The 288,358-nt window shown below is 42.6% G+C and overlaps 2 protein-coding genes across 2 annotated transcripts; both read right to left on the bottom strand.

Annotated features, from left to right (window-relative positions):
• Positions 1-5,738: 5,738 nt before the first annotated feature.
• On the bottom strand, positions 5,739-149,913 carry SNX24 (sorting nexin 24). The gene is made up of 7 exons (XM_075836206.1): positions 149,744-149,913; positions 65,970-66,053; positions 61,476-61,580; positions 25,651-25,745; positions 17,035-17,067; positions 15,097-15,161; positions 5,739-10,008 (listed from the first exon to the last, which is right to left on the bottom strand). Exons 1-7 carry the CDS (start codon positions 149,801-149,803, stop codon positions 9,938-9,940), a joined length of 513 nt encoding a protein of 170 aa, XP_075692321.1. The 5' UTR covers positions 149,804-149,913; the 3' UTR covers positions 5,739-9,937.
• A 40,126-nt stretch (positions 149,914-190,039) lies between these two features.
• SNX2 (sorting nexin 2) lies at positions 190,040-262,102 on the bottom strand. Its single transcript, XM_075836217.1, has 15 exons — positions 261,939-262,102; positions 234,341-234,458; positions 228,021-228,184; positions 222,276-222,342; positions 221,996-222,039; positions 220,694-220,835; positions 219,550-219,628; positions 217,951-218,026; positions 206,917-207,030; positions 206,577-206,670; positions 204,381-204,586; positions 197,748-197,891; positions 193,547-193,627; positions 192,980-193,051; positions 190,040-190,522 (listed from the first exon to the last, which is right to left on the bottom strand). The coding sequence occupies exons 1-15, from the start codon at positions 262,044-262,046 to the stop codon at positions 190,472-190,474; spliced, it is 1,560 nt and encodes a 519-aa protein (XP_075692332.1). The 5' UTR covers positions 262,047-262,102; the 3' UTR covers positions 190,040-190,471.
• Positions 262,103-288,358: the final 26,256 nt, after the last annotated feature.

Here is a 288,358-nt window from a genome sequence, read left to right on the forward strand (position 1 = left end):
CGCGTACCGATAATTTTTTTGCCGGGATCGGCCAAAACGAGTTTGGCCGAACCCGGTGAAGTTCGGTACGCTTGTCCGGCTTCGCTCATCGCAAAGACACTCCGTTTGGATGTTCGGAAACAGAAAAGCACGTGGTGCTTTTCGGTTTTCATTCATCCTTTTCACTGCTGTTGCGCGAATCACGCTCGTCCCACGGAAGTGCTTCCGTGTGGTGCGCGTGATTTTCACGCACCCATTGACTTCAATGGGTGCGTGATGCGCGAAATACGCAGAGTTATTGAACCTGTCGCGCTTTTTGCGCAGCAGACAAACGCTGCGCAAAAAGCACGGACTGTCTGTACTGCCCCATAGACTTGTATTGGTCCATGCGTGCCGCGTGAAAACCACGCGGCCCGCACGGACCGAATACACGCTCGTGTGAATCCCCCCTAAGGCTGAGCTGCAACACCAGACACATCTTCTAGACAAGAGTGGCCCGATTTCTGGAACCATAACTTTTTTTCTAATCTCATACAACCCGGTAAGTTTACTCTAAAGCATCACTTCTTTCTTGGACATAGCCATGAATTTGGGTTCTGTACTACAGTCCTCAACACAAATATGGCTTCCAGTTTAAAAGAACACGTGATGTGAAGCGATACTTTCTACACGGAAATTAAAGCAGATCTGTCGGAGGGCTGCATAAAAAAGTGACGGACATTGATTCCAGAGTGCTGTCACTTATCGGGTAATGTGCTGTAGTTTTGGAGTATTTAGTAGTTATACTTGCGGCTGGTGGTCATTACTGCAAGCTTGAGGCCAAGTATATTCATATATTCGTGCTTCTCCCGCCACCCTCAAGCAGCTGATGGGCTATTTTATCCCTATTAGGCTAGATTTACATGAGCATTCCTGTTTTGCACGTGTAAAAACGGACACGTTTGTTATGCGTTGCAGTTCCATGTGGCATCAGTTGTCCCTTTATGTAGACATTTCTTTATTTCAAATTTTTCTTCTCCATTTCTTATGAATGTGTGTCCGTGATTTTCAGATCCATTGACTTCGATGGGTGCGTGATGCGCAAACAAAACGCACAAGAAAAGGACATATAGCGATTTTCACGCAACGGAAACGCTGCGTGAAAAACACTATGTCTGAATGGCCCAATTGAATTGAATAGGTCCATGTGACGGCCATTGTGTTAACGAATTACACGTTCGTGTGGAGAAGGCCTTACTGTGAATAAGGAGAAAAGTGTAAATCTGGAGGGCGGGGGCAGCATGAACATAGGAATATACTTGGACCCAAGCTTGCAGTGCTCAGTCAGGACACCATAAATATGTGACATATCCGCTTTAAAGAAGTGATCTAGAGCAGTGTTTCTCAATGTTTCCAAGTCGGGGACCCCTTAGGAGTACTTTAGGGAAATGTATTTGCCTAAGGGTGTCCTACATGTACCATAGGTTGAGTACCTAGGGCAGTGGTCCCCAACCGGGGTGCCGCGAGAACCGTCCAGGGGTGCCGCGGAACTCCGCTCATCCACTGCAACTCCGCCTCCGATGCTCACTCCAACTATGCTTGTAGCAGACGTGACGCATGCATGCATGTCTGCTACAAGTACAGCCCACCACTTCCCACTAGAAGAGCCTGACGGAGGGAGAGGAGCCATTAACGCTGGGCAGGGTAAGTATTTCTTATGTAGTTTGTTAGCAATTGTTTGAGAACTGGAGCCAGGGGAATGCTAGAAGTTGTAGTTCTCTCCTTTTGTACCTCTTCCCTGTAATGTCCTCCGATAGCCCATATTAACAGCCTGGACATGCTGGGAGTTGTAGTTCTCTCATACCTCCTCCCTGTAATGTCCTCTGATATTCCATTACAACAGCCTGGACATGGAGAGTTGGAGTTCTCTCCTCATATACCACCTTGTTTATTCCTACCCCAGGAGTAAGCACACTTTCCTAGAGGGGCTGATGGTCATTTTACAGGGGGGGGGGGGCGAGGCTGATGGTCACTTTACTGGAGGGGGGGGGCTGAGGCTGATGGTGACTTTACTGAAGGGGGCTTGTGGTCTCTTTACTGGGGGGGGGCTGATGATCATTTTACTGTGAGCGGGGGCTGATGGTCATTTTTCTGGGGGGTGGAAACTGAGGCAGATGGTCTCTTTACTGGAGGGGGCTGAGGCTGATTGTCACTTTACTGGGGGGCTGAGGCTTACGGTCTCTACTGGGGGGGGGGCGATGGTCATTTTACTGTGAGTGGGGGCTGATGGTCATTTTACTGTGAGTGGGGGGCTGATGGTCTTCAAGTGGTTTTCGCCTCTGACCTCCCATTGAAATTAATAGGAGGCAGAAAAAACCTGCAGCACTCGTTTGGAGTGCTTTTTTGTATTAGCTTCAACGGCTTAAAAAAAAATGTGGCCAAAAAACACAGTGGAAAAAAAAGCCTCAAACAACGCTGCCAATTCAAAATCTGCCTCAAAATTCCTAAAGGAATCTTGAGGCCGATTTTTTTTTCTGCCTTACAAAAAAAACGCAGTGTGAACATACCCTAAGAGTGTAGTGCTTGTTTTTTTTAATCAAATACTTTTTATTGTGCATTTTCAACAAATACAGTAACATACACAAAAAAAACCCACACCCATCCATAACCCCCCCCCCCCACCCTTTCCGCTCAACCAAGCAGCCAGATAGAACAATAAGGAAAGGACCACAGCAATGGCACAGGAAGTTCTCATCACGCAGGGCAGGCACATATACAATTACATTAACCCACTAGTGACCGCCAATACGCCTTTTCACGGGGGCCACTAACAGGCTTTATTCGGATGCATAAGCCTTTTTACGGCGCTGCATCAGAATAAACAGAGCAGGGTGCCGTTAAATCTCCCTGCTCTCAGCTGCCAGAGGTGGGAGCATCCCTGCTCGAACGTGTGAGATCGATATCAGTATCGATTTCACCCGTTTAACCCCTCAGATGCACCTCAATAGCGAGCGCCTCATCGAGTTGTTTTGGAGAGAGGGAGGGAGCTCCCTCTCATCCCACTGACACCCGGTGATAAGATCACCGAGTGTTTGTGTCTCCGATGGCAGCCGGGGGCCTAATAAAGGCTCCCAGGTCTGCCTGTAGTGAATGCCTGCTAGGTCATGCCTAATTAAAAAAATTAAATAAAAAGTAAAAAAATTACACATATGTGGTATCGCCGCGTCCGTATCGACCCCGACTATAAAGCTATTACATATATTTAACCCGCACGGTGAACGCCGTAAAAAAAGAAATAAACTATTGAAAAATTGCTGTTTTCTGTGAATCCTGACTTGTGATAAAAAGTGATCAAAAAGCGGCATCTATTCCAAAATGGTACCAATAAAAACTACAAGTCTTCCCGCAAAAAAAAGCCCTCATACAACTGCATCGGCAGAACAATAAAAAAAGTTATAGCTCTTCAAATATAAAAAGCGTTTTTACTGTGTAAAAGTAGTAAAACATACAAAATGTATACAAATTTGGTATCGTTGCAATCGTAACAACCCGCTGAATAAAGTTATTGTGTTATTTATATCACACGGTAAACGGCGTAGATTTAGGACGCGAAAAAGTGTGGCAAAATTTCTGGTTTTTCTTCTATTCCTCCCCAAAAAAAGTTAATAAAAGTTAATCAATAAATTATATGTACCTCAAAATGGTGCTATTAAAAAATATAACTTGTCCCGCAAAAAACAAGACCTTATACAGCTATGTCGACGCAAAAATAAAAAAAAGTTATAGCTCTTGGAATGCGACGATGGAAAAACATAAAACATATCTTGGTCATTAAGGCTTAAAATAGGCTGGTCATTAAAGGGAACCTGTCACCAGCATTTTAGCTATAAAGCCAGCAATACCTGGTGAAAGTGGGTGAAAAATCATTGTCATCTAAGCTATAAATATGTTCTAAGTAAGCTCTGTACCTTTAGTATTCCGTTTTTCAGTGGTCCCACGCCGTATGCAAATGAGCAGAAAAGTGTCAAATCTTCATCCGAAAAGAGTCAGATTTTCATTCCTCCAGCGTCTCAGAGTGGACTCCACCTCCTTCTTTTTGATTGACAGCTCCTTAGCCAGTCAGGGCCGGACAGGTGGCGGCGGTGAGCGGGGTTAAGAAGCTGCGTCCCAGAGGGAAAAATAATTACCATAAAAGGCGGGAAGAGTTTAAACGACTATATTTACCGACAGAGGAGGACTTCAGGAAAGAAGAGAAAAGGAACGAACTCTGGACAGCTGCGGCCATTGAGGGGTCAGGCGAGTTTAACAGGTAAGATGTTGATGACAGGATCCCTTTAAGGGGTTAACAGTCATAAAACCATTAGCGCCCCATTTTTCAGAGGGTAACTTAGCGTATGTAAACACAGAGATATACCTTACCCCAGAGATTCCTTCAAACCTCTATATGGGTTACTACCCCCCTTACACATCTACAGCAGACACCCAGAATCCCAAACCCTATACAATAGGAAACAGATATCTAGCTCCTCCCCCCTCTATCCCTGAGCAATGAGGCACAGGCCACGCTATCAGTTTCTAGCCAAGATGCCCATAATTTGTCGAATTTGGCAGACGCTCCATGTTCAAGAAAAACAGCCTTTTCATTTATAAGCAACAGATTCACCTTCGCTACAAACTCTTGCTCAGTCGGAGGAGAGGGCTGTATCCAATGCTGCACAATCAGTTTCCAAGCCACATATAGCAACCTCCCCACTGCCACCTTCCCGTTGGCGTTCAGAGGCAGGCCACCTACGAAGCCCAACAAACAAACCTTAGGGTCTCTGGGCACCGACATAGAGAACACCTTCCCCACAATTGCCAGAAGACGGGACCAGAACATATCTAGTTGCGGGCAGTCCCACAGCATATGTGGGACTTCAGCAGGCTCTAGACCACATCTCGAGCAAGTAGCATCAGGACGGACTCCAATACGGTGCAACACCACAGGCGTCTTATAGACACGATGCAATATGTATAGCTGTGAGAGCCTACCACGCTCGCTCAGAGAAACATTGGGGACAGCCGCCATTATAATAGACCACTGGTTATCGTCAATCCCAGGTATATCCCTTTCCCATTTATGCATAGTGACTAAAGGATATCTATCTAAGAATTTAGTCAATAGTAGCGGATACACCCATGATATAACTCCTTTTGTGTTACCAGAAGAACCAAGGGTTTCGATAATAGCGTACTGTTGTATATTCACTGGTGACTGGGAGAATGGGGTCTGAAACGCATGCTGCAGTTGTAGATACCTGTAGAACACACTATGGGGGATATGCAATTCGTCCTGAAACTGCTGAAAGGATTTAAAGTCAGACCCGCTAACCAATTGGAAAACTCTCGTAAGCCCCACAGTTTTCCAGTACTCCAAACCATCTAGTGTGAGAAATTCTGGGAGCGACCCATTCCCCCATAAGGGGGTATATTCCGTGTAACCCTGCACCCCTCTAAATTGTTTTACTTTCCCCCACGTTTTGTGGACAAGTTCTAACGTTGGAAACACAGTTCGAGAGACGACCACCCTCAACTGCCTCTAACAAAATGTAGTGCTTGTTTTTAGCAGTTTTTTCTCATTTTGTAATCTATTTTTGGTAGGGGTGCCCTGAGGAAACTTTTTTTTGTCCAGGGGTGCCTCAAGCCTAAAAAGGTTGGGAAACTCTGACCTATGATATAGAGAACTGAACTCCACCTTAGAACATTTCTATATCTTCTTCAGTGACAAACTCCACAGACAATTTCCGCAGTTAATAATATTTATTATAGCAATTCAAGTCTAGTTGTTCTTCCATATCAGTAATAGCTTCAAATTGACATAATTCTGTAGTGGTAAACATTGTTCATTTATTCAACAAAAAGCATGCCCTTTTTAATACATAATGTACAAAAAAAAAATATCAAATCAGCTATAGAGTACAATAAAAATACAAAATAATTGCCATGCAGGGTCAGTAGTGTTAGTAAACTACTCATATACGTCACACAAGTTTATGTTTCTAGATTGTTATGACACTGTACTGCCAATTATATTCTTTACCCCCATTTTCAAAAGATATATATCCCATCAAAGATGCATTTAATGCCAGTTATAGAGAACCCCTTCATTCCACATCATTTGTTATAATATTACATATATAGACACATTGAAGATTGGTAATAAATAAGCTCAAATGGGTCAATTTCGAGATTTTTTTTTTTTAACCAACCAGCAGTTCGTTTGTATCTGTCTTGGTTAATATAAAATAAAACATTTGATAGGTTATTATGACGAAGAAGAAAACTTCAAGCAACAATGTTAAATAATTCTGAACATCATCAATGTTTCCCTTCACCATGAACTACTAAAGGGGCTGTTCACATCTCCGTTGGAGGCTCCGGTAGGGATCTCAGTCACACATTCCATTGTTTTTGCTGGACAAAATAGCAGCTATTATGGCCAGCAAAATTATGGAAACCATTTCGGAGAACCAAAAGGAACCCATTAAAGTAAATGGGTTCCCCGGAGCGTTGATGGTTTCAGTCATGCAACGGATCTTGAGCTTCCGGTATTTGAATTATTCTACTTCTATCACGGAGCACGGCAATGGAAACCCAAACGCAAATGTGGACCCGACCTAAGAGATTGCATTTCACTAGAGTTTATCAACAGTATAAAAAGTCTATGCAAACAGATACCTGCAGCCATCACCGTTTTTTCTGACTTTGTCCTTAGATTACCTGTTTAGTTTAGGGAATCTTAGGCTTCGTTCACATATCCGTTAAGGCTCTATTCTGACGTTCCGTCAGAATAGAGCCCTGACTGACACAAACAGAAACCATAGGTTTCCATCACTATTGATTTCAATGGTGACGAATCGGTCATTTCAGTTTGTGTCAGTTGTGCAAGGGTTTCGTCGTTTTGACGGAATCAATAGCGCAGTTGACCGCTATTGGTTCCGTCAAGAACGGAACCCTGTCACAACGGTGACAAACGGAAACCATTAGCTAGGTTTCCGTCACCATTGAGTTCAATGGTGAGGGAAGCGGAAGCTAAGGTTTCCTTTTGCCTTTCCGTTGAGGGCTTTACCTGACGGAAACCTCAGACGGAACCCCTCAGCGGAAGAGCAACACTGATGTGAACAGGCCCTTACAGAAGCCTTGATATTAGTGATAAACATACATGGTGGCTCCCCTGCCTTACTCGAGCCTTCAAAAAAACAGAAAGGTCTAGAAAGTATTACCACTGCTTAGAAACAGGACGATTTGTGCTTTTCAGGTGTTACAGTGGCAGGGTGGACTATTTCAAGCATCTCAATTGGTCATAATTCATCGAACAGGAACAGGTACCTTTTAAAGGTGTTATCCAGTACCTGTTGATAAATGTCCTAATAAAATGAGTTACTTCCTTTACTTTTAGAATTGCTATGTGGTCTCCAGGGTGAGATCCATGCTTGTTACAGTTCATGTATGAGAGACAAGCGTATATATCCTGGTCATCTGGATGTCTCATACATACTGTACACTGCAACATCCTCACACTATAGAAACACAGCAATTCTACGTACAACTATATGGAACATATTTAATTACATTAAAGGAGTTTTCCTATTATATATCACAGATTACTGATCGGTAAATGTCTGACTGTTGAAACCTCCCCACATCACTAGTAGAACATTGGCTCTTTCGTTTTTTTCCCCTTTAATTTCCCCACAACTGTGCAGGTAAAGCAACTTGGCTCCATTGACGTGGGGCATTTTACTAGGACTCTTCCATTCTAGTGATTGCTGGGGTCCCAGGGCTTAGATCCATATCTATCGATATCTCAGCCATAAGCCATTACTTACTGTGCTGGGAAAACCACTTTAAGGTTATTGAAGGCATCGTGCCAAAGTGAGGAGATCATCTTTAAAATGAAAAATTCAAGAGATGTTACAAAAAGTCCCATTTAGTGTGCACAACAAATGTAAAAAGTAACTTTTATTAACTTCGGCCCTGTTCACGTCACGCTTTTTGTTTACAAAAGCTCCAGTCGGAAATGCTAATAGGGCTACATTGTCTGACAGAGGCCAAAAGAGTGTCCTTTTGGCCTCTGTCTAGCCGGTATAAGTTAGTATACCGCAAAAAAACAAAGGAATAGCATAGTAGACTATGCTATTCAATCCCACGGAGTCCAGTAAAAACATATGGGCCTATGGGCGACGAATTCCACTATATGGCTTCCGTCACACAGATACCTCATGAGCTTTTAATCATGTATCCATTAAATAGATACCATTATAGCCTATGGGTGATGGATGCATTAAACGGATGCCTAACAGTGGCGTCTATCTCAAATGGGCTAGAATTGTATTTGTTTAATGGAAGTCATGAAAAGGGTCATCCATTAGGCCACATTGACATGACCATAGTTTTTATCCGCAATTACGGGTCGGTAATTGTGGATAAAATACTGACATTCATTTCTATTGGCAACGGACACCTTCCCGTATATTTACAGGTGTGTGTCCAGGCCGTAGAAATGAGCTGCAAAAATAGGACGTCTTATTTTTCGCATTTACAGACCGTGCGCCTATACCTATTACTGTAAACATGGTCAGCAAATGCGGATAACACTCCCTGGCCCGTCCGTGCAGTATTTACTGCATTGGGCCTTAAACAGATACCGTTAGACTCTATGGGTGAAGGATGGCATTCGTCACAACCTACATTTAGTGTATACGCCGGTATCTTTTCCCGGCGTATATGTAAAACATAGGCCCAAAAAAATGATGTGAACATAGATTTACCTCTTTGCCACGTTGTTCGTGCGTAAAGTTACAGCCATCCTGCAGTTCTAGTGTCCCCATGACAACACTCCTGTCTTATGCTCTATCAGTTCAGCAATTGACGGATGGCGATTTGGATTTGCAAAACGTTCACATATTAACAGTCTCTATTCAAGCCAGTCAGGATATGGATTTTTGATGTGTACAGCATATTTTATCCACATAATGTCCCTATGACAATACTTAACTACCAGAGCACAGAACAGGAAATATTTTAATGGAGACAACAGAACAGAGGAGCTGCAGGAATTATGTACTAAAAAAGTATCAAGCGAGTTACTAAACGGTTTATAACTTCAATTTATGATTTTTACTTATCCTAATACAACATTTTGTAAAACTATTATGACTTATTAAACTAGCAGAGGCTCTTAGACCACCACATAAGTCTTCAATACGTCCCTTTATTTTAGTTTAAAAAACACAAGTAGTTAAGCAGCAAGTTAACTCATAAAATCCTGATAAGATGTTAACACATCCGTTTCTATAAAGTAATTTATTACCAAGACTGGTTACACAAGAGTATACTGGCGTCAGTAATCAAAAGACGTATTCCCTTTCTGACCTCATTAAAGCAAAGGAAAAGGGCGGGAAAAATTATTTAGGAAAATATTGCACTAAACATTACATATAATCATTACCACCTCATAGACCGTTTTACGTGACCCCCCATGTGTCCTAAATTAAGGTGTTCTGCCCTTCGGAAGCTAGTCAGTCATTTCTATCACTGGAAATCTGCTCTACAATTCTCGTGAGACATTTCCAGTAATGGGAATCTGACTAGCTCTTGAAGGGTTTGGGGCGCCGTAGGAAAGAATTAGCTAAGGACCAAGCTCACGGAGCCCCAAGAATGGCTTCTGACATATTCCAAAGACATGGCATTGAAATACAAAGTCCATATGCAAATCTTTGGCAAGTACATTGGCATGATTTAACCAGAAGACGTTCCTTATGAGGGGTTCTTGTTGCTCCCTTTGTATCCATTATTAGATTCCTTAGTAAACAATAAATAAACTAGTACACCGTTTAGCAGGCTCGGCCTCCGGCACTGCCGCCAAAAATTCAAGAAAATAGATTATCCTCCAGACAGCGCCACTTGTTTCAGGATGGATATTGTAGATATCACAGTTCTAGCTGGTCTGAAGATGTGGGTAAAATATACCATGAAGGACTCCCTCAATCACCACATTGGTTGCAAGGTCTGAGAGGGGGAGAAACAAAGGACGTTGTCAATACAGATCCGCACTTAATCCTGTGGTCAAACAAAGCAAGATGAAATACTCTGGTCTTCCAAAAACTATTCCACACCTGTTTAGTAGTGCAGCAGAGCTCCATTAAAGTGAGTGGGGCTGAGATGCAATACCACACACAACCTGCAAACAGATGTGGTGCTGTTTTTCAATGAAAGCAGCCATGTTTTTCCATCGACATAGCGGACAACATAAAAGCTTTTAAAAATTATTTTGTCTGGAATTTTAAAAAAAACAGCAATTCCGCCATAGCTTTTTGGGTTTCATTTTTGCGGCGTTTACTGTGCAGTAAAAATTACATGTAAACTATATTCTGCGGGTTAGTAGGATTACACCGATACCAAATATATATCAATTTTTGGGTTTACTACTTTTACAAAACAAAACAATGTGTTAAAAATGTTTTATTGTTTTATGTCGCCATACATGGAGACCCACAACTTTTATTTTTTCATTGATGAAGCTGTGGGAGGGCTAAATTTTTGTTGGGTGAGCTGTAGTTTTTATTGTTTTTTCTTTGGGGTACATATAGCTTTTTGATCACATTTTATTCCATATTTTTGGGGAAGCAAGGTGACCAAAAAAACAGCATTTTTTCCCCTACAGCATTAACCATTTGGGTTAAATAATGTCCTTTATAGTCCAAACTATTAAAATATCACATGGCGCTACCAATTACATTTAATTTTTTATTGTTCTCTTTTTTATATGAAAAATGGGAACGTTTTTTCTTACATTTTTCTTTAGTTCCTCTAGGGAAATTTATCATGCGAACATTAGATTGGTCATGCAATACTTATGCATTACAGTGTATTGCCTTTTTCTGTCCTCTAGTATTAGTAGGCAGGTGTCAGCGGTATGAATATGAAACGTCCGGTACTCACCGGGTATGGTGCAGGCTCAGCTCCTGAGCCCGTGCCATAATGTGATGGTACATATCCGTCGATGTCGCCAAGGGGTTAAAAGGGGTTGTCCGGAATCAGCAAATTAATGTTATTTTTTGGATAATTAATGTTATACAATTTTCCAATATACACTACCGTTCAAAATTTGGGGTCACCCAGACAATTTTGTGTTTTCCATGAAAACTCACACTTATATTTATCAAATGAGTTGCAAAATGACTAGAAAATATAGTCAAGACATTGACAAGGTTAGAAATAATGATTTTTATGTCAAATAATAATTTTCTCCTTCAAACTTTGCTGCAAATGGAGCATTCTTTGACGAAAGCAATTACAGACCTTTGGCATTCTAGCTGTTAATTTGCTGAGGTAATCGGGAGAAATTTCACCCCATGCTTCCAGACGCCCCTCCCACAAGTTGGATTGGCTTGATGGGCACTTCTTGCGTACCATATGGTCAAGCTGCTCCCACAACAGCTCTATGGGGTTGAGATCTGGTGACTGCGCTGGCCACTCCATTACAGATAGAATACCAGCTGCCTGCTTCTTCCCTAAATAGTTCTTGCATAATTTGGAGTTGTGCTTTGGGTCATTGTCCTGTTGTAGGATGAAATTGGCTCCAATCAAGCGCTGTCCACAGGGTATGGCGTTGCAAAATGGAGTGATAGCCTTCCTTATTCAAATTCCCTTTTACCTTGTACAAATCTCCCACTTTACCAGCACCAAAGCAAGCCCAGACCATCACATTACCTCCACCATGCTTGACAGATGGCATCAGGCACTCTTCCAGCATCTTTTCAGTTGTTCTGCGTCTCACAAATGTTCTTCTGTGTGATCCAAACACCTCAAACTTCGATTCGTCTGTCCATAACACTTTTTTCCAATTTTCCTCTGTCCAATGTCTGTGTGCTTTTGCCCATATTAATCTTTTCCTTTTATTAGCCAGTCTCAGATATGGCTTTTTCTTTGCCACTCTGCCCTGAAGGCCAGCACCCCGGAGTCGCCTCTTCACTGTAGACGTCGACACTGGCGTTTTGCGGGTACTATTTAATGAAGCTGCCAGTTGAGGACCTGTGAGGCGTCTATTTCTCAAACTAGAGACTCTAATGTACTTGTCTTGTTGCTCAGTTGTGCAGCGGGGCCTCCCACTTCTCTTTCTACTCTGGTTAGAGCCTGTGTGTGCTGTCCTCTGAAGGGAGTAGTACACACTGTTGTAGGAAATCTTCAGTTTCTTGGCAATTTCTCGCATGCAATAGCCTTTATTTCTAAGAACAAGAATAGACTGTCGAGTTTCACATGAAAGCTCTCTTTTTCTAGCCATTTTGAGAGTTTAATCGAACCCACAAATGTAATGCTCCAGATTCTCAACTAGCTCAAAGGAAGGTCAGTTTTATAGCTCCTCTAAACAGCAAAACTGTTTACAGCGGTGCTAACATAATTGCACAAGGGTTTTCAAGTGTTTTCTAATCATCCATTAGCTTTCTAACACAGTTAGGAAACACAATGTACCATTAGAACACTGGAGTGATGGTTGCTGGAAATGGGCCTCTATACACCTATGTAGATATTGCATTAAAAACCAGACGTTTGCAGCTAGAATAGTCATTTAGCACATTAACAATGTATAGAGCGTATTTCTGATTAATTTAATGTTATCTTCATTGAAAAAAATTGTGCTTCACTTGCAAAAATATGGACATTTCTAAGTGACCCTAAACTTTTGAACGGTAGTGTACTTTTCTGTATTTCCCACGGTTTTCAAGGTCTCTGCTTGTGGTTATTCAGTAGGAACATTCATCGTTTACTTCCAGTAGATAAAATTCTGTCCGGTCACATGATGGATACACAGAAGACACAGCTCTGATAGACATACTGTAACTGTAACGAGCTTTGCACCCAACGAGTCCATCACATGACCATGGACAAAATTTTATCCACTGGAAGTAAACAATGAGTGTTCCTACTGGATAACAACAAGCAGAGATCTTGAAAACCGTGACAAATTAATACAGAAAGTATATTAGAAAATGGTATAACTTTTAATTATGCAAAAATCTAATATTAATTTGATGAAGCCGGATAACCCCTCTATGGGTATTTAATTATATTAAGACATTAAATGATCATTATTGATTGTTACAACCCCAGACAAGGACAATTCTGCTAGAGCATCTTACCAAAGCAATAAGTTAAACATCAGCCAATGGTACTTGAAACATCTTCTTGACAACATAAAGCATGAAGCCACAGGCCAAGTGTATTTATAAAGCTCCAAGGTAACTTCTAATAATTTTAAAAAGGGGTACATTATTCCTTCTAAAACATACCTTCGCTGCTACAGAACATCTTTTTGAAAAGTAGTTTTATTAAAATGAATTGCTTGATTCAAAAACCCTTTTCTCGCTTGTTTTATTGGGGTACACAGCAGACCAAGGGTATATGCTGCTGCTGCCACTAGGAGGCGATATTAAGCCAAAAGTACTAGCTCCTCCTACACAGTCTATACCCCTCCTGCAGACTCTGAGATAAACCGTTTTTCATCGGCACCATCACCCTCTTTGCTTTGGTCTATCCAGGATCTTTTGTCCAACAGGGCTTGGATCTAGGGTTCAGACTTCACTCTCTCAAAGTACAACCTATATAATTCACAAAACCTATATAACTAACCAACAAAAGAGTAGGAATAACCACTAAACAATGTATATGCAAAAATACAAAATCATGTTTATTGAAATATTATACATAAGTATATTACGACATATACGAATATAAAATATACAGAGAAACCACTCTGATGGGGCCAAAAAAATGGAAAAAAGGCTCAAAGATAGAGACCAGAAAGTAAATCAAAGTATATAATAATATATATGCATACAGTGTAACGGCCCAAAGAACACCAGTGATAACATGTCTAGAACTACTGCCTAATGAAAAGTATTCAGCAGGTGTCCCTAAATACAAAAAATGAATGAAAAATACACCCAAAGGGTCACAATGACCAATAACAATATATATATCCATACGCAGCATTCATTTTTTATCTTTTGGCCTTCTTTTTGTTTTTTGGCCCCATCAGAGTGGTTTTTCTGCATATTTTATATTAGTGTATGTCGTGATGTACATACAGATAATATTTCAATAAACATGATTTTAATACTTGCATATACATTGTTTAGTGGTTATTCCTACTCTCTTTTGGTGGGTTGGTCACTCCATCAAAGGACAGGTTTCAGCCCTTTCCATCCTCTTTCAGCGCCTCAAAGCTTGACGTTTGAACGTTTCTCCATGGAGTTGCCTTATTGTCTAAGACTCTACAAGAAGTATCCCCTCAGCTTCTTTCTTGGAAGGTGACCTTTTTTGTGGCCATCAGCTCCATCAGACGGGTGTCTAAATTGGCAGCGCTCTCTTGCTGTTCTCCTTTTCTCGTGCTTCGGCAAGATAAGGCAATCCTTTGTCCAGTTTCCTCCTCCTGTGCAGGAGGAGATAACACTCAGTGTTGCCTCCTAGTGGCAGCAGCATATGCCCCCATTCTTTTTTTGCCCCAACAAACTCAGCGAGAAAGAGATTTTATAGGTTAAGAACAAACAATCCGCGAATTCTTTTCAAAAAGAAGATCTGCAGCATATGCGGTATTGCAGCTGTGACAACTGGAAAACACACTGAAGAACCTGTTTTAAAAAGAGTGGGAGCCAAACATGTCAGTCAAGAAGGACACAGGAAAGGGAACTTCCAGCAAGAGCAATCCGCGACAGGCGGCTTCCACAGGAAGAGCTGAGCAGCGCCTATGCAGCACCCCTCACGTATAATCATCAGAATCACACATCAGAATGTGAGGTCTATACAAATATTATTTACATTCATGTCAATTGGAAATGACCATTGACTTGTATTATATATATTGTCCCATAGTCTTATTTATCAGTGAAATATTGCATATCACTGTAGATAGAAAAAAACAAAACAAAGAGTCAGCATATTAGAAATATCAAAATATAATGCAACATATGTCCCCATTTCCCCTTCTGCCATTGCTCTGTATTATAAAATGTGACAAAGGCCGTGTAGTTTTAGTAATAATTTGTGGCGCTGGGAATGATCAGTAAACAGCCGTTAACACATGACAGGTTTGATTACCGTTGGCTTTAGGCAAGATGTATGGATCCCTCAGGAATAGCAGCACAGGCTGGTGGGACAGTTTGCTGGAAAGGTCAAAAACACGAGCATCAGCATCACAAATGGTAAACAGAAAATACAACAAACTAGTTTCAATAAGATGATGAGTGGAGACTGCAGTGCGGTGATCAACCCTGCAGAGACCTTGATGTGAGGATAATGTACACTCTCCGGTTATTCTTCACAATCCGTATATTTGTATTTAGAATATTATTACAATACCCGCCTCATATTAGAAGTAATCCAGTTTTATCTTTGTATATCTTTAGCTATTATTTACTCTTGGCCTGAGAGAAGTCGGGCTTCTGAATGCACTGCTGCAGTATTTAACAGCCCTATGGCTATTTGTATGATATTTAATGCAGCGTATATCCTTTAAAGTGTGATATTAACCATATTTCGCCAGGAGTACATAATTATAGCGGATATTGTGGCTGTGGTGGAGGGATTGTCTACTTGCTGAGCTACGCGTTTCTGTAAGTCCAATAGAACTGCATGGTAGTTACGGACACAGCGTAGCTCGTATGCTACACTGCTTCCGTAACTGCCATTCACTACTATGGGAGTTACAGAAACAGCGTAGCTCAGCGAGCTACACTGTTTCCATAATGCATGGTTGGAAATCACGCGCTTCAGTCACAACACAGCAGTAGAACGGGATTTAGGGGGCCCCGTTCTAGAGATAGGTGTGGGTCCTAGAGGTATAAACACCGCATTTATCTGACATTTATGACATATCCTGTGAATAGGTCATAAATGTCTCTGATGGGAAGCCCCTTTAAATAGAGACCTGGAAGGAGGTCCCAGAGGTCAGACCCCCACCGAACATAATGTTATGGAATATCCTAGTGACATGCCATAAAATGATAAGATCCATGAGAAGAAAGCCAAGGCACCGGACTCAGTTTCCAGATGCAATAAGTTCATTATTTGAATATTACTACTGTGCCATGTTGGAAGAAATAAATAATTTAATCAGGAAAAGGAGTCCAGTGCCTTGGCCTTCTTCTCACTGGATCATTATTGGGGAATGGACGGTACTTCAGCTGAGTTACACAGATCAACTTTTGCCAAGTGGTGACAAAGGATTTCTTCACAACATTATAAAATGGGAATATTCTTAAAAAATGTCATATATTAGTAGAGTTTTTTTAATTATGTGACACTCAATATTGCAGTAGATTTAAGTGTTACTTCTGCAAATATGGCCGCCACAACAGAACAGAAAAGTGCTAATATCTCTGTAAGTAAAAAATAAATAACAAAAACGACTAAACTTTTGTGATCACTCTAAAAGCCTCATTTGCTAGCTTTCCCATTTTTCTTTTTTGGGTGCAAATCCACTTTAAAACTAATCCATATGTACGATTCTACTAAAGTATGATGTGATGGCGGTTGGAGAACATGTCGGGATATACATTTGGAGTGCTACTCTTATAAGCTTATGTGAAACAGAAAAGACAGTATCAAAACTGTACCATTAAATGTCGTAAGTAGCATAATTTTTAAAGGTGGTTTGAGGATGGCAGCTGCTGACTGGATACGAGTGCTTGACATACAGTACACCAGTCACAGTGATAAAACTCCCATCTTTGGTTTCTGGGAGTATCTGGGAAGTGCTGGATGGACTGGGTGGTGGAGGCTCCTGGCTAACAGTGCATCTGTCCTCTCTGGTATATGTTAGTCCCAGAGTGGTCAGAAAATTCCTTGCTAGTGTCTACCAAATTTGGGGCTGATGTTCCGGTCATTCGAAACATTCATCCAACCTGCCTATATGATGGCAGTAAGTGTCTAAATGGCCTTCCCGTGACTGCTACAATAATGTATGGCGTTGTAGAGATAAATGGCGTCCCTATGAGATAAAGCATGCAGTAGAAAATATTTAAAAAAAAAGTTTACCTAGATTCTTCTGATTCAATTTCCTCAATGGAGCTGAAAGACAGAACTGTTGTTACTTAGGAAAAAAAAAAAAGGAAAATGAGATATTAACCAGTTTAAAGAGGCTCTGTCACCAGATTATAAGTGCCCTATCTCCTACATAATCTGATCGGCGCTGTAATGTAGATAACAGCAGTGGTTTTTATTTTTAAAAATTATCAATTTTGAGCAAGCTATGAACAATTTTAGATTTATGCTAATTAGTTTCTTAATAGACATGTCTTTACTTTTTACCAACTGGGCGATATACAGAGGAGTGTATGACGCTGACCAATCAGTGACCAATCAGCGTCATACACTTCTCATTGTTCCAGCCCAGTGTGATTGTGCAGTGAAAGAAGCTGGGCTGGAACAATAAGAAGTGCATGACGCTGATTGGTCACTGATTGGTCAGCCTCATACACTCCTCTGTACAACGCCCAGTTGGTAAAAAGTAAAAACACGCCCAGTTGTCTATTTAGAAACTAATTAGCATAAATCTAAAATCACTCACAACTTGATAAAAAAATTATCGCTTTTCAAAATAAAAACCACTGTTGTTATCTACATTACAGCGCCGATCAGATCACTTATAATGTGGTGACAGAGCCTCTTCAAGACCAGGCTATGTTCACCGGTCAATGAACAGGCACAGTTTTGCTTTCTTTGTAATATTTTTTGTATATTGGGTTTGAGAGCTTTTTTTTTTTTCAAGGAAATTTACTTACTATCTTAGTTCTCACATAAGTGTAAAAAAGTTGTCTTATTCTCCCATATGAAAATTAGGTTGCAAGTGTCCACTGTGTCCAGCATCCTGAGCTCTTACTGCTTCCCACCGCCTCCCGAATTGACTGGTGGTCTGCCTGTCTTCTGTGTCATGCACCATTCTATCAACTTAAACGTCAGTCAACGGCCGAGGGGATAAGAAGGGGATGGAGCTCAAGATGCAGGACACTTCTCGGTTCGGCGGATACTTGCAACCTAATATGCATTCAGCTCGTGGGAGAATAAAACTACTTATTTTACACTTACAGTGAAGGAAATAAGTATTTGATCCCTTGCTGATTTTGTAAGTTTGCCCACTGTCAAAGACATGAACAGTCTAGAATTTTAAGTCTAGGTTAATTTTACCAGTGAGAGATAGATTATATATATATATAAAAAAAAAAAAAAGAAAATCACATTGTCAAAATTATATATATTTATTTGCATTGTGCACAGAGAAATAAGTATTTGATCCCTTTGGCAAACAAGACTTAATACTTGGTGACAAAACCCTTGTTGGCAAGCACAGCAGTCAGATGTTTTGTGTAGTTGATAATGAGGTTTGCACACATGTTAGATGGAATTTTGGCCCACTCCTCTTTGAAGATCATCTGTAAATCATTAAGATTTCGAGGCTGTCGCTTGGCAACTCGGATCTTCAGCTCCCTCCATAAGTTTTCGATGGGATTAAGGTCTGGAGACTGGCTAGGCCACTCTATGACCTTAATGTGCTTCTTTTTGAGCCACTCCTTTGTTGCCTTGGCTGTATGTTTCGTGTCATTGTCGTGCTGGAAGACCCAGCCACGAGCCATTTTTAATGTCCTGGTGGAGGGAAGGAGGTTGTCACTCAGGATTTGACGGTACATGGCTCCATCCATTCTCCCATTGATGCGGTGAAGTAGTCCTGTGCCCTTAGCAGAGAAACACCCCCAAAACATAATGTTTCCACCTCCATGCTTGACAGTGGGGACGGTGTTCTTTGGGTCATAGGCAGCATTTCTCTTCCTCCAAACACAGCGAGTTGAGTTAATGCCAAAGAGCTAAATTTTAGTCTCATCTGACTACAGCACCTTCTCCCAATCACTCTCAGAATTATCCAGATGTTCATTTGCAAACTTCAGACGGGCCTGTACATGTGCCTTCTTGAGCAGGGGGACCTTGCGGGCACTGCAGGATTTTAATCCATTACGGCGTAATGTGTTACCAATGGTTTTCTTGGTGACTGTGGTCCCAGCTGCCTTGAGATCATTAACAAGTTCCCCCCGTGTAGTTTTCGGCTGAGCGCTCACCTTCCTCAGGATAAAGGATACCCCACAAGGTGAGATTTTGCATGGAGCCCCAGATCGATGTCGATTGACAGTAATTTTGTATGTCTTCCATTTTCTTACTATTGCACCAACAGTTGTCTCCTTCTCACCCAGCATCTTACTTATGGTTTTGTAGCCCATTCCAGCCTTGTGCAGGTCTATGATCTTGTTCCTGACATCCTTAGAAAGCTCTTTGGTCTTGCCCATGTTGTAGAGGTTAGAGTCAGACTGATTAATTGAGTCTGTGGACAGGAGTCTTTTATACAGGTCACCATTTAAGACAGCTGTCTTTAATGCAGGCACCAAGTTGCTTTGGAGCGTGTAACTGGTCTGGAGGAGGCTGAACTCTTAATGGTTGGTAGGGGATCAAATACTTATTTCTCTGTGCACAATGCAAATAAATATATATAATTTTGACTATGTGATTTTCTTTTTTTTTTTATATATATATATAATCTCTCTCTCACTGGTAAAATTAACCTAGCCTAAAAATTCTAGATTGTTCATGTCTTTGACAGTGGGCAAAATTACAAAATCAGCAAGGGATCAAATACTTATTTCCTTCACTGTATGCAAGAACTAATATATGTAAAAGGTATGCTGCCACTGCTTACCACTATAACTAGCGGTGTCAGGGGTTTGGGGGAACCAAATTGATGACAGACTTCCTTTAATGTACTATGTCATTGCTCTATCTGCAGTGGATATAAAAAGTCTACACACCCCTGTTAAAATGCAAGGTTTTTGTCATGTTACAAAATTAGTCCAAGAAGAATAATTTCAGAACTTTTTCCACCTTTAATGTCACCTATAATCTGTACAATTGTATTGAAAAACAAACTGAAATATTTTAGGGTGGAAAAATACAAATAAAAAACAATGTGGTTGCATAAATATGCACACCCTTAAAATAATAGTTTGTTAAATTACCCTTTGACTTTATGACAGCATTCAGTCTTTTTGGGTAGAAGTCTAGAATGGCACATCTGGACTTGGCAATTGTTGCCCACGCTTCCTTGCAAAAGCGCTCCAAATCTGTCAGATTGCGAGGGCATCTCCTGTGTACAGCCCTCTTTAGGTCACCCCACAGATTTTCAATGGGATTCAGGTCTGGACTCTGGCTGGGCCATTCCAAAAAGTTGATCTGCTTCTGGTGAAGCCATTCTTTTGTTGATTTGGAGGTATGCTTCGGGTCGTTGTCGTGCTGAAAGGTGAAATTCCTCTTCAGCTTTTTAGCAGAGGCCTGCAGGTTTTGTGCCAATATTGACTGATATTTGGAACTGTTCATAATTCTCTCCACCATGACTAAAGCCCCAGTTCCACCTGCAGAAAAACATCCCCAAAACATAATGCTGCCTCCACCCTGCTTCACTGTGGGTATGGTGTTCTTTTGGTGATGTGCAGTATTGGCTTTGCGCTAAACATACCTTTTGGAATTATGGACAAAAATTTCAACCTTGGTCTCATCAGACCATAACACGATTTCCCACGTGCTTTTGGCAGACTTGATGTAGGTCTTTGCAAAACATAGCCGGGCTTGGATGTTTTTCTTTGTTAGATAAGGCTTCCGTCTTGCCATCCTAACCCCACAACCCAGACATATGAAGAATACGGGAGATTCTTGTCACATGCACTACACAACCAGTACCTGCCAGAAAGTCCTGCAGCTTCTTTAATGTTGCTGTAGACCTCTTGGTAGCCTCCCGGACCAATTTTCATCTTGTCTTTTCATTAAGTTTTGAGGGACGTCCAGTTCTTGGTAATGTCACTGTTGTGCCAAATGTAATCCACGTCTTGATGACAGTCTTCACTGTGTTCCATGGTATATCTAATGCCCTGGAAATTCTTTGTTACCCTTCTCATGACAGATGCCTTTCAACAATCAGATCCCTTTGATGTGTTGTAAGCTCTTTACGAACCATGGATTTTGCGGTCACATGCAACTAAGAAAATGTCAGGAAAATCCTAATAGAACAGCTGAACTTTTTATGGGGTTACTCAGAATCACTTTAAATAATGGCAGCTGCATACTGACTACTATTTAACATGAGTTTAAATGTGATTAGCTAATTCTAAACACAACCACATCCCTAATTATAAGAAGGTGTTCACACTTCTGCAACCACATTATTGTAGTTTTGTTATTTTTATTTTTTCCCTCTGAAGGATTTCAGTTTGTTTTTCAATGGAATTGTACAGATTATGGGTCACATTAAAGGTGGAAAAAGTTCTGAAATAATTAATCTATCCCCTGTCACTTTCTTTGTCCCTTGCCCCCAACAGACTCCCTGCCTTTTCTATCTCCCTATCCCCTGCCTCCCACAGTACCCCTATCAGGAGGAGATGACAGGAGATTGTGGAGGATCCAGGAGGAAGCAGAAGGCAACAAAACTGGCAGGCGGGCCCTTTTTATTAGACTCCTGGTGGCCGAGCCACAGATGCTCACGCAGAGGCAGGCCGCAGCTAGAAGCTGCAAGATGATTGGTAGGAGGGACTCCATGGCGACGTAAAGGAGGCGGGACGCTCAAAGGGAAGATACTGGCCACCTCTCTTCTTCCGCCTGGATGTCATCTCGACAAGCCTATGTTCCTAATAAACTGTATAGTTTGATAAATAAACTACCCAGGTTATTATATGGGCGCATATGCTGGCTGAGATGCTGAACACTGCCCATGTGGCCACTCCTAACTAAGGGGCCCACCGTGGAGAGCACCGGCTCCTCGGTGGGTCAGTCAAAGCTTCAACAGCGCCCTATTACCACAACTTGCCGTCCACAACACTCAATGCAAATACCGCATCGCAGAACCGCAATTTGCAATAAAGCCACATCCAGTTTTGTCGTGGCACACTAATGCAACATATATGAAGCATTAGTCTGCAGATTTGATGTACTTGAAACGTGTGGTATCACCATGCCTAAATCCATAAAGCTCTCGGAGGCCTTAAAAAAAAAAAAGTTTATATATGCCTATGAGTCAGGACAAGGATTTAAAAAAAACAAAAAAAAAACGCCAAACAACTGTCAACTAAGCCAGGCCATACCCAGTAAGTTAAGGCAAAGAGCACAATGCAAAATGCTAAAAAAGACATCTCTAGGTATCCCAGAAATACGTCATGGGATCTATGGGTAGATCTCACCACTACTGATGTCAAAGCGCAAGTGCATAAGGAAGCTGCACAAATAAGAACATCGGGGTTTAGACTAAAGTTTGCCCATGAACACCTAGGCAAACACCAGGATGTCTGGGACAATGTGCCCTAGACAGACAAGGCAAAGATAGAGTTATTTGGTCACCGTACCAGAAGACATGTTTGTTGATAACCAAAGAAAGCATTCCACCAAAACAACCTAATACCAACTGTAAAGTGAAATGTTATGGCTTGGGGTTGCTTTACTGCATCAGAGCCTGGGCATATCACGATCATAGAGTCCACTTTGAAGTTTTCATTCTAACAATGGGTGATCATGGATAATGTGAGGCCATCAGTCAGAAGATCGAAGCTCAGTTGAAAGTTGACCTTGCAACATTACAATAACTGTAAAGAGACTCTAAAATAAAATCTGGCAAAACCACAGCACATGTTCTTTAAATTATAAAGCACAAAATACTTTCATTTCACCACAACATAGCGACGTTTTGACCCAAGCATGGGTCTTACTCAAGGCCACCAGGTTTATGCTGCTCTATCTAAGGGCAGCATGAACTAGTGCCAAAGACCCAGATTTATGTAACTTACTTTCTAATATTCTGTAGTTTTCCTAATATCCCTGTTTCATCTCCTGAAGTGCGAACCAAGCAAGGAGTCCTCTCAAGCACCTTCCACAGTCCGCTCACTAAAGTTTAAAGCCCGTGCACTGTCACGGGCGGTGGGCGGATGCAGTGCCGTCGCTAGCACCAGTGGGGGCTCTGGTGCTAGTGACAGCCACATTCACTTGTATGTGTGTCCTCAGGGCGCACATACAAATGAATACTATAGGCTACAGGCCACGTTAAGCCTGCAGCCTATAAGGCGCTGGGAGTCGCACAGGCCGGCGTGATAACGTCACATCACATCACGCCGGTCTGCGCATGCATCCCACTGGAGAGACACTGTGTAGTGCTGTCTGTCGCGGGAACGGGGCAAGGCAAGTACACTTTTTTTATTTTTTTAAGGAGCGGTGGGGGAGGGGGGGCTGTGTAGCACTATATACAAGGGGAGAGGGGGGCTGTGTGGCACTATATACAAGGGGAGAGGGGGGCTGTGTGGCACTATATACAAGGGGAGAGGGGGTCTGTGTGGCACGATCTACAGGGGGGTCTGTGTGGCACAATCTACAGGGGGGTCTGTGTGGCACGATCTACAGGGGGGGTCTGTGTGGCACGATCTACAGGGGGGTCTGTGTGGCACGATCTACAGGGGGGTCTGTGTGGCACGATCTACAGGGGGGTCTGTGTGGCACGATCTACAGGGGGGTCTGTGTGGCACGATCTACAGGGGGGTCTGTGTGGCACGATCTACAGGGGGGTCTGTGTGGCACGATCTACAGGGGGGTCTGTGTGGCACGATCTACAGGGGGGTCTGTGTGGCACGATCTACAGGGGGGTCTGTGTGGCACGATCTACAGGGGGGTCTGTGTGGCACGATCTACAGGGGGGTCTGTGTGGCACGATCTACAGGGGGGTCTGTGTGGCACGATCTACAGGGGGGTCTGTGTGGCACGATCTACAGGGGGGTCTGTGTGGCACGATCTACAGGGGGGTCTGTGTGGCACGATCTACAGGGGGGTCTGTGTGGCACGATCTACAGGGGGGTCTGTGTGGCACGATCTACAGGGGGGTCTGTGTGGCACGATCTACAGGGGGGTCTGTGTGGCACGATCTACAGGGGGGTCTGTGTGGCACGATCTACAGGGGGGTCTGTGTGGCACGATCTACAGGGGGGTCTGTGTGGCACGATCTACAGGGGGGTCTGTGTGGCACGATCTACAGGGGGGTCTGTGTGGCACGATCTACAGGGGGGTCTGTGTGGCACGATCTACAGGGGGGTCTGTGTGGCACGATCTACAGGGGGGTCTGTGTGGCACGATCTACAGGGGGGTCTGTGTGGCACGATCTACAGGGGGGTCTGTGTGGCACGATCTACAGGGGGGTCTGTGTGGCACGATCTACAGGGGGGTCTGTGTGGCACGATCTACAGGGGGGTCTGTGTGGCACGATCTACAGGGGGGTCTGTGTGGCACGATCTACAGGGGGGTCTGTGTGGCACGATCTACAGGGGGGTCTGTGTGGCACGATCTACAGGGGGGTCTGTGTGGCACGATCTACAGGGGGGTCTGTGTGGCACGATCTACAGGGGGGTCTGTGTGGCACGATCTACAGGGGGGTCTGTGTGGCACCATCTATAAGGACAGTGGTGTAATGAGGGATTCTTTCAATGATGCCTATAATTGGTGTTTATAACAGTCGTTTTATTGTCGTTTATTGGTGGACTTGTAATATTATAGTATTTTAAAAAGTAATTAAAACTCATTTAAAATAAGTTTGCTTATTCTCTTATTTAGTCGCTATATTAGCGTTTACTGGGGGTATTACTGTTGGAGATCAGATTGTCCACCATTGATGGAGACTTGCCCTGTCCGCTAACTGCCCCGCTCAGGAGCTGCCAAGAATAAGAGGGAACATTGCTCCAGGATTTGCTCGCGCTCAGGAATCCTAGATACTGATGAGCTCCGGCAAGCCCAGCCCAGCCCTTGCTGATTGACAACTTTCTTTCTATACACAGTAGGGTATGAGGAGCGGAGGGCGCCATAGCGCATGAATACAATTTTGTGAAAACGACTAAATATAAAAAAGTAAGTGATACAGATAGGGCCGCATAAACCTGGTCTCAGATTCCCTATAAACACACCAGTAAATCCACCAAGGAATTGCTAAGAAAATAAATAGAGGGTTCTTGATTGGCCAAGTCAAACCGCATACATAAAGATCATTGAGCTGTTGTGGGAAGACTTGAAACTGGCATGTAAGAAACCAGTCGATGTGAGAGACTGGTAGACAGTCATAAGAAACGCCTGCTGGAGGTTAATTCTAGCAAAGGGGCAATACCAGGTATGTCACCCACAGAAGGAAATAGCATATATGTGATTTGTGTAATCAATTATTGCAGTGTCAATTTGTTATTGTGCCTTTGTTTATGTAAATCTCCTTTGCCTTTATATACGGTTTCAAATAAAAGAAACCTTCAGTTGGACGTCTTAAATTTTTGTAACGTACTTGTCTATATGTCAATATGTGATCATGAAGGACATTTTAAGAGATACATAATGCTTATATACACTCAAACAACCACAATGGGAAGGATTTATCACATCTAGCACTAGGAAAAGGGGGAAGAGTTGCCCAATCAAGTAGCGGTCTTCATTTTGTAAGGGGCCTATATATCTGGAATAAGATTAGTTGCTATAGTCAACTCCTCCATTTTTCCATCTGCACTAATTTTAGTAAATTCCCCCCATTGCATCAATGAGTAAAACAGAATACTGTACCCGCAACTCTCAGCTTTTGGCAAAGATGGCAGATGGCGTACATTCAAAAAATCCAGAAATATTTTAGGGAGTTCTTCATTTTCATATATTATTGTCTAAAAAAAATAAAAAAAATATTATTCATTTCCTTTTAATACAACTCTTAATTAAAGTTATGATATTTTCAAGTTTCCAGGAATTTAACATTATTGGCCTACCCTGAAGATCAGTGGGGATCTGACCCCTGTGACCCCACCGATCAGCAGAATAAAGGGGCCATGGCTCATCCGTATGTAGGTGTCTGTGCCTGGACTTGAAGTGGGCTTAGCTTCAATACCATGCACAGTTGCGCATATGGACAATCCTTAGAAAAGGCAATCAATGATTGATTAGCGGAAGTCTGACCCTTGAGAACCACTGTGATCAGTAGGATTAAGGGGCCGTGGATGGTCCATAGATGTGGCTGTGTCTGAACTTAAATGGAACTGGGCTGTACTACCAGGAAAAATCACACATATGGACGAGCTACTGTGCTATGGCCCCCTTATTCTGCTGATCGTTGGGGCTCCCCTGGGTTCGACCCAGCACCGAACAAGAATTGATAGCCTATACGAAGGATAGGCCAACAATGTTTTACTCATGGAAAATCCCTTTAACATTAAATCAAAATGATTACGCGAAACAAACAAACAAAAAATTTATTAAAAGAACGAACTATAAAAATTAAGTAAATGTTAACATCCAAAATAAAAATGTCAAGTAAATGTTATTATTGGTGTCATTGTAAAGATTAACTCCTGAGAAGAAAATAAAAAGAAAACAAAATGTTGCGTTTCAATAGTAGAGGCTATTTCATTACTCAGCCTTGATGGAATCCAATCCATCATTGCTGTGAGAAAGAGGAAATCTCCTGTGGTTTCAGAGACTTACTCTGGTTTTATTAATGCAAGATTTAGGAAATGTTAACAATGTGAGTTGTTTGTTTAGTTTGACAGATCAGCTTACGATGCACTGGCCACATCTATAGTATATCTGAGAATGACAAAGGACAGGCCACCAATCTCATTGTCATGGTGTGCGCGGCTGAGCCCTGATATTTCTCTAAATTACCATGACGACATTTGGTGCGATACGGCTTGACATTATGAATGTGGCCCTGCAACTTAGGGTAGACAGATAAAAATGCAAATATAACAATCATTTTCAATAGTCAAAAAACAGCAGCAATCTTCAAGACAAGTAATTAAAGCCCCTTAAAACTTTATCTCACATTCACGTCTGGTTGTGATAACGTTATGGAAATAACAGGGATAGAACGCACCATTATTATTTTAAAGTACCAAGGTCATTCCTGCATTTATCAAGAAAATATTCTTTAGATGAGGTTTTTCTTCTGCTATATGAGGCAGAAAGTGAAATTGTATGAGTAAATGTGGGGCAAACATCAAGCCGTGGCAAGTATTTTAAATATAAAAGCCACACCCTAGAATACATTGGTCACACCATGAAACCACTCCTGGTCATACTCTCAAGACAGCATTGAGGGTACTCAAACGAGTGGCCATAGTTTCCTACTATGGCCACTATTGCAAACCCGTAGTCGGCTCCACAGGGCCATACTTATGGTGGTGTCCATAGTGCAAGTTCCATGCTCCCTCCAATCTAAGCACCCGGCAAGTAACATGCAAGCTGGCCATAACAATTCTGGGTAACAATCTGAATGATTTTAGGAATTGATCTTATTGATACTTAACCTATTGTTCACTTTGCTATTGTCCGAGAAAGTGCATATGGCGGAACTCACACAATATTAGCCACAATGCAAAGGATTTTCCATAGAAAATATCTGTTTGTATTTGCGGTTATGGATTACATTTTTGGAAGAATCTCTATTTCTATCTCAGATTGCTTTATCGAAGACAATGCAGTCAGGAACGAGTGTTGCCTACTACAAAGAGCTCACCTTATAAATAATTCACTCCAGGTATAGGGTTTACATCAGCTATACATGATACACTGTTCCTTACATATAAAATACCTGGAGTTAACAGTGTATATAGCTTATTTCTACGCAAGACATAATTTTTTTTTATTTCATACGCCAGTCTTAGTATAAAGTCCAAAAGAGTAAGATTTAATAAGAGGAGCACGCCTTTTTATAATTTTTTTGCCTCTTCTGCTGTCTATGCACCAGAAAGTGAAATCTAGTTTCTGGCATAAATGATTGTAAATGCGTCGCCCGCCCATTAAAACATTAACATACATAAGTATTTAGACTGACTCTTTCCCCTCTCTTTTTCCACTCCCCAATTCCCCGCGAGCCACAACAACAAAAACATATACTAAAGAATGGAAACGTCTTAATCCATGGGTCCCATTGATTCAAAAAAGATTACTTCGTCCCCCTTGAGCAGGACAATTTAAAATTAATTTAACAGAAATTTATTGACTTTTGCTTCCCAAGCCTTTACAGATGGAGAAACGGGCGATCTTGCTGCGATTTCTAACCTAGCCATGAATAATATTTGGCAGATCGCAATGAAGTTACCTCCTGTTTGCCGTATCAAAGATAAGTCTCCCAGAATACAAACCCTAGGATCAGAAGGGATGATACTATAGAAGATATTTTCCAGATAGGCAATTACCTCAATCCAATATTTAACCAATTTTGGTCTCCGTCATGTGAGATGTATCCAGTCAGCTACAGGGCCCACACATTTAGGGCATGTATCAGAACGTCTTAAACCTTTATTTTTATTTTTTGAAAAGTAGCTGAGTAATATAGTCTATGGACCATCATAAATTAGGAAATTCTATGATTACTATTGGAGGACACCTTAGGGATTTGTTGATATACTCTAGACCAGAAGTAATCGGGCTGGTGGCCTATATCTGCCTCCCATCTTTTCCGTAATGTATAGCTATTAGAATAAGCAAGATGACTCATGAGTAGCTTATACAACCTCGCGATTACTCCCCTCTTGATAACCATATTTGACATTAGATGCAATATGCCCCTTTTTTCTCTGCAATCTAACGGAGATATCAAAGCCGTTTTTTGGGCAGGTGACAGGTCCTCTTTAAACGTGTTGTTTTATTACATACTGATTTCTAATAAAGTTCTGAAAGGTAAAACCACATTAAATCAATTGCAGTGTAGGGCTGCTCGGGCATGTGAGTATTACCCCACAGCTGTACTGCTGCTATTACAAGCAGAAAATGGACAGTGGAGCGGTTATGGGCTTTTACGCATTTCTTGGGCCATCCTGCAGTCTTCTATAATATTGGGAGGACGCTAAAGCTCATGCTCAAAGTGTGAGCATGGACAGGAAAATCTTCACTGCTCATGCCACTGTGCATCCACAGAAGGCAGCTGCCTTACCTGGTTAATTTCTACATATCTAGTCACACAGGTATTTGCCCAAATAAGTTATCATCTAAAAAATGTTCATATGACCAAGTAGAATGTACAGGTATTATTACTGTGATGAAACTACCCCTTTAACTAATGTTAAGCACACACTACATATATTGTAGGCAGTAGCATTTGATGACCATGGTATTTGCACTCTGGACAAAACATCCAACAGACTATTGATATAATGCAGAAAGTACACACTTCACGTCATTGTGTTCTGTTTTCTGTAGACTTTTAGTGGTGAGCATGTACTGTAAGGCAGGGCTGCCATCAGGAATTTCTGGGCCCCATGCAGCCAAATTCTCTGGGCCCCCATCCATTACCGGGGCTGGACAACGGAAAGTGTGGCGCTCATGTTTGTACATTATACTTAACCGATTTTGGTGCGGACGTCGATTACAGTGAACGAAACCATGGAGAAGGCAGTGACGGGTTAATGCCCTGGATTTTGTTCAATTTAGCCAAAACATATCCCACTGTATGGCATATAGTGGGATATATCGCCAGGGGAGTGGAGCTTTCCCAGGGCTCGATTCCCCAAGCAAATCTTCTACTAGCACTCTGCCCAGGGAGTGTAATGTAATTGCAAAGTTGCACCAAACACACATTTTTAAAAAAAATAAAGTTTTTAAAGGTTTACATAGCCTTTAAACAGAATCCCCTCACCCCACACAACATTTAGGCCTCTGACAAACGAGCGTGTTCAGTCCGTGATATACGGTCCGCATGTCGGCCGCATTTCCCAGAACGAACAAAGTGCAGGGAGCCGGGCTCCTAGCATCATAGTTATCTATGACGCTAGGTGTCCCTGCCTCTCTGCGGGAAAACCGTCCCATACTGTAATCATGTTTTCAGTACGGGACAGTTGTTCGGTTCGGGAAATGCGGCTGACATGCGGTCCTTATATCACAGACCGAACATGCTCGTGTGAATTAGGCCTTAGTGTAAGTTCACACGTAGCGTAAATACGGAGGTTTTTCCGCAACAAATGCGTTTAGAAAAATTTGCAGCAAATACAGTAGCAGCAAAGTGGATGAGGTAGAACAAATCTCATCCACACGCTGCGTAAATACGGAGTGGAAAAAAAACGCTCAGAAATTGACCTGCGGTGCAGAATTTTATTCCGCAGCATGTCAATTGTATTTACGGAAATGCTGCTTATTTGTTGTCGGTTTTCTCCATCTAATTCAATGGAAGGTAAAACCCGCAACAAATAGCAGTTGTTGCGTTATTTTGCAGCGATTCCACTGCAAAGAATGAAACTCATTAAAAAAAAAATCCTATACTTACCCAGAAGTCTGTGTTTCTTTCTCCCTCCAGCACAGCCTCCTGGGATGATGTTTCATCCCATGTGACTGCTGCAGGCAATCACAGACTGTAGCGGTAGTCTCCTCAGGCTAGCAGGCCGGCTGAATGCAGCAGTTTCGCAAGTGGACATTCCGAGCGAAAAAACTGCACCACAGTTTGGTGTGGATTTTCGCCTGGAATTCCCTGCGGTGCACTGGGAGGATATGCGGTGTGCTTTTACGCAGCGTATCCGCCCTGTGTGAACTCAGCCTAACAGTTAAGTTCCCCCTCCCCCAAGAAAAATGAATAATGAATCCCTTCCCCCACACAGCATTGACAGCCAAGTCCCACCCTCCCCCACAAAAATGTTTTACACTAAATCCACTCCCCCACATATAATTTACAGTTAAGTTTCCCCTCCTCCACAAAAACTATTTGTAAAGAAACCCCTCCCCCACACAACATTACAGTTTCTTACTCTTACCTGCCCTGGAGGAATCTTCTACCTGGTACAAGTTGCAGGCAGGAGGGGAGGAGAGCAGTGTGTAACTGCTTCACTCCAGCTCTTTCTTCTTCCTCCGTCCTCCCTGTCTGGTGGGCGGCTCCCTCCACACGGAGCTTCCTTTTCCTGCTCATGCAGCATCTTCCTTTCAGGGCCCCAGCGTAAGTTACTTTAGAGTAAAGAACGGCCTGTTACATTGCAGGGTCCGTTCCTTTCTCCAAGTAACTAACGCTGGGGCCCTCAATGCAATGTTTAAAGAAGTGGGCGGACCCCTTCTTTTCATCATCGTGGCCGGGCCCCTGACTGCAGTACTGCCCTGATGGTGGCCCTGCTGTAAGGTAGTCAAAATTTTCAATAAAATAAGTTAATTCTAACATCAGAACAGCAATTATCCATTGAAGTTGCAACGGATAGCCCAGTACTTGTTGACAACATAGAACTGCCAGATAACAGGTCTATGAAGAGTATCTTTTATAGTGTAGTATAGTATTGTAGTAACAAATCAGGACATATTGGACTTGTCATAATGATGATGTTCACCAGTAATCCAATAAGATTCCTCAACTGAGTGGTAAGGAAGCCCCACACCATTTATGTCCTGACACTTATTCAGTTAACTTCATCAAATTAACATGGTTGTCTTCTTCACTATCAGTCTCTTCACATGACTGTGTATACAATATATATATATACAGGTTTTTGTTAACTTGGAGTTTGGCTGCTTTTCACACTTACAGCCATTCTAAGCTGGACATTTTGTGCCCACCTCAATAAGTTTCATACCACCCTGGTGAGTTGATGAAATTAACAGAATTACCCTTAAAGGCTATATACACCTTTCAATATTTATTTTTTTTGTAATACAAATGTGTATCAGTGTGTTTTGTGAAACGTTCTAAAAACGCTTTATTAAAAATTATTTTTAGTTTTTGAGATACAGCTGCTTTGTATCCTGTATACGGAGCAGCTGTCTCTAGCGCTGAAATCTGCGGGACTGACGGGTTCAGTGTCAGCAGGCCTTGCGTGTTTCTGTCACGCAGGATCCACATGTTATTGATCACATCTAAGTTATGAACTAAGATATGATTGATAACAGTTCGATGACCTGCTGACACTGAACCCGTCAGTCCCGCTGACCTGACGGATACAGGTTTCAGCGCCAGAGACAGCTGATCTGTATACAGGTTACAAAGCAGCTGTATCTCAAAAAAGTAAAAATCATTTTTAATAAAAAGTATTTAGAAAGTGGCACAAAACGCACTAACATTTTTATAAAAAAACAAAACATGATTTTAAAAAGGTGTACAAAGCCTTTAATTCTTTAAATGGCAAGATATTCTCCTGTCCTTGGAGCTTCTTTAGCCAAAAATTACACAAGTGAAGTTGCTTATAACAGACAGGTCTGACAATATTGAAGCTCATAATGCAAATGACCAATAATAGTACAGTACGTAACTACTTGCTGCAGGGGGACCACCACCCTATAGTTACTTGTCCATGGCTATCTAATAATAATGTTTGGGATTGGTGTCAGGTCCTGTTGATGGCAGATGAAAGATATTTTACTAGACTACAGTCATTTAAAATGTGCACTTGTAAGCAAAAGAAAAATCAGGAGTTGTGAAACCTCATTTCATTCACTTCTCTTCTTCATTTTTTGCTATCTCTGATAAACACAAAACAAAATCATAATTTTGTATTCCGAACATCATTTCTTCAAAGGAGATATCCATTCTCCTGCACAAATTCCATTGTGTCCTGTTTTTTTTTTTTCCGCCTTATCATTCTCACAAAACTGTGCTCCCAATAGACACAATTGATTGGCTGCATATGTTTCAGCTTTGACAACCCAGGCATTTAATTGTCAGTTATCTCTTATTCTTCTTCAGTGGCTGAAATACAGTCACAAAGTAACAGAGGGACTTGTTCTGCTTTAACCTTAGCTAGCTGCCATCACGCAGTGGAAAACAGTGTTAAAATATCACAGGATCACTCTGTACTGCAGAAGAAGACGTGTAAAGAGCGTAATGATTTCCCCTGAGTTTGCTTTTTAGAAAATTGTCAACGGAGGCAGCAGAAACTGTGACAAGTCTTCAGAGGGAATGCTGGGAAATCGAACAATGGCATTCTAGTTAGGGGCCAAGCCTACTCATCAGCCAATTATATCGGCAACGGAGCATATGGCTGAAAACTTCTACAAGACCACTTCGCTAACCTTTTGAGATTTCCGCGCAAGGTTCCTACAGATCACAGAGTAACATCTGATCAAGATGAAACATTTCCTTCCACTTAGTCTTTTTAAAGTCATTCCTGAAGTATAATCTTATAAGTGGGAAGTAAGTTACCATAGAGGGCAAAGACTCAAGTCTATACTACACCTGTGGTACTATGAACAGCAGTCAGTATGGTTAGAAAGAGATGTACGTGGCTATTAATTCCAAACACAAAGAGAGTGAACATTTTTGGAATATTGTGGTGGTGAAAACAACTGTATTTATGTGAATTGGTTATTTATTATATTGGCCATTGTACTATTTGCACCTGAGATAGGGATGCTAGATTAGGAGACAATTGGACGGAGATCACTGTGAGTATATGTATTCTGTACCCATTATATGTATTGTATGGCTCTCCCCTAGTCTGCGTTGTTCTCTGGGTTCTCCAATTTCCTCCCACATTCCAAAAAACATACTGATAGGTTAATTGCTTCCTATGAAATTGGCCCTATTGCGTGTCTGCAATAGAGAAATTAGACTGTGAGCCCATTGGGGACAGGGACTGATGTGACTATAGTGATAGCAATAAAAGTAAATTAGAATATAGCCATTATATCCTACAACTCCTCATTAGATTCAATTGTTCATCAAAAACTTCTATACAGACATGTTTATTCTCTCCCAAACTATGAATATTAATTTGGTTCTGGTGGATCGGAGGAGAAAGGAAAACCAAGCAGGCACAGGGTGGCGGACAGCACAGGACATGACTGTTCTGACAATAGGCACCATCACATCAGGGCTGCAGTACTGGTGAAATGGGGGAATACAGACGGACTTCCTAGTGGGAAGACCGAATAAGTTTTCTATTTTTTATTGAAGGGTTGAATGAAGACTTCAGCAGAGCTTAATTAAAGAACCAACTGCAATGTAAAGAATTTTATTTACACCTTGACTTTTCTTTATGGAAGTTTCTTTTATCCATTTTCAGCACAGCTTTCCCCTGTGGAATGACTTCTGTGTTCACGATAATTGGCAATTGACCAAAATTTTTTAATGTTTATTGACTTATTTTAGCAGGGTACAATTCAATCTTTGATTGTCCATCTTTTCAGACTACATATTTGTAGGTCATTCTTTGTGTATTTTGTACAATATATTTTTCCAGTTAACCAATTTTATGCCAACAATAATGGTAGGAGGGGAATAAACAGCTGGTCAACAAAAGATTAAAAACTAGTCCCGCTGAAGAAGCTACAAAAATGGAAACGATTTGTAATATATCTCATCGTCCTAGTATATGAAGCCGCATACATATCTACTAGCTATGGAAATTTCCCATTTCAGTTTAGTAGCTTAGTCAACTCAGGCAACACAGGTGGCTATTGTGTTATGCAGTAATAGACCTTTACTTTGTATATACTGATTTATTTTAGGGACTATGAGGTACAACTATATATTATTCACAATAAATAAATGCAAGGTAAAATTTGCGCCAAAAGAAAAAATCTTCCACAGGTAAACGTGAAGAAAATGTTGTATGCCCAAATGTCAACCAATCACATTCACCAGTCTTTCCTTTTCTAGATGATATCATTACTGATAACTAATGTCTCAGTAGGCACGATCCTCTACAACACCCTGACGCTTATGTTTTCATTTCTTTTAAATAAGAAGTTAGCTAAATTTGCAGGATACGTGGGAAATTGAGGAAATATCGTCAATGCAGATGGACGCTATTTGTAGGTGTCTCATCGTCCACAGACTCTTAACAGGTGCCATGTCATCTTATCCAGTAAAATAGCCATACCTGGTCCGATTTCACACCAACTTTCTGGACTTTAAGTTAGACAACAGAGAGGAAGGAAGTGAAAATCTCTTTTGCATTCTGGTGTAATTATAGAAGCCGAGATCAGATAAAAAAATAGAATATCCACAAGAAGTATCCACAGTTCCACTAGGGACTAAAAAAATCCGGCAAAACCTCTCTTATTTTTAATAGTTTTAGCAGCTAAAAAGGATGATCCCCAGTTACAAGTGATCATTCCTTAAATAAACAAGGCGGCAGCCAACAAGAATATGCATCCTTCAATACCTTGGAGATGATGTACATTTGCTTTTGTTTGAGGATGAAACATTTGTTTCTTCGAACCTCATGAAATATGTAGACAAGGTTAATGCGGTAGCCTAACAATGGGCACCGCAGGATATTTACATCTGTTTGTGCCCTTTACAATTGTAGCAATTTGTCACCATTATAACACTCTCTCTGTATGTTAAATGGATAGCTCTCCAAAATGCACTTTTCACTCTAAATGAGCATGGCACACTGCCCTCAGTATGATGGATCTCTTTCTTTAGAGTCCCCCTGAATGCTGTTAACAGGGCAAGTCTCTGATAAAGGCTAACCGGTATGAATTGCTGCTTCTTTCAGCCTCCATCTTTCAAACACCACCGGGATCATTTAAACATCCCAATAACAGGGCAAAGCAGCTGTTCACAGCACAATGAGGCAAGAAATGCAGTGTGTTTTACTCCTTTAGTGTATGCTCATATAAAAGTGTGTATATATAAACTCATACATACACACACCCAATGTAAAATACCATCATTCACAAGACAGGATAGGTGTCAGATTATGAAATATTCTGGATCCAGCAGGCATAAAACGGTATACAAAAATGTAATAAAAACAGGAATTAGAAGCAGTCAAAGAATAAAATAAAGTGCCCTAAATCATATTACAGTTCGGATCCAGATTATCAGAATTTCTAGGCCATCATAGGCTGGATTAAATGAATTTGACTGTGTATAAACGTCTACAGTCACAAGACATCCGTAATGTGTACAAAGCTGACAACTGTAATATTGTTTATCAGAAGTAATTGGTATTAGACAAGGATTTTAGAACTTCTGCATGTCTAGCAATAAAGCAATCTAATACATTGTAACATGAACAGCAATATTCGTAAATCTGCAAAATTCCATGTTATGTTATTAGAAGCCAAGAATATAATATACGTGACCGTGATTTATTTACCAAACCACAAGTGATATCAGGATTGTCATTTGCAGATTATTAGGGTGATAGATCTAAAATGAATAAGTATTAACTTACATATGATGCTAATTGTTTGTGGCTCTGGATCATGTTCTATATATAAAAATGAAAAGTCCACCATACATTAGTATGTCACTCTCCTAGTTCATTAGCTTGTGTTCCTCCGAGATGTCACTGCTTTGCTCTGAGGACATCAACAAGGGTCAACAGGGCAAACACGCCGCTGATCAGAGCTACTCGTTTCTCAAGAGTCGCTCATATCTATGCTGCGTTTGTGTCGTGTAGGTTTTTCTCATTGCTTCTAGATGAAATTATACACTAAGAACCGAAGTCCCAACAGGGAAATTCCACAATTGTAACGTTTTGCATATGCTTTGTGGGCCTAAACGGTGTAAATTCTGCATAAACCTTATCGGATATGAAACTTATAATGTAAAATTAGAAGGCATAAAAAAAAACTACAAAATAAAATGAACATATACTTTAGTGCATCCTAAATAGGCTTCGTTCAGATCTGCGTTGGGACTCTATTCATGGGTTCCCCTGATGGAAAGCTCAGACGGAACCCATGAATGGAGTCCTGACGCAGATGTGAACGAAGCCTAAGGCTTGTGTTTAGCAGTATGTGGTAAATATAGCGTCAGAAATCTGTGTGTGGGTGACCATAAATTCAGTCCAGCATAGCACTACATCTATCCACATGCTCTGCTGCCATTGATAGGCCACAGTGCTGTAGACTGTGGGGATGTAACGTCCAAAGCATAAATTGGACAATGCAGCCATTACGGTGGATGTCTCAGCACTGTGGTAGTCTAGTTGGACCAAAGCACGGAAGCCTGGCAGTAGAAATGCCAGGCGGGTAAAAATTTTGGGTGAAAACAGATCAAGGAATAAAGTAATTTAATGGGTGTTCTTCACTGTTTTGGGGAAGTGCAGTGATAACCCATATGAACTCCAAAAAATTACCGCCCATAGCACTAGTTATTGGACTCCGGGAGCAGGTTGTTTGGTACAGTTAAGTACTGAATACATCTGGAGTCAAAAAGTGAGAACTTTATAGACCTCAATACAAAACAATCCAAAAAGTCAGACTCAACTAATCCATTTCTAGGTGCATTGTTACCGGAGATGTGAGATGTCTCCAACCACTACATTACCTGCACCTACTTATGATGCAGATCACATAGAGTTTACGTGCATTATGTGGAATTGTTGCTTTTAATATTTACCTACAATGTTAAACTTCGGTTTTCCATATTTTAGTATAGTCAAATACTGTAAATGGCCAAATCTTTTTACGACCAGAATAAATCATTAATGGATTATGAACGAATGATATGGGCAAAAGACACACCACATGTATTCAAATATATAACAAACTAGATAACAGGGGGAAAAAAAATGGATTTTCTAAAAAAAAAAAATTAATTGAAAAAAAACTCTACAAGGGCTCAAAAAGATTGCAAAATTCCATGGTAAAGAAACAAGCTCTTTGTCTAGTAACATCTTTCTTACGGAGATTCAATACAGTCACAGCTCGGCTCCCCAAAATGAGGCCCTTCCAGACAGAATGAGCAGGCACATTGCATGCTGTTCTGGGAGAGGGGGACAGATCAATAGCAGCTGAATGCCATCTGCTTTGACCAGCAAAACAGCACCAAAAGTGTAACCCATGCATCTTCCTTTATTGAAAGGTTATTTTTATGCAAGTAAACAATTCATCGTCTCGTTGCACGCTTGATGCTCATTTACCACTTCTGATCAATAAAATATGCAAAACAACAAAAAAAATTGAATCCTAAGAGTAGTTGTGATGCCAGGGTGAAAGGTAATCAATAGCAGGCTTGTTCAGTAGGGCAAATCGTGGGGTTACTGGTTCTGAGGAACGATGCGTCTCTCTCTCCCATCAGGATCTATTTAAAGGTAACACATTACTAAAGCAACAAACCTACTGGATTCAGCTATAATCCAGGTATTCACAATCCCATTATAATACAGGGGCACATAGGAAGCAATAGACCTAGCTATATATTGAATTCGGGAACGGCATGCCGCTGGGAATTGGCACTGGATTTTCCTGCAGGTTTTACTAGATGTTCTGCATGTGGCAGATGTCCCCTTCTTTCCGGAATCTGCGCCGCGGTTACAGTGATAAATTGCATCAGCAAATAAAGATTGTGTTATTGAACTTACATTTACTTTACTGCAATTATCTCGCTTATTAAGTTGCACTTACATTATTCTTAGTGATTTAAATGTCTTCTCTGCAGTTTTTCTCAAATGTGTCCTCAACTTTTTACAAGGTAAATACTCTAACACATGAACCTATTCTGATGTATTAATGCAAGGAGTCCTGAATACAAGGGTTAACTGTTGATTTCTATCTGCAACGATTACTGGGATTATAATGGACCTCCGGTATTCATGCTGTATGTGGCCATACAGACATTAAAGTGGCTGAACAGGATTAGAAGAAATTGGCGTCTCTCTTCCAGAAACAGCACTACACCTGTCTACAGGTTGTGTGTGGTATTGCAGCTCAGCCCCATTCACTTTGATCGAGCTGAAACACCAGACACAACCCATAGGCGGACGTGGTGCCGTTTCTGGAACAACGCTGCCATGTTTTTCTATCTCTGCTTCTGTACATTATTATTATTTTTAAACCCTATTAGGGAATTCTGAGCACCCTCATCTATTAACCAAAGTGGAAAGTGACTAAAAAGGGCGTCTCTCCCACTGGAGGACCTAGCAAGTCCATGCATTGGAAGGACAACCCATAGATTTCAATGACAAATTTGTAATGCTTTACTTCCCATGTGGTGGCGCTTCTAGTACAAACCAGCAATTTAACACTTGCTGCTGGATTCTTACACAGATTACAGCTGGTTAATGGAGCCATTGAGCCAGTGAAACGGTCTAAAAAATATGTATTGTCCGTGCAGAGAACCCCTTTATATAATGATAATGCCATTACTTGACCTTATAGAACACCATATCATTGGAAATTCATGTTTTAGATTGAAAGCAATGGTCATTCAGAACAGGAATGATTACAATGTGAATTCTTGCAGTGCTCAGGGGTTAGGGTTACTAAATAAGACATGCGCTATCTTGTCCCGCCGTGGGGAAATTTATCAAGTGTCCACAGTAAAAGTACAATCACGTCAACACTTATACAAAAATGCCTTCTGGCTGAGTGACACCATCGAAGTCCTGCTCACTGGTATTACAGCCAAAGGAACCTTATTTTATGTTATTTTTTTAGTTAGGTCATGTAAGGCTATTGTCAGTTTGCAAACCGTATCCATTGAGGTGGAGCTATTTTGGAGGATGATCATGTATCAGCAGACTGAAGGTCATGCAGCCATTAATCCATTGAATTAATAAAATATATATTAATTTGCCTTTTAACACACATACCATATTTGTGTCTATTTAACAGACTTGTACAGATAGGAAAGCAGAGTATTGTGGATGTATGGTAGATGTACTTTAACCCGTTCTCATCCCATGTACATCATGGGTGGCTGTCAGTTACATAGTTGATAAGGTAGAAAAAAGGTGCAGGTCCATCAAGTTCAATCTACAGGGTGGGCCATTTATATGGATACACCTAAATAAAATGGGAATGGTTGGTGATATTAACTTCCTGTTTGTGGCACATTAGTATATGGGAGGGGGGAAACTTTTCAAGCTGGGTGTTGACCATGGCGGACATTTTGAAGTCGGCCATTTTGTATCCAACTTTAGTTTTTTTCAATGGGAAGAGGGTCATGTGACACATCAAACTTATCGAGAATTTCACAAGAAAAACAATGGTGTGCTTGGTTTTAACGTTACTTTATTCTTTCATGAGTTATTTACAAGCTTCTCTTTGTTTACAGCCATTGACATGTCGCAGAGGTTAACACGTGAGGAGCGGATAGAAATTGTGTTGATGTCTGGTGAACGCAGTACCCGGGTCATTGCAGCAGATTTCAATGCAAGACACCCTACGAGACCACCCATCTCCCATGCTACAGTTTGCAATCTGCTTGCCAAGTTTCGTGAAACTGGTTCAGTGTTGGATTTGCCCAAATGTGGACGCATGAAAACTGTCACTAATGAAGAAACATCAGTGGCTGCCCTAGCTTCATTCAGCAAGAGCACACAGCGTAGCACTCGCCGCATGTCACTGGTGAGTGGCATCAGTCGAACATCCCTTCGGCGGATATTAGCTACTCACAAATGGCACCCTTACAAACTCCAGCTGCTGCAGCATCTCAACGAGGATGACCCACATCGGCGCACTGAATTTGCAGAATGGGCAAACCAAAAATTGGAACAGGACCCTCAGTTTTCACAGAACATTTTGTTCAGTGATGAGGCAAACTTTTATGTGAATGGTGAAGTTAACAAACAAAACCACCGCTATTGGTCTGACACTAACCCACATTATATAAATGGCCCAGCCTGTATAATGCTACCGTGTTGATTCAGAGGAAAGAAACAACCCCTAAGAGGTGGCTGCCAATTGCCCCATATTAGAGGGAAAAATATTTAAAATTATGGCAATTAGAATAAATCCATGCATCAACATCCCATCTCCAGAATCTAGTACCCAGAACTTGTAATATTATATCTTTCAATAAATTCACCCAGGCCCTTCTTGAACTTGTTCCATTTACTGTATCAACCATCACAACATCATACGGAATAGAGTTCCAAAGTCTCACTGCTCTTGCAAAAAGGAAGACCCTTTGGTATTGCAATCCACCTATTCCCTTAATCACCTTGGTCGCCCTTCTTTGCACCCATTCTAGTTCAGCCATGTCCTTCTTATACACAGGTGCCCAAAATTGTACACAATATTCTATATGTGGTCTGACTAGTGATTTGTATAGAGGCAAAACTATGTTCTTGTCACGAGCATCTATACCTCTTTTGATGCAGCCAATGATTTTATTTGCCTTGGCAGCAGCTGCCTAGCACTGGTTGCTAAAGGTTAACCCCTTGGCGACATACAACGTACTATTACGTTGTTGTTGCCAAGGGCATAAAGCAACACAACGTAACTGTACGTTGTGCTGCTGATGCAGGCTCAGAAGCTGAGCCCGCACCATCGCCAGCGCGTGTCGGCTGTATATTACAGCAGGTACCTTGCAGCATGGCCAGGACCGGAGCTAGCCTCCAATCTGGCCGATTACCCCCTTAATAGCAGCGATCAAAAGCGAGCATTGCATCTATGGGTTTTTACCAGCAGATCTGGACCCAGCGATGTAATCGCGGGGTTCCGATAGCAGGTTTGGCAGACCGGTGGCCTAACAATGGCCTCCTGTCTGCTAAGTACGGAAGCCTGTTGTTAGGTACCACTCGGAGGCAGGGCCCAAAAGGCTTCCATCCCAAGAAACAAGATGGCGCAGGCTCAGAATCTGGGCCTGCGACATCAGCCGCAGGTGTCAGCTGTATGTTACAGCTGACACCGTGCTGTAACGGCAGGGAATGGCGCTAGCTCTGATCCCTGCCATTAACCCCGCAATCTTAGTGGTTTGAAGCAGATTGGCATCGCAGCGATGTGATCGCAGGGTTGCCGATCATTGCTATGTCAACCTAACCCATTAGCCCTAATAGGCTTGCTGTCAGTGAACAACTGACAGCTCTAATGCATTGCACTACGTGGGTAGTGCAATGTATTAGAGTAAAGATCAGAACCGCAGACCTTCAAGTCACCTAGTGGGACAAAACGAAAAGTTAATAAAAATGTTGAATAAAAGTTAAGACAAACAAACACTGCCTTTTTTCCCCAACGTTAAAAAAAAGTACACATATTTGGTATCACCGCGTCCGTAACGACCCAAACTGTAAAACTATAATCTTATTCTTCCCACATGATAAACATTGCAAAAAAAAATAAAAAACAATGCCAGAATCACTCTTTTTTGGTTACCACCCCTCACAAAACATAGGATAAAAAGTGATCAAAAAGTCACATGTACCCCAAAATAGTACCAATAAAAACTACAACCCGTCATGCAAAAAACAAGCCCTTACACTGCTTTTTTGATGAAAAATAAAAAAGTTATGGCTCTTATAATATCGTGGCACAAAAAATAAAAAAGTGATTTTATTGTGCAAACGCAAAAACATAAAAAAAACGATATACATATGGCATCGCCGTAATCGTATCGACCCGCAGAATAAAGTAAAATGTAATTTATAGCCCATGATGGACACTGTCAAAAATAGTCAGAATTTATGGTTTTTGGTCACCTTGCTTGCCAAAAAATGGAATAAAAATTGATTAAAAAAAACCAAAAACGCATGTACCCCAAAATGGCACCAATAAAACTGCAGATTGTCGCACATCAAATAAGCCCTCACACAGCTCCGGTGGAGAAAAAATAATGAAGTTCTTAGTCTTAGAATAGGGCTATGTAAAATGTGCAGGGCGTTCCAAAAATGGATAAACATTTATCAGTGCATCACTGGCCACACATCTATGAATTATTATTTACCGCATTCTTATACCCTCTTATTATGCCCTGATGTACTCTGCCCAGCCTACATATACCCCCGTATTATAAACTGAAATACCAGCAAAACCCCAAATAGAAAAACTACGAAGCAAAATCTGCACTTCAAAAGCCAAATGGCGCTCCCTTCCTTCTGAGCCCTGCAGCGTGCCCAAACAGCAGTTTACATATATGGCATCGCCATACCTCGGAGAACCCGCTTAACATTTTATCAGGTATCTGTCTTCAGTGGCACAAACTGGGCACAACATATTGTGCACTAAAATGGCATATCAGTGGAAAATTGCAATTTTTACTTTGTACCATCCGCTACTCATTAATTTCAAATGAAAAAACACATGTGGTCAAAATGCTCACCACACCCCTTAATATGCCATACGGGGTGTCGTTTTCTAGAGAAGGGTCACTACTTGGAGGTTTGTTTTACTATTTGACCTCAGAGCCCTGCAATTGTGGGCCAATGGTGTGAAAATCACTAAAATAGGCCTCAAATGCGCATGGTGCTCTTCAATTCTGAGCCCTGTCATTTGTCCAGGCAAATGATAAATGCCTTGTGTGTAGTTTCTAAAATGGTGTCACCACTTGGGGGCTTCCACTGTACTCTGGTACAGTGGAATGCGACATGGTGCCTGTCACATAGCGGGTTAGTGGACCCACTAGGCCGTACCACCGTAGCGGGGAGGCAGCTGGCCAAACAACAGGAAACCCTAGCAATACAATGTCCCGCAGAAGGGTACCTGGATAGTCCAGACAGTGGCCACAGCTCTGGCACTGATGGAGATGGGTGCAGCAGATAACGCCAAACGTGGCGGATGACACAGGTGCCGCAGGTTGCGCCAGACATGGCAGATTCCTCCGGACGTGGCAGATGAGACAGGACGTGGCACGACTCGATACTAAAGGCACAGCTTGGGAAACAGGAATAGGTAACAAGGCACGGGTAACAACTGGAACGGGAAACACTAAGGGACCATTTGCAAGACAGACTGGGAAAACTAACAATGTTCAGGCAAGGATCAGAAGGCCTGGGGCCTTCTTATAGCCCAGGAAATCGTGGCAGTTGATGATTTCCTTTGTGCGCGCGCTGGCCCTTTAAGGCCGGGCACGAGTGTGCGTGCGCACCCTACGGGACACAGCAGACCGGAGATGAAGTGAGCGCTGGCGTCTCCTAGGAAAGAGATGGGGACCAGCGCTCACGGATCCGTGGCTGCGGGCGTCGGGAGGTGAGTAAACCCGACGGCCCGCGGCCATGGACGCTACAGTGCCCAAAAACCAAATCAGCAAGATCTGCATGCCAAATAGCACTCCTACCTTTCTGAACACTGCTGTTTCTCCTTTATCCCTTGTGGAAATGAAAAAATTCAACATTTCAGTGTAAAAAATGTTGATATTCATTTTTACAGCCTAATTCCACTAAATTCAGCAAAAACCTGTGGGGTCTAAATGTTCACTATACCCCTCAATAAATTCTTTGACGGCTTTAGTTTCCAAAATGGGGTCACTTTTGGGGGGTTTCCACTGTTTTGGACCCTCATGCAACAGGACACCCAAAAACGATTCCAGCTAAACTTGAACTTCCAAAGCCAAATGGCGCCCCTTCCCTCCTGAGCCCTGCCGTGTTTCCAAACAGCAGCTTATTACCACATATGGGGTATTACCGTAATCGGGACAAATTGCTTTTCAAATGTTGGGGTCCATTTCGTCCTTTATTCCTTGTAAAAATGTTCCCAGTTTTATCTGAAAAAGTTTAATATTCAATTTCACGGCATAATTACACTAAATTCTGAAAAAAAACTGTGGGGTCACAATGCTCACTATACCTGACAATAAATTACTTCAGGGGTGTAGTTTCCCAAATGGGGTCACTTTTAGGGGGTTTCCACTGATTGAAATGTGACATGGCGCCGCAAACCATTCCAGCAAAATTTGGCACCAAAAGCCCAAAAACGCTCCTTCCCTTTTAAGCCCTGTCGTGGGTACGAACAGCAATTTATGTCCACATATGGGGTATTGCCATGCTCAGGAGAAATTGCTTTACAAATATTGGGGTGCTTTTTCTCCTTTAGCCCTTGTGAAAATGAAAAAATCTAAGCTAAAACTACATTTTATGGGAAAAAAAAAATGTAGATTTTCATTTTCACGGCCTACTTACAATTAATTCTGCAAAAAATCTGTAGGGGCAAAAATGCTCACTATAACCCTAGACAAATTTCATAAGGGGTGTCGTTTCCAAAATGTGGTCACTTTTGGGAGTTTCTACGGTTTTCGTACTTATTTTGAAAAACGATCATTTTTGAGCAAGTTATGAGCAATTTTAGATTTAGTTTCTTAATGCCCAACTGGGCGTGTTTTTACTTTTGACTAAGTGGGTGTTGTAAAGAAGTGTATGAGGCTGACCAATCAGTGACATACACTTCTCATTGTTCCAGCCCAGCTTCTTTCACTGCACAAGCTCACTGTGCTGTGGATCATGCTGGGCTGGAACAATGAGAAGTGTATGTCACTGATTGGTCACTGATTGGTCAGCCTCATACACTTCTTTACAACACCCACTTGGTCAAAAGTAAAAACATGCCCAGTTGGGCATTAAGAAATTAAATCTAAAATTGCTCATAACTTGCTAAAAAATGATCGTTTTTCAAAATAAAAACCACTGCTGTTATCTACATTCCAGCGCCGATCAGATTATGTAGAAGATAGGGCACTTATAATCTGGCGACAGAGTCTCTTTAAGGGGCTTTGCAAATGTGACATGGCACCAAAAACCATTCCAGCAAAATTTGAGCTCCAAAAGCCAAATAGCGCTCCTTCCCTTCTGAGCCCTACCGTGTTAAAACTTAAGTTTATGACCACATATGGGGTATTTTCATAAATCGGGAGAAATTTCTTTACAAACGTTGGGGTGTTTTTTCTCCTTTATTCCTTGTAAAAATGAAAACATTGTAAGTTTTATTTGAAAAGATTGAGATTTTCATTTTTATGGCTCAATTCAAAGAAATTTAGCAAAACAAACTGTGGAAACAAAATGCTCACTATACCACTAGATTAATTCCTTGGGGTACCGTTTCCAAAATGGTGTCTTTCTGAGGGTGTTTCCTATGTTTTGGCACCACAAGAGCTTTTCAAACAGGACATGGTGCCTAAAATATTTTCTAATAGAAAGGAGGCCTGAAAAACCACTAGGTGCTCCTTTGCTTCTGAGGCCTGTGTTTCAGTCCATTACCACACTAGGGCCACATGTGGGATATTTCTAAAAACTGCAGAATCTGGGCAATAAATATTGAGTTGTGATTCTCTGGTAAAACCTTCTGTGTTACAGATTTTTTTTTCATTACAAATGAATTTCGAAAAAAAAAATGAAATTTCTAAATTTCACCTCTACTTTGCTTCAATTCCTGTGAAATGCCTAAAGGGTTAAGAGACTTTCTGAATGCTGTTTTGAATACTTTGAGGGGTGCAGTTTTTAAAATGTTGTGATTTATGTGACTTTCTAATATATAAGGCCCTCAAAGCCACTTCAGAACTGAACAGGTCCCTGAGAAAATAGCCTTTTGAAATTTTCTTGAAAATGTGAGAAATTGCTGCTTAAGTTCTAAGCCTTGTAACGTCCTAGAAAAATAAAAAGACGTTCAAAAAACGATGCAAACATAAAGTAGACATTTGGGAAATGTAAACTAGTAACTATTTTGTGTGGTATTACTTACTGTCTTACAAGCAGATACATTTAAATTTAGAAAAATGCTAATTTTTCTAAATTTTCTCTACATTTTGGTGGTTTTCACAAATAAATATTGAATTTAATCGATCACATTTTTTCACTCACATAAAGTACAATATGTCACGAGAAACCAGTCTCAGAATTGCTTGGATAAGTAAAAGCATTCCAACGTTATTATCACATAAATTGACACGTCAGATTTGAAAATATAGCCAGTGTCCACAAGGTCAATATCCCCAAATCTTTTTCAGTAGCAGTTTTACGCAGTGTTTCACCATTTTATGCATAATGTCTTACCTTGGCAGTGCATAATCTTACATTTATCCACATTAAACTTTGCCATTTCTCCGCCCACTAATTCAGCTACCCCAAATCCCTCTGTAATTTAGATTATCCTCCTCTGTGTTGATTACTTTACGGAGCTTAGTGTCATCTGCAAATATTTAAATGATAGAATTCTTAAATATTAGTGGTCTGTCTAGCACTGTACTAAGTGCTAATTAATATTATTCGTTATATAACTAATAATTTTATCAATTGAAAAGTTGTTGTTTTTTAAATCTATACATCCCGAGATATACCAATTATTACCTTAGTTTGGGGCTTCTGGCCATTTCTACTATGCGGCTCTTCATCTGCCCTTCTGGCGATGCGTTCGCTGAAAGACAAGCAACCACGAATAACCTGATGGTACGGCTGTATCTACAGCGGCCCATTGATCTACAAAATGCTCTCCGCATCTCACTGGTACTAGGCTTTCTCACTGCTTCTCAGCGAGAAAGCGGAGCAGGCGCAGTAGGAGAGGCACATGCAAGGCATTATGGGGCTTGTAGTAAACAGCCTCTCTAGTGTCATCACGTATATAGCTCCTCTCAATCCCTTCCACTCTCTCTCCCATTCGGCGCGTCACGCAGAGGGAAAGAAGATATACGAAAGAAACCAAAAAGGTATATATTATGCAAGTTATAGATTTTCAAAAATATAGATATTGTTGCAGACCAAGTACACTCCTTCATGGCAACAACATTCCCTAATTGCCGTGGCCTCTTTCCTCTTTCAGCAGGATAATGCACCCTGCCACAATGCAAAAATGGTTCATGAATAGTTTGAGGAACAGGACAAGTAGTTCAAAGTGTTGACTGTCTCCAAATACCTCAGATCGAACATCTGTGGAAGGTGCTTTAACCCCTTAAGGACGCAGCCTAGTTTGGGCCTTAAGGCTCAGAGCCCATTTTTCAAATCTGACATATTTCACTTTATGTGGTAATAACGTCGGAATGCTTAAACCTATCCAAGCGATTCTGAGATTGTTTTCTCGTGACACTTTGGGCTTCATGTTCGTGGTAAAATTTGGTCGATATATTCAGTCTTTATTTGTGAAAAATTGCAAAATTTAGAGAAAATTTACAAAAAATAGCATTTTTCAGAATTTAAATGCATCTGCTTGAAAAACAGACGGTTATACCACCCAAAATAGTTACTCGTTCACATTTCCCATATGTCTACTTTAGATTGGCATCGTTTTTTGAACATTATTTTATTTTTCTTGGACGTTACAAGGTTTAGAACATAAACAGCAATTTCTCATATTCTTAAGAAAATTTCAAAAGCCTTTTTTTGAAGGTGCCAGTTCAGTTCTGAAGTGGATTTGAGGGGCCTATGTATTAGAAACCCCCATAAAACACCCCATTTTAAAAACTAGACCCCTCAAAGTATTCAAAACAGCATATAGAAAGTTTTTTAACCCTTCAGGCATTTCACAGGAATTAAAGCAATGTGGAAATGAAATTTGCAAATTTCATTTTTTCTGCTGAATTTCAATTTTATTCAATTTTTTTTTAGTAACAGAGAAGGTTTTACCAGAGAAACACTACTAAATATGTATTGTCCAGATTCTGCAGTTTTTAGAAATGTCCCACATGTGGCTCTAGTGCGCTCGTGGACTAAAACACAAGCCCTAGAAGCAAAGAAGCACCTAGTGCATTTTGAGGCCTCTTTTTTATTAGAATATATTTTAGGCAGCATGCCAGGTTTGAAGAGGCGTTGAGGTATCAAAACAATGGAAACCCACCAGAAGTGACCCCATTTTGGAAATTACACCCCTCAAGGAATTCATTTATGGTTTTTGTTATCATTTTGACCGCACAGTTTTTTCACAGCACCTATTTGAATTGGGCTGTGAAATGAAAAAAATGATATTTTTTCCAATAAAATGTCATTTTTGATCAAATTTTCTTATTTTCACAGGGAACAACATACCCCATTTTGTTGCCCAATTTGTCCTTAGTGCGGCAATACCCCATTTGTGGTGATAAACTGCCGTTTGGGCCCATGGGAGGGCTCAGAAGGAAAGGAGCGCTATGTGTTTGTTGGAGTCCAGATTTTGCTGGATTGGTTTTCGGGTGCCATGTCGCATTTGCAGAGCCCCAGAGGTATCAAAGCAATGGAAACCCACCAGAAGTGACCCCATTTTGGAAACTACACCCCTCAAGGAATTTATTTATGGTTTTTGTTATCATTTTGACCGCACAGGTTTTTCACAGCACCTATTTGAATTGGGCTGTGAAATGAAAAAAATTATATTTTTTCCAATAAGATGTCATTTTTGATCAAAATTTCTTATTTTCACAGGGAACAACATACCCCATTTTGTTGCCCAATTTGTCCTTAGTGCGGCAATACCCCATTTGTGGTGATAAACTGCCGTTTGGGCCCATGGGAGGGCTCAGAAGAAAAGGACCACCATTTGGCCTACTGGAGCTTTTCTGGTGCTAAGTCATGTATGCAGAAGCCCCTGAGGTACCAGTACAGTTGAAACCCCCGAGAAGTGACCCCATTTTAAAAACTACACCCTTAAGACATTCATCTAGAGGTGTAGTGAGCATTTTGACCCCACAGGTACTGTGTAAAAGATAATGCGCAGCAGATGGTGCAGTGTGAGATTTGCAATTTTATATATGTATATGCCATTTCAGTGTCCAATATAGTGTGCCCAGCATGCGCCACCGGAGATATACACCCCTTAAATTGTAATGTGGGTTCTCCTGGGTACGACAATACCCTACATGTGGCTGTTATCAGCTGCCGGGGCATACGGCAGGGCTCAGAAGGGAAAGATGAGGGCGGTAAGCTGTGCGGAGTGCATCAGGGTAAATTAAAAATCAAGGGATGTATGATACATTTTAAAACAATCTTTTATACAGAGCCCTGGTTTTTCGGGACACGTGTCACATTGGTATATTGTGACTTTCCTTATCCCCCTCTTATAGCAGACTCTGCACCTCTTTTGACTCTTTCCCTTTCCACCGGTTTGGGGAACTTCTCCTGGAAAGTGTTGCCCTGGTACGATGCGTGTGGCCTCGCTTCCAGAAGTACTGGGTGCCCCCCCTTCCTGGTCCCTAAAGATTAGATCTTGAAATTCCAGGAAAGTTCCCCTCTGGCCTGCACATCGACGTAGCACATACGAATTGTACAAAGCCATCTGTATGATGTGCCCGGCCAGCTTCTTATACCACACCGCATGGCGCTGTAGGGCTTCAGGACTTGATTTGACAAGTCCATCCCTCCCATGTACCTATTGTAGTCCAGGATGCAGTCTGGTTTGGGGGTGGCCTTTCCTTCATATATCCTAAACCTGTAGGTATACCCTGATGCACTCTCGCACAGCTTATACATCTTCACGCCATACCTTGCCCTCTTACCTGGCAGGTACTGGCGGAATTGAACCCTCCCTTTAAAATGTACCAGGGACTCATCAATAGAAAAACACTTCTCGGGGGTGTATGCTTGGGAAAACCGGGCACTGGAACGGTCTAATAGGGGTCTCCGTTTATACAAACGGTCAAAACTGGGGTCATCTCGGGGTGGGCACTGCTCATTATCAGTATAATGCAAGAAGCGAAGTATTGCCTCATTTATTTATTTTTTTAGGTTCCAGTTCATTTCTGAAGTTGCTTTGAGGGGCCCATATATTAGAAACCCCTATCAAACACCCCATTTTAGAAACTAGACCCCTCAAAGTATTCACAACAGCATGTAGAAAGTTTATGAACCCTTTAGGTGTTTCACAGAAATTTAGAGCAATGTAGAGGTGAAATTTACTCTTTTTATACCATTTTTTTTATAACACAAAAGGATTTATCAGAGAAACGCAACTCAATACTTATTGCCCAGATTCTGCAGTTTAGAGAAATATCCCACATGTTGCCCTCGGGCGGTAATGGACTGAAGCACCGGCCTCCGAAGCAAAGGAGCACCTAGCGGATTTTGAGCCCTCTTTTTTATTAGGCACCATGTCCGGTTTGAAGAGGTCTTGTGGTGCCAAAACATTGGAAACCCCCCAAAAGTGACCCCAATTTGGAAACTAGACCCCTTGAGGAATCCATTGTAGTTTTCATGGGGTGCATGCGGCTTTTTGATCAGTTTTTATTCCATTTTTAGGTGGCGTGGTGACTAATAAACAGCAATTCTACTATTGTTTTTGTATACTTTTTTTTTTACAGCGTTCACCGTGCGCTATAAATGATATATTCACTTTATTCTGCGGGGCGATACGATTACGGCGATACCAGATGTTTATAGTTTTTTTTTATGTCTTATGGCGTTTGCACAATAAAATACGTTTTGTAAACAATCATTCACTTTTGGTGTTACCTTATTCTAAGAGCCAGAACGTTTTTATTTTTCAATCAATAAAGCCGTGCGAGGACTTATTTTTTGCGTAACGAACTGTATTTTCCATCAGTACCATTTTTAGGTACATGCGACTTTTTGATCTCTTTTTATTCCATTTTTTGGGAGGTGAAGTGACCAAACAATTGTGATTGTGGTACGGTTTATTAATATTTTTTTTTACGGCGTTCACCGTGCGGGATAAATAACAAAATAATTTTGTAGTTCAGGCCGTTACGGACGCGGCGATACCAATTATGTATAGTTTATTTGTTTGTTTATATATTTTTATTAATAATAAATGACTGATAAGGGAAAAAGTGGGACTTTTACTTTTATTACTTTTAAAATTTTATTTTCTTATTTTTACACATCTTTTTTTAACTTTTTTTTTACTTTATTACTTTGTCCCACTAGGGGACATGAGGGCAGGAGGCCCTGATCGCTATTCTAATACACTGCACTACATGCGTAGTGCAGTGTATTAGAACTGTCAGCTACTCACTGACAGCAAGCATAGTGGGTCCTGACGTTGTCAGGACCCACTAGGCTTCCGTCTATGGCATAGCCGGACGCCATTGTTTGGTGTCCGGTTGCCATAGTCACCATCGCCAGCCGCTGTCGCGTAGCAGGCCGGCGATGGCAGCTTAACCCCTAAAAAGCCGCGATCTCTATAGAACGCGGCTTTTAAGGGGTTAATCAGCGGGGACACAGCGATCGGTCCCCGCTGTAGGAGCTGTGACAGCTGCTGAACAAGACAGCAGCGTCACAGCTCCTGTATGTGTCGGGAGGACGGCCGAAACGGCCGTTACTCCTGAGACGTACTATTACGGCATGGAGCGCGAACGATACAGCTGCCATGACGTAATAGTACGTCAAGGAGCGGGAAGGGGTTAAAAACTAGTTTGATCCTTGGAGGCTCCATCTCACAACTTACAGTGTCTGCTGCTAACCTCTTGGTGGCAGATACCACAGGACACCTTCAGAGGTCTTGTGGAGTCCGTGCCTTGGCGGGTCAGAGCTGCTTAGACAGCACAAGAGGGTCCTACACAATATTAGGCAGATGGTTCTAATATTATGGCTGATCGGTGTGTATATATATATATATATGTAAAAAAATACAAGTAAAATACTTAACAAATAAAATTTAAAATAAACAACAAACATTGCCTGAGCCAATCCAAACAGTTGGCATTCGTATTTTATATAAAAATGACAAATAGGGAACCCATTCTAAATACCATATTTTAGTCTGAATTTTCAAATCTAAAGAATTCGCAAAAATAAGAAACTATAAATTCAAAAACTTTTTGTATAATTTAACCTTAAAAAAAACAAAAAAAGAAAAATTCCATTATAAAAAAAGGGATGAAAAAAAACTGCTTTTTGAGTCACAAAAATCCAAACAAAAAAAACCCCCAAAAAACTATTCTAGTATCCCAACAAATAAAAATGTTTGGGCCCGTAAACCACATGCGCAAAATCACTAAAAAAAGTGCCTGGTCATTTAGGACCAAAAGGAGTTAATTATTCTAAAGCATAACTATTACAAATTACCTTCAGCATTTGTAACAATCAAATTTACTAAAAATATTATATCAATACATTTTTATTGATTTTTGAACCAAATATTGCTACGCAAAAAAAGTTCAAACGGGGACTACAATTTTCAATAGAAGTCTAAATTTGGAACCACCTTAGAGATGGTATTAGAGAATTACATTATTAGATATATATATATAGTTATTGTGATAATCACTCCATGTAGAATTGACAGAGATCCAGTAAGAACCATCGCAGAAGGTTGGTGAGGCATATAGAAGCCTGTGAATGGAGACATCATAGAGACGGGACCACCTTCCTCCACATATGGGGCCATTCCGGACATCTCGTTTGGCTAGTTTTGTACTGGGAGTGGAGAATCGGTTACTGCGTATAATTATTGTTTCAAGCGACGTCATATGGAACTTTTTGTCAATTGCAGTAATATATAAAATGTATTGGCCACAGCTTTATTTTCTTTTGTGGATGTTGTGACACACTAGAAATCATTCTTTTCAGCAACGATGTCTTCTAGAGTTTCTGTTTTCTAAACATCTCCTTCGTTCCAACAAGCAATTACAGACATATGAAATATGAATTGCCATCGATTTTCCTCTCCAGGGGTCACAACGCTCTCTGGGCCTAAGGTATTAATTTTGGCGGCCAAACTTGACACATTTTTTTAAAATGTACTTCGTATTGTTACCAAGGCTTTGTCAAAAGTTTTTTACTTCTTGACATTTTTTTCTTGCACAGCTCTTCAGGGATTGGGAGGGCAAAATAAAAACAGAGCAATGCAATTACTAAAATTGACAATCCTATTTAGAAAAAGATGAGCGATGGACATTGCACAGAACATATTATTCTAAAAGTAGTTTTCACTCGTCACATGTTTTAAGTATAAGAGCAGGTTGTTCTAATACACACAGATAATTTTTTTTTTAAAAAAACAACAACTTTTTCCTCATGTCAAGTCATATTTTTGGAGTTTCGGTGTAGAACTACATTTGACTTCCATTTATCCCTTTGCTGCATCATTCTTCCTTACATAACAACAAATGTATCTGAATTGCCAAAATGTGTTTCCTGTTCGGGGAACCATTGGGACATAACAAAGAGTATCTGCACTTTTAAAAAACGTTAATATGCCATAAAGACATATCAGAAGTTTTGACCAGTGAGTGTCTGGGTGCGAGACCCGCGACATTGCTAAAACGAAGGTGGAGAAGCACCCAGCTGAACCCTCTGCATCTTCGGCTGTGATCAGAAAACGGCTCTCGTAGAACATCTATGTGAGCCACCTCCAGCCTAACAAGGGATATAGGAACCTTTCTACATGTTATCGCCACGATTACAAATGAGAGAGGATATGTGCTCTCCGATTGTCACATTTAGGGTCCCCCCCCCTACTACTGAGGTGAGAAGACGAGCAGTTACATATCTAATCACCTCTTGCAGAAAATCAGACCATTTACTGGCATCAGGATTGCAGAGATTTTTGGTCTTTTGAGTTTTTATGATTTTGTGAAGATCTATGCATGAAGACATAGGTAATGTATGAACTTTGCACCTCTTGAACTTTTATTTTTAGTAAGTTCTGTGTGTCTCATGCTCTACTTAGGTCAGATTTATTGCCACAAACATGGATTTATACATTTTTTTTACTAAACTTTATGCTTTGATGAAAAATTGCATGAAGGCACCCTATGATTGTAAAGCGCTGGGTGGAATTTTCACAATGTGCCAGGTCTACTTTGAAAATATATATATGGGTGTTGGGGTACAGTATGATTTTTTTTATATTTTATAACTCAAACTGAAAATTGTCCTGGCAGTGAAAGAGTCCATTCTGTGTCTTACTAAGTTAACTAGTTTCCACTTGATTGTGAATAGACATCCCGTGGAATGTCTATTCACTGTCTAAACACTTCAGTATCGTTAATGTGTTAGTATAAGACAGCACATAGCGATCTAAAAGGATCCCTATGCGCTGAGTAAATGAATGGAGAGGAGTGCATGACGCTGATTGGTTACTGATTGGTCAGCGTCATACACTCCCCTGTACAACGCCCACTTGGTCTAAAGTAAAAACATGCCCACTTCGGCATTAAGCAACTCATTAGCATAAATCTAAAATCGCTAATAAAGTGGTGAAAACAGATCATTTTTTTTAAAATAAAAAGCACTGCCGTCACCTACATTATAGCGCCCATCTCCTTATATAGGAGATAGGGCACTTATAATGTGGTGACAGAGCCTCTTTAAGTGTAGCGCACTATGAGTAATATAGTTACTAATGGTATTTAAATAAAGGAAGATTCTGAAGCCATTCAGTCTCTTGTACACAAGTATTGTCGTGTGCACTCTCTCTCTCGGCCGGTCAATCAATGTCTGTGGTCCTGGACAACTTCTGTTATTGAGATAGGAGCTCTGTTAGGAGTTGTCTGACTTAACAGTGGACAAATAATAAATAAACGCAAGGCCATATTTGTCACTGCCGAGCGTGCATGTTGATGGTGGAGTCAGGAGGAATAGTGGTCAGCCGAGATTTATCTAAGTTTAGTATAAACTATAAAGAAAGTCAAGTTCGCTATGGTACACAAGAATCCTACAGATGACCCTTGCTCAGTAATGCTGCTGTATGCAAAACAGGACTGCATGCAGTTCCATTATTTGCAATGTTTCTGTCCGGATTCTCGGGAGCACGCTTTGTTTGAGCATGCGTTGTAGCGCTAGACCACCTCTGCTCTTCCATAGAACTAAATAGGATGGCTCCGAGGCATGCACAGTAGCACTGGAGCCATCCTACTCTACTTAGAACAACGCTGCAGAGCATAACAAAGTAGAGCACATTTCAGGGCCGTCATAAATAATCCTTTTCCTATAGACGTTCCTTTGCCTATACTTATTCTAATGGCCAGCATGAACCGGCTGCGGTACATGCTGCGGGTTGCTTGTGGCTGGGCATTATAAGATAGTGCGTCCTTCTCCGTCTCATAGTCTCCCTTGTCCTGTACCCGAGCTAGCACTGTAGTAACTCATCACATCCAACAGTGCTGACACCCGTACTGGACTCCATTCAAAAAAGAAGTCCCTGCAACATCGAAAACGACAATTGTGCGGGCGGGGGATGGGCTCAAGGTATTCTGCTGCTGTGCGTCACTGAGGCCTGACTATGGCTGCTGATGGTGGGTCATGTGACCTGATCCATCCATCAGAGGTGCAGCTAGGGGTTTAGAGCAGAGGGGTGAAATACAAAGGATAATACCCCCATAACTGCCCCACGCACAGTTTAATAACCTATAGCTGCCCCCACACAGAACAATGCTCCAATAGCTGTCCCCACACGGTATAATGCCCCTATTGCTAGGTCCACATAGTATAATGCCCCCATAGCTTCCCACACAGTGTAATGCCCCCATAGCTTCCCATAAGGTGTAATGCCCCTATAGCTGTCCCCACACAGTATAATGCCCCATAGCTGCCCCCACACAGTATAATGCCCCACACAGGATAAAGACCCTATATGCCCCACACAGTATAATGCCCCCATAGTGGTCCCCACACAGTATAATATCCCCATACATCCCACCATAGCTGCCCTCCACACAGTATAAAGCCCCCATAGCTGCCACCTCACAATATAATGCCCCACAGCTTCCCCCACACAATATAATGCCCCCATAGCGGCCTCCATATAGCCCGAATAGTGCCGAATAAAAATAATAGAAAGACATACTCGCCTATGCCCGTTCCCATGATGGGTGGAGGAGATCCTTCTGCTCCTCTGGTCTGTGCATTGAGCGGCTCAGCACAGACAGGCGCGATGATGTCACTACATCGCGCCTGTCTGCGCCAAGTTTCTCATGGCTCACCGCTCATGGCATAGATAATGCTTGAGCAAGGAGCCGTCAACTTCCTGCTGCAGCATTGAATTCAATTGTATCTACGTCCTGCGAGGACGCAGATAAGAGTTGAAACCGTGACATCAGTGAGTGGCTCGCGCAGTATTCACTTCTAATCGCATGCTTGTGTCAACTATATGTAAGTATGCACATTAGAATAAGTATAGGCAGTGTCCTGTTCGATCTCATAGGCTCCTATGTCCAGTACGGGAACCAGCCATGTAAGAACCCTCATAGCTGGTCCGTATGAGGCTGAGCGTCCAGCTTTGTCTCCAAGACTCCAGTGCGGGAGCAAGAATTGTAGGCACACATTGCGTCCAACAGTGCGATCTTCCATACTGGACTCGGGAGCCTATGAAACAACGCAGGATGCTCTGTCTTCTAGTTCACAGCTACAAGCAGCCTGCAGCACAGACCACGGTCGGTCTATGATGCACATTTAAATAAGTGTAGGCAGATGTAAGTCTATAGGAAAAGGATGATTTAGCAAAGTCCAGCAATATATAAGTTTATTTTGTACTCTCTCTTACATCTTTGAAAAAAAAAAAAAAATTGAATTGGGAGATGGGAATAACCCTTTAAGACAACTCAAGTTTTTATTCACATGACTTGCGTACATTAGCCAGAGCAGAGGTAGTTGTAAAGCGAAGTATGGAACTAATTACTTCCAATGAATCGGTTCCACTTTGATAGCTTATTTATATCAGGTTGGGAAAGACAGAATTAATGGTGCTTGCTTGCAGCAAGTCCTATAATTGGAAACCTTGTTTACTTCACATTGTGCTTAAGCAATTAAGGGCAATTTGCAAAAACTATCTGCGTTTGTGTTTTTTTTATTTTTTATTCCTCACTATTGTCTGCTTGATTGGATTCCTCTAGATACAGACTATACAAATGGGGATACAATCCGAGAGTATTACTCAAAATAAAAAGCCCCACTTGCTAAATTACTTACCATGAGGAATGTGAACACTACCAATTAATCCCACTGCCGCTATACATTTATTTCTCTGCAGTTATAGAAAACTAGAAATATTTCTCAGTGAGTAAGTCCATCTGCCTTGGATTGCTATTTGTTATAAGAAAAACAACTGAGAAATATATATTTTTCTTGATTAAGCGGCTGCATTTCTCTAGGGATGGAAAGAAAACAAACAATTAATCTTTTCTTATTTGTTCGGAGAAGGACGTACATGCTGTGTACGCAGGATAGCCAATGTACCTGTGGCAGCCAGTCTGCAGCAATTAGGCTTGATCTGGAAATGAATGGACTTAAGTCAGAGGGCCGGGTCTGCTGAGACTTCTTTTCAGAGGCCAAGGTTATACAGTTCAAATCCCCTGCTGTGGAAATATAGCTAAAAATTACCCACCATGCTTCGAAATAATTAACAAAGCTGGGGAATTAATATCAGCTAAGTAATTGGAAAGAATTAGCAAGAGAAATATACATTAATCTTTACTAGTTACATTAATGAAAACGAGCCGCGGTTTTGCTTAGTCTTGAGTTTCACTCTAGAAAACTTTTCACTTGTAGGATGTTGCTATACATTGTACAATATAAGAAATAAAGAGAGGGTGCACATTCGGGCGTAATAGGCATATCCTACTAAAAAAGAATGTGAAAACTATGGAAGTGAAATTCAAATTCTAACATTTTATTATTTGCCATTTTAAGCATATCATCAGACGCTGCCTTTTTGACAGTAGCACAAAACCACTATCCACATTAGGCACTATTTACACTCGTGCCATGGCTTCTGTTTATAACAGAAGCCATGTCACTGTGCCAGATCCCCCGTATAACGGATACAGCGTCAATTGACAAGCACCTGACTTATAATAAAATCCGTTCGTTTGTGGCACTATTTGTGCTGTACTAAAATATCTAATAATGTAAACGTTATCACCACAAATAATAAGATTTTGACATGGCACCGTGTACCGATCCCATACAGTTGCATATGGAGCCACTACAGGTCCATATTATGGTGCAGTAGGCACTCCCACGCACCACTGTATGGTGCCTCCATGAGGCATCCCTTTATCCCCTAGAAGCAATTCGGAGAAAAGAAACGGCATGTGTCTCGGAAGTAAAATATGGGCCTATAGGAATCTCTGGGTGCCATATTATGGAACCATACTAGATGGAACTGTAATACGGCCGTGACCTTAAATCTGCATAACATACACATAAAATTTGTTGACCTTTATTAGTTCAATGCGTTCAAAAGGTTTCGAGGCTAGATAAAAACACGTCCTACAAATTGCCGCGCATGCGCCACTGCAATGTACCATCCAACAATCATTACTGTACACGTAAATGTAAATAGAAGCAGCAAGGAGCATTCTGGGCAGACAGTAATAATATTACACCTGTGAGACAGCGCGTGTTTTATCTAATCTGAACTAAGGCGGTGGGTTTTTCGAGGCTCCTGAAGACATGAATTCATCATATAAACTCCATCCAGCTGATATACACGATGATGGATTCAAGTTATTAACTGATCACAAAGAGATGGATGGTCGTCTGCTCTCACTAATCTACATCATCATCTTGATTCATTTAAAGATAGGCCATGCACTTAACAAGAGCAGTTAAGGTTCCGATAGAATCAGCCGTATAATCTGAACCGCTGCGCTGAGCCCAAATCAATCAATACATTCACTTGTACGGGAAAAGGACTGTTAAGTACTTACAACTAGGGCCATTAATATTATTTAACACAACGTCCAAAGTTTTTAATAAGAGTCAGGAAGAGGCTGGTATTTTCTGCCGGATCAGATACCACTGTATAGAAACATTTCAGCTCCGATGTATCGTCCTCAATGAGATGTGCTTTTAGCCTCCATTATCACAGAAAAACAAAAGACTGCTCCGCAGGGAGAACAGATTCCAATTTTGTCTTCTATTTTTCTATTTAAACTGCGTTACAAAGGAAATCAATGAGGATAATTGCAAGAAAAAGTGGATCGGGAAATTTTTTAGATTTATCAAAGAATAGAACTGAAAGGACTATAGAATTTTAGTAATCAGGGCTGTGAGCAGCATGTAGTGCTACCAGACATTTACGGTGGAGCCCGAACTAATTATTTTCAGATATTATAAGTAACCGGGAATGCAGAATGCACAAAGCTCCATTAACCACTTCAATACCAACCATAATTGTTTTATCTTTCAAGCTAAACCTCACACAGTAAATCGATCATTCAGGGGTGAAGCTAGTGGTGTGAGTTTGTCTCAGAATATTAAATTTTAAAAGTGTCCAATGTATAGAGGACATGCAACATCTTTTTGCACCAGAAAACTGTTGACCAGCTAAATAATATATGTATACTGTCGTATGGACTCCCAGGACGAGCCTACACACATTAGATAGTTTTGCTGGTCTTAAGATCAAGAATGTGCAAGTTTTGCACACACCCAGAAGTTCTTTTTATCCATCACATGGATTTAAGTCAGTATGTTTTAGTCTCTGGTCTATGCGAGTTGTACTAATATAAAAATGCTGTAAAGGTCCTTCAGTCCCTTATTCGATATGTGAGAAATGTTTTCATCACTGATTTCACAGTGCCATAATTTTTTAATTTTTCCATCGACGTAGCCGTATGAACATTTCTTTTTTTTTGCAGGAAAAGTTATATTTTTTTAATGGTACCATTGAAGGGTACATATAATGTATCTTTTATAAATTTTTGGGGGTAAGTCAATATAAAAAAAAAAAACAGCATTATAATTTGAGTTTTGGTTTTCCTGCGTTCACTATGCGGTATAAATGAATTGTTAGATTTATTAGGCTGGTTATTACGATACCAAATTTCTAGTTTGTTTTTTTTTGTTTTACAACATTTGCACAATAAAACACTTTTTAAATTACTTGTTTTTGTGTGGTCACCTTTTTATTGTGGTCAACAGAGCTTCGCAAGGACTTATTGTTTGCAGGACGAGTTGTAATTTTCACGGATACTATTTTTGGGTATATATCTTATTGCTTTTTATTGACATCATTTATTGATGTCTTCTTGACATTTTATTACTTTTTTGGTAGGGGGTAAACATTAAAAAAGCAAGTGCGACATTGATTTTTTTTTTGTTACACCGTTTATCATGTGGTATAAATAACACGTTCGTTTTATAGTCCAAGTTGTTAGGATTGTGTCGAGAATAACAATGTGTACTTTTTCACTATATATATATATATTTTTATTTTTTTTCCATAATAAATCAGTGTACGTTTTTTTACTTTGGATTTTTCGTTCTGATAATTTTATTTAACTGTTGACTATGCAATCCAGCTTGAGCGCTTCCATAATGCACTACCCTGCTTATGTAGAGCAGTTTATTATGACTGTCAGTGTAAAACTTACCAGCATCCTATTAGGTCCTGCCGTGACGCGGTTCCCTCCCTGTGTTTAATGACTTAGGTGGCGCGGTCGCTAATGACCACGGCATCAGTGGGTTAAACAGCCATAATCTGAGTCATCTCTGATGCCAGCTGTTGCAGATTTTTTTTAATCTGAAATATACAGCGGCCACCATCTGCAAATGGCGTGGGCACAGCTCCTGTGCATGCCCCATCCTTGTGCCATACAATTATGCCACTTGTCTAACTACATAACGGCATTATCATAGGTCATCAGGACAGGTGAGAAAGGTTGAATGGTTGGGGGCCAAACTGCTGGCAATCCTGGTGATTACTAGTGCAAGGGTCCTGAGTCCTCCTTTCTTCCTTACCAGCACAACTGCAGTAAGAAGATTGTATGGAGCACCCGAAAAGCAACATTTCTATGGATGTTTCAGAAACAGCTGCATGCTCTAACTCAGCTGTTACCATAACTTCCACAGAATTGTACGGAGCAGCTCCATACATCTCCTCACTTCATCATCTGCAAAATCATGACTGATCTCATAGTTTTTTATAGTACTTAGTTGAAAAATCTTTGACTAAGAGACGTGGTGAAACACAGTACAATATATTTTCTCTGCACCTAGAGAACCCCATCCTCTGCTCACCTGCAAGTATGACTCAAGTCCTTGCCGCCTTTGCTCCAGCACTTTAGGGATCCAGTTCCTTACATGCTTTGAGGGCATCTCTGGAGTTTTAATACTTTTCTTTAGCTGTAGAAAGGATTACACACGTTTAAAGTCTGCTATCTATAACTAAATCTCTTCTTTAAACTGACATTTGCAGGTAATTTAGCGAAACTTTTAGGGAATTTATGTATATATAGCAATATCCTGTGATATGGTTATTAATGGAATCACTGGAACTTTTTGAAAACACAGAAGGGCAGCTGAGGGTACTTTAAATTGTTTCTAACTTTTCAGGTGGCTTTTCAGACTAAGCGGTCATATGTGTGTACATGAGGAATAACACTATTTCTGGCCATTATAGGATTTGTATTCTGCCATTTTTTTTTTTTGTAGCAGTTCTCCCTCTGCAGGCTCTCTCTCTGACACTCAGTCTGCTCTGAGCTAGTGTGTAAATTATACAGCCGTAATTAACAGTGTAGCTGAGAATTCAGTCACTCTGCTCCCTCCTCCTGCTCCCACCACCCCTCTCCTTCGACCTTTATGGGCAGTGTCTGTATCTCCTCTCTCCCCCTTCTCTTGATTCCCCCTCTGTGTCTGTGTCTCATCTCTTCTGCTCCCCCCTCCCGATAGATTTTCATGGGCAGCTTTTCTGAATCTCCTCTCTTTCTATAGACTTCTATGGGCATTGTGTGTCTCTCCCTGCTCCATAGACCTCTATGGGCACTGTCTGTGTCTTTCTCTCCCTGCTCCCTCCTTCTGCACCCCATCCCCTCTCAATAGACTTCTATGGGCAGGATTCTATAATACAGTCCGTCTCCTCCGCTCTTTAACTAGGGACGGATTTTGCTTGACAACAGTGGGTGGACAGCAGATTACAAGAAGGGAGACCCTTAGTGGCAGTAACTTCACACAGAATTTGCATGGATAAAACAACTACATTTTAACAGTAAGCACCTTAAAAAGTTGATATAAAGCAGGATTACTATTAGATTAGCATAACGTTTTTATGTTCGTGTCCACTTAAATTCAATGCCTCCCGTGCCTTTTTGTCAAGAAAAAAAACGACCTGTAGTCCATTAAATGAAATGTACACTACCGTTCAAAAGTTTAGGGTCACTTAGAAATGTCCTTATTTTTGAAAGAAAAGCACAGTTTTTTTCAATGAAGATAACATTAAATTAATCAGAAATACGCTCTATACATTGTTAATGTGCTAAATGACTATTCTAGCTGCAAACGTCTGGTTTTTAATGCAATATCGACATAGGTGTATAGAGGCCCATTTCCAGCAACCATCACTCCAGTGTTCTAATGGTACATTGTGTTTGCTAACTGTGTTAGAAGGCTAATGGATGATTAGAAAACACTTGAAAACCCTTGTGCAATTATGTTAGCACCGCTGTAAACAGTTTTAGAGGAGCTATAAAACGGACCTTCCTTTGAGCTAGTTGAGAATCTGGAGCATTACATTTGTGGGTTTGATTAAACTCTCAAAATGGCTAGAAAAAGAGAGCTTTCATGTGAAACTCGACAGTCTATTCTTGTTCTTAGAAATGAAGGCTATTCCATGCGAGAAATTGCCAAGAAACGGAAGATTTCCTACAACGGTGTGTACTACTCCCTTCAGAGGACAGCACAAACAGGCTCTAACCAGAGTAGAAAGAGAAGTGGGAGGCCCCGCTGCACAACTGAGCAAAAAGACAAGTACATTAGTCTCTCTAGTTTGAGAAAAAGACGCCTCACAGGTCCCCAACTGGTAGCTTCATTAAAGAGTACCCGCAAAACGCCAGTGTCAACGTCTACAGTGAAGAGGCGACTCCGGGATGCTGGCCTTCAGGGCAGAGTGGCAAAGAAAAAGCCATATCTGAGACTGGCTAATAAAAGGGAAAGATTAATATGGGAAAAAAGACCACAGACATTAGACAGAGGAAAATTGGAAAAAGTGTTATGGACAGACGAATCGAAGTTTGAGGTGTTTGGATCACACAGAAGAACATTTGTGAGACGCAGACCAACTGAAAAGATGCTGGAAGAGTGCCTGACGCCATCTGTCAAGCATGGTGGAGGTAATGTGATGGTCTGGGGTTGCTTTGGTGCTGGTAAAGTGGAAGATTTGTACAAGGTAAAAGGGATTTTGAATAAGGAAGGCTATCACTCCATTTTGCAACGCCATGCCATACCCTGTGGACAGCGCTTGATTGGAGCCAATTTCATCCTACAACAGGACAATGACCCAAAGCACAACTCCAAATTATGCAAGAACTATTTAGGGAAGAAGCAGGCAGCTGGTATTCTATCTGTAATGGAGTGGCCAGCGCAGTCACCAGATCTCAACCCCATAGAGCTGTTGTGGGAGCAGCTTGACCGTATAGTACGCAAGAAGTGCCCATCAAGATAATCCAACTTGTGGGAGGGGCTTCTGGAAACATGGGGTGAAATTTCTCCCGATTACCTCAGCAAATTAACAGCTAGAATGCCAAAGGTCTGCAATGCTGTAATTGCTGCAAATGGAGCATTCTTTGACGAAAGCAAAGTTTGAAGGAGAAAATTATTATTTCAAATAAAAATCATTATTTCTAACCTTGTCAATGTCTTGACTATATTTTCTAGTCATTTTGCAACTCATTTGATAAATATACTGTAAGTTTGTGTTTTCATGGAAAACACAAAATTGTCTGGGTGACCCCAAACTTCTGAACGGTAGTGTAACCTAGATTTTTTTTTTAACAAAACTAAAAATTGAAAAGACCTATATGCTAGTCAAAATAAGTTTCAGTCCTGCAGGTTAAAGCCAATCCATACTCTCCATATTTAGTTGGGGATTTGCTGAATTTCAGTAAACATAAAGAGCGATGTTGGCCTCGTTTCCAATTCAGACAATGCAATGAACCAGCCTTAGTCTCTACCCTTTTCTCAATCTGTTGAAAATCTTGTGAAAAACGGTTTATTGAATAAGTGTTCCATTTAAGATACACTACAGGTATAACTGATACACTATGTTATGACTAGTGCAATGCCAGAAGGGGCGGTGCATGACCCAGGGATTCAAAGAACATGTAACAGAGAAGTGATGCTGGTGTGTTCTTTTAAAAAACATTCCTCTTTTCATCGGTAAAACGCTGATCTCAGCAAGCCATCCTGATGCATGGTTTTCTACATAGAACGACCTTAATAAAATGATCAGTGTGTACAGTATTTGTACACTGCTTTTGTCTCATTTTTGCACTTCATACCTGACGGTAATTTTGCTACACAGCTGTAAATATAAATGAAGGAAAATATTTTGTGCTCCACCTACGTACATGATCATCGCTTAGAATTCTCCACTTCATGCCGGACTTAAACACACTAGCTTCACGCCTCTATGGAATTTACAGTCTGAGGTCTTTTTCATTACTTATCAGTGTCAAGGCAAAAACTCTAAATCCTTTTCTTTCACTTATAAATGTGTCAAGCTTTCAAGCGGCCATCATCACAGCTGTTGGAGTCCGTGACAGAGCAAGTATCTGAGTGATGAATTACACTGGATGAAGAACGACAAACCTGAAACAATACAGGTATCCTGCCGGATGATGGGACTGGTAGATATTTACTGTATAGACAGACAATCATCTTCTAGAGATTATAAATCGTGTTTACATCTGAAGGCCTCATAATAAAGCTTTCTTTATAAATGTGACAATATATCATAATTAAACAAACACTTTCATCTTAGGCTGTGTTCACACAGAGTTTTTTTGCAGGAGGTAAATTCTGCCTCAAAATTCCGTTTGGGATTTTGAGGCAGATTTTGACCTTCCTGCACGCCGTTTGCCGCACCCATTGAGTGCTACGGGCAAAAAAGTCTGCGAAATACGCCTTCTCTGCCTCCCATTGATGTCAATGGGAGGTCAGAAACCTAACCGCATGAAGATAGGGCATGTCCCTTCTTTCTCCCGCGAGGCGGTTTTACCGCTCGCGGGAGAAAACTGCCGCCTCCCATTGAAATCAATGGAAGGCATTTTCGGCCTGTTTTTGCGGAGCGGTTTCCGCGCCAAAAAAACTGTATATGTATGCTACAAGACTGAAGAAGAGTCTGAAATGTTGCACTGCCATTATAAAGCATTGTGTTTTTGCTCTAAAAAAAAAGTGCAAGAGTGCAAGATTACGTGGAAAGCTCCAGCCATTGCCCTGCAAATTCTTGCTATTTTTTGGCAGTCTGTATACTGATTGAGATAAAACAGCCTGCCTACTGATGGCCATTACAGTAAGTCGAGGGGTTCAAACTCCCAGCACTGATATATATGCAATTCCCTATAATATTAGCGTTTTATGTCAGATATAGGTTAGTGTAAAGTGCAGGAACGAGCTAGGCTGTCAGTTACTTTATGTTTTCAGCCATCCCAGTGACCATCTAAGCACTGACCGTGTAAGAAAAACTATTTACTGAGATACATGATGACATCACTATGACAAAACCAATGTTCAATTTACCTTTTTATGGAGTGCATGGAACTCACTATATCGCTTCTCGACAAAATGTTTTCTTCCGTTTACTAATACTTCTATTCTAAACACCTGGAAACAGAGGAAAACAATTGCATCTGTTACTATACAATCTATTTATTTCTTGATATATTATACAGTATAAACATATGTGTGTACATTCTTCAGTTGCCTATTGCAACCAGTAGCCCCTTATGTTCTTTTGGGCCATGGAACTTCAACCACCAACTTAACCTTTTGTTGTATTTTCTATTATACAATGTTAGAATTTTCCAATCTGCTTTAAAAAAATGTAACCTGATTATCTGCTATTGACAACGGCTTCAGGTATGCTTTGCAATATTCTTCATATCTCTCCACATGTATTTTTTAACATTTTCGAAAATTAAAACAATGTATAACTAGATAACAGAGATAAGAAGTTTATGCATTCGTCTATGCCATTATTTTAAAGAATAAAGATCTACAATTAGATCTATAGAATTATTAATGTCGGTTATATATAAAAATGTCACAAAAAGTGCTCCGGACAGTTACTTGCTGTCACACACAAGTCTCAAGGTGCTAATATTGTCAAATGCTGAATTATAAGATTTCCCACCACAGATAGTTTTTATATATATGGCCCAGCATATCATAAACAGGTCAAATACAATTAGAAAAACATAATATAGATGAATATAAAGTGTAGGTTCAGCTCAGGAAATAGTTGGCTCTTTTTTTTTTTTGTTTACTTGCATTTCATCTATTGCTGACCCGTCTCTTGTATGTTACGGAATGGCCTTGTCTAATACAATTTTAGTACCGGAATTACTACCTTTAAGAATATGAGAGATTAGGATAATTATGGAGAGGAGGCAATTCCTTGTTGTTGCTCTTACAGGCGCTATCACCAGAATACTGCCAATGTTTATGGGCGCCAGAACTCTACCAATGGAGAGCGGGGATATTGCTCTCGCGATGGGCTTTAGGACTGACCCTCTGCTCTCTCCTTGATAGAATGAAGAGTGGTGCCCGTATTGATTTCCTCACAACTGCCCCATCTTATTACCTAAATAATTCCTGCTTGGAAAGATAGTAATTCAAGTAAGAGATGTACAATAGGAAATGACTGATAATGCAATTCCCTAATCTACAAGCCAATGTTCACCAAAGAAAAAGACATTTGCATCATAACAATGAATGTAACCACGGCATGACAGGTTAATTTCTCTATGACCTACAGGTTCATCGCCACCCTCATCTGGGGCCACTCATATCATTTATAATGTACAAAAACAATGTGCAAACATATGTTTTCTGCATGCGACATCGATGACAGGACTTGCTGACACAGGCAACGATTGGAAGGTTACAGGGCCAGGAAAGTGGGATCTCCAGACTGACTCATTAGTAGCCAGCAGTAAGACATGCTAGTGACACTCGGGTCACAGGGTCATAGTGAATACCAGGTGACAAGCTACACAGATCAGGTCTCCTAAAAATGGAAAGGGACACAAGGAAATTGGAAGCGCACATTATAACACTATCTGAAATGACAACTAATATAGCATTCCTCAAAACACCACCCTGTCAACTGTCAGTGGCCTTATCCTCAGGGAGCCATCCGAAATGTCCCTATTAAAAGGGAAATGTCCAATGAGTCACAACAGTTTCTTCAACTGCTTCATATGCCTGTAGCATTACTCTAATGTAAGAAACAATATCCTGGAAAAAAAGACATATTTTGTTAATTTAAATGGAGTTTCCAATTTGAAGGAAATATAGAGAAGTCATTCTCTAAAAAAAAAAAAAAAAAAGTTCTGTAGCTTTCTAAAATACTTTGGGGGACATTTATGAAGACTGGCGTTTCACACGCCAGTCTTAAACTGAAGTTCATCAGAGTGGCATGTGCCAAATTTATTAAGAGGCCTCTTATTAAATCTGGCGCATCTTGGGCAGTTTTAAAGACAGAAAAGGAAATCTACGCCGGCTATTTGGGCTACGATTTGCACCATTTAACGATAAATCTGTTGGAAACTTGGCGACCCTACCTGTTAACTCTCGAGTCTACTGTGCTACCGATTCCCTCAAAACAACGGAACCCGTTCACAACGGTGACAAACAGAAACCATTAGCAAAGTTTCCGTCACCATTGAGATCTATGGTGATGCAAACGGAAGCTAAGGTTTCCATTTGCGTTGAGGGGTTACCCGAGGGAAAGCTCCGATGGAACCCCTCAATGGTAGGGCAATGCTGAGGTGAACAGGCCATAACCCCACAGACCGAATACTTTTAGAACTGATAGTTTGGTCTGTGAACTATCAAAGTGGAGTTTGGAGCTTGTGTAGAGTTTTTTAAGAAATATCAGTTTAACCTTTTAATTATCAGCAAGCAACAGCTTGAATGTTGGTATTTCAGAACAATTTGACAGCGCTGCCGCTAGTATTATGTGGTGAATGTTTTGGTTTTAGAGAGTCTGGAGATGTGTCCAAGTGTCACACTGGTGTGCTGTTTGCAATATTTTTTTTTAGAAAGTAATATATCTTTTAAATAGTTGTACTTTTTAATTTTTAAAAAACGTAAAAATAAATTATGAAATATTGCAGTTTTCACCTGTGCTGACATCTAGTGGCCAAACAGGCTAAACGACAGATCGGTCCAAAAGCAGAGCATCTCATTTTACAACATACAGTACAATTTAGTAGACGTCCACCTTTGAACATCATTTTAAACTTTACATATAGAATTAATTTACATAAAATGTTGAACAACTTTGTAACCACATTATTTAGGCTGCAACTCAGGCTCATTGCAAGCGGTCTTATAGGGCCTTTAGGGCTCAATTCTTGCACAGAGCTTGCTTTGGTGATTGGCACTCTGGAAAGTGTAGTCTGAAGTAGGAAAAATTAACTCACTGCATTATAGGAGGTAGGGGATCCAATGAAAAGATCAATGTCAATTTCTGTTAATGAAAACCAATGGCAATGATTTGTGGCTCTGAGTAAGGGTATGTTCACACACGACAGATTTGTTGGGACTGAGAAATCCATTCCATAGATCTGAATGGACTTTTTTCTGCAGCATGCACATGGATTTCTGCAATCTCCATTCTCATGAAACAAATCTGTTGTATGTGAATATACCCGTAGAGTTTCATACATTGGTCTCTACATATGCAGATCTTCTTAAAGCCACGCAGTATTAAAAAAAACAACACTGCTGGTGCCTTAGATGTGGTCCCACAGGTCTACTCTCGGGGACCACATTTCAACACAAATTAAAAATACTACATTTTGCATGATCAATGGATTATGCCCCTTTACTTCATTTAAAAGGTGAATTTCCCATTTAAAATGTAACCACTTGGCATATGCCCTCTGCTATGCATTCTTATGTATCGCGTGCAGTTTTACAATTTGTTATTAGAAGATTAAACTGTTAAATCCTTTCAGGAAAAAAAGTTTCTATTTACACTATATGAGAAACATTTCCATTCATACTTTCCAAAAAGCTAATCACACCACCCGAAAAATGCTTTTCTGAAACATTCTAAATCTATCGAAATTGAAAAAGTGCAGACTATGTCTGGTTGACAATGTAAGGAAATTGGTTCACGTAAAGTAAAGAGCCAAAGTAAAGAATGAAGAACGCTGAAAAACAAACAGTGGGATGATGTAACGGCTACACATGGACAATACTATCTCCCAGCAGATCATTAAGAATATACAACCGCCACATAATACGCAAAGTATTTCATAGACATAAATATCCAATAGAAACTCCTTCATTGTCAGGAATATGAGACGCTGCTTCTCAATGGCCAGGAGGGAATCTTTTATAATGTTAACCATTGCAGCAAACCGTCTACACGACATGACAGTAGGAAAGATTTACTAAAACTAGAACAAAGAAAAGATGGTCGAGTTTTCAATAGCATCCGAACAGTTGGCTGCTTAAATTTTCCAATAAAATCTGACTGGTTGCTATAGACAACTCCATTATACTCGTTTTTGATAACCCATCCCCCCCGTCCTTACATTCTCTTACCAATAATAATGGCGTACAAACTCCTCAAGTGCTTCCTGCTGTGTAGAGAAAGATCATGAAGACCTCCTGTATTAATAAATTACGGTATTGGGGTGTCAGAGAGGATCCTTATCCTTGGAGGAAGAGGTCACAAGGTCTGTAAAGGCATTTTCATTTTTTCAAATCCGTTTCGTTCGTATTTCTACACGAGACTGAACGCGGTGCCAGGAGAGGAACGATTCTTATACAAAAGAGTGGACGAGTTACAGTTCAGGCTGCATTATTATGGCCAATGAAAAAGGTTATTTTACTCGCTGCCGCTTACCAGCTAATAGAGAAGCAGCCAATTGGTTGGTGGGAAGGGGAGGGGCTCCTGTGCCGTTTGTGCCAAAACCACAAACATTTTATTGTGATTAAGAAGATGTAGAAGAAAATGTGATAAAGCAGCGTAAAAAATCTAACCTAATAATGAAATCACTGAAAGAAAAAAGGGGGGATACAAACCGGCGCAACCATATGGAATTACCTACATAAGGTGTAAACATATGATACGCTGATGAATGTGCTCAACTGGTGATGTCGTGCTAAGAGCACGAGACCCCTGAAGATGTGGACTTTGAGTTGTAGTTGATTGTCAGGGAGCTGCAAGCCACGGGTTGGGCCGGAAACCAAATCCTTGGACCGGGTCTTGGTACGATAGTAGAATTTATGAGAGTTAGACCTATAGTAGGTGAACAACTCAAAAAATCAACCCTTGAAGTGGCGCTGGTCCCTTGGAACGTAATTCACAGATAACCCCTAGTGTCGCATAGTAAAGAGGTAGACACTGTGTGGGTTTGGATGGTCTTTATTGGATACAGGCGACGCGTGCTAGCTTCACTTTCTGATACTGCCTGAGGAAGGAGCCGGTTCGGCTCCGAAACGCGTCGCCTGTATCCAATAAAGACAATCCAAACCAACACAGTGTCTGCCTCTTTACTATGCGACACTAGGGGTTATCAGTGAATTACGTTTCAAGGGACCAGCGCCGCTTCAAGGGTTGATTTTTTTGAGTAGTTCATCTACCATAGGTCTAACTCTCATAAATTATACGATCTAATAATATACATAGCATAGTGATGGGTTATGTGCACCCAAGGCTCATGCTAATGCGTGTCGGGAGGAAAAGGCTAGCCCGTCTGGTCCGATCCCACAGGAGAGCTGTGGTAGCACAAATTTCTAGAAAATGTTATGTTAGCTATGATAGAAAAGTGTTAGAATGCATTGTAGCTTGTTGAGTTTGGAGCTGCAGACCATTCAGAGTGCCCATGCTGAAGTCTGTCCACCACAAACAGCCACTACAATAGGCACATGAGCATCAGAACTGAACCATAAAGCAGTGAGGGAAGCACCTGGAGAGGAGTTGGCACCAGGATGCACTATGGGAAGAAGGGAAACTCTGGGCAATGTTCTGCTGGGAAACCTTGGGTCCTGTGGATGTTATGTTGACATGTTACACCTACCTAAACATTGTTGCAGACCAAGCAATCCCCTTTTTGGCACAGTACTCCCTAATGGCAGTGGCCTCTATCAGCAGAATAATGCACCCTGCCACAAAATTGGCCAGCAATGTTTTGGAGGAACAAGACAAAGAGTTCAAGGTGTTGACTTGGCCTTCAAATTCTGCAGATTTCCAATTGCAAGTCTAAAATATATGGTCCAACAGATTGCAAAGTGCTGATAGTGGAGGTTCTGAAAGCCTAGGCTTATGCTCCATCAACAAAACCAAAACAATATAGTTGTAAAGGCCTGAACAAAAACTACAACATGTATTCAACACCAAAAAAATACAAGAAAACAAAACAACAATGATAAAATACACTGAAGGAAAACAAATCCGAGCATGCTCTCTCCTATGTATCTCTGTCAGCCAACATCCAGAATCAGCATATTTCTTCCCTGCGCCTCAATTCATTGTGTGTGATAAAAATGAGGATCAGTTCCAAGAGATTTGGCATTGATTTTTCACCCCCAAACAAAGACCATTTCTCGTTACATGATCTATCATAATCAGACAATTTGTACCTTGGCTTTGCTTTTGGAACAATGACTCTTTGCTTTTGCAAGTCAACATATTTTCTGTGTGTTCTACCAGCTGTTCCTTCAAGTCACATGTAAGTATGCCGAGAAAACTGGAAATGCATATTGGGAGAATAAATTGTATTGTGATAATCAATCACAACATTAGATATATCTTAAAAGACCAAAAGAGAACAAATGGATGCTGAGAAACGAAAAAGTAATGAAAAATACAAAAAACACTTTATTAGCATCAAATAAGTCATACAGTAATAAAAAATCCATAGACCAACAGTTAAAACACGGAAGCTCAACTGGGAATTGCCCGAAATATACACAGAGGGTTAAGTAAGAGGAGTGTGGAACCCCTAATAGAAATTATATATAGATTGTATACGGTAATATCAAATATAGTCAGCTTGAATAAGCAAAAAATAGACCTATGTGAGTGTGTACAACGACACAAGGTGTATATAATGTGTACCCAAAAATAATAACCCAAAGGTTCAACCAGAATATAATATTTGAATCCGGATACAAGCAATACTGGGCACCACACATTTACTATGCATGCAGAATAACTAAACATGCATAGAGACAAATAAGGGGGGTATGTTTACACAAATAAAAGAAACATAGTATGAAGGTCTAACATACCCGTGGTGGAGAAACGGGACAAATCACAGCTGGGGCAGACGAAGGCATTCGCGCCAAAACGCGCGTTGGGGTGGATCTCAGCTGTGATTTGTCCCGTTTCTCCACCACGGGTATGTTAGACCTTCATACTATGTTTATTTTATTTGTGTAAACATACCCCCCTTATTTGTCTCTATGCATGTTTAGTTATTCTGCATGCATAGTAAATGTGTGGTGCCCAGTATTGCTTGTATCCGGATTCAAATATTATATACTGGTTGAACCTTTGGGTTATTATTTTTGGGTACACACTATATACACCTTGTGTTGTTGTACACACTCACATAGGTCTATTTTTTGCTTATTCAAGCTGACTATATTTGATATTACCGTATACAATCTATATATCATTTCTATTAGGGGTTCCACACTCCTCTTACTTAACCCTCTGTGTATATTTCGGGCAATTCCCAGTTGAGCTTCCGTGTTTTAACTGTTGGTCTATGGATTTTTTATTACTGTATGACTTATTTGATGCTAATAAAGTATTTTTTGTATTTTTCATTACTTTTTCGTTTCTCAGCATTCATTTGTTCTCTTTTGGTCTTATATATTCAGTTATGATGCTGCTAGGGTTTAACACCCTTGAATCAACCCATTGAACTTCATATGTACTTTATTCATTTTGTATTGGGGCATATTGATTCATGTTGCTTTTTCGGTTTGATTAGATATATCTTGATGGTGCGGTTTAGAAGACCACCACCCGGGCTTTAAATAAACAGTTCTCCCTATAATTATGTAGAAGAAAAAAAAAATAATGATCCGGAGTACACTCTCATATGCCTGGTGTAGCTTAGAGGTGTAATACTTCTTTGCTTAAAAAATAGACAGCAGGTTATTCACCCAATTGTGGGTCATATAAATATTTTCAATCATTTCAGAGAGAGGGATTCCCATACAAGATCCTCATATTATTGCCTGTTTTTGCCCATAGATTTTTGAGGGTCCCTGCCCTCCCTACCCGTTCAGATGCACGGTACTCTATGGGGGATCAAGGGGAGGAATCAATGACGGAGAGAGGCCCCTTGAATAACATATTCATAAGCTGCACCAGGAATAGGATTGATGATGGCATATATATAAGTACATTTTTTGTATGTTTGTATTTTGAATTTTAAAAGAAACATAGTAAGAGTTAAATTTTATATTTGGAACTCCGGATGATATAGATATATATATATATATATATATATATATATATATATATATCTACTTCAACATATATCTACTTCAACATATAAATTCTGCAATGGAGTAGAGATTTGCAGTTTTATCAATGTGCGACATGTTATTGGTGGAGGACTGAAAACCATGACTCTCACCATTTGGGAGAATGTTGCTTATTTTTACCTTTGGAAGCAAGTTAAAAAAATCAAAATGAAAAATCCTGCCATGGGATTAAAAATAAAATAAAGTAAAATTAATTTAAAAAAAAAAAAAGAAAAAAAAGTAATGAATGAAAATACACACAAATGCACATTTTCTTTGCAATAAATAAACTTTCTTGAATATGGAATTCAGTTTTGGGCTCCACATTGTAAAAAAGGATATAGGAGAACTGGAGAGGGATCAAAGGCGGGAGACTAGATTATTAAAGAGGCTCTGTCACCAGATTTTGCAACCCCTATCTCCTATTGCAGCAGATCGGCGCTGCAATGGAGATAAGAGTAACGTTTTTTGTTTTTTTTTAAACTAGCATTTTTGGCCAAGTTATGAGCATTTTTATATTTATGTAAATGAGGCTTTCTAAAGTACAACTGGGCGTGTTTAAAGTTAAAGTACAACTGGGCGTGTATTGTGTGTGTTACATCGGGGCGTTTTTACTTGTTTTACAAGCTGGGCATTGTGTATAGAAGTATCATCCACTTCTCTTCACAACGCCCAGCTTCTGGCAGTTCACAGACACAGCGTGTCCTCGAGAGATCACGCTGTGACGTCACTTCCCCAGGTCCTGCATCGTGTCGGACGAGCGAGGACACATCGGCACCAGAGGCTACAGTTGATTCTGCAGCAGCATCAGCGTTTGCAGGTAAGTAGCTACATCGACTTACCTGCAAACGCCGATGCTGCTGCAGAATCAAATGTAGCCTCTGGTGCCGATGTGTCCTCGCTGTTCCGACACGATGCAGGACCTGGGGCAGGAAGTGAGTGACGTCACAGCGTGATCTCGAGAACACGCTGTGTGTCATTTACATAAATATAAAAATAGTCATAACTTGGCCAAAAATGCTCGTTTAAAAAAACAAAAACGCTACTCTTATCTCCATTGCAGCGCCGATCTGCTGCAATAGGAGATAAGGGTTGCAAAATCTGGTGACAGAGCCTCTTTAAATGGGATGGGAGGTGTCGCTTACAATGAAAGACTAGAGAAATTGGGCTTGTTCAGCTTGGGAAAAAGACGTCTTAGAGGTGATCTTATTAACATTTATAAGTATGTGTGTAATGACGGGGTAGGGAGACAGACAGGTGAGCCCTAATCTACCCGCCACTCAGTCCCTGCCTACTTGCAACGACCCGTCCCAGGCGACGGGGTACAACTGGGCGACGGTCCCTACGCTCAGTAAGTGCACGACAGACAAAACAGACAAGGGTACACGGAAGCTAGTGAAACGGGGCGGCTGCCCACTGGAACACCGTGAGCAACGAGAGTAGTGAACGAGCCGAGTCAAAGCAGGAGTGCACGAGGTACAAAACGCTGAGCAGGAGAGTGGTCAGTAAAGCCAAGGTCGATAACAAGCAGAGGATCAGTAGTTCAAGCAGCAGCAGCAGAGCCAGGAAACAAGCAGAGCAGAATCTCAGGCAAAGGAGAAACAGGAAAGGCAGGTATAAATAGACAGTGGACGGGAGCTAGCTCCGTCTGGCCAGGCTGTGATAGGCTCTCCCACTCCTAAGCCTGCCATCCTGAGTGGTGGAAGATGGAGTCAGTCTCACAGACATAGGAGCAGGTGCAGACTGATTACCAACGGGCGTCGAGACAGAAGCTGTGTCTGGCAGATCCTTAACAATATGTGTGGTAAATATAGAAAACTAGCACATAATCTGTTCCTTCCAAGGACTCTACAAAGGACCAGGGGACATTCACTGCGTGTGGAACAAAGACGGTTCAGACATCAATATAGAAAAGGGTTCTTTACAGTTAGAGTGGTCAAACTATGGAATGCCCTACCACAAGAGGTAGTGATGTCAGATACTATGTCAGCATTTAAAAAAATACTAGATGCTTATTTACTGACAAATGGCATTGAGTGTATAATTAATCCAGCAATGAATGACGTGTAATTTATTGAGAAGGGTCGAACCTGATGGATTTGTGTCTTTTTTTCAACCTATGTAACTATGTAAATAGAAGTCCAAAAAATAAAATAACATACACATATTTGAAATTGTCAAGACCGTAACAACCTGCACAACAAATTTATAGCATCAATTATGATGATCTGTATATGCTGTAAAAAAATAAAAAAAAAAACTGCTTTGGAACTGCTTTTTTTTTTGCTATTTTGACAAAATAAAAATTAAAAGGGGTTTTCCCATGAAGGACATTTATGACCTATGCACAGGATAGGTCATAAATGTCAGATAGATGCGGGTCCCACCTCTAGGACCTGCACCTATCTCTAGAACGGGGCCCCCTAAACCCTGTTCTAGCTTTTGGTGCGAACGCTGTCTCCCGGCCACTACCTGACTTTATGGTCGGGAGTTACGGAAACAGCGTAGCTCGCTGAGCTACGCCATTTTCTTAACTCCTATGCTAGTAAATTGCAGTTACGGAAGCCGATTAGCATGAGAGCGGTCTTAAGTCTTGATCGGTGGGGGTCTGAGCACTGAGACCCCCACCAATCACGAAGATGAAGCAGCAAAAGATGTTGGGTGAGCACTGAGCCGCTTGTTTTTTGATCGACTTTTATTGGAAAGCCTAGGTAACGGAATACGGACTGAATAGAAAGTCTATGGGCCCGTACACCAGCTGCTCGGCTTTCCGAGAAAAGCCAATCAGAAACTAAGCGGCACAGCGCTCACCCGAGCGCTTCTGCCACTTCATTGTCATGACCTTGTGGGGGTCTGAGTGCTCAGACACCCACCGATCAAAACTTCTGACATGTCAATTTGACGTCAGAAGTTTTCTGAAAGATTAGTTACCCTTTAAGGGGTTATAAAGGGAATTTCTAAAAAAAACTTATATTACACTTTTATGCACTCACCACATAGGTATATAGGGCTATAAGGATGTATGAATGAAAACCAGGTCATTCCTGCAGCCATGATCTGGGAGATCTATACGAAAATTAAATCACAGGGGCTCCCAGCAAGAAAAATCCCCCCGCTTCCTCTCAAATCAGCACATCAGGGGAAGTTGGCATTAAATAGGGGTTGCGCAAAGTGAACAACTCCTTTAATAATTTCTTAATCACGGTGAATAACAAAGAACATTGAACTAAAGAATTTAATTACCACGACAAGTATTTCTATGCAGAGAATCATCTAAAACCGTTTTTCCACATTCATTCTGTAGCTCATTATAAAAATGCATGTTCCGAGCAGAAATTAACAAGCAACAAGGAGAGATTTCTTCCTCAACATATAAAGCATTCCGCATGACTTCTATCTAAATCACTTCTGCTGCGGCCCTGACACCTATTTACATGAGATCACATCAAGACATCTTTACCTTGATAAAATGCAGATGCCACTGTGGATCAGGACAGCACCTGACTCTCTGCACAGACAGTCCAAAACAGTTTTCTTGATCCCTCTCAACCTGAAGTCTTGTCAATAAATGGATTCTCTTGCTTTCTAATTCAGTGAAAAATCTAGTTTTCTATTAGTCTCTGCCTTTCTAATTTTCAATACAGCTTTACTAAATGTAATTATTAAGGGCAGATTCAAGAAAGCAATTACTGAGCTACTAGTCTGTATCTTACAAGTCTTAATACATAGAGAGGAGTTTGAAAGCGTCCACAGGAGAAAAAAAATCGGAAATGTACGGTCAAAATGGGATGTCCACTACTGTACTAGTCCTTCTCAATGAATTAGAATATCATCAAAAAGTTTATTTATTTCAGTAATTCAATTCAAAAAGTGAAGCTCATATATTATATAGATTCATTACACACAGAGTGATCTATTTCCAGCATTTTTTTCTTTTAACGTTGAAGATTATGGCTAACAGTTAGTGAAAACCCAAAATTTAGTCTCTCAGAAAATTAGAATATTGTGTAAAAGATCAAGATTGTAGACTCATGGTGTGACACTCTAATCAGCTAATCATCACAAAACACCTGCAAAGGTTTCCTAAGCCTTTAAATGGCCCAACAGTCTGGTTCAGTAGGCTACACAATCATGGGGAGGACTGCTGACTTGACAGTTGTCCAGAAGACAGTTATGGACACCCTCCACAAGAAGGGTAAGCCACAAAAGGACATTGCTAAAGAAGCCGGCTGTTCACAGAGTGCTGTATACAAGCATATTAATGGAAAGTTAAGAGGAAGGAAAAAGTGTGGTAGAAAAAGGTGCACAAGCAACAGGGATAACCGCAGCTTTGAAACGATTGTCAAGAAAAGTCCATTCAAGAATCTGTGGAAAATTCACAAGGAGTGGACTGCGGCTGGAGTCAGCGCTTCAAGAGCCACCACACACAGATGTATCCAGGACATGGGCTACAACTGTCGTATTCCTTGAGACAACGTCAGAAGCGTCTTACCTGGGCTAAGGAGAAAAAGTAAAGATGATTTCAGATGAAAGTAAATTAATTTTGAATTTAATGTGGAAATCAAGGTCCCAGAGTCTGGAGGAAGAGTGGAGAGGCATCAATCCAAGTTACTTGTGGTCCAGTGTGAAGTTTCCACAGTCAGTGATGTTTGGGGAGCCATGTCATCTGCTGGTGTTGGCCCACTGTGTTATATCAAGTCCAGAGTCAGCGCAGCCGTCTACCAGGAAAATTTCCAAAACATCATGCTTCCATCTGCTGACAAGCTTTATGGAGATGCTGATTTCATTTTCCAGCAGGACTTGGCACCTGCCCACACTGCCAAAAGTACCAATACCTGGTTTAATAACCACAGTATCACGGCGCTTGATTGGCCACCAAACTCGCCTGACCTAAACCTCATAGAGAATCTATAGAGAATCTATGGGGTATTGTCAAGAGAGAAGATGACACCAGACCCAACAATGCAGACGAGCTGAAGACCGCTATCACAGCAACCTGGGCTTCCATAACACCTCAGCAGTGCCACAGGCTGATCGCCTCCATGCCACGCTGCATTGATAACCCCTCAGCAGTGCCACAGGCTGATCGCCTCCATGCCACGCCGCATTGATAACACCTCAGCAGTGCCACAGGCTGATCGCCACCATGCCATGCCGCATTGATGCAGTAATTCATAGAAAAGGAGCCCTGACCAAGTATTGAGGGCATATACTGTACATACCTTTCAGTAGGACAATATTTCGGTATTAAAAATCATTTTTGAAATTGGACTTCTATAATATTCAAATTTTGTGTTTTCATTAATTGTTACCATAATCATCATTAAAAGAAAAACAATGCTGGAAATCGATCACTCTGTGTGTAATCAAATCGATAGAATAGATGAGTCACTTTTTGAATTAAATTACTGAAATAAATACTTTTTGATGATATTCTAATTCATTGAGAAGGACTAGTACCCTGGACAGACTATAGGGAAAAGAGAAAACGCCTGTTCACATCACCGTCTGATTCCGTATGGGGTTTCCGTTCATCCATTCCGTCAGAGGAACAGATGAACGGAAAGCCGAAAGGAAACTGTAGCTTCTGTTTGCATTACTATTGATTTCAATGGTAATGCTTCCGTTGCAAACGGTTTATATGTTTCCTTTCCGTAAGGTTTCCGTTTTCTTCACAGAAACAATATCGTAGTCTACTACACTCTAGTTTCCGTTAAAATAACAAACTTTATGGAACGGAAGCATTACCATTGAAATCAATGGTAATGCAAACGGAAGCTATAGTTCCGTTCACCTGTTACTATGACGGAATAGATAAACAGAAACCCTAAACGGAACCCAAAGGTGATGTGAACAGGCACTAAGATTCTTAGGCCGGGTTCACACAGAGTTTTTTGCAGGCGGGAAAATCTGCCTCAAAATTCCGTTTGGAAGTTTGAGGCAGATTTTGCTCTGCCTGCACGCCGAGTTTCGCAGCATTTTTCGCCCGCGGCCATTGAGCACCGCGGGCATAAAACGCAGCGAAATACGCTTTCTCTGCCTCCCATTGATGTCAATGGGAGGTCAGAGGTGTAATCTCGCGAAGATAGGGCATGTCCCTTCTTTCTCCCGCGAACCGGTTTTACCGCTCGTGGGAAATAGACGCCTTAGTCTCGCCTTGAAATTAATGGGAGTCATTTTCGGACGGTTTTTGGCGAGTTTTGCGGCGCGGTTTCTGCATCAAAAAACTGTGTGTGAACATACCCTTAACAAGATTTATCCCATAAATAAATATTATATATACATATACACACAGAAAAGTTGTTGTCCATTACTGTAAAGTTAAATAAATTTCTTCGTTACATCGGATTCTGGGAAAGCTGGATTACCCACAGGAGTTACGTTCTAAGCATTCCTGGTGTCAAAAATGGCAAATCTGCACAGCTATGCCATGAGTGTGGAAAAGCTGAGTGACAACCATAGGAATTATAGATCTATCTACGGCTGAATAAATTAAGGGAACACTTAAAAGGGGTTTTCCCGCGAGAGACATTTATGACACATCCACAGGATATGTAATAAATGTCAGATAGGTATGGGTTCCAGAGGTAGCACCCGCACCTATCTCCAGAACAGGGCCCCTAAACCCCGTTCAGCCGCTCTGTGTTTCGCCTGAATGAGGTGTTTTCCGACCATGTAAAACGTTATATGGTCGTGAGTTACGTAAACAGCGTAACTCGCTGAGCTACGCTGTTTGCGTAACTCCAATAGTAGTGAATGGCAGTTACGGAAGCAGCGTAGCATGCAAGCTACTCTGTTTCTGTAACTACCATTAAGTTCTATGGGACTTACAGAAACAGCGTAGCTCCGCGAGTTACGTTGTTTACGTAACTCACGACCATATAAAGTTTTTCATGGTCGGAATTTATCTCATTCAGGTGCAACACAGAGCGGCTGAACGGGGTTTAGGAGCCCTGTTCTGGAGATAGGTGCATGTCCCAGAGGCAGGACCCGCATCTGACATTTCTTGTGGATGTGTCATAAATGTCTCTCGTGGGAAAGTGTCTGGAGACGTTGTGGTGAATGTTATGCTGCCTACAATATCATCCAGCATGATCGGTTTGGCGGTGATGGTCTGGGGCGGCATATCATTGGAGGGTTACATGAACATCCACATGATATCAGTCAGGGTCCCATTGGCTGTTAGGTACCAGAATGAAATTCTCAGAGCTATTGTCAGACCTTAGGGTATGTTCACACGCAGTAGCAAATTAAGTCTGAAATTACGGAGCTGTTTTCGCCTGAAAACAGCTCCTGATTTCACGTTTTTTTAACTACTCGCGTTTTTCGGGGCGTATTTTACGGACGTTATTGGAGCTATTTTTCAATAGAGTCAATAAAAAACGGCTCCAAAAACGTCCCAAGAACTGACATGCACTTCTTTGACGCGGGCGTCTTTTTACGCGCCGTCTTTTGACAGCGACGCGTAAAATTACACCTCGTGGGAACAGAACACCGTAACACCCATTGCAAGCAATGGGCAGATGTTTGTAGGCGTAATGGAGCAGTTTTTTCAGCCGTAATTCGAGGCGTAAAACGCCAGAATTACGTCTGAAAAGAGTGCATGTGAACATACCCTTACGCTGGAGCTGTGTGCTCTGGTTTCCTCCTGGTGGAGTGTGGAGGCAGCTCATGGATGACGAAGGCATTAACCCCTTAACGACGAGTGACTGATATATCCATCACAAACAGGAGCTAGTTCCCACATCGTGATGGATATGACCGTCACTCTGAAGTCATGGGTACTGCCACTGTACCCACGTGATCAGCAGCAGGTTATGCACAACCAGGCTCCTGCCGCAACAGTAGAGATTGGGGAGTACTCGGATTGCGGCAGTTTAACCCCTTAGATGCCGCGGTCAATAAAAAACGCGGAATTGAATGTGTTTGAAGAGAGAACGCCCCCTGTCACCCCATCGGCACACCCACATGATGATCACGAGGCGCTGATGGTTTTCCATGGCAGCCGAGGGCCTAACAATAGCGTAATAGATTGCCTGTTCCTTTCACACCGATTTTTTTTCCAGGCAGAAAAACCTGCCTCAAAATTCCTTCAGAAACTTTGAGGCAGATTTTGACCTGCCTGCCCTTTCTTTGCTGCGGTTTTAGCTTCGATTTTCAGTCAAAAAACGTAGCGAAAAACTCTCTCTGCCTCCCATTGATTTCAATGGGAGTTCAGAGACGAAACAGCGGGAAGAAAGAGCATGACGCTTTTTTTTACCCGCGAGAACTTTTCTCCGCTTGTGGGAAAAAAACGCCTCTGCCGCCCATTGAAATTTTGGTGCGGTTTTCGTGTCAAAAACAGCACCAAAAAACTCTGTGTGCCTTACAGGACTAAGTATACCAAAGAATTATATCTGCGATCAGAAAATTGGAAACTGAAATCCCCTAGTGGGACAAAAAAAAAAAAAAGAAGAAAAATGTAAAACAGTTAAAGTTTATGGAAAAAAAAAAAAACATGAAAAGATTACTATAGAATTAAAACCACTTCCTTTTCCCATAAAAAGTGTATTTAATAATTTATTTTTGCATGGAAATATTTGAGATAGAAGGAAGTTTGAGGTGTCATAATGGTTTTGCTATCAGCGACCAGTAGATAAATAGAAATCTCACAGCAAAGGGTACATAGGGGAAATGATAAAACTAGTTACTGGTTATCACTGGCTGGCTATATGTATAATTCAACATCAACAAAACCTGAACGTGTGAGCCTATGCACATAGCCTGTACAAGCATTAGGATATGCGCACATCACATTTTTGGCCTACGTTTAATGTATATGCCAGGAAAAGCTCCTGAAGTAAACATTAAAACGTAGGCTGAGATAAATGCCATCCGTCACCATCGAGTTGTATGGTGTACGTTAAACGTATACGTCAAGAACTCTCATGACCCTATTCATGACATATACGTTAAACAGATACCATTATAGTCTTTGAGCGAGAAACACCATTAGGCATCTGTTTAACACATAGGTCACTCATAGACTACAATGGTATCCGTTTATTGTATACATCATAAAAGGTTATTTGAAAGCCCATGACATATACGCTAAAATGTACACCCGTGATGTATACCATACAGTGGCATAAAAGGCATCCATAGGCTCCCATATTTAAAAAAGTATACCGCTCACCGCACAGTAGGTTTTGTTTTTTTTCCAAAGCATAGCATAGTCTACTACACTATTGCATCATTCAAAGAAAAAAAGAGGTATACTGATGTATACCAGTCCGACAGAGGCCAAAAGGACACATTTTCTTTGGACTATTGGGCTAAAAGACACGTTTAGCACGTACCTCAGAAGCTTTCCTGACATACACGCCAAATTTAGGTAAAAAATTACCACTTTGCCACATACCAAAAGACCACAAGGAAGTTGCCATGAAACAGGGACTGCCCAAAACGAACAACTCCTTTAATAACTTCTTTGTCAAAAGCAAAGAACTTTGGGGGAAATTCATCAAGCCAGTATTATGGCAAAAGTTACAAATTATGGCACAAGCCATATTTGCGCCTACTTAATTTGCAACTTTTACCATTTTACTTTGCCTTTAAAAAAAAAAGCAGGCAAGCTTTGCATTAAATGAAGGGCCACCCGCAGCCGGACAATACACTATTGCTTACACAAGAACTGGCGTAAATTAAAGCAGAAATCGATTAGGCGTAGATCGGCAAAACACTTGTAGCGGTGGTTTTAGTATTACAGCCTTGTCCCATTCAAGTGACACTAACTTTATAGGACTGCACTTATGCTCAGCCAGCGAATCAATTAAATGGGGGACTAGGGGCGATCTTTTCTCAAGATTGGAGTCCCAACGATTGGACCCCCACCGATCAGGCATTTTTCACCAGCCCCAACTGATAACTAGAAATGAATCAGCCAAGAAAATAAAACACAAACGGTGTTCAAAGGTGGACATTCACTTTAAGGGTATGTTCACACGGCCTATTTACGGACGTAATTCGGGCGTTTTTGCCCCGAATTACGTCTGAAAATAGCGCCTCAATAGCGCTGACAAACATCTGCCCATTGAAAGCAATGGGCAGACGTTTGTCTGTTCACACGAGGCGTATATTTACGCGCCGCTGTCAAATGACGGCGCGTAAATAGACGCCCGCGTAGAAGAAGTGACCTGTCACTTCTTTGGCCGTAATTGGAGCCGCTATTCATTGACTCCAATGAATAGCAGCGCTAATTACGGCCGTAATTGACGCGGCGTTCAAGCGCCTGCACATGCCGGTACGGCTGAAATTACGGGGATGTTTTCAGGCTGAAACATCCCCGTAATTTCAGCCGTTACGGACCCCCGCCGTGTGAACATACCCTAAGGATTTATTAATAGAAAAGTAGCATTGCCTCAAAAGAGAAATCGCAGGTCCCTAGAATACAAGGTCCCACAATCTTGCAAGACTTCAGAAATGTAAAAGCATGTAAATGGCGCAGAGGATGTTTTGAATGCGCTTGGGTGGCATTTTGCTTTCCAACTTGCCCCTTTTACAAACTTAAAGTAGAGAAAAATCTAAAGTTAAGAAAATATATATATTTTTTTTAAAATCAAGTGTATTTATTAAAATAAAGAAGAAAAAATAATAATTTGCTTCCCCTCCCCCTTTTAAAGAATAATGTTTTTATATTCCGGATAGGTTCACATATATTTGTACGTTTGTGTGCACCTACACATATATATTAAGCACAGCAATTACTATACATATTATTTATTATAGACGGCTATATACAAGATGCATGTGAGCTTCTGAAAGTGTGCTATATAAGATGAGCTGCCCGTCAGCTCTTTCAGATTGCAATGACAGCCATGGCCAGGTATCAAGTTTCTTGCTTCTGACGTGTATTTACATCATTCAATGACATCTGACAGTAGTGAAAGGGTACACAAAACTGCTTATTGATCAGTACAAAACAATTTGATGAAGTAGATGAGACTGTTTAGAAAGAATGCGGGTGCTATAAGGTGAAGACATTCTGTGCTCCTTCACACGTTAAATGCTACACAACTTCATTGGATCATGCCAAAAGCACTTATCATATGACAAATCCTTCTTGATCAGTAGGACAATGAAGACACATTACCTGCACAGAGGTTAATTATCAATGTGATTATATCAAGGAAACTTGGGAACTTGCAAACTAGTTGGCGAGTTGTTGACATTTTTTTTTTATTAAAAAGGCTCCAAGATCTTTATCTTACCCAGCTCACTTGAATAGCGTCATTAAAAAGATAGAAATTGGAATTGTATGACAAGCTTAGACTTTACTTCCATTTTGAACAGCAGCTACTGTGTTAAACATAAAATAGATCTTCAAAAGTTACAATAACCAGTAAATAACGCAACTTGAGGCCCTATTCACACGACAGGGTTTCCCGGCCGTATGACAGCCGTTCAAAAAACATCCGTCACACGGCCGCAGTAGGAACAATAGACCCCAAATGGGGCTATTCACACAACCAATTTTTTGACGGCCCGGGAAACCCGGCCGTCCAAAAATGTGACATGCCCTTTTTTCAGACGTTCTCCCGGCCGTCGGGCTCCCATAGAAGTCTATGGGGCCATCACTGGAATGTGTCCCGAGTGATGGCCGTGTCTTCCGTCGCTCGGTCTCTCTCCTTCTCCTCCTCACAGTGCGAAGTGCATGTGAGGAGGAGGAGGGTATTTTTTTTGCTCCCTGTAGGAGCGGAATCCCCAATCCCCGGCCACAGCTTCGGCAACGCTATGGCCCGGGGATTGGGGATTCCGCTTCAGAAGTGCCTGACATCACTGCGTCCATATATGGACACAGTGAAGTCAGGGACTTCTCTTGGAGCGGAAACACTGGCCACAGTGAAGTAAGGCACTTCTGAAGCGGAATCCCCGACCCTGTGGCCGGTGTTTCCGCTCAAGGAGATGTCCCTGACTTCACTGTGCCCATATATGGACATTGAAGTCAGGGACTTCTCCTGAAATGGTGGAGATATCTACAGACCGGTACGGGGGTGCCATCTATGGGGGGGGGGCTGTGTGGCACTACCCACAGGGGGCTGTGTGGCACTACCCACAGGGGGCTGTGTGGCACTACCCACAGGGGGCTGTGTGGCACTACCTACAGGGGGCTGTGTGGCACTACCTACAGGGGGCTGTGTGGCACTACCTACAGGGGGCTGTGTGGCACTACCTACAGGGGGCTGTGTGGCACTACCTACAGGGGGCTGTGTGGCACTACCTACAGGGGGCTGTGTGGCATTACCTACAGGGGGTTGTGTGGCCGGGAAAAAACAGTCCAAAACGGCTGACACTCGGACCCGGTCGTGTGAATAGAGCTGATCTGGAACACGATTCCTAATCCAAAGAATTGTAAGGACTGCTCATACAGCGAAATACATTGGTATGTACAAGGTCAGGCCACATGGAGTGCAGATGATATTTTTGCGTTGTACACTTATCAAGCAGCAACCAAACATTGCTCAGGAAGTTGTGTAATACTAAAAAAGATAGAGAAAATACTTAATGGAGTTGTTTGGCTGCTTTTTTACCCCCCAGAAACAGTGCCATGGGTTATATTTGGTACTGCACCTCAGCTCTATTCTAGTGAATAGAGCCAAGCTGTAATACCAGACATGGCTCATAGACAAGTGTGCCACTGATCCGCGGGGACAGTCTAACTTCACAAACCCCCTGACGAAACTCTGAGATCTAATAAACAACCTCCGGTTGGTCGATGGCCTAAGCGCTGCTTCTCCTTCTTCAGTGCGACCAGAGTTTGGGTCCACCTTCGCCCAGACTGACCCCATTCATTTGCTGGCCCCACTCCCCGCTCCTTCCCTTGCAGATTCCCACTTTTATTCATCTTATTTTTCCTTATCTTTCCACCACATACACCAACAGTGGGCACATTTTGCCTCCTGGCTCCTCCACATTTCCCCAATTATTACTTTATTATTATTTTTTTATTTATTTAGAAGTTTCGTTTTAGGTCTGGAAGAAGGCAGAGTTACGGTTTTGTATTGTACCTAGCTTTTAAGTTAAACTTTAGGATATTTATCTCTATTCTGCCCCATGAAGAAACTGTACGTCGTGGAGCGGGGGTAGTGTTTGGAGCAGGCTCATGTGCTGAGCCCGCTCCATACGATGCAGGTGTCAGCTGCGTATCACAATTAACACTGTGCTCCTACAGCCAGGAATAGCGATCGCGCTGTTCCTGGCCGTCTAACTAGTCGATAGCAGCCGTGGCATTTAAACCGTTAGAAGGGGGCAACCCCTTCCGACAGCCCGTCGTCCCCCCCACAACGCGTTACAGGGCCGCCGTTGGTTGTCATGGCAGCCCGGGGGCCTAGGTCTGTCTTCTGTCTGCCTCTGCTTAGTAGAAGCTTGAAAAATTACAATATACTGCAGTAAATTTGTATTGCAGTGTATTGTACCAGCAATCTAACGATTGCTAGTTCAAGTCCCCTAGGGGGACAAATAAAAGTTGAAAAAAAAAGTAAAATAAATTTTTCAGGAGTGTAACAAAAATTTTAATAATATTAAAACCTTTTCCCAGTTTTCCCCAAGCACAATGTAAAAAAAATAAAAAAAACAAAATTGGTATCGCCGCTTCCGTGAAAGTCCAAACTATTACAATATACCGTTATTTAACTTGCACTGTGAACGGTGTAAATTTTTGTTTTAAAAAAACGCTTTGTACAGTGAAAGAAGCTGGGCGGGAATGATGGGAAGTGTATGACGCTGATTGGTCAGTATCATACACTTCTCTTTACAACGCCCAGTTGGTCAAAAACGAAAACACGCCCAGTTGTCTCTTAAGAAAGTCATTAGCATAAATTCCAAATAGGTCATAACTCCATCAAAATTGATCGTTTTTCAAAATAAAAACCACTACTGTTATCTACATTACAGCGCAGTTCAGATTATGTAGGAGATAGGGAACTTATAATGTGGTGACAGAGCCTCTTTAAGACAAACTTTTTTTTAAATAAAAAGGGTGGTGGAATCCTCTTTCAAATGTATATTTCAACTTTAATACATATGACTAGAAGAAGAAGAAAAAAGGACAGACATGTTTTAAGTTAAACCAATAAAGCTTTAATTTTTTTTCAAATGAAAATTATATATAATATACACCGATCATCAGGGCCGGACTGGGACTTAAAATCAGCCCTGGCATTTTTAAGCACACAGGCCCACCGCAGGCCATACGCAGCCGCCAGTGTTGGGCTGGAGTACATGAGACCACCTTTCATCTATACAAGACATGGGGAGATTTATTAAAACAGGTGTAAATGAAAAGAGGAATAGTTCTTGATAGCCCCAACTCCAACGAATCCACTACTTTTCCACGAGAATAATGTACATGCTCGTTACTCTAGAGGATTTTTTTGTATATAGTGCCCCACATATAGCCCCCCCTGTAGATGGTGCCCCACATATAGCCCCCCTGTATATGGTGTTCCACATATGCCCCCCCCCGTAGAAAGTGGCTCACATATAGCCTCTCCTGTAGATTGTGGCCCACACATAGCTCCCCTGTATATAGCTCCACCCCCCCCCCCCCCGTAGATAATGCCGCTCACACTTTTAAGTTAAAAAAAAGACCAAAAAAACAACTTTACATACTCACCTCGATCCCGTTCCCACGTCATCCTATGTCAATGCAGGCCTGCTCTTTTCTGAGCAGGTCTGCTGGGGCTGAACGACCGCGCTGATTGGCAGTCAATCAGCGCCTTTCAACAACAGAAGCGGTGCGATGACGTCATCGCACCGCTAGCATAGTTGAGAGGAGCTGATTGGCGGAGCGAGTCTTTCTGCCCTGCCAATCAGCGTCATTGTAAGGCAGGTACAATTAGTGCGTATGGGGTGGTGGCAGCTGGTTTCAGTGGCGCCGCCGTCCCAGGGCCAATTCTAGCTTTTCTGCTGCCTGAGGCGAAAATTTAAATGGCGCCCCCCAGATCTTGATTGGCATCCCCCTGACTGTTCTATATTACTACCAGTCTTCTCCTTTGCATTGTACTCCCCTGGCATGCACGGTGCAGTGATGAAGCCGGGCAGAGTACAACTCGCTAAACGGTTCGTGTTCATGGAGTACAAGGCAATGGCGCATCCAAGAAAGTTGGAGGAGACTGGTAGTGATGTATAACAGCCAGGGGGATGTCAACCAAGCATGGAAAGGTGGGTTTGCAGTTAGGACTGTGTGAATCTAGAGGATAGCGGCACCGACCCATGACCCTTTATATAGTAATTCGCATATAGCGTGCACTATTTTAAAAGTTGATTTTAAAGATTTTGCTGCATCTGAAACAAACATACAGGGGAATATTTGGAAATATTGTCAGGTCATGTATTAACACATGGTGGCGGTTCAAGGGGTTAAAACTACCAGACAGGTTCTGATTACACATACAATGAATTGCAACAATGCCATCTGCTCTACACCAGAACCAAGCTTATTATATATATACAAACACCAGAACCAAGCTCAGTACATATATATACAGCACCCAGAACCAAGTTCATCACATATATACAGTACCAGAACCAAGCTCAGTACATATATACAACACCATAACCAAGCTCATACATATATACAGCACCAGGACCAAGCTCAGTACAAATACATTTCAGTACAGAGATCATTTCCAAAGTCGGGTTAGCAGCTTCCAGTATGACCTGAACAATGGTAATGATATACTGGGAGTTGCTTATACCCCAAAAAATAGTACCCTCCATCATCTGTACAGATCATACAGTAATTATTAGGCTTCATTCAGACCTGCGTCGGGGAAGCCACGAACGGAAACCAAACAGAAACCATAGCTTTCCGTTACCATTACAATTTGATTTCAATGGTAACACTTCCGTTGCTAATGGGTTCCGTTTGTCTCCGTTTCGCAAGGATTCAGTTTATCTGGCGGAATCAATAGAGTAGTCGACTGTATTCACCTGTAATCTATCACATTTAAGTAACTATTGTAGGTGGAACCTGCGTGTCCGAGACACACAGGACACGCTGACACTGAACTAGTCAGTCCCACGCTCATGACGTGTTCAGGATTCAGCGTAAGATACAGCTGCTCTGTATACAGGATACAGAGCAGCTGTATCTCAAAAAGTAAAAAGATTTTTTAATAAAAACGAATTATAAAGTTGCACAAAACACACTGACTGACATTTTATAAATAATAAAAAATCCACTTCAAAGGGGTACAAAGCATTTAATGCAAATAATCAGATCTTTACTAACAACCATCGTCCAGTACAACACGCAGCACATGCAGTTTTACCAAAACTCGGTGCGGTTTTCAAATGATTGTTATGGTTTGCAAAAAACTGCATGGACATTAACAATCATTTGAAAACTGCGCTGACTCGTGGGAATGCAGCATGTTGACATGGTTTGCAACTGTATCGTTGTAAGACAGCAGCTACTATATGTATATACTGTACGGTTATGATCCCACAGGACGGATACGCCCTGTGCACCGCAGGGAATTCCGGATGAAAAACCGCAGTAAATTGTGGTGCAGTTTTTCGGAAAGGAATGGCCTCTGCGGAAAACTGAGCAGAAAAAAAAAAGGATACTTACCATGGCGACGCTTCCCTCCTACATCCTGCAGCCCTGGGATGATGTTTCCTCCCATGTGACCGCTGCAGCTTGCGATTGGCTGCAGCAGTCACATGGATGAAAAGTCATCCCAAAAGGCCGGCCCTGACAAAAAAAAACAGAATTCTGGGTAAGTATAAGATTACAATTTTTCCTGAGTTGCGATTTTTTGCATCTAAATCGCTGCATTTCCGCCGCAAAAAAACACAATATCTGCTATTTGTTGCAGGTTTTACTTCCCATTGAATTAAATGTTGAAAACCAAAACAATTAAGCAGCATTTATACAAATAGGATTGACATGCTTAAAAAAACGGATCGCAGGTAAATTTCTGAGCTTTTTTTTCCGCTCATCGTGTGAATGAGATTTGTTCAAATCTCACACACTCTGCTGCTACTGCATTAGGGCTTGTCCACACGTAACGGAATTGCTGCGTATTTTCCATCCGGAGTTGCGGATGGAAAATACGCAGAATACAGTAGTAGCAAAGTGGGTGAGACTTATCAAATCCGATCCACACGCTGCGTAAAATTTCTGACAAAAAGTTTACCTGCGGTGCGTATTTTTCGTACTGCAGCATGTCAATTCCTGCTGCGGAAAGTGGAATGAATTGCTGTGTTTTTCAGAGAAGAGGTCACCATCCCCCAACATTGAGAAAAACGCCGCAAAATCTGCACCATTTTCTGCAGCAATTCCAATAGGTGTGGAGAAGCCCTTGTGCTGCGGATTTAGGGCTTGTCGACACACAACGGAATTGCTGCAGAAAATTTCTGCAGCAATTCCGTTGAAAGTGAAAGACTTTCCGCTGTGGCAAAAACACACCATTTCCTGCGGTGTTTGCGACAGAAAATGGTGCGTAAATTGCTGCGTTTTTCTCAATGTTAGGAGATGGAGATGTCTCCTATGAAAAACGAAATTCTGCACACTTTCCGTAGCGGGAATTGACATGCTGCGGTCTGTAAACTACGCACCGCAGGTCAATTCCGGCTTGGAAATTTTACGCAGCGTGTGGGTGAGATTTGTTAAATGTCATCCACTATGCTGATACTGTACTCTGCTGCGTTTTGTCCGGCCGGAAAAAAAAACGCAGCAATTCAGGAGCGTGTGGACGAGCCCTTAGCACAACTAAATCTATTGGTAAAATCTGCAGTATCCAAACTACGAGTGAAATAGATACAGCTATAGCGCTCTCCACATATATATACATATATATATATATATATATATATATATACACACACACACACACACGTACATATCACATACGCTATATATATATATATATACCCATGTACACATCAGACACATAAATATGCACACATTATACACATATAAAGTACACATTATAAACACACATGCACTTACTTTTGTGTAGGATAACTGAAGGGAGTTCAGCTGTTGATGGGGTGATGGTCTTCTCTCCAGCACTTCAGATCACAGCCCGACACAGTGCCCACCAACAGTCTCCCCTTTCCCTCCCTCCCTCACGTCCCGACTGGTAACACCAGCAGCAGCAGGAGGAGAGGTTGTGAGAAGAGTAGGGAAGGGCCGGAGGGGGAGATTTTACACGGCGAGATTTAGTAATAGCAGCACAGACCACAGCTGCTATTACAGTCGGACGGCAGCTCTTAGCTGCTGTGCCGGCCACCCCCTTACAAATGCTGCACCCTGCCACCTGAGCCGAAACTGATCGTTTAGACGGCCAGCAGGCGGCCCACTGCTCAGCGGCCCGTGTGGCATTTGCCAGAACTGCCAGACAGCCAGTCCCGGTCCTGCCGATTATCCATAACCGTAAAACCGGTGACAGGTGAAGTGAAGAACATGGATAATCCTTTCCCCATCAGGATCCTTATTGTAATTTAAGTAGTGTGATCTTGAGTTCTGCTGCACACGAATGTGCTTACCATCTATGTCCCCGATACAGTTAAGGAAATTGGCCCCAGAATAAAAGCCTGTAGCAGCCTGGATCCAAATCTCTTTAGTTGGACTGGGCATCGCAATGGGATGTAAATACTGCTAGATCACATGACATCGGCTTCTCACAATTCCAGAGATGGTAGATTTGCCAACCCGGAACTGGAGATGCAGTGAGGAATAAGTTATTTTTCACACAGTAGAAAATTCACACCGATTCCATCGGTATCAGTGTGTATTACACTTTTTAAAACGCCTCCCACTGTTTTCAATGGGAAACCACCCATTTCAGTGCAGAATTTTCAATAAGCGGAATTGAAAACCGCGTCGCTGAAAAAAAAAAAAAAGTTGCGACATATCACTTCATAATGCGGTTTCCGCGGCGTGCTCCACTGCGAAAACAATGTCAGGTAGCCACAAGGGGCTAAACTTAAATTAGTACAATAATAATTTAATATTACCCTACCTTTGTTGACCATAGCCACCAACAATAACTACATTGGTAGATGGCCAAGAAGACCAAAATCTAGAGAGAAAGAAAACCAAAACCATGAATCTCTTTTTTTTTTTCTTAAAACTTCCTTCAAAGTGAGCAGAAGCCCCCCACGGTTGCACTGATGGACCTCCTCATGATGGTATGCTTCCTACGGAATTGCTCTTCAGGAGGTTTTCAAATGCCTCCGTGGGCACTGGACAAGAAGAGACAACTTAGACCCAATATCTTCTATGCATTCTGGATTGATTGAGTGAAGACATACGTGTAAAAAAAAAAAATGCATTACAGCTTTATTTTTTACATTTTTAATTAACTAAAACAATGAGTGAAATGTATTATTTTGGGATACATACCTGCTGATTTCTGCAGTGGCCAATGATGTTCATGACCTTCTACACTCCTGCAGCTCACTTGAGGTACCCTGACTGATCTGGTCATTCATGTGGCAATAGTTATCTTGCGCATGCACGCACGCACGCACACACACCAAAAGTTACGGAACACCCTCATAACTTTTGAATGGCTCGAGGTAGAGGGTTGAAATTTGGTGGAATTTAATGGGGTCATAAAATCTACCAGTTAATGGCAAAAACAAACAAAAATCACCCCGCCCCCTTGGTGGCGGTGGGGTGGGCGGGGGTGGCAAAATCTTAAATGGCACGGAGGGGGGTCATTTGAAAGCTCTTTTCAATACAAAAACGATGCTGCAAACGGTTTTAAGATCGTTATTAGGGTGTTCCGGAACTTTACATATATTTTTTCGTTATTTAACCCCTTCCCGACATTTGCCGTATGGGTACACCATGGAAAGCCATGACTTCCCGCAAATTGCCGTATCCATACGTAAAAATGTTTGGCACAGGCTCAGAAGCTGAGCCGGTGCCATCATCACCGGATCTCAGCTGTATCTTACAGCTGACATCCGGCTGTAAGGGCGGGGACCGAAATTAGCTTCGATCCCCGCCATTAACCCCTTAAGTGCAGCGCTCAAACGCGATCGATGCACTCAAGGTGTTTGAAGCTCATCGGAACCCCAGCAATTAAATTGCCGGGGTTCCGGTGGCTGCAATTGCAACCGGAGGCCTAATACTGGCCTCCCGGTCTGCCTAGCACGGAAGCCGGTCAGGACCCGCCCGGCGGCGGAGCCTGATCGGCTTCCGTAGCCGCCGGCAAGTTGGAGCTGAACCGGCGTCATCAAAGGTGGCAGTCAGCTGTATGTTACAGCTGACATCTACCTGTAACGGCAGGAACCGGAGCTAGCTCCAATCGAAAGCGATCGCTGCATCTTAGCGATTGCTAGCAGATCGCCAGCCCTGACAGGCTATCGGGACTGGCGACTGCTGCTATGGCAACCGGAGACACAATGGCCTCCTGCTCTTCCATTACGGAAGCCGATTAGGCCCCGCCGGGAGGCGAGGCCTAATCGGCTTGCTGTCAGTGAATAACTGACAGATCTAATACATTGCACTACGTAGGTAGTGCAATGTATTAGAAAAAAAACATCAGGCAGTTGGACCTTCAAGTCCCCTAGAGGGACTTGAAAAAAAGTGTAAAAAAAAAGTGAGAAAAATAAAAGTTTGAAAACAATAAAAGTTTCAAGTAATAAAATAAAACACAATCCCCCTTTTTCTCTTATCAAGTCCTTTATTATTGAAAAAAATAAATAAACCATACATATTTGTTATCGCCACGACCATAACGACCTGCGGTATCAAAATATTATATTATTTATTGCACGCGGTGAACAGCGTAAAAAAAAAAACGTAAAAAATGATACCAGAGTTTCTGTTTTTTGGTCACTTTGCCCTCCAAATATTGGAATAAAAAGTGATGAAAAAGTTGTACGTATCCAAACATGGTGCCTATAAAAACTATAGCTCGTCTCACAAAAAACAAGCCCTCATACAGCTCCGTCGACAAAAAAGTTAAAAAGTTATGGTTTTCACAACTTGGCGACAGAAAAAATACATTCTTTTTCCAAAAGTAATTTTATTGTGCAAAAAGTTGTAAAACATAAAAAAGTGCTATAAATTAGGTATCGCCGGAATCGTACGGACCCGCAGAATAAAGTTAACATGTAATTTATAACGCATGGTGAACGCTGTATAAAAAAAAAAAAAAACAAAAAGAAAACAGAATTGCGGTTTAAAAGGTGATGAAAAAGTCGCATGTACCCCAAAACGGTACCAATAAGAACTACAGCTCGCCCCGCATAAAAAAAAAAAGCCCTCATACCACTACGTCTATGAAAAAATAAAATTAGTTATGGCTCCAATAAGTCAGGAAATAAAAAATATGCAGTTGTGCAGATCAGAGGGGAACATTTCTTCCGTTTCAAGAGGCGATTTATCAAGGACCTAAAATTAGGGAACCAGGAAGGGGAGGGCCCAAACATATCCGCTGGAAGCGACGGTGCCCGTATTATACCAGGACAACACTTTCCCAGCAAAATTCCCCAAACTGCAAAGGTGCGGAGTGTGGACCAAAAAGGGGATAAGAAAGGAGACCATTTATCAGTGCGACATTGGCCTGTGCAGAAAGGATTGCTTCACAGCGTAACACACATCTATGGATCATTTAATTGTTTTTTTACCCCATTATTATACCACCTGACTACGCCCCTGATGTACTCTGCCCAGCTTACATGTACCCCCACATTATAAACGGAAACACCAGCAATACTCAAACAAAACTACTACCAAGCAAAATCCGCTCTCCAAAAGCCAAATGGCGCTCCCTCCCCTCTGAACCCTACAGTGTGCCCAAACAGCAGTTTCCTTCCACATATATGGCATTGTCATACCCGGGAGAACTCTTAACAATTTTTGGGGTGTGTCTCCCCAGTGGCATAAGCTGGGCATGACAGATTTGCCACAAAATGGCATATCTAGGGCAAAATATAAATTTTTAATTTGCACCATCCGCAGCGCATTCATTTATGGAAAAGACCTGTGGGGTGAAAATGCTCACTACACCCCTTAATAAATGCCTTGAGGGGTGTAGTTTCCAAATGGGGTCACTTCTCAGGGGTTTCTTTTATTATTTCACATCAGAGCCTCTGCAATTGTGAACCAATACCTTGTAAATTGCCAAATTAGGCCTCAATTTTACATGGTACGCTTTCACTCCTGAGCCTGGTCGAATGTCCAGGCAAAAGATTATGGCCACATGTAGGGTATTTCTAAAACCAGGAAACACTGCATTATAATTAGAGAGCTGTCTTGTTATGGTGGCACAAGCTGGGCACCACATATTGGCATATCTATGAAAAAAATCCCATTTTCACTCTGCAACATCGAGTGCACACTAATTTCTACAAAACACCTGCAGGGTTAAGATGCTCACTACACCCCTAGGTAAATGCATTGAGGGGCGTAGTTTCCAAAATGGGGTCACTTCTGGGGGGTTTCCACTGTTTTGGTCCCACAGGCGCCCAGAAATCTAGCAAAATCTGCACGCCAAATGGCGCTCCTTCCCTTCTGAGCCCTGCCGTGTGCCCAAACAGCAGTTTATGACCACATATGGGGTATTGCCGTACTCGTGAGAAATTGTTTTACAAATGTTGGGTTCTTTTTTTCCTTTATTTGTTGAGAAAATGAAAAATTTTGCGCTAAAGCTACGTCTTATTGAAGAAAAAGGATTGTTTTTATTTTCACTGCCCAATTCTAATAAATTCTATGAAACCTCTGTGGGGTCAAAATGCTTACTACACACCTAGATGAATTCCTCAAGGGATGTAGTTTCCTAAATGGAGTCACTTTTTGGGCGTTTTCATTGTTTTGTCCCCTCAGGGGCTTTGCAAATGCGACATGGCCTCCACAAATCATTCCTGCTAAATGTGATCTCCAAAAGCCAAATAGCGCTCTTTCCCTTCTAAGCCCTGCCGTGTGTCCAAACAGTCGGTTATTACCACTTGTGGGGTATTGTTTTACTCGGGAGAAATTGCTTTACAAATTTTGCTGTGCTTTTTCTCCTTCAGTCCTTGTGGAGATGAGAAAAAATTAGCTAAACCTACATTTTCTTTGAAAAAAATGTTGATTTTTATTTTCAGGGCCTACTTCCAATAATTTCTGCAAAAAACCTGTGTGGTCAAAATGCTCATTATACCCCTAGATAATCTCCTCAATGGGTGGTTTCCAAAATGGGGTCACTTGTGGGGGGTTTCCACTGTTTTGACAACGCAAGAGCCCTTCAAACCTGACATGGTGCCTAAAATATATTGTAATAAAAATAAGGCCCCAAAATCCACTAGGTGCACCTTTGATTCTGAGGCCGGTGCTTCAGTCTAAAAGCATGCTACGGCCACATGTCGGATATTTCCTAAAACTGCAGAACCTGGGCAATAAATATTGAGTTGCATTTCTCTGGTAAAACTTATAAAGAAAATTGGATTAAAAATTAATTTCTGCAAAAAAATATGAATATGAATTCCTGTGAAAAGTCTAAAGGGTTAAGACATTTTCTAAATGCTGTTTTGAATACTTTGAGGGGTGAAGTTTTTAAAATAGGGTGACTTTTTGGGGGTTTCTAATATATAAGGCCCTCAAAGCCACTTCACAACTGAACTGGCCCCTGTAAAAATAGCCTTTTGACAATTTCTTGAAAATGTGAGAAATTGCTGGTAAAGTTCAAAGCCTTGTAACGTCCTAGAAAAATAAAAGGATGTTCAAAAAACGATGCCAATCTAAAGTAGACATATGGGGGATGTTCGTTAGCAACAATTTTGTGTGTTATAACTGCCTGTCTCACAAGCAGATACATTTAAAGAGGCTCTGTCACCAGATTATCAAATCCCTATCTCCTATTGAATGTGATGGGCGCTGCAACGTAGATAACAGAAAAGTTTTTTTTTTGTTTTTTTTAAAAACGATCATTTTTGCCCAAGTTATGAGCAATTTTATATTTATGCAAATGAGCTTTTCAATGGACAACTGGGCGTGTTTTCTCGTATTTCTAACTGGGCGTGTATTGTGTTTTTACCAACTGGGCGTTGTGAATAGAAGTGTATGACGCTGACAAATCAGCATCATACACTTCCCATCGTTCCCACCCTGCTTCTTTCACTGCAGACATACAGCGTGATGTAACCCACAGGTCCTTCAACATTGTCGTCGGACAAAGAAGATACATCGGCTCCAGGCATCCAAAAGGTTAATATGCTCGTCTCTAGGGAGTTTGCTATGCTTACCTGCACATACCCTGCACAGTACTCTCTGACGCCTGGTGCTGATGTGTCTTCTCTCTTCCGACGCCAAGGTTGAAGGACCTATGGGTGACGTCATCACTCCCAGCCAGCTTCTTTCACTGCAGACACAGCGTGACGTCACCCACAGGTCCTTCAACCTTGGCGTCGGAAGAGAGAAGACACATCCGCTCCAGGCGTCAGAGTACAGTTGAATTTGCAGCAGCATCACCATGTGCAGGTAAGAATAGCAAACTCCCTAGAGACGAGCATATTAACCTTTTGGACGCCTGGAGCCGATGTATCTTCTTTGTCCGACGCCGAGGTTGAAGGACCTGTGGGTGACGTCACGCTGTGTCTGCTGTGAAAGAAGCTGGGTGGGAACGATGAGAAGTGTATGATGCTGATTTGTCAGCGTCATACACTTCTATTCACAACGCCCAGTTGGTAAAAACACAATACACGCCCAGTTGGTAAAAACACAATACACGCCCAGTTGGAAATACGAGAAAACACGCCCAGTTTTCCATTGAAAAGCTCATTTGCATAAATATAAAATTGCTCATAACTTGGGCAAAAATGACAGTTTAAAAAAAAACAACTTTGCCGTTATCTACATTGCAGCGCCCATCACATTCAATAGGAGATAGGGATTTGATAATCTGGTGACAGAGCCTCTAAGTTGAGAAAAATGCTAATTTTTGCAATTTTGCACTAAATTTTGGTGTTTCTTAAACTTTAAATACGGAACATATCGAGCAAATTTTGCCAGTAACATAAAGTCCAATGTGTCACGAGAAAACAATCTCAGATTTGCTTGGATAGGTAAAAAGCATTCTGACGTTATTACCACATAAAGTGAAACATGTCAGATTTGAAAAATGAGGCTCTGTCAGGAAGGTCAAAAGTGGCTAAGGAGGGAAGGGGTTAAGATAAACAGTATAGCTATGCTCTCTTCTCATCAGCACAATATAGAAGAATGGGAACCAGAATGGCTGGAATTTTCCTGGTCATGTAGATTGGTACAACCTCCAGGGGGAGTATTTTTCAAACCCACTTTTACAATCTGCGTACAACCCGCGTGTCAACTTGAAAATCTGCAACAAAAACCTGCGTTTTGTTGCAGCGGATTCTATTGAAATCCTTTGACTATTGTCACAGAGAAAATCCACAATGTGTGAACATACCCTCAAAACAAACTGTTAGATTATGGGACACTTCCCTCCCCATTCACACAACAGTGGAGGAGCCTGTAATATGTCTAGTCTGAGAAAAAAAGTAAAGCAATTCCTAGCCACAAAGCATCATCGTTCAAACTTTTTGGATTTCAAAATAAATATATTTTTACATTTTTGTTTATAATAAATGCAGAAAATATCCTGCTAGATTCTTTGGTATTGTTGCGGTCTACAGTTCCTGATCTTTTTCAAACATTACTTTCTTATCAGTTTCACTCCAAAAAGATCAAACTTGATTTGCCAGTTCTAAAGACCACATCACCGGAGACAGAATGAAACTGACAAGGATACAAAGACTGGGGAGAAGACTGCGCTGTTGCCCAAAGCATGCCTGTAGCACTATGACTACATCACCGAAGACAAACTTCCTATCACAAGTTTTATTTTGGCCATTTTTCTATATTAACACTATAACATTTCTGTGAAAGTCGACTGAAAAACGATTGCGAAGGTATGTAGGCAGGCATGACATGATGCATTTTACTGTTCTCATAACCAAAGCAATTCCGCATTCTGATAGCTTTGCATTAACCTATTTATTAGATTGTGCCCATCACTTCATTTCTTTAAGACGAACCAGATGAAAGTTAAGGGGTATACCGACGACAAACATCGATGTAATTTCACAATGACGGATTGGTGGGAGTCCGACCACTGGGGCAGATTTACTAATAAATTAGTTGCACCTTGTGCAGTCTTGTGCACCAGCCAGTGAAATCTACGGCAGCTTTGAGCTGGCGTAGATTTACTCTATAATTGAAGCCAATTTCTGGCGTAAATTATAGTAAACACCATGGGCGGTCCCGCTCCTACTTCTAAGTCCAACCAACTTTTTAAAAGTGGCGAGAACTGCAGAAAACAGTAAAAAGTTGCAAATTAGGTGCACGCCATAATTTGCGATTTTTTTAATGACACTAAAGAGGCGTAAACATTTTAAGAAATTCCCTCCTTGGTGTCTGGCATTGCAACACGGTTCCATTTACACTTGATCTAGCACGACAGCCCCATCGTTCAAGGCATCCGTGGATGTTTCATCGGTCGACCTCCCGCTGATAAGACATTGGTGGCAGTATCATAATGAAATGCCATTAATGGTGGTCATTGTAATAACCTTTTAAAAGGTAACTAAAGTTTAATCTCATGACAATAACTCCATACTGATACATTAAGGCCTTGTTCACACAGTGCAGATTTGATGCAGAATTTACACGCATTTCTTGAAGCCTAGAATAGCAACGGAACCTAAATAGAAGAAATATATACCGAAGAAATATATAAAGAAGGCCTTAAAGAGGCTCTGTCACCACATTATAAGTGCCCTGTCTCCTATATAAGGAGATCGGCGCTGTAATGTAGGTGATAGTAATGCTTTTTATTAAGAAAAACTATCTATTTTAAACCACTTTATTAGCGATTTTTTGCTTTATGCTAATGAGTTTCTTAATGCCCAAGTGAGCGTGTTTTTACTTTCGACCAAGTGGGCGTTGTACAGAGTGTATGACGCTGACCAATCAGTGACCAGTCAGCGTCATACACTCCTGAATCTGTGAGATTCCAGCAAGGGAAACAAAATCTCGGTTACCTCGTAATCTCGCGAGATTACGCGTGGCTTGCTGGAATCTCACAGAAAAGATTCAGAAGTGTCAGGATTCTGAATACCCATGACGTCCAGGCTGGAGGTCATGTATATTCATTATCAGGACACTTGATTAACGTTAATGTCTGTGTATGTGGCTGCACATCGTGTTCTAGTAAGAACGCAATGCTGCTGTGTAAATGAATGGAGAGGAGTGCATGACGCTGATTGGTCAGCGTCATACACTCCTCTGTACAACGCCCACTTGGTCGAAAGTAAAAACACGCCCAGTTGGGCATTAAGAAACTCATTAGCATAAACCAAAATCGCTCCTAATGTGGTAAAAATAGATCGTTTTTTTTTTAAATAAAAAGCATTACGGTCACCTACATTACAGCACCCATCTCCTTATGTAGGAGATAGGGCACTTATAATGTGGTGACAGAGCCTCTTTAAAGTGTCTCCTCTCCTGGATCCAATCTTTGTTTTGCCTTGAAATATTCATGCAAAATTTACATCAAATCTGCATTGTGTGAACATGGCCTGATGCTGAACTAATCTACAATTTTCTTGTGACATGTCCCCTCACCATACTTTATGCGGGGTTTACTCTGGTTGCATAGAAATCAGTTAGCTTCCAATTATGGTGACCACCACGTCAGTATATATGTGTGTATATATATATATATATATATATATATATATATATATATATATACACACACACATTATATATATATATATATATATATATATATACACATACATATATATATACACACACACACAAACACACTAGTCCTTCTCAATGAATTAGCATACCATAAAGTTAATTTCAGTAATTCAATTCAAAAAGTGAAAAACTCATATTATATAGATTCATTACACACAGAGTGATCTATTTCCAGCATTTCTTTATTTTAATGTTGATGATTATGGTAACCGTTAATAAAAACCCAAAATTTAGTCTCTCACAAAAATAGAGTATTATATAAGCCCAATTTATAAAATTATTTTTAATACCGAAATGTTGGCCTACTGAAATGTACAGGATATGCCCTCAATAATTGGTCGAGGCTCCTTTTCCATGAATTACATCATCAATGCGGCGTGGCATGGAGGCGATCAGCCTGTGGCACTGCTGAGGTGTTATTGAAGCCCAGGTTGCTTTGATAGTGGCCTTCAGCTCATCTGCATTGTTGGGTCTGGTGTCATCTTCCTCTTGACAATACCGCATAGATTCTCTATGGGGTTTAGGTCAGCCGAGTTTGCTGGCCAATCAAGCAGAGTCATACTGTGGTTATTAAACCAGGTATTGGTACTATTGGCAGTGTGGGCAGGTGCCCAGTCCTGCTGAAATATTAAATCAGCATCTCCATAAAGCTTGTCAGCAGAGGGAAGCATGAAGTGCTCTAAAATTTCCTGCTAGACGGCTGCGCTGACTCTGGACTTGATCAAAATGTGGTTTTTTTAGGGATACACCAGGATGGAAAAGCGTAGGCTACTGCGTTGTTCCAAACCCCAAAAAAATAAATTATTTTTTTTTTGTATTCCAGCCAGACAGACTGAAAATAAAACCCTTCTGGCTTATGTCAGGCTAATAAAGCCCTATGGATACATTTATCATGTTTGTTGGCAGCTTTCCCGATGTAGACGCTAAAGTGACATAAAAAACGATGTGAACAGGTGTGCCTTTACATGCTTTGATAATGCGTACGATTCAACTAGTTTCGATTGTCACATCATCCCAACATGTAAATACTCGTAGGCAACCTTTTTGAATAGTAGAAACTGCAGTCCAAGATCATCAGGTATGTATAAAGTTACACCAATCTTTGATGACCCGCTTCTGTAACATGTGATGATTAAAATTTTACTGATATATGGAGAAATAGCCACATATTAAAAGGGTTGCCCAGTATATGATCGGTGCAGGTCCGACGCCCAGACCCCGCATCGATCCACCACTCCGGCTACCGCCGGATGTTTTAGACAGAATGCATTTGCTGGAGTCGGAAGCAGATGGCTCCGGCCACTGCATAGTGGCCGTTCGGCAATTTGGCTGCAGCCCTCGAGGGCGTTGCAAATGCGACATGGCGCCGCAAACCATTCCAGCTAAATTTGAGCTCCAAAAGCCAAATAGCGCTCCTTCCTTCTAAGCCCTGCCATGGGTCCAAAGAGCAGTTTATTACCACATATGGGGTACTGCCGTACTCGGGAGAAATTTCTTAACAAAAGTTGGGGTTCTTTTTCTCCTTTATTCCTTGCAGAAATGTTTTTTTAGAAAAAAAAAAAAGTTTCATTGTCACGAAATAATTTCACTAAATTCTGCAAAAACACTGTGGGGTCAAACTGCTAACTATACCCCTAGAAAAATTCCTTGAGGGGTTTCCAAAATTGGGCCACTTTTGGGGGGTTTCCACTGTTTTGCACCACAAGACCTCTTCAAACCTGACATGGTGCCTACAATATATTCTGAAAAAAAGAAAAAGGAGGCCCCAAAATCCTCTATGTGCTCCTCTGCTTCTCAGGCCTGTGCTTCAGTCCATTAGAACACTAGGGCCACATGTGGGATATTTCTAAAAACTGCAGATGCTGGACAATAAATATTGAGTTGAGTTTTTTTTAGTAAAACCTTCTGTGTTAGGCATCATTTACACAAGCATAATATACGCGCGTGCGACACGCGTGCTTTTCACGCGTGTCGTACGCACCTATATTACTCTATGGGGCAGTTCAGACAGTCAGTGAGTTTTTGCGCAGCGGGAGTCTGCTGCGTAAAACTCACGACATGTTCTATATTTCAGCGTTTTTCGCGCATCACACACCCATTGAAGTCAATGGGTGCGTGAAAACCACGCAGGTCGCACGGAAGCACTTCCGTGCGAACTGCGTGATTCGCGCAACAGCTGTCAAACTCTGAATGTAAACAGAAAAGCACCACGTGCTTTTCGGTTTACAAACATCCAAACGGAGTGTCATAATGATGGCGGCTGCGCGAAAATCACGCAGCCGCGCATCATACACTGATGACACACGCAGCTGTTAAGTGCATTTTGCGCACGCAAAATGCACACGCTCGTGTAAATCAGGCCTTAGGGTATGTTTACACGGCTTATTTTTGGCCGTTTTTCGGACCGTAAACGGCTGAAAAACAGGCGAAAAATCGGAAGCAGAACGCCTCCAAACATCAGCCTATTGATTTCAATGGGAAAACCGTCGCTCTGTTCCGACCACGCGTTTATTTACGCGGCCGTTTTGAAAAACGGCGCGTGAAAAGACGCCCCGTAAAAAGAAGTGCATGTCACTTCTTGAGACGTTTTTTTAAACAGTTTATCATTGACTCTAACTTATGAAAATCAGGAGCTGTTTTCCCTTGAAAACCCCTCCGTATTTTCAGACATTTTTTGCTAAGCGTGTGAACATACCCTAACAGAAAAAACATAGAAATTAATTTTGGCAACAAAAAAAAAATGTTATTTGTAAATTTCACCTCTACTTTGCTTTAACTCCTGTAAAATGCCTAAAGGGTTAAAAAAAAAACACTTTTTGATTGCTGTTTTGAATACTTCAAGGGGTGCAGTCTTTATAGGATTTATGGGGACTTTCTGATATATAAGGCCCTCAAAGCCACTTCAGAACTGAACTTTGTCCCTGAAAAAATAGCCTTTTGACATTTTCTTGAAAATGTGAGAAATTGCTGCTAAAGTTCTAAGCCTTGTAACGTCCTAGACAAATAAAAGGACGTTCAAAAAACTATGGAAATATAAAGTAGACATAGGGGAAATGTTGACTACTAACTATTTTGTGTGGTATTACTATCTGTTTTACAAGCAGGTACATTTAAATTTAGAAAAATGCAAATTTTTGCAAATTCTCTCAAAATGTTGGTGTTTTTCACAAATAAATATAGAATATATTGACCAAATGTTTTCACCAACATAAAGTACAATATGTCACAAGAAAACAATCTCAGAATCTCTTGGATAGGTAAAATCCTTCCAAAGTTATTACAACATAAAGTAACACGTCAGATTTGAAAAAAATTGGCTGTGCTGCAAGGCCAAAACAGGCTGCGTCCTAAAGGGGTTAAAGAATGTAAAGGCAGCTATAGAAACCACTCTCCTTCCAACTCCTGTTAAATTCTAAATTAAATATAATCCCTTAAAGAAGACCGGTCACCTCCCCTGACAAGTCAATTTTAGTGAAAACATATATTCCCCATGAAATAACAATTTTGGAGCATCTTTACTTAGAACTCTACGTCATGCCGTTCATCCGTTATTCCTTGTAGAAATGTATGAATAAATTGACAACTGGGTTTTAACAAACCCCTTGTCAAAGAGGCGTGTCTCGACACAATGTGAGACTGTGAGCATGATTGGACAGTATCAGACCGTGTAGTGACACACCCCCAACTGATGACACCCAGTGGTCAGTTTATTCACACATTCGAGGAGGAATAACAGAGGATCAGCACAATATGGAGTCCTAAGAAAAGATGCTCACAATTGTTATTTCGTAGACAGTCTGTGAGCTTACAATAAAACCATAATGCTTTTAAATAGCATCCTGAGGGACAGCTCCAAATAAAGATTTAAAGCATGTAAAACTTTTACGGACGTAATTGGAGCGGTTCTTCATTGCAGTCAATGAAAAACGGCTCAAAAAACGTCCCAAGAAGTGTCCTGTCTGTCTTTTGACAGTGACGTGTAAAATTACACCTCGTCTGCACAGAACATCGTAAGACCTATTGCAGGCAATGGGCAGATGTTTGCAGACGTATTGGAGCCGTCTTTTCAGCCGTAATCCGAGGCGTAAAACGCCTCCATGACATCTGAAAATAGGTCGTGTGCACATACCCTTACTATTATCACAACCTACATATACCATCTCCAAGACTTCTCCAGCGTTGTGCCTATACACTGGAATGCTCTGGCTCGGTAGTCAGACTAACCAATATTATTCCTACTGTATGTCTAAGAATACCAAAAAAATTCACCTTTTTTAGATACCTAAAAAATAGCTAATAATTAAAAACATCAATATTATAACTGCTGGTATTATAGTTCTTTATACCAGTGGTCTGCCACCTGTGACCATTCTGCAGCTCTTTGGGCATGTTGGGAATTTAACCCCCTTAATGACCAGTCTATTTTAAACCTTAATGACGAAGCTATTTTTTAAGTTTTTCCATCGTCGCATTCAAAGAGCTATAACTTTTTTATATTTGCGTCGACATAGCTGTAGAAGGTCTTGGTTTTTTCGGGACAAGTTGTATTTTTAATAGCACCATTTTGGGGTACATATTATTTATTGATTAACTTTTATTAATTTTTTTTTTGGGGGGGGGGGGGAATAGAAAAAAACCCTGAAATTTCAACACTCTTTTTTGAGTCCTAAATCTACGCCGTTTACCGTGTGGTATAAATAACACAACAACTTTATTCAGCGGGTTGTTACGATTGCAACGATACCAAATTTGTATAGATGTTGTATGTTTTGTATGAATACAGATGTAATGTTATAGCAGATCTCCCGCAGATCATTAGAATATTGTATAAATACACATTTATTTTTACTTGGCAGACACAAATTCCTGAAAGATCAAATGAGAAAGCAAAAAAAATATAAAAAATAAGAATGAATGCATTTTCCCCCAAAAAATTAAAACAAATGAAAAAAAAAAAAAAGAGAGAAAGAGAATGACATTGACATGAAAACGATTTAGCTAGCTTCAGGGAACCTTCAGGTTACTTAGCTGCTATTTGTACGCTACACGGTGACATTAGGGGGAAGTTAAATCTTTGGTGTGGCAGGATTAGGTAAACTCCACAGAGGGTGGACAAACAGAAAAACAAAAATGAAATATTAAAACCTCCCCCATCTCTTCCACACTACTGCACAGGGCGCTGACGGCAAGCTACTCCTCATCCTTCACATGACTGCAAGCGTGAAAAGGTTTGCACTAAATCCAGTGAGAATAGCTTGTTAATCAGAGACCGCATGTACGATATAACAAGTACCCATGATCTGACAGATTTTAGCAAAAGATTACTGACATTTTAAATGTTCTCTGCATGAAATCACTAACATTAACACCTCTACGCTAATCGATTGGTGTCAGCAGGATTCTGGAAGCTGCACTGGAGGTACTTCATACGAGCAATCAATTATAGCTTTCAGGAGAAAAAAATTATACATAAATCAGGTTTTGTTAACTGTAAAATATTACAAGTTTTGACATCAACTGAAGAACCAAGATTATTTCTCCGTACCTAAAAATAGGAAATTCAAATTCTTAAAATTAATATGCCATTTTTTTAAATGAGAATAAAAAAAAACCATGGCCGCTTTCTTCTAGAAACAGCGCCAGGGTGTCCATAGTCTGTGTTTGCTATTGGGACTGAGCTACGTAAATGGGGCTAAGCTACAATACCTGATATAGTCCATTGACAACATAGGCGCTGTTTCTTATCTCATACAATCTCTATAATTTAGACAATATACAAGAAAAATTGGTCCGCTCACCACTCATTTGAAGTAAGGACGCCACATTCCACGATTGAAAGGTGCTCGGGCAAGAGAGCTACGTCGAGAATAGGTATAAATCCAAGGAACAAAGTTAGAGGTCCAGCACACGATATGATATGAAAAAATACAAAACTAGAGTCAAAATTAAAACAAGAAATGAAAAAATCCCGGGGAGAGAACGCTTACGCGTTTCGAACTTTTCAGCTTTTAATAAGAACTGAAAAGTTCAAAACGCGTAGGCACTCTCTCCCTGGGATTTTTCAATTTCTTGTTTTAATTTTGACTCAAATAAACAGTTTTGTATTTTTCCATATCGTGTGCTGGAACACTAACTTTGTTCTATAATTTAGGTACTTGCATATATAAAAAGTGTGCTTTTATACTTGCCGATTTCACGCTCTAAATTTTATAGAACATTAACGTATTATAAAACATATATAAAAGAAGCAGGCATGTTCTTGTATTTATGAGAAAGGAAAAATAAAAGAAAAAAAACAAAAAAACTTTTGAAACCTAAAAGATCCACAAAAGAATCCACAATGAAGCCTTTTGGCATCTTCAGTACAGGAGGAAAATAATAAGTGATTATTCCCCACTAGTGAGGGCTGCCTCACAGTTTGAGAAGCACTGATCTACAGGCCAAGTACCAGACCAGACCACACAAAACAGTGTTGTGGAATAGGAAGAAAACGAGAACAGTATTAGTTTCACTATGTTAAAGAAGCACTCCAGCCATTTTTTTTTTTGCCTATATATAGTGCAGCTTAGGCCAGTGGCGTAACTACCGCCGTAGCAGCCGTAGCGGCTGCTACGGGGCCCGCGGCATGATGGGGCCCGCGGCATGATGGGGCCCGTGTCGCCCGCCGGCACGGGTCCCCACCATGGCCGGAGGCTCCGCTAGCAGCCGCTATGGCTACTACGGAGCGACGCCACTGAACACTACGGCAGAGCAGGGAGGTATCTCCCCGCTCTGCCATTAAACAAAAGACATGTATCCCCTATCCACAGGATAGGGGATACATGTGTGATCGCTGGCATTGATAGGGAGAATGGGGGACTGAAAGTCCCCTGAAGTTCTCCATCACAAACCTCGGACTTCCAGGGTCTGTGTCGGCAGCTCCGTAGAAATGAATTGAGTGCCGGTCGAGCTTGTGCGCATGCGTGACCAGCGCTCCTTTCATTTTTATTGAGCTGCGCAGACGCTGGAAGTCAGAGGTTAGTCATGGAGAACTTCGGGGGACTTTCGGTACCCCGTTCTCCCTATCGCTGCCAGCGATCACACATGTATCCCCTATCCTGTGGATAGGGGATACATGTCTTTTGTAGGACACACTGTAGGTCGCATTTTTTTGGGGGGTGGTGGGGGCCGCATGGCGTTGCCTACAGTGGTGGGGGCCGCATGGCGTTGCCTACAGTGGTGGGGGCCGCATGGCGTTGCCTACAGTGGTGGGGGCCGCATGGCGTTGCCTACAGTGGTGGGGGCCGCATGGCGTTGCCTACAGTGGTGGGGGCCGCATGGCGTTGCCTACAGTGGTGGGGGCCGCATGGCGTTGCCTACAGTGGTGGGGGCCGCATGGCGTTGCCTACAGTGGTGGGGGCCGCATGGCGTTGCCTACAGTGGTGGGGGCCGCATGGCGTTGCCTACAGTGGTGGGGGCCGCATGGCGTTGCCTACAGTGGTGGGGGCCGCATGGCGTTGCCTACAGTGGTGGGGGCCGCATGGCGTTGCCTACAGTGGGGGCCGCATGGCGTTGCCTACAGTGGGGGCCGCATGGCGTTGCCTACAGTGGGGGCCGCATGGCGTTGCCTACAGTGGGGGCCGCATGGCGTTCCCTACAGTGGGGACCGTATGGCGTTCCCTACAGTGGGGACCGTACAGTCCCCCTGTAGATAGCGCCATACAGCCCTCCCCCTGCAGATAGCGCCATACAGTCCCCCCTGTAGATAACGCCATACAGCCCCCTCTGTAGATAGCTCCATACAGTCCCCCCTGTAGATAGCGCCATACAGTCCCCCCTGTAGATAGCGCCATACAGTCCCCCCCTGTAGATAGCGCCATACAGTCCCCCCTGTAGATCGCGCCATACAGTCCCCCCTGTAGATCGCGCCATACAGTCCCCCCTGTAGATAGCGCCATACAGTCCCCCCTGTAGATAGCGCCATACAGTCCCCCCCTGTAGATAGCGCCATACAGTCCCCCCTGTAGATATCTACAGAGGGGGCTGTATGGCGTTATCTACAGGGGGGGTTCAGTATGGCGTTATCTGCAGGGGGGGCTGTATAGAGTTATCTACAGGGGGGGCCATCTACAGCGGGGCCTGTATGGCGCCATCTACAGCGGGGGCTGTATGGCGCCATCTACAGCGGGGGCTGTATGGCGCCATCTACAGCGGGGGCTGTATGGCGCCATCTACAGCGGGGGCTGTATGGCGCCATCTACAGCGGGGGCTGTATGGCGCCATCTACAGCGGGGGCTGTATGGCGCCATCTACAGCGGGGGCTGTATGGCGCCATCTACAGCGGGGGCTGTATGGCGCCATCTACAGTGGGGGCTGTAAAAAAGGCACTATCTACAAGGGGGGGGGTTGTGTGACACCCAGGGGAGTGGGGGCCCCAGTCAAAAGTTTGCTATGGGGCCCAGTCTTTCCTAGTTACGCCCCTGGCTTAGGCTAATGTACAGGCTACTGCGTATAACTTATGTATACCTGTTTTAGTTGATGTGCCATTTATGGGTTGTCTGCGGTCTTGGTTCCTTTCGCTTTGATATGGTTTCCCGAATGCAGCCTACATTTCCCATCATGCTTCTGGCTTTGCATAGGCAGACGGGGCAGAGTCGCATCATGGCTGCATTTGCTCTGCTCTGAGTCCTAGCTAAGTGCAGCAAGTGATAGATCAGTGACATAGAACGTCTGTAATACTGCAGAGTGTCAGTGTATCCTATGTGATGCAGCTTTACTTGTCTCAAGGAAGGAACAAGGAGGATGGCGCTGGGTGCTAAGGTGTCAGTGCGGCCAGGATGGATTTGATTGGTGATGTAATATTGTAGTTCACAGGAAGTCAACCACACAGGGGAAAGTGACCTCCTCTCTACACATGAGAGTGTGGTCTATTTTGGTGGTCAGACTAAGATCACATGACATGGCTGCCCATAATGAAACGGTTCAAAATGTATAGATGCAACCGAGAAGGGAAGAAACAAATGACACTGCTAAAATATTGCTGGTGAGTCAGCATTATATGAGCAAAAAAAGCGACGGATGAAGTTAAAGTTTGTTTAAAGTTAGTTAAAACAGCTCAACTCAGTCAGAATGACATTAAGAGCAGCGATGGTCTATTAAATTTCACAAGTGACCACAGTGGTGCTTGGGAGGAACTCTAGTGTAGTAGGCCAAATAAAGCATCCACTAGTCAGCTACGCAAGTAAAACAAACAAATCTAACATATTTGTTGTGAAGTCTTGTGCTTACCTGCTGACTTATTCATGTGTTTTTGGTATGGCCTTTTCAAGTCTGTTTTGTTCAATCTCTGTGTCAGATATTCTTTGTTTCCCCAAACAATCAGGTTGTATTAAAATAACCGTACGCTGATAATGCCACCAACATGACAAATTGCAGGCCAGGAGTCAGATACAAGAGGGCTCAAGAGCCAGGCCCATTTGCAAGTAAATGATATTGTGTGGACCTGGCATGCCTAGTGCATGACAAACTGAAGCAATTTCAGCATTGTCGAAGGAACCTGGTTAGATTCCTCTGATGGTAGCTTGGGTTCGTGTACTGAATTGTGCAGACTCCCAAGATTTGAATCACTGGGGGCTTGAAAGGTCTGCGTTTGACAAGCCACAAATAATTACAGCACTCTTTCTATTGTACTCCATTATTCTGCACCTCTTATCTTTAAGCTTTGGGCACTTGTGAACAAGCAGGGTCTCTTCTGTTTTGACCACAGCCGCTACAAAACATTGCTCTTTTCCTGATATCATAAATAAAAGGAGGCTCCGCAGACAGAATTATTTTATCAGGTGTACATTAGTTCACTCCGTACTTGAACAAAAGAGTAAGAAGCAAGATCTAAAAATTGAACCCTGTGGATTTTCATGATGGAAAAATTAAAAGGGCGAGTTCATGGTCTCTTCTAGTCCTTCTGTAAAGCCCTGGAATTACTGCAAAAACTCATTTGAAAAATGGTGCACAAAACTTTTATGATTCTTGCAATAATTTGAAATAGTCACTGCAAACATTGGCGAAGTGTCACGTGTAACTACTGCACTAAGTAAGCCGATGTGTCAAAAATATCCACAGTTGTTTAAAGAGACTCTGTCACCACATTATAAGTGCCCTGTGTCCTACATAAGGAGATGGGTGCTGTAATGTAGGTGACAGTAATGCTTTTTATTTAAAAAAAACTATATTTTTTCACAAAGTTAGGAGCGATTTTGGTTTATGCTAATGAGCTTTCTTAATGCCCAAGTGGGCGTACTTTTACTTTCGACCAAGTGGGCGTTGTACAGAGGAGTGTATGACGCTGACCAATCGGCATCATGCACTCCTCTCCATTCATTTACACTGCACTAGCGATATAGATATATCACTATGTGCAGCCTCATACACAAACCCTAACATTACTACAGTGTCCTGATAATGAATACACATGACCATCCAGCCTGGACGTCATGTGTACTCAGAATCCTGACACTTCTGACTCTTTTCTGTGATATTCCAGCAACGGATACGAAATTTTCGCGAGATTACGAGGTAAACGAGATTTTGTATCCGTTGCTGTAAATCTCACAGAAAAGATTCAGAAGTGTCAGGATTCTGAGTACAGATGACGTCCAGGCTGGATGGTCATGTGTATTCATTATCAGGACACTGTAGTAATGTTAGGGTTTGTGTATGAGGCTGCACATAGTGATATATCTATATCGCTAGTGTAGTGTAAATGAATGGAGAGGAGTGCATGATGCTGATTGGTCAGCGTCATGCACTCCTCTGTACAACGCCCACTTGGTCGAAAGTAAAAGTACGCCCACTTGGGCATTAAGAAAGCTCATTAGCATAAACCAAAATCGCTCCTAACGTTGTGAAAAAAGATCGTTTTTTTAAATAATAAGCATTACTGTCACCTACATTACAGCGCCCATCTCCTTATATAGGAGACAGGGAACTTATAATGTGGTGACAGAGCCTCTTTAATCTCATAAATATACACCTTTGTAAGCATTATGTTTTTCATTAAATTAATGTATTTTGTGTTTTTATGCAACTTTCAAATTCACATATACAGTGGAGGAAATAAGTATTTGATCCCTTGCTGATTTTGTAAGTTTGCCCACTGTCAAAGTCATGAACAGTCTAGAATTTTTAAACTAGGTTAATTTTACCAGTGAGAGATAGATTATATAAAAAAAAAAATAAGAAAATCACATAGTCAAAATTATATATATTTATTTGCATTGTGCACAGAGAAATAAGTATTTGATCCCCTACCACCCATTAAGAGTTCAGCCTCCTCCAGACCAGTTACACGCTCCAAATCAACTTGGTGCCTGCATTAAAGACAGCTGTCTTACATGGTCACCTGTATCAGTCTGACTCTAACCTCTACAACATGGGCAAGACCAAAGAGCTTTCTAAGGATGTCAGGGACAAGATCATAGACCTGCACAAGGCTGGAATGGGCTACTAAACCATAAGTAAGACGCTGGGTGAGAAGGAGACAACTGTTGGTGCAATAGTAAGAAAATGGAAGACATACAAAATGACTGTCAATCGACATCGATCTGGGGCTCCATGCAAAATCTCACCTCGTGGGGTATCCTTGATCCTGAGGAAGGTGAGAGCTAAGCCGAAAACTACACGGGGGGAACTTGTTAATGATCTCAAGGCAACTGGGACCACAGTCACCAAGAAAACCATTGGTAACACATTACGCCGTAATGGATTAAAATCCTGCAGTGCCCGCAAGGTCCCCCTGCTCAAGAAGGCACATGTACAGGCCCGTCTGAAGTTTGCAAATGAACATCTGGATGATTCTGAGAGTGATTGGGAGAAGGTGCTGTGGTCAGATGAGACTAAAATTGAGCTCTTTGGCATTAACTCAACTCGCCGTTTTTGGAGGAAGAGAAATGCTGCCTATGACCCAAAGAACACCGTCCCCACTGTCAAGCATGGAGGTGGAAACATTATGTTTTGGGGGTGTTTCTCTGCTAAGGGCACAGGACTACTTCACCGCATCAATGGGAGAATGAATGGAGCCATGTACTGTCAAATCCTGAGTGACAACCTCCTTCCCTCCACCAAGACATTAAAAATGGCTCGTGGCTGGGTCTTCCAGCACGACAATGACCCGAAACATACAGCCAAGGCAACAAAGGAGTGGCTCAAAAAGAAGCACATTAAGGTCATGGAGTGGCCTAGCCAGTCTCCAGACCTTAATCCCATCAAAAACTTATGGAGGAAGCTGAAGATCCGAGTTGCCAAGCGACAGCCTCGAAATCTTAATGATTTACAGGTGATCTGCAAAGAGGAGTGGGCCAAAATTCCATCTAACATGTGTGCAAGCCTCATCATCAACTACAAAAAACGTCTGACTGCTGTGCGTGCCAACAAGGGTTTTGCCACCAAGTATTAAGTCTTGTTTGCCAAAGGGATCAAATACTTATTTCTCTGTGCACAATGCAAATAAATATATATAATTTTGACAATGTGATTTTTTTTTATTTTTTTTATAGAATATATCTCTCACTGGTAAAATTAACCTAGCCTAAAAATTCTAGACTGTTCATGTCTTTGACAGTGGGCAAACTTACAAAATCAGCAAGGGATCAAATACTTATTTCCTCCACTGTATATATAAAATGCATTTTTAAGATACAGCTTCTTTAAATCCTATAATCCTATATACATAAAAGCTGTATCGTTCTCAGCAGAATCCGTCTAGTTCACTTAGATGTGACTGTTATTAAATGGATTGTATGTCTCAGAGCCACGCAGGACCCGCTCTCAGTCAGCTGAGAGAACAATCGGCTGGGAGAGAATGATACAGCTTCTAGGTATACAAGATACATAGAAGCTGTGTGTTAGAGTAATATTTTTTTTAATAATAAAATGTAAATATGAAAGTTGCATAAAAACGCATAATACATCAATTTAATTTAAAACATTGCTTACAAAAAGGTAACATAGCCTTTAAAAAATAAATTAGTGATGGTGTGGGCTCAATAAGGGTTATTGTGTCCTTTCAACGTCCTTGCCACTTTTTACAGCAGATAGCAAGCGCTGGTATTTTTGCATAATACAACCGTCAGGTTAGTCCCTATTTGGATTGGATACTACTTCTTTGCCAGGCTGCCCAACACTGGGAACGTCAGCAGCATCAGTACTATGTCAAGTGTGAGATTGGCATTAACCCCTTAAGGACACAGCCTGTTTTTTCAAATCTGACATGTGTCACTTTATGTTGTAATAACTCCGGAATGCTTTTACCTATCCAAGCGATGCGGAGATTGTTTTCTCGTGACACATTGGACTTTATGTTACTGCCATTTTTCTAAATTTATATGTATCTGCTTGTAAGACAGATAGTAGTAATACCACACAAAATTGTTGCTAATTAACATCACCCATATGTCTACTTTAGATTGGCATCGTTTTTTGAACATCCTTTTATTTTTCTATGACATCACAAGGCTTAGAACTTTAGCAGCAATTTCTCAAATTTTCAAGAAAATTTCAAAAGGCTAATTTTTACAGGGGCCAGTTCAGTTGTGAAGTGGATTTTAGGACGTTACATATTAGAACCCTCGATAAGTCACCCCTTTTTAAAAACTTCACCCCTCAAAGTATTCAAAACAGCATTTAGAAAGTTTCTTAACCCTTTAGATGTTTCACAGGAATTAAGGCAAAGTAGATGTGAAATTTTCAAATTTCTTTTTTTTTTTTGTTGCAGAAATTCATTTTTCATCGATTTTTTTTGTAACACAGAAAGTTTCACCAGAGAAACGCAACTCAATATCTATTGCCCAGATTCTGCACTTTTTAGAAATACCCCACATGTGGCCCTAGTGCACTTATTGACTGAAGCACAGGCCTCAGAAACAAAGGAACACCTAGAGGATTTTGGGGCCTCCTTTTTATTAGAAAATATTTTAGGCTCCATGTCGGGTCTGAAAGGCTCTTGCGCCACCAAAAAAAAGAGTGGAAATCCCCCAAAAGTGACCCCATTTTGGAAACTATACCCCTTAAGGAAATTATCTAGGGGTATAGTGAGCATTTTGACCCCGCAGGTTTTTTGCAGAAATTATTGGAAGTAGGCTGTGAAAATGAAAATCTACATTCTATCAAAGAAAATGTAGGTTTAGCCAATTTTTTCAAATTTTCACAAGGACTAAAAGGAGAAAATGCACCACTACTTTTGTAAAGCAATTTCTCCCGAGTAAACAATACCCCGCATGTGGTCATAAACGGCTGTTTGGACACACGGCAGGGCTTAGAAGGGAAAGAGCGCCATTTGACTTTTGGAGCTCAAATTTAGCAGGAATGGTTTGCGGAACACACGTCGCATTTGCAAAGCCCCTAAGGGACCAAAACAGTGAAAACACCAAAAAAGTGACTCCATTTAGGAAACTACACCCCTTGAAGAATCCATCTAGGGGTGTAGTGAGCATTTTGACCCCACAGGGGTTTCATAGATTTTATTAGAATTGGGCAGTGAAAATAAAAAAAATCCTTTTTCTTCAATAAGACGTAGTTTTAGCTGAAAAGGTTTCATATTCTCAACAAATAAATGAAAAAAAGCACCCCAACACTTGAAAAGCAACTTCTCCTGTGTATGGCAATACCACATATGTGGTCATAAACTGTTGTTTGGGCACAGAGTAGGGCTCAAAAGGGAAGGAACGCCATTTGGCTTTTGGAGTACAGATTTTGCTGGATTGGTTTCTGGTCGCTATGTCGCATTTGCAAAGTCCCTGTGGGACCAAAACAGTGGAAACCCCCAGAAGTGACCCCATTTTGGAAACTACACCCCTCAAGGTATTCACCTAGGGGTATAGTAAGCATATTAACCCCACAGGTGATTGCAACATCGAGTGCACACCAATTTCTGCCAGAGTGAAAATGGTTTTTCAATATATATGCCAATATGTGGCGCCCAGCTTGTGCCACTGGAGACACACACCCCAAAAATTGTTAAAAGGGTTCTGCCATATATGTGGAAGTAAACTGCTGTTTGGGCACACTGTAGGGTTCAGAAGGGAGGTAGCGCCATTTGGCTTTTGGAGCGTGGATTTTGCTTGTAGTAGTTTTTGTTTTGAGTCTTACTGGTGTTTCAGTTTATAACGTGGGGTTACATGTAAGGCGGGCGGGGTATATAAGGGCATAGTCAGGTGGTATAGTGGGGTAAAATAAAACAATACAATAATTCATAAATGTGTGTTATGCTGTGACACAATCCTTTCTGCACAGGCCGGTGTCGCACTAATAAATGGTCTTTACTTATTCCCCTTTTGGTCCACACTCGGCACCTTTGAAGTTTGGGGAATTTTGCTGGGAAAGTGTTGTCCTGGTAAAATACGGGCACCCTCACTTCCAGCAGATATGTTTGGGCCCTCCCCTTCCTGGTTCCCTAATTTTAGGGGCCTTGATAATTCGCCACTTGAAACAGAAGAAACGTTCCCCCCGGGCCGGCACAACTGCATATTTTTATTTCCTGGCTTATTGGTGCCTTGACTAATTTTATTATTTCATAGACGTAGTGGTATGACGGCTGTTTTTTTTTGTGGGACGAGCTGTAGTTTTTATTGGTACCATTTTGGGGTACATGTGACTTTTTGATCACTTGTTATCCTTTTTTTTTTTGGGAGGCAAGGTGACCAAAAAACAGCAATTCTGACACATTCTTTTAGTTCTTTTTATACAGCGTTCACCATGCATTATAAATTACGTGTTAGCTTTATTCTGCGGGTCAGTCCGATTCCGGTAATACCTAATTTATAGCACTTTTTTTATGTTTTACAACTTTTTGCACAATAAAATAACTTTTGTAAAGAGAATGGATTTTTTCTGTCGCCAAGTTGTGAGAGCATAACGGTTTTAAATTTTTCGTCGACGGAGATGTATGAGGGCTTGTTTTTAGCGAGACGAGTTATAGTTTTTATAGGTAACATTTTTAGGTACATGCGACTTTTTGATCACTTTTTATTTCAATTTTTGGAAGACAAAGTGACCAAAAAAAAGCAATTATGTCAGTATTTTTTAGTTATTTTTTTTACGGCGTTCACTGTGCGGAATAAATAACATAATATTTTTATAGTTAAGGTCATTACGGTCGCAGCGATACCAAATATGTATGGCTTTATTTTATTTTTTCAATAATAAATGACTTGATAAGGGAAAAAGGGCGATTGTGTTTTGTGTTATTATTTGAAACTTTTATTGTATTTTTACAACTTTTATCTTTACTTTTTTTACACTTCTCTTTAGTCCCACTAGGGGACTTGAAGGTCCAACTGTTTGTTTGATTTTCTAATACATTGCACTACCTATGTAGTGCAATGTATTAGAACTGTCAGTTGTTCACTGACAGCAAGACGATCAGGCTCCGCCTCCGGGCGTGGCCTAATCGGCTAACGTAATGGCAGATAGGAAGCCATTGTTAGGCATCCTGTTGCCATAGTAACAGTCGCCAGCCTTGCCATCGTATGGCAGGGCTGCCGATTTCATACAAACCACTTTGATGCAGCGATTGCATTGAATCGCTGAATTGAAGGGGTTAATGGCAGGAATCGGAGCTTCTGAGCCGGAAGCTGAGTTGGCGCCATCTTGCCGATGGTACCGGTAGCCTCCTGGGCCCCGCCGACGACGGGGCATAGGAGTATTTCGTTACTGGCAGATCGGGAGGTAAGTATTAGCCCTCCGATCGCCTTTGCAGCCACCGGCAACCCAGCGATCACGTTGCTGGGGTGCCGGTGGCTATAAACTCCTCACATGATGCGATCTCTATTGAACGCAGCATGTTAGGGGTTAATCGGTCGGATCGGAGGCTAGCTCCGGTCCTGGCTGATTCCTCAGGGTGCCAGCTATAACATACAGCTGTCACCCGGCGGTGATTTCGCTGGCTCAGCTCCTGAGCCAGCTCCATCTGTTTCACGTACAGTTACGTGGAGATGCGCGAAAAGACCATCTCCCATCACGTAACTGTATGTGAAATGGCGTGAAGGGGTTAAAGAGAGAGCCAGAGACACTCTAAATGAACAGAGTTACAGTCATTGGGGGGGGGGGGGGGCGGGGGTATATCAACAGGTTTTTGCAAGTTTTCTTAAATTAGCAACTTTTTACCTTCCTCGCTACTTTCCAAAAGTGGTCAGAAAAGGGTCGGGCTTTAGCCAAAGGTGACGGGGCCTACACCAGAATGACAGATTTATCATAATTTACGCCAGAACTGGTATAAGTTATGGTGCAAATCTAGCAAATCTACACCTGCTCATTGAAGGCAGAGATTTGCATTTCTATCACACAGGCAGCCAAACATATTAAGAGGTGTGCACTCGTAACATATTTGGGGCATTTTCCATTGACGTAAATTAGTTAAAGACTGGTGTTTGTGTGAAATGTATTAAGACTGTTGTGTCAGTCTGAGGCTTCCAGACCTATACTTAGTTTGAAGCCACAGCCCCAAGGCCACACCTACTTTGTTTTGTGGAGGATTTGTTTTTATTGCCACGATCTGAACAAAATTGAACAGGTGGCAACCCTAGTCCCATCCCACACATAGAGATCTGCATTAAAGTCCCAAATTGTGATTAGTCAATAGGACTCCTCACACATCTATATGACCGCTGTATTTCCGCATAACTCGCACCACTGAAACCAGCCGCTGCCACCCCTCCTGCACTAATTGTACCTGCGTCTATAGAAGGCAGGTACAATTACATGCAAAAGTGCTGAATGGCCAGGCACGATCCGTGCCCGACCATTCAGCGCCTTACAATGACGCTGATTGGTAAGGCAGAATGACTTGCCCCGCCAATCAGCGCCGCGCACCATTTCCGTTGAAAAGCAATGATTGTCGGGGCAAGTCATTCTGCCCTGCCAATCAGCACCTTTCAACGACGCTAGCGGCATGATGATCATGCCGCTTGCATCGTTCAGCCCCAGAAGACCTGCTCAGAAGAGAGCAGGCCTGCATAGACAGAGGACGGCACGGGAACGGGATCAAGGTGAGGGTGTAAAGTTGTTTGTTTCGTTAAAAAGTGTGCATCTACAAGAGGGGAGGGGAGGGCTATATGTTGGGCACAATCTACAGTGGGGGGCTATATGTAGGGAACTATATCCAGGGAGCTATATTGTGGAGCATTATAAATAGAGGGGTTATGAGGCACCATATACAGGGGGGCTATGTGTGAGGCACTATCTACAGGGGGGGCTATATATACAGGAGGGCTATATGTAGGGCACTATATACAGGAGGGCTATATGTAGGGCACTATCTACAGGGGAGCTATATGTGGGGCACTAAATACAGGAGACACATATGTGGGGCACTATCTACAGGGGGATTCATGTAGGGCACTATCTACAGGGGGATCTAGGTAAAGCACCATCTATGGGGGGCACTCTCTACAGGTGGCTCTATGGGGACACTATCCACAGGGAGAACTGTGTGTGGGGGACACATTGTATGGTGTGATTATAATCAGGGACAGTGTATGGTGCTATTAGAATTAGATGTGCAATGTATGGCAGGATTATATTTAGGCCATAGTGTGTGGAATCATAAGAATTTTATCTTCGTTTATAGGCGCAGAAATGTTTGAAAAGTGAGAAGCTGAAGACATCTGAGCGGCAAACTGCAGAAATAAGCTGTGGCCGGGAGAAGTCATCATAGAGGTCTGGACCGGATGGAGAAGAAAAGAGAAAAAGAACAACTAGAATCTGAGATAGTCACATGTGAGTCACTTAATGTAAATGTTTATTCTGCCTCTAATCAGCACTGTAGTCACTGTATGATCTTCAGCGAGATGATAGTTGGTATGATTTATTTTTTTGTGAAACTGCAACTCCCAGCATATCCTTTCACTATTGTTCGGACCATGCTGGGAGCTGTAGTTTTATGCCGTACAAACCTATACGGCAGGGGTTGCACTAAATTGAGCTGTATTTGTGTTGTATATATGTACTGAACTTGGTTCTGGTGTTGTATATATGTACTAAGCTTGGCTCTGGTGCTGTATATATGCACGAAGCTTGGTTCTATCCATGTATATATGTACTGAGCATGGTTCTGGTGTTGTATATATGTACCGAGTTTTGTTCTGGTGCTGTATTCACATACTGAGCTTGGTTCTGGTGCTGAATTCACGTACTGAACTTGGTTCTGCTGCTGTATTTATGTACTGAGCTTGGTTTTGGGGCTGTATATATGTACCGAGCATGGTTCTGGGGCTGTATATATGTACCGAGCTTTGTTCTTGTGTTGCATAGATGTACTGAGCTTTGTTCTGGTGCTGTATTCACTTACGGAGCTTGGTTCTGGTGTTGTATATAAGCTGTTGTATATAAGGCGTTGTATACGAAGCTTAGTTCTGGTGCTGTATTTATGTACGGAGCTTTGTTCTGGTGCTACATTTATGTACGGAGCTTTGTTCTGGTGCTGCATTTATGTACTGATCTTGGTTCTGATGCTGTATATATGTATTGAGCTAGGTTCTGATGCTGTATATAGATACTGAGCTTGGTTCTGGAATTGTATTTATGTACGGAGCTTGGTTCTGGAGCTCTATTTATGTACTGATCTTGGTTCTGCTGCTGGATTTATGTACTGATCTTGGTTCTGATGCTGTATATATGTACCGAGCTTGGTTCTGGTGTTGTATATGTCACGTTGGATTAGTGGACCCACGGGGCCGTACCGCCTTGGTGGTATGGCAACTGGCCAACAGGGCGCAGGTAATAGTCTATAGTTCGTATAGGGTACTTGTGGCAGCTCGGACAGTAGTAAGACAGGCTCGGCTGGGATTAGGCAGCAGGTGGACTTCAGGCGTGGAGTAGTAGGACAGGCGTGGAATACAGCACAGCACAACTACAGCTCAGCATGGCACTTGACCAGGATAGCACGGGCTACAGGAACAAGGAACACTGGGAACTGGAAGACACTAGGAGACCATTTGCTTAGACAAACTAGGATACGACAAAACAACGCTCAGGCATGGAAGCAATGGACTAAGCCCTTCTTATAGTCCAGGGCACTCATGGGCTGATTACATATTAAATTCCGGTGCGCGCGCACCCTATGGGACCCGGCCGAGGTGAGTGGAAGTGAGCACTAGGGTCTCCTGAGGAGGAGACTGTGGCCGAGGTGAGTGGAAGTGAGCACTAGGGTCTCCTGAGGAGGAGACTGTGGCCCACGCTCGCAGACCCATGGCTGTGGCCGTCAGGAGGTGAGTGAACCCGATGGCCCGCGGCCATGGACAGGACAGTATACATGTACTGAGCTAGGTTCTGGTGCTGTATATATGTACTGACCTTGGTTCTGTCGATGGATTTATGTACCGAGCTTGGTTCTCATGCTGTATTTATGTACTGAGCTTGGTTCTGGTGCTCTATTTATGTACTGAACTTGGTTCTGGTGCTGTATTTTTGCACTGATTTTTGTTCTGGTGCTGTATTTATGTACGGAGGTTGGTTCTTGTGCTGTATATATGTATTGAGTTTGGTTCTGGAACCGTATATGTCAGAGCTTGGTTCTGGAGCTGTAATTATATAGAATATATTTATAACAACAAATTTGTAGGGCAGATAGAATTGTTTTCAATTCATTGTAGATTTAATGGGAACCGGTCAGGTAATTTGAACCCCTTGATCCGCGACCATGCGGTAATACATGACTTGACAAGATTTCCAAAACATTCCCCTGTATGTTCTTTTCAGATGCAGCAAAATCAACTTTTAAAACGGCGCATACTATATGCTAATTACTCATTAAAGGGTCATGGGGCTGTGCCCCTGACCTAAAGAGTCACGTAGTCCTTCCTCTAAATCCAACTTTCCATGTTTGATTGACATCCCCCTGGCTGCCATACATCACTACCAGTCTCCTCCAACTTTCTCGGATGTGCCATTGCCTTGTACTACTTGGGCACACACCGTGCAGCGAGGTGTACTCTGCCCGGCTGCACAGCGCATGCCAGTACAAGTCAACAGCGCATCCGCAACAGTTGGAGGATGCTGCTGGTGATGTAGAACAGCAAGGGGGATGTCAATCAAAATCTGGGGGCGCTATTTCAATTTTCGCCTCAGGCAGCAGAAAAGCTAGAATCGGCCCTGCTTACGCCCTCATGATATATGTATGCATGGATGCTGATATATACACATCTCCAGTGTGGAATTGCTCTCAGAGGCATTACAACCACAGAACCTTGAGTGAAACCATAAAAAAGCAGGTAGGCGTAAATATTAGATAAGTAGATACCTAACATATAATAAATGTCTGATAACGGTTGGTAATCATTTTGCTATGAAGAATATGCAACAATTATAATCCACAGATCATTTGGAAATAAAATATACGTTCCGCACTGCACAGGCCACAAAATAATGGGTAAGAAAAGTCTGCCCTTTAGAATAGGTTTTAAAATGTTTTATCCCAGACACTTAACTTCTGCTCTTTCTGTATTCAGAACCATTTACGTGTGCGGGTTGAATACCCTTGGATTGCTCATTAGAAGATAAATGCAAGCTAAACAGATGACCAATGTTATTTGCAAAATGAATTCTTTTCTGTTGAGACAACTGGGTCAAGGGTCAATACCCCCTTTAATTCAAACTAACAAGAAGACATGTTAATGTTCATGATTAAGCAAGTGGACTTGGGACAGATATTGACACATTGTGATCTTCCATGGCTGACCTTGCTTTTGCTAAAGCTCTATGCGGACACCTTTTCAATGGTAGTTAATGAGTACAGACACAAGCAACATTAGAGATCAGCAATTTTGAACATTCACAATGCTTTGTTTAATCTTCCATTAGTTTTTTTACTTCCTTACAGCTATTTTTACTTCCTCTTGGCAGCAGTTTGTTTCACTCTCGAGTGTGTCTTCTGCCCATCAAGTTGACTTTAAAATAGTCCATTGTATAAAATGGGAATCACAAGGTGATTGCCATGTACTTGAACTTTTGAGAAAATTGGGGCAGATGTACTAACACTGTCTAAGCTTTACACAGCGTAAACTTAGACGAGGCAGCTAGAAAATACGCAAAATTTATCCAAGTGGTGCATACTGTACAATATATTTGGCGAATCTAAATAGACATGCTAGACACCTTTCTCTTCCTTATACCACCTATTAGTGGACGCCAGTTTATGTGCCAAAATTTTGGTGCATGGCGTCACATTTTAAGCCATGCCCTTTTAGCTATGCTACTCTCCTTTCTCGCTAAGCCACGCCTTCTTGTTGAGCATGCAAAAATAAATGTTTAAAGACAAAATTCTGCCGCATTTTAAATAGTAAACATACCCCAACGTGTTGTACAATTTTACAATTTAACCCCTTAACGACGAGCGACGGATATATCCGTCACCAGCAGGTATTAGTTCCCACATAGCGACTGATATATCCGTCGCTCTGATTGTGTGGGTACGCTGGCAGTACCCACACTATCAGCCACAGGAGCACGGCTGTTCTATACAGCTTTGCTCCTGCCACAACTGCCGGAATCGAAGCAGGCTCTAATTCCGGCATGTTTAACACATCAGATGCCGCTGTCAAAAGCGACAGCGGCTTCTAAGGTGTTTGACAGAGGGAGGGAGCTCCCTCTGTCACCCCATCAGCGGCCCCTAACAAAGGCCCCCAGGTCTGCCTTCAGCATCCGCCTATTAGCCCATGCCAGAGGCATGGCCTAATAGATTGCCTGTCAGTTTCACACTGACAGGCAATAATGCTTTGGTATACGAAGTATACCAAAGCATTATATCAGCAATCAGCAGATCGCATGGTGAAGTCCCCTGGTGGGACAAAAAAAAAAAAAAACTTAAAAGTAAAACCGTTAAATAAAATTTATGGGAAAAAAAAAAAAACCTTACAGTAAAAATAAAATAAAAACACTTTTTTCCACAAAAATTAGTTTTATTAAGTGTGTAAGAAAAAGGTAACACATACACATATATGGTATCACCGCGATCGTAACGACTCGAACAATAAAGTTAACACATTATTTAAACCGCCGGGTGAACGGCATCCAAAAAAAATGCAAAAAACAATGGCAAAAATTTATTTTTTCTTCCATTCCCACCATACAAAATAAAAATAAATCAATCAATCAATCAATCAATCAGTCCCATGTACCCCAAAATACTACCAATAAAAACTACACCCGAAAAAAACAAGCCCGCATATGGCTACATCGACAGAGAAAAAAAAAAAAAAAAGTTACGGCTCTTGAAATGCGGCGATGCTATAACAAGTATCATTTTTTTTAAAGGATTTTTGTTCTGCAAACGTAGGAAAACATAAAACCTCCACATATTTGGTATCCCCATAATCGTGCCGACCCATCGAATAAAGGTAACATGTTATTTCTGCTGCATAGTGAACGGCGTAAATTTGTAACGTGAAAAACAATGCTGGAATTGCCGTTTATTTTCGATTCTTTCCTAAAATAAAGTTAATAAAAGTTAATCAATATATTATATGCACCCACAAATTATGAAATTGAAAAATACAACTCGTCCCGCAAAAAACAAGCCCTTATACGGCTATGTCGACGGAATAAAAAAAAAAAAAAGTTATGACTCTTCGAATGCAACAGTGAAAAAACAAAAATCATCATTGGTCATTAACGCACAAAATGGCCTGGTCATTAAAGGGTTAAAGCTGAGCCAAAGTAGCAGTAGTGTAGATGCAAAATATTCTAAGACACACTACAGTTTTAAATACTCCATTAACAAAGCGGTTATAAAGGTTTTCTGTAAGGACAGTCTTTTCATGCACGAGAAACGCAATAAGCAGCGGACTCAAGACACAAAGATAAAACACCATCTACAACAAGAGAAAATATCTTTTGCAAATATGTTTTTTGAATGACCCAAATCAGCCGACTAAATGAAGTAATCTGCATTGATATAGAAATGCAACAATAAAGAGTTATTCTCATCATAGACATTTTTTGGCATATCCTGTGGACCCATGCCATAAAAGGGTATGGGTCCCACTCCTGACCCGACTCACCGGCCGCTGCATCCAGGCGGAGAATAAATGGAGAGGGTGCCGCGATTTAATTCTATGTGAGTTACAGAAAACAGACGAGCAAGCGTGCTTATCTATTCCCATAATGCTCATCAAGCACAATAGAGAGTGATGCTCCAATCATTCTCTGCCTGGATGCGATGGCCAACTTACCAAGCAGGATTGGGTTTGGGGAACCCAAGTTTTGGAAATACGTGCCAATTTAAAGGCTATGTACACCAGCGAAAGCGATTTTATTTCTTTTAATTCAAAATCTCCATCAGTTTGTTTGGTGAAATTTTGTAATTACATTTTATTAAAAAATATTTTTTTTTCTTTTTGAGTTACAGTTGCTTTGTATTCGGTATACAGAGCAGCTGTTTAGTGCGCAGAGACCTGAATCGGTCAGGTCAGCGGGACTGACCGGTTCAGTGACAGCGGGTCCTGCATGTGATCCACCTGTAATCGATCAAATCTAAGTTATAAACTTAGATTTGATCGGTAAAAGGTGGATCCTGCGTGTCGGAGACAGGCAGGACCCGCAGACACTGAACCGGTCAGTCCAGTTTTTACAGGATAGGGGATAAATGTATGATTGCTGGGGGCACCACCACCGATCTCTAGAACCCCCGTTCCTCATCACGCAGATCTATCAACCCCCGTTCCTCATCACTGCCCAATCTCAGTGAAGAGGATTTTGAACGCCGGGGAAGGTCGCGCATGTGCGCTGCTACTACATTCAACATCTACGGGACCGACAGAGACAGCGGAGTACAGCGCTCAGCTTTTTAAAGTATTTTTATATGTATTTTTTCTAATAGGATCCCGTCCATGACAGACATGGGGGCCATTGTTAGGCTTCCTGCTGCCATGGCAATCCATTGGCACCCTGCAGTAGCGTCGACTGAACCCTCCCTCGGTCTCCCGCAACTGCTTAGATCTCACAGTCTATTGGCCGACCCCGGCCATTAAAGCAGGGTGCCAGGAGCGGAGCCTGCCCCATGTGAGCACTATACATATATGGCGGCTCACGTGAAGTACCTCCTGTACAAGCTGTAAATATATGCCATAGGGCAGTAGGAGGTAAATGGTTCCTGCACATGGCCACGCAAGGAGGCTGCACGGCTCCTTAGTGTACTGTATGTATGAACATATTCTAGGGGAGAATATGTCTGTAGATACAGCATCGGACAGAGCATTCCACATTTGTCGGATTCATATGGAATCCGACAGAGAAAACCTCCCTATGCCTCTGTAGGAAATCAATGGCATACGGAGGTACAGTAGAGACCTTTATGCACCTCTATGGCAGCCCTATTATGGAACCATAGAAAACTAAGCCGAATATTGATCATTCATACATAAAAATGATTGTTATAGTTTTTGAAGTTATTAAATGCACGTTTGCCGTCTGTGGCTACCATGTAATTTGCGTCCCAATATTGGTGAATAAATGCAGCTTCACAGTGCATGTACATATAGGGCCTAGGACAACATTAGTAGTTCACAGCTCTTGAAAATACTATTTTCTGTTTTGTTCGGACATTATAGGAAATACAAAAAAAATTACAATCAGTTGAATGTGCCAATATAGAGCAATCATCATACTTAAAATGTAATAGGCATGCTTAGAATTGCTAGAGGCATATTATATGTTATGCATGACCTTTATATATTAAATGTGTGTCACCTTGACCTGCAAAACAAATGATAGGCAATTGGGTCAATAGAAATCAAATGAGAAGTAATTTATTCCAGGCAGTGAGGTATCTCAATCAACAGTAGAAATCGGGGAGGTATTTATAATTCGGCTATTGACATGGGATGCACATATAAATGATAACAAGTGCTCACTAGTGTCACTTTTAAGTTGGATTGTTCCCAATGGTCAAATGCAAGGAGGACTTATGTTTAAAGGTCAACAGTGGGCAAACCATGGACAAGAGTTGCTGATCCTTTGAGGCAAGTGGCCAGATTAAATAGGTCAGGAATGATGAATTTAGCCTGCGTGTAATCAATGACAGGAATCCGATACATAATGTAATGTACCAATAAGCATTGTGGTTTGTGAAGGCCCAATGGGGGTAGGTGATAGGATTCCTGCTTGGGGGTTCAAACTTTTTAGGTAACTAGATTTCTCTATAACTTTTAGTGTTCCGTCAACACATTCACTGCGTTCTCTATACAATTGACTGACTCGCGCACTCCGTGCCCAGGGGGCCAAGTTTAAGGTCAAGTTCACACTTGGCGGTGCACTTCAGTCTTTCCACTGGTTTTTGAGTATCTAGTAGATGTATTCACACACTACACTTGAAAACATTTTAACATCCTTTGCAGTTTTTCTCTATTGATTTCAATAAGGAAACCATAGCATTGATGAAATGCATTTATAAATGGTTTTGATTTGATCTTTTACAATGCACACTGTGAGAGTTAGTTATGGTAGTTATTCTAGGACTAATTGCACGACTGATACCACAGCACCTGTCAACCCTCTTTACCTATAATGGGACTCAGTGGCGGATCCCTATAGGTCCGTTAAGGGCAGAAACCCAGGACCCGCGGCTCCCCGGGGGGGGGGGGGTCCCGGGCCGCCCAGAGACCACATTGCAGTTTGGTCACGTTTTTCACGTGAATCGCGGAAAAAACACGCAACAAAACTGAAGGCCCCTGGACTCAATTGTATCCGCATCCGAAGGACATTGCTGGCAAGGCAAGAGATCAGTCGTTTCGCTTCCCCGCCATTCAACCTTTTTTTTTTTGTAATGCAGGCGGCACGTCGCGCCGCTTGCATATTTCTGCTGAATGCAGCCTGGTCAGAAGAGACCCGGCCTGCATAGTCGGAGGAGAGGACAGTGCTGGAACGGGGACATGTAAGTGTGGTACTATCTACAGGGGAGAGCTGTGTGTCTCAATATTTACAGGGGGGCTGTGTGTGGCACATTCTACAGGGGGGCTATGTGCCACTATTTATAGTGAGGCTGTGTGTGATGCTATCTACAGGGGATCTTTGTGCCACTAGCTACAGGGGGCTGTGGTGTGGCACTATCAACAGGGGGGCTGTGTGTGATGCTATTTACAGGGGATGTGTATGGCGCTATCTAGAGGAGGAACTGTGTATGTGGTGCTTTACAGTGTTTGGCACCATGAGAATTTTAGCTTTGTTTATAGGTGTGGAAATGTTGGAAAAGTGAGGAGCCGAAGAAATCGAAGTGGCAAATTCTACAGAAATGGGTCATGGCCGAGAGAAGTCGTCATGAGGTCTGGACCGAATGGAGAAGGAGGGGAAAAAATCTACTAGAATCTGAGAAGACGTCACCTGTGAGTCACTGGATTTATAGAGAATCTGTCACCTCTCCCGAAATCCTTGTATTTCACAAAAAATATTTGTGTAGCCCAGGACTGATTAACAAATGGGTGTTACCATCCCCCTTGTCAGGAGGATGGGTCCCTGCACAGTGTAATAGGTCAGCGATGGTTGGAGACGGTCCGCATGTAGGGACACAGCCCTTTAACAAGGGGAATCGTAACACCCATTTGTTAATGCTTGCACAAAAAGGTAGTATTAAAAATAGTTACGGCGCAGCAGGGCGGCGGTGGAGAAGGGGGGCCCAAGTTTGGGTAACAGCCCAGGGCCTATGGGCTACTTAATCCACCACTGATGGGACCTGCCACAGCAGTAGTAGTGTCTGTAATTCTCCCCTCTATTTTGGTTTAGTCCTTCTAGCAGTGCTGATTCTCACATGCATAGTCCCGCCTACAAATATATAACATGTGGTTTATTCCTCTATGTGCCCAGTATTTTTGTTAGTACACAGTTACGGCTAGGGTTACACTGACTTTGCAGGTAATGAAATTCAATGTGGCCGTGTTGTGTCTTGCAGACTACAGCGACACGACAGTCGCAAAAAATCCAGCAGGTTCGGATTTCTTGCGACTGTTGTGTTGCGGCAACCCACTGGTCGCAACCTCACTGAGTTTTATTAGCTGCAATGTAGGCAGGGCGACAGCAATTTTTGGCCACGCGAACCATGTCTCTGTCAAAGTTGCCATGTATTCCATGCCTAACCAAGGGTAGGAAAAATCAGGCTAAAAAAAGAACAGTTTTATGACCTCTATCTGTGTCGTCCTGGTGGGTTTAGCTGTACGTGGAGATTAATCAATCCAGCAAGGCCACCGTGCTCTGTACACACAAGGTCTTCAGGGGTGTGCTTATGCATATGGTGATTATTGACTCAGGATAGGGTTTATCTGTCAATTCTGACAGAATCTGTTACAGTGGGTCCAAATACAATAGGGTCGATTTAGCAAGATTACCTAACGGTAAAAATGCCCTGGTTACCCAAAGCAACCAATGACTGCACCTTTCATTTTTATAGAGCAGCTTAAGATATGAAAGAATTTTAATTGGTTGCCATGGGCAATAAGGCCCCTTGTTCTTTTAGACAATTTTAAAAAATAAGGCCCAATGTGTGAATGTGGCCTGATTATTCAATGTCTTGTTTTTTTCCATAAATAGATGCCCTTAGAGAAGAAAAACTATTTACAATTAAAAAGTGTACAATTTGAATACTAGTCTACAGGGGGGGGGGGGGTATTCTATGACCTTTTTCCCCACATTCCAAAATGGTCAACTCTGAATGTCCCAGGCGTTATTTCAATTGATTCACATTCTGGTACAACAGAGCGTAAAAAATAATTTTTTTGTTGAAAACACCTCGGAGTTCTAGGCACTGTTAACATCTGCGCTGTGTTTTCCGTTATTCAATTTAGTCATAGGAGCAGAAAAATGAAGAAAAAAAAAAAAGTTTCTGTCAAAGTACCCATTGATTTCAATGCTTTTTTTTTTTTAGTCTTAGTTGTGCTCTTTTTGCCTCTGTTCCATCAGGTTTTCGTCTTTTTGACAGAAACAATAGCGTCTTCTCTTGTACTATTTTTTTTCAGTCTAAAATGCTGGAAACTTTACGTAAAGGTGCTTTCCAATTTTCTTTTTTTACATTCAGGTCAATGGATGACAGTTAAAAATTGAATATTTTTTGCTACATCCAATAAAGGAAAGAAATATATATATTTTTTTATAAATACATAAAAAGACATATGCGTTAAAAACTAAGTATAACAGAAGACAAACAAACAAACGGAAGGTAATGTATCACTTCTTTTGATGTTTGTGTTTACCTTCCATTTGTTCAGCTTGGTATCCATTTTTGCATCCGTTTCTGTTTAAAGAGTCTCGGTCACCAGATTATAAATGCCCTATCTCCAACATAATCTGATCGGCGCTTTAATGTAGATAACAACAGTGTTTTTTATTTCGAAAAACATTTTTGAGCAAGTTATGAGCAATTTTAGATTTATGCTAATTCATTTCTTAACGCCCAACTGGGGCGTTTTCTAACTTTTGACCAAGTGGGCGTTGTAAAGAGAAGTGTATGACGCTGACCAACCAGCGTCATTCATGTCCATTTGTATTCACAGCAAAGCGTGATCTCGTGAGATCAAGCTGTGCTGTCACATACATCCACATCTGTGGGACTTACTCACGGCACAGCGTGATCTCGCGAGATCACGCTGTGCTGTGTGAGTAAGTCCCACAGAAACTTTACCGAAGTGTCGGGAGTGTGAATAGACATTGCATCCTGGCTGGAGGCAACGTCTATTCACTTTCAAGATACTTCTGTAAAGTTATTGTGAGTGTATGTGACAGCAAAGCGTGATCTCGAGAGATCACGCTGTGCTGTGAATACAAATGGACATGAATGACGCTGATTGGTCAGGGTCATACACTTCTCTTTACAACGCCCACTTGGTCAAAAGTTAGAAAACGCCCAGTTGGTCATTAAAAAACTAATATTAGCATAAATCTAAAATTGTTCATAACTTGCTAAAAAATGATCGTTTTTCAAAATATAAAACACTGTTGTTATCTACATTACAGCGCTGATCACATTATGTAGGAGATAGGGCACTTATAATCTGGTGACAGAGCCTCTTTAAATTGAAGGATCCGTTAAAAATGGACCAACGCAGATGTGAACAGGAGCTAAAGGGATCCCTACTGATCCCCCCGTTTCAACTCACTGCTGCACCATTCAAAGTCTATAGGAATGACGGAAACAGCATGCTCCAATCAAGCTCTTCCACGCTGCAGTCGAGCAGTGAGGAGCAGGGGGTTCGGGACCACTGTTCTCACGACAGAATCAGTGACGGAGGATCCTGCAATAAAGACGTGACCATAGCCTAAAACCGTTATTCTTTCCAAGTCTAACCATATCCGAGTTCTGTCAGTACAACAGGTTAATGGCTGTTAAAAGGAATAGGTCATCAGAAAATGACCTATTAGTGTTTTTTTCATGTCATCATCTATATTAAAAAATAATCCTGAAAATTTGACGTTTTCACACTAGCCACTGAGCCTCACAGTAGACTGACACTTCCTGTTCTGTAGAGATCACTTCTCAGCAGTCATCTCATTATCATCACAGGCGGGATGGATTACAATTGACAAGAGGTGATAGACAGGCTCCGCTCGTATCTCTTCCTGCACAATGACCTTTGCACAGGTTACAGATAATACCCAGAAAGTTCTCCCACAGAAGTCAATGGCAGCCCTCATAATCATGTGCAGAAAATAGAAAAAATAATCATTTACAATTAAAAAATAAAAACCATATTAGAAAAAACAAAATAAAGCTTTTACTATCTGGATATATAGGTAATACATTCCCACTAAAGGAGTTTTACATTTTGAACAACCCCTCTTTATATGCCCTTATAGGGTACATGGTGTTAAAGAAACATTAACTGTATGATACAAGTTAACAGAAGGTATACTTGCGCACACTGCCAGTCTGCAGGATCTTCTGCATGTTCCTGAACCATTGTTGTAGAAATCTTGCAGAGAAGACAGGGGTTAATTTCCTGCTGATCTGTTCCATTTTCGACTGGGAAATGGCTGAGGGGTGGGGCTTAATGATCTGTGTGTCCTACTGCAGACAGGGCAGAAGAGGGAGGGTCCTGCTGCAGCCAGTCGTCTTACAGCAAGACACAGGATTGTATATGGATATGGATTTCTCCGTATTAATTGCAATATGAGATTAAATAGGATCAAAGGAAAGGAGGAGATGAGGGTAGAAATCGTTGATATATTTTCTTTAATGTTTTTAAGCATTTTGTATGTTTAGTGTTTCCTTAATACTGTAGACCCTCTGAGCTAGCCTTTCCTGTATTTACCTCAGTGGAGAGCTGCTGCAAAGAGAAGCATTTGCTCTATAGGACCATGGGGTTGAGTATTATACAGATGTACAGTGATTATATCTTGTGGATATGTCATAAATGTCTCTGATGGGAAAACCCTTTTAACTTTGCAGCAGCAAAATGATCTGGTGCCAAACAGCAAGCCCTGCAATACCCGCTGATCGTGGGGAGAACATTATTATAGATTATATTGTATTAACTGAAATATACCAATATGTCAGCCAGCAATATTTGATGTGGTAACGAATAGTTAATTATTTTAGTATAAACTAGACAGCACGGACACCAAAAACAGACGTCATGCTTTGCCACAGAAATAACATTTTCTCCTGTAAAAAGTTGTACGAAATTACAAATACTATGATGAGAGTGCCTGTCTTCCAAGTGAACAAACTGATGTCTTAAATGTTGTTGAATTATTTTCAATACATTACACTTGCTCCAAGGACAAGTGTAACTGGTTTTCCACCTGTCTGGTCGGATAAATCAACAGCTACTCATTCACTTCCTCGGAGCAGGATGGGCCCATGAGATAAAAAACTCCAAATGAACAGACACTTCCAGATCTGCTTTACTATTATGTAAAGTCACTACCTGTCAATAATATAAAAAGTGTAAATCAGCTTTAAGAAAAAATGCAAGAATCTAACTTAGCCCTGTTGTTTTATGCTATGCATAACAATGACTATGCTGGACGTCCCTCTCAACCTTGGGGGAAGAATAAGTTCAATAAACCACCAAAGGTATAAAAGTAAGTTCACCTTTGAGCACCATTTCAGTTTATTTATAATCAACATAAAATGTGAGTAACCTTTACTTTTCTTATCTTGCGCTGATCCTGAGCTGTATTCACCATTAAGCTGGTTGCTTTTGTAACTATGTGACTTGAGTAGATCTCGATTATTGTGCAATGCCTGGTGCAAACATTTTACGCCCCCGGTATGCAACTCAACAAAGCAAGCTCTAAGAATGGATTCACACGTGGTGTATATTTGCACAGCGAATCTGCTTAAAAATCGCCATAATTTACGAGAGGATTTTGTTGCGGATATGACGTGGAATTGCAAAGGGTGAAATCCGCAGCAGGCCACATCCGTGGCGTAAAGATACAGCACGTGTGAATCTGTTGTACCGTCAGTTTATCCAGCCTAAGTGGACACAGGATGCTGAAGGACCTGCTGGAAGAAGTGTGAATGCAGCAGTGGATGAGAGTGGTAAGACATAGCAAATGAATTGGGAAAATGTATCCCCCAGAGCAGCGTCTAACCGATTCATCAGTAGGTCGCACATACTGTTCATTAATCTGCCAAAGTCTTAAAGCAACGCCAGGTCGGCACTGGACCTTGAACCATTTGATAAATGAGTTCTGACTGAAACCTTGAGGATTTTTCAGACAATTGTATGTGTTGGCAAAAGTGGCACAGTGGCTTTATAAATAAAATGCTCGACAAGGACTATTTTTCAATGTATTTACAGAAAATCGGCATAAATACATACATGTCAGAAGATTTGATCGGTGGGGGTCCGAGAACTGAGACCCCCACCGATCGCTAAAACGAAGCGGCAGAAGCGCTCGGGTGAAACCTGTGCTCCTTGGTAATGCCGTGGTTGTTTTAAAATGTTCAAATAAAGAAGCAAAGATTTTACTACATTGCCGTGGATTTGTATCGCTGGAATTTCTCCCTCAAGCACCATAAAGAGGTACGGTGCGGTCTGTAAATTTAGCTGCAAGTTTTCATATGTTCTTGCAAAAAAAAAACAGTCATTACCTGGTAGTCCTGAAAACAATTGTAACAGTCAGCTAACCTCTATGCCACACTTTTGGTAAATAGGTGAAACGGGAAAAGAAGAACGTAGGGTAAGAGGAAAACCATCAAGAAAATAAGGGAGCAGGAAGCATGCCCAATCTCCTCAAATCTACAAATTTAAGGCCCTATGCAATGTGGAAAATGTGATCACATTTAAGAGAAAATATAAGCCCATATCTATTTTACAATTTAAAATAAAAGTCTGTGGGGGGGGGGGGGATTGGTCCAATGGGGCAACTAACAGGGAATAAATAAATGAAAGGGTATGTTACAGTAAATCATACCCCACACATACACACAACACTTCAAAAGGGCAATTTGGCAAACTCAGAAGGATCAAGAATAGAATAGAGGAGCCCATGGCACAAGGATTTAAGGGACAGGAGAGGGTCTCAATTATAAGTCATCGAGGACTATCTGCAGAGTGAAATGCTGTACATTTACTGCTTTGTTTCCAATGGTAGTAAACACGGTCTTCTAGCAGAAGGGAAAAAGGAATGTTTCATGTCACCCATAGATTTCTATCTTTAATGATGCCACTATCAGCACGTTCCTGAACTCACTCGGTGGTCTGATGAATACAGGCCATGACTTAGCCTTCCTTAATTCTAGTATTTTCGATCTACAGTGTAGTCCTCAACTGGTCGTCCCTCAGTAAGGCTAACATCCCACTTGGCAGGGGTAGAGCAAGGCACAATTACTTGTCTTCCCTGTCTTTTTTCTGTATATAAAGGCCTTTCAATTATATCTTGGAGACTTCCCTATGGACTAATGTAAAATCTTGTGGTTGACTACAATTTGATTATCACATTCGAAAACAGTAGGACTTTATACCTGCATAAGAGATTACATTTCTGCGTCAGCACGAGACGAACCCGGGTGAGTGCTGGGCCCACTAACCTTGGAGGGGCCCACTCTGTCGCCGGGTATTTTACACTGCCGTCATGGCTCCGTCAGGAGCGGAATCAATGGCCAGAGCATCGCCGACGTCCTTGCCGGGGATTCCGCTCCTAAGGGAGCCCCTGTCCATATATAGACAGGAAGGTCAGAGGTTCTCCAGGAGAGGAATACCTGGCAACGCTCTGGATGGAGATTCCACTCCCAGAGGGAGCCCCAATGGCGCTATCTACAGGGAGAGGGAGGGGGGTGTGGCACTATCTACAAGGGGATGTGTGTGGCACCATCTACAGAGGGCTGTGTGTGACACTATCTACAGAGGGCACTGCGGCACTATCTACAGAGGGCACTGTATATATCGGGGCCCAAACTGGGGGCCTAACTTCTATATGTTGGCACAAACTGCAGTTTTCAGACGTTTTACGGCCACCGTGAGTTCCCCCATTAATGGGCCCACTAAGTCTGTGTCACCCAAGGGCCCACATAAACCTGGAGCCGGCCCTGCTCTTATGGATTAGAATTAAAAAAAAAAAAACTGATTGAGAAATTGGCAAAAATAAATAAAAAAGGGGGGAAAAAAAAAAAGGGAGCCAGTGAGATATTAAAGTTCTCCATTATGAGTTAAAATTGAGAGCCGTTCTGTAAGAGCAGCTCCCGGACTGGCTGACTCAAGTCATTCATCTGATTAGTTTCCATGTAACACTACATTCTCCGAGCAGCAACTGCTGTTGTGGAAATTAATGGCTGGCCACAGCTTTCCCCGGCAAAATCAGCTGCAACGCTGTTCTGAAAGGTGATGTCTGTCTTGGAGGTTAGAAGCTTACTGAAGACAGAATTATTATTATTGAATGCAACGGGACCTATAGAAATGTGACTCCAGCTTCATTAAGGCACAATTTTAGCTTTAAATGTACATGTGACAAGATGTTCCCTTCTACCTCATCTTCTTGCTTCAGACACTGTGGATGTGTGTGAGACCCTCTGCATATTTGGTGGGGTTGCCCGAAGGTGCGCCGGTTCTGGCGACGAATCTTTAATATGTTATATTCTATAACTTAACGTTGTCCTCGTCACAGGCATTACTTAATGAGACCGTCCCTGGATTATCTAAAGCCTCTCATAAATTTGTGTCCTTTCTTTTCCTGGCAGCCAAAATTGCTATAGCGACAGCCTGGAAAAGTCCCGTGATTCCTCTTCATCTGGTTAAGACAAAACTGAATTGGATTATGGTCAATGACCGTTCACACTGTATGGTCTCAGATAAGGAGGAGCTCTTCCTTCAAGTTTGGCTCAGATACCTTGGGACGATCTCTTAGGTTCATTTTGCCTAGAAGACATTTGACCCTCATTCTCCTACTTTCCCCCCTCTTTTCCCTTCTTTCTTTTTTGAAATGTCGCAATATTTGGAATATATTTGTCGGTCATGATTCGATTTATGGGGAATGCCCCCGGATGCTAATTGCATTGTTTGATGTACGGTTTATCTTTTCTTTAAAACCTTCAATAAAAATTATTTAAACATAAATGTACATGTGAAAATATCTAAAAAGTCTCAGGAAAGCACAAGGTTATGATACTTATAAACAGAGAATACAAAAGATGGTGGACAAAAAACCCTGTAGATTTTAGGAGGCAGTAAGATTACTCCAGGAACCAGTATGGCTTTTTTTAGAAGTCAATCTGTAAGGGTTTGTTCGCACAGGTTGGATACACTGCAGAAAAGTATGCAGCGTATCTGATCTAGAACCCGCAGGCAATTCCGTCTGAAAGATTGCACCAAATTGCGGCGCAGATTTTCAGCCGGATCCGCCGCTGTGGAAAGCAGAGAAGAAAACCAGATCAATACTTACCTTACTGGCGTTGCAATGGTGACGTGTTCCTGACCTCTGGTCTCCGTGCGGCCCGGCCTCCTGTGAAGACGCTGCAGCACATGTGACCACTACAGCAGTCACATGGGATGAGATGTCACCCCAGGAGGTCAGCAGCACAGAGTACAGCCGGAAACTAGAACGCTCACTATGGGTAGTGCAGACTTTTTAAATTAAATTAAAATAGGAAAAAGGTTTGTTTTTTTCAGATTTGCGAATTGCGGCAGATTCGCAGCCTTTACACCACAAAAACGCAACATATGCTACTTGTTGCAGCTTTTACAGTACCTCCTTAATTAACTCAAAGAAGGAAAAACGGCAACGATTCCGCAGCAAAAATGAACATGCTGCGGATTAAATATCTGCACCACAGGTCAATTTATGCATGTTTTCTCTACAGAGTTTTTTCGCAGCGTGTGGTTGTGATCTGTTTGAGTCGTATCCAGTTTGCTGCTTCTGTAATAAGCTACGGAATTTCTGCAATAGAATCCATCGTGAAAAATCCAAAACTAATCTGCCTCGTGTGCACATATCCGAATAGCTTCCACCAGCAGCAAATCTACAGACACCGACTACCTGTTATCTTGTAATCGTCCAGCCTGGTCAGCAAGAGATGTAAAATCAGATACGCTGTGTATCTGCCTGTCTGCACAGCGGCTGCCAATCAATAGTAAGTGGGACGGGAGGAGGCGGGGAGATCTCTGGTCTCATGATCATGGCGGACTCATAAGTATGACTTATGTACGGTTTGTAAACATAGCCCTGCAGATATGTCCCGATAATATCCTTTTTTAAGCCCTGAGCAAAGTACAGTATATAGAAGATAGTCGACTCGGAGGCAAACTGAACGATAAAAAATACCATTGAAATCAATGGTAACGCAAACGTAAGCGATAGTTTCTGTTTGACTTTCCAATCATCTGTTCCTCTGATGGAAAGGTTGAACGGAACAGATGAACGGAAGCCAGCTCGGATGTGAACAGGCTCTAAGACAGTTGCTGAGACCATCATGGCTCACAAGAAAATAAGGACTTCACTGGAAATGTGACTTAGTCATGAGGCCATTCTATGACAATTGTTTTCTTCAGTGTCCGTTTTATGTTTTTTTTGCGGACAGCATACTGAACTATTAATTTCTATGGGGACAGTTTTTTTTGCGGATCAGTGTGTACGTTCCCGAAAACATATAGACCATATCCTATTCTGGTCCATGTTTACGGGCCGTCTCATCGATTCTAGTGTATGTGTCCGCAAAGAGCAAGAGTGTTTGGCGTGCCGCCTAGGAATGTTAAAGAGGCTCTGTCACCACATTATAAGTGCCCTATCTCCTACATAAGGAGATTGCGCCGTAATGTAGGCGACAGCAGTGCTTTTTATTTAAAAAAAACTATCTAAATGAATGGGGAGGTGTGCATGATGCGGATTGGTCACTGATTGGTCAGCGTCAAACACTCCCCTGTACAACGCCCACTTGGTCTAAAGTAAAAACATGCCCACTTGGGCATTAAGAAACTCATTAGCATAAATAAATAAAAAAAATCGCTAATAAAGTGGTGAAAATAGATCGTTTTTTTTAAATAAAAAGCATTACTGTCACCTACATTATAGCGCTGATCTCCTTATGTAGGAGACAGGGAACTTATAATGTGGTGACAGAGCCTCTTTAAAGATTTTATCTATTTTGATGCTTTTATTTCTTGTTACTTCTGTGAGTATGGATTACACTTGGCGTGGAGCGATCCTTTTTCAGAGGGTCTTGCACTATGTGTCTTCCTTTTTCCATCTATTAGAGACACAGGATCTTTTCCCTACCAGAAGTCTTCTGAACGTCGAGAGACAATACGGAACTCTGTGGGACTACAAGGATAAGAATTAGCCGCCACACCCTGGATTGCGGACTGTCCACTGTATTTTTCTGGGAGAGAGTGCCCATACCGAATTGATATTGGACTGTTACCAGTGTCGTCTGAGCGGTAAACTTTACCGTACTTTATTTATGCCATTTAGGGTATTTTTTGGATCATACCCGATTTAATTTTACCTGCTCCGGTCTGAGTGATATATTGTGGGTATTAGAGCCAGGAGAAACAACTATATTCACCCATTCTAGTGTATGGGTCCGCAAAAAAAAGAAACAGACAGAACACAGAAGCCACTAGGACCCGTGTTTGGCAACGGTCGTGTGCATTACTGCCTTAATGGCAGCCTCCAAGAGTTCCTTCCTTTTGTTTTACCTGTGCTTTGCTGGATATTACCCTATTTAGATTTTGTGGTGTGTGAACATTACGTTAATTTGTTATATGGTACTTTGGACCTGGTCTTCTCTTATGCAATGGCTTTGTGTGACTTTCTGCCCTTGCTGCTATATCCCTGGCCCTGGTTAATTCTAAGGTCTTATGTACTAGTTAGTACAGAGAACGCTACCAGTGCTGTAAAAAAGGGTCTCTGCAGGGCCAAAGCTTTCTGCGGATGATTTCATAGCAGTATTGCTAAAACTGCCCCGCTACCATCTAACTTTGGTTGATCTCAGTCAGGTGCCATCATGGTTTGCCCCAATGAGCTGTTTGTTTGGCCCAATTGTGGCTGTATGAAAATGGACAATGCTACACTATGGTACACGAATAGTTTAGTCAAATACAGTAGTTTAAATGAATATCCTTTGCTACATATAGTTACAAATAATATAAATGTAAATGTGCTATACAAGTACGGACTGAAGTGATCCACACTTTTCAACAAACCCTATATACCCAGAGTTGAGGAGAAGTCTCAAGGAGTACTAGTTTCTATGCAAGGAGCTCTGCGCCGAGATCCTCAGGGTGTATTCACACCACACTATTACTGCACCACAAAAATACAGTGGCTAAAACTGCATGTATATAAAGAATTTTCTTTACCTGCGGTTTTACCATGATTGCGGTAATAATCGGAAAATTCAGACTCATAGTAAAATCGCAGCTAAAAAGCGCATGTATATGAGAGTGGTTTTGCCTCTGTGATGAGGTAATGGTGCGGCCTGGATCCAGCAGGGCAGATACTGCTGCACTTCCTTTCAGCCTTCTCCTCTCCTATCTCTAACACTTTTACTTATGTTTGTTTAGAACTCCTTCTTGCCACTCAGGCCGTCTTTCACTGCATCCGAGTGGCACCATATAACCTTCACAGACCCATATCTGACTCTCTGATCCGTGGAAAGATAGGACATGTTCTATCTTTCCACGGATCATGAATGGGACTTGGGCGGCACACACAGTCGCGTGCAAGAGCTCCAGATCTACAACCCCTGGAAAAACAAGTAAATTAGATTAACTGCGGCTTGTATGAATATGGACCATTACCATCTTTATATGGAATGAGGTACATGGCTCACTGTACCAACCCCATCCCTTATCTATCATTCTAGCTACACTCACAAAAAAATTTATTCGATTTGTTTGACATTCTTTCTTGTGTAACCTGAAGGAGCATATTCGGTGGCCTTTAGCGGAAACTTAAACCTTAATCCTATTAGTGATAGTACTTTATGTCCACAAAAATCTGTATTACTTTTGCAGCACTGAACTGCATACAAACATTTAGGAAATCTATATGCCAATATCCCACAAACAGCAGTGGAAAGAGTGGATTAATACTTACCTATCCCAGCAATCCTCCTGGTGCCACCCTAGTCCCCCGGACCCTCCATGTTACATAAGGGCACTGCATTACTTCACATGACCGGATGTAAAGCCCATCAAGATGCAGTGGGGGGGGGGGGGGGGAGGGGGGAGATTTAAAATGGGCTGTGCATGCATAAAACCATTCAAATTCTCCATGGAAACCGTCAGAGACTAGAAGACAGTTGGGGTGTATTTATATGAGCCTTTTTTTCTGTCGCAGGTTTTCACGATGATTTTCATAATTGCGTAAAAACTCGAAAATGTAAAAACTGCAGCGATTTTTCCTTGATAATGAATAAAGGCAAAAATATAAAACTATGATAAACTGTGAAGAGAGAACCCTTTAAATACATCCTTTATAAAGGAGCACCTGCTAGAGGTGGTTTCTGTCAAAGAGGGCACCATCAGGTGTTAGAGCCTCAGGTGTACTAACAGAAGGAAATGCTATCTGAGAATTTTTGCAAATTCAATCTGTTTGTTTTTTTTGCTCAATGACGTCACCTTCATCTTTAAACACTGTTTGAATAAAGATCAAAAATGTATATGTTAACATGTTTTAAAAAATAAAAAAAACGTTACAATTGGCCGAGGAACTTTATCCCGTGTTCCTGGATGTGGAGTAAGCAACCAACTTGCTCCCTCTACACTTCTATCAACATGAATTCCACCCAGGACATCCTTAACTTGGGACTCATTTACTCTAGCGGCCACACTGGCAACTCTTCCTGGACCACCCCAGAGCTCACATGCTTCACTCAAGTGCTAGATGGCGCCATTCTGAAACGCTGACCTATTTTTCCAAATAGCCCCTCTCGATCTGCCAACGAATTTGCACAGGTAGAACATTTTTCATTCTCGTTTTGGAGCACAACTAACCTACACAGGCTTTGAAAAGTTATGCCTCTCTTCCTCCTACCATTCCCACGCAGTTTCCACTATTTACAGGTCCTTACTCTCTCACCGCACCCAGAAACTTGTTTCTTATTATGAAGAATGAGAACCACCATTTTCCACTGGGGGTTTGTATCAAACTCTGTCACCTTCTGACCATCTCATTTTCCATAGTTCCTCAGATCTATACTTTCATGCCACCCTGGCTATCATCTTCTCTTATTTGTAATTTGCATCCTGGGCCTAGAAGATCTAGTGACTACAATGACATCTCATACCTTCTCTACCATGGATGGACCAAATTATTAATAATGTACTTTTCTAGTCTATGGCTCGACAGGCTTTCTATTGAATAATTGTTAAATTAAGAAAAAAAATATATAATATGTACACACACACACACACACACACACACACCTGTGCAAAAACTTTAGGCAGTTGTGACAAAAATGCTGCCAAGTAAGAATAAAAAAAAAAAAAAAAATAGAAGTGTAAATAGTTTTTTGCTTCAATTAACAAAATACAAAGTGAATGAACAGAAGATAAATCTAAATCAAATCAATATTTGGTGTGACCACCCTTTGCCTTAAAAACAGCATTAATTCTTCTATGTACACTTGCACAGTCATAGATTTTATAGGATTATAATCTGGTGTATGATTAACCAATTATACCAAACAGGTGATAATGATCATCATTTCCATATATGGGTTGAAACACAGTCATTAACTGTAACAGAAACAGCTGTGTAGGAGGCTTAAAACTGGATGAGGAACAGCCAAACTCTGCTACAAAAGGTGAGGTTGTGGAAGACAGATTCATGTCACAGGTCCCCCATGGCAAGACTGAGCACAGCAACAAGACACAAGGTAGTTATACTGAATCAGCAAGGTCTTTCCCAGGCAAAAATTTCAGCGCAGACTGCTGTTCATGCTCTTTTGAAAAAGCACAAAGAAACGGAAAACGTTGAGGACCGTAGACGCAGTAATTGGCCAAAGAAACACAGTGCAGCAAATCAAAGACACATCATTCTTACTTCCCTTCGAAATTGGAAGATGTCCAGCAGTGCCATCAGTTCAGAACTGGCGGAAACCAGTGGGACCAGGTACACCCAACTACTGTTCGGAGAAGTCTGACCAAAAGTGGTCTTCATGGAAGAATTGCGTCCAAATAGCCACCATTCTACATGGAAACAATGCCAAGAGACTCCACTATGCACAAAAACACAGGAACTGGGGTGCCGAGAAATGGCAGCAGGTGCTCTGGACTGATGAGCCGAAGGGCTGGAGAACAGTGCAATAATGAGTGTCTGCAGGCAACAGTGCAGCATGGTGGAGGTTCTATGTTAATTTGGGGCAGCAATTCAGCAAATGGAGTTGGAGATTTAGTCAGGATTTAATGGTGTCCTAAATGCTGAGATACAGGCAGATACTTATCCATCATGCAATACCATCAGGCAGGCATCAGATTGGCTCCAAAAGTATTATTCAGCAGGAAAATGACCTCAAATATACAGCCAATATCATTAAGAACTATCTTCAGCGTAAAGAAGAAGAACAAGGAGCCCTGGAAGTGATGATATGGCCCCCACAGAGCCATTATCTCAACATCATCGAGTCTGTCTGGGATTACACGAAGAGACAGAAAGATTTGAGGAAGCCTACATCCACAGATTTGTGGTTAGTTCTCCAAGATGTTTGGAAGAACCTCTATGCCGAGTTCCATCAAAAACCGTGTGCAGGTGTACCTAAAAGAATTGATGCTGTTTTGAAGGCAAAGGGTGGTCACACCAAACATTGATTTGATTTCTCCTCTGTTCATTCACTTTGCATTTTGTTAATAGTTCTTTTTTTCAATTATCACTTCTATTTTTAAAGCATTCTTAGGGTAAGTTCACATGTAGTGTACAAATTTTGTTCCCGAAAATCCACAGCAAAATACAGTAACAGTAGGGGTAAAACCTGTAACATATAGCAGATGTAGCGATTTTTGGGGCGAAAAAGCTGCGATTCCACCTCAGAAATTCCGTCCTCCTTGGATGACGTTTCATTCCATGTGACCACTGCAGCCAATCACAGGCTGAAGCGCTCACATGGGATGAAACGTCATCCCAGGGGGCAGTCTGCAAGACGTCAGAGGGCAAGTATGGACGTGTTTTTTTTTCCACTTTTGACATTCTGGACAAAAAAACTGCAGCACAATTATGTGCAGTTTTTCAGCCGGAAGTCCCTGCGGCCACCAGGGCAATACACTGTGTACCTTTACGCAGCATATCCACCGTGTGTGAACTTACAGTACCCTTACTTTGCAGCATTTTCCACAACTGCCTAAAACTTTTGCACAGTACTGTATAATATATAAATATATACATATACACACACACACACACACACACACACACACACACTCTCGAGTCACATTATTATGACCACCAGCTGATATCCAGAGTAACCGCCCTGTGCAGCACGGACAGCAGCTAGATGGGCTGGGAGGGACTCAATAAGGTTCTGGTAGGTTGTCTCAGGTATCTGGAGCCATGCTGACCGCACGGCATCCCAGATTTGCTGGAGTGAGTGGGGAAGGATCCATAGAACGAACAAGACGATCGAGGTGGTCCCACAGATGCTCAATTGGGTTCAAGTCTGGCAAATTATTATTTCTAGCCGTGTGACAAGTCGCATTGTCTTGTGAATTTTGACCGTAATTACATGGAGTTTCATGGTCAAACTTTTCTGAAGCGTATTCAACACGTGTAAACGCAGCCGGAAAGTGCACAGGTGAAAACACGAAGGAAAAAAACAAGACCCAAAAAGAAATAATCACATAAGAACTTGTCCAAAATAAACAGCTTCAAGGTCTACATCGGTCAGTGTGAACTATCTGCCTCAGACAGACTATGGCCTCTTTCATACAGCAGCATTTTGGTCAGTTTTTCATCAGTATTTAGATGTTAAAACCAGGAAAAGAACCTTCACAGAGAAAAAGTATAATGGAAATATTTGTACCTCTTCCATGTTTGGGCTCACAAATATTGATGCAAAATACTGCCGTGTGAACGTGGCATATGAACGTGCAAAAACTTTTATGACGGAGCCATCCTGTAACTAAGGCCTCATGCGCACGGCCATAAGGGTTTTTACTGTCCGCATAGGACATGTTCTAGATTTTGTAAATCATTTCTACGCCAGACACACATCTGTAAATATACGGAAAGATGTCCGTGGCCAATAGAAATGAATGGGTCCCCAATTTCATCCATAATTACGGTTGAAAACTATGGTCGTGTGCATCGGGCCTAAGCAAATGCCATACCAGCTAACTACTACCTATACACTGTTCCCCTCAATAATGCCATACTTGTCACATGTAAAATAATAAACCATACTACACCGAAAAGCAAGATTATTCTGCAGACAGATGTGGCGATTTCCCTAAATCTCATTGCCACATGATTCTTACACTATATTGCCCCCTCTTCCATATCCCTAAGCAGACACTAAAGCAAGAAAGCTAACGGAGCATCCATCAATGAACCTGAAGTGTAGCTAGGTCCTCAGAGAAGAAATACCACAAGAAGAACCCCCAAACCACCTTGTATTAGAGATCTATATATATATATGTATATGTTACATTTCATCTCATAAGTAGGTTTCTATAGGAAGCCTTCCTTATGAGAGGACGAATGTTCTTAGTACACGCATTAACCAGAAATCTAAAAGAAGAAGTTCAGCAGTTAATTTAGCCAACTAAACAACTCCTCCTGGCGTCATAAGCAAAAGTCTATTTTCTATTCCACAGGATTCCTGTAAACAGACTAAGCATGACTAATATACTCAAGAGTCCGCAACTTGTAGTGAAACTACTACTCCAGCACACCCGGACTACCGCAGCATGGGAGTTGTAGTTTCACCACAGCTGGAGAACAGACGGCTGAGGGTAAAGCCGTGTTTTTGACCTTTGTCAGATGTATGTGTACTGAAGGGAGTTGGCTACTAGAATGTAGAACCGTGAAAAAATGTATATATTAAAGCATACATTTTATTTCCTGAAAGTCGATGGCGGATGGATTTAAAGAGGCTCTGTCACCACATTATAAGTGGCCTATCTCCTACATAAGGAGATGGGCGCTATAATGTAGGTGACAGCAGTGCTTTTTATTTAAAAAAACAATCTATTTTTACCACTTTATTAGCGATTTTAGATTTATGCTAATGAGTTGCTTAATGCCCAAGTGGGCGTATTTTTACTTTAGACCAAGTGGGCGTTGTACAGGAGAGTATGACGCTGACCAATCAGCCTCATGCACTCCTCTCTATTCATTTACTCAGCGCATAGGGATCCTGCTAGATCCTTATACTAACACATTAACAATACTGAAGTGTTTAGACAGTGAATAGACATTCCACGCGTAGTCTATTCACAATCTCTGCACTTCGTTACTCTGTCTGTGGTAGTTACAGCAGAGGAAGCGTGATCTCGTTGTAACCTGTCATTTAGAGCGAGATCACGCTTCCTCTGCTGTAACTACCACAGACAGAGTAACGAAGTGCAGAGATTGTGAATAGACATCGCGTGGAATGTCTATTCACTGTCTAAACACTTCAGTATCGTTAATGTGTTAGTATAAGACAGCACATAAGGATCTAGCAGGATCCCTATGCGCTGCCTAAATGAATGGAGAGGAGTGCAGGACGCTGATTGGTCAGCGTCATACACTCCCCTGTACAGCGCCCACTTGGTCTAAAGTAAAAAACACGCCCACTTGGGCATTAAGCAACTCATTAGCATAAATCTAAAATCGTTAATAAAGCGGTGAAAATAGATAGTTTTTTTAAAATAAAAAGCACTTTTGTCACCTACATTATAGTGCCGATCTCCTTATGTAGGAGATAGGCCACTTATAATGTGGTGACAGAGCCTCTTTAAACATATGGGTTGACGTTTTGAACTTCGACTTTTCATCTGTCTGAAGAAAAGTAAAACTTGAAAGACTTCACTACCATTTAAAAAAAAAAAAAAAAAAAAAACTGAGATCGATCAAACTTCTTATAACAAATACATTGAACAGATCATTCAAAACAAAAAGTATACAGTAGCATTCCTGTTTGGCAGTATATGTTTTCTTTTTAGGCTATAATAATGTCTTGAGCTGGCTCAGGCGTAGAACAACTAGCCGGATACAACGGATATGTGAACCCAGCCCTAGCGGCCACATTATTACCTCTGCCTACTGAATATTTTGTGTGGAGCCAGGCGGCGGCGTGTAGGGCCAGGCGGCGGCGGCGTGTAGGGGCAGGCGGCGGCGGCGTGTAGGGGCAGGCGGCGGCGGCGTGTAGGGGCAGGCGGCGGCGGCGTGTAGGGGTAGGCGGCGGCGGCGTGTAGGGGCAGGCAGCGGCGGCGTGTGGCACTGATTAGGTTACAGTTCGCTTCTTTTTTTTTTTTTACATTTTACCATACGATTATTAGTGCTTTTTGCATTTTCCATCCGTCGCAGTTTTCCCCTTCTACTTCAATAGGAAAAAACCATGCCATTGAAAACTGCTTGTAGAAGACACATCTCGGATTTCACATCCGGTACTGCAATGCGAATTTACCCTAGAATAAGGCCCCATGCACACGACCGTAACCCTCAATCGCCCGAAGTATGGGCGCACGGCCCGCAAAATGCAAAAGAACGGACATGTTCCATAATTTTTGGAAAACATTTCTACGGCACGGACACCCATCCGTAGCGCTACGGAAAGGTGTCCGCGTTCAATGAAAGTGAATGGCTCCGTTTTTTATGGTCGGGTGCATGGGGCCTTAGTACTGGGAACTTATCCTAGAATTGTTTCTTTAAGGCCAAAATCCCACACACCGTTTGGATACAGTTTTTGGTTACATTTTTGTAGTTGGAGCCAATGTCAAAAGTTTAGCCAAAAGGAAGGAAAGGTATAAAGAAAAGACTGAGGCAACTCCTTTCTTTTCTGTCCACTTCTCCTTATTAAAGGGGTTGTCTCTTGAAGACAACCCCTGTCCATGTGCCATATTAGAGCATATAGACATCATAGAGGAGGGGGGTTCCCACTATATGAAGCAGGTTTGAAACATTGCAGTGAAAATGCATTAGGTGCCAAAACTCTATAGAGCCCAGACACAAATTGCTTGGCTTTCCAAGATCAGATAGTAAGCAGCACAGTGCTCACCCGACCACTTCTGGCGCTTCGTTTAAGTGATGGGTGGGGAACCTTTTTCCTGCCAAGGGCCATTTGAATATTTATAAAATCATTAGCGGGCCATACAAAATGATCAACTTAAAAATGAGCCGGCTATATTTAGTCAAACACTTCATTAACTCACCCCTGATGTGATGGCTGGAACGGTTTCTCTTTGGTGAGTCGTGTGATGTTCGCCGGTATTGATGATGCGTCGGTCAGTCTGTAGCACAGTCGACTCTTTGGTAAGTTTTGAAAAGAACTCGCAGCAGTAAGGCCTCATGCACACGACAGTAGCCATGTGCACGGCCGTGATTTTCGGGTCGGCCGGCCGGCCACGGAATGTCAGCCACGAGCCGCCTGCACATGGCCGCGGCCATTATTTTATATGAGCCCGGACCGCAGAACACAGTCGTAATAAGGCTTGCCCGCTCTTTCTGCGGTCTGAGCTCCGGGGCCATGCACGGGCCCATAGGAATGAATGGGGCCGCAATTCTCCCATGGATTTTCGGGGGAATTGCGGCCCCAAAAGCACGTTCGTGTGCATGAGGCCTTAGTTGTTCCGACTTACTTAAAGGGGTTTTCCCATCAGATATGATATATCTACGGGATATGTGATAAATGTCAGATAGATGCAGGTCCCCTCTCAGGGACCCGCACCTATCTCTAGAACGGGGCCCCCTAAAGCCTGTTCTACTGCTCTGTGTTCCGGCTAATTTCCAACCATGAAGAAGAAAACAGCATAGCTCACTGAGCTGTGCTGTTTCCGTAACTGCTATTCAGTTCTATGGGACTTACGGAAACAGAGTAATTATTAATAATAATGAGGGTACGGACAGAACGCCGTTATTGATATTAGGGCAGCATGAGGGCTCACTGTTATGCTGCTGCCTCCCATACAGCAGGTAGTGAGCAGAGGCTCCAGGACAGGCAAGATGAAAGGAGAGGCTACCAAGCTGAGCGGAACCAGTAGGGGCAGCACTCATAAGTGACCCGGCTTTCCCAGGCTCCTGAATGCCAAGTGTGCTGAACTATGCTTCCACACAGGTGATGGAGGGCATCATAGCTAAGGACATACTCCTGCAGAGAGCTCATCACCCAGCTTTTCCAGAAACCAACAACTCAAGACCTGTTTACAGTTCATTTATATCTGGTCATTTTTTTCCTTTTTCGCTTTATTTCTTTTTTTTTTAGGGTGCAATGCGTTTTCCTGCGTCTTATCAGCTGATGCACATTTAAAAAAGGATGCAAGCGCTTCTCTGGGCTGAGCAGTACACACTTCATAGAACACTTGTACACAGAGCACTCAGGCAGGACCGCTGTCAGGAACCGCACAGCCTGATGACAACTGCATTACCCCGTCCTCCCTAGTAACACATGTGTCAGGGATGAAGCTACAGGACTCGGCGACCTCCCTACCGTGTATCCCCTCTCCAGGTCGCTCTCTTCATACCGAAACGACGGAATGTAAACCTCCATCACGCCGAGCTCCGTACTCGGGGGCGGCCAATGGAATGTCTGCTGGTGACGTCACGGGGCGAGCTGACTCGGTAAATTCTAGAGCGGAGAGGGTTAAGGGAGATCACATGATCGAACAGGACCGGGAGGTGCTTAGTCTCAATGCAGCTTTATTCTAGCGCAGAGAGGGTTAAAAAAAAAAACACGCGATAAGGCAGGCAGGCAGGCAGGAAGGGGCGGGGCTTACTTATCCCAAAAAGATTTTTTGCTGAGAAATTCCAGAAGAAGCTGAAGTAAGATGTCGGCTTCGACTGTGTGTATGTGTGTATGTGTGTATGTGTGTATGATATGGTGGAGCTACTTTGTATGACTGCAAAGCTATAATGGGGACTCGTTCTCTACAGAAGGGACTAAAATGGAGGAACAACGCGAGTAAGGATATTTTCGGCTGCAGGGAGAGGGGGTATTCTTAGTACAAGGAGTTTCAATGCTTTTTTTTTTTTGTTAAAGGTGGCCTTAGACATAAGGTCATGTTCACACGCAAAAGTAAAAACGGCTGTAAAATATGGAGCTATTTTCAAGGGAAAACCATCTCTGGTTTTCAGCCGTTTTTAACCCCTTCCCGACATTTGTCATAAGTATACGTCATGGAAAGCCAGTGCTTCCCGCAAAATGTCGTATACTTACGGAGTCGGTGTCATCATCCCCGGATGTCAGCTGTATCTGACATCCTGCGGGGACTGAAGTTAGCTTCGATCCCCGCCATTAACCCCTTAAATGCAGCCGTCAAAACCGATAGCTGCATTTAAGGCGTTTGCAGCTCATCGACACCCCAGCAATGAAATTGCCGGGGTGTCGGTGGCTGCAATGGCAAACTGAGGCCTAATACTGGCCTCCCGGTGTGCCTAGCATGGAAAACTTTCAGCCCCCGCCCGGAGGCGGGGCCTGAAAGACTTCCGTAGCCGCCGGCAAGATGGCGCCGGCTCAGGAGATGAGCCGGCGTCATCAGCGGTGGATATCAGCTGTATGTTACAGCTGACATCCACTAGTAATGGCAGGACCCGGAGCTAGCTCCGATCCCAGCCATTAACCCCTCAGATGCAGAGATCGGATGCGATCGCTGCATCTTTGTGGTTGCTAGCAGATCGGCAGCTCTGCCCTGCAATCGCATGACTGCCGACTGCTGCTATGGCACCAGGAGACCTAACAATGGCCTCCTGTTTGCCATTACTGAAGCCAATTAGGCCCCGCTCGGAGGCGAAGCCTAATCGGCTTGCTGCAAGTGAATGACTGACAGATCTAATACATTGCACTACATAGGTAGTGCAATGTATTAGAAAAAAAATCTGACAGTTGGACCTTCAAGTCCCCTAGTGGGACAATAGTAAAGTGTAAAAAATATAATAAAAGTTTTAAGTAATAAAATAAATCACAATCGCCCTTTTTCCCTTATCAAGTCCTTTATTATTGAAAAAAATAAATAAACCATACATATTTGGTATCGCCGCGACCGTAGCGGTAAAAATATTATGTTATTTATTCCACGCGGTGAACGGCGTAAAGAAAAAAAACAAAACGTAAAAAGTAATGCCAGAATTTCTGTTTTTTGGTCACTTTGCCCTACAAAAATTTAAATAAAAAGTGATCAAAAAGTCGCACGTATCCAAAAATGGTGCGTATAAAAACTATAGCTCGTCTCGCAAAAAACAAGCCCTCAGACAGCTCCATCGACAAAAAAATGAAAAAGTTATGGTTCTCACAACATGGCGACAGAAAAAATACATTCTTTTTACAAACGTAATTTTATTGTGCAAAAAGTTGTAAAAAATAAAAAGTGCTATAAAATAGGTATCGCCGGAATCGTACTGACCCGCAGAATAAAGTTAACATGTAGTTTATAACGCATGGTGAATGCTGTATAAAAAAAACTATAAAAACTGGCAGAATTGCTGGTTTTTGGTCCCTTGCCTCTCAAAAAATAGGATAACAAGTGATCAAAAAGTCGCATGTACCCCAAAATGGTACCAATAATAACTACAGCTCATCCCGCAAAAAAACAGCCCTCATACCACTACGTCTATGAAAAAATAAAATTGGTTAAGGCTCCCATGAGACACGAATGGAAAATATGCAGTTGTGCAGATCAGAGGGGAAAATTTCTTCTGTTTCAAGAGGCGATTTATCGGGGCCCTAAAATGAGGGAACCAGGAAGGGGAGGGCCCCAAACATATCTGCTAGAAGCGAGGGCGTCCGTATTATACCAGGACAACACTTCCCAGCAAAATTCCCCAAACTGCAAAGGTGCGGAGTGTGGATCAAAAGGGGGATAAGGAAGGACATTTATCAGTGCGACACCGGCCTGTGAAGAAAGGATCAATCACAGCGTAACAAATATCTTTGGATTATTTTATTATTATACCCCCTGACTATAACTCTGATGTACTCTGCCCAGCTTACATGTACCCCCACATTATAAACGGAAACACCAGCAATACACGAACAAAAGTACTACCAAGAATATTCTACTCTTCAAAAGCCAAATGGCGCTCCCACCCATCTGGGCCCTACAGTGTGCCCAAACAGCAGTTTACTTCCACATATATGGCATTGCCATACCCGGGAGAACCCTTTTAACAATTTTGGGGTGTGTGTCTCCAGTGGCACAAGCTGGGCACGACATACTTGCCACTGAATTGGCAAATTTAACATTTTAACTTTGCAACATCCGCAGCGCATTTATTTATGGAAAAGACCTGTGGGGTGAAAACGCTCACTACACCCCTTAATAAATGCCTTGAGGGGTGTAGTTTCTAAAATGGGGTCACTTCTGGGGGGTGTCTTTTATTATTTCCCATCTGAGCCTCTGCAATTGTGAACCAATACTTTGTAAGTTGCCAAATTAGGCCTCAATTTCCCATGGTACTCTCTCACTCCTGAGCCCTGTCGAATGTCCAGGCAAAAGATTAGGGCCACATGTAGGGTGTTTCTAAAACCGGGAAACACAGCATAATAATTAGAGAGCTGTCTTGTTATGGTGGCACAAGTTTGGCACCACATATTGGCATATCTATTGAAAAATCCCATTTTTACTCTGCAATATCGAGTGCACACTAATTTATGAAAAACACCTGCAGGGTTAACATGCTCATTACACCCCTAGGTTTTGCAAATGCTACATAGCGTCCAGAAACCAATCCAGCGAAATCTCTACTCCGAAAGCCAAATGGCGCTCATTCCCTTCTGAGCCCTGCCGTGTGCCCAAAAATGAGTTTCTAACCACATATGGGGTATTGCCGTACTCGGAAGAAATTGCTTAATAAATGTTGGGGTTCTTTTTCTGCTTTATTTTTTGAGAAAAGGAAATTTTTTTATTTTATTTTCACTGCCAAATTCAAATAAAATCTATGAAACACCTGTGGGGTCAAAATGCTCACTACACCCCTAGATTAATTCCTCAACTGGTGTAGTATCACAAATGGAGTCCCTTTTGGGTCGTTTCTACTGTACTGGTACCTTAGGGGCTTTGCAAAAGTGACATGGTGTCAAGAAACCAATCCAGCAAAATCTGTGCTCCAAAAGCCAAATGCTGCTTCTTCCCTTTTGAGCCCTGCTGTGTGCGCAAACAGCAGCTTATGACCACATATGGGGTATTGCCGTACTCCAGATAAGTTGCTTTACAAATGTTGGGGTTCTTTTTTTCTTTTATTTGTTGAGAAAATGAAACATTTTGAGCTAAAGCTACATCTTATTGAAGATCGCCTCATGATTTATGCATTATCCCTCCATGTTTCACACACTGCACCTACACTTCACGCATCACTCACATTCCGGACCCTTATGCACCATACTCCGTACTGCCCCCTATATATTATATATTTTACACATGTTATTCATCACTTGTATGTTATTTACAATTCATTTATTTACATTTATGCACTATACTCAGTACTGTCCCCCATATTTCACACATATTATTACTACTTGCACATTACACACAATTCATTTATTTTTTACTACACATCCCATGCACCACACGCCACTCCCCTCAATGCTAGTGGGAGTGGCTATTATTATTTAACACACCTGAGCACTTTCCTTCGTCAGCATTTTTGACCTGGCTGCGTCCTGCTGGAATTATACCTGCCCAATTTGTGAGTTTAGCCTTTTTTTGTGTTTTTAATCTTATTGAAGAAAAAGGATTGTTTTTATTTTCACTGCCCTATTGTAATAAATTCTATGAAACCCCTGTGGGGTCAAAATGATCACTACACCCGTAGATGAATTCTTCAAGGGGTGTATTTTCCAAAATGGGGTCACTTTTTGGGAATTTTCATTGTTTTGTCCCCTCAGGGGCTTTGCAAATGTGACATGGCCTCCGCAAACCATTCCTGCTAAATGTGATCTCCAAAAGCCAAATAGCGCTCTTTTCCTTCTAAGCCCTGCCGTGTGTCCAAACAGCCGTTTATTACCACATGTGGGGTATTGTTTTACTCGGGAGAAACTGCTCTACAAATGTTGTGGTGCCTTTTCTCCTTTACTCCTTTTGGAAATTAAAAAAAAATAGCTAAACCTACATATATTTATTTGAAAGAATGTAGATTTTAATTTTCATGTCCTACTTCCAAAAATTTCTGCAAAAAAACTGTCCGGTCAAAATGCTTACATAAATACTAAATAAATTCCTCGAGGGGTGTAGTTTCCCAAATGGGGTCACTTTTGGGGGGTTTCCACTGTTTTGGTACTACAAGAGCTTTTCAAAGCTGACATGGTGCCTAAAATATATTCTAATAGAAAGGAGGCCCAAAATCCTCTAGGTGCTCCTTTGCTTCTGAGGCCGCTGCTTCAGTCCAGTAGCACGCTAGGGCCACATGTGGGATATTTTTAAAGACTGTAGAACCTGGGCAATAAATATTGAGTTGCGTTTCTCTGGTAAAACTTTGTGTTACAAAAAAAAAGGATTAAAAATGAATTTCTGCAACAACAAAAAATGAAATTTTGTAAATTTCACCTCTAGTTTGGTTTAATTCCTGTGAAACGTCTCAAGGGTTAAGAAACTTTCTAAATGCTGTTTTGAATACTTTGAGGGGTGCAGTTTTTAAAATGGGGTGACTTTTTGGGAGGTTTCTAATATATAAGGCCCTAAAAGCCACTTCACAAATGAACTGGCCCCTGTAAAAATAGTCTTTTGACGTTTTCTTGACAATGTGAGAAATTGCTGCTAAAGTTCTAAGCCTTGTAACATTCTAGAAAAATAAAAGGATGTTCAAAAAACGATGCCAATCTAAAGTAGACATATGGGGGATGTTAATCAGCGAATATTATGTGTGGTATAACTGCCTGTCTTACAAGCAGATACATTTAAATTTAGAAAAATGCAAATTTTTGCAATTTTTCGCAAAATTTTGCTGTTTTTCACATTTAAATACTGAATATATTGAGCAAATTTTGCCAGTAACTTAAAGTCCAATGTGCCACGAGGAAACAATCTCAAAATCGCTTGGATCGGTAAAAGCATTCCGACGTTATTACCACATAAAGTGAAACATGTCAAATTTGAAAAATGAGGCTCTGTCAGGAAGGTCAAAAGTGGCCAAAGCGGGAAGGGGTTAAAGAGGCTCTGTCACCAGATTTTGCAACCCCTATCTGCTATTGCAGCAGATAGGCGCTGCAATGTAGATTACAGTAACGTTTTTATTTTTAAAAAACGAGCATTTTTGGCCAAGTTATGACCATTTTTGTATTTATGCAAATGAGGCTTGCAAAAGTCTAAGTGGGCGTGTTTAAAGTAAAAGTCCAACTGGGCGTGTATTATGTGCGTACATCGGGGCGTTTTTAATACTTTTACTAGCTGGGCGTTCTGACGAGAAGTATCATGCACTTCTCTTCAGAACGCCCAGCTTCTGGCAGTGCAGACACAGAGCGTGTTCTCGAGAGATCACGCTGTGACGTCACTCACAGGTCCTGCATCGTGTCGGACGAGCGAGGACACATCGGCACCAGAGGCTACAGTTGATTCTGCAGCAGCATCGGCGTTTGCAGGTAAGTCGATGTAGCTACTTACCTGCAAACGCTGATGCTGCTGCAGAATCAACTGTAGCCTCTGGTGCCGATGTGTCCTCGCTCGTCCGACACGATGCAGGACCTGTGAGTGACGTCTCAGCGTGATCTCTCGAGAACACGCTCTGTGTCTGCACTGCCAGAAGCTGGGCGTTCTGAAGAGAAGTGGATGATACTTCTCGTCAGAATGCCCAGCTAGTAAGGCCTCATTCACACGGCAGGGTTTCCCGTCCGGGTGCCGGCCGTTCATAAATCGGCCGGCACCCGGCTGCATTAGGAATGATAGACCCCTAATGGGGCTATTCACACGACCGATTTTTTGACGGCCGGAAAATCCGGCCGTCAAAAAATAGGACATGCTCTATCTTTGCCCGGGCACCCGGCCGCCCGGCTCCCATAGAAGTCTATGAGGCCGGGTATTACACGGCCATCACCGGAATGTGTTCCGAGTGATGGCCGGGTTTCCCGGCGCTTGCGCTCTATCTCCTCCTCCTCACAGCGCAGAGTGCATGTGAGGAGGAGGAGTTGATGCCATTCTGACGAATGGCATCGCTGCACACTGTGTTGCAGGGCCGGGGTGTACAGCAGGTGGAGGGAGCGCTGCGCTGGCTCCCTTCCCCTGCTTGTTAAAAGCACCCTGGCTCGGCGACACCTTAGATGGCGCCGCTAGTAGCAGCAGCTGCTGCGGCTGCTACTACTGCAGCGACGCCACTATAGCAGAGCGGGGAGGTATCTCCCCGCTCTGCTATGTGCTAGCCGCACTTTAGCTCCTTGAAGGAGCGGAATCCCCGTGTGTTCGGGGATTCCGCTCCTGGACAGAGCGCTTGATGTCTCTGTCCATATCTGGGCAGTGACATCAGGGGAAACTCCTGAAGCGGAATCCCCGAACACATGGGGATTCCCCTTCAGGAGCTGCCGCTGATGTCACTGTCCGGATCTGCCCGGCCCGGCACGGATGCATAACTTTATGCAAACCGGCCGGGCAGAATGGCCGATTTTACCGGCCGGCACTCGGGCTCGGACCCGACCCGGTCGTGTGAATCCCGCCTTAAAGTAGTAAAAACGCCCCGATGTACGCACATAATACACGCCCAGTTGGACTTTTACTTTTAAACACACCCACTTGGACTTTTGCAAGCCTCATTTGCATAACTACAAAAATGGTCATAACTTGGCCAAAAATGCTCGTTTTTTAAAAATAAAAACGTTACTGTAATCTACATTGCAGCGCCGATCTGCTGCAACAGCAGATAGGGGTTGCAAAATCTGGTGACAGAGCCTCTTTAAAGCATCAAATGTTTTTGGAGCTGTTTTTCTATTGACACAATGAAGAACCGCTCCAAAAGCGGCTCAAGAAGTGACATGCTGCTACTTTTCATCGGGTGTTTTTTTCCGTGCTGTTTTTTCAAATGGCCGCAGAAAAAAATGCCCTGTCTGAACAAAACGTGGTTTTTCACATTAACCCCTTTGCGCTCAGGGATGTAATATTCCGTCATGGTAACCATCCCGTTCACGCTCCATGACGGAATAGTACGTCGCGGGAGTAACGGCCATTTCGGCCGTCTTCCCGACACATGCAGGGGCTGTGACAGCTGCAGGCTCGTACAGCAGTTGCCGCAGCTCCTATAGCGGGGACCGATCGCTGTGTCCCCGCTGATTAACCCCTTAAAAGACGGGTTCAATAGCGATCGCGGCTTCTTAGGGGTTAAACCACCATCGATGGCGCGTTACATGATAGCGGTCAGCGATAGTTGCTATTGCAACTGGACGCCTAACAATGGCGTCTGGCAATGCCATCTACGGAAGCCTAGTGGGGCCTGACAGTCAGGACCCACTATGCTTGCTGTCAGTGAGTAGCTGACAGCTCTAATACACTGCACTACGCATGTAGTGCAGTGTATTAGAATTGCGATCAGGGCCTCCTGCCCCCAAGTCCCCTAGTGGGACAAAGTAATAAAGTACAAAAAAGTGTAAAAATAAGAAAATAAAAGTAATAAAACTAAAAATCCCCCTTTTCCCTTATCAGTCCTTTTATTATTAATAAAAACAAATAAACTATACATAATTGATATCGCCGTGTCCGTAACGGCCTAAACTACAAAATTATTTTGTTATTTATCCTGTGAACGCCATAAAAGAAATGAATAATAAACCATACCAGAATAACAATTGTTTGGTCGCTTCACCTCCCAAAAAATTGAATAAAAAGAGATCAAAAACTTGCATGTACCTAAAAATGGTGCTGATCGAAACTACAGTTCGTTACGCAAAAAAACAAATCCTCACACAGCTTTCTTGATGGAAAAATAAAAAAGTTCTGGCTCTTAGAATAAGGTAAAACAAAAAGTTAAAGGACCAGTGTCACGAAAATATTTTTTTTAGACCAATTTGCTTTTAGTGTTTTATTAAACATTTTTTTATTTATTTGTGTGTTTGTGTCTTACTTTTTTTAATTTTTTCACTCTTTCTTGTCCATGGGGGCTGCCATTTTGTTTTCCATCTCTGTATGTGTCGATTAACGACACATACAGACATGGAATACGGCACATACAGTCCCATAGTGAATGCGAACGGGGCCCGTTCCATCCACTATGCTGTACGCCGTCCACACAGTCCAAATAGAACTGTGCGATGTCCGGCGCCATTTTCTTGTGGACCGGAAGTCGCGGCCGGACAGTAAGATTACTACTTCCGGTCGCGGCTTCCGGACTTGTGCACTTGGAGCGGAGGTAGCAGACGGAGCGGACGGACCGGAGGGAGCGGCGGCGGCAGGAGCAGGTAAGTTAGGTCTGTGTATGTACGTGTTTTACTGTGTGTTTACTACTGTATGTTAACCTACTACACTGTGTGTTAGCTCAAAAAATGGCAACACACAGTGTAGGAGGTTTGACCGTTCAATCCCCTCGTTTCTCCCGGCACTAGCCAGGATAAATGAGGGGGGATTCTGAGAGCTCACTAGAGCGAGTGAGTTTTCTCAAATTTTGCAGCATAAAGCAATGTTGTTGCTTTACCACATGCAATGCTGCAATTTTGGGAATTGCTCCATCTAGTGACCAGCGCTGGGAAATATTATAAATTAGAATCTAATTTATCATATTTCCTGACTCGTGAAAAAATTAGAACAATGTTTAATCACCTATACATTAACTGTTTAACTAAAAAAAAATAATATAATTTCTAGCGACACATTCCCTTTAATGATTTTTTACAAAAAGTATTTTATTGTGCAAACGTCATAAGACATAAAAAAAAAACTATAAACATCTGGTATTGCCGTAATCGTATCGCCTCGCAGAATAAAGTGAATATGTCATTTATAGCACACGGTAAAAAAAAATAGAATAAAAAAACAATAGTAGAATTGCTGTTTTTTAGTCACCGCGCCTCTTAAAAATAGAATAAAAACTGATCAAAAAGCTGCATGCACCCCAAGAAAACTACAATGAATTCCTCAAGGGGTCTAGTTTCCAAAATGGGGTCACTTTTGGGGGGTTTCCACTGTTTTGGCACCACAAGACCTCTTCAAACCGGACATGGTGCCTAATAAAAAGGAGGCCTCAAAATCCACTATGTGCTCCTTTGCTTCGGAGGCCGGTGCTTCAGTCCATTACCGCACTAGGGCCACATGTGGGATATTTCTCAAAACTGAAGAATCTGGGCAATAAATATTGAGTTGCGTTTCTCTGGTAAAACCTTCTGTTTTACAGGAAAAAATGGTATAAAAAAATAAATATGTAAATTTCACCTCTACATTGCTCTAAATTCCTGTGAAACACGTAAAGGGTTAATAAACTTTCTATATGCTGTTCTGAATACTTTAAGGGGTCTAGTTTCTAAAATGGGGTGTTTCATAGGGGTTTCTAATATATAGGCCCCTCAAAGCAACTTCAGAACTGAACTGGAACCTTAAAAAAAAATTAAAAAGAGACAATACTTCGCTTCTTACATTATACTGATAATGAGCAGTGCCCACCCAGAGATGACCCCAGTTTTGACCGTTTGTATAAACGGAGACCCCTATTAGACCGTTTCAGTGCCCGGTTTTCCCAAGCATACACCCCCGAGAAGTGTATTTCTATTGATGAGTCCTTGGTAGATTTGAAAGGGAGGCTTCAATTCCGCCCGTACCTGCCGAGTAAGAGGGCACGGTATGGCGTGAAGATGTATAAGCTGTGCGAGAGTGCATCAGGGTTTACCTACAAATTTAGGGTATATAAAGGGAAGGACACCAGTATTCAGCCCCCCCCCCCCTTTACTGGGAGTTAATGCAAAAATTGTGTGGGATTTGGTGCACCCACTGCTGGACCAGGGTTACCACCTCTACCTGGATAATTTTCATACCAGCGTCCCACTCTTCAAGTGCCTTGCTTCCAGAAGTCCTGCGGCATGCGGCACTGCTAGAAGAAATCTGAGAGACCTCCCGAAGACTCTGCTTGGGCAAACAAGAAGGGGTTAGAGCTCGGCACATTCTAGCAGCAACATATTGTGTGTCACGTACAAGGACAAGAGAGCTGTCCTTGTATTGACAACAATACATAGCCACACCAGTACCCATGTACCTGTACGAGGTACCAGTATTGAGACCCCCAATACAGACTGCATCCTGGACTACAATAGGTACATGGGAGGGGTGGACTTGTCAGATCAAGTCCTGAAGCCCTACAGCGCCATGCGGTGTGGTATAAGAAGCTGGCCGTGCACATCATACAGATGGCATTGTACAATGTGTACGTGCTACGTCGATGTACAGGCCAGACGGGAACTTTCCTGGAATTTCAAAAGGTGGTTATCAGGAACCTAATCTTTAGGTACCAAGAAGGGGGGTCACCCAGTACTTCTGGAAGCGAGGCCACACGCATCGTACCAGGGCAGCACTTTCCAGGAGAAGTTTCCCAAACTGGCAAGAAGGGCATAAGAGGTGCAAAGTCTGCTATAAGAGGGGGATGAGGAAAGACAGAATATATCAATGTGACACGTGTCCCGAAAAACCAGGGCTCTGTATGAAAGAGTGTTTTAAAATTTATCATAAATCCCTTGATTTTTAATTTACCCCAGTTTTACTTACCCTGATGCACTCCGCACAGCTTATCCCCCCTCGTCTTTCCCTTCTGAGCCCTGCTGCGTGCCCAGGCAGCTGATAACAGCCACATTGAGGGTATTGTCATACCCAGGAGAACCCACATTACAGTTTATGGGATGTATGTCTCCGGTCAAAATGCTCACTACATCTCTAGATGAATGCCTTAAGGGTGTAGTTTTTAAAACATGGTCACTTCTCGGGGGTTTCAACTGTACTGGTACCTCAGGGGCTTCTGCATACATGACTTCGCACCAGAAAATCCCCATTAGGCCAAATGGTGGTCCTTTCCTTCTGAGCCCTCCCTTGGGCCCAAACGGAAGTTTATCACCACAAATGGGGTATTGCCGCACTCAGGAGAAATTGGGCATCAAAATAGGGTATTTCTTTCCTTGTGAAAATAAGAAATTTTGAGCCAAAACTATCTTAATGGAAAAAAATTTTTTTTTGAATTCCCAAGCCAATTCAAATAAGTTCTGTGAAAAAACGATTGGGTCAAAATGGTCACAAAACCCATAAATGAATTCCTTGTGGGGTGTAGTTTCCAAAATGGGGTCACTTCTGCTGGGTTTCCATTGCTTTGATACCTCTGGGGCTCTGCAAATGCGACATGGCACCCGAAAACCAATCCAGCAAAATCTGGACTCCAAAGAACACATAGTGCTCCTTTCCTTCTGAGCCCTCCCATGGGCCCAAACGCCCGTTTATCGCCACAAATGGGGTATTGCTGCACTCAGGAGAAATTGCCCAACAAAATGGGGTATTTTGTTCCCTGTGAAAATAAGAAATTTTGATGAAAAATGACATATTGGAAAAAAATGCATTTTTTTAATTTCACAGCCCAATTCAAATACGTGCTGTGTAAAAACTGTGCGGTCAAAATGGTAACAACAACCATAAATCAATTCCTTGAGGGGTGTAGTTTCCAAAATGAGTTCACTTTTGGGGGATTCCTACTGTTTTGGCACCTCAACACCTCTTCAAACCTGGCATGCTGCCTATAATATATTCTAATAAAAAAGAGGCCTCAAAATGCACTAGGTGCTTCTTTGCTTCTGGGGCTTGTGTTTTAGTCCACTAGCAACCTAGAGCCACATGTGGGACATTTCTAAAAACTGCAGAATCTGGAGAATACATATTTAGTAGCGTTTCTCTGGTAAAACCTTCTGTGTTACAGAATTTTTTTTAATAAAATTGAAATTCTGCAAGAAAAAATGCAAATTGTACCTCCATTTTGCTTTAATTCCTGTGAAATGCCTAAAGGGTTAAAAAAAATCTAAATGCTGTTTTGTATACTTTGAGGGGTCTAGTTTTTAAAATGGGGTGTTTATGGGGGTTTCTAATACATAGGCCCTTCAAAGTCACTACAGAACTGAATAGGTACCTTAAAAAAAAGGCTTTTGAAATTTTCTTAAAAATATGAGAAATTTCTGTTTAAAGGAACAGTGTCATCACAAATTATTTTTTTATATGTTAAAGATGTTAGTGCTTTATTAAAAACGTTTATATTCATTTGTGTGTTTGTGTTTTACTTTTTCTTATTTTTACACTTTTTCTTCCCTATGGGGGCTGCCATTTTTTGTTCCATTTCTGTCTGTGTCGATTAACGACACATACAGACATGGAATACGGCAGCCACAGTCCCATAGGGACTGTGAACGGCTCCCGTCCCATTGACTTCCGTGTACGGCGTCTGTGTGGGAACTGCGCATGCGCCGCTCCCACACAGTCCAATTCGAAATTGGCGCCGTCTGGCGCCATTTTCCTGTGGACCGGAAGTCGCGGCCGGACAGTAATATTACTACTTCCGGTCGCGGCTTCCGGATTTGTGCACTTGGACCAGCGGCAGCAAACGGAGCGGACGGGCCGGAGGGAGCCGCGGCGGCAGGAGCAGGTAAGAGATTTCAATGTATGTTCGTGTTTGTGTGTGTTTACTACTGTATGTAAACCTACTACGCTGTGTGTTAGCTCAAAAAATGGCGACACACAGTGTAGGAGGTTACACCGTTCAAACCCCTCGTTTATCCCGGCACTAGCCAGGATAAAGGAGGGGGGGATGCTGAGAGCTCACTAGAGCGAGGGCTTTTAACCCAATGTTGCAATGCTGCAATTTTGGGAACTAGCTCCATCTAGTGACCAAAAATGGGTAGTATTATAAATTAGAAATAATTTATAATATTTCCTGACTCGCGAAAAATATAAAAAAAATTTGAACAATGTTTAATCACCCACACACTAAATGTTTAATTTTTAAAAAAAAAACATGTTTTTCTGGCAACACATTCCCTTTATGTTCTAAGCCTTGCAACGTCCAAGAAAAATAAAAGAATTTTCAAAAAACGATGCCAATCTAAAGTAGACATATGGGAAATGTGAACTGGTTACTATTTTGGGAGGTATAACCATCTGTTTTACAAGCAGATACATTTAAATTCAGAAAAATTCTATTTTTTCTAAATATTCTCAAAATTTTGCAATTTTTCACAAATAAACACTGAATATATCAACCAAATCTTACCACTAACATAAAGCCCAATGTCTCACGAGAAAACAAGCTCAGAATCGCTTGGATAAGTTTAAGCATTCTGAAGTTATTACCACATAAAGTGAAATATGTCAGATTTGAAAAGGCCCAAACTAGGCTACGTACTTAAAGAGGCTCTGTCACCACATTATAAGTGCCCTATATTGTACATGATATGATCGGCGCTGTAATGTAGATTACAGCAGTGTTTTTTATTTAGAAAAACAATAATTTTTAACGAAGTTATGACCTATTTTAGCTTTATGCTAATGAGTTTCTTAATGGACAACTGGGCGTGTTCTACTTTTTGGCCAAATGGGCGTTGGGGAGAGAAGTGTATGACGCTGACCAATCAGTGACCAATCAGCATCATACACTTCTCCCCATTCATTTACACAGCACATAGCGATATAGCTATGTGCACCCACATAAACACACTATAACATTACTGCAGTGTCCTGACAATGAATATACATTACCTCCAGCCAGGACGTGATGTGTATTCAGAATCCTGACACTTCGCTAATACAATCCCGGCACTACAGCACAGGAAGCGTAATCTCGCGAGATTACTGTAGTGATGGGGGTAGGGAAACAGACAAGTGAGCCCTAATCTACCCCCCACTCAGTCCCTGCCTACTTGCAACGACCCGCCCTAGGCGACGGGGTACAACTGGGCGACGGTCCCTACGCTCAGTAAGTGAACGACAGACAGACAGACAAGGGAACACAGAACCTAATGGAAACGGGGCAGTTGCCCACGGCAACACCGTGAGCAACAAGAGTAGTAAACGAGCCGAGTCAAACCAGGAGAGTACGAGGTGCCAAACGCAGAGCAGGAGAGTAGTGAACAAGCCGAGTAAAACCAGGAGAGCACGAGGTACCAAACGCAGAGCAGGAGAGTAGTCAACAAGCCAGAGTCAATACGAAGCAGGGACAAATAGTACAAGAAGCTGCAGCAGGGCCAGGAAACCAACAGAGAAGATTCACAAGCAAGGAGGAACAGGAAAGGCAGGTATAAATAGACAGAGGGCGGGAGCTAGCTCCGTCTGGCCAGGCTGCGATAGGCTCCCCCACTCCTAAGCCTGCCATCCTGAGTGGTGGAAGATGGAGTCAGTCTCACAGACCTAGAAGCAGGTGCAGACTGATTACCTATGGGCGTAGACACAGAAGCTGTGCCTGGCAGGTCCTTTACAATTATGCTGTAAACTGTCATTTAAAACGAGATTACGCTTGCTGTGCTGTGTCGGGATTGTATTAGCAAAGTGTCAGAATTCTGAATAAACATCACGTCCTGGCTGGAGGCAATGTATATTCATTGTCAGGACACTGCAGTAACGTTATAGTGTGTTTATGTGGCTGCACATAGTGATATAGCTATGTGCAGTGTAAATGAATGTAGAGAAGTGCATGACGCTGATTGGTCAGCATCATACACTCCTCTGTACAACGCCCACTTGGCCAAAAAGTAAAACACACCCAGTTGTCCATTAAGAAACTCATTCGCATAAAGCTAAAATAGGTGATAACTCCGTCAAAAATGATCGTTTTTCTGAATAAAAAACACAGCTGTAATCTACATTACAGCGTCGATCACATCATGTACAATATAGGCCACTTATAATGTGGTGACAGAGCCTCTTTAAGGGGTTAAAGAGGCTCTGTCACCACATTATAAGTGGCCTATCTTCTACATAATGGGATAGGCGCTGTAATGTAGATTACAGCAGTGTTTTTTTATTTAGAAAAACTATCAATTTTGACCATGTTATGACCTATTTTAGATTTATAGTAATGACTTTCTTAATAGACAACTGGGCGTGTTTTCCAGCCAAGACGCGATGTTTATTCACAATCCCGACACTTCCGTAGCGTTTGTGTGGGACTTACAGCAGAGCACATCGAGATCACGCTTGCTGTCATTAAGTCCCACACAAATGTTACCGAGGTGTTGGGATTGTAAATAAACCTCGCGTCCTGGCTGGAAAACACGCCCAGGTGTCTATTAAGAAAGTCATTAGCATAAATCTAAAATAGGTCATAACTTGGTCAAAAGGTGACAGAGCCTCTTTAAATTAAATGGGCAGATGTTTGTAGGCGTTCAGCTACAATTTTTAAGGTGTTTTTTGAGACGTTTACGCTCCGAAATACGCCTGAAAATACAGCTTGTCAACATAACCTTGGGGTATGTTCACACACTAAAGTAAAAATGGCTGTAAATGTTTTTGTTTTTTTTTTGGTTTTCTGTACATATGCTTTTGCCCTATTTTCAGGGCCTTTTTGTGTGTGTTGACCACATGCAACAAGTTTTAATGTATTTTCTCTCTCCGCATGGTTAGTACTTTGTATAAATGTGGGGGTGCTTAGAATGACTCTGAGTAGCCAATTTCCGACACTATGCTAGTTCTATGTACTAAGTATATTATGTGCTATAATGCGTTTTTGTACAACCATGTGTTTGTGGTTATTGTGTATTATATTTGTCATTTTGAAAAAAATTTCAATAAAAATATTGATGGTAAAAAAAATAATAAAAAAAATGGCTGTAAAATACGGAGCGGTTTTCAAGGGAAAATAGCCTCTGATCTTCAGCCATTTTTAAAGCATCAAACGATTTTGGAGACGTTTTTCTATTAACGCAATCAAAAACGGCTCAAGGACTGACATACACTTCTTTTTACGGGGCCTTTTTTTTCGTGCCGTTTTTCCGAACCGCTAAGTAAAAAAACGCCCCGTCTGAACAAAACGCCATTGAACGAAACGCCATTGAAATCAGGTGGTTGGAGGCGTTCATCTTGCGTTTTTTGAGGCGTTCAAGCCCCGAAAAACGCCTGAAAACACTGCGTGTGGGTATGTTCACACACAGAGTCAAAAACAGCTGAAAATTACGGAGCTGTAGATCCCTCGGGAGAGGAGAGAGCTGGCCAAAGGAGGAGTGCACTGGCGCTCCCTCATGATGTCCCAGAGCAGAACTTATACTAGCGCTCTGCTCCGGGTCTCCTGCTTTAAGGAAGACCCTGACATCACTGTCCATATATGGACAGTGATGTGAGGAGCAGATCTGGAGTCCCAGTCAGGCAGTATCTACGGTGGGTGTGTGGCAGTATCTACAGTGGGCACTGTGGCATTATCTTACGAAGGCATTGTAGCACTATCTAAAAAGGGGCTGCCCAATCTTGAAATTCTTGTGTCTGCCAACTGAGCAGAAAGGCTGCATTTAGCGACACTTAAACTGGAAAACTGGATTGTTAAAATAAGCACGTGGAGTAAACTCGAAAATTTCCGTTAAGTTTAAACATAGCGCTATTGTAGTAATGTAGTATTGTTGTAGTGGTGTTATAGTAATGTAATATTATTATAGTAATGTAGTGGTGTTATAGTATTTTAATATTATTATAGTAATGTAGTGGTGTAAGGCTATGTTCACACGGAGTATTTTGCAGGAGGAATATCTGCCTCAAAATTCCGTTTGGAAGTTTGAGGCAGACATTCCTCTCCCTGCATGCCGATTTTCGCTGAGTTTTTCGCGCCGTTTTTCGCGCCGTTTTTCGCCCGCGGCCATTGAGCGCCGCGGTCATAAAACAGCGCGAAATACGCTTTCTCTGCCTCCCATTGAAGTCAATGGGAGGTCAGAGGTGGAAGCGCCCGAAGATAGGGAATGTCGCTTCTTTTTCCCGCGAGGCAGTTTTACATTATTAAGCAGGCCACAGGTTTCATGCAATATGGGAAAGAAAAAGGATCTCTCTGCTGCCGAAAAACGTGAAATAGTGCAATACTTTCGACAAGGTATGAAAACATTGGATATTTCAAGAAAACTTAAGCGTGATCATCGTACTGTGAAAAGATTTGTGGCTGATTCAGAGCACAGACGGGTTTGTTCAGATAAAGGCATAATGAGGAAGGTTTCTGGCAGACAAATTAATAGGATTAGGAGAGCAGCTGCTAAAATGCCATTGCAAAGCAGCAAACAGGTATTTGAAGCCTCTGGAGTCCCGCGAACCTCAAGGTGTAGGATCCTCCAGAGGTTTGCAAGTGTGCATAAAGCTATTATTCGGCCACCCCTAAACAATGCTCACAAGCAGAAGCGGTTGCAGTGGGCTCAGAAATACATAATGACTCATTTTCAAACCGTGTTTATTGATGAGTGCCGTGCAACCCTGGATGGTCCAGATGGATGGAGTAGTGAATGGTTGGTGAATGGCCACCATGTCCCAACAATGCTGCGATGTCAGCAAGGAGGTGGCGGAGTCATGTTTTTGGCTGGAATCATGGGGAGAGAGCTGGTAGGCCTCTTTAGGGTCCCTGACGGTGGGAAAATGACCTCTGCAAAGTACGTAGAGTTTATGACTGACCACTTTCTTCCGTGGTACAAAAAGAACCGTGCCTTCCGTAGCAAAATTATCTTCATGCATGACAATGCACCATCTCATGCTGCAAAGAATACCTCTGTGTCATTGGCTGCTATGGGCATAAAAGGAGAGAAACTCATGGTGTGGCCCCCATGTTCCCCTGACCTCAACCCTATTGAGAACCTTTGGAGCATCCTCAAGCAAAATATCTATGAGGGTGGGAGGCAGTTCACATCAAAACAGAAGCTCTGGGAGGTTACTCTGACATCCTGCAAAGATATTCAAGCAGAAACTGTCCAAATACTCACAAATTCAATGGATGCAAGAATTGTGAAGGTGATATCAAAGAAGGGGTCCTATGTTAACATGTAACTTGGCCTGTTAAGTTTTTTTTTGATTGAAAGAGCTTTTGATTTCTGTAAATATGACCTCCTGATGCTGCAAATTCAACAAATGACCATTTTAGTTCTCTTTACAACCTTTAAAATGTTTTGATCTCTGTTGTGCATAATAATTTGAAACCGTGCATTTTGAGTTGTTTATGTAAAGGATCTGCCAGGCACTACGTCTGGGTATACTCCCAGGATTAATCAGTCGACACCTGAGGCCAGACCTCTGAGACTGACACCTGCTCCCACCAATCAGGGTGGCAGGCTCAGGAGTGGGAGAGCCTATCGCGGCCTGGTCAGTCAGAGTTAGCTCCGCCCCCTGTCCATTTATACCTGCCGTTTTCTCTTCCTCCTTGCTTGTTATTCTTCTTGGATTCCTGGCCCCACTGCTGCCTTGCTCCAGCCTGCTTCTGCCGTGCTTCTGCCTTGCTTCAGTTCCGTTTATCCTGCGTTGCTCTGCCCCTGGCTTGCTTCTGCTCCGTGCTCCCGTTTGTATACTCCACTACATCCTGATCCTGACTGGCTCATTCACCGCTCCGTTTCCTCGCGGCGTTCCGTGGGCTACTGTATTCCTTTGCGTGTTCCCTGTTTGTACTCCCTTGCACTTAGACAGCGTAGGGACCGCCGCCAAGTTGTACCCCGTTGCCTAGGGCGGGTCGTTGCAAGTAGGCAGGGACAGGGCGGTGGGTAGATTAGGGCTCACTTGTTCCCTTCACCTCCTTCCTGCCATTACATAATAACAAGCCTTTACCTAGTCTACCATTACTTCTACGCTGACGCTATCATGGACCCCCTTGAGACCCTGACCCAGCAGATGCAGGGCCTCTCCCTACAGGTCCAGGCCCTGGCTCAGAGGGTCAATCAGTCTGACGCTGCCTTTGTAGTACCCCTCACCTCACCTTTAGAACCCAACCTCAAGTTACCTGACCGGTTCTCAGGGGACCGTAAGACTTTTCTCTCCTTCCGGGAGAGTTGCAGACTTTATTTCCGCCTAAGACCTCACTCCTCAGGTTCCGAGAACCAGCGGGTGGGTATCATTATATCCCGACTCCAGGAAGGACCCCTAGAGTGGGCCTTCTCCTTGGCTCCTGACGCCCCTGAACTTTCCTCCGTTGATCGGTTTTTCTCTGCCCTCGGTCTCATTTACGACGAGACTGACAGGACTGCCTTAGCCGAGAGTCAGCTGGTGACCTTACGTCAGGGTAGGAGACCTGTTGAGGAATACTGTTCTGATTTTAGAAAGTGGTGCGTAGCTTCTCGGTGGAACGACCCGGCCCTAAAGTGCCAGTTTAGGTTAGGATTATCTGACGCCCTGAAGGATCTGCTGGTTAGCTACCCCTCTTCTGACTCCGTAGACCAGGTTATGGCCCTAGCAGTACGACTTGACCGACGTATCAGGGAACGTCAGCTTGAACGTTTCAATGTTTTCCCCTCTGACTGCCCTGCGATTCCCCCCGAGGTCCCGTCTCCTCGCTCTTCCACGGAGGACTCGGAGGTACCTATGCAACTCGGGGCCTCCATGTCCCCTCGACAACGTAGAGAGTTTCGCAGGAAGAATGGTCTCTGCTTCTATTGTGGGGACGACAAGCATCTACTGAACACCTGTCCCAGGCGCAAGAATAAGCAGCCGGAAAACTTCCGCGCCTAAGTGATCATCGGGGAGGTCACTTGGGCGCACAGGTATTTCCCGTTAATACTAAACGCAATAAGATTTTGCTTCCCTTTCAGGTCTCGTTTGCTGGCCGGTCTGCCACTGGCAGTGCCTTCGTGGATTCGGGCTCATCTGCTAATATCATGTCTGTGGAATTTGCTATGTCTCTAAAAATGCCTTTTATTGATTTACCTTATCCTGTCCCGGTAGTGGGTATCGACTCCACTCCTCTTGCTAATGGTTATTTTACTCGGCATACTCCTGTTTTTGAACTCCGTGTTGGCTCCATGCATTTGGAGCAGTGCTCTGTACTGGTGATGCAGGGATTATCGTCCGATCTGGTATTAGGTCTTCCCTGGTTGCAGCTGCATAATCCCACGTTTGATTGGAATACTGGGGATCTCACCAAATGGGGTAGTGATTGCCTGATATCATGTCTTTCGGTTAACTCTATTTCTCCCCGGGAGGAGGTAAACACGCTTCCTGAGTTTGTTCAGGACTTCGCTGATGTGTTTTCTAAGGAGGCCTCCGAGGTGTTGCCCCCTCATAGAGATTACGATTGTGCCATCGATTTGGTGCCTGGTGCCAAGCTTCCTAAGGGGAGGATATTTAATCTTTCATGTCCTGAACGTAAAGCTATGAGGGAGTATATCCAAGAATGCCTGGCCAAGGGTTTCATTCGCCCCTCAACTTCTCCTGTAGGTGCTGGCTTCTTCTTCTTGGGGAAGAAGGATGGTGGTCTTAGGCCGTGCATTGATTATCGGAACTTGAATAAGGTCACAGTAAGGAACCAGTATCCCCTTCTTTTGATTCCGGATATTTTTAATCAGGTTCAGGGGGCCCAATGGTTCTCTAAGTTCGATCTACGGGGGGCATATAACCTTATCCGCATCAAAGAGGGGGATGAGTGGAAAACTGCGTTCAACACGCCCGAAGGTCATTTCGAATACCTAGTCATGCCCTTTGGGTTGTGTAATGCCCCTGCCGTCTTCCAGAATTTTATTAATGAAATTCTGAGAGATTACCTGGGTAATTTTCTTGTAGTGTACCTTGATAACATACTGGTGTGTTCCAAGGACTGGTCCTTGCACGTGGAGCATGTCAGGAAGGTCCTCCAGGTCCTTCGGGAAAATAATCTGTTTGCGAAGACCGAAAAATGTGTGTTTGGGGTACAGGAGATACCATTTTTAAGTCAAATCCTCACTCCTCATGAATTCCGCATGGACCCTGCCAAGGTTCAGGCTGTGGCGGAATGGGTCCAACCTGCCTCCCTGAAGGCGCTACAGTGTTTTTTGGGGTTCGCTACATTACTATACCACCACTACCTTACTATAAAACCACTACCTTACTATAACACCACTACATTACTATACCACCACTACATTACTATGCCACCACTACCTTAATATACCACCACTATATTACTATACCACCACACTACATTACTATACCACCACTACCTTACTATAACACCACTACATTACTTTACCACCACTACAGTACTATACCACCGATACCTTACTATACCACCACTACCTTACTATACCACCACTACATTACTATACCACCACTACATTACTATAACACCACTACCTTACTATAACACCACTACATTACTATACCACCACTACATTGCTATACCACCACTACATTACTATAACACCACTACATTACTATACCACCTAGAGATGTCACGATACCAAAATTTGGACTTCGATACCGATACTTCGTTTAGTATTGCGATTCAGTTACCAAAACGATACTTTGCTAACAGTAATAAAAAGTTCTTTTGTTTTCTGATGTGAGGTGCGTGGTGGAATGATGAATTTTGAATGTGCCTCACATTAATAGTAATTAACCCCATCATGTTTCTCAGTCATAATGGGTTAATGTGTAAGGTACATGATGGGGTTAATTACTATTAATGTGAGGCACATGGAGGTTAAATTCATCATCGCACCTCGTGCCTCACAATAAGTGATAGAAAGCAGTTTTTATTTTATTTTGTTACAGCGTACACATCATAAATGATGCAAAAAAATAGTTGTGCAGGTTATTACGGCCGCGCCAATACCCAATATGTGTATATTTTATGTATTGAGACTTATTTTAATGTTTATTGCAAAAAAGGTGTATGTGTATTGTTTTAATTTAACATTACTTTGTTTTTACTTTATTTTCAAACTTTAATGTACTGGCATATATCTATATACTGATAGTACACAGGCATATATCTATATTCCAGTACATTAGCCTGTGTACTGATAGTACACAGGCAGTTGTTAGGACATACCTATGTATGCCCTAATAACAGGAAATATGGTAAGACAGCCCTGGGGTCCTTCAATAGACCCTGGGCTGTCTGCTCATATATGGTATGTCCCTCAATCGCGTCACAGGGATTCCTGTGATGTGATCCAGGGGCATCCCCCCTTCTCATTTTCCCCTGAATGCTGCAGTCAGCTTTGATCGAAGCATTCAGGGGCATAACGGCGGAGATGAGAGGTTTCTCTGATCTCCACGGTTATAGAGCGGGGCTGCGGCTGTGTAATACAACCATTGTCCCTCTCATGACAGGAAGTGCACGCGCGGTCAGCATGAGGTGATGCAGCCGGCGATGCACTAAAGAGCGGCAGTTCAGGCACTGAAGACAGAACATGGGGGTGTTTTGTAGTGCGCCCGCCATGTTCTGTCTTCAGTGCCGCAGATCATTAGTGCAGCGCCGGCCGCATCGCATCATCCTGACCCCGAGCACTTGTTATCAGGACTGAGGAGCGCGGCAATGACTGTATTACACAGCCACAGCTCCGCTCTCATACAGTCATGTGTTACTATACTGAGCTGTGCGGCCGCACAGCTCAGTATCAAAATACATGAAATAACGGTATCGAACCGTTTGGGGATGCAGAGAATCGAAACAGTATCGAAGTTTCAATGCATCGTGCATCCTTAATACCACCACTACCTTACTACACCGCGTTCCAAATTATTATGCAAATGTAATTTTTCGCTGATTTTCCTAAATAGTCGATGCAAATGACAATCAGTATAATCTTCAAGCCATCAACCGCTGGAGTATAATGCAAATTTTATTGAACAAATCTCTGAATGATAACAGATTTTTTTTTAGAAGTAAACTGTAATGGCAGGAAGCAGGTGAAGGGAACAAGTGAGCCCTAATCTACCCACCGCCCTGTCCCTGCCTACTTGCAACGACCCGCCCTAGGCGACGGGGTACAACTTGGCGGCGGTCCCTACGCTGTCTAAGTGCAAGGGAGTACAAACAGGGAACACGCAAGGGAATACAGTAGCCCACGGAACGCCGCGAGGAAACGGAGCGGTGAATGAGCCAGTCAGGATCAGGATGTAGTGGAGTATACAAACGGGAGCACGGAGCAGAAGCAAGCCAGGGGCAGAGCAACGCAGGATAAACGGAACTGAAGCACGGCAGAAGCAGGCTGGAGCAAGGCAGCAGTGGGGCCAGGAATCCAAGAAGAATAACAAGCAAGGAGGAAGAGAAAACGGCAGGTATAAATGGACAGGGGGCGGAGCTAACTCTGACTGACCAGGCCGCGATAGGCTCTCCCACTCCTGAGCCTGCCACCCTGATTGGTGGGAGCAGGTGTCAGTCTCAGAGGTCTGGCCTCACGTGTCGACTGATTAATCCTGGGAGTATACCCAGACGTAGTGCCTGGCAGATCCTTAACAGTACTTCCCCTTTTATGAGGGGCCACCGGACCCTTACTAAGAGGACCCGGTTTAGTGGGGAAGAGAAGGTGGAACCTCCTGATCAATACCCCAGCGTGAACATCTCGAGCAGGTACCCAAGTCCTCTCCTCCGGCCCCTATCCTCTCCAATGGACCAGGTACTGGAGGGAGCCCTGGATCATCCTACTGTCCACAATCTTGGCCACCTCGAATTCCACCCCCTCAGGGGTGAGAACGGGAACAGGAGGTTTCCTCGAGGGAGCCAAGGACGGGGAGCAGCGTTTCAGGAGGGAGGCATGAAACACATCGTGTATACGAAAAGATGGGGGTAACTCCAGCCGGAAGGAGACAGGATTGAGGACTTCAATGACCTTATACGGCCCAATAAACCGGGGAGCAAACTTCTTGGACGGGACCATAAGACGCAAGTTCCTAGACGATAACCACACCAGATCCCCGACCATAAACAAGGGGTTAGCAGAACGTTTACTATCAGCCTGAGTTTTTTGTATGCTCTGGGACGCCTCTAGGTTCTTCTGAACCTGGGCCCAGACTGTGCACAGTTCCCGATGAACGACCTCTACCTCAGGATTGTTGGAACTACCAGGTGAAACGGAGGAGAACCGTGGATTAAACCCAAAATTACAGAAAAAGGGGGAGACCCCTGACGAGTTACTGACCCGGTTATTAAGGGAAAATTCGGCGAGGGGAATGAATGAGACCCAATCATATTGACAGTCAGAGATAAAACACCTTAAATATTGTTCTAGAGATTGATTAGTCCTCTCAGTTTGGCCATTGGTTTCAGAATGGAAGGCAGAGGAAAAGGACAGATCAATCTCCAACTTTTTACAGAAGGCTCTCCAAAACAATGAAACAAATTGTACCCCTCTGTCCGAAACAATATTGACAGGGACCCCATGGAGACGCAGGATGTGTTTGACAAACAAGGTAGCTAACGTCTTGGCGTTGGGTAGTTTCTTGAGGGGCACAAAGTGGCACATCTTACTGAAGCGGTCTACTACCACCCACACCACCGACTTGCCTTGGGATGGAGGCAAATCGGTGATAAAATCCAGCCCTATAGGTAACCAAAAAGTTGAATCTGGTAAAAAATAGCGCCCATCGAGCTTGTCTCGGGTTTAACCTCCGGGAAAACCAGATTCTTGTGGTCGGTAAGGACCGTTACCTGGTGCCTAGCCCCCTCCAGGAAGTGGCGCCACTCTTCAAATGCCGATTTAATGGCTAAGAGTTCGCGGTTACCAATATCATAGTTACTCTCAGTGGGCGAAAACTTCCTGGAGAAGTAGGCACAGGGGCGGAGATGGGTGAGGGACCTGGTACCCTGGGACAAGACAGCCCCCACTCCCACCTCGGATGCGTCAACTTCCACGATAAATGGCTCCATTTGGTTGGGCTGAACCAGCACCGGGGCCGAGATAAAGCACTTCTTAAGGACCTCAAAAGCCTGGATAGCCTCAGGAGGCCAGTGGAGGAGATCAGCACCTTTGCGAGTGAGGTCCGTAATTAGGCTTAGCGATGACCGAGAAGTTAGCAATAAATCTACTGTAATAATGAGCGAACCCCAAAAAACACTGTAACGCCTTCAGGGAGGCAGGTTGGACCCATTCCGCCACAGCCTGAACCTTGGCGGGGTCCATGCAGAATTCATGAGGAGTGAGGATTTGCCCCAAAAATTGTATCTCCTGTACCCCAAACACACATTTTTCGGTTTTCGCAAACAGTTTGTTTTCCCGAAGGACCTGGAGCACCTTCCTGACATGCTCAATGTGGGAGGACCAGTTCTTGGAAAACACCAGTATGTCATAAAAGGTACACTACAAGAAATATCCCCAGGTAATCTCTCAAAATCTCATTTATGAAATTCTGGAAGACCGCAGGAGCTTTACACAACCCAAAAGGGCATGACGAGATATTCGAAATGACCTTCAGGCGTGTTAAACGCAGTCTTCCACTCATCCCCCTCTTTGATCCGGATAAGGTTATACGCCCCCCGTAGATCAAACTTAGAGAACCAGTGGGCCCCCTGAACCTGATTAAAGAGATCAGGAATCAAAGGAAGGGGATACTGGTTCCTTACAGTGACCTTATTCAGGTTACGGTAGTCAATGCATGGCCTAAGACCACCATCCTTCTTCCCTACGAAGAAGAAGCCAGCACCTACCGGAGAAGTAGAGGGGCGAATGTAACCCTTGGCCAGGCATTCCTGGATATACTCTCTCATGGCTTCACGTTCGGGACAAGAAAGATTAAATATCCTACCCTTAGGAAGCTTAGCTCCTGGTACCAATTCGATAGCGCAATCGTATTCTCTATGAGGAGGTAACACTTCGGAGGCCTCCTTAGAGAAAACATCAGCGAAGTCCTGAACAAACTCAGGTAGCGTGTTCACCTCCTCAGGGGGAGAAATAGAATTAACAGAAAAACATGACGTCAAACATTCATTACCCCATTTGGTAAGGTCCCCAGTATTCCAGTCAAACGTGGGATTATGCAACTGCAACCAGGGAAGGCCTAAAACCAAATCGGACGATAATCCCTGCATCAACAGTACAGAGCACTGCTCCAAATGCATGGAGCCAACAAGGAGTTCAAAAACAGGGGTATGCTGTGTAAAATAACCATTAGCAAGAGGAGTGGAGTCAATACCCACTACCGGGACAGGTTTAGGCAAATCAATCAAAGGCATAGGAAGAGACATAGCAAATTCCACAGACATGATATTAGCAGAGGACCATGAATCCACGAAGGCACTGCCGGTAGCAGACCTACCACCAAAAGAAACCTGAAAGGGAAGCAAGGTCTTATTACGTTTCATATTTACGGGAAATACCTGTGCGCCCAAGTGACCTCCCCGATGATCACTTAGGCGCGGAAGTTCTCCGGCTGCATTCTTACGCTTAGGACAGTTGTTCACTTGATGCTTGTCATCCCCACAGTAGAAGCAGAGACCATTCTTCCTGCGGAAATCTCTACGTTGTTGGGGGGACACGGAGGCCCGTAGTTGCATAGGTACCTCTGAGTCTTCCGGGGAGGAACGAAGCAACAGAACCTCGGGAGGCATCATGGGGGAGTCGGAGGAGAAAACACATAAACGTTCACGTTGTCGTTCCCTGAGACGTCGGTCAAGTCCTACCGCTAAAGCCATAACCTGGTCTAGGGAGTCAGAAGAGGGATAGCTAACTAGCAGGTCTTTCAGGGCATTCGACAGACCCAACCTAAACTGGCACCTTAAGGCAGGGTCATTCCACCGAGAAGCTACGCACCACCTCCTAAAGTCAGAACAATACTCCTCAACAGGTCTCTTACCCTGACGTAAGGTCATCAGCTGACTCTCGGCAAAGGCAGTCCTGTCAGTCTCGTCATAAATGAGTCTGAGAGCAGAAAAGAAACGATCAACGGAGGAAAGTTCAGGGGCGTCAGGAGCCAAGGAGAAGGCCCACTCTTGGGGCCCTTCCTGGAGCCGGGACATAATTATACCCACCCGCTGGCTCTCAGAACCTGAAGAATGAGGCTTTAAGCGAAAGTAAAGCCTACAACTCTCCCGAAAGGAGAGAAAAGCCCTCCGGTCCCCTGAGAACCGGTCGGGCAACTTGAGGTGGGGTTCAATAGGTGAGGTGAGTGGAACTACCAAGGTAGCATCAGGCTGGTTGACCCTCTGAGCCAGGGCCTGGACCTGTAGGGAGAGACCCTGCATTTGCTGAGCTAGGGTCTCAAGGGGGTCCATAGTGGTGTCAGGGACCAGGGTAGACTAGGTATGGGCTTGTGATTATGTAACGACGGGGGTAGGGAAACGGACAAGTGAGCCCTAATCTACCCGCCACACTGTCCCTGCCTACTTGCAACGACCCGCCCTAGGCGACGGGGTAAAACTGGGCGGCGGTCCCTACGCTCAGTAAGTGCACGAGACAAACATACAAGGGAATACAAAGGGAAAGGGGCAGTTGCCCACGGCAACACCGTGAGCGACCAGAGTGGTGAACGATCCAAGTCAAACCAGGAGAGCACGAGGTACCAAACGCAGAGCAGGAGAGTATTCAGTAAGCCAGGGTCAGTATGGAGCAGGATCAAATAGATAGGAGCTGTAGCTGGGCCAGGAAACCACACGAGAAGAATCACAAGCAAAGGAGGAACAGGAAAGGCAGGTATAAATAGACAGAGGGCGGGAGCTAGCTCCGTCTGGCCAGGCTGCGATAGGCTCTCCCACTCCTAAGCCTGCCATCCTGAGTGGTGGAAGATGGAGTCAGTCTCAGAGACGTAGATTCAGGTGCAGACTGATTACCTATGGGAGTTAACCCCGAAGCTGTGCCTGGCAGATCCTTTACAGGTGGTATAGCAATGTAGTGGTGGTATAGCAATGTAGTGGTGGTATAGTAATGTAGTGGTGTTATAGTAATGTAGTGGTGGTATAGTAATGTAGTGGTGTTATAGTAAGGTAGTGGTGGTATAGTACTGTAGTGGTGGTATAGCAATGTAGTGGTGGTATAGCAATGTAGTGGTGGTATAGCAATGTAGTGATGTTATAGTAAGGTAGTGGTGTTATAGTAATGTAGTGGTGTTATAGTAATTTAGTGGTGGTATAGTAAGGTAGTGGTGGTATAGTAATGTAGTGGTGGTATAGTAATGTAGTGATGTTATAGTAAGGTAGTGGTGTTATAGTAATGTAGTGGTGTTATAGTAATGTAGTGGTGTTATAGTAATGTAGTGGTGTTATAGTAATGTAGTGGTGTTATAGTAAGGTAGTGGTGGTAATGTAGTGGTGTTATAGTAATGTAGTGGTGTTATAGTAATGTAGTGGTGGTATAGTAAGGTAGTTGTGGTATAGTAATGAAGTGGTGTTATAGTAGTTTAAATAACAAATTACTTGATTAACAATAATTTTGTATTGTATTAAATTTGAGAGTAATGCGTCCCGTCAACTTAAATTCTTTTTCTATGTGCGGCACATTTACCCGGCTGAGTTTGAGACCCCTGGCCTAGATCACAGTCGACTAGACCCCACCCCGTGCCCCCTGTGACTCCAAACCTCAGAACAGAATACAATTTAAAAAGATTACTCCCGTTTTAAATCCCCCTGCCGCTTCAGTGGCAATGTTGTGATGGTCCCTGCCGCCGGTCCTGCTGCAATGACCCCGGGCCTCGATTGGCTGCAGCAGTCATGTCAATTATATACGTCATCGCTGCAGCATCGGCCGATTTCAACGGGAGTCAGAGGCGTTTTTTTCCCGCGGTAAAACCGTCTCGCGAGAAAAAGAAGCGAGATGCCTTAGCTTCAGGTGTTACCGTCTCTGACCTTTCATTGACATCAGTGGGAGGCAGGGAAAGCGTTTTTCACGGCGTTTATGCCCGCTGCATTTTGAGGCAGAATTTTCTGGCTGCAAAAAAACTCTATGTGGACAGGGCCAAAAGGTGAGTAATCCTGTGCATCTTCTTCTTTCTTCTTTTTTCCATATAACATCGAGGCAATTATTATTGCTGGTGAAAAACTTGGCTTATGGTGGACACCGGTTGGGTGGCAACCCAAGTGCAATATGGACATGTGGGACATGATGGGTTATGTATGTAGCTGTCACATAGCTGGAATGCCAGGCCACATGTCTGACCTCCGCTGCGGCTATGATGGTAATAAACCGTCTGGATTGTCTAACACGTTATTTTCTCTGTAGGTTCATGTGGATGGAAGAAACGTGACATTAATGTGACTGCACCCGTCTACCAGAAGTTACAATGATTCCCTCTCCCATTGTGTATACACTTGTATTATAGCTGGTGAGGTTCTTGGCTATGTACACACAATCAGGATTTGCAAAAAGCTACATGGATTTTTAAAGGAATCTTCTTAAAAAAAATCTGAGGCTGATACCAAATTACTACCGTGGAAGTACCAGTGAATCCACACGTGGATTAGCCTCATTGTGGTTCAGTGGGACTAAACCGTGGATTTTCTGTGCAGAATAATGGGCGTGCTGCAGATAAAAATACCCAGTTCTTATTTTACACAGTTATTCTGCTGCATGTGAATGGGGTATATCTTTTATTTATTTTTTATTTTTTTAAGGTGCAGTCTTCCGCAGCAGAATGGTGTGTTTTTTGGACGGAATTCCTTGCAGCGACCGAGGCGGATCCGCCCTGTGTGAACATACCCTTATACTTTCTGTATCAATCCCACATGGTTTTCAAGATCTCTGCTTGCAGTAACTCGATGGGAATCTTTGTTTACTTCCAGTGGATACGTTTGTCTTGGTCATGTGATGATCACACAGGTGGACGGCTCGTTATAGTACATTTATCAGAGCTGTGTCTGTAACAAGCCGTGCACCTGTGTGTCCATCACATGACCAGGACAGATTTGTATCCCCTCAAAGTAAACAATAAAGGTTCCCATTGAATGACTGCAAGCAGAGATCTTAAAAACCAGGAAATTTGGGTAACTTTTCATTATACAATGAATAACCCTTATTTGTTGAAACCTATTAATTGCCCCACTGCATGTTTTGTCTTGTTACACAATAGTATCCTACAGTTGTAGCGTGTAAATGTGCTCATGAGTTTTCTGAAAAAAATAAAATAAAAATGGCTGCATGTAAAGACTCGCTAAACAGCGCGTGTGGTGTATTTTTATTGCCATAAAATTGTAGGGTGTAACGCCAGCCTTAGGGTTTTTGGTGGATGAGGCTACTGGAAAAAGTAAAATCGCCCTTAATTCTGCACACAATTTAATTTTCAGGTAATGGTAGAGGCAGAAATGATATAATCGGGGAAGGCTGTGGGGCGACGGTTGCCTGTAGTATCTCCATACATTACAGACTGTACGGTTTCATGTAAAGTCCCCTCAAAGGACAAGTTGGCACTCCCTCATGCTGGCAGAAATGGTTTACTCTCCCCTATTACAGACTTGTATTTGTCATATAAGATATTGGAGGCTAACATTTGGACCTGTATTTAAACCTCCATGGTCTTGAATGAAGGGAGTATATGTTCCTCCTCTTCTTCATCAGCCTTTATAGTGTTTTTTTGTTATGTAAAGGCTTATTGATATGGTATAATGAAGTTCTGCAATTTACTAATGTCGTTTTGCGTCGTTTTGTTTTTTTAAGATGTCTGCTTGCTGTCACTGACTGGAAACATTCATTGTTCACATTCCCTTTCCATTCCATGGCTTAGGCCACTCTCCAACAGCAGTATTTTGAATCCATATGTATAAGTGAAAACCAGGAGTGGATCCTAAACAAAGGGGAAATATTAATACTACTCTTTGCATCCATTCCTGGTTTTGGCTTCAAAATCCTGCCGTTTGACTGGTAAGGGTATGTTCACACGACAGCGTCCGTAACGGCTGAAATTACGGGGATGTTTTCAGGAGAAAATATCCCCGTAATTTCAGCCGTAACGGCATGTGCAGGCGCTTTAACGCCGCGTCCATTACGGACGTAATTGGCGCTGCTTTTCATTGGAGTCAATGAATAACGGCTCCAATTACGTCCCAAGAAGTGACAGGTCACTTCTTTGACGCGGGCGTCTATTTACGCGCTGTCATTTGACAGCGGCGCGTAAATATACGCCTCGTGTGAACAGACAAACGTCAGCCCATTGCTTTCAATGGGCAGATGTTTGTCAACGCTTTCAAGCCGAATTTTTCGGACGTAATTCGGGACAAAAACACCCGAATTACGTCAACCACTTTTTGTCTCCTCCTTCCCATATCTGCCAATGTTTTCTATGTTACGGTCTACCTAGATTACTACACGGAGGTAGGGGGGGTCACCCACATACAGGTCAATTCTTGAGCTAGCGATTTGAACTCCTTGTCCTAGGACTTCAATAGAAGATACGGGCTAGATGTTGATACACCACTTTAGCAGGAACACACATTAACCTTCAACATTCAGGATGTAATTGTTTGTTTGCTAATGTTATTTCTATGCATTTTTTTCAATGTAAGGCTATGTTCACACGGAGTATTTTGGGGGAGGAATATCTGCCTCAAAATTCCGTTTGGAACTTTGAGGCAGATATTCCTCTCCCTGCACGCCGATTTTCGCGGCAATTATCGCGCCGTTTTTCGCCCGCGGCCATTGAGCGCCGCGGGCATAAAACAGCGAGAAATACGCTTTCTCCTGCCTCCCATTGAAGTCAATGGGAGGTCGGAGGCGGAAGCGCCCGAAGATAGGGCATGTCGCTTCTTTTTCCCGCGAGGCAGTTTTACTGCTCGCGGGAAAAAGACGCCGACGCCTCCCATTGAAATCAATGGGAGGCGTTCTCGGGCCGTTTCTGCCGAGTTTTGCGACGCGGTTTCCGCGTCAAAAAACTCGGCAAAATACCCCGTGTGAACATAGCCTAAGGCTGGGTTCACACGACCATGTTACGTTCGTAATGTACGGAACGTATTTCGGCCGGAAGACCCGGACCGAACACACTGCAGGGAGCCGGGCTCCTAGCATCATAGTGATGTACGATGCTAGGAGTCCCTGCCTCTCTGCAGGACAACTGTCCCGTACTGTAATCATGTTTTCAGTACGGGACAGTAGTTCCACGCAGAGGCAGGCACTCCTAGCATCGTACATAACTATGATGCTAGGAGCCCGGCTCTCTGCACTGTGTTCAGTCCGGGTCTTCCGGCCGAAATACGTTCCGTACATTACGGACGTAACATGGTCGTGTGAACCCAGCCTAATTGTCATTGTTCACCCTCCTTGTTTTACATGCCATATTCTTTCTTTTTACTTATTATTTCCCCTAGGTCAATATTTATTCTCTTTTTGAGTAGTTTATTGCATTTTTTTTTTTTACATGAAGAAAATATAAATCGTATAGTTCAACATCCAAGTTAACATGGTGAAGATAGATGAAGCGACATACTAAATAGGATGAGCAAGTTCAAGCCAAACGAATATTCTTCTTGTGTAATTAGAGGAAAAATATATATATTTCCAGTAAAAATGGTGTCATGATGCAGTTTTATCTTAGCTGGTTGTGACAGGTGTGTATATTGACTAAAGACACCTATTCATAAAAGCAACAGGGAGTCAAAGATGATACGTCAAGCGTTCTTCTACAAATCCTCACATCTTACCGACCCACGCTGAAGCTTGACAGTAATATTAGGTGACTGACTAAGACTTGGCAGCTCTAGAACATCGGAGGGGGATTCACATCTGATAATACACGAAGGAGTTACTAGTTCTGTATTCAGCCACGGCATCGGGCATTAGTCCAGCTCCGTTTGGTATGTGTGCTTTTATTTGAATTGTGTACTTTATAGTATATGATGTGCATGGGTTATTATTTCAGCAATGGAACCCTTGTTCATAGGCTTTTATAGCCTTACCGGTCAGGTTGACCTGTTATTGTAAACATGATTAGCGTGATGTTGTAAAATCCTATATCTAACATTCTATTTGTGACATAAACGTATATTGCACATCCACAGCACAGGTTTGACCGATGGGATACTCAAGATTACTAGTATGGGGACCAACTGTGGTAGGGACCTTGCATGCACATGGCCCACTCCAGTGCAGTTTATGGGAGTTATGGAAACAGCCAAGAGCCGATAACCATTTTCTGAGGAGTAGCAGTATTCGGAAAACAATCGGCAGAACAGCGTTCTAAAAGCTCCTTAATGCAGAGCAGTTTATAGGGGGCAGTGTGAGGACACTCTGTAATATGGCATCCAATGAAGTATGTCACAACTTTTTTCGGTTGGATTTATAGAAGAAATCCAACAGATAAACTGTATGGCCCTAATCACATTACTGTAATGCAGCTGCATTTTAGTATGTTACATCTGGAAGTCAGATCACCATAAAACCCCAAGTTCCATTTACTTGCACCACAGGAAGGGGTGGCGGCGGCGGCAGTCTGTTCCTGTAATGCAGTTGTCTGATTAAAGCCAGTGTCTCTATACGAGGTCTTCGCACAGGCCTGTATTATGGCTCTGTATGCCTAGCGACTTGTGCAGAGGCATGCTAAGAGTAGTCTGTACGGTCTTCAATGACTATTCATAGTGGAGCCTAAAATGTTCACACGCACACACTTCTATAGATCCTTGCCCAATGGTTTGTAAATCTTCTGTTTACCCAGTCATTGTAAATGACGATAAGCATTAAAGAGGCTCTGTCACCAGATTTTGCAACCCCTATCTGCTATTGCAGCAGATCGGCGCTGCAATGTAGATTACAGTAACGTTTTTATTTTTAAAAAACAAGCATTTTTGGCCAAGTTATGGCCATTTTCGTATTTATGCAAATGAGGCTTGCAAAAGTACAACTGGGCGTGTTTAAAGTAAAAGTCCAAGTGGGCGTGTATTATGTGCGTACATCGGGGCGTTTTTAATACTTTTACTAGCTGGGCGTTCTGACGAGAAGTATCATCCACTTCTCTTCAGAACGCCCAGCTTCTGGCAGTGCAGATCTGTGACGTCACTCACAGGTCCTGCATCGTGACGGCCACATCGGCACCAGAGGCTACAGTTGATTCTGCAGCAGCATCAGCATTTGCAGGTAAGTAGCTACATCGACTTACCTGCAAACGCCGATGCTGCTGCAGAATCATCTGTAGCCTCTGGTGCCGACACGATACAGGACCTGTGAGTGACGTCACAGATCTGCACTGCCAGAAGCTGGGCGTTCTGAAGAGAAGTGGCTGATACTTCTCATCAGAAAGCCCAGCTAGTAAAAGTAGTAAACACGCCCCGATGTACGCACATAATACACGCCCAGTTGTACTTTTACTTTTCAACACGCCCAGTTGTACTTTTGCAAGCCTCATTTGCATAAATACGAAAATGGCCATAACTTGGCCAAAAATGCTCGTTTTTTAAAAATAAAAACGTTACTGTAATCTACATTGCAGCGCCGATCTGCTGCAATAGCAGATAGGGGTTGCAAAATCTGGTGACAGAGCCTCTTTAAAGTGTACTTAACTTTTTAGAATAAGCGGTCGTGTGTACATGAGGAATATTACTATTTCAGAGTCTAACTGCCATCATGTCTTCTTTACACTGCACAACAAGAATAGGAGAATGCTGCTCTTCTAATAAATGTTAGCCGCAGCTTAAAGAGTCTCTGTCACCACATTATAAGTGCCCTATCCTGTACATAATGTGACCGGCGCTGTAATGTAGATTACAGCAGTGGTTTTTATTTAGAAAAACAATCATTTTTGAAGGAGTTACGACCTATATTAGATTTATGCTAATGAGTTTCTCAATGGACAACTGGGCGTGTTTTACTTTTTAGCCAAGTGGGCGTTGTACAGAGGAGTGTATGACGCTGACCAATCAGTGACCAATCAGCATCATACACTTCTCCCCATTCATTTACACTGCAGATCGCGATATAGCTATATCCCTATGTGCAGCCCCAAACACTAACGTTACTGCAGTGTTACATGCAGTTTTGCAGTGTTTTTTGGCCCATGTGCCAAAGCCCGTGCAAATACACTTTTTATTTTTTAAATGTCAACTGAGAATTTTTTTTTTTTGTAAACATAGCATAATATCACTGCCTAAGGGTGGATTTACACGAGCGTGTGCGTTTTGCGCGCACAAAAGGCACTTAACAGCTCCGTGTGTCATCACCATATGATGCGCTGCTGCATGATTTTCGCGCAGCCGCAATCATTATGACACTCCGTTTGGACGTTTGTAAACAGAAAAGCACGTGGTGCTTTTGTTTTCAATCATACTTTTTACTGCTTTTGCGCGAATCACGAGCGTAGCACGGAAGTGCTTCCGTGTGGTGCGCGAGAAACGCAGAAATATAGGACATGTCGTGAGTTTTACGCAGCGGACACACGCTGCATAAAAATCACGGACTGTCTGCACGGCCCCATAGACTAATATAGGTCCGTGCGAGGCGCGTAAAAATCACGCGCGTTGCACGGCCGTATATCAAGTTCGTGTAAATCTGCCCTTATATTGTTTAACCCCTTAGCAGCTGCTACTAAAAGATTTATATGCATTCATTTGCTACTTCCTGTCTATATCACAATCACCCAGTATCTGATGCATGAGAACCTATATTTATGAAAATCTTGTGTACAAAAGTCACATATGACGTCCGTGTGCCGTCAGTGATTTTCACACACCCATAGACTTCAATGCAACGGAAACACGCTGCGTTAAAAATTACTGCCGTCTGAATAGTCCCATTAAATTGCATAGGTCAGTGTGCTGGCGGTTTTAAAAAACAAAACAAAAAACACACGTTCGTTTGAATAAGGTCTTGGTGTTAAAGGAAAAAAACAAACAAAACCGGATTGGATCAGGGTATGTTCACACGAGGGCGTCCGTAACGGATGAAATTACGGGGATGTTTCAGCCTGAAAACATCCTCGTAATTTCAGCCGTAACGGCATGTGCAGGCGCTTGAACGCCGCATCCATTACAGACGTAATTGGCGCTGCTATTCATTGGAGTCAATGAATAACGGCTCCAATTACGGCCAAAGAAGTGACAGGTCACTTCTTTGACGCGGGCGTCTATTTACACGCCGTCATTTGACAGCGGCGCGTAAATTACGCCTCGTATGAACAGACAAACGTCTGCCCATTGCTTTCAATGGGCAGATGTTTGTCAGCGCTATTGAGGCGCTGTTTTTGCCCCGAATTACATCCGTAATTAGTGCGTGTGAACATACCCTCAAAGTTATGTAGACATTGGAAATATTTTCAATTAAAAAGAAAAAAAACCTAAAGAAACGTGAGCCATTTGTTTAAAATATACAAAGTAGGAAAGAGTAAGGCTATGTTCACACGCACTGTTTTCAGACGTAACTCGGGCGTTTTACGCCTCGAATTACGCCTACAAACATCTGCCCATTGCTTTCAATGGGTTTTACGATGTTCTGTTCCCACAAGGTGTAATTTTACGCGTCGCTGTCAAAAGACGCCCGCGAAAAAGAAGTGCATGTCACTTCTTGGGACGTTTTTTGGAGCAGTTTTCCATGGACTCCATTGAAAAAACAGCTCCAATAACGTCCATAAAATAAGTCACGAAAAATGTTCAGGTGAAAACAGCTCTGTAATTTCAGACGTATTTTGCTAGTGTGTGTGAACATACCCTAAAAGCTAAACTAGAGCATACTAAAAATACTGACAAACTGGTGAGCGAATAATAAAGAAAAATCAGTCCATGTGAAAATAGGAAACCCAGAAATAAAGAACAGGCACCTCTTTAGTGCCATATGTTCAGCTTTGTTAGAATCATGAGGTGTAGGCCTCAGTCAGATCTGCATAAGGCTGGGTTCACACGTGGCGGAATTTCACTTAAATTCCGCTGCGGACACTCCGCAGCGTTAATCCGCAGCGGAGCCGTTTCTCCATTGACTTCCACTTTAATTTAGCAGTGTTCGTTTAGACGATGCGTAAAATTCCGCTGCGGAGCATAGGCTGCGGAGCGGAATTTGGTGTCCGCAGCATGCTCTGTCTGTTGCGGAGCAGTGGCGGACTCATGGCGGAATTTCTCCATTGACTTCAATGGAGATTCTAATTTCCGCAATGAAGTCCGCAGCTGTCATGCACATGTTATGTGTGCTGCGGATGCGTCTTGCTTTTTTAGCTTGACATTTCTTCATTCTGGCTGGACCTATGTATTTCTAGGTCTACAGCCAGACTGAGGAAGTCAATGGGGCTCCCGGAATGACGGGAGCGTTGCTAGGAGACGTCTGTAAATAGTCACTGTCCAGGGTGCTGAAAGAGTTAAGCGATCGGCAGTAACTGTTTCTGCACCCGGGACAGTGACTACCGATCCCAATATACAGCAACCTGTAAAAAAATATAAGTTCATACTTACCGAGAACTCCCTGCTTCTGTCTCCAGTCCGGCCTCCCAGGATGACGTTTCAGTCTAAGTGACGGCTGCAGCCAAGCACAGGCTGCAGCGGTCACATGGACCGGCGCGTCATCCAGGGAGGTCGGGCTGGATGCCGAAAGAGGGACGCGTCACCAAGACAACGGCCGGTAAGTATGAAATTCGTTTACTTTCACTAGGGAAAGTGCTGTCCCTTCTCTCTATCCTGCACTGATAGGGAGAAGGGAAGCACTTTTCCCGCAGTCCGCAGCAGCTAGTCCGCATCAATTTTCTGCACATTTTGGGCAGATCCGCAGCCGTAATCCGCAACCCGGATTAGGTGTGGCATTGATGCGGACAGTTGCGGAGGAAATCCGCCACGTGTGGCCATGCCCTTAGAGTTCTTGTTTGGGGCCTCCGTCGCAGATCCGGCCGAGATTACAAAAAGAGTACCCAACGGGACCTTATTAAAGTCAATGGGTTCCATCGGTCGCCGGTGGTGTACGTTGCACAGTGGAAGTGTCGCTTCCGTTCCCTTGTTCTGCACCTCTGAGCAGAACGAAACACGCCAACGCAGGTGTGAACTAAGTGCGGAATAAGAGGCATTGCCGGAGACCAGTTATCATATGTCTAGCATAGGTTAGGTAACAAACATTGTTGTCATTGGGTGGAATCGAGAACACTGCTTTTCTAGAAACATGAATAAAAAAATATTTTTTAAAGTAGTAACTATTGACTTGAGCGCACTTTAACCAGAGCAATAGATCTGTCTGTCAGCTGTATGAAGTTATGAAGCGCTAATATTACAGTCACTAGCTGCTCTACATATATTTATAGTTCTCACTGCACTGAATGTTACTCCGTCTGCATATTTCAGGCACTAGGGACATTCTTGTTCGATCATTCTGAATATTTGTCATATCCAGTTACAGTACTTCATTTTAATTAGCCTGAAATAGCAGCCATAACTCCTACAAGTCTGCGCTGCCACCTCGCTCTATGAAGCTTCTAAAATGCTGCTGCAATACCGTGAGAATATAGAATACAATGCATTTCCGCTACACACACCCATGCACCCAAATATGCTAGGTTACATGAATGTGCTCCGTTTTAGAATGCCCTTCAAATCTAATGTTTCTTTGGTTAGGTTCACATCTGCCTTCGTATTTTCCGTTGCTTGGCTCAGTCATAAGAGCAGTACAAAAAACCGCTGGAAGCTCGGGATCCGTTGCATCACTTTGGCAAAATGACAGAGACCCAAAGGAATCAGACATAATAGCGCAGTATGCTGCGCTATTTTGTCTGGCATAAACAACGGAAACTGTGACGGTGGCCCCTAGCGGAGTCTCCGAAAAAGACACAGCCCCCAAACCATATCAGTGCTATACCAGCTAGTATGTCAAAAGATAAATCCACATTCAGAACAACCATGATATTCGGATCTCTATAAATTGGAGCAACTATTGTCCAAATCGAAACAAGCTAGTGGGTGCTACGTCACCTGCGGTCTTCAGGGGTGTTGGTTAGACAGGTGTATCCTCCTGTTTAAACCCTTAGATACCAGGTCAATAGCAACCGTGGCATCTAAGTGGCTTCAGAGGGAGGGGGGGGCCTATTGTTTCCATGGAAGTATTGCAGTGTTCTAAAAGCGATTAAATGACCGCATTAGTGAAGTCCCATAATGGGACTAAAAAAAAAAAAAAGATATTTTTTTAAAGTCAATAAAAAAAATAAAAAAGATTAAATTTTAAAAAAGATGCTTTATTATGAAAAAAAAATATATATTTTTCAAAAACTCCACATAATTGGTATTCGCCATGTCTGCAATAAAAAGTGTTAAAAAAAGTAAATGGTACCAGTAAAAACTACAAGTCGCCCTGCAAAAAAGCCCTCGTACAGCTACGTTGGTGGAAAAATAAAAGTTATGGCTCTTAGAATATGGCAACACCAAAACAAATACTTTTAAAAGACAAAAATTTATTTTTTGTGTAAAAGTATTGAAATAAACGGTACAAATTTGGTATCGCGGTAATCGTAACGACCCACAGAATAAGGTTGTTACATATACCTCGCTGTAAACAGCATAAATTTAAGATGCAAAAAGTAAAAACTTCAGGTCTTGTTTCCACTACCCCCAAAGAAAGCTAATAAAATCAGTAAACGATATGGATCCCAAAATGGAGCCATTAAAAAATACAATTTGTGCCGCAAAAATCAAGCCCTCACGTGGCTATATTTACGAAGAAATAAAGTTATGGCTTTTGAAAGGTGACGATCAAAAAAAACACTGAAAACAATTGCTTTATGATTAAGGCCTAAAATAGGCTGGTCACTAAAGGGTTATTGCGGGGTTTACAAATCAGGCACGGCCATTGGAATTAGCAGCCCAGCGCCTGTCATGGCGGAATCTGAATAAGGTAGAGATACAAGACTTCACCGTGTGCGGTGTGGGTATCCCGCTGCCGGTGTACGCAGAGTTGCTGCCGGTGTTTTTCTTTCGTGCCACAAATACAACAGAAAACACCATAAAGATGCTAAACACCGTGCATGGTGCGATTTGGAAAAGGTCAAGTTTTCATTTACTATATTGTAAATGGGACATCTGTGTGAACTTACCCCAAAACGCAATAAAAGTCACTCCAAATATCTTACCATAATCCAAACCAGTATTGACATAATGTAGGCACGAGTAAGCGCTTCACCTTTATTATAATCACAAAATCATAATATATCTGTACAGGAATGTGTAAGTGAACACTTGTAAATGCAACAATAATTTGCTTCATAAAGATCAGGTAAATATCATTTGACAGAACTGGTTTTTCAAAGAAAATACTTCAAAATAAAACTTTCTTGCTTTCTTCTGCACTTGATAAATGCAAAGTAGTAAGACACATTAGTGTTCAATTCAGCAAAATATTGCAGAACATCATGCCACAGTCCATTGGAATGGGTCAGGACATGCAGCACTCTTATTAAAAAGCAATAGTATATAAAAAGAAGCCACATGTTAATAAAATATAGAGTGGTTTATCTTGAGATTTTCTTTGATTTTAAACACAATTTTATTGTGGAATGCGGTGAATGTCGATTGATGATCTGAATGTGGAATAGTCTTCTTTCTAGGCTATGGCTTTGGCTTCAGGTAGAAATGCTTCCCAATACTTTATAAGCTAAAACAAAAAAAGTAAGAATAAATGATTGAAAAGTTTTTACTGCAAGATGTAAAAAGTTTGTGGTAATGGTCAGTTCCTAAACATGAACCACTAAACAATCACATAATATTGTATTACTTAGATTTTGTATTTATTAGGACATATGGATTGACCATATGGCTGACCCAGGGCGCCCATGCATTAGATGGACAACCAATCATTAGAATAGCACTCATGTATGGGGAAATGTGTGGCTGGCCGCACCTTACTGCTCATCCCCAGGGGTACAGAAGCCGGCTTTTTTTTTAAAAAAAAGGAGTTCTCTTCACTCGACAACCCTTTTAAAAGTACATAGTTATTTTGTAACGGTCAGTGATGCACTGCAACTAATGTTTACAATGTAAGCAGCTGAAAATGGATAGCAATGCAGTGTGACGACATCTCTGACTCGGAGGTCCCAGTCCTGTGCAGGGAAACGACTGCGAACAGCCTGCAACGATGTCATAATCTGCACACACGTGTATAATATATACATCTCAGTAGATGATAAATAGAAGGATGACCGTTCCCTTCTAATGTCATTATCAGACACTCCTTTACAAGCAAAGGCAATCCAATAACTACAGAAAATTTACTGGAATTTAGATGTATTAGGCAATTGAGGGTTAAACTTTTTTGACCGGATGCTTGTCCTGGTACAAAGATTCTAGGTTTATAAAAAAAAACAAAACATATTAGCTCTGAGCGTGAGAAGTGTCAAAATAAAGAAAAAAACAAAACAAAATTAATGGATACATAGCAAACAATAACAAATGTAAATTTTACAATTCTATTTTAGCATTGCTTCACATGATTATAAAAGAAATGATTGAAACTAGTAAAATATTAACTTTTTTATTTTCTCACACTAAAGCTAAAAAAAAAATAAAATACCTGGGCGATAACAGCAGGAGCCGCTATTTAAAAACAGCAATTCCTCCATGGTCTTCTGAGTTTTGATTAAACAGAGTTCTGGGTCACCATACTCTGAACCTTTTTTAATTTTTTGGTCAATGAAGCTATGTGAGGGCTTGCTGAAGTTTTTGGGGTATACACAACTTTTGAATAACTGTTTATTTAATTGGGGGGGGGGGGGGGCGGCGAGGTGACCAAAAAATAGCAATTCTGTATTATTTCTACGGCGTTCAACGTGCGTGATAAACATTTATTTTGGGCTTACATTGTTTAATATTTCTGCTGCTTTTTTTTTTTTATTATGTCCATATTCTTAATTTTTTAGTCCCACTAGGGAGCTTAAACATGTAATCTGATCGCTGGTACAAGAACACTGCAATACAGACGGATTCTAAAGGCTACATTCACACGAGCGTGACAGATTTACGCGCATTTTTTCCGTGTGCGTTGCGTTTTGCATCAGTGTGCTTTGCGTGTGGCATGTGTTTCTCGCACTCGCAAACAGGTGTTTTACGCACCAATCAGATTTTTAAAAAAAGGACACACTGATGTGCATCCGTGTGCTGTCCGTGGTTTTCACACACCCATTGTCTTCAATCGGCGACTAGGTACATGAAAACTCACGCATGTGTGAATAGCCCCATTGAAATCAATGGGTCCGTATGCTGTGCGTTCTTTTAACACACAGCACAAGGACGAGAATCACGCTCATAACAGCCCTAACCGTCTCATATAAAGGCTTAAAAGCGATGTACACCTTCAAAAGTGATTTTTTTTTTAAATAAAAATGTTCGTTGGGTGCAAAGTTCAAATGACTTTATTAAAAGTTATTTTTACTTTTTGAGATACAGCTGCTCTGTATCCTGTATACAGAGCAGCTGTATAATTCGCCAAGACCTGAATTTGTCAGGTCCACGGGACTGACTGGCTCAGGATCCACCTGTAATTTATCAAATCTAAGTTATGAACTTAAAAGCGATAGAGAACAGGTGGAACCTGCATGCCAGAGACACGACTAGTACAGGATTCAGCGAGCGATACAGCTGCTCTGTATACAGGATACAGAGCAGCTGTATCTCAAAAAGTAAAAATAACTTAATAAAAACCAATTTGAAAGTTGCACCAAACAAACTGGCTTTTTATTTAAAAAAAACAAACAACAAAACACACTTTCAAAAGGTTTACACAGCCTTTAATAGGAGGCCTAACATGGCGACCGCAATGATATCCCATCCCTCCCTCGTGACATCGTAGTGGTTAAACAGCCAGGATCGGCGGTCTTGGCTGGAAGCCGAAACCCGCTGGGTATGAAGCAGGCAGCTCCTGAGGCCGCTCCATACTTCCCCCTCCTGACTATGACATACATGTACGTCAATAGCGGAGAGGGGTTAAAAGGAAGAACACCCTGGTCGTTAAGGGGTTACAGCAGCTCCACTGATGGAATGTCACTTTAGGTATCAGGACTCCTTAAATCTATTATTTCAGATCCGCAATATACATAAAAGATGAAGATGTGTTTACCTGTTGTTGTGTTTGGACTAATGATTCTAAATACTTAATAATAACAGTTTTAAAGTCTTTCACACGTTCTTTCTAAAAGGGAAAGTGAAAAATGTTTATTGTAAACTCTCAATTACATTAAATGCATAAGTCATTAATAAAACACACAGGCCGACATGTATCAAAGGGGGCAGTTTTAGCTCGGTTCATTTCTTGACATAAACTGCGCCAAATTTATGACCGCACGTTCCTCTTTTGGTAAATCTGTAACAAACCGTACATTACTGCCATGAACTTTCACACTGGCTAAAGTTACAGCACTTTTTCTGTGCCAGTACATTTTATAAAAGGTGTCTCGATCTTGGCCAAGCAATAAGCTACGCCAACTTTACACATCACTTGTACAAACTAATGTTAATGGAGCAAACGGCACTAAATTCTGGTGCAAATGGTTAATAAATACTATATGTGGCACTGGTGATAAGGCATTATTTTGGATTAAAATGAGCCAATATAATAAGGGGACAAATATAATGACAGATGTGGCCCATGGTCGGTAAAATAATAAAACCTGAAATTGGGATATACCTCAAATCTTCCTACTTCTTTGCGAATAGTTTTAGAGATCTGTTCAAAATCTCGTTCTCCTTGCTGAACTTTTTCTTCCAACTGTGAAGACAAGAAACAATGCAATGCTAAAGAAGACTAAAATAATACAATAGTAAAATGATACAATACAGATTATCACACATCATCCATGAAAGTAAAGTATCCATATAGCGATGAGAAATCTTGATTCCCTAGATTATTGGAGTTCCCTACGTTCAGACACCCGGTAATTCATCTTCAGGTTGGTCACAGATGGAACTTGCCATTAACATTTTAATGCCTTTGCTCAACTCATTGAAACAGAAATGGTTGTAGTAAGCCATACTGGCATTTCTTATATTTGCCAGTGCCAGTTTGTACACGTCAGGCTATGTTCACACTACCCTCAGAGGGCTCTGTTCGAAGCCTCAGTAAGCAGTACCGTCAGATTTGACATGAATAGCGGTGCATGCAGCGCTATTCTTGCCGCCAAAGCAACGGACACTATGACAGAACCGGATAGGCCCATTGTAAGTCAACAGACTAGATAGGGTGCTGTTGGTATCCGTCGTACGAGGGGTCCAGCAATGTATTGTGGTCAGTTATAAACTTAAGCCCCATAGCGAGGGATCATAACTATAGAAGTGGTTAGAATATGATCATTCCCACCATAAACAAGTTTCTTTTTTTATTTCAACACTTTCTAAGTGACATTGCTTTTCCTTGCTCACACGTAGTGTTGTTGGAATTGAAGAAGCTAGTAACTTGTAAGTGAGGAATCCACTATGCTATGATACGAAGAAACAAACTCTAGATTATAAATGTGTGTGGCCAGAAAATGACCATATTAAATATACATAGATATAAGAATGAAAGCAACTTCCAGTAACTATACAAAAAACAACAGCAGGATATGTGCCACATGGGTGTACAATAAAAACACGAGGTCGGATTGGTGGATGTCCTGGATTAAACCCGAGTGAAGATACTCAAGGACCTGTGATCTGCAAATATTGGAGCTTCCCTACAGCCATTCCAGGACCTTTCGTGATGTCACAGTTTAGCAGTTCGTTATCTCTGGGGTGTGACAAGCACAAGCAAGCAACTTACACTTTGTTACCCCTTCTCCCCCTCTCTCTGGTAGTCAATGTCCAGCCACGGGTCTGAGGGACCAATCAGCTCCCCCATCAAGATCTTTAATGAGAAACATTTTTTTTTGGGGCAGATGCTGCGCTCCGTCTGAAGAGGATAAGTCCTTGTGCAAGCGGACAATGACAGACCACTTGTCTGTCCAGAAGCCCACCCATCCAAGATATGGGTAGGATCCGTCACCACGGTGCAGAAATGTTTTAGGAAGGTAGTGATGCAGTTTCTTGGGATGTGTGGATTCCACATTGAAACAGTGACCCTCCTCCCCCCTTCTCTCTCTGGACTGGACAATTGCCCACAAATCAAGCAAAGGGGGAGGCTGGCTTCGCGGCTTTTACCATCTCTGAGACGTGTTTGCAGATACTGATGCTGGCAAACTTGAACATACGGATGTAACCATCTTTATCTTGACTCTGATAACTTGCTGCAGCGTGACATCACACAACAAAAGCCATTGAAAAGGTCAAGATAAGGGATCTTGCCACTGTTTAGTTAATGCGTTAAAAGTCAAGGTAAAGACAGATACATCCGTACCAGTAATGAAGGACTGGATGCTCAAAGTCTCTGCCTTGGAGAAGCCATGTTCCAGGACCATATTCGTGCTGAACACCTCCGGGGTCATGTTCGGCACTCTCCTGTTGACCTACTTCAGCTGGCGAATGGCGATCTGTCTCATCCAAGGCTACAAAGAGAGGGGGAACTTGGCTGGGCTTCCTGCAGGCCTCTTGCTTGGGGGTCAAATGCACTGGTTAGGCTTTCTTCTTCTGAGACTCTGCAACTTGCTGCGTTGGAGCCATGGTCTTCTGGAAATTTCGAATAGCTCCTCCCAAGGGGGGCAGGGCTAGGCAAATCCCTCAAAGTGTTTCTCGGCAGCAGGGAGTCTAACGGTGGGTGTTCGTCTGCTCCCCGATTGGAAACAGAGGGGCTTGGAAGTAGTGCACTTCCTGGTTCTGAGTGCAGTGGCAGGAGACATCGCTTTTAGAAAACCACTGAGGTTTGAACAAATAGACTTGCCACACATGCGGACTGAAGGTAACTCAGGTTTTTTGTGTGTCTATATTCAGGCATTGAGAAATACGAATACTTAAATACATTATACGCACACACCCCATATACATAAAAACATAACAAATATGTAGACACATACATATACAACATAAAATTAACATTTAAGATTAAGGCGTTTTGTTTATGTGAATTACTTTTTGTAAAACTAGGATCCTTGCATTACATTCATCAATATGATGCAAAGTCATTGGTTAAAGGGTTATTCCCACCTAAAGCCTTTATTTTAATATTTATTAAAGCTAAGAGAAAAATAGAGTCTAATCATGCCATCTAATCCAATTTCTTTCCCCCAGAAGTGTCTTTTTTTTCTTCAATTTTCCCCACAGCACGCTCCTCTGATCTGGAGCAAAAGTGGGCGTACGAGCTCGATGTCAATCAAGCTGTGCTGCCTTCTCCATGCGCGCTCACGACACTGCTAGACACTATAGTACTAGCAGAATTGAAAGTAGAGCTTTCTGGCAACTCATCTCAACCTGGCATAGTAAGCATGGTAGAGACTATCCGCACTTGTCTTTGTATGTTCATCCCCAGTTCTATCCCTCTAGACATCCCCTTCATCTACTCCACCCTCCATGCTGAAGCCCCAAAGTACATTGCCCTGGAGCCGTCCACATATATGTAGAGAGGTGGCCGGGCCAAGAGCTGCGTCGTCAGGCGCGCTCCTATGAACCCAGCCATCCTTTATAGTAGTAGCAGGGGGAAAGAATGCGCAAGAGCGGCCACCACTGAAGGAATGCAGCGGTGGTCGCAACCCTAGGCAACGCGTGAAATACAAAAAGAGGGGGACTCAGCCAGTTGGAGGAGGATTATCTAAAGGACAATAAAGATTAGAAAAAGCAAGGTATTTGCTTAAGTGGTTAACTTTTGGTTTACTAGCATTTGAAATATGATTATGCAGATGGAAATAGCCTTTTAAGGATCACAGATTCATAAGGTAGGCACTTAATTTTGAAAGGGACGCCTATTCATTTTCTACTGTAATGAGGTCATAGGCACCTAGTCCTTTGATGGCTGCTCACCAATCTTTAGACTTCCGCTGTGTAAATAGCTATATTTATATATATATTGGACATGTTTTGGAGGTGCTTCCTTTTTCTTTTAGAATGAGGCACTCAGTTTACAAAAATAACTTATTTTTACATATATAATATAAACAATTGTGTGTGTACAAGAGGAACCAGCAGCACCTCCTTTGCAAAATAAGTTTATCAAACGCTTTCAAGAACAATTCAAGAAGATGTTAAGGAGAAGTCTCTTGGTGATTTAGTTAGTGCAGAAATAGTGTAAAACATAGAATGTAACAGTACAGAACCATTCCAAAGCCACGATACGTAATCAGATAAAACTATAAAAAAATACATCTACACAAAAAGTAAAGTAAAGCACCGTGATAACTGACAAGAATGTAAAAAAATGCAACAAAAATAACGTAAATGGACTGTAGAGCGATAAATAACTACAAGTATCTGAATATAATGGGAAAAAATATATACAGAAGGACCAACACACAAAACAGACAATTTTTACAGTCACTAGAAAATGGTGAAGCATGAATCATATCCTACCTCTTCAATCTCCTTTATGAAGCATGGGGGAAGAAATGATCAGAAATTCATTGCCTTTTGCTTTTAACAATATTATAAATGCCATATGCATCATTTCCAGACATCAAGAAGACTACATCACTATTAGGTGGTAAAATTCCTTCAGTTACATTTTATACACACACACACACACACACACACACACATATATATATTTATATACACACACACACATATATATATACACACACACACTTGCATTTACTTCTAATAAACATGAAGGAAAATCGCATTAAGATAACCGGTAATTCAGTAATCTAGGGTTGGTGCTGCTGGCTGCTCTTGCGCACAACTGGATACAATTTCAGTGAATTTCAGAATGGAAAAGTAGTAGTTAGAAAGAAACCGTGCCATGAATGGTTTAGGAATAAAAGACACACCTCTCGGATTTCATCCTTTGCTTGCTGAAGTTTGTCAGGTTTGTTAGCAATCTGGAGCTTCGCCTCTGCCTCGCGCTTCTTCTGCAGGTTAACCTGGGTATCTTGCCATTTTTGCCAACACTTCATTCGTTGATCAAACACACCCTAGGAATTAAACAAATAATAATGAGATTCTGCATTCCTATCTAGTATTCAGGACTATTTCTAGGGGCACTTACAAGTATAAGCTTAATATTTGAGCATCACAAAAGAAAACTACAGATATTCTGTACATAGGCACGTAAATCACCCAATATGAACTTCGTATTTATGGTCAGACCCTTCACACTGGCTTCACGGATAGTTTTTACAGCTGGATATATTACATGATGGATATATTTACATGATGGATATATTATGATCAGTTTGATGGATCCATTAAGGTACATTTTTCTTAATTACTTCTAATGGGTCCGCCCGTTTTTTTAATCGCTCCACGGGATAACCCTTCACCACAAATCAAACAAGAGAGGACTTCCAGTGATTACAACCAAATAATTGTTCTAGGCTTTAAGTTCTGAAATTGTAGAAATAAAGAATCTATGTAGTGAACAGTGTTCCCCATAAGGTGCACGTCTGCGCACCTTCCACAGTCCGCTAAAGTTTAAAGCCTGCGCACTGTCACGGGCGGATGCAGTGGCGTCGCTAGCACCGGAGGGGGTTTCGTTGCTAGCGACAGCCACAACCACTTGTATGTGCGTCCTCAGGACGCAGATACAAATGAAAACTATAGGCTGCAGGCCACGTTAGGCTCCCTGCGCAGGCTGGCGTGATGACATCACATCATCACGCTGGTCTGTGTACGCGTCCCGCCCGAGAGGCAGTGTATCGCTCCGTCCGTCGCTGGAGCGGGGCAAGGCAAGTACAATCTTTTTTTTTTTTGAGGGGGCTGCGTGGCACTATATACAAGGAGAGAGGGGGCTGTGTAGCACTATATACATGGGGAGGGGGGGTGGGATTGTGGTGTGGCAGTATCTACAGGGGGGCTGCGTGTGGCAGTATCTACAGGGGGGCTGCGTGTGGCAGTATCCACAGGGGGGCTGCGTGTGGCAGTATCCACAGGGGGGCTGCGTGTGGCAGTATCCACAGGGGGGCTGCGTGTGGCAGTATCCACAGGGGGGCTGCGTGTGGCAGTATCCACAGGGGGGCTGCGTGTGGCAGTATCCACAGGGGGGCTGCGTGTGGCAGTATCCACAGGGGGGCTGCGTGTGGCAGTATCCACAGGGGGGCTGCGTGTGGCAGTATCCACAGGGGGGCTGCGTGTGGCAGTATCCACAGGGGGGCTGCGTGTGGCAGTATCCACAGGGACAGTGGTGTAATGAGGGATTCTTTCATTGATGCCTATAATTGGTGTTTATAACTGTCTATTTTACTGCTGTACTTGTAATATTATAGTATTTAAAAAAGTAATTAAAACTAATTTTAAATAAGTTTTCTTATTCTCTTATTTAGTTGCTATATTAGCGTTTACTGGGGGTATTACTTTTAGTCATCAGATCGCCCACCATTGATGGAGACTTGCCCTGCTCCCTGACTGCGCCGCTCAGGAGCTGCCAAGACTTAAGGGGAAGGTTCACTACCAATATTCCCCCTCAATTACATCACCACAGAACTACATTTTTCTCAGTATTTGAGAGTCCAGTCAAGGTGTGGTTACGTCCGGCCTCTCAACCCGTACATGTTCTAAAAGATCATCGTGTCTCTGCACCCAGTAGGAGGTAGAAGGGGCATGGCGATTGGAAGGCCGTCACACAGACTGACAAGAACATGAGTGAGAGTGCCCAGGAAATATGTGATGTATTAATGTAGGCTTGTAATATGGCAAACAAGCCTGGGAAAGCAGACTGCAGCCATGTTAGATATCAAGTTTAATACACACTCCCTGGTTTTACACTAACAGATATTGACAAGTCTCGAATTAAAAACAGATTAACTTTTGACAAAAAGACTTCACACACTTCGGCCTCATGCACACGTCAGTATTCTGGTCAGTATTTTGCTTCAGTGAATAACGCAGTGTCACTATGCGCTGACTAAAATGAATGGAGAGAAGTGTATGACGCTGATTGGTCACTGATTGGTCAGCGTCATACACTCCTCTGTACAACGCCCACTTGGTCGAAAGTAAAGACACGCCCACTTGGGCATTAAGAAACTCATTAGCATAAATCTAAAATCGCTCCTAACGTAAAAAAATGATAATTTTTCTAAATAAAAAGCACTGCTGTCACCTACATTACAGCGCCCATCTCCTTATGTAGGAGACAGGGCACTTATAATGTGGTGACGTTGTCTCATAAAGAGAAAACCTTTTTAAAAAAAAAAAGCTGACTGACCGACGCAGATCCAGATTTTCTAACACCTTGCAGCGAAGCGGTGTCCGGATCTACATTCTCCCTGCAGCAGGTACTGCAGGGGAAATGTATACAAAGGAATGGCCGAGAATGTAATACATGGACTAACCGGTACAACCAGAGCAGCTCCCCATTAGGGCATACGGACAGGAGTGGTCTTTAGGTCAGGCGATTTTATTTAAAGAAGTTGTCTAATAATCGTTCCTGTCTTTTTGGCACACATTATTAATTTTAGGAATGTTTTTTTTCTGCTTGTTCCTTACATGTATTCTCAAAAGGATGACCAAATGGTAGCAAAAGCCGCGTCAAAGCCCTGACCACATCCCCATCAAACACTTTTAGGCTGAGTTCAGACGTCGCGGATTTCAGGCAGATTTTCAGCGCAGATTTTAGACTTTGCAATGCAAAGGGGTGAGATCTGCGTCAAAACCGCAACGTGTGAACTCAGCCTTCGGAAGAATTGTACAACTGTTTGAGTCAGGTCTTACGGCTTAACCCCCTTCCCTCTTTAGCCACTTTTGCCTTTCCTGACAGCCTCATTTTTCAAATCTGACATGTTCACTTTATGTGGTAATAACTCTGGAATGCTTTTACCTATCCAAGCGATGCGGAGATTGTTTTCTCGTGACACATTGGACTTTGTTACTGGCAAAATTTGTGCTCGATATGTTCAGTATACCAAAATTTAGCGAAAAATTGCAAAAATTTGCATTTTTCTCAATTTAAATGTATCTGCTTGTAAGACAGGCAGTTATAACGCACAAAATTGTTGCCAACTAACATCCCCCATATGTCTACTTTAGATTGGCATCGTTTTTGAACATCCTTTTATTTTTCTAGGACGTTACAAGTCTTAGAAATTTAGCAGCAATTTCTCACATTTTCAAGAAAATGTCAAAAGGCTATTTTTACAGGGGGCAGTTCAGATGTGAAGTGGCTTTGAGGGCCTTATATATTAGAAACCCCCAAAAAGTCACCCAATTTTAAAAACTACACCCCTCAAAGTATTCAAAACAGCATTTAGAAAATTTCTTAACCCTTTAGACGTTTCACAGGAATTAAAGCAAAGTAGAGGTGAAATTTACAAATTTCATATATTTTTTTCAAAATTAATTCAATTTTCTTTATAACTAGAGAAATGCAACTCAATATTTATTGCCCAGGTGGCCGTAGCGTGCTACTGGACTGAAGCACCGGCCTCAGAAGCAAAGGAGCACCTAGTGGATTTTGGGGCCTTATTTTTATTACAATATATTTTAGGCACCATGTCAGGTTTGAAGGGCAATCCCCCAAAAGTGACCCCAATTGGGAAACTACACACCTCAAGGAAATTATCTAGGGGTATAGTGAGCATTTTGACCACACAGGTTTTTTACAGAAATTATTGGAAGTAGGCCGTGAAAATGAAAATCTAAATTTTTTCAAAGAAAATGTAGGTTTAGGTAATTTTTTTCTCATTTCCACAAGGACTGAAGGAGAAAAAGCACCACAAAATGTGTAAAGCAATTTCTCCCGAGTAAAACAATACCCCACATGTGGTAATAAAACAGCTGTTTGGACACACGGCAGGGCTTAGAAGGGAAATTGCGCTATTTGGCTTTTGGAGATCACATTTAGCAGGAATAATTTGCGGAGGCCATGTCGCATTTGCAGAGCCCCTGAGGGGACAAAACAATGAAAACGCCCAAAATGTGACTGCATTTAGGAAACTACACCCCTTGAGGAATTTATCTAGGGGTGTAGTAAGCATTTTGACCCCGCAGATGTTTCATAGAATTTATTAGAATTGGGCAGTGAAAATAAAAACAATCCTTTTTGTTCAATAAGATGTAGCTTTAGCGCAAAATGTTTCATTTTCTCAACAAATAAAAGGAAAAAAAAAAGAACCCAACATTTGTAAAGCAATTTCTCCAGAGTACGGCAATACCCCACATGTGGTCATAAACGGCTGTTTTGGCACACGGCAGGGCTCAGAAGGGAAGGAGCGCCATTTGGAGTGCAGATTTTGCTGGATTGGTTTCTGGGCGCCTGTGGGACCAAAACAGTGGAAACCCCCCAGAAGTGACCCCATTTTGGAAACTACACCCCTCAATGCATTTACCTATGGCTTTTTTTCCATAGATATGCCAATATGTGGTGCCCAGCTTGTGCCACCATAACAAGACAGCTCTCTAATTATTATGCTGTGTTTCCCGGTTTTAGAAACACCCTACATGTGGCCCTAATATTTTGCCTGGACATTCGACAGGGCTCAGGAGTGAGAGAGTACTGCTGGTGTTTCCATTTATAATGTGGGGGTACATGTAAGCTGGGCAGAGTACATCAGGGGCATAGTCAGGTGGTATAATAATGGGGTAAAAAACAATAAAATGATCCATAGATGTGTGTTACTCCGTGACACAATCCTTTCTGCACAGGCCGGTGTCGCACTGATATATGGCGTCCTTTCTTACACCCCTTTTGGTCCACACTCCGCACCTTTGCAGTTTGGGGAATTTTGCTGGGAAGTGTTGTCCTGGTATAATACGGGCACCCTCCCCTTCCTGGTTCCCTAATTTTAGGTCCTTGATAAATCGCCTCTTGAAACAGAAGAAATGTTCCCCTCGGGCCGGCACAACTGCATATTTTTTATTTCCTGACTTATTGGAGCCATAACTCATTGTATTTTTTCATAGACGTAGTGGTATGAGGGCTTTTTTTTGCGGGATGAGCTGTAATTGTTATTGGTACCATTTTGGGGTACATGCAATTTTTTAATCACCTTTTATCCTATTTTTTGGGAGGCCAGGTAAACCAAAAACCGCAATTCTGGCATAGTTTTTTTGAGGGTTTTTTTTATACAGCGTTCACCATGCGTTATAAATTACATGTTAACTTTATTCTGCGGGTGAGTACGATTCCAGCGATTCATATTTTATAGAACTTTTTTTAGGTTTTACAACTTTTTGCACAATAAAATTAACTTTTGTAAAAATAATGTATTTTTTCTGTTGCCAAGTTGTGAGAACCATAAAACTTTTTAACTTTGTCGACAGAGCTGTATGAGGGCTTATTTTTTTGCGAGACGAGCTATAGTTTTTATAGGTAACATTTTTGGATACGTGCGACTTTTTATTCCAATATTTGTAGGGCAAAGTGACCAAAAAACAGAAACTCTGGTATAGTTCATCACGTTGTTCACCGCGTGCAATAAATATTATATTTTGATACCTCAGGTCATTACGGTCGCGGCGATACCAAATACGTATGGTTTAGTATTATTTTTCAATAATAAAGGACTTGATAAGAGAAAAAGGGCGATTATGTTTTATTTTATTACTTGAAACTTATTATGTTTTGAAACTTTTATTTTTTTCACTTTTTTTTTATACTTTTTTTTTTTTATATACTTTTTCTCAAGTCCCACTAGGGGACTTGAAGGTCCAACTGTCAGGTACATGGTTTCGCCTCCCGGCAGGGCCTAATCGGCTTCCGTAATGGCAGAGCAGGAGACCAATGTGTCTCCTGTTGCCATAGCAGCAGTCGCCAGTCCTGATTGCCGGTCAGGGCTGCCAATCTGCTAGCAACCGCTAAGACGCAGCGATCGCTGCATCGAAGGGGTTAATGGAAGGGATTGGAGCTAGTTCTGTTTCCTGCCGTTACAGGTGGATGTCAGCTGTAACATACAGCTGACTTCCACCGCTGATGACGCCGGATCAGCTCCTGAGCCGGCGGCTACGGAAGCCGATCAGGCTCCGCCGCCGGGCGGATCTTGACCGGCTTCCTTGCTAGGCAGACCGGGAGGCCAGTATTAGGCCTTAGGTTGCGATTGCAGCCACCGGAACCCCGGCAATTTCATTGCTGGGGTTCCGATGAGCTGCAAACACCTTAAATGTAGCGATCGCGTTTGAACGCTGCATTAAAGGGGTTAATGGCGGGGATCGAAGCTAATTTCGGTCCCCGCCATTACAGCCGGATGTCAGCTGTAAGATACCGCTGAGATCCGGCGATGATGGCACCGGCTCAGCTTCTGAGCCGGTGCCAAGCATTTGGATATGGCAAATTGCGGGAAGCACTAGCTTTCCATGGCGTACCCATACGGCAAGTGTCGGGAAGGGGTTAATAACAGTGGCTCACCTCACTAATGTGGTGTTCAGGTTTTACTTAGTTCGGGTCATATGGCAGATATATTCACAAGACTGCAAATGCATCATAAAAACACATGTTTTCTTTTGTAGCACAGATGGCACCATGCACCTACTTTCACAGCAGCAATGAGTCGGATATAATCACTGAGGAGTTCTGAAAACACATAAAAATCAGCAAATGCCTGCTCCTGATGTAACTGGTCTATCTTTTCTTCTACTTCTGCCAGCTGTGATAAAGCTCGGGACAGCGCAGTGTGATCTTCGGAATTACCCAGCATAGCAGCACTCTTTGCAAATGCAGCCGTGTTGGCCGACAGCTCTGTAAAAGGTGGAGAAAAAGATTTCAGACATTAAACGGAGTCTGCCGCCAGAAATGTCCGTATCAAAGTAGCAACAGGGTATTATAGATTAGGCTCACCGGATTCTAATGTGTATTACCTTTTTGTCAAGAGTGCCTCCTTTGCAGAGAAAATAGTTTATTCCGTTTATGCAAATGAGCATTTTGGAGCAACGAGGGTGTTGCTCCAAAACGCTCTGTTCTCCAGTTCAGCCCCCCCCCCCTCCCTTCTTACTTTAATTGACAGGGGCCAGGCAGTGTAATAGGCGAGCTCATGCCTGGCCCCATAGTGTCCTGAACACACGCGCGGCCCTGCTTCATAATCTGCGCATGCGCAGTAGTGCCAATCAGAACGGTGACGTAAAGATTGTACTGCGCATATCATGATTATGGCGCATGCGCAGTAGTGGCGATAAGAACGATGCAAAAAGGTTGCACTCCACATGCGCCGCCGCACGTGCATTCAGGACACTACAGGGCCAGGAGTGAACTCGCCTATTACACTGCCTGGCCTCTGTCAATGTAAGAAGGGAGGGGGGGGGGGGTTGAACTGGGTAACGACAACACAGCATTTTGGAGCAACGGTGAAGCCCTCGTTGCTCCAAAATGCTCATTTGCATAAACGGAATAAAACTATTTTCTCTGCATAGGAGGCACTCTTGACACACAGATAATACACATTAGAGTCAGGTTAGCCTGATCTAGAATACCCTGTTGCTGGTTTGATATGGACATCTGGTGACAGACTCCCTTTAAACATCTCGACATTACTACTAGATCAAGTCTAATTGTTCACACAGAAATATTAAAAAGAAGCAGTCATTGTGCTTTATACCGGATGTACACAGTGAACACGTATTCTGTGATTACTGATCATGCAATTCCCTAATAAAATGTTTAAAAGGATTTAATAAAGTTTTATCATTGTATAATTAGATAAAGTTCTAAAATTTTCTGATATACGCAATGTTTTAAAGGGGTTGTCCCACAAAACACATGAATCCACAGGATAGTGGATACGTGTGATCACTAGGGGTACGACCGCTGGGACCTCCAGCGATAAGGAGAATGGGAGACCTTAAGTCCCCCATGAGAATGGAGTGCTTGTGTGCGTGCGGGACCGACGCTCTATTCATTTCTATGGAGCTGGAGGCCCCTGATGTCCAATAGAAACGAATAGAGCGCCGGTCACGCACGCGCACAAGCGCTCCATTCTCATGGAGCACTTCGAGTGACTTTAGGTCCCCCGTTCTCCTTATCGATGCGGGTCCCAGCAGTCGGACCCCCAGCGATCACACATGTATCCCCTATCCTGTGGATAGGGGATACATGTGTTTTGTGGGACAACCCCTTTAATTCCTCACCATTTTCAAGATATTAATTTGTGGTTAGTGAATGCGAACACTCTTGTTTACATTCACAGACTGCAAACCCCTACACACCCAGTGGATACAATTGTATCTAGTCTAGGCAATGCTCTGTGAGCTAAATACATGAGCAGCAGCTGCATAGATCTCTGGTAGTTTGCTACAATGTATCAGTCTGGAGTTCAGACTGTTTAGCTCACAGAGTATTGCCTAGACTGGATACGAGAACAGGATTAACTATGGGTTTGTAATCATTGAACGAAAACACTCGTCTACATTAATAAACAGCAAACAAATATCTTGAAAACGGTGGGTAATTGAAAAAGTATATTAGAAAGTTGTAGAATGTTTTATTTATAAACCGATTAATGTTTATTTATTGGATTTTATTTTATTTTCTTACGCAGATGACTTATTTAATTTTTTTAACTCTTTGAGGACTGTTTGATGTAGACTAAAATTATTGCAATATAAATAGTCCCTTGTAATTATTATATATATATATATCTCTCTCAACTAAATGTAATGTAAACAAAAATAAATAAAAATATACATATGCTGATAAATGTACACCTAAATTCTGCTTATAAAACAGTGAGACAAACCTTTACGGTGGCAGACCAAGGCTTCAACGTTGGCGTGAAGTTTCCTAAGTTGTTGATCTAGATTCTCAAACTGCTGCTGTTTTTCTTCAAACCACTGACAGTGAAGAAAAATGAAAAGAAAAAAAAAAGACAAAAAAAGGCAATTTATCAAGGTACAAAAACTATGTTATATTAGATTTACTAGTGGCTGACAGGCTACATACAACTGTGTTGTTCAACAGACCAAAGAGAATAAAGTCAATAGGTAAATTATCTTACATTCTACATCTATGAGCTTAAAATGCGATTGTTTAACCTCCAATGGCCATCATTATACAATTCAAAAAAAATCAGCTCTTACGGCATCCGATTCATTCATCTTGATTGTCATTTTGTTGACAGCGTCTGCAGCCTTGTTTACCATCCTCAATAATCCTGCTCCACTCAACGCCTGGGTGCTAACCGCTCTCGGCAGCTGCAATTGAATGACAAATAAGGGCAAACAAACCGGTTAAAGGTTAGAGTCTTATAAGAGTATCAAAGCGCAAATAAAAAGGATGTTACATTTTCTCCACTATATTACATTCAATAGAGAGTAAACTCATTTTTTTCTGATTTACTGCCTTTCCTATCCCAGGTGGAAAACATAAAAAAGGAGAAAAATTTAATTTACTGCTTTTACATATAGATGAACAATGGTGTTTGCCAGAGGTCAATGGAAAGCGGGTCCCAAAGATAAAGCAGCTAAATAAGGCAGCCACTATAGGTGTTCCATCACTTTGTGTTAACAAGGAGAAAAGAAATGTAAAATGTGGAAAACACAAAGACCTGTTTCAAGAGCAATAACAAAAATTCAAGATAATGTAACAAATCAATGAGGAAGATATAGACTTAAAAGGGGACTGGTCAGCAGGAGTCCTACCACATTTAATTTGCTTTGTATATAGGTCATTATGCAAACTGGAGATAAACAAAGACAAAAAGTAAAAAAAAGTAAAAAAAAAAAAAAAAAAAAAGAAGAGCATTCACGGGTTCAGAACAGCCTGTGATACGATTCAACTGTGTGCATCATATATGCCGCCCATTGACACTTCTTTTCAGGATCCCTCTATAATGAAAAGCATATTTGGCTATGCTTTTAATACAATAAAATGGTATGCCAATGCATACTGGCGAGACGTAGGCCAAAAGGACCTTCTTGACATACGTCAAGCCTATTATACCCTTTAGACAGATTCTGGGTTTACGTTGGATGTCCTGGCTTTACTATTATTATTAATAATAAAAAAACTACCAGGCATTAAATGCATAGCAGGTATCTACCAAATGTATTTAATGGGGACAAATCCATTGATGATATGTCCCAGTACTAGGGAATGGAGGATATCCTGCCTTTTCTCTCCGGCAAGGAAGAGACTTGTTAGTCCTTGAAGTAAACAGGACTGTGAATATTTGCATTATCAAGTATTTGCTGTGCTGGTTAGAAAATGTTATCAGTGAATCTGAAGGACTATCTATTGGAAATCTCCAAAAGGAAACTCTAGTTTCCTTTACAAGGACAAAATGCAAAATGTACGTACGGGAAACAGCAATGGCATTTTACAACATTACAAAGTTTAAACCCACATAACTATTTTCCCATTGATATAGCCATATAGTGGCTTGTTTTTTGCGGGACGAGAATTTTTAATGGCACCATTTTTGGGTACATAGAATTTTTATCCATTTCTTTTTGAGGGGGTATGGAATAATATTTTTCCGTTTGCCACAGTATAAATAACATGTTTACTTCTTCTATGGTTCGATACAAAAACGGCAGTACTAAATTTATATCCTGTTTTTTTGTGCTTTAGTATGTTTTCACAATAAAAATTGAATTTATGAAATAAAAAATCATTTGTTTTTGCGGCATGAGTTGTAATTTAATTAGTACAATTTTGGGAGGACATGAAAACTTATTGAATAATATTTTATTAAAAATTTTTGGGGGAAAAGAAAAATCCGCCATCATATTTTTGGTATAAATATTATCCTAACCACTTCCGGACCGCCCCTGGACTATAAACATCCATGCGGTCATTAATTAACTCTCAGGAGAGGGAGAACAGTGTATAATAAAAAAATAATTATAATTATATATATCTCTACGTACACACAGATTAGATAGATAGATCCATAGACAGATGATAGATGAGAGATATGAGATAGATAGATCTAAATTGCGATTTATTTCTTGTGTTATACGAATAAAGATTATTATTATTTCTATCTACCCATCTCTTTATCTATAGCTTTCATATCATATGTATAGATGTATTGCACATTTTTAGGCTGGGGCTACACGGCGACTTTGGCTGTGACACTGGTCGCATACACAAAGATCACTATGGAACCAGCTTTGGAAAATTTGCTCTCCAAAAGCCAGTTCACGCACCATTCATTGTAAGCTCCGCCTTGCGCCCAGCGTGTAAGACATACACACATATTTGGTATTGTTAAAGACGGCAGAAGTTGCCAAATATGTATTAAGGTGCGTTTACCCAGTGGAATGCACCAGATATATATTAAAAAAAAAAAAAAATTACATACGCACATTTTTTTTATTTCCAGTTTTTCCTTTTACATTTTTTAAAAAGTAAAAGTATATATATATATATTTTTTTTATACAATATGGAAGCCCAATATGTTCTGAGAAAAACAAGACCAAATAAATGTATATTGGAAAAGTAATAGAAGAACAATTTGCTTTTAAATTGGCACATGGCTAAAACATGAAAATAGGCCTGGTCAGGAAGGGGGGTAAAGCCTCTGGTCAGGAAGTGGTTAACTTAATAGGTGCCCTATATGTTTTTTTTTTGTTTGTTTACCTACCACTTTTAACCCCTTAGTGACCACCAATACGCCTTTTCACAGCGGTCACTAAGGGGCCTTAGGCTAAGCCTCCGCCTTTTCACGGTGTCCCAGTCCAAGTCCTGCACAGGTGTCCTGTGCAGGCTGGAGCAGCGGCTCGGTTGCATGATGACAGCTGGGCTCCTGCTCCAATGGTAGTGATCGAAGTTTACCTCGATCGCGGCCGTTTAACCTGTTAAATGCTTTGGTCAATAGCGACCGTGGTATTTAACTTGTTTACAGAGGGAGGAAGCTCCCTCTGTCACCCATCGGCGGCCCGCAAATGCAATCGCAAGCTTCCGATGGGGAGTCATGGCAGCCGGGGCCTAATAAAGGCCCCCAGACCTGCCCTGGCTACATCCCTATTAGGATTTTCACTGACAGGATCAGATTTACACTGACAGGCAGTAATGCTTTGGTATACAAAAGCATTATATCTGCGGTCAAGAGATTGCATAGTGAAGTCCCCTAGTAAGGCGGGATTCACACGACCGGGTCGTTCCCGAGCCCGAGTGTCGGCCGGTAAAATCGGCCATTTTGCCCGGCCGGTTTGCATTAAGTTTTGCATCCGTGCCAGGCAGATCCGGACAGTGACATCAGCGGCAACTCCTGAAGGGGAATCCCCATGTGTTCGAGGATTCCGCTTCAGGAGTTTCCCCTGATGTCACTGCCCAGATATGGACAGAGACATCAAGCGCTCTGTCCAGGAGCGGAATCCCCGAAAACACGGGATTCCGCTCCTTCAAGGAGCTAAAAAGAGCGGCTAGCACATAGCAGAGCGGGGAGATACCTCCCCGCTCTGCTATAGTGGCGTCGCTACAGTAGTAGCAGCCGCTGCTAGCGGCGCCATCGAAGGTGTCGCCGGGCCAGGGTACTTTTAAAACAAGCAGGGGAAGGGAGCCAGCGCAGCGCTCCCTTCCACCTGCTGTACACCCCGGCCCTGCCACACAGTGTACAGCGATGCCATTCGTCAGAATGGCATCAACTCCTCCTCCTCACATGCACTCTGCGCTGTGAGGAGGAGGAGGAGAGAGAGCGCAAGCTCCGGAAAACCCGGCCATCACTCGGGACACATCCCGGTGATGGCCGTGTATTACCCGGCCCCATAGACGTCTATGGGAGCCGGGCGGCCGGGTACCCGGGCGAAGATAGAGCATGTCCTATTTTTTGACGGCCGGTTTTCCCGGCCGTCAAAAAATCAGTCGTGTGAATAGCCCCAATAGGGGTCTATTATTCCTAATGCAGCCGGGTGCCGGCCGATTTATGAACGGCCGGCACACCATGCCGTGTGAATGAGGCCTAAGACTTAGAAAATAAGTAAGGGCCTGTTCACATCACCGTTCGCTTTCCTTTCCGGGGTTCCCGTTGGGTGAACCACGCAATGGAAAGTCAACGCTGATGTAAACAGGCCCTCACTAATGTTAAATAAAAAATATTAATAAAGTTTACAGTTAAGAAAAGAAAACCATTTTTTTCCCATAAAAAGTGATTTTATTTAGTAAAAGTGTAAATAAAAGTACACATATATGGTATCGCCGTGACCGTAATGTCCAAAACAATACTTAACATGAAATTTAAACCGTAAGGTGAACGCCGTAAAAGAAACCGCAAAAAAACAAATGGCGAAATTGTTATTTTTTTCCATTGCACTCCCAAAAAAGTCATAATAAAAGCTAATCAATAAGTCCCATGTACCCCAAAACAGTACCAATCAAAACTACGTCTTGTCCCGCAAAAAACAAGCCCTCATATCACTACATTGACGGAAAAAAAAAAAAAACTACGGCTCTTGGAAAGACTATGCAAAAACAAATAATTTTAGTTCAAAAAAAGTGTTTTTATTGTGCAAAAGTCGTAAAACATAAAAATAATTATACATATGTGGTATCGTACCGAACCATAGAATAAAGGTAACATGTTATTTACGCCGCACAGTGAATGGCATGAAGTTAAAAACGCATAGAACAAGGGCGGAATTTCAGTTTTTTCTCTATCACATCCCCCCCCCCCCGGAAAAAAAAATAAGTCAGCGTATTTTTCGACTAAGACGCACCCAGGTTTTAAACAGAAAATAGAATAAATAATTTTTTAGAAAATAATTTTTTTCCTGTTTCACATTCTGAGTGCCAACATTTTTTTATATTTTTTTCATTGATTGAACGGTGTGAGGGCTTACTTTTTGCGGGACGAGCTGTAGTTTTATTGGCACCATTTTTTTATCCTTTTTTTTAATTTAATATTTTAAGCACTAAGGTGACCAAAAAACAATTGCGATGTTTTACATTTTTAAACTCACCGTGCGAGTTAAATAATCGTATAGTGTAATAGATAGAGGACGCAGCGATACCAAATTATTTTATTTTTTACATTGTGCTTTGGGAAAAATGGGAATTTTTTTTTTTTTTTGTAACTTTTAATAATTTTTTTACACTCCTGAAAATGAATCTATTTTTTATTTATTTTTTTACATTTTTTTTATTGTTATTTTTTTTTTTACACATTTTATTAGTTCCCCTTGGGGACTTGAACCAGCGGCCACTTGGCTACATGTGGAATTACTGAAACAGCGTAACTACGCTGATTCCCTAACTCCCATAGTAGTGAATGGCAGTTACGGAAGCAGCGTAGCATTCGAGCTACGTCGTTTCCTTAACTACTGTTCAGTTCTATGGGAGTTACGGAAACAGCGTAGCTCCGCGAGTTACGCTGTTTCAGTAACTCCACATGTAATCAAGTGGCCAGGAGAGCACAGAAAGCTAGATCAGGGTTTAGGGGGCCCCGTTCTAGAGATGGGTCCTGCATCTGACATTTATGACATATCCTGTGGAAATGTCAAATGTCCTTCGACAAAACCCCTATAAATGCTGCGGTCACTATGGACCACGGCATTTAACTAGTTAAAGGGGTTTGCCATAAAACACATTTATCCACTATCCACAGTATAGGGCAGGGGTGGGCAAACTTTTTGACTCGCGGGCCACAATGGGTTCTAAAATTTGACAGAGGGGCCGGGCCAGGAGCATTTGGAGGGAGTGTTTGGGCCGGATATACTAAAGCATTAAATGTAGTGTGTGCAAACCTCATAGCACAGTAAGAACACTACAACCCAATTTATTAACTGTCTTTCAAATGTGAAAAATAGCCCTTATCAGTTAATAAATTTGTCTCAAGGAATATGCAAGATATGGCATTTACATACTATTTCGCAGATACTGGGAGGAGGAAATGTAAATAGATTAAAATAACATACGCACTGTGATTTATCAAGAAAAAAGTTCTGTTGACTCTGTAAATTAGCTGCCAACCTCTGAGCAGTAGCCGCCCGTTCTTGTGTTGACTGCTTGCTAGCATAGTTTGCATGCTTCGTGGCAAAGTGACGGCTGATATTGTACTCTTTGAAAACCGAAGGGCTTAACGGTGACGTGAAACGAAGTGAAAATTAAAGTGAAATAAAGAGAAATACGCGCCACATTAACCCCTTAATGACCGGGCCATTTTGCACGTTAATGACCAAGGATTATTTTTTGTTTTTCCACGGTCGCATTCCAAGAGTCGTAACTCTTTTTTTATTCCGTCGACATAGCCGTATAAGGGTTTTTTTTTTCCGGGACGAGTTGTATTTTGTAATTGTACCATTTTTAGATGCTTATAACATATTGATTAACTTTTATTAACTTTATTTTAGGAGAGAATTGAAAATAAGCAGCTATTCCAGCATTAATTTTCACGTTATAAATTTACGCCGTTTACTATGCAGCGTAAATAACATGTTAACTTTATTCTATGGGTCGGCACGATTACAGGGATACCAAATGTGTAAAGGTTTTATATGTTTTTTCTACGTTTGCACAATAAAAACCCTTTTAGAAAAAAATTACTTGTTTTTGCATCGCCGCGTTCCAAGAGGCGTAATTTTTTTATTTTTCCGTCGATGTGGCCGTACGTGGGATTGATTTTTGCGGGACAATGTGTAGTTTTCATTAGTACTATTTTGGGGTACATAGGACTTATAGATGAACTTTTATTTTATTTTTTATGGGGGGAATGGGAGAAAAGAGAGAATTTTGCCGTTGTTTTTTTGCGTTTTCTTTGGACGCCGTTCATCCGGCGGTTTAATTAATGTGTTCATTTTATTGGTCAAGTTGTTACGATCGCGGGGATACCATATATGTGTATGTGTGATTTGTTTTGACCGTTTTATTAAATAAAACCACTTTTTGGGGCAAAAAAGTAGTTTTATTTGACTTTGACAGTAATTTTTTTTATTTTTTTTTTCACAAACTTTATTTAACGGTTTTACTTTTTTTTTTAGTCCCACCAGGGGACTTCACTATGCGATATGCCGATCGCATATATAATGCTTTGGTATACTTCGTATACCAAAGCATTATTGCCTGTCAGTGTAAAACTGACAGGCAACCTGTTAGGTCATGCCTCTGGCATCGCCTAACAGGCAGATGCTGAAGACAGACCTGGGGGTCTTTGTTAGACCCCCGGCTGTCATGGAAACCCGACGGCGACCCGCGATTTGTTTGCGGGGGCGCCGATCGGGAGACAGAGGGAGTTCCCCCCTCTGTCAAACACATTAAATGCCGCTGTCACTGTTGACAGCGGCATTTAATGGGTTAAACTGCCGGAATCGGCGCGTGCTTCGATTCCGGCAGTTGCAGCAGGAGCCAGGCTGTGTATAACAGCCGTGCTCCTGCCGCTGATCGCGTGGGTAAACTGTCAGTACCCGCGCGATCACAGGACGGATATATCCGTCCTCCTGCGCGAACTAGCAGCTGCTGAGGACGGATATATCCGTCCTTCGGCGTTAAGGGTCAACGGTCAATGTGTTTTGAGTGCGCCATCTATTGGGAAAACGTGGGCATTGCAGGGAAAGGGGAAAAAAAAGGAGGTTTTTACTATTATTTGGACAAGTTCGGCGGGCCGGATTAAAAAGCCTAACGGGCCGTATGTGGCCCGCGGGCCGTAGTTTGCCCATGTCTGGTATAGGGGCTACATGTGAGATCGCTGGGGGTCCCACTGATGGGACCCCCAGCAATAAGGAGAACAGGGGACCGAAAGTCACCCAAAGTGCTACATGAGAAGCCTGGACTTCCGGGTTCTGTGTCCGGCTTATCTATTCCGCAGCTCCATGGAGATCAATGGAGAGCCGCTCGCGCATGCGCAGAAAAATCCCATCCATCTCTATGAAGCTGCCGGACACAGAACGTGGAAGTCACAGCCTCTCATGCAGCACTCTTGGTGACTTTCAGTCCCCGTTCTCCTTACCGATCACACATGTATTCCCTATCCTGTGGATAGGGGATACATGTGTTTTATGGCACAAGCCATTTAAACTGCCAGGAACAGCGAAATTGCTGTTCCTGGCCATTATAGCAGCGTGTCAGAAGCGGACACCTGCAGTGTATGGAGCGGGCTCAGTGCGTGAGCCCGCTCCATACATCACCACCCACCAGCTCCATGATGTGCCCGCACGTCATGGGTCGGGAAGGGGTTAAGTAATGAAGCGGTCATGGGGCCCGGCGATGTCGGGTCCCTTGACTGCGGACTAGAAGACGCAGGTTACTTTAGCAAGATTTATTCTTGCTAAAAACTGCATCTTATAGAAATTATATGTACACCAAAATGGTGCCATTAAAAAGTACAACTAATCCCGCACAAAACAAGTTCTCATACAGCTATGTTGATGGAAAAAAAAAAAAAGTTATAGCTCTTTAAATGCGACTATAGAAAAACAAAAAATAAATAAATAAAAAAAATAGCTTGGTCATTAGGGCCTAAAATAGGCTTGTCACTAAGGGGTTAAACAAATACCTTTTTCATAATTTACTTTATTTTTGCTTTTGTTTTTTATTAAACATGTCACCATTTTTATTTTACCAGGGCGTTTGGGACTTGATGCTATCTATGAGGCCATGCCTCTGGCTAATAACTTTGGCGGACCCGGGGGCCATTGGTTCTGGGCACTGATAGGTAGACAGAGGCAGGGTGCTCTGTCAAGCTCAGATGCTACAGCAGCATCTAAGGGGGTTAAACAGGCAGGATCGACAGTCCGATCTGAACAGAAATCTGATCCCGATGGTTACAGCAGGAGCCCTGCTGTAGATCAAAAATGGGCTCCGGATATTGATCGCATGAGCACAGCTCCTTTGGGTATGGCATTCCCTGAAGTACATATACGCAATTATCGTCAAGGGGTTAAACATCTAATCACGCATTCGACGAATGGCTCGATTAAGTGCACGGGGAGTGATTAGATGTGCAACTGCTCATCTTTATACCGGTTTAGTAGAGCGAAAAGTCGAAGGCTGGATTCACACGAGCGTTGCGCATTCCGGATGTGAAAAACTGTCGTTATTCACGACCGAGGTGCAACCGTGCTCTGCGCTGCGGGACGCGGTATCACACAATCCCCATAGACGAGAGTCTATAGAGAGATGCGTGAAAAAATAGGACATGTCCTACTTTCTCACGGACCCTTCACACGCTCCATTGAAACAGCCGTGTGAACGGACCCATTGAATTACATAGGTCCGTGTGATGGACGTCATACGGACGCATAACACGTTAGTCTGAATAAGGCCTTAGTCTACAAACTTTTCTATAGAGTAACCAAAACCTTAACAAGCGATTTCAAAGTGATTTTTATATTACTCTATGGAGGAGAAAAGTAGCTACTGTTCTTAAAAAAATAAAAAATAAAATCACTCAGAAATGCCATTATGTAACGATTAAAAAAACAAAAGCAAAAAAAAACAAAAACAAAAACACTAACAACTCGCTTGACTGGAGCGATTTTGAAGAGATTTTCAAGCTATTCAAACCATCTCTATGGACAGCGGTTTCAGAGTATTTCTTTGTAGTGAGTGATAAAAAGTCTACGTTTAGCCCTAGACTACGGAGACAGAGAGAACATGACCTCTCTGACTAGTAAGGAGGGGTGATAACATGAAGAAAAGCTCCTGTATTACCCCGGGGGTCACTGGAGGCTGCACAAGGGGGAAAGAAGGCCAAAAAAACAGTAAAGCCATGTTCAAACCTGCGATGGTCTTTCAGTTGTTCTGCTCCGTCAGAGGAGCAGAACGAAACATCGGAAGGACAGATGGAACCGGTTGACTTGAATGAGTTCTGTCGGGTTACCGTGGTTTTACCAGATACAATAGCGCAGCATGCTGCGCTATAGTATCCGGTATTTCTGGCCGGTTCTGTGACGCAGATGTGAACAGGCCCTAACACACTTTCTTCCGGCTTTCACTTGCAGCTCCCTCTTTCCATCCTGCTCCCCTAAGCACTAGCCCTTATACTAAAGCTGCAACAATAGTTTAAAGTCATGATGTATTATAGGTCCTTGGCAGCAAAAGGATTAAGGACTGCTTTATTCTCTGTTCATCCACAATACTAAATGCAACATTGTGCTGGTTTCAGGTTACAAGAAAGCAGTGCATTGTGGGAGCAGACATTACAGTGACACAGAGATAAGCGGTTAGTCATGTCAGACAGCAGAACGGAGATAAACCAGTGCCTGGTCCAATGGCAGCCTGCTCAACACATTTAGATCGCAGCTCAGTATATCAACGACTGAGGGACACAGCGCTACTCTTCTCACCGGAGTAGTGGCGATAGCAATGGACGAGAGTGTGCCAGTTTCTGGGGAAAATTAATGTTGCCTTCTCTCACATCATCCCTTTAACCCCTTAGTGACCAGCCTATTTTAGGACTTAATAACCAAGCTATTTTTTACGTTTTTCCGTCGTCTCATTCAAAGAGCTATAACTTTTATTTTTGCGTTGACACCGCTGTATAAGGACATGTTTTTTTGTGGGACAAGTTGCAATTCTGCCACTTTTTTGCATTCTAAATTTACGCCGTCTACAGTGTGGTATAAAGAACATAACTTCATTCAGCGGGTCGTTACGATTGCGACGATACCAAATTTATATTTCCTTATGTTTTACTACTTTTACACTGTAAAAACACGTATTTATTTTTGTATCTTTTTTTATTTTTCCGCCGATGCAGCTGTGTAAGGGCTTTTTCTTTTGTTGCGGGATGACTTCTAGTTTTTATTGGTACCATTTTGGAGTACATGCAACTTTTTGATCACTTTTTAATCAACATTTTTTAAAGACAGGAATCTGATGTATCGGAGTACGGGCTCATAGAATTTCTATTGAGTCCGCCCTCCAATACATTGAATTCCGGAAAAAGCCGAACAGAAACAAAAGCGGCTGAGCGTTCACATGGGCGCTTCAGCTGCTTCGTTTTAGCAATTGGTGGGGGTCTCAGAGCTCGGACCCCCACCAATCCAAACTTCTGACATGTCCCTACGACATGTCAGAAGTTTGTTAAATGTTTAGCTACACTTTAAATAACATTTGAAAATGTATAAAGATTGAAACTGTTAAGCTGGGTTAGACATAAAAAAAATTCTGCCATATAATATACAGAAAAGGACTGCCTAGACATAATACAGAGAAATAAAAGTACAATACTAACCTCAGAACTTTCTAAGAACTGTCTAACATCTGGATCCTGCAACAGTGCGGGGTGTTTAACCGTTCTCTGAAGATATCTATTTAGAAAAGAAAAGGTTTATTAAATCCTGGCCACGTTTAGGATAAAATTGTACTTCAAATGCCAACACTATGTCCATTATCCACTTAAAGTGTAACTAAACTTTCAAAAAACTTTTGACCTGTCATATTAACATGTCAGAAGTTTTGATCGGTGGGGTCCGAGCACTGAGACCCCCAACCTATCACTAGAACGAAGTGGCCGAAGCGCACAGGCGAGCACTGTGCTGCTATGTTTATGATCGGTTTTCCTCAGAGCGGTGTATGGGCTCAATAGAAAGTCTACGAGTCAGTAGACCACTCACTCGGCTTTCCGAGAAAAGCCAAGCAGAAGCTAAGTGGCACAGCACTCGCCCGAGCGCTTCGTTTTAGCGATTGGTGGGGGTCTCAGAGCTCGGACTCCCACCGATGAAAACTTCACATATCACTAGGACACGTCAAAAGCTTTTTGAAAGTATAGGTAGACTTAAAAGGAAAATCTCCCCACGGTGCAGATTTCATGCAGTATTATGCATTTTGGACCCCCCCCCCCCCCCCCAAAAAAAAACAAAAAAAACAAACAAGGGGGAGTGTTGTCCTGGCAAGTCAAGAACTGCAACAGATCTGCACTGTGTGAACAAAGGCCCCCAGGGTTGAAATATGAGGGTGGAGTGTGCACTCCCCCCAAATTTGATTTTATAAAACCTGTCACCTCCATTTTGGCACCAAAAGCCGATTTACTAAGTGGCCCAGGAGTGGTGATACTGGGGTGCCCGAACTCACGGGGGGTGGGATTCCACATTTGCACGCACTTGTCTTTCACACCTTTATTTGCTCGGCCTGCTGGCTGAGCAATGAGGAATTTTTTATATCTGGCAAATGTCAAGGCTGTATCACAGCTCACATTTACTCATTTATAGAGGTTTTACACGGTGTTCGTCACAAGGATTTTTGGAATGTAGTATCCATTTTGGGCCTTCCCGAGGTCTAGGGGGAAGAGTCGTGTGGCCATATGGTTCAGTCTTCCCCTGCAACCCCAGCCTCCCTTCTTCTGAGAAGAGGTGCAAACCTGATGCAGGCTCCTAGGTGGATACTGGGGTGGAAGCCCAAGTGGAAGCCTTGGAGTGTCGTTGGGTCTCCCTGAGCTTCTGTGAGGGGGGGGGACCACCTGTCCTCGATCCTCTTAGTGCCTTATGGCTTGGAGGGTCAGGGAATGGTTATGCGGGGCCTCTCTCCTTTAGCAGTAGGGCTGCAATAGACCGCATCATTTGTGCACTTTTTTTGCACTTTGGGTGATAGAAAACATGACTCGGGCTTTTAAAAAACAAAACAAAAACAACTGACTCATTTGAGACTGACTAGTTGCTAGAGATAGTTTTCAGATAAATTATCAATGAAGGATTGGCAGTACACAATTCCGCTTTCTGCCATATGCAATGTATTCGTACAAGCAGAAGGAAAAAAAAAAAAAAAAGTTGGTCAAAATCTAAATTTAGAGTAAAACATACAAAAACTATAAAAAAAAAAAAAAATAAGAGGTTACCTTTCTAAAGCAGCTCTTCTCTTTTCAACAAATTCATTGGAAGAAGAGTCTTCCTTCCCCACTTTAACTTTAGTCATGCCTTTAAAATAAAAACATATATAATCTTTGTATGACCAAGCATACTGAAATCTGCATTGCTTTCCTGCTGAGGCCATCATTAATATGGTGCCGGTATTGGAGATCGCTATATATAGGCAATAGTGGAAATAAGTAGGACTTTGTATCTCATACTGCTTGCAATACCTGGCCTATTCTCGTGGTCTTCATGCTTACATCATTTCAGGTAATCTTGTCTGCCTGCATCTCTAATCTTTGTTCGCTGCTATTAGCCAAACGGCATGAGCCTTAACTTTAGCGCTTGATCACCTGTGATCGGGGCTTCAGGACCCATACAATCTGTAGTTTTCCCCTTCTACGGTCATCCTTAACTTTTAAAGGGGTTTTGCAATTTAAGACATTGACATATGGCTAGGATATGCCATTAAACCCCAATGGGTGGGGTCCAACCACTTTAGAAGCTTGCAGTAGCTGAAGGCATCGTCTATATTGGCCAGGCCACATGGCCAACAGGACGCGTAAAAGTATGGCACATTCCTAGTATTGCTCCTACTGATCTAGAGATCAGAGGGAGTCGTACTTGTCGGCCCACCGCCGATCAAACATTGATGGCATATGCAATAACTGTATAAAGTAGTGGGGGAGAAAAAGCTTGCACCAGTTTCCATTAGAAACAGATATCGGCGTCAACTTGCAGGATGAGGCATTGTTTTGGGAGAGGTGTGAAGAAAGCAGTTCTTTCCTCAGTGTGCAGCATTTTTGCCTTTCCCTCCCCCGTCCACTGCTGGAAGAAAATAAAATCTCCACTCCCCATTTGCATTGTGTAAATAAAGCGCTCAACTTCCTGCAGCTTCTTCCTTTTCCTTTCAAGTGACTGTATTGTGGAACACGCGCTGGTTAGCGGCTTTTTATAACCGAATACATTGTTTAAACTACTTATCTCTATCCCATGACAAGCCGTTTCCTGTGTCTGGGGAGAAATTATATATCTACAGAAATTCTACCTACAAATCTTCATTTTTTTTTATAAATGTTTAGGAAGTTTATTGTAAAAAAAAAACAGATTTCCCCGATTCTCCAATCTTACCTACAATACTTTTTTCTGGAGCTGGAGGCACAATATATCCAAAGTGAATGTATTTTGTTGCTAGTTTACTATGCAGCCCAAGGAAATCACTAAACCTTCTCTTCACAGAGAACTCGTTCTTGTTGAACACGGAGAGAGACGTCTGGGATAAAAAATAAAAAAACAACAAAACATAAAATTTGTCATTCAGATTTAGCCAAATCATCTTATTTATAATAATCCAGAGGCCCTGCTGGAGGTAAGATCTGTGGCGCAAATAACTTGATTTACCCAGCGTCCCCTTGCTTTAGTGTGTCAGTGCAGAATTCATAATGGGTTTACCTAAGCTATCCGATGTCACACATTAGCTGGTCTGTAAAGCAACCCTGTTCCAAACCGTGCTGCCTGACACAGCAGAACCTTAGACTGACCCCAGCTCAGACCACACGTGCTGCTATTCATACCATTAGACATACAACTAGTTGCCAGAAATGACGCACCGCACATCATTTGGATCGATACCGGACTTATGTTGTGGATAAATCTGCAGAACACTAGACAAGAGGGAGTCCGTGACAACTGACTTGCAGGACACCACACGACTCACCTGAGGCAGGCACTAATAATAAAAAATAGTCCCTCTTACATGACCACCATCACTGAGCGCTCCGATTATTGGAAGCAGGATCAGGCTACGTGTGGCAAGCTGTGCCATTTTCCTAAAGGAATAGGACTTTTCTGTGTTTTACATTTTTCTATTCTACTAAAAAAAAAATATGTCTTTAATCTGCCATTAATGGGACCTTACAGGTATCAGATTAATAGATAATCTGGATCAGATAAAGTATATAAATGCACCCTTAAAGGAGGAGTTTTCCGGGTCCCACCTCTGGGACCTGCACCTACCTCTGGAACAGGACCCCCTAAACCCCGTTCTACTGCGGTGTTCCAGCTAACGCATGCAATTCCCGACCATGAAGAAGAAAACCGCATAGCTCAGCGAGCTACGCGGTTCCCATAAAAGTGAATGGTAGTTACGGAAACCGCGCAGCATGCGGTTTCCTTCTTCATGGTCAGGAATCACATGCGTGGCCCCCGTTCTAGAGATAGGTGCGAGTCCCAGAGGGGGGACCCGCATCTACCTGACATTTATGGCATATCTTGAGAATATGCCATAAATGTCCCTGATGGGAAACCCCCTTTATAGGAAAAAAAAATCCAAAATTTAAATGTAACAATTTATAGTAGAACTTGTTTTCTAATACGAGGAGTTTTCTACTTCTGATTATTAAATCAGTAACGTGAAGACAGAACACAACTAACCTTTGTTGTAACTTTGTAGGCCATGTAAGCATTCATCCCGTCACCTACAATAAAAATAAAGTCTCATTATGTGTCACCTAAGAAGCAGTAAGTACTTTATTAAGCAGCAACCGCTCGCCCTTATTAAACTTGTGCGGTTCTCATCCGATTCATTACAAGATATTAACTATGTAAACTGCTAAGCAGGGAAAACAATGACTATGGTAACGAGGCAAGCCATATAGGATAGGACATTTCCCTAGCAGGTCATTTATTTGGAAGCTGTGACGTTAGAACTTACCGACTTTCTCAGGGTCTGACACCCCTATATCTATATCAAAGTAATCTCCATTTGCTTCTTCTTCAATCTGTATATAAAATAGAATTATATTAAGGTTTTCATGTATAAATGACAATTAAAACTATAATAATAATAGTAGTCGTCATTATAAGGAATCATACAACACATTCACAACTAAACACACACAATATCATTACACATTAATAAATAGTGTTTGTAGAATCGGCCCATTATACAGAGATAAGGAACTTTACATGGGCTCTGTTAGTCTCTCAGCAGATTGCCGAGCTCTGGCACAGGAATAGGAGGTTACACGTGAGAGGCCTGCTCTGGGCAGCGAACACACCACGTCCTTGATGAATGCCCCTAACCCAATAGTGTACGGCCGTGCCCCTAACCCAATAGTGTACGGCCGTGCCCCTAACCCAATAGTGTACGGCCGTGCCCCTAACCCAATAGTGTACGGCCGTGCCCCTAACCCAATAGTGTACGGCCGTGCCCCTAACCCAATAGTGTACGGCCGTGCCCCTAACCCAATAGTGTACGGCCGTGCCCCTAACCCAATAGTGTACGGCCGTGCCCCTAACCCAATAGTGTACGGCCGTGCCCCTAACCCAATAGTGTACGGCCGTGCCCCTAACCCAATAGTGTACGGCCGTGCCCCTAACCCAATAGTGTACGGCGGTGCCCCTAACCCAATAGTGTACGGCGGTGCCCCTAACCCAATAGTGTACGGCGGTGCCCCTAACCCAATAGTGTACGGCGGTGCCCCTAACCCAATAGTGTACTGCTGTGCCCCTAACCCAATAGTGTACTGCGGTGCCCCTAACCCAATAGTGTACTGCGGTGCCCCTAACCCAATAGTGTACTGCGGTGCCCCTAACCCAATAGTGTACTGCGGTGCCCCTAACCCAATAGTGTACTGCGGTGCCCCTAACCCAATAGTGTACTGCGGTGCCCCTAACCCAATAGTGTACTGCGGTGCCCCTAACCCAATAGTGTACTGCGGTGCCCCTAACCCAATAGTGTACTGCGGTGCCCCTAACCCAATAGTGTACTGCGGTGCCCCTAACCCAATAGTGTACTGCGGTGCCCCTAACCCAATAGTGTACTGCGGTGCCCCTAACCCAATAGTGTACTGCGGTGCCCCTAACCCAATAGTGTACTGCGGTGCCCCTAACCCAATAGTGTACTGCGGTGCCCCTAACCCAATAGTGTACTGCGGTGCCCCTAACCCAATAGTGTACTGCGGTGCCCCTAACCCAATAGTGTACTGCGGTGCCCCTAACCCAATAGTGTACTGCGGTGCCCCTAACCCAATAGTGTACTGCGGTGCCCCTAACCCAATAGTGTACTGCGGTGCCCCTAACCCAATAGTGTACTGCGGTGCCCCTAACCCAATAGTGTACTGCGGTGCCCCTAACCCAATAGTGTACTGCGGTGCCCCTAACCCAATAGTGTACTGCGGTGCCCCTAACCCAATAGTGTACTGCTGTGCCCCTAACCCAATAGTGTACTGCTGTGCCCCTAACCCAATAGTGTACTGCTGTGCCCCTAACCCAATAGTGTACTGCTGTGCCCCTAACCCAATAGTGTACTGCTGTGCCCCTAACCCAATAGTGTACTGCTGTGCCCCTAACCCAATAGTGTACTGCTGTGCCCCTAACCCAATAGTGTACTGCTGTGCCCCTAACCCAATAGTGTACTGCTGTGCCCCTAACCCAATAGTGTACTGCTGTGCCCCTAACCCAATAGTGTACTGCTGTGCCCCTAACCCAATAGTGTACGGCTGTGCCCCTAACCCAATAGTGTACGGCTGTGCCCCTAACCCAATAGTGTACGGCTGTGCCCCTAACCCAATAGTGTACGGCTGTGCCCCTAACCCAATAGTGTACGGCTGTGCCCCTAACCCAATAGTGTACGGCTGTGCCCCTAACCCAATAGTGTACGGCTGTGCCCCTAACCCAATAGTGTACGGCTGTGCCCCTAACCCAATAGTGTACGGCTGTGCCCCTAACCCAATAGTGCACGGCTGTGCCCCTAACCCAATAGTGCACGGCTGTGCCCCTAACCCAATAGTGCACGGCTGTGCCCCTAACCCAATAGTGCACGGCTGTGCCCCTAACCCAATAGTGCACGGCTGTGCCCCTAACCCAATAGTGTACGGCTGTGCCCCTAACCCAATAGTGTACGGCTGTGCCCCTAACCCAATAGTGTACGGCTGTGCCCCTAACCCAATAGTGTACGGCGGTGCCCCTAACCCAATAGTGTACGGCGGTGCCCCTAACCCAATAGTGTACGGCTGTGCCCCTAACCCAATAGTGTACGGCTGTGCCCCTAACCCAATAGTGTACTGCTGTGCCCCTAACCCAATAGTGTACTGCTGTGCCCCTAACCCAATAGTGTACTGCTGTGCCCCTAACCCAATAGTGTACTGCTGTGCCCCTAACCCAATAGTGTACTGCTGTGCCCCTAACCCAATAGTGTACTGCTGTGCCCCTAACCCAATAGTGTACTGCTGTGCCCCTAACCCAATAGTGTACTGCTGTGCCCCTAACCCAATAGTGTACTGCGGTGCCCCTAACCCAATAGTGTACTGCGGTGCCCCTAACCCAATAGTGTACTGCTGTGCCCCTAACCCAATAGTGTACTGCTGTGCCCCTAACCCAATAGTGTACTGCTGTGCCCCTAACCCAATAGTGTACTGCTGTGCCCCTAACCCAATAGTGTACTGCTGTGCCCCTAACCCAATAGTGTACTGCTGTGCCCCTAACCCAATAGTGTACTGCTGTGCCCCTAACCCAATAGTGTACTGCTGTGCCCCTAACCCAATAGTGTACTGCTGTGCCCCTAACCCAATAGTGTACTGCTGTGCCCCTAACCCAATAGTGTACTGCTGTGCCCCTAACCCAATAGTGTACTGCTGTGCCCCTAACCCAATAGTGTACGGCTGTGCCCCTAACCCAATAGTGTACGGCTGTGCCCCTAACCCAATAGTGTACGGCTGTGCCCCTAACCCAATAGTGTACGGCTGTGCCCCTAACCCAATAGTGTACGGCTGTGCCCCTAACCCAATAGTGTACGGCTGTGCCCCTAACCCAATAGTGTACGGCTGTGCCCCTAACCCAATAGTGTACGGCTGTGCCCCTAACCCAATAGTGTACGGCTGTGCCCCTAACCCAATAGTGTACTGCTGTGCCCCTAACCCAATAGTGTACTGCGGTGCCCCTAACCCAATAGTGTACTGCGGTGCCCCTAACCCAATAGTGTACTGCGGTGCCCCTAACCCAATAGTGTACTGCGGTGCCCCTAACCCAATAGTGTACTGCGGTGCCCCTAACCCAATAGTGTACTGCTGTGCCCCTAACCCAATAGTGTACTGCTGTGCCCCTAACCCAATAGTGTACTGCGGTGCCCCTAACCCAATAGTGTACTGCGGTGCCCCTAACCCAATAGTGTACTGCGGTGCCCCTAACCCAATAGTGTACTGCTGTGCCCCTAACCCAATAGTGTACTGCTGTGCCCCTAACCCAATAGTGTACTGCTGTGCCCCTAACCCAATAGTGTACTGCTGTGCCCCTAACCCAATAGTGTACTGCTGTGCCCCTAACCCAATAGTGTACTGCTGTGCCCCTAACCCAATAGTGTACTGCTGTGCCCCTAACCCAATAGTGTACTGCTGTGCCCCTAACCCAATAGTGTACTGCTGTGCCCCTAACCCAATAGTGTACTGCTGTGCCCCTAACCCAATAGTGTACTGCTGTGCCCCTAACCCAATAGTGTACTGCTGTGCCCCTAACCCAATAGTGTACTGCTGTGCCCCTAACCCAATAGTGTACTGCGGTGTGTATGTAGGGTACAATAACACTGACCAATAATAAAAGGATAACAATGATAGTATTAGGTACAGTTAAAATTCCATTAATCTGGCACCAATGGGATTTATTAGAACCTTCAGCCATAAGAAATACAATAAAATCTGCAGCCATCACTTGAATCTCCTTATTGGTTTTCCTTTTTCAGTATTTTACATTATATTGCAGTTCTGTGCTGGATTAGTCTCTGCATCCTCCATTACGCCGGTATTATTTTCCTGGACGCAGTGCGTTACAATGGAGGATGCGTCTGGTCACATGCTCCTCCATCTGCAGCCATATTATAGACAGTAGCAGCGGCTGGCTGATACGGTGGTCGTATGGCATGGCTTATGAAAGCAGGAAAACGGTGCTTAACTTCATATAAATACAGATTTGTATGTTTATTAACTCCTTAATGACCAGGCCTGAAAAGGACTTAATGGCCAGCTACATTTTTCAGTTTTTGCCTCTCTGCCTTTTAGCAGCCATAACTTTTTTATTTTTCATTGATGTGGCTGTATGAGGACTTATTTTATGCGGCGAGAGAATTATTTTTTTTTCTGCACAGTTTGGGGATAGAAAAAAATATATATTTACTCTGAGTTATAGAATTTTTTTTGCTGAAAAAGCTATTTTTATTTGTTATCCCGTTCGAGTTCGCTAAATAACCTATTATGGTCGTGAAGCCACCTATGTGTAGGTTTTTTGTTTTTATGTAATGTATAGGCAATAAAATATATTTTATGCAAAATAATAACTTATATATATAAAATTATTTTTCTTTTTTTTTAATCCCATTAAGGGATAACTTAATATACAACTTTATTTTTTACTTATAATGTATTTGCATACTCTTGTAAGCTAATACATTACACTGTGTCACTTTGAAACAGGCTTCTGTTAGGGCAGCACATAGTGTGCCCTAACAGCAGGCAAACTGAAGACAGCCCTGGGTTCCCCCCGTCTCTGATCGCGTCACCGGTTTTCATGCTTAGATCATGCTGCAGTCATGGACCGTGGCGATCAAAACTTTGAACAGATGGGGGTCAGAATATTTTCCAATCCCAGCTGTATTTAGCAGGCTTCTCTACGTTCAGGAGAAGTTAGTTAAAAGGGTTGTCCACCGGATAGGTCATCAGTCTGTCATCGGTGCGGGTCCTACACCCGGACCCCGCACCGATAAGACGCTCCATTGGCCTGCGGGCACCAGATGTTGGGGCACATAATGCTATGTACGGAGCCCAGAACCATTTGGCTCCATACATAGCATAGCAGCCGTGCTGCAGGTCTGCTCCTCTTCACTTGAAATGTAAAAGATTAAAAAACATGAAACATACGCTTAAAATTTTTAAAAAGGCTTAGAAAATTAGCTAGTAAAACGCCTGGATTTTAGAAGCTGTTTTTTCCTGAAATCATCCACATATTTTTCAGCCTGTAACATATGCCATGAACATGAGTGGGAACAGCGACGCTCCCTGTATAGCGAATAGCAGCCTAAAAAATTATTTCATCAATATAGCACGGACAATTTAGAATATCTTCTGGCACACTCTGTATCAAAACTTGGGCGTTACATGTGCCTTCAACTCCACTAGTCAACCCAAATAGCCAAATCTTGATGTAGCTGCTAATGTTACTAAACTATTCATATGTATTATTCGGTGTGGTTACCCCTTTAACTCATATAGTTCATTTACAATGCAGATCGAAGCACATCCACTCAGAAGGTCTTGGGCTTTGTTTAGGAGAGTGCTTTTGCATGCATATATGGTTTCTTTATTTCACTGGACTCAACAGTTCTGTATAATGCTGCTGGTATATAAATACAGGAGAACAGAAGTATCTGCAGGAACACATCATAATAAAGAACATCAAGGTCTGCCCTTACCTCATCCCTAGAACGATCGTAAATAACAGGTGCGGAAATATTGATCGCTTCCATTCGTGGGGTAATGAGTGAAGGGGGTGTCACAGGAGTGATGGCGGGACTGGGCTCTGAGGAAAGGATCAGGTCCCTCTCTGGACTATCCAGGGAAACTTCATCTGTAGCTTCTAAGAGAGAAATCATTGTGAATAAGAAAAAATGAATAAAAATTAAAAAAAATAAAAAGAGAGATATATATATATATATATATTAAATTTGAATAATTCTAGAAATGGGTCTATCCAGCAGTAAAGTCAAGGCTGCACAATCATCAGCGAATAAGAAGTCAAGTCATGTGATCTTTCATTGCCAATCATAATTCCTCATAATTTATAGATTTCGCTAGCAGATTTTTCATAGTTCAATATAGGAAATGTTCTTGCTCCAATACTCAGGTATTATCTTCTACCTCAACGTTTTTCTGTCTATTTTCGATGTTCAGTGTCCCTTTGAAGAACATCTTTCACACAGTCATTATAAATTCATATGTAAAGTCAGTAAAAGAAGCCGTCTAGAACATAATTCACTCATTGCAGCACAGATTTAGAAGATCTTCTGGTCCGCTCTGTAATAAGTGCTATATAGTTACATGTTTTCAACTCCCCAAGTCAACCTCAATAGCCAAATCTTGACGGTGTTGCGACTTTGTCTGGTAACAATGGTTTAATGGAAATAAAGGCACAGCCAGTAGGTGTCTGGTACAAGGTATGGTTACTAGACGTCTTGTAGGGTCATGCACAGTCCGGCTCTGCCACTACAGACATCTGATCTTCCCATGAATGATCTAGTCTGGTTAGTTGAATGAATCTTCAGACTCCATTTAGATCCATAGTCCGTATTCTTCTAAACATATCCAATAAGAACGATCCTCTAGATTCAAATGGGTGACTATGTACATTGTGACCAATTGCCTTACATTGGCTCTGATGTTGTAATAGGCATAGCCAGCTGGTATTAACACTTATGATAAAGGCTGGTTACAGATCTAAAAACATATTAACCAACGTAGTTGGCGGTCGTGATACAAGAGAGTAATTTAATTAGCTATACCGCATAGGAAATCATTATTTATGCTGGGTTTCTCAGCACACAATAAAACTCTATTCAGATGACAGGGTCAGAGTGTTGGCCGATAAAAACACAGTTTTGGTCCGTTTTTCTCGGCCATTTTGCATCCGTTGTACATCAGTTTTTTTCCCTGTACGTTTTAAAAGCATTTGTAATTTTTTTTGCCACACTCTTCCCTCTGTAGATCATGCCACACACTGCCCTCTGTAGATCCTGCCACAGCCCCCCTTGTAAGTAGTGCCACGCAGCCCCCCTGTAGGTAATGCCACACAGCCCCACCTGTAGGTAGCTCTACACAGCACCCCCCCCCCCCATAGATGGCACTCCCCTACCTTTCTGTAGATAGGGACTTTTCCTGGAACAGTGGTGCTGAGTTCAATGTCCATATATGGACAGTGAAGTCAGGGACTTCTCCTGGAACGGAAACACCGGCTACAGCGCCGGGGATTCCACTTCAGAAGTCCCTGACGTCACTGTGTCCATATATGGACAGTGAAGTCAGGGACTTCTCCTGGAGTGGAGTCCCCAATCCCCGGCCACAGCGTTGCCGAAGCGGTGGCCGGGGATTGGGGATTCCGCTCCTACAGGGAGCAAAAAAATACCCTCCTCCTCATCACATGCAATTCGCACTATGAGGAGGAGAAAGTAACGGAAGACACGGCCGTCACTCGGAACACAGAGTGATGGCCGTGTATTACCCGGCCCCATAGATTTCTATGGGAGTCTGGCGGCCGGTCGAAAATAGGGCATGTCTTATTTTTTGACGGCCCGGTTTATTCGGTCGCGTGAATAGCCCCATTTAGGGTCTATTGTTCCTACTGCGGCCGTGTGACGGCTGTTTTTTGAACGGCCGTCAAACGGCCGGGAACCACTTTCGTGTGAATAGGGCCTACATTTTTTTACAGCCTTCCCTGTATATGGTCATACAGTAAGAGCACTACAAATGTTCTAGAGAAGAATACGCCGATCACAAACATGTTACCCTCAGATAGGGCAGCATATTCAAATCTAAAAGGAAATCGGTCAGCAGTTTGGAGGACTCAAAATTGCTGACAGAGCGAAATAGGGAGGGCATTGTAAACATACCGACGTTTGATTCCCCGGGCGCAGTGGTCATGCTACTACTCTCTGCTCTAAATGACGACTCTAGCGGCCAATGAGGAGAGCGCAGAGCCACCTCTTAGATCAGAGCAGTGGGGCTGGCAGCTTACATTGCAGGAACATCAACCCCTAACCTGCCACAGTAATTTTTCATTTGTTTCTCCCCACCTTCCAAATTCCATAACTTATTTATTTTTCCGCAAAAAAAAAAAAAGCTCTCAAGGCTACTTCGCCGGGGCAAGTTGTCGTTTTTCACGGCACCATATATTGTACCACATAACTTACTGGGAAACTGAGGAAAAAAATATTTGTGGAGCGTAATAAGCAAAAACGGTTACTCCCCCATTATTTTTTGGTTTCGTTTTTACCGTGTGATAAAAACAAGTTAAGTTTATTCTGTGGGTTGATACAATTACTGCGATACCAAAGTCAGCTTTTTTATGTTTAAGGGTATGTGCACACACACTAATTACGTCCGTAATTGACGGACGTATTTCGGCCGCAAGTCCCGGACCGAACACAGTGCAGGGAGCCGGGCTCCTAGCATCATAGTTATGTACGATGCTAGGAGTCCCTGCCTCGCTGCAGGACAACTGTCCCGTACTGTAATCATGTTTCCAGTACGGGACAGTAGTTCCACGGAGAGGCAGGGACTCCTAGCATCGTACATAAGTATGATGCTAGGAGCCCGGCTCCCTGCACTGTGTTCGGTCCACTACTTGCGGCCGAAATACGTCCGTCAATTACGGACGTAATTAGTGTGTGTGCACATACCCTTTGTTTTACACGGAAAAATGGATTGTAAAAAAAATAAAAAAAAATAAAAAACAGCTTTGTGTCACCATATTCTGAGAACCAGAACTTTTTTTATTTTTCCATCAACTGAGCAATCTGAGGGCTTGTATTTTGCAGGGAGACTTTTTATTAGTGCAATTTTGGGGTACATAAACTTTATATTCCATTTCTTGGATGAGGTGTCAAAAAAAGGGTTTCTGGAGATTTTATATTTTTTTTATGTTTACTGCGTACATACAGTGCAGGTTAAATAATGTTATATTGTAATAGTTTAGACTTTTACGGGATGCGGCAATACCAGATATGTGATCATTTATTTTTTTTCTACCTTACTTTTTGGGGGAAATGGCAAAAAGTTTCTCTATTGAGTGCGGCACCTAAGGGGTTAAATGAGCAGACACCCCCTTAAGTGGGATACTGCTCAATTGCAGCGTTTGTCGACTGTAACTTCCAGCCAATGCCCTCAACCTATGGAGGGGGCTCAGGCCGTGAGCACGCTTCATACTTTCCCTCCTGGCCTTCACCGTATATGGCGAATGTCGGGAAGGGGTTAAACATAGTTTTCTTGGCCATGCAACTTGCATGACCAAGAGAAATGTTATGTTTGCGATGCCCTAGCCCTCCCGTATATCGCTCGGTCAGTATAGATCCCCTTTCAATCATCCTCTCAGTGCATGCTGATAAGTTCCATGTACAGTCATGTTTACACCAGTTCTTGATCTTGAAAGTGAGATAAAGTGAGTTATGAAACCACCAAACCAGGTAAGACGAGAAAAAGCCAGAACAATTATTACTAATGACAAGTCAAGGATTTGGTTTCCTTGCCTCTGCACTTTCCCAGAAAGAAATAGAAAATTGGATTAACTACATTTAGTCCTACATTCAACCGTGTCATCTTACAATACACAAATATATACTGAATATATAATGAGGCAAAGTAACCAATATATTTATTAACCCCTTAATGACCAGGCCTAAAAAGGTCTTCATGAGCAGCTACATTCTTCTGTTTTTACCTCTTTGCCTTTCAGCAGCCATAACTTTTTTTTCTTTTTCCATTGACGTAGCTGTATGAGGACTTTTGTTGAATGTGGGAGAAATTGTATTTTTTTTGCCGCAGTTCGGGGGAAGAAAAATTTTTTTTTTTTACGTGTGAATATAGGAAAAAGCGATTTTCTGCATTGTTTTTCTTGTTTATTTTTTATCCCGTTTACGTTTTACACTAAACATGTTAAATTAATTCTTTAGGTTATTACGGTCGTGTAGATACCTAATATGTGTAGGTTTTTTGTTTTTATGTAATGTAGGGGCAATAAAATATATTTTATGCAAAATAATGGCACTTTTTTTGGGCATTTTTTTAATTTATTTATGTTCCTTTTTTTTTTTTTAATCCCATCAAGGGATAACTTTACGTACAACTATTTTTTACTTATAATGTATTAGCATACTCCTGTATGCTAATACATTACACTTTGTCACTATGACACAGGCTTCTATTAGGGCACCACATAGTGTGCCCTAACAGCAGGCAAACTGAGCAGGCAGCCCTGGGGTCCTTTCTAGGTACCCAGGGCTGACTGAAGAGGGATTCTCCGGTCTTTGATCATACCACCGGGTTTCCGATGACTAGATCATCAGTGTCTTCTACAGCGACGCCAAAATAAGTCGCTGTAGTCGAAGCACATGCACCGCCTGCCGGCAAAAGATGGCGGTCGTTAACGAGTTAAACTAAAATGCAAACTGCTCAGAACTCAGTGACAAGATGTGTCAGATACATTCCCTTTAAAGTCTGGGTATCGTCAGAAAATGACCTATTGTTTAGGTCACTTTTCTATGTTCCAAAGGATATGCCACAAACGTCTGATTGATGCGGGTCCCACCTCTGGCACCCGCACCCATGTCTCGAAAAGGGATTCCCCCAAACATGTCCCATCTGGTGAGGCGGCCACTGGTTCACATTATGGTGATCCCGTGATGGTCATAGCTCCCCTGCTCCCCCTCCTTGCACCATGACCTCTTAACAGGCCATGACTAGAACACTCTCCCATAGAAATCAATAAGTCATCTCCAGATTACAGGTTCACGTGTCCACTGTAAAGCAAATCTGTGCTCTAAACCGCACCTAAGACAAGATGTTTGACCCCCATGATCATGTTCAGAAAGAAATAAAAATAATCAAATCAGAAAATGAAAACAGATTAAAAAAAAAATAAATTATGTTTCACTATCTGGATTTAATTAGTTAAAAAAAAAACAAAAAAAAAAAACGTAAGTACTGCTGTTTGGTATGCTAGTAAAAATGTAAACCCGTCTTTAACCAGTAATCACTAAAGATTACTATGTAACCCAGGGTAGAATAGTGTCTACTAGAGGGCTCTGCTTTTACATGAAGCGTAGGTTCACCAATTATATTAGGAAATTCCTTAATTTAATGCAGCTTATATCCCTACAGCTCTGCTACATTATGATCAGCGACTTTAGTGAGAAATCCACCGCCATCTTCATTGCCAAACATTAAAAAGGGACCTCTACCGATCAACAGAACGAAGGGACAGTGGAGCTTGCAGAAGCAATACGATAGCTACGTCCATGCGAGTGCAGCAAGTACCACTAACACTTCCAGGGGCGGACACAGAGAGAGAGCAGAGTGCCTTGTGCAAAAAGTATATAGGCCCCATGCTTTCACATAGCTCATCATACAGAACCTGTATGTACCTTTCACAATCCACCATTAACAGTGAGCTATGAAATTCATGAGCTCACATGCAATCTGACAGTAGTCTGCTGCTGTTGGGGTATGTTTACATGGAGGAATTCTGCGACAGAATCCGGCGTAAAATTCCACCTCCCATTAATTTCAGTTGATTATTTCAGCTAGCGGGAAAAAGAAGTGTCCTGCTCGATCTTCAGGCGGATTCCGCCTGAACCTCCCATTGATGTCAATGGGGGGGGGGAAATCTTCCTGCCGTCGGCAGGGATAGTTCCGCGATGGGGTTTTCGGCGGGACACACCATGCAATTTCCGCCATGTGAACTAGTCCTTAAGGTGACAGTGGGCTCCCCACCTACTGGGCCCCTGTACGTTGCAAAGGCTGCACATATAGTACGTCCGCCCCTGGATCCTACATCTGCTTATCGGTGGAGATCCCAGTGGTCTTATGCCCACCGATCAAACGGATGGTCTAGTGTAAGCATAGGCCACCAATGTAATAGCCATGAAGTCTTTTTATTGTTCTGTAACATAACAGCATCAGAGAATTAATTTGCTTTCCTTTATGTATAATCACTTTGGGAAAAAAACAAACTAATAATAATTACCAGCAAAAAGATCTTCCCGGTCATCAGTTAGAACAACTTCTGTTTGTTTGGGGCCATTGGAATTTGTACTGATATCTTCTGTAGGTAGACTGGCAGGCTCAGGAGAGGATGGGCTGGACTGGAAACGAAAAAAAAAAGAATGAAAAATGTAATATATACTATTCCCCAGGTCTAGCTGTGCATATAAAGCAGCTGACTCCATCCTTTTCATAGTAAATTCTAAAAGGAAATGGTTTTAAGTGTCAGCACTTTCCATTTCCTAAACCTGGAAACAGAACAATAAGCAAGGAAATGTTCCAGCACAAAAGTTATCAGGTCACAATCACTACACCAGCTAAAAACAACATAATCCAAAAGAGCATCCCGGCATATAGATGTATAGTCAGTCGCAGATGTAATTATTGTCCAATTGATATCCCTAAACAGTGTATATGGCAAAGGAACAAATTAGGTCTCATTTAAACCATATTTAGCACTCAATTTAAAAATAAAATAAAAATTGCGGTTATGTTGTGGCTAAATATGGTTTAAAAAAAAATAATCCTCAAAAAAAAATAAAAAAAAATGCCACAAGTCCGCAAGCTACACCTGCTTAAAGGAGTTATCCGGGAAGTGAAATGTTGTAATTCTGACATCATGCCAGAAATACCATTCGTCACCAGAGCCCCGCTGAGCCCTCTGATTGGCCACATTGGTTACATGCTACGTGTAGGTTAGCAACCACCAGGAGTGCCGCCGGAGCCTTAGCGCTGTATCGCCATGGGCAAGGATAGGTAAGTATTCCTTCTTTGGTTTATATATTTAATTTGCCTGCCCCTAATAAACAAAAAAAAATAAATCACTTCCCGGATAATCCCTTTAATAACACACAGAAAAAAAAGGCTATACAGGGAGTCTGTCAGCACTTTGAGACCCTGGACACTCAACAGCTAGGGTGTAAAGCAGTATAAACATACGGTACCTATGTTGCCAATGTTAGACCTCGTATACGTTTTTAAAAAGTCGTTTTATTCCTCCACGTATACAAGGTCTAACATTGGCAACATAGGTATGTTTATCCGGAGTTACACCTTAGCGGATATGGGGGGGGGGGGGGGGGGGGACGACTCAAAAAAGTGCCGATGGACTCCCTGTAAGTAAGCAAAAATACTTCATACTTTCTATAAATACGATGGGTTAACACTGCAGATGATTCCGTTTGATTTATAAAAACAAAAAACCCTTGGAGTAGATCCCAAAGAGAGAAGGAGAGATTTTGGCATCAGTTCCCACATTGTCCTACGCAGTTTCACTACAGAAGGTCACAGAACCCAAACCTCAAACCCACGATATGGACTTTTTTGTGTTCAGGTGCATTTTTTTCAAGACTTTATGCTCTTAAAATGGATTACCCAAAAAGAATTGTGCAAAGTCGCTAAATTATCTGGGTGAGTTAGTACATTTCTTCTCTGAGTCAGGACAGTTTTTGGTGGGGTGATAGTGAACAATATTTTAACACTTTATTACACAAATATGTTTGTAATTTACACTGGAAAACAGCAAAAGCGCTAATTTGACAAATTCAGCAGAAACTCAAAAACACCAAGGGCCTCGTTCTCAGATTCATTACCAGAGGGCAATTATTTCCTGCAGCTCACATGGCGCCAACATATTCCACAGGGCTGCACAGGGAACGTTTTTTTTTTTTGTAATAGAACAATGTAGCACGATGTTTAATGCAACTTTTTTATTGGGTTTATATATATATATATATATATATAATTATTTTTTTCCCCTCCTTTTTGAGAAGCTATATGTTGCACTGAAACCCGAATCTGTGAGCTGGACAGACTGCTTCTGTGATAGCAGGTCGATCCAGCGGTTATCGAACACATCTAGGTGTGCTGTCCTGTTCTACACTCTGGCAGCACACAAAAGTGAACAACGCTCGTCTGAATAGGGCCTTACTGTTTCTACCATGTTCTGGACTCTAAAGGGATATTCGTGCAGATATCTAAAAATCTACTTTACGAAGCGGTCCTTGTAAAAAGAGAGGAACATTTATATGAGACCATGAGATCAGGCATGCATCCCCAATAACACTAGGTACATTACATTCCGCCACTATAGGACATGGTATACATAGAGTAAGGTTTAATAACCAGATGCACAATTCACTGTGGGGTTTTTTATTTTGGATTTTAGCACCACTGTAATAAACCAGGGATTTTCAAAACTTTGCGAAAATAATCTGTTCTCAGCTATTCAAAGCCCAATGCAGTCCCAGAGCCTGAATGTTTAATGATCAATTAAAAAAACAAGCATCTTTCCAAATAACATTTGCCTACTGTAGCATTTCTGCAGCGTTAATGAGCGCAGTCTGTTATTCTGTGGCGTATCTTGGAATGGCGATAAAAAGACGAAGCCACGTTATCTTATTTGTGAAGATTTACTAGTTCAAAATGTATTGTCTGTTGACCTGAACATATGAGTAGTGCATTAAACTGTACCTATGTGTTGTGACTCAAAGGCTATGGATACCTTTGCAGCCTTTTTTTAATCGCATTGTATGTATTTTATTTAGTAAAACATTTACAGTTGGTTTTATGTTAAAAATTTGGGTCCGTTTGTCTTCTGCAGCTTCTATGTCTTACAATACAAGCTGCTGGATGCCATTCAGTGCTCATTCCGTCAGATGAGCTTACTGTGGGGTCAGTCTCCAGGCCATCCCTCTGCTCTCCTGAACGCTTATCTAAGCTGACATCTTTACATTAAATAAAAATAAAGTGGTTGTCCAGTTTCAGCAAATTTTTGTATAACTAAAAGTTATGCAATTTTCCAATATATTTTCTGTATCAACCTCTTCCTGCTTTGGCCACTTTTGACCTTCCTGACAGAGCCTCATTTTTCAAATCTGACATGTTTCACTTTATGTGGTAATAACTTTACCTATCCAAGCAATTCGGAGAGGGTTTTCTCGTGACACATTGGACTTTATGTTACTGGCAAAATTTGTTCGATACATTCAGTATTTAATTGTGAAATACACCAAAATTTAGTGAAAAATTGCATAAATTTGCATTTTTGTAAATTTAAATGTATCTGCTTGTAAGACAGGAAGTTGTACCACACAAAATTGTTGCTTATTAACATTATGTCTACTTTAGGCATCATTTTTTTAAATATCGTTTGATTTTTCTAGGACGTTACAAGGCTTAGAACTTTAGCTGCAATTTCTCACATTGTCAAGAAAACGTCAAAAGACTATTTTTACAGGGGCCAGTTCAGTTGTGAAGTGGCTTTGAGGGCTTTATATATTAGAAACCCCTGAATAAGTCACCCCATTTTAAAAATGTCACCACTCAAAGTAGTCAAAACAGCATTTAGAAAGTTTCTTAACCCTTTAGACTTTTCACAGGAATTAAAGCAAAATAGGTGAAATTTACAAATGTCCTTTTTTTTGTTGCAGAAATTCATTTTTAATCCATTTTTTTTGTAACACAGAAAGTTTTACCAGAGAAATGCAACTCAATATTTATTGCCCAGAGTCTGCAGTTTTTAGAAATATCCCACATGTGGCCGTAGTGTGATAATGGACTGAAATACCGGCCTCAGAAGCAAAGGAGCACCTAGAGGATTTTGGGGCCTCATTATTAGAAAATATTTTAGGCACCATGTCAGGTTTGAAGGGCTCTAGCTGTGCCAAAACAGTGGAAATCCCCCAAAAGTGACCCCATTTGGGAAACTAGACCCCTCAAGGAAATTATCTAGGGGTACAGTGAGCATTTTGACCGCACAGGTTTATTGCAGAAATTGGAAGTAGGCCGTGAAAATTAAAATCTTCATTCTTTCAAAGAAAATGTAGGTTTAGCGATTTTTTTTCTCATTTCAACAAATACTAAAGGAGAAAAAGCATCAAAGTTTTTAAAGCAATGTCTCCCGAGTAAAACAATACCCCACATGTAGTCCTAAATGGCTGTTTTGGCACACGGCAGGGCTTAGAAGGGAAAGAGCACCATTTGGCTTTTGGAGCTCAAATTTAGCAGGAATTGTTTGCGGAGGCCATGTCACATTTGCAAAGCCCCCCAAGGGACAAAACATGGGAAACCACAAGTGACCCGATTTGGGAAACTACACCCCACAAGGTATTCACCTAGGGGTGTAGTGAGAATTTTGACCCCACAGATGTTTAATAGATTTTATTAGGATTGGGCAGTGAAAAGAAAAAAAATATTTTCAATAAGACGTAGCTTTAGCTCACAATTTTTCATTTTCGAAATAAATGAGAAAAAAACAAAAAACGAACCACAACGTTTGTAAAGCAATTTCTCCTGAGTACGGCAATACCTGATATGTGGTCATAAACTGCTGTTAGGGCACACAGTTGGGCTCAGAAGGGAAGGAGCACCATTTGGCTTTTGGAGATTTTACTGGATTGGTTTCTCGGCGCTATGTCGCATTTGCAAAGCCCCTGTGGGACTAAAACAGTGGAAAACCCCCACAAGTGACCCCATTCTGGAAACTACACCCGAGCGGGGCATAGGAGGCTTCCGTTGCTGGCAGACCGGGAGGTAAGTATTAGGCCTCCGACCACCTTTGCAGCCACCGGCAACATAGCTGAGGTGCCGGTGGCTAAAAACTCCTCACATGCTGCGATCTCTATTGAACGCAGCATCTGAGGGGTTAATTGGCCGGATCGGATGCTAGCTCCGGGCCTGACTGATACTTCAGGGTGCCAACAGTAATATACAGCTATCACCCGGCGGTGATGGTGCTGGCTCAGCTCCTGAGCCCGCACTATCACCGCGACGTAATGGTAATGCGTTTTGCGGGAAGCCCTGCCCAACAGCGCCGTATATATACAGCAGATGTCGGGAAAGGGTTAAATGAACAATGTATTTTCTGTATTAAATTTCTCACGGTTTTTAAGATCTCTGCTTGTTGTTATTCAGTAGAAACATTCATAGTTACATACATATAGTTACATAGTACAGCTGAAAAAAACACATGTCCATCAAGTTCAATAGAAACATTTCCAGTGGATAAAATTCTGTCCATGGTCATGTGCAAAGGTGTCCATAGACTTTACAGTGTAGCTGCAGTTGAGACGAGTGATGCCTAACGATACTTAGCCAGTGTATACTACTAGCCTTAACAGGGTAAATCAGAATCATTATTTGTGTGCTTTAACATCACGGTGTGTATTATCATTTTATTACAACTTTAATGTGTGCACGATACCTGTACTGTGACATCACCATGTGCATTATTCCTGTGCTGTGTGACATTACCGTGTGCATTATTCCTGTACTGTGACATCCTGTGTGTGTATGATCATACCTTAAAGGCTATGTAAACCTTAGAACTTTTTTTTTTTTTTTAAATAAATCAATGTATTTTAAACAACTTTGCAATTGTTTTTTTTATTAAAAAAATAGTCTTTACTTTTTAAGATACAGCTTCGATGTATCCTGTATACATAGCTCAATCCTACGCAAGACACAGTTTATGTATCCAGGATACATAGAAGCTGTATCTCAAAAAGTAAACACCATTTTTTAATAAAAATTGCAGTGTTTTAAAATAGGATAAACTTTTTTTTTTTAAATAAAACAAAGTGGTCAAATGTTTACATAGCCTTTAAATGTGACATTACTGGCTTGATTAGGCGTTTAATGTGACATCACTGTGTGCATTATCCCATGTTTTGACTTCAGTGGACTTTGTACATTATACTTTGACATCAACATGGTTTTGTGTTTTTTTTTTTTTAATCCTTGTACTTTGACATGACAAAGAATTATGGCTAAAGAATAAAAAAAAACAAAAAACACAACAACCAGGATGACAGAGAAAGGTGGTGTGGCTCAAATCCCCTGGTGATTTCCTGCAGTCTATCAACAGGCTACACATTGTTCTATGACTCCAAGCCAACCACAGAAACTTGATTTGGGTCCACACCTATACACCTGAGGCAGAATTTTGGTAAATAAAAGTTTAATTCTCTGAGGATCTTGGTATAATAAAAATTATCCTAAAACACTGGGATGTAACTATGAAAAATAAATGCTGCATCCCATTCTATTAACTCTTTGGTGGTTTATTTTATATCAAATCACATTGCCCCTTCAGTTATCTATGCCTAGAGGTTCTACTCTCAGGATTCTAAGGATCTGATTGGCTACAGGTCGTTTATCCCTCACCTTTATCACAGGTCTCAGGCTCTGAGCACACACCTCTCCCCAATACCATGTCTGACTGTAATGATAGACCGCTTTAGCGCCCTGCTGTATCAGCAAAGAACTGAGCAAGGGAAAGCCCCAATCTCTGCTAATCGGCGATTACAAAAAAAAAAACATACAAAAAGTTTGGGTAAAATTGCACTATGGGTTCAGCCAAAATGTCCTCAAATCTTCTCCTTTGAAGTAGTCAATACAAAAGTTCTGCCTAGATACCATTTATAACTGTAAACAATTGGAGAAATAGTGTTAATTGTATAAACCAGATATAAAGAGTGCCCCCACCGGTTAGTCGTATACTCAACAGTAAACCGAACATGCACTATGCCCATTACACACAGGGCTGACAACCTACTATTCTGTTTGGGCAGAACATATTTTTATAGACAAAATGAACCAAGTATTGTAAGTAATATACATCTATAGCTCAGAATAAGAATTTGAACACATCCACAGCATTTAGGCCCCCTGCACACAACCGTGTCCGTAATCACAGTCCGTGATTACGGGCACGGCCGGCCGCTGATATCCACCCACATTTGCGGGCCGTGCTCCTATATAGAGTATAGGAGCACGGTCTGTAAAAAGCAAAAAATAGGACATGTCCTATCTTTTGCGGAGCCTTTCTACGGAACTGTGTTATATCAAGTTCAAAGTCAACGCAGCAGTCTACCAGGAAATTTTAGAGCACTTCATGCTTTCCTCTGCTGACAAGCAGTGGCGTAACTACCGCTATAGCAACTGTAGCGGCTGCTACGGGGCCCGTAGCATGAGGGCCCCCCCACCCCATGGCCGGAGGCTCCGCTAGCAGCTGCTATGGCTGCTACAGCGTGACGCCACTGAAGGGGTTGTTCCTACAAAAGACATGCATCCTCTATCCACAGGATAGGGGATACATGTGTGATCGCTGGGACGCCCAGCGATAAGGAGAACGGGGGACTTCCGGGGTCTGTCTGCAACTCCATAGAAATTACTTGCGCGCATGCGTGACCAGCGCTCCTTTCATTTTTATTGAACTGCGCAGACGCCGGAAGTACGAGGTTAGTCATGGAGAACTTGGGGGACTTTCGGTCCCTAGTTCTCACTATCGCTGCCAGCGATCACACATGTATCCCCTATCCTGTGGATAGGGGATACATCTCTTTTGTAGGACAAACTATAGGCCATTTGGGGGGGGGGGGGCGGGTTGTATGGCGCCATCTACAGGGGGGGGCTGTGTATGGCGCCATCTACAGGGGGGGGCTGTGTATGGCGCCATCTACGGGGGGGGCTGTGTATGGCGCCATCTACGGGGGGGGCTGTGTATGGCGCCATCTACAGGGGGGGGGCTGTGTATGGCGCCATCTACAGGGGGGGGGGCTGTGTATGGCGCCATCTACAGGGGGGGGGGCTGTGTATGGCGCCATCTACAGGGGGGGGGGCTGTGTATGGCGCCATCTACAGGGGGGGGCTGTGTATGGCGCCATCTACAGGGGGGGGGCTGTGTATGGCGCCATCTACAGGGGGGGGGCTGTGTATGGCGCCATCTACAGGGGGGGGGCTGTGTATGGCGCCATCTACAGGGGGGGGGGGCTGTGTATGGCGCCATCTACAGGGGGGGGGGCTGTGTATGGCGCCATCTACAGGGGGGGGGCTGTGTATGGCGCCATCTACAGGGGGGGGGCTGTGTATGGCGCCATCTACAGGGGGGGGGCTGTGTATGGCGCCATCTACAGGGGGGGGGCTGTGTATGGCGCCATCTACAGGGGGGGGGCTGTGTATGGCGCCACCTACAGGGGGGGCTGTGTATGGCGCCACCTACAGGGGGGGCTGTGTATGGCGCCACCTACAGGGGGGGCTGTGTATGGCGCCACCTACAGGGGGGGGCTGTGTATGGCGCCACCTACAGGGGGGGCTGTGTATGGCGCCACCTACAGGGGGGGCTGTGTATGGCGCCACCTACAGGGGGGGGCTGTGTATGGCGCCACCTACAGGGGGGGGCTGTGTATGGCGCCACCTACAGGGGGGGGCTGTGTATGGCGCCACCTACAGGGGGGGCTGTGTATGGCGCCACCTACAGGGGGGGCTGTGTATGGCGCCACCTACAGGGGGGGCTGTGTATGGCGCCACCTACAGGGGGGGCTGTGTATGGCGCCACCTACAGGGGGGGCTGTGTATGGCGCCACCTACAGGGGGGGCTGTGTATGGCGCCACCTACAGGGGGGGCTGTGTATGGCGCCACCTACAGGGGGGGCTGTGTATGGCGCCACCTACAGGGGGGGCTGTGTATGGCGCCACCTACAGGGGGGGCTGTGTATGGCGCCACCTACAGGGGTGGCTGTGTATGGCGCCACCTACAGGGGGGGCTGTGTATGGCGCCATCTACAGGGGTGGCTGTGTATGGCGCCACCTACAGGGGGGGCTGTGTATGGCGCCATCTACAGGGGTGGCTGTGTATGGCGCCATCTACAGGGGTGGCTGTGTATGGCGCCATCTACAGGGGTGGCTGTGTATGGCGCCATCTACAGGGGTGGCTGTGTATGGCACCATCTACAGGGGTGGCTGTGTATGGCACCATCTACAGGGGTGGCTGTGTATGGCACCATCTACAGGGGTGGCTGTGTATGGCACCATCTACAGGGGTGGCTGTGTATGGCGCCATCTACAGGGGTGGCTGTGTATGGCGCCATCTACAGGGGTGGCTGTGTATGGCGCCATCTACAGGGGGGCTGTGTATGGCGCTATCTACAGGGGGCTGTGTATGGAATATATAGGGGGGGCTGTGTGGTGGAATCCATAGGGAGGCACTATCTACAAGGGTGGGTTTTGTGATACCCAGTGGAGGGGGGGCCCCAGTCAAAGGTTTGCTATGGGGCCCAGTGGCTTTATGGAGATGCTGATTTCATTTTCCAGCAGGACTTGGCACCTGCCCACATTGCCAAAAGTACCAATACCTGGTTTAATAAGCACAGTATCACGGTGCTTGATTGGCCAGCAAACTCGTCTGACCTAAACCCCATGTAGAATCTATGGGGGTATTGTCAAGAGGAAGATGAGACACCAGACCCAACAATGCAGACGAGCTGAAGACCGCTATCATACAACCTGGGCTTCCATAACACCTCAGCAGTGCCACAGGCTGATCGCCTCCATGCCACGCCGCATTGATGCAGGAATTCATGCAGAGTCGGAGCCCAGACCAAGTATTGAGGGCATATACTGTACATACTTTTCAGTAGGACAACATTTCGGTATTAAAAATCATTTTTGAAATTGGGCTTATATAATATTCTAATTTTCTGAGACACTAAATTTTGGGTTTTCATTAACTGTTACCATAATCATCAACATTAAAATAAAAATGCTGGAAATAGATCACTCTGTGTGTAATGAATCTATAATATATGAGTTTCACTTTTTGAATTGAATTACTGAAATAAATTAACTTTTTGATGATATTCTAATTCATTGAGAAGGACTAGTATGCCCAATTGTCAGAATTTCTGGATTAACGGATGCCGGATTACAGGAATTTATGTTGAGAGTTAACATCTTGAGTACAAATCAAATTGTCCGTAGTCTTGGTTCTAATAAAACTGTAATATTAAAACTGTAGGTGCAATGAGGATTAGAAAACTGCACACTTCTTATCTAAGCCATGGCCTTGAGCATGAGACAGACACACGCCTTTATAGAGGGAAACGTGAGTAATCTAATCAGAACTGCTTGATAAATAATTCAGAACTCTAACCGCCTTCCAACATTATACAGCACTTGGGTCGAGTCCCTGTATATCACACTGTGCGCCATATAACAGGAGGCACACATGACTAAAGGGGGTTTTACACGGACGATTATCGGGCAGACGAGCATTCATATAACACTCGTTGCAAATAATTGCTCTGTGTAAACAGGGGGGGAGGATCAGCAGATGAACAAGCAAACGATTGTTCGCCTGCTTTTCGTATAGTTTTAAAAAACGAGAATATTATCGTTGTCGGCAGCACATCTCCCTGTGTAAACAGGGAGACGCGTTGCCGACATGATAATAATGGATGCGGACGAGCGATCTGAGTAACGACCGCTCGTCCGCACCAATAGCTCCGCGTGACAGGAGCAAACGAGCACCGATCAACGATGTCTCATTGATAGACGCTCGCTGCACCGGCCGGTGTAAAAAGGGCCTTAACTGTGGCCGCAAACATGGCTCAAGTCAGAGCATTTACTGAATAAACAATTATATCTATGTCAGCAATTCCCCAAAAAAAAAATAAAAAAAAAAATTATACATTTTCTATAAATATTGAAAAGGTGTAGCTATAGGACCTTCATGTAATAGCGTACGGTTTACAGGAGTGACTATGCTCCTCTTTTACTTTACAACATCCTGACGTTTTCATCAGTATATGTGGTGCCATATAAATAGATTATTTTTATTCAGTAATAACCACTATCTAAGAAGGGAGATCTATGCAGGATCTGTCTTCAAGCTGATCATGTATGTTGAGAGAAGAAAAAAATATATAGATATCCATTAGGAGATAAGTGGTGAAAAAAAATCTTAAACAAACAGAATGGTAAAAAAGTATTATAACCAAGAGCTGCATTCACAATTCTGCAAGCTTCAGTGCAGACATCCACTTAAATTCCTTACCTGTTCAATGTCTGCACAGAGCTTTCGGTGTTCATATGCATTCTGGGATATGTAGTGTTTATACCCAGCACTGTACAGTAGTGTGATTCAGTAGGACACTCAGATTACTGTACAGAGCTGGGTACAGCGCTACACCTTTCAGATTACAAATAGTCATAAAAAGATCTGTGCAGATATTGAACCAGCAAAGAATGCTTGTGGATTTCAGCTCTGGTGTCTGGAGAATTGTTAATGCTGTGCTACACTATAGGCCTCCTGCACACAACCGTAGCCATGTGCACGGCCGTGATTTTCTGGTCCGCCAGCAGAGGAGTGTCACCCGCGAGCCGCCCGCAAATCGCGGGCCGCACACATGGCCGCACACATGGCCGCACACATTATTTCCTGAGCCTGGACCACAGAACACTGCCGTAATAAGGCTTGCCCGTTCTTTCTGCGGTCCAGGCTCCTGGGCCATGCACAGACCGTGGAAACCACGGTCGTGTGCATGGGCCCATCGGAATGAATGGGGCTGCAATTCCCCCGTGGATTTTCAGGGGAATTGGGCCGCAAAAGCACGATCGTGTGCATGGGGCCTTAGACTTATCAGAAATTCATACAAAAGAAGCAATATGTAGAATAATATAAAGAATATCTAAACTGTTTCAGTGGACATACTGTACACATTAAAACACTGATTGGTTATCAAGATTAATTTAAAACTAAAGAGGAGCAAACCTTTAATAAAAATAAAAAAATGGACTTGTCACCAACGCGCAAATTTTCCATTACGGAGCCGTATTTGCCGTAAACAAGTCAAACGTAGGAGGAAATGTTAGAATACAAAGTAGTATTTTTATACTTATACTCACCAAATTTGTCTCCGTAAAAGAAAATGTACCAGTCTTGCTGTTCAAGTACTGGCGATCACATGATAAATCGCGTAATAACCAGTTGCCCATTAGGGCTTAGAGCTGCTGAGTCTCAGCAGATCAGCTCTGTAATATTGGGGAAAGAGCTGAATTTCCACTAGCAACTTAGGCTATATCAGCGCGTTACAGGGGAAACCAGCGATGTCAAATGTTATTATACAGCTGAAATGGCACCCAAATATCTCATATGATCTTATACAAAAAGTGTAAATAAAATAGTAAAAGAAAACCACAGCATCAGCCTTGCCCCAACAATAAAAAAAAAAACTATACAGCCCTATCTAAAAAAATTACCATAATAGAAACAGGAACCACATTAAAACGACAACTTTCCAACTTGCAAGTACGAAACTGTGTGATTAATAACTGGCCGCCGTATATACATACGGCAGGCGGTGAAGCTGCTGAAAGCCTGCACCGTTCTATATATGCAAGGCAGGTTTAGGCTGGCTGCCAGTGCAATCGGGCAGCGAAATATCGGGTGCCTAGCAGTCAATGAATGCTACATATGGAATACAGGCAGAGCTGCAGCCTTTATTGGGTCATATGACTAGTCACATGATCGCAGGGATGCCAGAAGAGAAAAAAGCTGTCAAACAAAACCCAACACAGACCTAACAGTGGGAATCGTCATATTAGGAACAATTTCCCCTGTAAGGCCCTGTTCACACAGTTTTTTTGCAGGCAGAAAAAAAATCTGCCTTAGAGGAACTTTGAGCCAAATGTGAAAACTGGCTGCACTTTTATCCGCGTCTTCTTGCAGCCTTTTTTGTCTGCGGCCATTTAATCTAATGCAAGGACCACGGGCAAAAAAAAGCAGAAAACATCTCATGCTGCTTTTCTTTCCTGCGAACGGCCAAAAGCCGCTCGGGGAAAAAAAAACAAAAAAAAAAAAACACCTCTGTCACCCATTGAGATCAATGGGTCGATTTCGGCCTTTTTTGGCACAGATTCAGACGAAAATCAGCACACAAAAAAAAAAGTGTAAATTGACACTAACTGTGCCTGCTGTGCAGCCCCAGTACCCATAGAATAGAGTAGCTAAAAAAAAAAAAATTAAATAATAAAGTCCCCCAATGGTCTTTTTTTACTTTTGAGGGACAGACCATAATAATAATAAAACAATCTAAGAAGAATTACATACATTAATGAAATTAAAGAAAACACATAAAATACTCCCTTAAAAAAAAAAACACGACATCTCCTCCACCAATCATTGTTGTAACTCTAACCTCTGACCCAATTATTTTTCTTTAATTGGTACCATTTTGGGGTACATGTGACGATCACTTTTCGTTTCCATTTTATCGTGGAGCTAAGGTGACCAAAACAAAAAGCAATTCTTATTTATTTTTACTGCGTTCAACGTGCAGGTTAACCCCTTCCCGACATCGGCCGTATATATACGGCGCTGTCGGGAGGTGCTTCCCGCAAAGCGCCGTATATATACGGCGCAGTGATTGTGCGGGCTCAGGAGCAGAGCCGGCACCCTCACCGCGGGGTGACAGCTGTATTATACAGCTGGCACCCTCCTGTAACTGCCAGGACCGGAGCTATTCTCCGATCCGGCAGATTAACCCCTCAGATGCTGCGCTCAATAGAGCGCAGCATCTGATAGGTTTTCACCCGATCGGCAACCCAGTGATGCAATCGCTGGGTTGCTGTGGCAATCGGACGCCAGAAAATGGCGTCCGAGTCTGCCTTGTACGGGAGCCGATGAGGACCCGCCTGCGGCGAGTCCTCATAGGCTTGCTGTCAGTGAATAACTGACAGCGCTAATACACTGCACTACGTATGTAGTGCAGTGTATTAGAGTAGCGATCGGGGCATCAGGCCCTCATGTCCCCTAGTGGGACAAGTAGAAAAAGTAAAAAAAAGTTAATAAAAATGTGGTAAAACAATAAAAACCCACACATTTCAAATAAAAATAAAGCTAAACTGACTTTTTTCCCATAGTAAGTCTTTTATTATGGGAAAAACCGTAAAAATAAAAAAAACTATACATAATTGGTATCGCCGCGTCCGTAACGACCCAAACTACAAAACTATTATGTAATTTATCCCGCACGGTGAACGCGGTAAAAAAAAAACATGAAAAACAGCGCCAGAATCTTTGTTTTTAGGTCAAGTCTCCTTCCAAAAAATGCTATAAAAAGTGATCAAAAAGTCAATTTACTCCAAAATAGTACTAATAAAAAACGACAATCCGTCCCGCAAAAAATAATCCCTGACACCGCTTTGTGCACGCAAAAATAATAAAGTTATGGGTCTTAGAATGTCGACACAGAAAACAAATGATTTTATAAAAAAAGTGATTTTATTGTGCAAAAGCTGCAATACATAAAAAAAACTATATAAATTTGGTATCGCCGTAATCGTATCGACCCGCAGAATAAAGCTAACATGTAATTTAGGGCGCACTGTGGATGCCGATAAAAAAACCAATAAAAAACTATTCCAGAATTGCTTGTTTTTGGTAATTTCCTTTACCAAAAAATGAAATAAAAAGTGATCAAAAAGTCGTATGTGTTCCAAAATGGTACCAATGAAATCTACAGCCCGTCTCGCAAAAAACAAGCCCGCACACCGCTCAATCTACTGAAAAATAAAAAAGTTACGGCACTAGTAATGCGGTGATGAAATAACATCTCAATGCGCAGGCCGGAGGGGAACATTCCTTCAGTTTCAGGGCCCCAGGATTTAGGAACTAGGAAAGGGAAGGGACATAGCACATCCGCTGGAAGCGAGGGTGCCCGTATTATACCAGTGCAAAACTTTCCCAGTAATATTTCCCAAACTACGAAGGAGAAAAAGTCCCCAAAAGGTGCAGTGTAAAGAGTGTTACAAAAGGGGGATAAGAAAGAAAACCGTTTATCAGTGTGACGCCGGCCTGTGCATAATGGATCGCTTCACAGCGTAACACACATCTATGGATAATTGTATTATTTACCCCATTATTATACCCTCTTATTATGCCCTGATGTACTCCGCACAGCTTACATATACCCCTGATGTACTCCGCCCAGTTTACATATACCCTGATGTACTCCGCACAGATTACATATACCCTGATATACTCCGCACAGATTACATATGCCACCACTTTATAAACGGAAATACCAGCAAAACCCCAAACAGAACTATTACCAAGCAAAATCCATGCTCAAAATGGCGGTCTTTCCCTTCTTAGCCCTACAGTGTGCCCAAACAGCAATTTATGGCCACAAGTAAGGCATTACCATACCCGGGAGAACCCGCTTAACAATTTATGGGGTAAGATTCTCTAGGGGCACAACATCTTGTGCGGTGAATGGGCAGATCAGTGGAGAAATTGCAATTTTCACTTTGCACAATCCACTGCGTATTCATTTCTGAAAAACACCTGTGGAGTCTAAATTCTCACTACACCCCTTGATAAATGCCTTTAGGGGTGTAGTTTCTAAAACGGGGTCACTTTTGTTTGGTACATCAGTGGTTTTGCAAATGCAACATGGCGTCCGCAAACCATTCCAGCAAAATCTACGCTCCAAAAGATAAATACCGCTCCTTTTCTTCTGAATGCTCCCATAAACGTAAACAGCCGATTATAACCACATATGGGGCGTTACTGTACTCGGGAGAAATTACTTTACAAATGTTGGGGTGCTTTTTCTTCTCTATTCCTTGCAAAAATGAAAAATGTGTATCTAAAACGACATCTTGTTTGAAAAAAAAAATTATTTTTCATTTTCATGGCTTAATTCTAATTAATTCAGCAAAAAACCTTTGGGATCAAAATTTTCACTATACCCCTAGATGATTCCTCAGGGGGTGCAGTTTCCCAAATGGAGTCACTTTTGGGGTGTTTCCACTGTACTAGTACTACAGGGGCTCAGCAAATATGACATGACACCCAGAAACCATTCCAAAATCCAAATGGTGCTCCTTCCATTCTGAGCCCTACCGTGTGTCCAAACAGATGTTTGTGACCACATGTGGGGTATTGTTTTACTCAGGAGAAGTTGCTTTACAAATGTTGCGGTGCTTTTTCTCCTTCAGTCCTTGTGGAAATGAAAAAAAAATACCTAAACCTACATTTTCTTTGAAAAAATTTAGATTTTCATTTTTACGGCCTACTTACAATAAGTTCTGTAAAAAAACTGGCTGGTCAAAATGCTTGCTACACCCCTAGATAATTTCCTCATGGGGTGTAGTTTCCAAAATGGGGTCACTTGTTGGGGGTTTCCACTGTTTTGTCCCCTCAGGAGCTTTGCAAATGCGACATGGCCTCCGCAAACCATTCCTGCTAAATTTGAGTTCCAAAAGCCAAATGGCGCTCTTTCCCTTCTCAGCCTCGCTGTGTGTCCAAACAGCCGTTTATTACCACATGTGGGGTATTGTTTTACTCGGGAGAAATTTCTTTACAAATTTTATGGTGCTTTTTCTCCTTTAGTCCTTGTGGAAATGAAAAAAAATTAGCTAAACCTACATTTTATTTGAAAAAATTTAGATTTTCATTTTCACAGCCTACTTGCAATAATTTCTTCAAAAAACCTGTGGGGTCAAAATGCTCACTATACCCCTAGATAATTTCCTCAAGGGGTATAGTTTCCAAAATGGGGTCACTTGTTGGGGGTTTCCACTGTTTTGTCCCCTCAGGGGCTTTGCAAATGTGACATGGCCTCCGCAAACCATTCCTGCTAAATTTGAGCTCCAAGAGCCAAATGGCGCTCTTTCCCTTCTAAGCCCTGCCGTGTGTCCAAACAGCCGTTTATTAAAACATGTGGGATATTGTTTTACTCGGGAGAAATTGCTCTACAAATGTTGTTGTGCTTTTTCTACTTTAGTTCTCTTGGAAATGAAAAAAAATTAGCTGAACCTACATTTTATTTGAAAAAATGTAGATTTTCATTTTCATGGCCTAGTTCCAAAAATTTTTGCAAAAAAACTGGCCGGTCAAAATGCTTGCTACACCCCTAGATAAATTCCTTGAGGGGTGTAGTTTCCAAAATGGAGTCACTTTTGGGGGGTTTCCACTGTTTTAGTTCCACTAGACCTGTTCAAAGCGGATATGGTGCCTAAAATATATTCTAATAAAAAGGAGGCCCAAAATCCACTAGGTGTTCCTTTGCTTCGGAGGCCGGTGCTTCAGTCCATTAGCGCACTAGGGCCATATGTGGGATATTTCCTAAAACTGCAGAAGCTGGGCAATAAATATTGAGTTGCATTTCTTGGGTAAAACATTCCGTGGTACAAAAAAAATGGATTCAAAATGAATTTCTGGAAAAAAATAATGAACTTTGTAAATTTCACCTCTACTTTGCCTTAATTCCTGCGCAACGTCTAAAGGGTTAAGAAACTTTCTAAATGCTGTTTTGAATACTTTGATGGGTGCAGTTTTTAAAATGGGGTGACTTATTGGGGGTTTCTAATATCTAAGGACCTTAAAGCCACTTCACAACTAAACTGGCCCCTGTAAAAATAGCATTTTGAAATTTTCTTGAAAATGTGAGAAATTGCTGCTAAAGTTCTAAGCCTTGTAACGTCCTAGAAAAATAAAATGATGATCAAAATACGATGCTAATATAAAGTAGACATATGGGGGATGTTAGTTAGCAACATTTTTGTGTGGTATAACTGCCTGTCTTACAAGCAGATACATTTAAATTGAGAAAAATGCTAATTTTTGCAATTTTTCGCTACATTTTGGTGTTTTTCACAATTAAATACTGAATGTATCGGGAAAATTTTGCCAGTAACATAAAGTCCAATGTGTCACGAGAAAACAATCTCAGAATCGCTTGGATAGGTAAAAGCATTCCGGAGTTATTACCACATAAAGTGAAACATGTCAGATTTGAAAAATGAGGCTCTGTCAGGAAGGTCAAAAGTGGCCAAAGAGGGAAGGGGTTAAAGAGGCTCTGTCACCACATTATAAGTGCCCTATCTTGTATATAATGTGACCGACGCTGTAATGTAGATTACAGCAGTGTTTTTTATTTAGAAAAACAATCATTTTTGACCAAGTTATGACCCATTTTAGATTTATGCTAATGACTTTCTTAATGCCCAACTGGGCGTGTTTTTACTTTTTGACCAAGTGGGCGTTGTGGAGAGAAGTGTATGACGCTGACCAATCAGCGTCATACCCTTCTCTCCATTCATTCACTGCAGATAGCGATATAGCTATATCGCTATGTGCAGCCACATACACACACGTTACTGAAGTGTCCTGACAGTGAATAGACATCACCTCCAGACAGGACGGGATGTCTATTCACAATCCCGGCACTTCGGTAACGTTTGTGTGTGACTTACAGCACATCAAGTGTAATCTCAGTAATGACAGTTTACAGCGTAATCTCGCGGGACTACGTTTACTGTGCTGTAAGTCACACACAAACGTTACCGAAGTGCCGGGATTGTGAATAGACATCACGTCAGGACACTTCAGTAATATGTGCGCGCGTGTGTGTGTGTGTGTGTGTGTGTGTGTGTGTACACACGTACATAGTCATCTAGTAAGATTAAATGAATGGAGAGAAGTGTAGGACGCTGATTAGTCACTGATTGGTCAGCGTCAAACACTTCTTTCCACAACGCCCACTCGGTCAAAAAAGTAAAAACACGCCCATTTGGGCATCAAGAAAGTCATTAGCATAAAGCTAAAATAGGTCGTAACTCCGTCAAAAATGATCGTTTTTCGAATAAAAAAAAAACACTGCTGTAATCTACATTACAGCGCCGATCACATCATGTACAAGATAGGGCACTTATAATGTGGTGACAGAGCCTCTTTAATTAGCATTATATAAGAATAGTTTGGACTTTTACTGATGCAGAAATACATTACTTTAGGGGGAAAAATAAAAAAAAGTGTATTTTTGATTATTTAATTTGTATATAATAAAAAAAAAAAAACCTTTAAAGAGGCTCTGTCACCAGATTTTGCAACCCCCATCTCCTATTGCAGCAGATAGGCGCTGCAATGTAGATAAGAGTAACGTTTTTGTTTTTTTTTTTAAACGAGCATTTTTGACCAAGTTATGACCATTTTTATATTTATGCAAATGAGGCTTGCAAAAGTACAACTGGGCGTGTTTAAAGTAAAAGTCCAACTGGGCGTGTATTATGTGCGTACATCGGGGCGTTTTTACTTCTTTTACTAGCTGGGCGTTCTGACGAGAAGTATCATCCACTTCTCTTCACAACGCCCAGCTTCTGGCAGTGCAGACACAGCCGTGTTCTCCAGAGATCACGCTGTGTCGTCACTCACAGGTCCTGCATCGTGTCGGACGAGCGAGGACACATCGGCACCAGAGGCTACAGCCGATTCTGCAGCAGCATCAGCGTTTGCAGGTAAGTAGCTACATCGATTTACCTGCAAACGCTGATGCTGCTGCAGAATCAACTGAAGCCTCTGGTGCCGATGTGTCCTCGCTCGTCTGACACGATGCAGGACCTGTGAGTGACGTCACAGCGTGATCTCTCGAGGACACGCTGTGTGACTGTGCACTGCCAGAAGCTGGGCGTTCTGAAGAGAAGTGGATGATACTTCTCGTCAGAACGCCCAGCTAGTAAAAGAAGTAAAAACGCCCCGATGTACGCACACAATACACGCCCAGTTGGACTTTAGAAAGCCTCATTTGCATAAATATAAAAACGGTCATATCTTGGCCAAAAATGCTCTTTTTAAAAAAAAAAAAACAACCGTTACTGTAATCTACATTGCAGCGCCGATCTGCTGCAATAGGAGATAGGGGTTGCAAAATCTGGTGACAGAGCCTCTTTAAGTGTTTGTTTTTTTTTTGTTGTGGGGGAGAGAGAGATTGTTTGATCGCTGGTACCTTACACTGCATTACGTATGCATTGCAGTGTATGGTACATTTAATGAGCTCACCCTGGGTTTAATAAAGGGAGAAATAAGGCAGGCCTAAAGGCCTCCACTAAAGGGGTTTTCCCATCAGACACATTTATGACATATCGACAGGATATGTCAAACGTCAGATAGATGCGGGTCTGTAAAGGGAAGGGTCTACTAATACATTTTTTATTATATATATATATATATATATATATATTTTTTTTTTATTTATTTATTTTTTTTGTCTCATAAGCCGGGGATGTAGGCACACAGCCCTGGTCATGAGCAACGGCTTCACAACAAAGCAGGTCAATTAGTTATTGTCCTGCTTTTCTTGGAAGCGATGGAGACCGGAGATACTGCTTTGATCGCCTGTATCCATTTTAAAATTCTTGCATGCGCGCTCATGGCTTGGCCGGTGATGTCTTACCGCGCCGACCCATGTTAGCCGGGGGCGAGTGCTACTCGACCCGCTATGAGCGTACCGGCAGGGTTTAAATAGCCCTGTGTAGGTACGCTCAGTAGCTGGGACCTGCCCTCACCACTCCACCAACACCGGCTCATCTGTCCTGCGGACCTCCAGCTCTACACTTGCTCCTCACTGCTCCACCAACGCCAGCTCACCTGTCCTGCCTCCTGGCCGGCGGACCTCCTGCTCCTCACAGCTCCACCAATGGACCTCTCCTGCTAAGTATCACCTTCCCCTATACAACGAGCATTTCCCTGATTTAACCCTTACCTTCCCCTATATATCCATCCCTAGTTAACCCTCACATCACCTGCATCCCTAGTTAACCCTTTTCCCACCTACCTGCACATTCCCATTGTTAACCCTTTACCGGATTATCCCCCAAATCTTTATCCTCCACCTCTCTTGTTAACCCTTATTGTACAGGGTCAGTTAATTAGGAGGAAGTGGGACAGAAATAGTGAGCGTGAATGTATTGTAACGCAACGTGTATATATGTATGTTTAGGTAAGTGGGTGGTGGTGTAGATTAGGATTGTGATACCTTGTTTATACTGTACCACGTTATTAAGTTATGTGTATTGGGATACACTGATACTATGCTGCGTTTACGGTGAACTGTGCTTGGTGTATTTTATTCTAAGGGTGATTACGGTTTGGATTAATAAATTATACCTTTATGTACTTACAATAGTTTTCCCTTACTGTGTAGCAAAGCAAATAGATCGGCGTTAGTATAAGAAAAAGGTAGGGGAACTAGGCATAACCCTAGTGACCCTGATATAAAGTAAGTAGTATTAGTGGGCGACACTAGTAATGTACGTGAAACCCGTTATTACCCCACCCCATTTTACAGAGTTCTTCCGGCCGGGCAGAGGTAGGCTCAATAGGAAGATGAACTTCCGTATTTAATCAAGACTGCAAATTAAGAAGTTTATTCAATTTGTAGATCGAGTGTTACTCTAAAAACATTGTGCCTCTGGCAAACCCCTTTAAGCCACCAGGCAGCGACAACCATCGGCACCCCGCGATCTTGTTGCGGAGATGGCGATGAGCTCACAGAAGGGGGTTGTCCCCTCTTTCTAATGGCTTAGAATAGCGACTGCGGCATCGAAGTGCTTAAACGGCCGGGATCAGTTATGCCTGATCCCGGCGCCGTTGCAGTGAGGCGTTGGCTCTCACATGACGCCAAAAGGTTAAGCGAGCCAAGCTTATTTAAGGGAAGAGGGATTCGGAGGGAAAGCAGTTACACCAACAGCATCTTATGTGTATAGCCAACTTAAAAAGGGAATCGGTCAGTATGTTTAGAGCCACTAAACCACCAGCATGCAGTTATGCAGCAAATGGAAGACAAATAAAAAAACAAAACAACATTTTAGACCCATTGAAATGAATGGGCTGTGCTACTGATATGTTTTTATAAAATTAAAACTAAGAAATGTCCAGGAAGAACGTAAGTGTGTACACAACCTTACAAATAACAAAGAAAAATATTTGCTGACACTCAGAGCCAAGTCAGGCAGAACTTCGAACATGCGGCCAGAATACAGATATTTCCTTTTCAGATCTGGTTTTGAGTTTCTATATTCCACCAAATTACCAAATGCTCTTTAGAGCTAACCCAAGAAAGGTGCGGAGTGGCGCAGATCATGTGATTATCTCTGCCAATCAGAAGACAGGGACAAGTTGTTAAACATGCAACACGTGTTTTCTTCCAGCTCCCCAATGGAGGACTCTGCAGTACCCACCTAGTGTAATGTCACTAGAGCATTCGATAATGTGGTCATTTAAAAGGATCTGTGTGGGGGACGTGGCGGGTTCACTTTAAACACGAGAAAAGTAGAACAAGATGTGCGGTGGTCACTGGGCTGTGACAGAATATTGACAAAACAGAGGTGGAAAATCCAGGTAAGGGGAAAAATACAGACACTCCTCCTACAGAAAGTGTCCTTATATCTAGAGAACAGAACATGTAATGCTAGACCTAGAAATAGAAGGATAAGGGTATGTGCACACGATAACTGCATTTACGTCTGAAATTACGGGGCTGTTTTCAGGAGAAAACAGCTCCTGCATTTCAGACGTAATTGCTCGTACTCGCGTTCTGCGGGGCGTCCATTACGGACGTTGAGCTGTTTTTCATTGGATTCAATGAAAAACGGCTCCAATTACGTCCCAAGAAGTGTCCTGCACGTCTTTGACGAGGCTGTTATTTTACACACCATCTTTTGACAGCGACGCGTAAAATGACAGGTCATCGGCACAGTACATCGGCAAACCCATTGAAATTAATGGGCAGATGTTTGCCGACGTATTGGAGCCGTGTTTTCAGGGGTAATTCGAGGCGTAAAACGCCTCCCTTACGCCTGAAAATAGGTCGTGTGAACCCAGCCTTATACTTAAAGGGCTTATCCCGGTTCTTCAGTTTTCTTAGTAATGGCTGCAAACATCCAGAAAGAAATAAAAAAAAAAAAAAAAACAGTACTCGTCTATCCTTTTCCCTGTAATCCAGCAGGTGACCGCTGCAGTACTGCTTATATTTTCTTTTTTCATTTCAGGACATTTACAGCCATTACAAAAACAAAATAAATTTAGGAACTTGGATAAGCCCTTTAAAGAGGTTGCACAGGAATAGAAAAACATGTCTGCTTTCTTCCAAAAACAGTACCACACCTGTTTACAAATTGTGTGGTATTGCAGCTCAACTCCATTTACTTCAATTAAGTTAAACTGCAATACCAGACACAACCATGGACAGGAGTGGCACTGTTCCTGGAACAAAGCGGACATGTTTTTCTAATCCTGCACATTATAAAACTACTGCTGCTTCAACTAACATGCCTTAAAGAGGCTCTGTCACCACATTATAAGTGCCCTATCTCCGATATAAGGAGATGGGCGCTATAATGTAGGTGACAGTAATGCTTTTTATTTAGAAAATCAATCTATTTTAAACCACTTTATTAGCGATTTTGGTTTATGCTAATGAGTTTCTTAATGCCCAAGTGGGCGTGTTTTTATTTTCGACCAAGTGGGCGTTGTACAGAGGAGTGCATGACGCTGACCAATCAGTGACCAGTCAGCGTCATACACTCCTCTCCATTCATTTACACAGCAGCATCGCGTTCTTACTAGAACAGGATGTGCAGCCACATACACAGACATTAACGTTAATCAAGTGTCCTGATAATGAATCTACATGACCTCCAGCCTGGACGTCATGTGTATTCAGAATCCTGACACTTCTGAATCTTTTCTGTGAGATTCCAGCAAGGGAAACTAAATCTCGTTTACATCGTGGACAGTGCCACAGCATGAAAGAGTGCGCGATTGCAGTATTTTCATCCGAACAGGGAAGGGGACGTGTCACTGCTACGGACAGTGTAAGAGCTGTGGAGAGGAGAGCGCGCTCATCTCTTCAGCTCTAGTGAGAGATCAGTCTTGTACTTTGTCTGCCGAACTGGCAAGGGGGCGTGTCTCTGCTACGGACAGTGTAAGAGCTGGGGGGGCTTACACAGTTTGTAGCAGAGACACCCCCCCCTTGCCAGTTCGGCAGACAAAGTACAAGACTGATCTCTCACAAGAACTGAAGAGATGAGAGCGCGCTCTCCTCTCCACAGCTCTTAGGGTATGTTCACACGGCAGCGTCCATTACGGATGAAATTACGGAGCCGTTTTCAGGAGAAAACAGCTCCTGAATTTCAGACGTAATGGCATGTTGCAGGCGTTTTTCGCAGCGTCCATTACGAACGTAATTGGAGTGGTTTTTCTATGGAGTCAATGGAAAACGGCCCCAATTACGTCCCAAGAAGTGACAGGCACTTCTTTGACGTGGGCGTCTTTTTTGCGTAAAAAAAATGACCGTCGGCACAGAACATCGTAAAGCCCATTCAAATGAATGGGCAGATGTTTGCTGGCGCATTGGAGCCGTATTTTCGGACGTAATTCGAGGTTAGAACGCCCGAATTACGTCCGTAAATAGGGTGTGTGAACCCGGCCTTACACTGTCCGTAGCAGTGACACGCCCCCTTGCCTGTTCGGGTGAAAAGACTGCAATCGCACACTCTTTCATGCTGTGGCGCTGTCCATATCTGATTGGACAGTGTCACAGCCATAGTAACGCCCCCTTGCCATTACACACCCCGTTCACTGTTCAGGGGGTTATTTAAATATCGGGCGCCAAATATAACGGCACCGATATCGAAATAACGGAGGGAGGTAGAAAAAAAAATGTAAAGTGCCCCAGAGTTTGTGCAGCCCTCCCAGTTACATGCTGCACCCAGCTGCACGTGTATAGGGAGGGGAAAGGTTCTCTTTAACGGGAACGTGTCACCAGCATTTCACCTATTAAAGAAGCAATACCTGGCGGAAGTGGGTGAAAAATCATTTTTATGTAACCTATGTATCTTCTAAGTAGGCCCAGTACCTTTAGGCCCCATGCACACGAACATGCTTTTGTGGGCGCAATTCCCCCGAAAATCCACAGGAGAAATGCGGCCCCATTCATTTCTATGGGGCCCATGCACACGACAGTGGTTTCCAAGGTCCGTGCATGGCCCAGGAGCCCGGACCGCAGAAAGAACGGGCATGTCTTATTACAGCGGTGTTCTGCCGTCCAGGCTCATAGAAAATAATGGACGCGGCCATGTGCACTGCCCGCGATTTGCGGGCGGCTCGCGTGTAACACTGCACTGCCGGCCGACCCGAAAAACACGGACGTGCACATGAGGCCTTAGTATTCCATTTTTTTTTGTGTTCCTGTGTCGTATGCTAATGAGCATAATAGCCATATCTTCATTCCTCAAGCCTTTCCGAGTTTACCCCGCCTCCTTACTTTTGATTAACAGCTCCTCGCCTCCCCCCCCCCCAGCACACATGAAATCCAGCGCTTGCGCATCGATGTCTGGTGCGTGCGCACAACGGGACACCATAGCGACTCATGCGCAGTAACTAGATTTGAGGCCTGGACGAAGCAGGGAAGAGTGTTGGACCATACATGACAAGCGAGAATTCAGCATGCATGGCGGGCCAGTGTTCGGCAGTGTGCGGACATAAGAAGAGGAACGAACGAGACTGACGGATTATTACCATAAAAGTCACAAAAGGTTGCAGACCGTTATTTACGATCGGAGGAGTTTGGGAGAGGGGATAACGGCAATGAACTTTTGACAGCAGTGGAGGGCAAGGGGTGAGTAGAGTTCAATAGGTGAAATGCTGGTGACAGGTTCCCTTTAAAGGGAACCTGTCACCAGCATTTCACCTATTAAACCAGCAATAGCAGGTGGTAGTGGGTGAAAAATCATTTCTATATAACCTATAATTGTCTTCTTAGTCGGCTCTGTAGCTTTAGTATTCAGTGTTTTAGTGTTCCCACACCGTATGCTAATGAGCATAAAAGAGTCATATCTTCGTTTGAAAAGAGTCATATCTTCATTCCTCAAGTCTTTCCGAGTTTACCCCGCCTCCTTACTTTTGATTGACAGCTCTTTGCCTTACCCCAGCACACAAAATCTCGCGCTTATGCATTGATGTCCTCTTCTGGTGTGTGCGCACAAAGGGACACCGGATTATTACGATAAAAGGCGCAAAATGTTTGCAGGCCGTTATTTACAGTTGGAGGAGGAGTTTAGGAGAGGGGATAACGGCAATGAACGTTTGATAACAGCGGCCAGTGAGGGATAAGTAAAGTTCAATAGGTGAAATGCTGGTGACAGGTTCCCTTTAAGCTCTACTAACATGGCTGGGCAGTTATGGATATACTTGTGCAGAACGCATCCTAGGACGACCAGCTAAATATACGGTCACTAAATATCCCCTTTAAAAGGGTTATACGGAATGTCAATTTTTTATTTTTTTTATTCGGGACTGGAAATGAAATAAATAAACCAAAAAAGCAATACCTACCTCTCCTTGCCCCCAGCGATACAGCGGAGGCTCCGGCATCACTCCCGGTGGTTGTTTAAATGCACGTAGCATGTGACTGCTGAAGCCAATCAGAGGGCTCAGCGGGCTCACTGGTGACAAATTCATATTTCTTTCATAATGGCAAAAATAGAACACGTGACTGCTGAGCTCTCTGATTGGCTGCAGCGGTCACATGCTACATGCATGTAAACAACCACTGGGAGTGCCGCCGGAGCGTCAGCACTGGACTGCCGGGGTCAAGGATAGGCAAGTAGGGTTTTTTTGGTTTATTTATTTCATTTCCAGCCCCTATAAACCATTTTCACTTCCCAGTTTATCCCATTCTAAAACTTCTTCCTAATTCACAGGATGTTGATGTCACGCAGGACTTGGTGATTGTGCCGCTCATACACAGATACATCGTCCTGATGGGAAAAGCAAGTCCATTGTAGCAAAATAAACGCCTAAGGCCCCGTGCACACCACCGGATATTTCATCCGTAATTACGGACCCATTCATTGCTATTGGCCATGGACACCTTTAAGTATTTTTACTGATGTTGTCCATGCTGAAAAAAAGTATAGAACCGGTCCTATTCTTGTCCGTAATTACTGCACGGACCCTCCCATGAAAGTCTATAGGCGCTTCCGTAAATACGCATGTGCATCTGTAAACCGTCCGTATTTACCGAAGCGTTGCTATGCAACATGTTATTGACAGCATTTGCAGCCACCCTCTTTTTTTTACAGACCCAATACGACTGTATTTACGGACGCCATTCTGTATATACGGAGAAAAATATGGATGTCCACTGTATTTACCGAAAGCGGAAAATACGGTCGTGTGCATGGGGCCTAAGGGTATAGTCACACGTGTCAGATTTGCTTATGACAATTCCAACACTTACGAAGGATCCACGGCAGAAATCCCAGGCTGATACGGACGCGCAGTTTGATGTACGGCAGATCCGCCATCACATTCCATGCGACTAATCCGAATGGAGGGAATCCGCGAAAATATGTGGCATGCGTGATATATGTAACGTCTGCACAGAGTTGCAAATTTCCCATGGACTTCAACGGGAGGCAGATGGTTTGCGGATTTAATGCATACTTCAGCGCAGAATCTACAACGCGTGGATTTCCCGTAACGATCCAACCATATAGCCATTTACGCATACAGCAATTAACGAGACAAATTTAAAACTTTCTATTAGATCTTTGGAAAACTCTGTCGGTGCAATGACACTCTGAGGCCTGGATTATTTCGTGAGATTTAACACTGCAGATATGCAGACTATAGCTGCTGTTTACAGATCTTGCACAGCTGCTGTTTACAGAGCTGACTGCAGATCGAAGTGTATAATCCCCTATGAGGCTCAGACCATGGTCAGTACACCGGGCAGTATCGGCGTTTATGACATGTCAGACAGGTCTTTGCTGCTAAACACCCCGTATGCAGTCCCGGAGCAGGAGTTCAGTCTTCACTGAGACAGGGTGACTGCCACCGATGACAGTGACATCCCGGCCTCCCCCTGTCATACCCACCCCCGAGAGACGGGAACCGGCATCCCAAGAAGGGTGCAGAGAAGCAGCCTGACAGAACAGCACAGGGCCCTCACCTCCATGGTGGATACGGTACTGGTGAAGAGGTCTTCGCCGTCCTCCAGCTCTTCAAAATCGGTGTGTCTCCCATCTCCCAGCGGAGGCGGCTCCCTCTCTGCTGCCATCTTTCTGTCACCAATACTCCGCCTCCTACTTTCCGGGTGTCACGTGTAGTTCCGTGACTTACCCATGTGATCAGCCGTTCTCAGCAGGAAGCGAGAACAACCAATCAGATGAGTCGAAGAGTTACACGATCGTCCATCTTTGAAATGGTCAAGGGTGTGGGCAGCTGATATTTATCCGTCTTGGGCATGACTGTAGAGTGCTATGTCTTTCACGTGCAGTACAATGATCAGCGGTTCTGGCTTCTAAAAGTGGCAAGCAACACATGAGCTATAAGGGTATGTTCACACGGCCTATTTACGGACGTAATTCGGGCGTTTTTGCCCCGAATTACGTCTGAAAATAGCGCCTCAATAGCGCTGACAAACATCTGCCCATTGAAAGCAATGGGCAGACGTTTGTCTGTTCACACGAGGCGTAAATTTACGCGCCGCTGTCAAATGACGGCGCGTAAATAGACGCCCGCGTCAAAGAAGTGACCTGTCACTTCTTTGGCCGTAATTGGAGCCGTTATTCATTGACTCCAATGAATAGCAGCGCTAATTACGGCCGTAATGGACGCGGCGTTCAAGCGCCTGCACATGCCGTTACGGCTGAAATTACGGGGATGTTTTCAGGCTGAAACATCCCCGTAATTTCAGCCGTAACGGACGCCCTCGTGTGAACATACCCTTTGGCCCTTTCAAGATAGCCTCTCTTTGTGACCATTGAGCTTTCTGGGTTTAAAAAATCTTTGAATTTGGGCTCAAAATTGCAAAATAAAACACTTTGCAATATACTTTCCTATTCTACTTCAGTCCCTTGCTGCTGGTCTTGTGCGCTCGCTTCCCACCACCACTGTTATGTTCCTGTTTTTCCATGTTTGGTGCTGCGGCCATAGGTTACCTTCCATCTCTAGTGATGTCGCTTCTGCAGCCATTAATTGTCACCATACGCGTTGTAGCTATGGACGTTATCAGTGTACATGGCGGTACAACATGAGTGGCACAGGACAAGAGAGGAATCGCATATTCTGCAACATTTCTTTGGCAACTCTGAGCTCAATTCAGATGCAAAACGTCTGTAAGGTTGTCCATTTTGGGACATAAAAAATATATACCCTAAATGGATCACTACAGGATTAATCAGCAATTGAGAAAAACGTGTAATTATCGATAGTAAACTAAATGATAATGCCAGTCTGCTGCATGAAAAGCTAACAAGATATTGTCTTGTATTAGGAAAGGCACGGCTTCTAGACAATAAAGTATTATTTAACTCGTTGGGCACAAGCCATAACTTGAATATGCAGTTCAGTTTTGGGCACCAGTCAATTATAAAATATATCAGAGAGCTGGAGAAAGTTAAAAGAAGGGCAACCAAATAAATATTAGGTATGGAAGATCTCAGGTAGGAAGAAAGCTAAACGTATGTACCCTAGAGAAGAGAAGGCTGAGGTGATATGATATCTTTGTATAAATATGTATGTGTACGTTTTTAGGTTTTATTTCTGCAATCATGGGTTGTTTTTTTATTCCAGTTCTGTGACTCACGCAAAGTATGTAACATTTCACCCTTTCTTGAGTAACATTCTAGTAGAAATGTTACACGGTCAACGTGGTCGAGTGGCATTTGCATTGATTTCTATTCCAGCGTGGCTGTTGCATGACAATGCCTAGCCAAACAAAAGTTGGAGTCAAGGGCAACTTTCTTGCATTTGGTACATCAAGGTAACATTGCATCGCACAACAGCTGAAACCCATTAAAGCCAATAGGGTGCCACTTCGATTGACAAGCAACAGCGTGTAGCTGAAAATATAACAAGCAAAACTGAAAATTCTGTTCCTGTTGCCTTCAGTTCCAAACTCCCACAAGTCAAACCTCTATTTGCTCCACCATTTCAGATATCAGACGATGAAATGGCCACTTCCAGCAAAGACAGGAGAATTATCCAGGGTGTATAGGTAACTTGGAATTTATAAAATGTACTGAAAATTGGGCAAATTTTGTGATGATGTCTGAGCCATCTGTGAGGGTACCACCCAAGGAAGATTTAATATGGAAGACAGCAGTAAGAAAGGGTTCTGGTGGTCAAGATGGGCAAGAAGACTCGTGGACTTGTCACTCCTTAAAGAAAATAGCTCATCTTTGAAGCATAGCATTGTCTGCCTACATATAGCCAAGATGCCCTGTTGCTCTGGTTAAAGTCAGCAGTGTAAATCTGACTGACCCTACTGCCAGTATGCCTTCTCCTTGTTACGCCGCTGGGGGTGCTCAAGACCGCAACATCAGACAATTGTTATCACATGGGTAAAGCACGCAGCAACACAGACAGAAAGCAAAAAGCACAAGGAACTCACCAGTAAACGAGTGGAACCGAACACCAAAAGCAGTATAAGATGGAGACGATGCACAAATGGAGTGGATGGCAATTGAATAGCATGCAAGAACTTAACAGACGAATAAACAGTGGACAAGAAATTACTGCACTCACTGACCCTATCTGAATACTATCCCACAGCAGGGTATGACAACAGCTTGGCAGCAGACCAAACGCATAGGAAAGGCAAACAAACTAGTGTAACTACTAAGGATACACATAAAACCACTATACAAAAAATAAATCTCACAGAGGACCAACAGGTCCCACAGTACAAACAAACACTAGACAAGAACAAAGGCACCAACAAGGATCTGGAAAGTTAGCACATGCCAGAAACAGTATAGCCAGCACCTGAATAATGCAGGTCTGAAGTATATATAGGCTCAAGAAAAGTACTCTGCCCGATTTACACCAAAGGCATTGCCTAGCAACGATCAAACACAGAGATAACTGCTAATCATAACATTACCCCCCCCCCCTTCAAGGAGGTCTGTAGAGCCCTTAATCCTGGGTTTATCTGCATTGGCTGCATGAAAGGAACTTCTAAAAAATGTTGGCATGGATGTTTCTAGCCGGTTCCCAGGAACTTTCCTCTGGGCCCTAGCCCCACCAATCAACAAGTTAATGGAGTTGTCTGCCACTCATTTTAGAATAAAGGATGCTCTGGACTACATACTCAGACTCACCATGGGCCAAAACAGGAGGAGGTCTACAGAACGCCCATCTGAAAGTAGAGACAGGCTTAAAAAGAGAACAATGAAAAGTCCTGGGTATTCTCATGCTTTGTGGTAAATCCAACATAAAGGAAGCTGGATTCATTTGTCTTAACCCCTTCCCGACATTTGACGTATCCATACGCCAAAGTCGGGTAGGGGAAGTATGGAACGGGCTCACGAAGGGAACCCGCTCTATACGATGCTGGTGGTGGCTGTATGTTACAGCCAACACTTCAGAGTAACAAGCGGGATCGCGCTCGAGCGCAATCCCGCTAGTTTAGCTCGTTAAATTCTGCGGTCAATAGCGACTGCAGCATTTAAATCGTTAGAAAGAGGGGGGCGACCCCCTCTAACAGCTCATCGCGCCCCCCGCAATGCAATCGCGGGTGGCGATGGTTGCTATGGCTGCCTGGGGGTCTATTGAAGGCCCCCAGGTCCGCCATCTTTGTGCTCCTATTAAGCCCTGCCTCCAGCCTGTCGGAAAGACGATATACTGCAATACATTAGTATTGCAGTATATCGTGCAAGCGATCTAACTATCGCTGGTTGAAGTCCCCTAGGGGGACTAATAAAAAAAGTAAAAATTTGTAAAATAAAGTTTTTTTTGTATGTAAAAAAAAAGTTAAAAATCAAAAGTTAAAAAAAAAACCCTTTTCCCATTTTCCCCCGGGAGCATAGTAAAAAAAATAAATAAATAAATGTAATTGGTATCACCGCGTCAGTAAAAGTCTGAACTATTACATTATATCATTATTTTACCCGCACGGTGAACGCCGTAAATCTCTATTTTTTGGTCACGTCATCTCCCATAAAAAATGAACTAAAAAGTGATCAAAACGTTCCATGTACCCCATGGTATTAAAAACTACAGCTTATCCCGCAAAAAATAAGCCCTCATACCACTTAATCAACGGAAAAATAAAAAAGTTATGGCTCTCGAAATTTGGCGACAGAAAATAAATTTTATTTTTTTACACTTCAGTTTTTAATTTTGTCAAAGTAGTAAAATATAGAAAAAGCTATATATATTTGGTATCGCTGTAATCGTATTGACCCACCGAATAAAGTTAACATGTTGTTTTAATTACAGAGTGAATTCCGTAAAAACGACGTGAAAAAACATTGGAGGAATTGCTGTTTTTTTTTCCTTTTCTACCCCACAAATAATTTTTTTCCCGTTTCCTAGTACATTATATGGCAAAATAAATGGTGCTATGAAAAACTACAACTCGTCCCGAAAAATCAAGCCCTCATAGGACTATATCGACGGAAAAAGAAAAAATGTATGGCTTTTGGAATGTGGGGAGGAAAAACAAAAATGAAAATCTGAAAAAGGGCTGCGGCAGGGAAGGGGTTAAAATCTTAGAAGGACCCATAAATCTAGGCCCCCAACTTGCCACATGGCTGTCTTAACCAGATTTTTATGATGGACAACCACACTCTGTCTCCCACTTTGTACTTATGTAGCCTGCAGTGGCGATCCAAACTGCGTTTAGCACGAAGGGCAGCTGAGCCCAAAGCCGAATGGACCTTACTCCACACTGACTTCAACATCTTAATCCTCAGTCTCAGCAAGGGATTGTCAAAACCCACACTGCTGGTAAATGCAGATGCCTTGGGGTGAAAACCATAACTACAGATAAACGGAGCGACATTAGTGGATGCATGGGCAACTCAACAATAAAGTCCATGGATATGTATGTCCATGGTTCCCTGAAGTGGGCAAAGGTTTTAACTGACCAAAAGTTAATTCTCTATGTCTTATTTTCAGCACAGATGTCACATTGCCCAACAAACCTTTCCACATCTCTCCTCACATCTGGCCACCAAACAGATCGAGACAAGGCATTACACATCTTAGTGATACCTGGATGACCCACCAACTTACTACCATGACACTCCATAAAAGAACAGCAGGTCTAAGGTTACTAGGAACAAACAATCTTTGGGTGGGTTTCTCTGGTGGTGCCTGAGATTGAGCCTGCAATAGTAAGGGTATGTTCACACGCACTAATTACGGACGTAATTCGGGCATTTTTGCCCCAAATTACGTCCGAAAATAGCGCCTCAAAAGCGTTGACAAACATCTGCCCATTGAAAGCAATTGGCAGACGTTTGTCTGTTCACACGAGGCGTATATTTACGCGCCGCTGTCAAATGACGGCGCGTAAATAGACGCCCGCGACATAGAAGTGACATGTCACTTTTTTGGCCGTAATTGGAGCCGTTATTCATTGACTCCAATGAATAGCAGCGCCAATTACTTCCGTAATGGACGCGGCGTTCAAGCGCCTGCACATGCCGTTACGGCTGAAATTACGGGGATGTTTTCAGGCGGAAACATCCCCATAATTTCAGCCGTTACGGACGCTGCCGTGTGAACATACCCTTAATCAGAAATATCCTGTGTAAGCCCTATTGCAATTTTATCAGGAGGAATTGTGAAATAAGGTACAGGGGTCTCCACAAATTCTTGATACTCAACAGGCAGACCCTAGAAACTGGTGACTTCGACTAGACCCGGGGAACTAAAACATCTCTATGAACAAAACATTCCCCACTGCACTAAGTCCAATCAAACACTATTATGGAGGGACAACCAAAGATTCCCCAAAATAATTGAATAGGAGGGAGAGCGAACTAACAGAAAATATAGTCTCAAAGTGGACACTTCATACTGACCTTTTTAAGACCAGGATTATGGTATCTGACCGATCCTCCAGACACAGGAGTACTGTCCAATGAACAAATGTCAATAGGTTTCTCCAGAGGTACAGGGATAATACACAACTTCTTGGCCAAATTAAAATTTAGAAAATCTGCTGCAGCACCGGAATCAACCAAGGCAGACATATGCAAAGATATGCCCTCAGATTAACAACAACACAATATTCTTAAGAGATTAATTAAGTACGCCCACAAGAACCTCCCCATTGACTTCTAGGCTCTCACGTTTTCCCTACTTGAGGAGACACTTTTGGGCAAAATGTCCCCCTTTACCGCAATACAAACAAAGACCTAAGCGTCTCCTCTTACCCTTCTATGCCTTAGAGAGCCTCAGGGAATCCAGTTGCATGACTTCCTCCTCAGCCACATTAGGATAACAGACATCAAAAGGATGACACAAAGCAGTCTCCCTCTCTAAAGTTCGTTCTCTCCCTAATATGCCTGTCAATATTGATGGCTAAAGCTAAAGGGCGGCATCATTCCAATCATTAACAGTGACCCGTCTAAATTCTGCTGAATATTCCTCAATGGACCAGTCTCACTGTTTCAAAGCCCGAAGATGAGCAGCCACTGAAGTAGCTGCAACCAGGTCATCATAGAGAATTCCCAAAGCTTCCACAGTTAATAATGCAGGATCTCCAGGCCTAAGACTAAAAAGCCCAATACTGTGGATCCCCTTGCAACAGAGTCTTAATAATTCCAACTTTGAGTCTCTGACCTCGATTGATCTAGGCCTCAAAGAAAAATACAATCTTTAACTTTCACAAAAATGTCTACACTGAGAACGATCACCAGAAAAATGGTTAGGTAAATTTATACAATGTTCAGGAGAAGCCGCAGGAGTTACACCCCCACCCCCTTGCATATTACAAGTAAGTTGTTCCTGAAAAACCAAATGAGCTAGAACATTCTGCATTACAGACCCCCAGATCTGAATCTGATCAGTCAAACCCTGCACAGGATTAGGATCACACATGATGCAGCTCTTGGTGTGGTAGGTTATAATGTTACACCGCTGGTGGTGCTCAAGACCGCAACACCAGAAAGAGCTATCATATGGGTAAAGCATGCATCAACACTGACAGAAAACTAAAGGCACAAGTGACTCACCAGTGGATGAGCAGAACTGAACAACAAAGGCAGTAGAAGATGGAGATGATGCACAAATGGAGTGGATGGCAGATGAATATCATGCAAGCAGTTAAAAGACAAATAGACAGTGGAAAATAATTGACAGCACTCACTTACCCGATCTGAATACTATTCCACAGCAGGGTAAGACAACAGCTTGGCAGCAGACCAAATGTACAGGAAAAGCAAACAAACCTGTGGAACTACTAAGCCCAGGATACATATAAAACCACTATACAAAACTGGATCTCACAGAGGACCAACAGGTCCCTCAGTACATACAAACACTAGACAAGAACAAAGTCACAAACAAGAATCTGGAAAGCATTAGTACATGCCAGAAACAGTACAACCAGCACCTGAGTAATCCAGGCCTGAAGTATATATAGGTCCAATAAAGGTAATCCGCCCTAATCAGCCAGGCAAAGCTAAATGATGACCAAATCCAGATTCTGACCAAAGGCATTGGCTAGCAACGCCCAAACACAGAGATAAACAAATCATTGATGGGCAGCAGTCCTGCTGCTAATCATAACATTCAGACACTTTGCCTGTACTAAGTCGATCTCTAATTGACTAGTTTTAGTCTCCCTTGGCAATGGCCAGCGTAAACAGGCGTAGTACAAAATCAGCAAACAGAATGCAAAAGTAAAGGAAAGGCTGCCGATGGGCACTCATGGTTCGTAAAGCAAAAGATCAGGCAGGCGTCAGAGGTTCGTCACGGGTCACAAGCAAGAGGTCAGGGCAGGCAGCAAAAGTTTGTCACGGGTCACAAGCGAGAGGTCAGAGCAGGCGGCCTTGTTGAGGCAAGGGTAGTCAAAAGTGCAAGCAGAGGTCAATCACAGGCAATCCAACAATATATAATTTAGGGAATCACTAGACTAGCTAGGATGAACCTTATTGCTCAGGAAATTATACCCAGGAAAAGCTGGGTAGCAGATTTGGCATGCACTGGTCCTTTAAGACTCAAAGAGGCAGCACGCGCACACTAGGAAGTGCAGGAGTGCAGCGGTGATAGGAAGCAGACCTGAGTGGGATCGGACCGCAGTGCCGACCGGCAGCCAGTACAAGAAAAACCTAGGCAATTTGCGGTAAAACCATGTGCCGCACGGCCACTTTGTGTACGGGTGCTCAGACTGTTCCAGGTGTCATAGTAACTAGTTATGCATTCAATTATTGGGTGTTCAATTACTGCAAACCCTGTCAATTACTTTTGTTTTTCACTTTTACATTACATAGTATGTTTTTGTTATCGATATCAAAAAGCTTAAATAAATCCTCTGTGATTCAATGTTGCTGCACAATGATCCACATTGTACACACAAATACAGAAGACATTTTAGTGATAAACACACATACAACTCAGTGCTTTTTAGCAACTGAAAAAAATATAATAAGTGTTCTTTTGATAAACCCAGAATACTGCAATGACAAATAATAATTCAGTTTATTCGAGTTATGTAACATGACACTCATTGTGCTAGTGACCACAAGGCACAGAATGCAGAAAACACTATTGATCGTAGAGACAGATGCTAAATGTTCCATTACCAACATACGCTGAATGCTGAATATAGCACTAAACCAGGCCTGGACTGTTTCCAGTTCTAGGATCTAGCTCTAAATGTCAGGAGCCAACAACCATACAACCAGAAAAAAGTGTAATTGCGGCACATTAGAACAAATGCAGCAAAAGCGCTAAAACCAGAGATGTTTTAGCCTGGGCTTATACTTCAATTGAGATTACTACTGTAGCCCGAATAGAGCTCCACTTGTAGTGTACCAGACTTTTCTTCTAGTAGCAAAAATTGTATTCCGACTCCGCCATTCATTAGTAGGCTCCCATTTCTCCAATGGGCAACGCCCCTCTGAAAAACATTCCCAATAATCATGGCAGCCCTCCCATTTTCCCAGAAGTCAAAGCAGCCCCCCATAACTTCCCCAATAGTCAAGACAGGCCTTCCCCCACTTCCTCAGTAGCCACATTATTGTCGGTGTGCTCACTCTGCCCAGGAGGAGCAGTGCTTGACTGCTCCTATTAGATAATATGGAGCTGGATGTCATTCACTGAAAGCATTTGGCATCCGAATGTATGTGTCAGGGGCTAAAACCTGGTCGCCAGGGCCGATTTGGTTGTTGAAATTGTGTCCTGGTGCCAGGTTTCTGTCCAGCCCTGCTCTAAACAACAGTAATAACTCATTTTTGTTATTAGATCAGGGTTACGCGGTGGCGCTTGCAGTGTGTGCTCATCTCTCCAACAGTGCTGTGGCAGCATCAGCAACTTTTGATGCTGCCCCAATAATAGCACAGCTCATTATTATCTTGGATTGTTTGACCATTCCTGTCTGGGTCATAAGAAGAACCATTCATTATTTAGGAGGGGGGCATAAAGTGGAGCTGTAATATAACAAGATACAGGAGCTGAGAAAATCAAATACAGAGACTATATCAGCCCAGTTATTATTAGTGGTTAAGCACTACCAAGTTGGTGCCCAGACTTTGAGTTCATTATAGGAAAGTTCGGCAGGTTGGCACAGGTTGTAGTTCCCTGCTGTATAAAAACGGGGGCACTCTGCCGTGTAAGTTTACACTGCAGCTGCACAGATCAAGGTCCCATTGAGGAGATAACCTCCACACGAGTTACAGAATTGACAGAATTGAGATCTACCTTGCCACCTGTCATAGTGGCAAATACAGATGTAGCAAGTTTAACTTGACTCTTAACACGTTAAATACACAGTTGCAGCAAACTTTAACTCAATGTTTTTTGTTGTGTTAAGTGTCAATTTAAAGTTTGCTGTAACTGTGTATTGACAGCCTTGGGTCTTCAGTTTCCCACCACACCATCAACATGGTATAGCAGAAATTCCTACAATTGAGGCCAAGTCCTTGTGAACCTTGCGTACCAGTGTGGCAGGGTGAGTTATGTAGGATATGTAAACCCTGCTTTTTATGGCATTTTGGACCTAGTCCAGATGTAGCACATCTCGTTGGCTTTTTGTCAAGCTCCATCTCACATTGGGTAATAGTCTGTCTATGTTAATTGATCTTCTTGCTTGGCACAACTTCCAAGGACCATTTATTTTTACCCTTTTTCTTCTCTAAAACTCCTTGGCAGAACCATTGGGTCCACATTAAGAAATACTTAGGGGTTCTTAGAAATCTTTTTGAAAGAATCGGAATTATACAGTCATTAGCCCTCTGTCTCCTGCCATATCACACCTTCATACAGTACCATATTACAGAGATATTCTCACCTAACAACAATGCCTATGCAATATGGCCTCTAAAATTCTAAAAAAACATTTGCATTTCTTTGTAAACTGCTATGGGAGCTATATTATGATGGTTGTATAGAGCTGTAATAGTCCTGTGTGTCCTGTGAGCCCTCAGTGATCAAATGCAATATGTCATACATTTTAACATTGCCATTCTGATATTTTCTATTCATAAATGTTTTCTGTATTGTGTTTAAATGCTAAAAAACACAAAAAAGCTATGAAAAAACAATTGATCTGCATTAGCATATACTGATCTTTTATCTAGTCCAAAAAAATATCCCTTGCCATTGACCTAGTTAAAAGAAAAAGTTTATTTTGTAGGTGTGTTTTATCTTACAAGTGAACAATGTTTCCTTTGTTAATTGTAATTTAATTTTAAACTGATAAATCAATGTGAGAACAAATTGTCTTTTTGAGAATTTGTACTAATAGCTTGTCTAGTTATGTTGGCATGAGATCAATTTAGCTTAATCTAAAAGAAAGTAATATTGATGGGAGCTACAAAAGACCCAATAAGGCTGTAACAACCAATTCATTTGTACAAAGCACCTGATTATCTCACTGAAAATGTCCCTTTACTGGATGCTTTCCTGGGCAGTACCAATGAGTTTACGATAAATATTTTTGTAGGGCAGTGATCTACTGTATATGCTACTCCCTGTAACCATTTGTGCATCAGTCGGAATAAATTGTACTCCAAACTGAATTCAGAAGTGGGTTGTGTATGTAATTGGTCATTAAAGGCTATGTACACCTATGAAAACGATTTTTTTTTAATTATTATTATTATTAATGAAACAATGTATCAGTGGATTTGGTGATACTTTGTAATTACTTTTTATTAAAGAAATATTTTTGCTTTTTCAGATACAGCTGCTGTGTATCCTGGATACACAGCAGCTGTATCTTGCGCTGAGACCTGAATCCGTCAGGTCAGCGGTACTGATGGGTACAGTGACAGTAGGTCCTGCGTGTCTGTGACATGCAGGATCCAGCTGTAATCGATCACATATAAGTTCTGAACTTAAATTTGAATGGTAACAGCTCGATCCTGCATGTCAGAGACATGCAGAACCCGTTGTCACTGAACACCTCAGTACCACTGACCTGGCGGATACAGGTTTTAGCGCACGATACAGGATATAAAGTAGCAAAGAACAAACAAGATCTAGGAGCTGCAATGTAGCATGTAGTGGGTGCTATCCTCAGAGGAATCTTGACAAAAGACCTCAAACCGAAATTAGACCACAATCCAAAAGAAGAGACAGCACTCCAATGATGTAGAAAAAGCCAAAATGTATTCACCCAACATACAGGCAACGTTTCACCTTCCCATTGAAGGCATGTTCAAGCAATGAATGTGTGTGCTCAAAGCATTTATATAGTGTGCAAAAGTACAAATAGGCAATGTAAGATAATCAAACATGATTATTAATAAAGTGCAAATTGCAATATAGTAATGCAGAATAGAAGTATTGCAATCAATACAAAACATGTGAAAGATATGTGAGTCAATAGTTAAATATACATATACAGTGAAGGAAATAAGTATTTGATCCCTTGCTGATTTTGTAAGTTTGCCCACTGTCAAAGACATGAACAGTCTAGAATTTTTAGGCTAGGTTAATTTTACCAGTGAGAGATAGATTACATTAAAAAAAAAAACAGAAAATCACATTGTCAAAATTATATATATTTATTTGCATTGTGCACAGAGAAATAAGTATTTGATCCCTTTGGCAAACAAGACTTAATACTTGGTGGCAAAACCCTTGTTGGCAAGCACAGCAGTCAGATGTTTTTTGTAGTTGATGATCAGGTTTGCACACATGTTAGATGGAATTTTGGCCCACTCCTCTTTGCAGATCATATGTAAATCATTAAGATTTCGAGGCTGTCGCTTGGCAACTCAGATCTTCAGCTCCCTCCATAAGTTTTCGATGGGATTAAGGTCTGGAGACTGGCTAGGCCACTCCATAACCTTAATGTGCTTCTTTTTGAGCCACTCCTTTGTTGCCTTGGCTGTATGTTTCGGTTTATTGTCGTGCTGGAAGACCCAGCCACGAGCCATTTTTAATGTCCTGGTGGAGGGAAGGAGCTCTCACCTTCCTCAGGATCAAGGATACCCCACGAGGTGAGATTTTGCATGGAGCCCCAGATCGATGTCGATTGACAGTCATTTTGTATGTCTTCCATTTTCTTACTATTGCACCAACAGTTGTCTCCTTCTCACCCAGCGTCTTACTTATGGTTTTGTAGCCCATTCCAGCCTTGTGCAGGTCTATGATCTTGTTCCTGACATCCTTAGAAAGCTCTTTGGTCTTGCCCATGTTGTAGAGGTTAGAGTCAGACTGATTAATTGAGTCTGTGGACAGGAGTCTTTTATACAGGTGACCATTTAAGACAGCTGTCTTTAATGCAGGCACCAAGTTGATTTGGAGCGTGTAACTGGTCTGGAGGAGGCTGAACTCTTAATGGTTGGTAGGGGATCAAATACTTATTTCTCTGTGCACAATGCAAATAAATATATATAATTTTGACAATGTGATTTTCATTTTTTTTTTTAAATATAATCTATCTCTCACTGGTAAAATTAACCTAGCCTAAAAATTCTACACTGTTCATGTCTTTGACAGTGGGCGAACTTACAAAATCAGCAAGGGATCAAATACTTATTTCCTTCACTGTATCTAACAATAATCCCATAAAATACATATATATGCAATAAAGTGTGCCAGCTGTAACTTTTATTATCATAATTGACACTTTATTGCATATTTATGTATTTTATGTGATTATTGTTAGATATATGTATATTTAACTATTGACTCACATATATTTCACATGTTTTGTATTGATTGCAATACTTCTATTCTGCATTACTATATTGCACTTTGCACTTTATTATGTATGTTGGGTGAATACATTTTGGATTTTTCTACATCATTGGAGTGCTGCCTCTTCTTTTGGATTGTGGGATATAAAGTAGCTGTATCTGAAAAAATAATTTTTAATAAAAAACACCACCAAACACACTGATACACTGTTTTATTTGAAAAAAAATAATTGTCTTCAAAGTCGTACATAGCCTTGAAGTAGTGAGAATAGTGGAGAACAAACCTTCAGCAGAACTAGTGGTGAAAGTAATAATAATAATCATAATAATATTTTTTCGGATATTTTGGGACATTCGACATTTCCCACTTGCACTTCCATTGCTTTTACTTTGATATTTGGGCCCAGAAAATTCTGGTTTAAATTGAGATCCTGAGATTATTTGAAGAGTAAGAAGAGTCTTTATCTAATGAAGTCATTTTCTCTTCGCTGAAATGGACTGACATGAAGACTTTCTGTTTCTACACTCTGTGGGACCACTTCCCACTTTTTCATTTGAGAGAGGATTCATATACTTTATGCATTGAATATAAATAAGTGCTGCCGCAGCACTTGCACTCGGGAGCTAGAGATGGAGTTATCTCTGCTTCTCCCCAGTACTGGAGCCTGGATTGCCTTTGCCGTTGAAGGAGACAGAGGGAGATCTGGCAAAGTGCTCCAATGAACACTTGATGTTTCTTTTTATAGTTTCAAAGTAAACTGAAAGAGCAGTACTGTAGCTGTGAGTAATGGGGAAAATATATATTTTGGAGATGCTCATCTGGTTGCGTTGTGCACATTTCTGAGGAATTTATGGCAATGCACACTGCAGCCTTTTCCTAATGCTATGTCGATCAGACAGGGATGATCTTCAATGCACATCAAGAGAAGATCCCTACAAGAAGAAATTAGGTTTCACCAGGTACTTGTGGTTTATAATACAGCTAGGAGCAACAGGTTATTGTTACAATGCTTTTATTAAGTACAAAGCAACAACATATTTCAGCAAATTATGCTAAAACCTGGTAAAGAGACCAGTCCGTTATGGAAATGCGTTACTTTTTTGTACCTAATAAAGGGATTATGATAATATCTTGATTATGTGTAATGTTGCTGGCTCTCACATCTGGAATTCAATAGGAAGGGCAAATGACACAGTTCTTAAAGAGGCTCTGTCACCAGATTTTGCAACCCCTATCTGCTATTGCAGCAGATCGGCGCTGCAATGTAGATTACAGTAAGTTTTTATTTTTAAAAAACGAGCATTTTTGGCCAAGTTATGACCATTTTTGTATTTATGCAAATGAGGCTTTCTAAAGTCCAACTGGGTGTGTTTACAGTAAAAGTCCAAGTGGGCGTGTATTATGTGTGTTACATCTGGGCGTGTTTACTTCTTTTACTAGCTGGGCGTTCTGACGAGAAGTATCATCCACTTCTCTTCAGAACGCCCAGCTTCTGGCAGTGCAGACACAGCGTGTTCTCGAGAGATCACACTGTGACGTCACTCACTTCCTGCCCCAGGTCCTGCATCGTGTCGGCCACATCGGCACCAGAGGCTACAGTTGATTCTGCAGCAGCATCAGCGTTTTCAGGTAAGTAGCTACATCGACTTACCTGCAAACGCCGATGCTGCTGCAGAATCAAATGTAGCCTCTGGTGCCGATGTGTCCTCGCTCGTCCGACACGATGCAGGACCTGGGGCAGGAAGTGAGTGACGACACAGCGCGATCTCTCGAGAACACGCTCTGTGTCTGCACTGCCAGAAGCTGGGCGTTCTGAAGAGAAGTGGATGATACTTCTCGTCAGAACGCCCAGCTAGTAAAAGAAGTAAACACGCCCCGATGTATGCACATAATACACGCCCAGTTGGACTTTTACTTTAAACACGCCCAGTTGGACTTTTGCAAGCCTCATTTGCATAAATACAAAAATGGTCATAACTTGGCCAAAAATGCTCGTTTTTAAAAAATAAAAACGTTACTGTAATCTAATTTGCAGTGCCGATCTGCTGCAATAGCAGATAGGGGTTGCAAAATCTAGTGACAGAGCCTCTTTAATTATAGTCAGATGTAATGCAGAGTTCGATACACAAGTAGAAAGATCAGCCATGGTCAGCCGTAATGCAGAGTTCAGTACAAATGTACAGATGTAGCAATCTTTAACTTGACTTTTAGCGTGTTAAATAAACAGTGGCAAGAAACTTAAACTTGTATTTTTCAATGGTTTTTAATGGCTTATTATTATGCTGCAGAAAGTTATCAGACTCAAGATAAGGACTATTACATCTTTAGAAAGATCGGCCTTCGTTGGACATAATTCAGAGTTCGGTACACAAGTAGACAGATCAGCCGTGGTGAGACATAATGCAGGTTTATGTCATGATCTGTGGGTATGCGGACCCACTGGGCCGTACCGCCGTAGCGGGATAGCAGCTGGCCAAACAGTGTATCAAGTCAATGTGTATATAGTCCAAGCACAAGGATACCTATAGTAGTTCAGACAGTAGCAACGGCTAGACTCAGATGGGATCTTGGCAGCAGACACCAGGCATGATGTAACACAGCAGGCGTGACTGGTGCCACAACACGACTCCAACTTTCTAAGGCACAGGAACAAGGTAGAACGGGATACAGGATAAAGGTAGCAGGTACGGGAATACTGGGAACAGGATGATATTACGAGACCATTTGCAAGGCTAACGCGGGTAAACACAATAACGCTCAGGCAATGAGTGAAAGGGTAGAGCCCCTTTTATAGTCCAGGGTGATCATGGGCTAATTTAGAGATACTTTTCATGTGCGCGCACTGGCCATTTAAGGCCGGGCGTGAGCGGTGCACGCGCACCCTACGGGACCCAGTGAAGCAAGGTGGAAGTGAATGCTGGCGTCTCCTGGGAAGTCATGGCCACGGCCATCGAGGGGTGAGTAGGAACGACGGTCCGCAGCCACGGCCGTTACAGTTTGATACACATGGACAGTTATAGTGGATAAGAACAGGAAAGCTGTATCACTGACAAGCCTGAATAATCTGGCACAGGAAGTACAAGGCTGTGGGCAGGAGCGTAACTAGGAAAGACTGAGCCCCATATCAAACTCTTGACCGGGGCCCCCCTGGGTGCCACAAGCAGCCCCCCTTATAAATAGTGCCCCCTGTAGAATGTGCCATACAGCCCCCCTGTAGACAGTGCTATATAGCCCCGCCTATAGACAGTGTCACACCCCATTTGTAGATAGCGCCCCCACCTCCCCCTTGTAGATAGTGCCATAAAGCCCCCACTGTATATAGTGCCACACAACCGCACTCCCGTGTATATAGTGACACACAGCCCCCCTTAGTAGATAGTGCCACACACAGACCACTGTAGATTGCGCCACACTCAGCTCCCTGTAGATAGATCCACAGCCCTCCCCTTTGTAAATAGTGCCACACAGTTCCCCCATGTGTATAGTGCCACACATCTCCCCCTTGTGTATAGTGCCACACAGCTCCCCCTTGTGTATAGTGCCACACAGCCCCCCTTTGTGTATAATGCTACACAGCCCCCCCCCTTGTGTATAGTGCCACAAGGCAATGGCGAATCCGAGAAAGTTGTATCAGCCTGGGAGATGTCACTCAAACATGGAACGGTAGGGGTTTGGCGGCAGGAATATGTGACTTTTCAGGATAGCGGCACCGCCCCAGGACCCTTTAATGAGTAATTAGCATATAGCGTGCGCCGTTGTAATAGTGGATTTTAAAGATTTTGCTGCATCTGAAAAAAGCATATAAGGGAATGTTTGGAAATATTGTCAGGTCATGTATTACCGCATGGTGGCGGTTCAAGGGGTTAAAACTAGCAGACAGGTTCCCATGAAATATACATTGAATTGAGAACAATTACATCTGCTCTGCAATTTTTTTATTAGAAATATATCCTATATAATTACAGATCCAGAACCAAGCTCTGACATATATATAGTACCACAACCAAGCTCAGTACATAAATACAGCACTAGAACCAAGCTCAGTACATATATACAGCACCAGAACCAAGCTCAGTACATATATACAGCACTAGAACCAAGCTCAGTGTAGCGTCCATGTGGTTTACTCACCTCCCGACGCTCGCAGCCATGGATCTGTGAGCCCTCGTCCCCATCTCCTTCCTAGGAGACGCCAGCGCTCACTTCCGGTCCGCTGTGTCCCGTAGGGTGCGCGCGCACGCTCGTGCCCGCTATTAAAGGGCCAGCGCGTGCACATGAAAACCATCATCATCATCATCAACCCACATCATTTCCTGGACTATAAGAAGGCCCCAGCCCTCCTGATCTTTGCCTGAGCGTTGTTAGTATATCCCAAGTCTGTCTTGCAAATGGTTCCTTAGTGTTTCCCGTTCCAGTTGTTACCCGTACCCTGTTACCTGTTCCTGTATCCCGTGCTGTGTTCTTGTTCCTGTGCCTACTATTGTTAGAGTCGTGTCCTACTGCACCTGCTGTCGTTTGCCACGTCCAGTGTCTTCTGCCACGTCCAGTTTCTTCTGCCACATCCAGTGTCTTCTGCCACATCTTGTACTGCCCACAACGTCTCGCGCAACCTGCTGCACCGACCTCCATCCATGCTGAAGCCACAGCCACTGTCTGGACTAGTTCAGGTTCCCGAGTGTTACGAACTGCAATAGACTTTTGTATAGACTGTGACCTGGTCAGCTGCCTCTCCGCTACGGTGGAGCGGCCTAGTGGGTCCACATACCCTGTGACAGTGACACTCAGTACATAAATACAGCACTAGAACCAAGCCCATACATATATACAGCACCAGAACAAAGCTCAGTACATATATACAATACCAGAACCAAGCTCTGTACATATATACATCCCCAGAACCAAGCTCATTACATATATACAGCACCAGAACAAACCTCAGTACATAAATACAGCACTAGAACCAAGGTCAGTACATATATACAATACCAGAACCAAGCTCAGTACATAAATACATCCCAAAAACCAAGCTCAGTACATATATACATCCCCAGAACCAAGATCATTACATATATACAGCACCAAAACCAATCTCATACGTATATACAGCACTAGAACAAAGCTCAGTACTTACATACAGCATCAGAACCAAGATCAGTACATATATACAACACCAGAACAAAGCTCAGTACTTACATACAGCATCAGAACCAAGATCAGTACATATATACAACACCAGAACAAATACAGCTCAATTTAGTGCAAACCCTGCCGTATAGGTTTGTAAGGCATAAAACTACAGCTCCCAGCATGGCCCGAACAATGGTGAGGATATGCTGGGAGATGCTGTTTCACAAAAAAAAAATCATACCACCCACCATCTTGCTGCAGATCATAGAGTGACTACAGTACTGATTAGAGGCAGAATAAATATTTACATTAAGTGACTCACCGGTGACGTCTCAGATTCTAGTTCTTTTCTTCTCCCTCTGGTCCAGACATCTATGATGGATTTTTCCTGGCCACAACCCATTTTTGCAGTTTTCCGCTCAGATGTCTTCACTTCTCACTTTTCAATAGTTTCTGCACCTATAAACAAAGTTCAAATTCTCAACACCTCTAAATATAATAAAGCACCATACACTGCACCTCTAACTATAATAGTGCCATACACTGTGTCACTGATTATAATAGTACCATACACTGTGTCCCACACACACACACACACACACACACACACACACACACACACACACACACACATCGTGCCCCCTGTAGATAGTGCCCCCATAGCCCCCTGTACCCCATAGAGCCTCTGTAGATAGTGCCCTCATAGCCCCCTGTAGATAGTGACCCCCATAGAGTCTCTGTAGATAGTGCCCTACATAGAAGCCCCTGTAGATAGTGTCCCTCATACAACCCTCTGTAGATAGTGCCCATATATGGACTCCAGAGCTGCAAGGCAATAGTGCTAACCACTGAGCCACCGTGCTGCCCTACATATAGCTTCCCTTATAGATCGTGCTCCACGTATAGCCCACCTCTGTAGATAGTGTCTCACATATAGCCCCTACTGTGTATAGTGTCCCACATATAGCCCACCCCTGTAGACAGTGCCCTACATATAGCCCCCCTGTAGCTAGTGCCCCACAGATAACCCACCCCTGTATATAGTGTCCCATATATAGCCAACCCCTATAGAAAGTGCCCTAAAAATAGCTCCCCTATAGATAGTGCTCTACATATAGCCCACCCCTGTATAGTGTCTCACATATAGCTCCCCCTGTATATAGTGCCCCACATATAGACCCTCCTGTATATAGTGGCCTACATCCCCACATATAGACCCTCCCTGTAGATAGTGCCCCACATCCCCACATATAGACCACCCTGTATATAGTTGCCCATATCCCAAAATAATAGACCCCCTGTAGATAGCGCCCCACATATAGAACCCGCTATATAGTGGCCCACATTCCCACATATAGACCACCCCCCTGTAGATAGAGCCCCCCCTATAGATAATGCCACTCACAGTTTTATTAGGAAAAAACGAGAAACTTTACATACTCACATGATCCCGTTCCCACACCGTCCGATGGCAATGCAGACCTGCTCTGTTCTGAGCAGGTCTGCTGGAGCTGAACGACACCAGGGCAGAATTACTTGCCCCGTCAATCAGCACCTTTAAAGCACGGAAGCAGCGCGATTACATAATTGAAAGGCGCTGATTAGCGGGGCAAGTCATTTTGCCCCGCCAATCAGCGTCATTGTAAGGCACTGAATGGTAGGGCACTGAACATGCCCGGCCATTCATCGCTAATGCATGTATTTGTACCTGCGAGCTATAGACACAGGTACAATTACTGCAAGACGGGGTGGCTGTCGCTAGCACTAGGGCCCCCTTCGGTGCTAGCGACGCCTACGAGCATGAGAAGGCCTGTGTCGCCCGGCCCATACTTGTTGGAGGCTCGGCGGCGCGGGCCCCGTAGTAGCGGCGCTACCGCTGTAGCAGCCATAACGGCTGCTAGCGGCGCCACCGGGCATATATTGGGGGGCGTGTCGGCTGGCGGCACGAGCCCACTTGAGCCGTGGGCCCCGTAGCAGCCTATACGGCTGCTACCGCGGTAGTTACGCCACTGGCTGTGGGGTAATATAGAGCAACAATTTCTGTCATTGGCCACAAGGCAAGTGCAATCCATTAACTAATCACTAAGTGCAGAAAACACATGGCTTGACAAAGCTAGTGCAAGTAAGGACCTTTGATGACATAGTGGTTAAAGGCTATGAAAACCTTTAAAAGTGATTTTTTTTTTAAATAAAAGATGTTACTCAGTGTGTTTGGTGCAACTTATAAATTTGTTTTTATTAAAAACGATTTTTAGTGTTTGAGATACAGCTGCTCTATTTTCTGTATACAGAGCATCTCTATCTTTCACTAAGATCTGAATCAGTCAGTCCCACGGACCTGACGGGCTCTCACACACAGGATCCACCTGTAATCTATCACATCTCAGTTATTACAGGTTATACAGTTATTACAGGTGGATCCTGTGTGTCAGAAACACGCAGGATCCAGTGTCACTGAACCCGTCAGTCCCACTGACCTGACTGGTACAGGATTCAGCGAACGATACAGCTGCTCCGTATACTGAATACAGAGCAGCTGTATCTCAAAAAAGTTACATTTTTAATAAAAACTAATTTAAAAGTTGCACCTAACACACCGACTGACCTGTTTATTAATAAAAAAAAAAAAATCACTTTCAAAGGTTTACATAGCCTTTAAGGCTGCGAAATATGTCTGGGGAGTCTAAAGTCCAGGTAAGTTCATTCTTAACATGCTTAAAGAGGCTCTGTCGCCAGATTATAAATGCCCAACAGTGGTGTTTATTTTGAAAAACGATCAATTTTGAGCAAATTATTAACAATTTTAGATTTATGCTAATTAGTTTCTTAATAGACAACTGGGCGTTGTTTGCCTTTTTACCAACTGGGCGTTGTAAAGAGAAGTATATGACGCTGACCAATCATTTTTAGCAGTACTCGCAGCACAGTGTGATCTCGCGAGATCACGCTGTGCTGTCACATACACCCACATTAACTTTAACGAAGTGTCTTGAGAGAGAATAGACATTGCCTCCAGCCAGGATGCGATGTCTATTCACACTCCCAATACTTCGGTAAAGTTTCTGTGCGACTTACTCACACAGCACAGCGTGATCTCACGAGATCACTCTGTGCTGTCATTCACAGCGTGATCTCGCTGTGAAACTTTACCGAAGTGTCGGGAGTGTGAATAGACATCGCATCCTGCCTGGAGGCAATGTCTATTCACTCTCAAGACACTTCGGTAAAGTTAATGTAGCTGTATGTGACAGCACAGCGTGATCTCACGAGATCACGCTGTGCTGCGAGTACTTCTAAACATGAATGGAGAGAAGTGTATGATGCTGATTGGTCAGCGTCATACACTTCTCTTTACAAAGCCCAGTTATCTATTAAGAAATTAATTAACATAAATCTAAATTTGTTCATAACTTGCTCAAAATTGATCGTTTTTTAATATAAAAACCACTGTTGTTATCTACATTACAGCGCCAATAAGATTATGTAGGATATATAGGCACTTATAATATGGTGAAAGCGCCTCTTTAAGGGTATGTTCGCACGCACTGTATTCAGACGTAATTGGGGCGTTTTACGCCTCGAATTACACCTGAAAAAACGCCCCTAATATGCCTATAAACATCTGCCCATTGCTTGCAATGGATTTTACGGTGTTCTGTTCCCACGAGGTGTATTTTTACGCGTCAATGTCAAAATACGGCGCGTAAAAAGACGCCCGCTAAAAAGAAGTACATGTCACTTCTTGGGACGTTTTTGGAGCCGTTTTTCATTGACTCCATTGAAAAACAGCTCCAATAACGACCGTAAAATACGCCCCGAAAAACGCGAGTTGCTACAAAAACGTCTGAAAATCAGGAGCTGTTTTCGCCTGTAAACAGCTCCGTATTTTCAGAAGTTTTTGATCACTGCGTGTGAACATACCCTAATGCTTTATTGCAAACTGATGCCTGGTGGATATTCATTTTTTACCATCTTTGGTCAGCGTCATACACTTTTATTTACAATGCCCACTTGTTGAAAAGTAAAAAAATAAAAATGATCATAACTTTGTCAAAAATAAACGTTTTTAAAAAAAGCAAAAACTGTTGTTATCTACATTAAAGCGCCTATTAGATTAGGTAGCAGATAGGGCAGTTATAAACTGGCAACAGAGCCTCTTTAAAGGCGTCCCACACCATTCCACAATCTGTAGTTCCCCCATTGGAGTCCCAGAAACGGAGGATTTCAAGCTCTAAAGAGTTTGCTACATCTTTACAAGAGAGTCAGAGAGGACACAGCCTCCAAATCTTATGCTTTGCAACCTCAGGGAATCACAAAGTAAGGATTAGGGGGAATGATCAGAGATGCCACCCAGGAGGTAGCAAGCATCCACCACAAACATAATATCAGCTGTGTTTTCAAACGTTAGATCAATTCGGTTAAAGGACCTATATGCAGGGGAGTGACATGAGTAGGCCAGCGAGAGTGGATGGCGAGTACGCCAAATATGCTGGGTTGTGGCACAATTTGAACGAGGAGAAGTACCACCAGCAACCCCTCCTAACCTATTTTAATCAAACCTGAGAATTATATTAAAATCACCAAGGAGTAGACCCGCCACCAATAACACAATGTCACTAAGTAAAGTTGTGGTTGCTGGAGGGGGATTATAAACGTTAACAGGAATAAACAAAGAAAAGTACATTTGATATAGCAGAATAATAAATCTCCCCCCGAGGATCCACCTGCACAAAGGTAACCATACATTGGAGAGACTTGTGGACCAGCAGTGGACCCCACAGGAATAACTGGAAAAGGAGGCATGATAAACACGCCCTATCCACGGACGCTTAAGAACTTGTCATTTAGAGCCAAGTAAATGAGTCTCTTGAAGGAGAACTATTTGTGGACTTTAGGTGGCTATATTATTAAAAATCACCTTTTAAATTTATCATTGAGACACCTCACATTCCAGGATAGTCTTAACATCCCCATTACTGCCATATAGGCAGTTTGAGGCACCAGAGGGGCGCAGAAGCACATCGAGATCACAGGAGAGAGATAAATTTAAATGTCCCTAGAGGTCAGGCTGCTGAACCACAGAAGTCTACGAACTACATTCAAAAAAGCAAAAAGGCATGAAAAGCTGAAACAAACAAACAAACAAACAAACAAACAAACAAACAAACAAACAAACAAACAAACAAACAAACAAACAAACAAACAAACAAACAAACCCCAAACAAACCTGCACTACCCATCCCCCTAAACATGAGACCAGCTTTATTTCCAAATAACAGATAAAAACCTGCATATAATAATATTTAAGTGTGGAACCAAAAAATATGGTTAAATGGTTAAATGAGGGGTCAACCCCCTTCCCCAATATATATCATACATCCAGAGAGTATAAAATGTAAACATATGGCTGAACTACAGCGTAAGACATGCCCATCATAGAAAAGTACCATAATATCTGGCACACTATAGACATTAGAAGAGAGAGGATAAAGACAATGATTCGCACATAATGTAAACTAGAATATACAGTCATCATTGCAATATATGTCATAGGGCGTGAAAAAATCTAAAAAGGTCAGTAATGAAAAGGCACATAGCAAAACAGGATCAAAGGGGCTAAACGCCATTAAGTTACAAACAGGCAAAGACATTTTCCGGCTTGTCCAGGAACACTGTAGAGCCATTGTGCACCAGCCTGAGTTTTGCAGGATAGATCATGGAATAGGGAATTTCTTTATCCCCAAGAGAGTAGTTCGGGAAGACTCGGAGATCTTGATTGGAGGGCCTTGTTTCCTTGCAAGATCCAGTAGCTTGTTTCTGTCCACAAATTTAAAGGGGTTGTCCACTACTGAACAACTGATGACCTATACACCGGATAGGTCATCAGTATATCATTGTCCGACACCTGGACCCCGCACGTTAAGCTGCTCCAGCTGCCTCCAGGGACCGGATGTTATGGCCCATTATGCTATGTACGGGGCCGGAAGAAGTTGGCTCCGTACATTGCATAGCGGCTGTGCTGCAGAACTGCAGCTCTGCTCCTATTCACTTGAATAGGAGCAGAGCTGCAGTACGGCAGCTCGGCCGTTATTCATTGGCCGGAGCCAACTGCTTCCCGCACGTACGTCCGGTGCCCGGAGGCAGCCGGAACGACTTAACGGTGCAGGGTCAGGGTGTCGGACCCCCACAGATCATGTACTGATGTCCTATCCAGTGGATAGTGTCACGGTTTGTGGGTATGTGGACCCACTAGGCTACACCGGCGTAGCGGGGAGGCAGCTGGCCAAACAACAGAGCACTCCAGTAATACAAAGTCCCGCACTAGGGTACCTGGATAGTCCAGAGGCTGCAGCTCTGGCACAGCGGACTGGAGCAGAAGTGAGCGTTGGCATCTCCTAAGAAGGAGTTGGGGACCAGCGCTCACTGATCCATGGCTGCGGGCATCGGGAGGTGAGTAAACCCGACGCTCCACGGCCATGGACGCTACAGTATCCCCATTCTTCTTGGGGCCAGAGCGAGAGAGGAACTTCTTAACGAGAGCAGGGGCATCAAGGTTCTCTTCCGGCTCCCAGGACCTCTCCTCAGGACCAAACCCTCTCCAGTCCACCAAATAGAAAGTCCTTCCTCCTACCCTTTTGCAGTCCAGGATCTCCCCCACCTCGAACACATCAGAAGAACCACTGGGAGCAGCTGTGGAACTGGAAGTCTTGCTGTAGCGGTTCAGGGCCACTGGTTTCAGGAGGGACACATGAAAGGAGTTGGGGATTCTGAGGGTAGGAGGCAGCCGCAGCTTATAGGAGACAGGGTTTATCTGTTGCAGAATCTCAAAAGGACCAGGGAACCTGGGAGCAAACTTGTATGAAGGCACCTTCAAACGAATGTTCCGTGAGGACAGCCAGACTTTGGTACCTGGAAGATACTGAGACTTTCTTCTTTTTGTAGCCGCTTTTCGCTTCATGCGATCGACTGCCAGCAAAATAGAGGACCGGGTCTGTTGTCAGATTTGAAGAAAGTCCCCAAATACAGAGTCAGCAGTGGGGGTACCTGAGGTGTAGTCGACACTGGAAAAGGGACTCTAGGATGTTAACTGTACACAATGTAAAACGGAGTGGAAGTGGTGGACTCGCTTGTGTGGTTGTTGTAAAAGAATTCGGCCCATGGAAGAAGCTGTACCCAGTTATCATGCTGTAAGGAGATGGAGTGGCGGAGATAATTCTCCATGATCTGTTTGATCCTTTCATCTTGCCCATTGGACTGGGGGTGATAAGCTGAGGAAAAGTCCAATCTCACATCCAGGAGTTTACAGAGGCCTCTCCAGAAATTTGAGGTAAACTGAACCCCCCGATCGGCCACAATGTGAAGAGGCAAGCCATGTAAGCGGAAGATATGCTGAATGAAGAGACTCACCAGTCGGGGAGCAGAAGGTAGGCCGGTCAGCGGGATAAAATGTGCCATATTCAAGAACCGGTCCACCACCACCCAGACAGTGTGGCATCCTGCTGAGGGAGAAAGGTCTGTGACAAAGTCCATCGCAATGTGCTGCCAGGGGGTATTGGGTACAGGCACAGGTTGAAGCAGGGCGGCAGGCTTGGAGTGAGTAACCTTGTTAGAAGCACACACTGTGCAAGAAGAGTCAAAGTCCACAACATCTTTGCGTAGCGTGGGCCACCAGCAGTGACGAGCAATCAGGTCTCGGGTTTTCCGAACACCAGCGTACCCAGCCAGTTTAGAACTGTGTCCCCAGCGGAGAATTCTTCTCCTGTCTGCCAACCGAACAAAAGTCCTCCCCAGGGGGATGTCTCTAACCTGCAAAGGATTAGCAGTGACAATGCAGGACGGGTCTATGATACTTTGAAGGGACTTCACTGTGTCATCCATCTCAAATGACCTGGACAGGGCATTGGCCCTCACGTTCTTGTCAGCGGGACGGTAGTGGAGCACAAATTGGAAACGGGTGAAGAACAGCGACCACCTGGCTTGACGGGGATTTAGTTGTTGAGCGGACTGAAGGTAGGTGAGGTTCTTGTGGTCGGTGTTGCTCAGGATGGGGTGAGCTGCGCCCTCTAGAAGATGTCTCCACTCCTCCAGAGCCAATTAGATGGCCAGTAGCTTCTTTTGGATGAAGTTTTCCAC

The sequence above is a fragment of the Rhinoderma darwinii genome, chromosome 1 (genome assembly GCF_050947455.1).
Source record: "Rhinoderma darwinii isolate aRhiDar2 chromosome 1, aRhiDar2.hap1, whole genome shotgun sequence".
In the NCBI taxonomy this organism is placed as follows: Eukaryota; Metazoa; Chordata; class Amphibia; order Anura; family Rhinodermatidae; genus Rhinoderma; species Rhinoderma darwinii.

Bases quoted from the DNA above. Each gene is read 5' to 3' on its own strand.
- SNX24 (XM_075836206.1), bottom strand. From the start codon at position 149,803: ATGGAGGTTTACATTCCGTCGTTTCGGTATGAAGAGAGCGACCTGGAG. The intron at 15,162-17,034 runs GTAAACTTTTTT...TGACCTTTCCAG, and splicing joins ATTGAATCAGAAGAATCTAG to CAAACTGTCCCACCAGCCTG. The intron at 10,009-15,096 runs GTAATCAAACCT...TCCCCCTCTCAG, and splicing joins CATCTTGCCTAAAGCCAACG to ACCTTGCAACCAATGTGGTG.
- SNX2 (XM_075836217.1), bottom strand. From the start codon at position 262,046: ATGGCAGCAGAGAGGGAGCCGCCTCCGCTGGGAGATGGGAGACACACC. The intron at 222,040-222,275 runs GTAAGTTCTAAC...TTTTTATTGTAG, and splicing joins GTCAGACCCTGAGAAAGTCG to GTGACGGGATGAATGCTTAC. The intron at 193,052-193,546 runs GTATATCCCAAT...TTTCCCTTTTAG, and splicing joins AAGAAGTAGGAAGATTTGAG to AAAGAACGTGTGAAAGACTT.